Here is a 227,475-nt window from a genome sequence, read left to right as displayed (position 1 = left end):
CCGCCGGCGCTGGCCATGGTGCTGAACGCGCGCCCCTGTCCAGGGTCCTGGGCGCTGCCTTCCTCCTCCTGTCCTTCCTCCTCCTCTTGCCCATTCTCCTCCTCCTGCCCTTCTCCTCCTCCTGCCCCGCACACCCCACACCAAGGCTCCCCACAGCCGGGGGCTCCGCGTTGCCCCTTCCCCGCAGAGCCGAGCAGTCCCACAGACCCCACCCGCGGGCCTAGGGTGAGGGTGGAGGAGGAAGAGGAGGGTGGATTTTGCATGAATATCCCGAGGGCAGGGAGAGGGATGAGCCTTTGGGAAGAGGCGGCCGGGACTGGGGCAGAGATGTCCCCAAACCTGCCCCCACTGCCACCCCCCAGGGCTCTGCCACCCCCCAGGGCTCTGCCATCTCCCGGGGCAGAGGTGAACCAGCGTCCCAAGGGGCTCGGGTGGAGCAGAAGGTGCCTGCAGCAGCATTAATAATTCTGTGACATTCACAGGGTGTCACCTCATCTTTATGCTCGTTTTAACGGAGATAGATGGGGGCGCGGGGAAAAAAGTCCCCTGGTCTCTTGTTCACAACATCAGTCTTGAGTCAAGTCCCTAAAGCCGAGGAGCAGCCCCACGTCTGCACCAGAGGAGAGCAGGGTCTGGCCGGGGCTTCCAGGGATTCCACTCCTGCTCCAGCAGGAGCGGGAGGGGACGCCGGGCTGGGGACAGCCGTGGCAAGAGGGAAACCACGATGCGTGTTCAGCTTTGCTCACCCTCCTGCTCCCCCTCTCCCTGCCGGCACCCGCAGCCCTCCCGGGGAGGGGCTGCGCTGCGGGACCGTCCCGGGGCTGCGGGAGCCGGGGCGCATCTGGCCCCCTCTCCTGGCCAGCGAGGGCCAGGGCCGCGAGTCGCGTTTATTCTCCTTCTCTTGTTTGCGGGAGGAAAGAAGGGGGAAAAAACCCCAAGACTTGCAGGAGACGCCTCCAGGTCGCTCCTTTCCTCTCGGTTCATCCCTCCTTCCAGCCCATCTCCTTCTCTGTTTCCCTCCTTTCACCCGGGATTTGGGGAGGGTGCAGCTGGCTGCCTGTGCATTTCATTCCCATGCTTCTGCAAAAAACCCCACGAGCGACCCCAGCCCGCTCATGGGGGATAAGAGGCACCTGAACAAGTTCCTGGCGCTGAGGCCAAGGTTTGTAGAGTAGCCCTGAGAAATGGCTTTGTCCCTTCTGTCCCCAGAGGGGACACCTTGATGCCAGCACCCACACAGCCTGGGGACAGTGTCCCTGCACAGTCAGGACTCCCTGCAGTGGGGCGGGAGGTGGGCAGAGGCATGGGGGAAGGATGTGGTGAGGAATCAGTCCTTGCTTTCTCCAAAATGAATCCTTCCAGAATAATCTATCACTGTGCACCAGTTTCCTCCCGCCAGCCCCTTCCTGAGCAAGGAGGACCCAGCGACACTCTATTCTATTCAAATTTAGCAGCAAGTTTCTCAGCATCCCCCAATTTCTGCCTATCCTCAGTGACTTTCCGTCCAAGTGACACGGCCACATCCCTGAGCACGGCGCTTCCAGGCAGCTTCTCTTTACCTCTCAACCCCATCTCCCCTGGCCCCGGTGACACAGCCCTGCAGCGGTGACAGTCCCATGTCATATTTCTGTGTGTGGCATATTTGTTTTTTGGGGCCTGTTGAATGGCAAATGTGAAAGGGAAGGGGACTCCTTCCTGTTCTTTCAGAGCCGGTCGCTGTGCCCTGCTCGGCTTCAAGGGAATAGCCAGCAAAGCGGCCGCTTTCACAAATAATGGCTTCATTAGATTGAAAGAAGTGGACAGTGACCTCTCCGAAATGGACTTTCTGACCCCTGCTGACCTCTGGCCCTGGCTATGACAGCCTGTAAATCTTCCCTCTCCCGGCACAGCCATGGCGAGGGCAGGCAGAGCTCTGCCGGAGCCCCGTGCCGGCGGTGCTGCCCACAATTTGGCATCGCAGACCCTTGCGCAGGCAGCGCGGTGCTGCCTGGGGGTGGCCAGGTCCTGTCCCGGCAGGATGAGGCCCGGGGGATGCACAGATCCTGGGCACATGGGTCTTAGCTTTGGCAGAGATGGGGTCTGCTGCCCTCAGTGTCCTGCAAAGCCCATGACGGGCTGGTCCCGGGGAGCTGAAGGGCACTGGAAATGGTGTTATGGGGCTTGTGGCTCCAGCACCATCTCCCAGCACTGTCACCGTCACCACCTGGCCATCGGGAAGGTAGAGACCTGCTCAAAACCAGCCTCCGAGTCCCCACTGGGGAGAGCTGAGCCCACTCGCTGCCCATCCCACAGGCACACGCAAACCTCCTCCAGCCCCACATCACCCACCTCCCTCCCACCGACACTGGTCCCCCTGCAGCCCCCAGCACAGCCCAGGGCGCTACCGACACGGCACAGCCACAGCCTCACCTCCCGAGCTGCTGCTGGAGAAACTGAGGCACAATGGGGCTCTGTGGCCAGTGGGTGGCTGTGCAAGGGCAACCCACGCCAGGCTCCCCGTGCCAGCTTGGTGCCCTGTGCTCCCCGTGGCTGGCACTTGTCACCCAGCCCCTCGCGTCCCAGAGCCACCCGCCTCCCTCCTCCCCGTCCTTGCATGCTCGCCGCTGACCTTTGGCTATGAAGCAATCAATAATGGAGGCCACAGAGCCGCTCCTCCCCCTTGCCGGCCCCCCCGTGCCCCCCACTCACCCCTTGCCTCCAACAAGCCCGGCTGGGACCGAGGAACGCTCTGGTAACTCCCAGTGCTGGGGACACGGGGCTGGGGGTGCATCAACATACTGGAGACACAGGTGTGCTCCCAAGGAAGCCCTTGACCAGGCATCCCCATCCCAACACCCCCAAAAATGCCTCCCTGGGGCTGCTTTCCACCTCTGGGGTGTCAGTGGGTGCCGCACACCTCTGGGTTCAGGGTGCCCATGGTGGGGATGGAGCGTGGACCATCCTGCTGCTGTCAGAAATTGGGCTCCCTGGGGCATTGACACTGGAGGAGGGAGGGTGAGGAGCATTTCTGCAGGTGACCTGCCAGGGGGTGACCCACAGGGATGGTGCTGGGATGCTGCCCAGGCTTCCCTGCAGCTTCTCTGCCTTTTGGATAAGGCAGGAGGGGGTACAGGCAGGTAGAGTCAGTCCTGGCCTTTCCAAATTCAGCAGCTCCCCTTTGCACCCCCAGCTCCCCTTTGATAAAAGCCCTCAGGCAGCAGCTGACCGATGGGCTGCAGAGTGGGGATTGATCAGGATTTCAGCCCCATACATATTCCTGCTCGCTGATAAAGGGAAATCAATAACTGAACGGGATATTCCTCTGGGGCAGTGGCCTCCAGCAGACCAGAGCTCACCATCCTTCCCTTGCCCCTTCAATCCCCCACCCTGCCGCAAGCCTTGTTCCCCACAACAACAAAACCCAGGCAGGGGGAGAGAGAATTGCTCTGGGGAGCAGGGCTGGGGGCCATGGTGTGGAGGAGAGGGGCAGAGCTTCTCCTCCTGTGGCTGAATCTCACCTTCCAAAGCACCCGCCTGCCTGCATCATCCTCCTCTCACTGGTGGGATGGAAAACTCCTTCTCAGGGTGCTAGAGCCCCCCTGCCCCCAAAGTCACAGGCTGGGTGACGCTGGGGAAGCCAGGCTGGCTGGTCCATCCACAGCCCATCACCTTCAAACACCGGCAGCAGCACCTGACACTGCCCCTTCCCCAGTGCTGAGACCTGGAAACTCATTGCAGATGTGGCCAGAGCAGCACCCTCCAGGTGCCTGTTCCATAGGGACAGGGTGGGGGCACCCAGTCTTCACCCATTCATCTGTCTGCAGCCAATACACCCCTTCCCTTCCTTTCTCTTCCCCTTTTCCCATTCTCCCTGTCACCTTCCCATTTCCCCCTGCCTGGAGGGACAGTGACAGCAGGGACCCCCCTGTGGCACCCTCGGACACCCCCGGATGCCACAGGGGGCTCCGGCCAGTCTCATGTCCCATCCCAACCGCTGTGGCTGAGCCCGTCCCCACACTCTGCCCCACACCTCATCCCTCCCTTTGCACACAGTGACTCAAGGCCTGGGCTCGGCCCAGTGTCCCTCCAGTTCCCCCAGTGCCCGGGGAGCTGCTTTGCCCCAGGGAGGACCCTCCCCAGCGCTGACTAAACCCTCCCCGGCCGGCCCCGGCAGAGCCGCTTCCACAGAGCCACGGCCGCTGACTCGGCTGCTTGGGCACGTACACACACAGAATCATTTTGGTTGGAAAAGACCCTCAGGATCATCAAGTCCACCTGTTCCCCCAGCCCTGGCACTGCCCCATGTCCTGAGAACCTCATGTCCGTCTGTCCAGCCCTCCAGGGATGGTGACTCCAGCACTGCCCTGGGCAGCCTGTTCCAATGCCCCACAGCCCTTTGGGGAAGAAATTGTTCCCAGATCCAACCTCAACCTCCCCTGGTGCAACTTGAGGCCATTTCCTCTGCTCCTGGCGCTTGTTCCTGGGGAGCAGAGCCCGACCCCCCTGGCTCCAAGCTCCTTTCAGGCAGTTCAGAGATCAGAAGGTCTCCCCTCAGCTCCTGTTCTCCAGCTGAACCCCCCAGGTCCCTCAGCCGCTCCCATTACATTTGTGCTCCAGCCCCTTAATCAGCTTTGGACCCCGGTGCTGCTGGCAAAGGTGCAGAGGCAGCTTGGCTCTGCCTCAGTTTCCCTGGCAGCCCAACCAGAGCCCAACGGTGTCCACTTGTGCTGGGCAAGTGGTGGCCAAGGAGGCTCCTGGCAGCCAGGAGTGGTGGCCCCAGGGCGAGGCTGGCACCCCGCTGGGGCACCCATGGGTGATGGGGATGAGCAGAGGGCAGGGTGAGGGTACAGGGCTGGTGCTGGTCCTGCTGTCACCCCAAGCCCAGCTGGGTAAGGGCCCTGTGTCCCTGTGTCCCCAATCCCCTCGAGAGCCCCAGTTCTCCCAGACCTGGAGCCCCCCAGGAACGCGCTGCAGTGTGGGGGCTCCATGTGGGACCCCACATCAACTGATGAATCCAGGTGTGACCACATCCCTGGGGACTGCAATGTGTTGGGACCCCCCAGCCCTGCGGTTTGGCCAGTGTGGTGCCCCAGCTGGTGACAAAGCTGGTCAGTGCCGTCCCCTCCAAGGTCACCAACACCCTCAGCGAGATGGGTGGCGTGTTGGGGGTGTCCGGGCAGGGGTCTGGGGGAGGCTCAGAGCCACCCAGTCTGTCCAGGCTCCCTCCGGGCGCTGCTGAGTCGGAGCAAACGGCAGAGCTGGTGCTGGGGAACCAGCCTGACCGGCTCCCCGGCTGTCAGCACCTGAGGAATGCCAAACCTGCGCTGCGCCAGGGCTGGGTGCTCAGGGCTGGGTGCTCAGGGCTGGGTGCTCCCTGGGTGACTCTGCCGGTCCGCCCAGCCGCGGCGTGCAGGGAGCAGCACCCCGGTTCCCGCTCGGCACGGCACGGCGCCCCGCTCCCCGCTGGGACCCTCGGCTGGCAGGTACATGGGGGTGCAGGGTGGGGAACCCCGGACGCTGGGTGCTGCCCGGGCCAGCCCGGCTTGCAGGGGTGCTGGTGGGGAGGGCGGTTTCCAGCTGGAGAGCACCGGTGCACCGAACCGGCTGCCACCCGTGGGGGCTGCCCGGTGCTGGGACCCACGCCCCGGCTTGGCAGGGACTGGGATGGGTCCCTGCTCAGCTGGGATGGGGATCGGAACCAGCCAGGGAGGGGGCACCGGGAGGGGAGGTGGGGCTGAGCCCGGCTCTGCCCCTCTCACCTCCAGTCCCTGAATCTGGGGGGCTGCTGGGGTTGTAACCCCACTCCTGCCACCAAAGTGTGTCCCCAGGGCCACCAGTAACGCTGGGCTCCTCCAACTCCAGTGGTCTCGTGATGCAGGCTGGGGGGGACAGCGGGGGTCCCCCGTCACCCCTGTCACCCTGCTCCCTGCAGAGCATGTGGCTGCTGGTGACACAGCTCGGCGGGGGGGACAGGGGCAGCGGGGGGCGATGGCAGCTCCCCTGCCCTCCCTGTGACCCCCACCCGCGAGCAGCCGCCCAACCCAAATCCCTGATTTTCCTGGAGGCGGCAGGTCCGCTCGCACCCCGTGGCCACTGGGCTCAGCCTGGCGTGGCCCCAGGCTCGGCTTAACCCGTGGTCACTGGCTCAAAGGCAGCCGCAGCCAACGCCCTCGGTCCCCTTGTCCCTTCTGATTATTAAATGGCACGTTGTGCCTTTTACTTGGGTGCTGGGAGAGCGGGGTTGGGTGCTGGGTGACCCTTTGGGATGACGGGAGGCAGCAAAAGGGCTGAGCAGGTTGGCTTGGTTTGGCCAGGGGGGATTAATTAGCCGTGCCAGGTGCCCCGGTGTGGCAACACCAGTGGGAGACGTGTCCTGGCGGGCAGGGACGGCAGGAGCTGTGTCCTCATGTCCTTGTGAACTTGACCTACTGTTGTGGTAGGAAATAGTGTACTGAAATCAGGGTGCTGAGGCAGCACAGGGCCCCAGGGTGAACTCCTTCCCCAGGGCCACTGGGTCACTGGGTGGCCCAGGGTGGCACTGGGTGCCGGACCCAGCTGCAGGGCTGGGATGGGAATGACAGATGTGGAGATCTTTGGAAATCCAGCTGTGGGCGAGAGGCAGCTGTGATGCTGAGTCAGCAGCTCCCACCTCCCCCCAGAGCCCCGTGTGACACAGAACTGGTGTCGCCATCCCAGTGCCACCCCAGGGCCATGGGCACGGCGGGACTGGGCACCGCCAGCGAGTGCTTGAGAAACCAGCACTGGAGCAATCCTGGGGTGCAATTGGGTGCCAGGGATGGACACATCACAGGGCAGAGAGGAGACACATCCCTGTGCAAACCGTGCTGCCCTGGCAGGAGTGTCCCCAGCACGGGTGTCCCCACGTGCCACCGCAGAGTCCCCGGCTCAGGGCACTGGGGCTCCCTCCAGCCTGACCCGCTCTTGGCTATTTTCTCTGACACCCGGCTTGTCCCCAGTGCACTTAAGCAGCTTTTTCTCCACATCGTGGTGTGCACCCATCCTTCTTCCACTGGCGGGTGCTGTAACCCTGGGGATCCAGCTGGGACATGGGGATCCAGCTGTGGCTTTGCTGATCCAGCTGTGGCTTTCCCAATGCAGATGAGGCTTTCCCAATGCAGATATGTGGCCCCAGCCAGGCTGGTCCCAGCCTGGAGCCGCGCTGGCTGTCCCAGACAAGGTCTCATCGCCTCCTGGAAGATGACACCAACCCTTCCTATCTGTACTGGAAAGACCTGCCGGGCCGGGGAGAACCAGACACGGAGGGCGCGTGGCGGGCGGGCAGAAGGGGCAGGCAGCTGCCTGCACCCCGCGCTTTCCTGCCTGCCCCTGCACCCCCGAGTCCCCTTAGGGGTTGGAGCCATTGGGAGGTGACGGTGGGAGGGGACCCAGGTGGTGCAGGATGATGGTCTCTCCTGAGGTGTCCCTGGGGGAACCCAGCCCAGTGGGGTGTGCAGGGAAGTGTCCCCGTCCCCACCTGGGACACCTGAAAGTCAGCCTGTCTTTAGGCTGAGCCCAAAGCCCCGTCCCTGCCGCTGCCCAGGCTGGACGGGGCTCTGAGCAACCTGAGCTGGTGAAGATGTCCCTGCTCATGGCAGGGGTGGCACTGGGGGACACCAACCCAACACTGGGGGACACCAACTGGGTCCCTCCAGCCCAAACTAGTCTATGATTCTCTGACACTGCACAGCTCCTAATTGGGACCTGGGGATACGCTGCCCCACTCCCAGCTCCCTGCCCAGCACCTGCTGCGTCAGCAGCTTCCCCAGCCCCAACCCAGCAATAAAACCCTCCTGGGGCAGGGACTCGGCCACGGCACAGTGTCAGCATCCCCTCCAAAACTGGGGTGGTGCAGGTGGCCCTGTCCCCTGCCCTGAGCACCAGGGACCACAGCGATGCCCACCCTGCAGCAGCGGGCACAGGTGCTGAGCGCTGGGTACCAGCTTCATCACAGAATCGTTCAGTAGTTTGGGTTGCAGGACCTTCAAAGCTCATTCAGTTCCCCCCCTGCCATGACAGGGACATCTTCACCAGCTCAGGTTGCTCAGAGCCCCGTCCAGCCTGGCCTGGGATGTCTCCAGGGATGGGGCATCCAGGGATGGGAGCCTGGATCAGGGTGCAAGCGGCAGGTAATTAGTGCAGCTCATTATCTCCCGCCGATGGGGCTGCAGAGGTGGCTGGAGCCATCCCATGTTTCCCAGCAGCAACAGGGAAGGGACAAGGGCAGATGCTGCTCAGGTCCCCACCTCCTCCTGCGAGCCCCACGGCTGCCCCGGCCGGGCCCTTTTGCTGCCCTGTTGTTTTCTGGGCTTGTTTGTTTGCTACGTTTGCTGACTCGGCGCAGCCCGGCCACCCTCCTGACTCATCCCGCAGCTCGGGGCACAGCCCGGCCGCATCCTGCACGCTCAGCCGCGCTGCGCCGGGCTCTGCCGGAGCCACCACGGTGGCATCGCGGAGCTCCCCAGCATCTCTGTTGGATGCACAAGCGGAGGGGCCAGTGGTCCCCCCACACATCCTGTGTGTGCCAGGAGGGATGTCATGAGCACACCAAGAATTGCATAGAACCCCCAAAACCATCTCATGGGACACCCCAAAATGCCCTTCAGGACCACTGGCAGGTCTGGGGGGGTCTCAGGGACTGGTTTGGACTCCAGGGCTGGTTCCTGCAGGTGGTTTCTGCTCAGCCCTCCCAGCATCTCCTCCTCTCCCCGCAGCTCCTCAGCGTCCGTGGGGGCCGAGCGCGGTGGTGCGGGGCGTTACGGAGCAGCAGCCCCCGCTCCCCGGCCCCCCGGCATGGATTCACCGTTCCGGCACACCAAGTCCAGGGGCTTTGTCTCCAGCGCCGAGCTGAGCATGAAGCAAGCGGTGCCGAGCGCGCCGGGGACCGAAGGCAGGTCCCGCTTCCAGAAGGTCTCGCTGGTGTCACGGCGGCTGGAGAAGACGGGGAGCGTGCGGGGCCGGGACGGGAGTCCCTCCCGCGTCTCCCTCCTGCTGCAGGCCTGGGAGAGGGAGATCGTGGAGCAGACGGGGTCCGGCCCCACCACCCTGACCCACCGGGAACGCTCCTCGTCCTCCATCAGCCTCCTCAAGGACTTCACCGCGCACGGCCCCATCTTCTCGCAGGTGTATTCCCCGGCGCAGAAGCCCCGGCGGCAGGACGAGAGGGGGAAGGTGGGGACCGGTGCTGGCAGCGGTGGCATCTCCCCATCGGTGGGTGCGCCTGTGCACAGGGAGAGCTATGTGCACGGCACCCTGCTCCCCACCCGACCCCCCGAGTGTCCCGCGGGGGCTCCTGGTGACAGTCCCGGTGCCCCGTGCGCAGTTGAGCGCGGCTGCGTCCCTGCCGTGCCCAGGGCCAGGCACGTCACCGTGCTGCGGACGGGCAGGGACGCTGCCGGGACAGAGCCGGGGCTGGCGGAGGGAAGGGAAACCCAAAACGGGGCGCACGACGCTGCCGGTGTCACCACGGCCCCGCCACCGCGGGAGAGCTGCGGGCAGGAGGGTGGTGGCTTCACTAGGGACACAGCGGGCAGTGAGAGCTCACCGGGCACCGCCGAGGCTGCTGAGGGATCCCCTGGGGACAAACACTCGCTGCAAGCCGCAGCCACGCCGGTGAACGCAACCCTGGGAGATGGCAACAGGCTGGGGGACCCGCAAACCAGTACAACCAGCTCCGCGCAGTGTCCCTCGGAGGAGGCCGGCGGCCAGGCCGGTCCGGGTGACGCGGGAGAGGGAAGCACGGCAGACAGCGACAACAGCATTTCAGTGACACCAACAAGGACAGACAGCCCCTTAGGAGCCAGTGTCACTCCTGAAAACCCATCCTTGGAGGGGAATGATGATCCTCGTGCCACCCCCGAAAACCCGTCCGTGGAGGGGAGCAATGATCCTGGTACCACCCCTGAAAACCCATCCTTGGAGGGGAGTGATGGTCCTGGTGTCACCCCTGAAAACCCCTCAGAGGGGAGCGATGGTCCTGATGTCACCCCTGAAAACCCCTCAGAGGGGAGCGATGGTCCTGGTGTCACCCCTGAAAACCCTTCAGAGGGGAGCGATGGTCCTGGTGTCACCCCCAAAAACCCCTCAGAGGGGAGCGATGGTCCTGATGTCACCCCCAAAAACCCCTCCTCGGAGGGGAGTGGTGCCCTAGAGCCTTCACCTGAAGCACCAGCACCTGCAAAGGCTGAGGTTGACTTGGATGGGAGTGAAACAATGGGGAACCCCCAGGAAACAACCCAAGAGCCTGAGACCAGCCCAGACCCCCCTGCCAAGCCCCCAGTCCCTGACCCCCCAGTCGAGAGCCCCCCGGATGCCACTGAGGAGGACCCCGAGCTGCTGGTGGACATGGAGATCTTTGTGGACACGCTCCGCAACATGGAGCCCTCGGAGATGCGGAAGGCGCCCAAGACCCCGCGGCAGCCCCGGCCGTCGTCGCTGGGCCGCTGTGCCGCTCTGCCCCCCATCCACGAGGACCGGGTGGCCCCCCGGGCCCCCATCTCCCTGCCCGAGGCCCTGCGCGAGCTGCTGGCGCGGGGACCGGCGGGGCGGCGGGACGAGAACCCCGAGGAGGAGGAGATCGAGAACCCCTACCTGAGCTCCGAGGAGCGGGCGCTGGCGAGGACCCTCCGCAGGGCACCTGGGGACAGCGCGGCCGGTGACAGCCGGGCAGAGGGGAACTCGCTCCTGGGGAAACTGAGGCAGGCGGGAGCGGAGGAAAAGGCCAAAGCGGCAGCCGGGGGGTTGGCCGAGCGGAGCGTTCTCTTCCGAGGGAACGTCCTCAAGGGCATGGCGCTGCTCTCCCACTTTTCGGAGCACCGGGCGGCCGGGGCCGACGAGCTCAAGCCGTACTCCCGCCTGGATAACAGCGTGCTCTACAGCCGCTTCATGGCCCCCAGCGCCACCCCGCTCGAGCTGCCCGGCAGAGATGGGGGGGACACAGGATTGCCCACCCCCGGGGACCACAATGGGCTGGGACCTGGTGACCACCCTGTCCCCGAGATGGCTGTGCTGGAGGCTCCGAGTGCCGGCTACGTCCCTCTTGTCACTGAAGAGCCAGAGAGTGTCATGGCCCTGTGCCCCGCGGATGTCCTGGTGAGTGATGGGGGGCTGAACCCCAAGAGTGCTCCCCATCAGAGGGGACATGGGGTGACAACCCCCGGTGCAACAGGAGGGTGTGGGGATGGGTGGTGGGAGGTACCAGGATGGGTGACATGGGGTGCTGAGATGGGTGACCGAGCGTTTTGGCATTGGTGGTGGGAGGTTCCGGGATGGGTGACAGAGGGTGCCAGGGCAGGTGACAGAAGGGTACCGGCTCAAGTGATGTGTGGGTGGCACCACAGATGATGGGAGGGTCCCGGGGTGGTGACAGGAGGTCCCGGGCGGGTGACGGGAGGCAGGTCCCCGTGGTGCAGGAATGCTCAGGTGTGGCTGCTCGGGGCGGTGGGAGGGAGCAGCAAACACCAGACGCGAGGTTGCGGCTGCGGCTTCTTCGGGCTGCGGGGAGATGGCTGGTGCGGCCGATGTCCCTCCGCGCTCCTCACGTCCCCTCGGCTGTCCACAGCAGGAGGACAAGGACGGCTTCAAGATCAACACAAGACCTGGCAAGGTACAGGGAGCGTGGGGGCCGGGCTGGGCTGGCTGGGGGGGACTTGGCGCAGTGTGGCAGCACCTGTCCCCTGTCACCCCTCCCAGATCATCCTCTTCTCCGAGGCCGGATTCGCGGGCCAGAAACGGGAGATTTGGGGCGACGTCCCTGATGCCACGTCCTGGGAGCTCTCGCACACCATCTCCATCAGGGTCATCCGAGGCGGGTAGGGGCCGGTGACAGGGCGAGGGCACGGCGGGAGGGCTCAGTGGGGCTGCTCAGCGGGGCTGCCTGTGCCGGGGGTGGCGAGTGACCGTCCTGCCGGCGCTAATGACAGCGGCCGCGAGCCGGCAGTGACAGGGCTGACAGGACACCCCCACCCACACTCTGCCCCCAGGCTCCCGATGGCTGTGGGTAAGACCAAGCTGTTTTACCCTCGATAATTCACTCCCACCCCGCCCACAGGTGGGTGATGTACGAGAAGCCGCGGTTCCACGGGCGCAAGTGCGTTTTGGCCGAGGGGGACGTGGAGATCGACAACCCCTGGACGGCGTACGGGCAGAGCGGGGAGCCCCGCGGCAGCCGGCCCTTCCGCATCGGCTCCTTCAAGAGGGTCGTCCGGGTGAGCACAGGGACCCCCCGAGCATCCCGCACCCCCACGCAGGGGTACCAGCCCCCCCGTAACGCGGCTCTGCCCCGCGCCAGGATTACCGCACCCCCGAGATCAGCCTGTTCACCGAGGAGAACGGCGAGGGCACCCGGCTGCAGTTCAGCGACTCGGCCGAGGACACGCGGACGCGGGGCCAGGCGCTCACTGCCGCCTCCATCATCGTCCACTCGGGATTGTGAGTGTGTCCGTGGGGCTGGGGGGGCTCTGGCATGGGCTGGAGCAGGTGAGATGCTTTCCCTGTCTTCGCAGGTGGCTGGTTTACTCCAAGCCTTTCTTCGACGATGATCCCTACGTTCTGGAGCCAGGCGGGTACCCCAGTTTAAAGGCGTGGGGAGCAAAGGACCCATCCATCTGCTCCATGCACCCCATCAGGCTGGTAAGTGCTCATTACTGGGGTAACACCAAAGACAGCATTTCCCAGTGCCTCCCAATTCACACCAGTGAGAGCTTGGTGTGGAAATGTGCTGAGCGTGGCTCTGGGAAGTGCTCCTGTGGGTTGGTGGTGAACGAAAGCAATAAAACGGAGCAAGTGACAAGTGACAGGAGCAGAGGAAATGGCCTCAGGTTGTGCTAGGGGAGGTTGAGGTTGGATTTAGGAACAATTTCTTCCCCAAAGGGCTGTGGGGCATTGGAACAGGCTGCCCAGGGCAGTGCTGGAGTCACCATCCCTGGAGGGCTGGACAGACGGACACGAGGTTCTCAGGACACGGGGCAGGGACAGGGCTGGGGAACAGGTGCACTCAATAATCTTGAGGGGCTTTTCCAACCAAAATGGTTCTGTGATTATAAAATAAAGCCCAAAAGAGCTTGTTCTTGAATGAAAACAACCCCAAAACCAGCTCAGGCTTTAAAGGGGGTGATCGGATGCCCCCGCACCGTCCCCTCCTGCCACCACAGCCTCACCGGGTCTCCTTCTCCTTCCAGGGCTGTCCGGTTGTGGAGAGACCCGGGGAGCCGCAGGTGAGCACCGACCAGCCCCGGGGGTGCTGTGGGGCCGGGGCGGCCGTGGGACCTGCTGTGTCCCCACCTGCTCACCCGCCGTGTCCCCACAGGTGCTGATCTACGAGGCCGCGGGTTTCCATGGCCGCAGCTTCACCATCAGCCGAGACATCTACGACCTGAAGCGCCTGCCTGGGCCGGCACTGGTCACCGTGGGCTCCCTGCGCGTCCTGGGTGGCTGGTGAGTGGGCAAAACGACCGGGAAGGTGACTGTCACCCCTGGAAAAGGGCTGCCCGGAGCTGGGGGTGGCCACGGGCAGCTTGGAGGGTGGCGCTGGAGAGGTGTGATGTCCCTGTGTCCCCTGGCACACGGAAATCCCCTGGAGCCCTCACTGACACGTCTGCCTGTGCCACAGCTGGGTCGGCTACGAGAAGGAGGGTTTCCGTGGCCACCAGTACCTGCTGGAGGAAGGGGAGTACCCGGACTGGAGGCACTGGGGCGGCTACGGCAACGAGCTGGTGTCCTTACGGCTGATACGGACGGTGAGGGTGGTGGCATTGCTTGGGGACAGAGCCAGTGCGGGCAGGGACAGCCAACCCCCCCGGTCCCACCCCATCCTCATCCCCCAAAGGGAGCGGGACATGGCCTGAGACCCCCAAACTCATCACATCTGGGAACCCACAGCCGCTCCTGCCCTCCCTGGGGTCCCGGACCCAAGCTACGGGCACAGAGAGCGCCCGGCTCGTGGTCCCTTCCCCTGACAGACCGAGCGCCTCGGGGGGATTCCTTCTCCCCGCAGGATTTCTCCGACCCGGCGCTGGTCCTTTTTGAGGCCATGGACTTCGAGGAGGGTGCGAGCGTGGAGCTGAGCGAGGCGCTGCCCGACACGCAGCTGGCCGGCTACGGCACCGTCACCCAGTCCATCCACGTGCTGAGCGGCGTGTGAGCGCGGGGACGGGGGACAAGGGGACAAGGGGGATGGATGGGGGGGCGCTGAGCCAGCACCCACGTTTTCCTGGCAGGTGGGTGGCCTACGAGGGCACCAACTTCTCTGGCGAGCAGTACGTCCTGGAGAAGGGGGTGTACCGCAACTGTGAGGACTGGGGTGCTGGGGACTGCCGCATCGCCTCGGTGCAGCCCATCCTGCAGGTGAGAGCACCGGGGAACCCCTGCTTCACCCCGTGGGGCTGGGGGGGGCCAGGCTGCGATGAGACCCCAACCAGCCCCGCTCTGTCTGCTTGCAGGTCGGGGAACACAACCTCCACTTCGTCTCCAAGGTCAGGAGTGGTGGATGGGGACCGGGATGTGCCCCCCAGGGGACACAGCTCCTTGTGGGGCGGTGATGATGCTTTGTCCCACCTCACCGAGCCCCTCTGCTCCCCCTCCCCAGATCCTGCTCTTCTCAGAGCCCGACTTCTTGGGGGATCACATCTCGTTCGAGGAGGATCAGGACACCCTGCCCGCCGCCTTCGTCCCACGCTCCTGCAGAGTCCGCGGGGGCAGGTAGGGTGTCCTGGCTGGGTGCGGGGACATCACCCCGACCAGCAGCCCCACAGGGTGTCCCCAGGAGGGCGGGTGTGACGGGGTCCTGGGGGGCTGCAGGAGGGATGGACCCCCCACGACAGCCCCCCCACGCTCCTCCCGCCAGCTGGATCCTGTTCGACGCCCAGGCCTTCGCCGGGGAGCAGCACGTGCTGTCCGAGGGCGAGTACCCCACGCTCAGCGCCATGGGCTGCCTCTCCTCCACCGCCATCCGCTCTCTGAAGAAGGTCCCGGTGGTGGGTACCAGCCCTTCCCTTCCCTTCCCTTCCCTTCCCTTCCCTTCCCTTCCCTTCCCTTCCCTTCCCTTCCCTTCCCTTCCCTTCCCTTCCCTTCCCTTCCCTTCCCTTCCCTTCCCTTCCCTTCCCTTCCCTTCCCTTCCCTTCCCTTCCCTTCCCTTCCCTCCCCTTCCCTCCCCTTCCCTCCCCTTCCCTCCCCTCCCCTCCCCTCCCCTCCCCTCCCCTCCCCTCCCCTCCCCTCCCCTCCCCTCCCCTCCCCTCCCCTCCCCTCCCCTTTCCACCAGCTCCAGGGCAGAACCCCCCCGGAACCCCCCTTTTCCCCTCCCGCGGTGCTGCCTCTCCAGCCCTTCTGCACCCATGGGTGCTCGCTCCTCCCGCTCACCCCCCGGCGCCTCTCCCCCGTCCCACAGTTTTTCTCGGAACCCTCCATCTTCCTGCACGGGCTGGAGTGTTTCGAGGGGAAGGAGATCGAGCTGAACAGTGAAGTGCGGAGTCTCCAGGCCGAGGGGTTCAACAACCACGTGCTGTCCGTGCGCGTCAAAGGCGGGATGTAAGTGACCCCTGGTCCTGCCCCGGCTGCTGGGTGGTGTCTGCCTGCCTGGGGGGTGACTGTGGTCTGTCCATCCCATCCCACTCACCCCATCCCATCCATCCTACACATTCCATCCTATCCTATACTAACCCAACTCATCCTGTCTTATCCCATCCCCATCCCATCCTGTCCTCTCCTATTCCATCCCACCCATTCTATCCTATCCCACATTGTCCCATTCCATCCCATCTCACCCCATCTCATTCCATTCTCTACTCTGCCATTCCATCTTGTCCCATTCCACCTCCATCCCACCCCATCTTGTCCCATCCCATCCTCTCCCACCCCATCCCACCTTACCCATTCCATCCTATCCCATCTTGTCCCATTCCATTCCATTCCATCCCACCCCATCCCAACCCACTCATTCCATTCTATCCCATATTGTCCCATCCCATCCATCCCATCCCATCCATCCCATCCCACCCCATCCCCTCAGCTGGGTGCTGTGCGAACACGGTGACTTCCGCGGGCGCCAGTGGCTGCTGGACTGCACCGAAATCACCAACTGGCTGACGTACAGCGGGATCCAGCACGTGGGGTCCCTCTATCCCATCCGCCAGGTGAGCACTGGGACGGGGACGCTGGCACCTGGGGGGGTGAACCCCAAAACCACAGCACGCGGGGGTGGCGATGCAGGCAGCAGGACTTTTTTTGGTGCAAAAAAAAAAGGTTTCTCTCTTTCCAGAGACGGATTTACTTCCGCATCAGGAGCAGGGAGCTGGAGCTCTACCTCTCGGTCCCCGATGACGTGGAGGACATGAAAGCGGGACGCGTGGTGGTGTCCGGCCTCGGCGAGCAGAGCAGCTCCGTCTGGTATTACGAGGACGGGCTGATCAAAAACCAGGTCAGGGCTCGTGTGTGTGGCAGCCGGGGCTGCGCAGGGGCCGGGGGAGCCCTGGCGGGACTGCGGTTGGGTGCTCTCCACCCCACAGCCACCTCCGAGGGCTTCTAACAGGTTTTCCCAGCATCTGCCCTCAGCCTCGTCCCCAAAGACCAGTTGATTGTCTCCTCCCTGAGTCTCCTCTGGAGACCTGAAAGCATCTCTGCCTCCCCAGAGGGGGTTTCATCACCCTGATCATCCTCACCTCTCGCCAAGAGGTTTTTCTGTGTCTCACTCCAGGAGCAGCTGTGTTTACAGGGAAACCCCTGGAGCTCCCAGACTTTGCTCCGGGTGTTGCAGGGGACTGGGCTGACCTGGCCACCACCGCTCCTTGCAGGTGGCCCCCAACATGAGCCTGCAGGTCATTGGGCCGGCCGGGAAGGGCGCGAAGGCCGTGCTGTGGTCCGAGACCCGGATGCCACGTCAGACGTGGAGCATCGATTCTCAGGGACGGATCCACAGCCAGATGTTCGAGGACATGATCCTCGATGTAAAGGGTGAGGCCTCGGCACCCTTCCCAAGAAACCCCAAAATACGGTGTTTGGCCTTGAGATGGGGCACCCGCCCCCTCACTGCCATCGGGAGCGAGGTCTGTGCTCCTCAAACCCTCCCCTCGCTCCGCAGGCGGCCGATCCTATGACCGGGACCACGCCATTGTTTGGGACATGGCTGAGGAAAGGCCCACGCAGATCTGGGACATACAGGTGCTATGAGGCGGGGACATGCGGCCCTCACATCCAGAAGTGCCACAGGGCAGGATGGGGACACCTTGCTGTCTCCTACCCCATGCACGTCACACCCCAAACACCCCTCAGCCCTGGGTGCTGGGTGAAGGATGCCCACCATCACCGTCACCATCACCGTCACCATCACGATCCCCTGCACCACAAGGGGAATCCCCCATCTCTGCCCTGGGGGTCCCCATACGTGGTTCACAAAAGACCCCATGGACACAATCCTCCGGAAAGCAGCAGAGCCCCTTCCCCACCAGCGTCCCCCCCGAACTGTATTTATGTACGTGTGTAAGATACAGCCCTGCTTGCCCGGGCCAGCTCTGGGTGGTTGGTGTCCTTGTCCTTGCACCGGCCGCAGCCTGACAGCCCTTATTCCGGAGGGGTTCACATCTTCCACCCCCCAGCCCTGCATCGAGGGCCTGATCCTGCTCCCAGGATGGAATCCCAGTGCCCTCTGGTGCTCACAGCCCACGGGCAGCACCGGGGATGTGGGGTTTGAGGAGGGGGCACAGGCAAGGCTGTGACCCCCTGAAAACCAGTGGGAGCCCATCCTGCTCGGGTGTGCCAGCCATGTCACCCCGGGTGAGCCCTGCGTCAGCAGCGGTTGGTGACCGCGCTGCAGAGCTGCATCACAGCCCGGATCACTCATCGTCAATGTCCCCGGGACAGTCTCCTTCGCCTGGGTGAGGGCAGGAGCTCCCTGGGAACGTGACTCAGAGCCAGAGGGGACGTGGGGTGAGAAATCCCACACATGGAGACATCAAGAGCTTCTTGTCTGTCCTCACCGCTGGGGAGAGGAGAGGCTGCCGGCGCGGGCCCGGTTTGCTGAGCAGGTTGAGCCCAGTTTGGGCAGAGTCACCATGTTAGTGCAGCTACCGCTGATCAACCCCGTGGCAAAACGGGGCTGTTCGGGCAGCGCTGTCTCCCCAGGAGGTTTCCTCGGCAGATTTGGATGCACCAAGGTCCTTCAATCAGGTGTCTCCAGTGACTGCTCTGGCTTGTGGCAACAGCCATCACATTATCCCAGAACGTCAGGGGTTGAAGGGACCTGGAAAGCTCATCCAGTGCAATCCCCCCATGGAGCAGGAACACCCAGCTGAGGTTCCACAGGAAGGTGTCCAGGCGGGTTTGAATGTCTGCAGAGAAGGAGACTCCACAACCTCCCTGGGCAGCCTGGGCCAGGCTCTGACACCCTCACCCCAAACAAGTTTCTTCTCATCTTCCAGCAGAACCTCCTGTGTTCCAGTTTGCACCCATTGCCCCTTGTCCTGTCACTGGTTGTCACCCAGAAGAGCCTGGCTCCATCCTCCTGACACTGCCCCTTTCCATATTGATCCCCAGGAATGAGTCCCCCCTCAGTCTCCTCTTCTCCAGCTCCAGAGCCCCAGCTCCCTCAGCCTTTCCTCACACGGGAGATGCTCCACTCCCTTCAGCATCTTGGTGGCTGCGCTGGACTCTCTGCAGCAGTTCCCTGTCCTTCTGGAACTGAGGGGCCACAACTGGACACAACATTTTGGATGCATCATCAAATCATAGAGTAGTTTGGGTTGAAGGGACCTTCAGAGCTCACCCAGCCCAACCCCTGGGCTGTGGCACCGCTGAGGCACCTGAAAGCCAGGGAGGGATATCAAAACACACAATCTCGGCGCGATAGGGCAGGTAGGGTGGTTACAGAGTGTGAAAATCCCCTCAATACGGCACCACTTATGTAAACAAGCAACCACCCCGCCCATCCCACGGCCGCGCCTGACAGGAGGCTCGCACCCGCCTCACCAGCCCTTATATAGCCCCTACTAGGCTGTGATTGGCTAATAGAGGGGACTTTGGGAGCACCGGATTGGTCGAGAATCAGTAGGGGGGTCCGCCGGGCCTGTGGGTGGCGCTGGGCCCCGGTCCCGGGCCTCAGGGCCGGGTCGGGGCCTCCGGTAGATCGGGGGTGGGAAGAACCTCGGAAAAGCCCCGATCTCACCCGCAGGGCTCAGGTTTGGCGGTCCCGGCGTTCTGGGGTCCCCCCTCCCGTTAGCAAATCTGCAGCAGAGACGACCCAAAGGCCTCTACAGCGGCACTTTATTTCTCAGGGCCCCGCAGCAAACCGGGGGCGGCTCCGGGGTGTGATTTTGAGGCTGAAGAAGAACAGAACCGGGGCAGCGGGTGCCGTCCTGGGGGTGGCATCTCGGGGGTCAGCGGAGGCGCAGGGCGAAAGCTGCAACCAGCCCCATAGCGAGGGACAGGAGCGGGGCGCGGGCACAGGGCGGGCTCAGGTTGGCCTGGGCGGCGGCTGCGGTGGTGGAGGGGGGGGTGGGTGAGTTCACCTCCGCATGGCCGAAGGGCTGGAAAGGAAAAGGAGAGAGTCAGCGATAAAGCGGAGCAAGGGACAGGACGAGAGGAAACGGCCTCAAGTTGCGCCAGGGGAGGTTGAGGTTGGATTTAGGAACAATTTCTTCCCCAAAGGGCTGTGGGGCATTGGAACAGGCTGCCCAGGGCAGTGCTGGAGTCACCATCCCTGGGGGGCTGGACAGACGGACATGGGGTTCTCAGGACATGGGGCAGTGCCAGGGGTGGGTTATGGTTGGACTCAATCATCTTGAGGGGCTTTTCCAACCAAAATGGTTCTGTCATTATAAAATAAAGCCCAAAAGAGCTTGTTCTTGAATGAAAACAACTCCAAAACCAGCTCAGGGTTTAAAGGGCCCCCGCACCAGTTGGACTCCATGATCTCTTCCAACCAAAATGATTCCAAGATTTCAAGCCCAGCTCTGGCTGTGAAGCCAGATGAGTCCTGGGCACATCCACAGCAACATCCCACCTCATTTTATTTCTCCTCCTCAAATCTCTTTTCCTCCCCGCTCTGGCAGATGCTACAACTGTGGCGGGCTGGACCACCACGCCAAGGAGCGCAAGCTCCCGCCGCAGCCCAAGAAATGTCACTTCTGCCAGAGCATCAGCTCTGGGGGAACGGTTGGACTCAATGATCTTGAGAGCCAGCAGGCACTTCAAAGTAGAGCAGAGAGCAGCAGGGGGTGGAAACCCCCCCAGCACCCTGGCAGCCCTTTCTTGGGGGGGACACGCAGCCTCCTCTTCCCCCGGAAGCTCCTCCTTCCCCACACAGAGTCACCTTGGCTTTGGGGTTTTCCCAACGCAGAAAGCAAAGCGAGCTCTCCCTCGTGTCACTGCCCTGTTTCCAGCCTTGGGCTTTTAGAAAGGGGGGGACAGAAGGAGAAGCTGGGGGGTGGTCAGTGCCCCTCAGGTCACTGTGGGGAAGCAGGAGAGTTGGAAGTAAAGGGGAGAAGAGACCCCTGACCCCTCAGTCCCCCTCGGCTGTTGCAAGGCTGCAGTCGCTGTGTGAAATCCAACACAACCGGGATGGTGATTTCAAGGCGGTTTCCTTCCCTTTCTAAAGGTCGGTACCTTCCAAATTAAGGCGTCTGTGTGAATCCTCCTGCCCTGGCTGCGCAGGACCAGTGTCGCTGGGGTTCTGATCCTTCCCGACTGTGTGTATGCCTGCGATCGGGGACCACAGCGACAAGCGCTGCCCTGTCTGCGGGAAAACGGGCTCCACGTCCCCCTGTGAACCAGCCCCCATGCTGGTTCACGTTCCTCATGTCCCTCCAGAGCCAGGACAGGGCCAGGGATGGGACCCCAACACCTCGCTCTACCCCCTCACAAGCACTTTTGCATTATGAGGGGGTTTGCTTGGTTTCCCCAGCCACAGAGGGGGGTAAATACAGCCCATGGAGGTCACAGCTGTGTGGAGTTTGTGAGCAAAACGAGCACAAATGGGTAGGAAAAAAAAGATACTGAGATCTGCTCCAAATAGCGTCACCGTCCCCAAAAGCACTGGCACTTTCGTCCCTCCCATACACCCATCCCCACCCAGCGAGAGCCGACATCCACCCGCACGGCTCTTGCACTGAGCGCCCCAGCAAAGAGGAAAATAACACCCAGGGGGGAGAGGCGAGAGGAAAGCACACAGCTGTGTGCCCAGCCAGTGTCCCCATGGCTGTTCCCAGCATCCCCAGTGTCCCCACAGCCATCCCCAGTGTCCCCGCACCAGGCACGGGCTGGGGCTTGCACACAAAATAGAGGCTGCAAGATGGGGTGGAGAGCTAAGTGCGAAGGTTATGGGTGTGAGTGATGCTCGTAAGTAAAAAAACCCACAAAACTTTTAAAAAAGCAACTTATGGAAGCATTTAGACCTTACAGACCACAGCACAAAGCCCCTGCTAAGCCAGTGTTAAAGTCACATAGAAAGTCAAACACTCTGGTTTCCAGCTGAAAGCCAAAATTCTCCCACCGGTTGAACCCCGGAGCGCCCCAAGCTGCCATCACCCCCACGGGACGGAGCTGGCGGGTCCCCCGGCCTTCGCGGGGGTTTCTCTTACCAGGCAGAGGACGAGCAGGGCGAGCAGGAGGAGGTGGGCGCACCTGGGGGGCTGCATGCTCGGGGCTCTGCTTGTGCTGTGCTGTGACGCTTCCTCATCTGCTCGCAACGGTCGCAGCCGCAGGCTTTAAGCGCGGCGGCGGCCCCATCTCACCAATCACACTTGCCTTCCCTGCACCGGCCCCACCGCCCCAAAGGGCTGTTTGAACCCACGGCAATTTGGGGAAGTCACATTTGCTGCCAATGCTGTGAGGGAGAAGGTGAAAGACACAACATGGGGGACCTTGGGGTGAGTATGACACCGTATGGCCCTTTAAGCCTCGATTCTCCATCATCCAACACAAGAGCAGCCCTGCTCTCCTTTTCCCTCATCACAAAACACCACCTGCAGCATGACCCCCGGGATGAGCTCTGCTTCTCCCCTGCCCTCTGCCCCACACCATAAAGGACTAATCATGGTTATGGGTTAAACCTCGTCCAGTTCACTGGGAGGGTTTGCAAATCACAGGCAGTATTTAAGAGGGCTCCACATTGCACTGTGTAACAAACCTTCCCTGCGGCTCAGGACAGGCGCTGGGTCTGAGCTGCCCCTCTGAATTCTGGTTTCACACTTGGGGTATTCCGATCTGCATTACGTATCAGTGAAACGCTCCCTTCCAGACCCCAATATGTGTCACGGCAGGTCTCTGAGCTCCTCCACCCACTCAACTGCATGAGCAGGAAACAAGAGATATCTGGTTATTTTAAGACTGAATTAAGTGAAGCGACTGGGATGCACTGCGCACATGCACCTGTTGTCTGGTTTTGTGTTGGTGAAGCGCATCACGGCGTAGCGAGCCCATCGCCAGCTGGTGGCTGGAGCTGAGTCCTCTGCAGCAAAGCTTCACCAAATTTAGTTAATTTTTGCTCTTCATGCAAGAATCAAAATGAAAGTCTCTTGGGGACAGCCAACATCCTATAAAAGGTGCTAAAAACTGGCCTGTTCTGCTCCTCTCCAGCTGGCAAGGCCAAGCTCTGCAGAGAGCAGAGCGGGATGGGGATGTGCAGGGATGGTTCTCTGCATGGCGGCAAGCGCCGGGCGGAGTGCGGAGCATCAGCGAGGAAACGAGCACATGGGAGTTCCTGGGAGAGGGAAAGCATTGCTAGAACACAGAGACAACAGCAGCAGGTGAGACCAGGGCCAGCTGTACAGTGACACCTCAGGTCAGGCTGCGCCCCAGAGCTGAAGCTCAGGGCACACAAAGAGTGGTGGGGGAAAAGCAGCACGTGGTGCTCCCACCCCAGAAAAGGTGTGAAGTGCTCTAAGTGACCACAGCTCCAAAAAGCAGCGTTTTGTGGGGCAGGGAACAGGCAGAACCCTTCAGCCTGGCAGGCGGCTCACAGAACGGAGCCTGCAGTGAGCCTGGGCCTCCCTCCTAAGAAACAGAGCCATGAAGATGATGGAGTGCAGCATCTCCCGTGTGAGGAAAGGCTGAGGGAGCTGGGGCTCTGGAGCTGGACAAGAGGAGACTGAGGGGGGACTCATTCATGGGGATCAATATGGAAAGGGGCAGTGTCAGGAGGATGGAGCCAGGCTCTTCTGGGTGACAACCAGTGACAGGACAAGGGGCAATGGGTGCAAACTGGAACACAGGAGGTTCCACTTAAATTGGAGAAGAAACTTGTGTGGGGGACTATGGCGGGTCCGTGGATTCCCTGACGGAGGGCATGGGAACAGAAATTAGCCTTGAAGATATGAAGGCCTACCCATGAGAAAGATGGGAGTAAAGGAGTATCCAGAGATATTAAGGATGTACCCGTGAGAGAGAAGGGAGTAGAAGAGTAACACTGATGATAGCAAAATTGATGAGATGTTACTGCTGTAACTTGTAACCAATAGTGAAGAGACACATGAATTGGTAAAACTGTATAAAAATGCACTTGTGGCAATAAATGGCATCTACTGCTTTCATCCTGGAAGAACTTGGTCCATGTCGTTTGTCTGTCTCAACCACGACAAACTTGTTGTGGGTGAGGGTGGCAGAGCCTGGCCCAGGCTGCCCAAGGAGGTTGTGGAGTCTCCTTCTCTGCAGACATTCAAACCCGCCTGGACCCCTTCCTGTGGAACCTCAGCTGGGTGTTCCTGCTCCATGGGGGGATTGCACTGGATGAGCTTTCCAGGTCCCTTCAACCCCTCACATCCTGTGATTCTGTGAAGCGGTCCCGGCCCGAATCAGCCCCGATCACCGGGGTCCCCGCGGCCCCGGAGCGGTGCATGCCGGGACGTGTAGTCCTGGGCCTGCCTCGCCCTCCACGTGACCAGCGCTGAGCCAATGGTGGCGGCTCCGCGTCGCCGTGGCAACCGCCTGTAAACAAGATGGCGGCGGGGCGCTGAGCGCGGGGTGAGTGCGGCGCCAAGGCGGGAACCGGGGGGTCCGGTCCCCCTCGCGGTTTGGGAGCCCCCCACATTGTGAGGGACACCCTAACACACGGCGTGCCCCCCAGCGCACGCCGGGGCGTCCCCAGCGCTCCCACCCACATCGGTCCCCCCCAGGGCCCGCCCCACCAGGCGGTACCGCTTACCACTGTTATTTTAAGTCTGTTTTTTGCCAAAGATCCTTCAAAAAGCCGAACGCTACCGGCCTTCTGGGGACCCACAGGGCCGCGCATGACGGTAACAGGCTCAGAGACACCACCAGCTCAAGGATTTTAACTGTTAAAGGCAAGTGGTGGGTGCATGAACACCCGCTCTGCACAGAAAGCAAGGATGTAGGGCTGGTGAGAAAAATGCGCAGTTTAGGCTTTTTTGGACTGCACATTTGAAAATATTTGCAAATCTTTTCAAAGTTAATGAACCTATGCTTTATTTTTACATATTATCCCTTCTTCTTTGTACTAAAAGGGCAGAGCTGCCCAAGTTCATGGCCTTCACCGATAAGGCTTTTCTTACCCTTGTATGTTTTGCAATGTTTTAGCTTTTTCTTTCCAATCTGTCTCCGATCAGATAAGTAACAGACGGTTTCCACATCCCCAGAGCACACTGGAGCCTCATCTATTTTTACAGTTCAGTTTTAGGTCACATCCTTCCTTCTAGATCTCAGAGCAAAAACTCCCTTTCCCCTCCCAGTGAGTTTCGCCACTTCTGTTAATCCCAGAGTATTGTGCTTTTTGTTAAAATAGCTCAATATTGCCACTTTCTGCCTCACTGTGTGGTGCGGGATGCTCTGTACGAGTGTTACGGTGCTTTTCTGCCAGCCCCATTTTGTGTTTACTCCTCCCAGCTGCTGAGATTGCACCTTCCCTTGGGTCCCGGCTCATAACGAGCACCAACTAATTGGCATAAGAGTGTCTATGGGAGTGAATGGACTGGGCCATGCTGCTTCCTCCTGCCCTCTATTTCCCTCAGTATAGCCCCAGTATTTCTTTACCTGTTTTTGGAGAAGCCATATCCAAAATATTGACCTATTTTCTTTCTCTCATGCTCTTCATGCCTCTTCTCAAAGATGCCAGCCCGTCTCCTGGGACACGAGGGGGCCAACACTGAAAAAGAACATGCAGGGTAAAGACCCTCAGTTATTAGGGGATTAGCCTCTGTTACCAGGTGCTATTTTAGATAGGTAACACATATTTGTGCCTGCAGGTACAGCTCACACCGACATGGAGCTCGTGTCCTCCATGATGCAGAAAATCACTCTGTTGGAGGAAACAATAGAGAAACAAGCCCAAGAAATCCAACTGAAGGTGAAAATCCTGCCCTTTACTGAACCTCTTCTGTGCCCAGCTTTGGCAATTGAAGTCGCTCACATCTAGTTTGGGCTAAAACAAGTTAACCTGTAGCCGGCTAATTACACAAACAAGCCTTTGCAAAGCAAGAGAGCAATTGTATCAGTCCTGGGGGTGGGAGAGCGGACGGTCCCTGCTGTGGCTTCAAGACTCTCAGCACCTTTCACTGATACCATCAGCTGTTTGGCTTCAGACACTTTATTTCCCTCCTTTTACGTTCTGAAACAACAGCTGCTCACACCGCAGAGTCATCCTGGAGCAGACCTCTTTGCACTTCTTCAACTTAGAATACCCTATTTTTAATTTTATTTCTTTTTAAGAGGTGGCTGCAAAGACGTTGGTTTAGTTTTCACAGGTCAGAGCACGCGCAGGAAGCACAGGGGCAGGATTTTGTGTGGTTGCCCGCAGCTCTTTTGCAGATGGAGGAGGGGAGGATGTGGAGATGAAGTTCTTAGGGACATGGTTTAGTGACAGCGTTGGGTTAATGGTTGGACTCGATCTTAAGGGTCTTTTCCAACCAAAATGATTCTGTAAGACAGGTCAGTGTGTGCCTCACCTATTCCTGGAGCAGCAAGTTTATATCCTACCCCTCATTTGGGTCTAATTAAGGTTTTTGTGAGGTGGTACGCCCTTTCTGACCCTTATTTTGGCTGTCTCTGAGTGGGGCGAGAGTAGGTACACCCCTAACCCCCCAGCCAGGACTGAATTATACCTCAAGGTCCTGAAGGCCAAGGAACTGAACACGGTCATTATTTGTTCTGGTCCTGAAGGACAAGAGGATTGCTGAACTTGAAGAGGAGCTGAAGACTCTTCAGAAAGGAGAAGGTAAATATTGTTTTACCCTTGGGACCTTGTTCCTACCTGTGGGAGAGCTACAGAGCTCCCGGCACTGCAGAGCGGGCTCCGAGCCCTCCTTGCTGAGCCAGCTTTGCCTTAAAAGCCCGAGAGCCTCTCCTGCGAGTGGTATCAGTTACACGCACGTGGTACCGTTTGCCAAAGCAGATCTTGCCTTTATACTCGCATCCGTTACTCGTTTTTTTCTGGTACAGTGCAAAACATTATTTCCTGACCTATTTTCTCTGGGTGACGGAGTTTCCATGAGCACAGAGCAACCGCTCAGGATGGTCACAACAAAAAGAATGGTAAATACTGCAAACGGGCTGGAAAAACAGAGCTAAGGGAAACCAAAAATCTACATGGAGTCTCAAACTACAGGTCTAAACGCTCACTTGTCCCATGAGGCAGCCTAACTCTAAATTGAGCCCAGCTTTGAGTGAGTCACTGAAGGTTTTCCCCTCCATTCTGTTCCTTGGAATCCAGCAGCTCTCCAGCTGAGCCCAGACACATTTCCTGCATGGCCCAACTACCTTGTTAGCACAAAGCTGCGGTAAGTTCTCCATTTCCTGAGCAGAGAACACAAATATACCCGTGAAACCACAACCATGTGTTTGTACCTCATCACACATTGTTCCAGCCAGTCGGCCTGGGTTTCTGGATCCAGCTTTAGTGGACACCTGCTCATTTTTTTAATAGGTCCCTTAAGACTGAGTAAGGCAAGCAATTCTTATCGTGTAATTGCAAACAGCATCGCTCACATCGGCTTCCCAAAGCATAAAACCCCACCAGTGTTGTTCACAACTGTCTCTTAGTCTGTCAGCATCTTTCTCGAGGTGCTGCAGGTTGAATTGTCAGGGTCCAGCACACAGAGCTCATGTTCAGCTCCTGCATTGCGTTCACTCACAGCAAGAGCAGGTGCTGCGGTGCTGGGACATGGGTTATCTACAGCTTTTATTTGAGGCTGTACATGGAAAAACCAACTCTTGCCTTTTCAGATGCTCCTGGCTCATCCACAGCAGAAGAACTGGAAATGAGGTGCCTGCAGCTGCAGACCCAGGTCTGGGAGATGGAGGTGAGACATCTGCACCCTGGGTTTGAGGTCATTGCCATCTTGGGCTGCTTGGGCTTTTTCAGGATGCCACTTCGATCATCACAATTCTCCACCTCGCCCCTCTGAAAAGAAAGAACGGGTTGGATATGAGCTACAGGGCAGTAGGAGTTTGGGGTTTTTTTTTTAATACATAAACATTTGTGCGTCCTGCAAGCCTCTTCGTTTTGATTTCTGGGACTGTAGAAACATTCTTTGCGGCTGCTACAGTCTTGGGCAATTACTGCGTCACTACAGACACTCATTCTCCCTTTTACTACCAGCAGAGCTACTTCTACTCTGTCCACGAGCTTGTCTGCCAGAGCCAAAGAGCCCATGACAACCCTTTTTCATCTCCCCTTCTGCTTCTCATGATCACAGCTGAGCACTCTCAGGCTTCCATTTTAGTCCTCTGAAGCTCCGCTCTACAACGCTGACTTGTGTTTTCCTCTTACAGCGGTTTCTAAATGACTATGGTCTGATTTGGGTTGGAGAGAGACATGAGCAGCTGGAAGATTTAGAATTGCTCAAGGATGAAGAGGAGCTGCCGGCAAGGAGCGTCTGGAAGCCAGGTAAAGCACCAGCGCCCTTTGCTGAAGCAGCTATCGGAAAGCTGGTATTTTGTAAACCTGTTATATATTTTGTAAGCCACATCTACGGGGAGAGCAGAGAACCTGCTGGCTCAGCCGTTTGTAAGGAGACCCTGATTGCAGCTGCTTCCTGAAGAGCTCATGTACCCTCAACGTGTGAAGCTTGATCGCCCCAATGACACGGAAGTAAAAATGGGTGGAAAACAGAATCTGATGCTTTGTGTACATGGTAGCTGTAGTAACTTACCCACATTGTCTGGCTCCATCAGGGAGTATTGTTTGTCTTTCCTTTCAACCACCACGTGAGCGGTTTAATTGGAACCTGATTGTGCTGTATGAGGTCCAAGCGTATTTGGCAAAAACTTCTTAGGAAGTGGTAACGGAGAAAAAGAAAGAATAATACTTGGGCTGTACAGCCAATGCTGCTTCCTAACCGCTATGCAAATATTAGCTAACTAATCTTTCCCTCCCTTAGGTGCAGGAGGGGAGGAGATGAGAAAAGCAGTAGAAATAGTTTTAATTGTTTTCAGCTCAAGTACCTTTTTTTAAGGAAGATTTCCCCAACTCTGCTTTACCAAATCATAAAACAAGCAGAACAGAAAATACCAAAGGCTTTACACCTCTGCCTACACCTCTGCTTTCATTTCCTCTTCTGATTTCATTTTTCTGCCCCATCACAGCTCTGTTTTTACTGTTTCACCCACCACCCTGATAACCACTCTCGGCAGCATCCCAGCAAGAGCGAGCAATCTGTGGGTGGCAAGGAGTGTTTACACCGGCACCTCTTCCCCGATCCATTTACCCAATGTAGTTAATCCAACCAGTTAAATTTCTCACTCTGTGCATTTTACAGCACCTCGTTAAGGGATATCGCAACCTTCCTGAAATGACAAAGGAGCTGGGTGGTGTGTGTAAGGAGCCGGCTGCATCCGTCGCTGGCTGGGGAGCTCTATCAGCTCTCAGGCTGTTCCTGCTGCCCTGCCCTTGCGGTTTGCACACACCCATGTAAACCTGGCCGCGCTGCACCGCGGCAGCGACATCGCACCACGCTTCGCAAAAGTGCAAACGGCAAAGCGCGGAGAGGCAACACAACCAGCCCAAAAAATGTTAAACACAAACGCACCGCAAATTCACACAGGAGAGAAAGCTGCTCCGCTGGCATCCCCTTCCCCTCTCACTCCAATCCCTCTGCCGTAGGTGATGCAGTTGTTGCCAAACACCAGATTGATTTTGATTTAATCTTGGAGAACGTGAAGGATTTGAATGTGCTGGCTGGAGAAGGTATTTCTCAAATCGAGTACACGTCTGGGGGGGCTCGGCTGAGACAGCCAGACCCCCTCCCTCTCACGCTGTATCAGAACGGGATCGTCATGTTCAACGGACCCTTCCGGCCCTACGAGGACCCGTCCACGCAGGTAGGGGAAGGTCTGTAAAGGAGTTTAGACTTGGACCCATCCTGCTGTCTCTCACTAAGCCTCAGGAAAGGGCAATGTGTAGGAACAGGGGTTGGGAGCTCATCTCCGGCCTATAAAGGAGCTCCAGTTTCTTACCTGCGCTCCCATGGTGCCTATGAAGACTAAAAATCACTAAAAGATGTACTAAAGATGGAGATTCTGGGTCTTTGCAGACTTTTCAGCACAGCAGTCACCACACAAATAGGAGCAGCCCAGAAGGAATATCAGTCATGGGATAAATACAAAGTATGACCACTTTGTTTCAGCAATGCCTGCAGGATATCATGGACGGTTATTTCCCTTCGGAGCTGCAAAATCGCTACCCAGACGGCATCCCTCTGCAGGTAAGCGCTGCAAAAACCCTATTTGTCAGCTTTTTGGAAAAAATTGCTCTCTTGCTTCCCAAGAAAAATTGTTCAGGTTTCTTTCACCAATCTGCTGAATGCTCCCCACAGCAAATTAAGTTGGTGAACAAAGCGTATATGCAGCTTAATTCTGTGCATGTGTGTGCTGGGAGCACACCTGCTAGAGCCGTTACAGGAAACAAGTGAGCCTTTCGGCATTCGGACTGAACGGCTTCTCTGCCTCTCGGCTTGGAACAGGACTTCTGAGAGCACAGAAGGCTTTGTAGAAGAGCAGGAGTAGGTGCAGCCTTTGAAGAACTGTGTAACAAAAAGGAGAAGAAGAGTTCTCAAGTAGTTCCCCTGGAAAAGTTTTAAAAATAGTTCGAACAAGTGTATCTCAAGGAGGATGTCGGGAGAGTTTATTGAGCCACAATTTAAATGGATTTGGCCACCTGAGGCTCTTTTGGGCCCCACTTTTTGATTTCTCAAAAGTGGCAAAAAGCCAAGGCCACGTTTTCAGGCAGAAAACGGGCAGAGAGCCCTCGGAGGACTCTAATCTAGGTCTCTGAGTGCATCCAAAACGTAAGCAGGCATAACCAGAGGGGTGCACTTACCCACTCTGTGAATAAAACAGGGCACAGCTGCACGGGTGAGCGCGAGGTCAGGACAGGCAGAGCGAGCTGGGAGGTGTGGAGGTGCCCAAGTCGGATGGGAGGAGAATTGTGCAAGGCTCTGGGGGCTGTGGTTCCCTGTAATCTGCGCACAGCTGGCTGCGTCTGGAAGCCACAGTAATCTGGGGTAAATACAGACACAGAGCGCATCCACCCGAGATACAGACAGGCAGTGTAATAGGAACATAAGAGGAACACAGACAGAAAAACTGCCCCTATTTATACAGCCTTCCACAGGGTGGGGGGCCTTGGGGTAGCACTCTGCCTTCCAAATCATAGAATCCTGGAAATTTGAGGATTTGTTTTATTAGAGAGTCTGTAGGAGCTGAAAATGCATTTAATTGAGTTTGGACAGCTGGGGCAGTGCCCAAGGAAGCAGCTCGCTTGGTTTCATTTGGGGTTTACAACACTTGGTTATAGTTGCTGTTTATTGTGCTCTGATGCAGTGAGAAGCAGCTTGTGCAACACTCAGATTTGCTTATGGCTCTTGGCCTTAATTCAACAGGTCACTGACAGAAGGGACGAGGTATTTCGGGAGAGAGACCCTCCAGGGAGTTTTCCTGGCCACGGTCAAGTGGTTGGCCATTCAAAATCAAGTGAGGTGCAGGAAACCACTGAGATCCCAGGTAAATTCTTAAACCTGCCTTAAAAATGCAGCTACCTCCCAAATAGAGGCAAAACCTTACCGAGAACCCTGCAGATCTGGTGGCGGGGGCAGCTTGCACACAGTTTTTGGTTGTCATACAAGCTCGTTCCGTAGTGGCACACGTCTTCCAGCCAGACCGATCTTAATTGTGCAGAATATGGGACAATTCGTTTTCAGACTTTCATAGAATATGGGACATAAGGTCAGGCCACAGATTCCTCATTTTGCTTCTGGAGTTGAGCAGTCTGCTTAAGCAATTCCTGTCAGGGTTGGAAAATGAAACACAGTCAGTCATATAGACAGAAAATAGTGGGTTTGTGCACACATAACTAAATAACGTCAACACATGCATTGCAACATCTTCCTATTTATATAAAACTGTGCTACTTGCTCGTTCATCTCAAGGCCAATCACAAATAATCGTCCAGTGACACCACAGGAAAAGGAATGGACACCTGCAAATACACCCCACAAGATGAAAAATCCTCAAAGTCTGTAAAAATGATGATAGTTCATGCAGGGCTAACCAGGGCTCTGCCTGTTGTGCGTCCCAGCTGTGTGCTGGCCAAGCTGCACAGTTGCTCCTTGTTGATAATCAAATATTTAGTGGCCCAGAAAGTGGGACAAGCTTCAACGGGGAGACAGCCAGGCCCAGCCTAGCTGGGGAGGTTAGAGCTCTCCCTGTCGGCTGCTGCGCTCTCATGTTTCACCAAATCAGCCAATTCTGGGGGAAAATTGTTTGTCAGAAAGGCTACACATGGACACATCTCCCCTCTGCTCTGGCAGGTCCCAGAGTCTCCTTGGAGCAGTTTCTCAACAAGCTTTCCAAGCCCTCAAAACACAGAGGAGAAGCGATCGGTGTCCGAGGCTCAGCCCAAGCAGCAAAGCAGGTATAAGTGAACCCCAGACACCACCAGGATGAGGCCAGCAGCGATTCTCTGGGCTCAGCGCCCTGCACAGCACCAGCAACCACTTCCTTGGGCCTCTCTCAGCTCTGCAGAACGTCCTCTCCACCCAGAAGGGCTCCGCCAGAGCACACGTGGCACTTTGGCACCTGCTCCTGGGCTGCCTGGCCCCGGTTGTGGTGACACTCACCTGGTTTGGTTTCAGGGTGCTTGTGGGGTGCGGAGAAGCAAAGAGATCCTGGTGGAGACACCCAGGCTGGCTGCCCCGGAGAGGTACGGGCACGGCCCCTCCATCCCTGCCCTGTCAGGCTCCTCTTCCATCACTGAGGAGTTCTTAAAGGGGTTTCAGCTGAGGAAGTAAATAGACTTGCCCAGTTTATCTTAGAAATAATTAGAAAAAAAGTCCAAGTTTAGTCTTTTGGGAAGATAGTAGGTTTACCATGAATAATTCAATTATCTTTTACATCTCTAACAAAAGCTGCTGTTGTTCACAATGTTTCTTACTACTGTGAAATACTTCTACTGAGAGCAAGCCAAGGCCCAAGAGGTTGAAACCATCTAAGCAGCTGTTTACAGTTGTGTTAAATGGGAGAATCCCTCCAGGAAACCGATGCCCAAGTGGGAGGTCACACTAACAGCGCTTTTCCACTCAGTCTTCTGGCAAGACAAGACCCAAATAGCTAATGAGAAAAAAAGAAAAAGGCAGATTATTTTTAATCAAAAAAGTAGGGCAAAGTACTTACCAGACAGCCCTGATCTAAAATGAAAAAGCTAAAAAAGGTCAGCAGCCCTCTTTCCAAGGCACCTTTAAGCAGGGGAAGCAAAGCAGCAGGTTGGTCTGCTCGCCCATGGTCAGACAGAGCCCTTACTCCTCAGCAGACAGGGTTTTCTAATCTCCAGGGTGAAGACGGCTGAAGAGACCGAAGCTTCTACCCCTGATGTCTGCACCCTCCGCGTCAAATCTGAGAGCGGGGAGCAGACGTACATCGTGAAGATGCTGTTCACAGAGACCATAGGAGACCTGCGCCAACACCTTGACCGTGCCAGGTAGGCTCAGGGCCCCCTCCCTCCACAGAGCCCCAGGGCAGGTTTCTTGGGCCCTGGAGAACAGGAGCAGCCTGAACAGACCAGCCTGAGCTGAGCGGGGCCGAGGGTTCCAGCTCCGGGAGCTGCCGGCATGCCCTGCTGCTTTGGCTCCAGCACCAGAGATGCTCTCTGGGCAGCACTGCCAGGGTCATGCTTTGCTCAGCTCATTTAATACCCACCTTTGCCAAAAAGCTGACCAGCAGCAGAGATAAACCTCTTTTGTCCTCTCAGATTTGCCATCTGACCCAGGCCCACTGCTGCCTCTGTCTCCTTCCAGCTGCTCTGCAGCACTCACCTGTTGCCACCGTTCCCAAAATGGTGCAGCCTGGAAGCAGAGCTGCAGCCTTCGGCTCGGCTGATGGAACCGCTGCTGGATAAACACCATCCTTTGCTTATACAGCTTCATATCTGTATGCATTTAACACTGCCCAAGGGCTCACACATCCCTCTGGGGACAGTGAGAGACGGCTGAAGGGACCCCTTGGTCTCCCCTCTTCACTCTGGCCTCAGTCTGAGCCCACACTGAGCTCATGGCTGTTGGGATGCAGGAGCCTCCCTCTCCGCTGCAGCCTGGAACAGCCGCTCCGTGCCTGGCTGGTTGCAGTTTGGGCAGAAAGCCTTTTTTTCCTGCTGGGCCTGTGCTTGTGAAACCATCTCTCCCTCTGCTCTTACATAACCGCAGCTGGATCAGCCAGAGCATCTCAGCAAAACCTTGGGGGATCCCGTTGCGTAGGAAAGATTGTGCTGTTTTTTCCTAGGGGTGGAGACTCAGACTCATATGAGATCATCAGTACCTTTCCCCAGAGGGTGTACGCAGACAACTCCAGGAGCCTGCAGGAATGTGGCCTGATCCCCAGTGCCTCCTTGCTGCTGCAGAGAGGAGACCCCTCCCAAAAAGAGGGGACAGAGCTGCAACCAGCTTAACAGGTCCCAGCAAGAGCTGCTCCCCCAAACTCTGCAAGAGGAAGGAGCTGCCTCGCACCCGTAGCTGTGTTAAACCTCCCCCAGCCGGGAAGGGAGGAGAGGGTTGTCTTTCCAGATTTAGTTTCTTTGTGCTGTTACCTGGGATGCAGAGAAGAGCTCAGGGGCAGCTGTTTGGCCTTTGGCAGAGGGTGCCAGGCCCAGTCCTGCTGCCTCACACATGGACACTTTTCCCCAAAACAGGTGCGTTCCTAACACAGGGGCATTTCTGTCAGCTCAAAGCCAAGCTCATCTCTGCTGAAGGTTACACAGGCTGATCCCTACCCAGGGAAGCCACTGGTACCAGGCAGTTGCTTAGCTGGGCTCAGGGATTCTCTACAGCATCAGTCCTATCTGAGCAGGACAGACAGACAGCATCGGTTTGCTCTCCACACACAGCTGCTCCCTACAGACTTCAACTGCACTTACACCATAACAGAAAAAGGCTCAGATATATAGTCACCAGTGAAACTAAACCAAAAGGCCTTGAGCCATTGCAGTGCTGGGACTGAGCCAGCCCCATCTCAGCCAGATCCCGCTCCTGGGTTTCCTGTACGGGAACAACTCCTTCCCCTGCACAGCCCCGGCTCCAGCGGGCCCAGCCTCGCCGCCACCGCCTGAGCTGCCTCCCTCTACAGCTGGATGCTGCAACAGGACACCGTGTCATTGGAGAAGAGCATAATCCCTCCATTGCTTCTCTGCACAACCCCCCGTAAAGCATCTTCCACGCTCTCCCGCAGGCTGGGGCTGTGCAGGCCCCTTTCCCCAGCACATTCTTCCTGTTGCAGCTGCAACAAGCTCCCACTTGACTCGCAGCTGACAACACTCGCACTTGTGCAAGGCAGCACCATCTGGCAGGTTCCCTTTTAGCAGAGACCGAGCCCTCATCACAGGCTCCCAATAAAACCATTTACTTAAGTTGCAGTTTCCGCTTCCATTCGATCTGGAAGGCGCGGTTGCTGTGGAAAGGGGCAGGAGGCCCAGAGCACTGCCCAGATCCCACACCGGAGCTGGGCCCCACAAAACTCAAATAGAAGCAGCACCACTTGTGCAAACCAACCACTTCCCCATGACTAGTGACTCAACCCCCACAGCTCCACTTTAGTTTCCTCCTTTTTCCACCTATAGCAAATACAGGAGTGTACAGGGGACCCTCCTATGGGGCAGCCTTATCCGCTGCCCCCCTATATCCCGGTCTATAACTGATGGAGTAATTTTGGTGCTGGGGTTTTGCTTTTTGCTCACATGTCTGGCTGAAGCTGCCCTGTTCTTAACACGCAGAGGAGAAGAACGCTCAAGAGAGGTACCTGTCACTACTGTGCTGTAGGATATTCAGATTAGTCCTCTGAGCCTTTGATTAACGGTAGCAATCTAAGGTGTTAAGATCTGTCAGGCTGCAGCAGCAAGTACAACTGACTCAGCTTCTCTGAGCTGGAAATGACTCAATCATTATGCAGGGTGATGTTAAACCTGTAGTCAAAATAAAACGAAATTTAAAGGAAATCCACGAGTACCAACGTGAAAGGTACAGTAACATTTAATAGCATCTCGGAAGACAACACTGGTTATAAACTTGCTTTTTGGCAGGAAAACAAAATGCACTTGGTCCAGGTTGCAAAAAGCTCAACTCAAAGAGGAAAGGTAAGACAGCTGGAGCATCAGCTGTTCTGGAGCAGCCCTGAGCCATTAACGCTCCCGAGGGAGCCCTGGCACCGCATCGAGGGCAGGCGCAGCAGCGCTGGTCCCGCTTCTAGACCCATCCTTCCCGCCCAGGAGCCGGTCGAGTGACACCGGCCTTCCTCCCCAGCCCTGGCCTCCTCCGTGGTGGGTGGTCAGGCCCAAGCTTTGTGCAGTATTTTTGCATTAAATTAATACAAACAAAAAAAATAAAGAAAAAATCAACTTAGTTGCCGTAATCTCTGCAGTTGAGATGAAAGAAAAAAAGAGGCAGTGAGGCAGCAGGATGTACAATTTAACAGCAACTGGAAGAAGTGGGAAGTAACATGCAACCCTAAGCCCTTCCCTCCTGAAGCAGAAGCTCTCCCTGCAGGGGAGAGGGCTGACGGACGGCTGCACTTCGCACGGCCCCAGAGGCTTTGCTGTTTACAGAGGCACTGGAAGCTGCGGTGTGAGCCAGGCCCAGCTTTGTTCAAAGGCCATGTGCAGCGAGCGTCAGACTTTCTTTGGATCCCTCTGAGATGATTATCAGGGTTAGGCAGGATGGAATCGTAGGCAGCTGCAATGAGTAGTTTTGGTCATGGGTTTCCCTGTGATGGGATGACAAGTCGCGGTGCCAGGACAGCGCTGACAACCTGGGAGTGAAGGTGGTTGGAGATGAGGGTGCTCAGGAATGCAGGTAGAGTCCAGGATGGGAGAGGAGCCCAGGGATCAGGCCAGCTTCAGAAACTCCTGCAGGGTGTTTTGCTCCACCGCTTCCACAAAGAGCTCATAATCCTGCAAAGAAAAGCCATACAGTCACTCGCAAGGCAAAAGTGAGCTGTACGCTCCCACTGGTCCCCAAGCAGGCAGCACACGCTGGTTCACAGCACAGGTGACAGTCACTTGCATAGAGGATGACAGGGCAAAGCGTGGACAGCCCTATTACCCCCCTGCCTGGATCCCATTTCTCACAAGCCGCTGTTAACCCTGGCAGCGCCCTGTCTGTGCACCTCGTAAGAAATACCTTTTGAAAAGCATTTTGACATCATTTGTAGCAAAACCAAAGGGACAGGATTATTGCCCACCACTCAACCTCCGCTGTGCTCACCCCCAGCGCAGAGCACAAGCCTTACCCCGCAGTAGTGATCTCCGTTGACAATCTGGGGCGGGATGGCTTTGGGGTTGCCCGCCTTCGCCCTCATCTCCTCCCGGAGAGCGTTGTCCTGGGAGATATCCACCAGCTCATACTTGATGTTTTTCCCATCGAGGATTCTGGTTACTTCACTCTGTTGGGATTTGATCTGGAAGCCGGGTGGGAAAGGCTGGTTATGGGGAGCTGGACAGGACCCAAAGGGTAGACACACACCCTAGTGTGCCACACACAGCACAGCACCCATGGAGCAACCACTGCTTGTGGGCCACAGGCCAGACCCCACCCGGGCACCGGGCTCGGCCCTGCATGGGGGGGGGACACCCAGCACGGAGGAGATTCGGGGGAAGAAAGGGGTAGTGCAGCATGAGCAGGGGAAGGGACACTTGGGATGGGGATGGGGGGGGGCTTTGCAGCTCCAGGGGAAACAAGAGACGCCCACCCCAGGGAAGAGGGGCACCGGGACACCCCGCCCTGCCCCGCCGGGGCCCGGAGCGTCCCCCGCCGCCGCTCACCTCCCGGGATCCGGTCACCGAGGTGCTGTAGACCTTGAGGGTGCTCATGCTGCGATCGCGGCCGCTCCCTGCGCTCAGCCCGGCGGAGGGAGGTGCGGAGGGAGGAACCGGGCGGCCCCGCCACCGCCCGGCATGTGACCGCGGGGACCAATGGGACCGGCGGGCCCGGGCATGCGGGCTCGGCACCCCCGCCCCGGGAACCCCCACCGCACCGGGGAGCTGCGGACGATGGAGCAGAGCGGCTTTATTTGATACTCAAAACAGTCCGTACAAACAATGGGGGAGACAAAGGCTGGTAGGAACACACGGCGCCCAACGGCCGGAGGGAACCGGGAACCGCCCTGCACGGGGGGACGGGAACGGGGGAATCGTGGTCCTGCTGCCCCTGCCCGGGGTGCTCTGTAAATTAAGTCCCAAGACTTGCCCTGCATGGCGACCAGCAGTCATGTACAGCAGATGGGATCGCCACCTCGGCTGGTTTGGCAGGAGGAAGATGACAAGGTGACATTTCTGGGACACGGTCAGAGGGTAAATGTGTCCCCAACACATCACCGGGGAGCCATATCCTGCATCCCAGGAGGATGCAGGGAAAGGGGATGGTGCAAACCAGCACCCATGGGAGAGGGCAGCTGGCACAGCTCTGCACCCCAATGCCCAGAGCTCCCGGCTGCCAGGACAAAGGAATTCAAGAAACAGTCCTGGCCCACACTGAGCTCAGGACATGGCATCAGCAGCCTGGGAACACAAACAGCCAGAAATGTAACACACCCGATGGGAAAGAACAGGGCAGACGCTGCTGCACTCCCTCCCCCAATTCATTGCCACCATCACCCGTGGTGGCCAAACACTAACAGAACAGATTTGGTCTTAAAATTTAACACAAAGGAATACCAAAAGCATTTCTCTCAAACCCAGGGCTCGTGGCCCCAACGTGAACCAAGAACAACCAAACAGCAGAAGTTTCAGCAGTGCTTTCCCCCCATTATAACTGACTTAGCATCTTGCTCTTAAGCTGAAAACCAGAAGTTCCATCCTCAGCATCACGGTATTGTCACAAACCAGCCCTGTAAAGTTGCCACTAAGGTTTCGGAGGGTTGTGATCAAATGAACTGCATTTCCATGCTGATTTATTTAGAAATCCCATTAATTTTGCAGAGGAGCAAAGAGCTCCTAGAGAACAAAGTGCTGGGATAAAACAAAGCCCAGCATCAGGAGGAGCTCCCCGATCCTGCTGTGCCACGTCATGACCAGAATGGCTTTTTCCCTGTCATGCAGCAAGCAGAGTGCTGTTCAGGGGTGTCCCCCGGGGTGCAGGGGCTCCAGACACCCCCAACTCCCCAGGATTGTCTGCGATGGCTCTACAAGCTGCTGCAGGGAATAGCAGCCGGCAGATGCATTAGGCACAGAGCAGTGTGGGGACAGGAGGTTTGTCTAGCACATTAAGGCACTTCAGCATCAATCCACTTCCTCTGCAGTTCGAATCTTAAGCTCAGGTACTATTTTAGGGGGATAGAAAGCTTAAGGCTTCTGGGGCTAACAGTGCCCAGGGGGAGCATTTTCAGAGTCTATTTTGGTGATGCTTTATTGCCCAGCTCCTGTTGACTACCGAAAGACTTGGATTGCATTTACCTGAGCAAAGCAGGTGCTGCTCTGCAAATGGCTACATGAGAATCCAAGCCAGAGCTGTGCAGACAGCAACTGAGGAGCCTGTAGCACCTTGATGTAATTAGCAGCTGTATAAAACTGGCACACCTGCCTGCAAAGGCCACAAATGTCCCCTGAACACTCTGATAATCCTCTGGTCCTACTAGTCACACAGGATCTGCACAGAGAGTTTTATCAGAGAGGCCAGGGCATACATTTCCTTTTAGTGATGGTTTTAACTGTCACATTTGCATGTTCAGCATTTGACATGCCTAGAAGGCAATTCAGAATTCATCTCCCAGCGTCAGAGACCACACCAGCTCCCAGCAAACACAGCATAAACACATTCCACAGGATCAAAGCCCGACACCGAAGCCCAGAATGATTCCAGTCAGCAGCTGAACACTTCTGGCAACACCCCCCCCCAGTTTCTCAGAATGGCTAAGTCACAGATCTTGTACCCGAGCAAAGGGATGGTAAAGTGCTGAATAGGTTTTGGGTTGTAGGAGCTCAAGACTCCTGGGGATTTCAAGTCTTTGTTTCCCATCTTACTTTGGGGAGTGTTCTTTACTGGGTGATGCAGTTGTCTCCCATGTCCTGAGCGTATCTGTCAGATATTGCCGTCCTTAAGTCCTCCACCTCTTTGTGAAGCTGTTTTACCTCCACCAGTTTCTTTCCAAGTCCATCGGGGCTCAGCAAATCCTCCTCCTCCTTGGCAGAGTACTGCACAGCTGTGAAGTGAGAGAGGGGAGTTACCTCACACACAACTCTGACCAAGGAGCACACACACATTTGCAACTGAGCCAGAAAAAACAATGCACATTTGCAAAAGAGGTACTACTTAACATTTAGTGATGACAGCATGCACCTTTAGAGCTAGCAAACCACAGAAAGAAGGTTCACGATCCCAGAAAGATGAGAGCCTTCAATACTAGGTGAGTTATTCAGTTCCTGTGCTGTGACAGAATGAAAGGGTTTGCTCTGCCATAAGCCCATGTACTTACAGCGAATGCCCAGGAGCAGGGAGAGGTTGGGATCCTTGCCCTGAGCCCTCTGAGTGACGATGCTGTAGACAGACTGCAAATCCTGCAGACAACTGGCCAGCTCGCTGTGCAGCTCCTGGGCCAGGCGGGCTGTCTTGACAGGCAGCGGCTGGGTCGTGAGCTCTGCCTGCCGGAGCCGTTCCTGAAGGGTCAGGTTCTTCTCAATGAGGTCCTGGTTCTGCACGGAAAGCTGAGCAAACAGACGCAGCAAGTTAGCAGGCACTCAGGACAGAATTAGCACACTTAAAGCAACATAACACAACTGCTCTGTGATGATGGGAAGCACTGAGGGCAGAAGCAGCAGGTTTACATCAAGCCCTCCAGACTCTTGGCAGATGAGCCAGTGTCAGGCCTACACGGTGTGAGCATTCTGCTTTCCTGGCTCAGATGCAACAGGAATTAAAAAAGCATCCAGGAGGTTGTGCGCCAGCTGCTCACCCCATCACTGGCCATCCCTTCCCTCGAGGGCTGCCATTGTGCTTGGCTTCCTTTAGGCTTGAGAGTGGGGCTCAGCCCTGCCCTTCAGCCAGGGCTGGAGCAGAGTTTGGACTCCTGCTCACCACCTTGCTGCCCTCAGCCAGCACGCTCAGCATCCTCCACCACAACCCGCAGCCCCCGCTGAAGTTCCCAGGGCAGAAACTGCCTTTTTCCTCCTGCTTTTGAACAGAGAAGAACTCCTTTCAGAGCATGGAAGGCCAACTGACTCTAGCAGGAAGCAGGAGAGGTTGTGCTGTTGACTGCAAATTAAGGGTCTTGTTTAAAGACAATCCATTACTCATGCAGCCGCTACGCTTGGGCACTCTAAACGCCCCCGCTCTGACCTCTTTCACAGCAGTCCGGAGTTGCTGAAGTGCATTTTCTCTTCTCATGGCTTCCTCCTTCAGAGCTTGGCTTGTCCCCTCTTCCTGGGCCACCTGTTCTTCCAGGTTCTGGAACAGACCGTGGGGAAAACAGTAAGTCTAACTCATTTCACAGCAGACTCTCAATTTTAGGTCCCTCTTCAGTCACCTCTCACCTTTACTTGCAAGGACAACTGCTCCATCTTCTTCTGCTGTTTGTCCGCAATCTGCAATCAAAAGCAGGGACATCAGAACTGGTCACACAGACTCAGTAATACCAGCAGGATTTCTCCTTCGGTAGCACAGCATCCCCACTCCTTCCTGCCCGCTTACTGCTTTAATCACTGCCTCTGTTCATAATGGACAGATTCCCTGATGAAAGGCACCTGATAAAAGGCATCATTAGAAGTATCAGCTAAAAACAAACTGGAGAAGTTGCATTCTTGTGGTTTTCCTCTCCCCTATTCTGCATTGTGTAGCTTCTCTCCAGTGTTACTGTGGAACTGCAGGGTTATCACAGCAAGAACAGCTTTAAAAACCCCTCAGTTTGGAATCCCAGAACTGCTGCTTCAGTGCAATTGTGACAGCCTATGACAACAAAAGTACCCAATCTCATTTTAGCACCTGGTGTGACTCAGTGGAAAGAAAAATGCGTGATTCCCAGCTGGGACAGCCTGTTACCTTCCTGAGACAGTCACATTCCTTCTTCAGAGAGTCATTTTCTATTTTCTGTCTCTCCCCATCCTGCGCAGGGGGTCCTCTCTCTGCATTCTTTACACACTGCTGCATCTTGTCCTGCAAGCTGAAATCAGCACAACACCGTGGGAAAACGAGCTTTATATGGGGTGTTTCCCTCACTAAACAATATGAGGAGGCAAAATGATTTTCATATTTCACATGAGGTGTCAGTCTTGCCCTGTTTGCATCCCAGCTTGCAAGCTGCCAGGGCTGTGGAGGAGTGAGTTGCTCGCCCTGGACACAGCCCTACCCACAATATCGGCACATTTGCAGAGACACAATAACGACGGATTACATAGATCCATTTTGCAAGGAGTTACAGTTGAGAGCAATAACCAGAGGACACAGACAAACCAGGTGACAAAACAGGGGTCCTGTTTCAGCCATCTGGTTCTACTCTCGGCATGCAGAATCTGAACATGGTGTTTTGGTGAGTGCTCACATTATCACCACAAACCCACAGTAACCTGGTTCTGACAGGTGGTACCATAGCTGTGCTGAATCATCACCCTTCTTGCGCAGTGATTACTTCAGCGCTAAGATGAAGTTTCTTCTAATTTTTACCTGCGCACAGTGGAAAGAAGCTCCAGCTCCTTGTGTTTTTGGGTTTCCAGCTGCATCTCTTGCTCCCTGAAAGCAGCCCGGACATCCCCAAGCTCTGTTTCCAGCGCCAGCACTGTTTCCTGCATAGCAGCGCTCTTCAGTTCAGATTCCTTCAGCTGCAACAAAGACCATCACAAGACTCTAGAGACCCCCCAGGGCTTTCACCACACACACATTTCAACTACATTCACAATTCCAATTTTTACAACCTATGTGGCAATTCTCAGCTACAGCTCAGAACACCCCTCCTCCAAAAAGGCCAGGCCACAACTTCACTCAAGCAGCTGCACAGGGGATTATCTGCAGCTGTAGAAAAGCCACCTGAGCAAGTCTCTGAAGGGTTATCATCACAACTCTGAGGAAGTTTTACCTTCTGACTCTGTTTCTGATGGTCCTCAAGGGTTGGTAAGTCAGCCAAGTATCGTTCCAGGGTCTCAATTCTCTGTTGTCTCTCCCTGTTTTGTTCTGACTCCTTCTGGCATTTCTTTTTAAGATTATTAATGTGTTTGTCTCTTCCCTTTACCTGCAAGGACAGTTACACACAAGTTTAGTTTATATAATTTCTTGTCCATTCTTCAGTCCTCCATATGCTGTCTCATTTACCCTTTTGTAAAGCACTCAACACCAAAATGCAACATCACCTCAACTCTGCAGCACTTCTGCTTGCTTAACTAAAGAGAGGCTGCTGCTTCGGTTAAAAAAAGAGGTACTGAATTACTTCTAACTGCGGGAAGAAGGTTCTTTTGCTTATAAACCAAAGAATTCTCCAAGGAGATGAGAAAATATCGACAATCACACATTGCCACAGAGAACTTACACCTAGGCACTACATTGAGAAGCTAAAAGTCAAAGAGAAAACATCTTCCTGTATCTACAGGGATCGTACCCTTTCTTCCTGTTTCTTTAACTCCTCTGCATGTTTCTGCATAGTTTCCTTTAGCGACTCCCGGATCAGCTTTGCATCCACCTCTGCGGCAGCCAGCTTTCTCTCCAGTTCAATCTTTTCCTTACTGAGGGATTCAGTCTTCTCTGTGAACTGCGCTCGAAGAAACTTGTTCTCCCGCTGCAGCTCCTGCAAAACCAGACAGCAGTGAATTCTGCCTGTTGGAGCTAACAGGCAGTTACAAACAGGCACGAGGCAGCTGTGCTGTCTCAGAGCTGTGTTCTCAGCCCTAATTCCCAAACACCACTCACCCCATTTGATATAGTGCACTATCTGTCAGTGCTGTCAGGTGTTTGTATCACTAGCACAGCTCCTAAACAAACTGTACTAATTCAGGGCTTGAAATCTCAAGAGTCACAGAAGATCTCGGAAATGACAGGTAACTGGGACCTCACACAAGGGACAGTTTTACTCTGCATAGCCCTCCTCCTTTGGAAAGGCCTCATGACAAGTGGTAGGTCCATTGGATTCAATATATATTTCTTACTGACACCCCCTTGTACCTCATTACCTGCATTCTCAACATGTAGACATCTCCGTAGGATGCTGGACAGCCGAGCATGGCACTGTGAACTTGCAGTTCACTTTCCCGGACCTTCTGCTCCAACTGGGATATGTGTTGTCTTTGTCTGTAGAAAAAAACAAACAACCCCAAAAACCAACAGATAATACACTGTTCTCAAACACACACCCTGTTTTCAATGGTAGAAAGAAATGAAACAACCAAACACAGTGCCACCATGACTCTAATGCTCCATACAGTGAAAAACAGAAGAGAAAGACAACTCTGCAACTCAGAGCCAGCCTGCAGGGAAGCAATCTGAAAGATACCCATTTCAACTTCTTCTAGAATTGGTATTAACTCTTCTCCCTTCAAAGCCTCCCCCTCAGCAATGATTATACATAAAACAACAAGCCTTACATGCTTTGGAGAATCCAGCTTGGCTGTGGAGCTTATGAGTAAAGCAAACAGACAGAAAACTCAAAGCAAGCAGAAAAAGTATTTACACCCAAATGCTGAAGGCAGTTTTCATTAGGACTCTTTCTGAAAAGCTTATGGACCACTAGCATTAGGTATGAGAAGTCTTTTTGCCAGCCCAAACTCCCAAAGAACAAATTTAAAATACAGACCTCAAAAAGCTCCCAGAAAGTCCTCAAGCAAAAAGGCAGCAGTTCTGACATTCCAGATAATTGTGAGGTAAACATAAATCTTTATGCCTTATAGAACCCAGGAAAACATAACCAAAATTTATTTATTAGAACTCTTCAGTATGACCGTCCTACTTCCAAGAGGAAGGGTAGAACTCAAAAGACAGCTGTTCTCAAAGTGTTGTTCATTGCAACAAAAAAAGCTCAATCAGGTAAAAGGGGCTCTGAGATATCAGCTTTCCTCAGTATTTTCAAAACTCTTCCTTTCCGAAAGGAAACGTACTGGAGTCCTTAAACCACATGTTGGTATCAAACTCTCACCTGTCAATGAGAAGCTCTTTCTCCTTGAGCAGGTTTTCGTTGGAATTCAGGATATTGATCCACTGAGCTGGATCATGCGTAGGCAACGAAGGAGAATACATGGGGGGGTGGTGGCAGGCACCTCCATTTTGTAACTGAAATATAAAACAAAACGAGGAGGGAGAGGTTTGTGCTCCACAGAGGTAATTGCAACATTGCTAGAGCTATTTTGCACACTGTGTGCTCATCTGCATGCCAGGGCACAGCTATTTCAGTCTGTCCATGTCCAAGAACAAGTAACTTTGCCCAAGCAGAACTGGAGATTAACAAATAATTTTAGATCACTGTGCTAGCTCACTGGAAATATTTTGTCTCTGTTAGGGTACAGCTGGTGAGAGGTGATAAACTCTTTCCATCTAATAAACTTCAGTAAGTTTTAGGCACCTTGTAAAATATATATATATATATTTATATATATATCTATTTCCTAAGTCTAGATACAGAACATGATTATTCTAGAAACTGTTCAGAACTTCTTGGCATGCTTTTTCTTCCCAGTTTGTAGCAGATGGGATATTTCACCCCTTGATCTGAACCACCGTGCAGTGCAGTAACATAATACAGGGCTGCTCTATGTCAAATGATACCCCTGACACGACACGTTGTAAAAACAGATCATTAAGTGACTTTGGGTGTAAGACAGGGAGAAGAATGAGACATATTCCCTCTGGCTTCAAAAGTCTGGGACAATGATTCCTGACTAAAGAGACAGGAAGGGTTTCAAACTCGCACACTGCCACAAGCAGCTCCCTACCTGCATTTGCTCTACTTGCAATCGCACTTTCTCCAGCTGTTGTTTCCAAGCGCTGAGCTCACAGACCCTCTCGTGCGGATGTAGCGCGCACGCTTCTGGCATCCATGCTTGAGATGAAGGAGCTACAGGTTTTGAAAAGAAACTGTTGGCCTGGAGTCCCGTTGGCATCAGCCTGCTCCCGCTCGGCCACGTCGCGTCCCGGGGCTCGCAGGCTGCGTTCACCCCAGCTGTTTGCCGGCTCTCTGGTAGCACCTTATAATGGTCCTTTCCTGCATCAGCTGCCCCAGAACTTGGATTGAACTTCTGGAACCTATGGAGAGGGTCAGTGCATGAACTATCCAGAAAGAGCGACTGGTTCAGGGTACGCTCGATGGCAGGGGTGTCAAACTTCCAAGTGTCTTCGGCTCTCATGTGATCCGAAACAGGATGCCAGGATGGCTCAAAACCATTTCCCCCTGAAGTCCCGTAGGGATGCAAGAGATCCCTGGGTGGCACCTGAGATGACTTCCCAGTGTTAAAATCTCCGTTTCTCATGAGCCCTGGGTGTTCAGCAGCAGATCCCGGCACCGCAGTGTTTGAAGTACCCCGCGAACAGCTCTGGTCTCCCGCAGAGCACGGCTTGGAGGGTGAAGCACCCAACGTAGAAGGCATAACATGGGCTGTTGGGATGGTCACTTGGGTTTTGATGGGATGGAATGAGGAACTGTCACTGGAATTGCAAAAGTCTAGGGAAAAAAAAAGAGTGATGCTCTAATTATAATCCTGAAAATATTCTGACATGAACAGCCACTCCTTTGGTGAACTTTCCAAAATAATTTTAAAAACCAAAGCTTTTCCCCCTGAACATGTCCTCCTAAGCAGCAGCAAGACTAAGGCACACCTGTATTCCCCCTTACTACAAGTTTCAGGAACCTGCTGATATTTTCTTACCACCACAAACCACAGGAAGAATCCAAGTTTAGTTCAGTACACATTTTTAATCCCTTGCTTTTAAGCTACTCTAGTATAATCTTAAATCAATAAGGTTATCTTTCTATCATAGGTTTAGAAATCAAGTCCTTTAAATTGAATAAAAAGGCTGAAACTTACTCAGCTGAACACTGAGACCTTGATTCTGTTCTGCCCGTCCCACAGCTCAGCGACTCGGACCCGTAACCAAAGCTAACAGGAGCCTTTGCTGAGCCCATGATGAGCTTCAGACACAGCTGAGCACCAGATCACCGAGCAGTTGACCTTCCAACTCCTCCAGAACGTTGCAGTAAAAGAGCTTTTTCCAGAGGCTCGAGTAATGGCTCTCGCCTTATTGCCACAGGAAATGAATTCAGCGCACGCAGCCCAACGTGAGCCCGTCCTGTCAGACGGGCACCAAACCTGGCTACGTGGACATATGGGGTTATTCTTAGCAACTCTCAAATTTCAATACAGCAACAGCAAGAGCTGAGAAAGGCAAACAGAGAAGTGCTTGTTCCCACTCCTTGTCCTGATACATTGTGTATCGCAGTGATTCCAGGTTTTTCCCAGATACACAAACTTGTTTTGTTCATGGGTTTGGCTAAAGGCCCATCCCCACGTGATGCTTCATTAAACCAATATCGGGATTGCAAGGTCACCCACCTGCTTGTAACCTCAAAGCATTGCTACAAGAAGGAGGAAAAGGTTACAATTTGAATATGACCTAAAACAGATAATGGAAAAGGCATCAAACTGCAGGAAAACTATCACAACAAAGGCACAAGACCCTCTCCTCAAAAATGAGCAGGAGGGGGAGAAAAATCTCATGACATGACTTGGCTGTGCCTCAGAACTCCAGAGAACACCACGCTACCAAGCCGCTGCAAGTACATTCACCTTGGCAAAGGGAGAAGGGACAGTACGATTTCCTTTCACAGCCCCTAAATTTATACCCCAGCATCACTCTCAGGAACTCGAGTTCTCTGAGCAGCACGCCACATGCCGATGCTGCAATCGGTTCCTTGGGTGCACGCAGGGTTGTCACAACAACATTTCTGAGTAACGTACTGTCCTGAACATCAGCTCATTCTCAGCTCTTGCAAACAAGGCTACAACATGACAAACGCTCAGAATGGCAATTTCCAAAGAGCCATCGTTTTCTCCCCACCCTCAGCATGCAACTGGATGATTTATTATCCTGAGAGAGGCTAAATGGGACACTTAAACATGCTCTAGTAATATTTCTAGCGGTATTTCCACAAGCCAGACTTTCTCCAAAGCCTTCATTTCTACTCACACATTATTAAGATCTATAGCTCATTCAAAAGGCTCATGGCAGCGTGTGAAACACATAAATGCGTCAAGTGCATTGTTTTAAAGAACAACAAACTTCCTTGCTGCTGAAGGAAGAATCAGTGAATCAACAGTGGTTTATGCCACTTTCCCAGGTGAAGATGAAAATACGCGTGGAAAGGATTGTTGGGACAAGCAATTTCACAGACTGTGCCTCAGCTGAGGGCACGGCTGCTGCATTCTCCAGTGGGAAACGCACAGCTCTTCAACTGCGGAGGCTCACGCACAAAGGCGCACTGATCTAGAGTCATCTAGAAGTTATTTCTTAAAAATCACACAAAAGACTTGCTAATTAATCACTTGTTGGTTAATGTGAACCAGCAAATCACCAAGGTGGTTCTTTTAGTCAGTTAAAAATGCTCACTACAGTTAGAAGATAACCAAGCCAGCTTAGAGAGACAGCAAGTCCCTTAGTCAGGTGTTTATATTTCAGGGAGCATATCTGTGCACTGAGGCACTGGGTTTGAAATCATCTCCAAACATCATTACACATCCTGCTCTCCCCAAGTTTTACATTCTAGGGTTAAGTGATATTGGGCTATTTAATGCTTGTCGGTCTTCTAAGAAAACTTAAAATCTTTGGCTGTGCCTGGGGGGTCCCATTCTGCCCATCACCTTCCGTGCTGTCTGAGCAGGAGGTCCCGATGCCCCCGTCCCCGCTGTCAGCCACGCTCGGACAGCGGCTGACCCGGCTCTGGAACTTCACAGACAACATCGGTGTTTTCCAATCAGTCTCCGAGAAATTACTCTTCTGACTGGTGCTGGGATCTGGAGAGAAAAAACAGGGATATTTATGCTTTAGCCAACAGACTGAAAAGACTTTTAATTATATTAAACTATACCTGATCAGTCTAGCCATGCCTAATTCCACATGCTACCAAAACCCAAACTGACCTGTGCTTGACTCCCCGTATTGTTAAAGAAATCTCTTTTGCAAAAGGAAATGGCAGCAAGCACAGGCAAGCCAAATAATATCACCAGGAGACTGAAAATCTATCTTGCCATGGAAGTCAGAAGGCAAAAGCAGTAAATTATACTCCCATTGATACTTTTGGTGATATTACACCCAGCGGATGCTCTGGTACTCAGACTAAAAAGAGCAGCAGCACTGGCAAACAGCAAAACTGCTTAAAGATACATTTATTCATTAACCATTAAGAACTCTTCCAGGTTTATCAGTTATCACTTGAGAGAGGTTCATTATCAAATGATTCTCTACCTTTGCATACCCCTGCAATTATTTTATGTTGCAGGAATAAGACATTGTGGGGGCTTTTCTAATAAAAAGCTTTTGGTAAAGAACTCTTCTAAGGGCCACATGTCTCCTCAGAGAAACTGAAATGGGATCCACCAGCAGCGTGGCTGTAAAGAGAGGATTGTCCTTACCCGAGGGAGTGTTCTGCTGGAGCCTCAGGTCCAGATGCTTCTCAAGAGCAGCCATCTTATCCATCCACCAAACTACAAGGCAATAAATGAATAAAAATCCTGTTTTAAATCAGCATAAACCAAACTCTGTTCCCACTAACCAAGCAAAGGGTACACATGTCAGCTACTCTTCATTCAGGGTAACACAGTATTCCATATTTAATTAGCACCTCCTCCCAAGAGTGTCTCTGTTTCGGCCCCGCAGCGACAGAGACAATACTTAAAAACCCCTTGCAGTTATTGTAGATTTTCTTCATGCCTGAGAAATGAGAAGAGTTTCTGCTTGCAGCATTCTCCAGGTATGCAGCAGTTCAGCAGCGCCTTTCAACTGGGGCATGTGTTATCCCCATCGTAGTTATTTATAGAGCAGCCATCACCAGGCACCTACACACTGGTTTTATGTCTGCAGAGACTAAAAATTTCCCTTTAAAAGTCTTACCTCTAAACCAGTTTGTTTCTGCCATCTGTAGAGGTCACTGAGCAACTACATGCAGAAACGCAGGCACACAAAACTTAGCCTTGCTGTTCCATAAATGGCAATCATTATCTATCCAGAGCTTTGGTGTAATTTATCTGCTTCTTTGAGTGCTTCAGACAGTGAATTTCCTGCTTCAGATGATGTGAGAATAATTTACAGCTCTCAGGCTTCCCTGTGGAAATTTGAGGCCTCTCTCCACTCCACCAGTCAAATATTAAATCCTAAATTGCCAGTGCTTACAAATTTTTGCTTACTGATTCAAAGAGCTCACAGAAACCATTAATTCTTAAAAACACAGGATAAACATTTGGAATACAACAGAATAATGAACCAGATGCAGTGTTTCACTTAGTGAAGAAACAAAACTCTTACAGCTAAGCAAAGTGCTCATTATGTTTGATTCAGGGATGTTTCAGAAATTCCTGAATTTAAATCTCAGTCTCCAGCACCACAGTCAGGCCATTGTAACAGGGAAAATCAAATGCAGCCTCTTGAAATAAAGCAACCAAGCATCCCCACCTCAGTCAGCACCACCCTCCCACAAACACCCCCCTCCCCTCCCGGGGGGCACGCACACGATCCCCAAACCACCCCTCTCCGGGCACAGGGGTGGGAAGGGGCTGCTGGGTCACGGGGAAAGAGGGAGAGCAGCGTTTTACCCGAGGGACGGGGGAGCTTGGCCGGTGCACGGAGCGACGTGAAGCCAGAGGGTGGGGGGCGGCCCTTCGCCCCTACAAGGGGATGGAGAGTGATTTGGGTGGAAGGAGGAAAAAGAGGAAGAGTTGACCCCGGAGGAGAGAGCCCAACCGCCTGCAGGGTACAGCCTGACCCCGAGGGGCCGGTCCCTGAGAGAACAGGGGGAGCCGGATCCTAAGGGGAAGAGGCCCGGCCCTGAGGGGAAAAGTGGGGAGTCGGTCCCTGAGGGGAAGTGGGGGCCGGTGAGCAGCCCGCGCCGGAGAAGGACGGATGGCTCCACCGCGGGGGCAGCACAGACAACGGTGCTGGTGCTGCCCGAGGCCCCGGCGGCGGGAGCGGCTCCCGGGCGAGCCCGACCCCTCACCTGGCTCCGCCGCCCGCCCGCGCTGCCCCGCGCGCCGCGGCAGTTACAGCCGCGGAGGGGGCGTGGCAGAGGAAACCGACTCCTGCCCCGCAGCCATTCAAGCGCGCCGGCCACGCCCCTTTCCTTCTCTCATTGGCTCGCCCGAACGCTGTTTTGCGCCCCATTGCTTCGCGGAGGGAGCGACGGCTTTTGGTAGAGGAAAAGTGTCCGCGGCCGCCAACCGTAGGGCGGAGCGTGAAGGCGCGGCACCGGCCGCTTGCCTGCGCATGCGCAGTGTCCATGGCGGTGGGACCGGGCCAGGGGTTGTCATAGAATCCCAGAATCTCAGAATGTCAGGGGTTGAAGGGACCTGGAAAGCTCACCCAGTGCAATCCCCCATGGAGCAGGAACACCCAGCTGAGGTTCCACAGGAAGGTGTCCAGGCGGGTTTGAATGCAGAGAAGGAGACTCCACAACCTCCCTGGGCAGCCTGGGCCAGGCTCTACCACCCTCACCCCCAACAAGTTTCTTCTCCAATTTAAGTGGAACCTCCTGTGTTCCAGTTTGCACCCATTGCCCCTTGTCCTGTCACTGGTTGTCACCCAGAAGAGCCTGGCTCCATCCTCCTGACACTGCCCCTTTCCATATTGATCCCCAGGAATGAGTCCCCCCTCAGTCTCCTCTTGTCCAGCTCCAGAGCCCCAGCTCCCTCAGCCTTTCCTCACACGGGAGATGCTCCACTCCCTTCAGCATCTTTGTTGCTCTTTATTGTCGATGGCAGTGGGGCCTGACCTGTCCTTGCTTCCTCTGTCCTCCCCTCCCCTGCCTGCTGCCGGTCAGACTCAGGCAGACTCAGCCTCACTGTTGCCCCCATGTTCCCTCCCAGGCTCCGCCGCCCCCTCAAGCCCCCTGGAGTCCCCCAGACCCCCTGGCTGAGGGGCCAGCCTGGGCAGCCCCCTCAGCTCAGCCCCCTCAGCCCCTGCCCGCTCAGCTGGGAAGGTCAGCGCTGCCCTTGATGCCAGCACTGCTGAGCCCTTCATTATGCCTGGCCACGTTGTGGCCCCTCACGTGTGGCGGGGGGTCACCTTCCTTCACACACAGGCGTGGTCCCAGCGGGAGCAGCGGCACCATCAGCAGCGAGTCCTTGTGGGCAATGGGGACCCTGTCCCTGCTGTGGGGCCTGGCGCTGGCCCCCATGGGCTGGGTGCTGCTGCTGGCCGCCACGGCCGCCCCACGCTGGCGAGAGCTCCACGAGCGCCCTGGCTTCCCCCGCGACCTCTCCTTCAGCGACGGCCTCTGGGAGAGCTGTGTGGAAGCGCTGGTGCAGCCGGGCCAGGCCTGTCGCACCCTCCCGGAGGACACAGCCCGTTTCTGGCCCATGCAGGTGCTGAGAGCAGCCACCGTGGGCTCGCTGCTGCTGGGGGCCCTGGCGTACGGCCTGGCCGTGCTGGGGGCACGCTGGTGGGCCCCCCCACCACGGCACAACCTGGTGGCCACTGCCGGGCTCCTGCTGGCGCTGGCGGGTGCCCTGTACCTGGGTGCCGCTGCATACATGGCTCATCGGGTGCTGGAGGACCTGGCCGACCCGCAGACCCCCCCGGCAGATCGCTTCCACCTGGGGACGTGTCTCTACCTGGGCTGGAGTGGCGGAGGGACGGAGGTGCTGGCTGGCGTCTGCCTGGCCACCAGCTTCTGCAGGAACAGGGGGCTCGTTGGGGAGGCAGCTGCTGCCCCTTACGAGGTGGATTATTGAGGCGCTGGGACAGACGATGCCACTCACTGGGGAGCACCAGCAGCTCCTCAGGCTCCTGCTGTGGTCACCCTGCACCCCTGGACACCCCCCAGACCATCACCGTGTGGAAGAGGTGGGTCCATTCCAGATCTTACCTCCTCGTTGGTAATTTTTCACTTATTAATAAAAACAAGCTGGTGTTGATGCTTCCTTGCATGTTACTTGATTGTGCTTTAATCCTTAGCAGGGTTTAGTCACTGCAGCCAAATAGCGACCCATACCAGCTCTCTGTGAGGGGCTGGGGGACACAGTGAGGTGCAGGACCCCTCCTCCATTTCCAGGCTGACCACATCTCCCCCCTCACACGCAGCACAAAGCCCTCAGAGCACCCCAGCCCTCCCTGAGATGTTTTCCCATCTCCATCGCCCTCCCTGACCTCACAGCCCCACTGAAGACCGTCCCTGTCCCCCCACCCCATGGGTGGGTATCATCACCCCCAGCACTGGGCTGGCACAGCCTGTGAGGAGGGGACAGCAGGGCACAACGGGGTGCCACAACCCCTCCAGGACGGTGACACACGGGTAGGGACCGCTGTCACTGCAGGGACATTGCAACACCAAGAAAACCCACGATACAATCAGCCCTCATCGACATGGTTTTATTTACAGCAGAAGAGACCCTGGCAGCACCGCGCCGGGGACACGTTCCTCCAGGAAAAGGCCCTCGTTGGCAGCCGAGGCAAAATGTCCTCGAACAAAGCAAGACCATCACTGCAACATCCCACACCAGGGACAGGGGATGGAGCAGAAGCCAATTCTCCTGTGGCAAGTCCGCGCTGGGGGCTGAGTCCTCAAAAATATCATCACTCGCCCCGTGCACCCACCCCAGCATGAGCAGAGCACCTGCTTTGTTCCCGCTGCACTAGGATGGTTTTTGGCAATGATTTACGTCAGAGAGGTCCCAGCGGGGTGTCAGGGTTCGGCTGCCTCTTTTGGGAGGCCCTGCTCAGCCCCAAGCCCCCCATCGCTGTCCTGGCCCCCCTGCCCTGCCCAGCACTCCCGCAGCTCCTGGTACAGCTCCTGGTGCTCGTCCTTCCAGCGTGTGAACTTCTCCGAGGTGAGCGCGGCATCGCTCAGCAGCTGCTCCAGAGCATGCAGCTCCTCCAGCTTCGCCTGCCCAGAGCAACAGCGTGTTTTGGGGTGGCTGCCAATGAGCCATGAGGGTTTGGGGGCGGTCAGGAGGATTTGTGGGGCTGTCAGGGGCCTCCCACCTTGAGCGTGCTCTGCAGGGCCCGCACCGTGTGCACCTTCTCGTTGATGTGGGGGTTCTTGTTGCGGCGGATGAAGGACTTGCGGCACTGCTCCTGCGTCAGGAACCGCTGCCGTCCGATGAGGGACACCCCTCCCTGCTTCAGGCACTGCATCAGGCACTCGAGATCCTCCCCTGCGGAGTCTGGGGGAGGAGAGAAGGCACCGTAGCAGGGGGGCAGCCCCCAAAACCTCATGGGGCTGCCCACAGCCTGAGTGCATCCCGAGGTAATACACCATTCACACTTAAATACATCCCACATTACCCTTCCAGTGCACACACATACAAAAGGGTGTCCCTAGCTTTGATTAAAGGGTGCACACAGGGTGACAGATGCCACCCCCCGGTACCTACCCATGGGTGAGCCGGGCCGGGGGCTGCCCTGGGGGCTGCTGGCTGCACTGCTGGGCTCCCCAGCTGCGAACAGCTGGGCTTTCTCCGGGGCGTTTGGCGGCCTCTTCCTCGGCTGGGGGAGACAGGAGATGTGAGATGAGACAAGGATCCTCCATCCCCTCTCTACAATGTCCCCTAAGGCCACTCACCGAGTCGCATCCATGCCTGGGGGACTCGTCATCAGGGTCCTCAGCTTCTGTCTCGCTGTAGCAGTCTGGAGGTGTTTAAAAGACGTATAGATGAGGTTCTTAGGGATGTGGTTTAGTGCCAGAGTTAGGTTGGACTTGATGATCCTAAGGGTTTCTTCCAACCAAAATGATTCTATGATTCTATTCTGGAGGCCACGGTAAGAAGACAGTGGGAGCAGGAATCCCTGGGCTGCCCCTCAAATCCTCCCTAGGGCTGAGCATCACCCCAGCCCTCCTCTTCATCACCCCAGCCCTCCTCTTCATCACCCTGGCCCTCCTCCTCATCACCCCAGCCCCCTCTCAGGCAGCATTTCTCACATTTCCCCAAATTCATGAGCCAAGTTCCCTGTGGCTCCCCGCAGGGTGCCCATCTCTCGCAGGAGAACTGACCCCGTCTCCCACTCCTGGAAGGACCCATTACCTTCCTCCCTGTCTGGGACGGACTGATGGGCCAGCGTGTACTTCATTTTGGCTGTCACCAGGTGACTGACCCACCTGGGGAAAGAAAGGATGGACAGACAGACAGAGGGTCATGGCCGGCTCGGTGTGGTGGGACTGTCACCGGCTGGCGTGTCACTCACATGCTCAGATCCGCCAACGTCTCTGCGGCGAAGACAAAGGGCTTGTACCTCTGATGGGAGAGCTGGAACACGCTGCGGGAGGACAAGCGAGCGGCTGCCCTTGCTGCTGCGGTTACCCAGCCCTGAGCCCCCAGACAGCCCCCGGTGCACCACAGCCCCCCACCCCACCCAGCTTTTCCCTGCCCGTTGGAGACGCTCCCATCCTCAGCCTTGTCCCAGTAACACCAGTAGCGCAATGCACATCTTGCCCAGAGTGTGGGCTCCTGTATTGCAAGACTGTCAGTCCTGCCAGCCCCATGGAGTCCCCATCAGCCCCATGGGGACCCCATCAGCCCTGTGGGGATCCCGCCAGCGTGGGGACATGAAGGTGGCACCCAGCAGTGCCCATCAGCACGTCTGCCAGCCAGGAGGTCCATGGAGAGACAGACCCCACTCACTATTTCTTCTTCTGCTCCCTTGTGCTCTCCAGGTCGTAGGTGGCCACGTTGATGAGTCCCACAGCCTTCTCATCCTGCCAGGGAGACAGTCGTGTCCACCACCTGCCCCGGCAAAGCCTGCGGGTGAGGACACCCCGTGTCCCCACTCACGTTGGGGTGATGGTACCAGTAGAGCGTGTGGCCCTTCAGCACAAACCAGCAGCGCTTCCACTTCTGGGCCATGAAGCCCACGTGGTCCTTCTTCTTGAGGAGCCAGCCATCGCAGTCCACCCGGCCCAGGTCCCGGCACGAGACCCGCCGGCGGCTCAGCCGGGTCGCCACTCCTGCGCCATTTTGGGGGGGAATCATGAGCAGGGAAGGGGGAGCAGGAGGAGAGCCCATGGAGCCCCGTTCACCCTGGCGCGGTCCTGCTCACCTTTTGGTCTGCGTCCCCTCTGGGGGCTGCCCTGGATGGGGACACAGGGACAAGCAGTTAGGGACGATGTGGGCAGGCGAGGGTAAAATTAGCTGAGCCCCCCCAGAAGCACTCCCAGCCTCTTAGGGACCCCCAACTCACCCCATAGCAGTGAGCTTGGAGGGGAACCCACCCCATGGATGAGCATTTTACCTCCCAGCTCACACAGGACATGAAGTCCCACATGTCCCCGCTTGGTGTCCACCCAGGGACCCCCTGAGGCTCAGAGCTCCTCTGCCCCCAGCTCTCACCTCCCCAGTGAGCTCGCTGGGCTCTGCACCCCCAGCCCCCGCAGTGGGGGCTGACGTGGGGCTGAGCTCTGCGGTGCAGGGTCTGGCAGCAGCAAGGGTGCCCGGGGAGGATGGGGTGCCCAGGCGGGTGCTCGGGGCAGATGGGGTGTCCAGTGGGTTGCTCAGGGAGGTTGGGGTGTCTGGTGGGGTGTCTGGGGGGGTGCCCAGCGAGGTGCCACCCTCCCACGCTGCCCCCTCTTCCTCCGCACCTGCAAACAGGGAGCGGGGCTGCAGTCTCCCATTTTAGGGGGCAGAAACCGCTCCATCCCCGGACACCCCCTTGGATCCCCTCCTACCGCAGCCGGGCAGCCCCGGCAGCTGCCCCACGTCCGCCCCGCGCAGCCTCGGGTGCCGCTCGTCCTCTCCCTCCTCCTCCTCCGTTGCAGGGTCTGGCGCAGAGTCCGGCCCCGAGTCCAAGTCGGCAGCAGCACTGGAGGAAAAGGGATCGCTGAGCCGAAAATCCCCTCAACCGCTGTGGGGGTCTCGCTATCGGTCTCCAGCCGACCCTGCACTCGCTTGGGGCACCCGCGGTTCTCCCCGTCTGAGGCCCAGCAGGGCTGGAGGTGACAGCGGTGGCCCAGCACCGGCTCCACCGGCCGCCGTGCTCCCCGCCGCCGGCTCCAAACGCCTTTCCATTCCGGGAGAGGAGAAGGGTCATGTCTAAATATAGTTTCAACCCCATTAAAACGTTACCAAGTGAATGAATTACAAACACAACCACTTTTTTTTTGTTCCTTAACACCACTGGTGGTTTCCCAGACTGCTCGCAGGCAACAATCACACTGCCGGCACCTTCCCCCCCAAAATAGTGGGGAAGGGGCCTTGGGTGCACCCAAGACAGTCTTGTTGGGGTGTCAGGGTTTGGGGCTCACCTGGAGCTCAGGGACACGGGGCTGCCTGGGCACTCGCTGCTCCTGGCACCGGGGGAATCCGCAGCGTCTGAAAATGCTCGGGGGAGCTGTGGATGGAGCATCAGGAGCAGTCGCACCCCTCCAGGGTCCCCCAGAGCTTTGGGGACCGACACGCGGCTCTGAGCATCCCTGCCTGGCTCCCAGCACAGCGCAGCGCGGCACTGGGGCTGGACTGGGAGCACTGGGATCGCTCACCTGCTGCCTGGGCGAGGGGGGCGAGTCGGGCGGGTCGAGGGGGATCTTCTTCAGCACCAGCGTCACCTCACCCGCCTTCTCCAGCAGCTTCTTCTCCAGGTTGTCGCGTGTCCAGCCCACCTGCACACACACCCTGGTGACCCATGGGACACAGCCCCAGCCCCACGGCTGCCCCACAGCCACCCAGCCCCATGCACCCTCCCAGCTCCATGGCTCCCGTGTCCCCAAAACCCTCCCTGGCTGCAGCTCCGGTGTCCCAAACATCCTCCCTGGTCATAGACCCCACAAATGTCCCTGCCATGGTTCCTGTGTCCTGCACATGTCCCCAGCCGCAGCTCGCATGTCCCCCAAATCCTCCTCTGCAGCAGTTTCCCCATCTCCCCAAACCCCCAGCAATAGCTCCTGTGTCCCCCAAACTCCCAGCAACAGCTCCTGTGTCCCCCAAACCCCCAGCAATGGTTCCTGTGACTTACAAACCCCCAGCAATGGTTCCTGTGTCCCGCAAACCCCCAGCAATAGCTCCCGTGTCCCCCAGACCTGCAGGTCACAGTTTCCCCATCCCTTCAAATCCACCCAGCTGCAGGTCCTGTGCCCCAACAAATGCTCCCAGGTACAGGTCCTGTGTCCACCCAGATTATCCCCCCTACAGCCTCCATGTTTCCCCAAACCCCCCGGCCCTGCAGTTCCCCGTCCATGACTTCACTGCCAAAACCAGCACCCCTGTTGAGCCCCCGTCCTCCCCGACTCACCACAACCTGCTCGTTGACCTGCACGATCTCATCTCCGGGCAGGATGAGACCCCCGTGGGCAGCCAGACCCTGGGGCAGAGACAGGGGGAGCAGGGTGCCCAGGCGCTCACCCCCCCAACCAACCCGCACTCAGGAGCTCTCCCGCCTGGGGACAACTGGGGTTTAACCATTAACCAGAGCCTGACCTCGCACAGCACCGGCCGGAGCGGCTGGTGGATCGGGGTGCAGGGGGGGCTCCCACTGGGGCACGGGCTGTGCTCACTCATGAGATGAGTTGCACGGTCTCAGCTGCAGGCAGCCCCCCAAGCTCTGGGTCAAGGGGGACCCTAAGGGGCTCGCAGGGTCTGGCTGGGCTGCAGCCGGGATGTGGGGTGTTCCCCAGGGCAGGCGCTAAAAGGGGGTGACTGGGGACAGGGCAGCATAGGGGGTGTGACACACTGTCCCCCACTCACCTCCGAGGGGGTGGCAGACACGAAGTGCAGGCGGGAGCTGGTGGAGGTGATCTCGAGGCCCTGGGGGGACAGGGGGGAGGCGTGAGGGGGCACAGGGGGTGGCCAAGGGTCCCGGCGCAGTGTGGGGCACAGGGGACTCACCAGCAGGGCAGTGGGGAGCGGCGGGGGGCTCCCCAGGGGGTCAGCGGGCAGCGTTGGGGTGTCAGGGGATGTTGGGGGGCTCTCCCACAGGCTGGGGGGCAGTGTTGGGGTGTCAGGGGACACTGGGGGGCTGTTCTGGTGGGTGGGGGGCAGCAGCAGCCCCACGCGCTGCAGCACAGCCCTGCGGTCCAGCAGTGCGGGGGGGCTGCAGCCCACGATGTTCTCGCAGATGCCCACGATGTGCTGGCACTGTGGGTGACGGGGGGTTCAGGGGGGCCCTGGCAGCACCAGACCCCCCCCACACCTGCCACCCCCTCCTCACCCAGCACTTACAATCTGCAGGATCCGGCTGTCCCTCTCGGCCACGGGACAGTCCTGCAGGGACAAGACGGGGCGGTTAAGCGGGACAGGGCGGATTCAGCCCCTCTCCATCCCAACTGTGGGGGCCCATGGGGTACCCCGCTGTAACACATCCCCCCTCACCCCAGTTCTCCACCCCGCTCCATCAGGCAGAGTTCTGGGGGACAGGAGAGCGGCCGGCTGGCTCCCCCTGGCACCGTGCCCATCACCGCGGCCTCAGGGCAGCGTGCCCCCCCCGGGCACCCACCTCCTGCAGCGTCTCTACCAGCTGGGCACAGAGAACAACGATGTCCCTGCTGGCTGAAAAGTCATTCAGGGTGGAGAACAGGTACCTGGGGGGGCAGAGAGCTCAGCCCCAGGAGCGGGGGCACCTGGCACCCATGGGTGCTCTCACTTCCCCCCCAGACCTGTTGAGCCAGGAGAAGAGCCCCTTGGCAGCCCCCAGCAGCTCGACGACGTGGGCCAGGAGGGTGAGGGGGGGTGGCTGGGGGGCAGCCCCCCCCGGTGACCCCCGCAGCACCAGGCTCTGGGTGCCCTGCGCCAGCTCCCGCAGCTGCTCCGTCAGTGTCCGCAGGCTGGTGCTCGCCAGCCCTGTGTCCTGGGGGGACAGGGACGCTGGGGGACGGGAGGGCAGCGGGGGACTGTGGGGTGAGCCCTTGTCCCCACCTTCACCCAGCCCAGGAGTCCCCCAAATCTCACCTCTACCCAGCTCAGGGCATCCCCCTGTCCCCATCTTCACCCAGCCCAATGTGCCCCCACATGTCCCTGTCCATTCGAAGTGCCACCGTGTCCGCCATCTACACCCAGTGCAAGGTGTCCCCAAGTCCCCACTTCCACCCAGCCCAGGGTGCCCTCACATACCCCCCTCCAACCAAAGGTTCCCCCATGTCCTCCCCTTCTACCCAGTCCAGGGTTCCCCCAAATCCCGCTTCTACCCAGCTCCAGGTGCCCCCATGTCCCCCACTTCCACACAGCCCAGGGTGCCCCCACATCCTGCCCTCCAGCCAAAGGTTCCCCCATGTCCCCCTCTCCACCCAGCCCAGCGTGTCCCAATGTCCCCCTCTCCACCCAGCCCAGCATGTCCCCATGTCCCCCCTGTCCACCCACACCAGGGTGCCAATGTGTCCCCACCTTCACCCCGCCCAGGGTGCCCCCATATCCTCCTCCTCTAGCCCAAGGTGCCCCCATGTCCCCCCTACCCCAGGGTGCCCCCACACCCACCCCGCAGCACCCATGGGTGCCGTGTCTCACCAGGTCTCGCAGCAGCTCCACGGCCTCCAGCAGCAGCTCCTGGTGGCCCAGCTGCCGCATGCCCAGCGCCTCCAGCGCCCCCGCCGACAGCGCCAGCAGCTGGGGCCCCCCCAGCCCCCAGGCCTCGAAGGGGTACCCCTGCAGTGCCGCGTCCAGCCCTGCGCACAGCCCTGCCCTAGCGCCAGCACCCCCGCTGGTGTCCCCGCTGCCCCCCGGCCGGGTGACCCCAGTGCGGTGACACCCGCTGCCGTGAGTGCTCTCTCCGTGCAATGAGCTTGTCCAGTCTCAGTGCAGATGATGGGGCAGCCAGACGCCCTCCCCACCCCACAGATCCAGGAACCGAACCCACAGGGACAAGGGGTGAGGGACAGGAAAGCGCTGCCACCCCACAGCCACCCGTGTGTCCCCAAACCAGGGACAAGCCCCCCACCCGATGGCCACCAGTGGGGTGTCCCCGGGGGGGCAGCCAGGGGACGGGGGTCTCACCTCGGAGCCAGGCGGCCACCCGCGCAGGGCCCCAGGTGCCCACGGGCTCCATGGCGGCCGAGGCGGAACCGGCGGCGGGAGCGGCCGCTCACCTGCGCCAGGGCCGGGCCCATTGGCGCACCCGTGTGCCGCTCACCGCGGGCTCCCGGCGCCGTCCGCCCAGCACGGCCCGCGGGGCGAGGCCGCCCGGCGCACCCCGGTGAGTCACGGGCCGGACGGTGACACACGGCTGCTGCCGAAACCCCCCGGGGACACGACATGGGCCCCCCCGCCTCAGTTTCCCCTCAGCTGCGGGATGAGGTGTCCCCCAATGAGTGTGTGCAGGGAGGGCTGAGTCCCAACAGAACTCATGACACTGGTGGGTGTCCCCCCGGTGCGCTGTGAGCAACAGGTTTGTCCCCATAGACCCTGCGAGAGCCTCTGCTCAGACCCTTCCACACGGGGTGTCCCCAAGTCCCCCCTTCCACCCAGCCCAGGGTTCCCTCACATCCTCCCCTCCAGCCAAAGGTTCCCCCATGTCCTCCCCTTCCACCCAGTCCAGGGTGCCCCCAAATCCCACTTCTACCCAGCTCCAGGTGCCCCCATGTCCCCACTTCCACACAGCCCAGGGTGCCCCCACATCCTGCCCTCCAGTCAAAGGTTCCCCCATGTCCCCTGCTCCACCCAGCCCAGCGTGTCCCCATGTCCCCCCTGTCCACCCACACCAGGGTGCCAGTGTGTCCCCACCTTCACCCCGCCCAGGGTGCCCCCATATCCTCTTCCTCTAGCTCAAGGTGCCCCCATGCCTCCCCCACACTTCGGGGGGGTCGCACCCCCCCAGCACAATTCCCACCCCCTCCTTTGCAGTGGGGAAACTGAGGCAGGGGCAGCCCACATACAGGGGCTGCAGCAGGGCTGCCCCCGCCAAGCCCAGCTCTCCCGCTCCCCAAATGTGCCCTGGGCTGGCCGTGGCCCCCCCGCCAGCTCCTCACCACCCGTCCCCCCCCGCCCCGGCGTGTGCGCTCGGGGGAGCAGCGGGCGCTGATCGGGGCTGACAGCCGCTCGCCGGGTACGTGCCGCCCTCTGCGAGGGGCCCGCGGGGACGACGGGCGGGTGACGGGCACAGACACCCCTCGCGGTGACCAGGACCAGGGTCCCGGGGTTGGGGGGGGCTCAGCCCCGCTGCTGCAGCTGCCCCCCAGGGCCTGATCCTGCCACTCCCCGCCACGCCATGATCATCCGCCCCAAGCGCTTGACGCCGGGGTATTTCCGTCTGCTCCAGGTAAGGGGGGAACAGGGTCAGGGGCATTCCCTGGGGACCCCCAGGACCTGTCTGTGCTGCCCCCCAGCCCTGCTGGCTGTGGGGTTTGCACCCAGCTCTGAGCTGGCAGTGTGGGTGCTGCGGTGAAGCCCCAGAAGTGCTGCATGGGGAACCCCAAAAGCACCCTTGCACACCCTGGGGGGGTCACAAAGCTGGGGTCACAAAGTCCCAGCTCCCCGGTCCCTGTCCCAAGGGGTTTGGGGTCTCAGCGCTCCCCTCTCGTCTCTCCCCGCAGATGCAGCTGGCGGCGGGGCAGGGGGCCGAGCCGGGGGGGCGGCTGCTGACCCCCCTGGCGCTGCTGCTGGCGGCCGCCGGGCTCTGCCTCTCCATCTACAGCGCCCGCAGGATGGCCGGCCCCGCCAAGGCCCCGCCGCAGCCCTGAGGGGGCTGTGGGGACGGTCCCCAAGGGCTGCCGGGGTTCCCCCTCCACCCGCTGCCACCCGTGAGCGGAGCTGCCGGACGCGGATCCTTTCCAGCCCATCTGCGCCACATCCAGCCCTTCCCCTCCCTCCGTGGGGGGCAGCACGACGCCCCTGGGGCTGGGGGACACACACCCTGTCCCCCCCAAATTTTGGGAATCAGTTCAATGACTGGGAGCTGCCGGCTGAGCTCCTGACCCGGCTACTGCGAGACGCCAGGATCCAGCCACAGGACCGCAATGGACAGACAGACGGATGCTGGAGCCGGGTGCTGCTTCCATCTCTATCTCCCCAATAAGCAGAAGGGTCTGGGGGGCCCCTTGCACCCCACTGGCAGCCACGCATCCCCCATCCCTGCAGTGACCACAGCCAGCCCAGCCCCACGGAAAGGAGGTCAGCGCCAAGCGCCATTAGGTAACATGGGGTGGGGGGGGCGATGGGAACATGAGGCCGGTGACGTGTCCCCTGGGCACGCGCACCCCCCGGGATGGGGTCTGCGACCCTCCCGGCCCCCTCGCACCCACCCAACCTGACAGAGCTGCCTTTAGTGAGACACTAACAGATTTAGTCAGCTCCGTGTCCCCAGGCCGGGGGGATGGACACAAATCCGGGCAGGCTGTTCGGAAATAAACCCTTTCCTGCCAAGCACAGCTGTGTTGTCGTGCTGCCTTTCTGCTGCTCCAGCCCCGCGCCCTGTCCCTGGGGTTTTGCTGCCGTCACCGAGACCACTCTGCAGGAATTCACGGCAGAGGGTGGTGGCATCGTCACACAAAGTCCGGCAGGGTCACCGGTGGGACCACAGCAGCACTGAGCTGGTGGACCTGAGGGGAGGAGGCTGATCACACCACACGCAGCCCCAGCCCTCTACGAACATGAAATCACTCACCAGCATTGAGTTTTAGGGGACAGGAGCCTAAAAGTGTCCCTGCCCGGGGGGACACCAGCACTCCCTTCTCAAGGAGCAAAGGGGCAGAGTCCGCACCCCAATGAGCTGCTCGCTACAGACCCATGTGCTTGATGAAGTGTCCCTTCAAGCACATATTCCCCCACAAAAAGCAGCCCCGTATCTGCAACCAGTAGCCTGGGAATCCCCTGCCAGGAGGGGAAAGCAGAGCAAGCTTTATCCCCCTGTCTGGGCAGGGGCAGGGGGACACGGCTGCTCCTCTGGGCTGGTAATACTTCCCTTTGTGGGATCGGGATGGACACAACACCATGATCTCGCCCTCCAGCAGGGCCACACTCAGAGAGCTCCCAACACCGCCAGCCTGATGGTCGACATATTTTAATGGGTGACTCACCAGGGTCAACCCCTGGCCCACATAGAGAAGCCTAAACCGGCTCTAAAATCAGAGACGGGCGTACAGTCACGGCAGAGCTTGGGGAAGCAGTGGCGCGTCCCTTCCCCGAAAAGAAGGACACGTAGTGAGGGCACTTGGGGCCTCGCTGGCTCCTTCTCCTCGTTAGCGCTCCGGTGACGAGGGCTGCCAGGAGGAGCAGCGTGTTTGCTCGCTGGAGCATGTTCTTCTCACAAAGCTGAGGACAAAGATGCTTTCATGGAGCCACCCAGGCTCTCAGTCCACACTCAGCTGGAGGCCTCCATGGCCACGACTTCGTCAAACGGCTGCGTCTGCACCTCCACCTTCTTGGGGGGGATGTAGGAGCCCATCCCGGCGGCACGTTCTGCCTCCTCCTGCGTGTACGGGGCCTCCCGCAGCTGCTTCAGCCTGCGGGGAGGGCAGAGAGGAGGGATGAAACTCCCACCCCAGCTCCCCAGAACAACATCGGCCCATGACTGACACCACCACCTGCCTGCTGGGGGCCAGGGGCCGCAGCCTGCTCCAGGGACCCCCCCTCAGCCCCCCCCCTTACCTCTTCTTGTGCACCTTGGACCTGAAATGCTCCTTCATGCTCGTCAGGTCCACAAAGTAGCGCCTGGGTGGGAACAGAAGCTGGGGGTCAGGGGGTTCTGACACAGAAGCAGGGCTGGGGAGAGCTATATCAAGGGGCCAGGGGCCCCCAAGCCCCCCCTGAGACCAGAACAAGCTCCCCCAAGGGCCAGGGTCCCTCCCAGGCCCACGGTAAGATTGCCCGCAGGGGTCAGAGCCCCCTTGCCGGGACCACCCCCGCCACAGACCCCAGCGACCAGGACCCCTTCCAGGGCCAGGGACCCCCAACACCCGGGCACCCCCCCCCCCAGCGGCCAGGGACCCGCAGCAGCAAGGTAAGCCCCCCAAGGGTGACAGCCCTTTCTCCCCAGTCGCCCCGTGTCCAGGACCCCCCTGAGCCCCCCACCCCTGCTCTGGGGACCCCCCGGCCCACGCACGCGCAGTGCAGGCAGTAGAACTGGGCGCAGCCCGGCATGTCGGGGTCGGGCTCCTGCCGCAGCAGCCGGGCGGCGTTCTCGGGCTTCAGGTCCCCGTGGATCTCGTCCAAGTCGCGGCGGCGCCGCTTTGTTTTCAGCTGCCGGGCCAGCGAGTGCGCCCGGTGGGCGCCGGTGCGGCGGCCATTGCGCGGCGACATGGCAGGACCGCGCGGCGACCGGACTGCGCAGTGCGCAGGCGCGGGTGACTGCAGACCCCGCCCACGATGGGACTGACCCCGCCCACAAAGAGGGAGGCCGTATAACACGCTTTTGTCGGTCACGCCCACTAAGGGCAAAACCACGCCCATGTAAATGCAGGCCACGCCCCCGGAGCGGCAGGCCACGCCCCCGGAGCGGCAGGCCACGCCCCCGGAGCGGCAGGCCACGCCCCGGAGCGGCAGGCCACGCCCTGGAGCGGCAGGCCACGCCCCTAGGCTCAGCCGTCCGCAGCCCAGCGCCTGCTGGCTCAGCTCAACGGCTCCGGGGACAGCGACGTCCCCAAGGGACCCCAGCACCCGTCCCCAGGCTGTCCCCGTAGTTCGGGCCAGGGATGACCGGGACCCGTGTTGCCCCGGTCAGTGCTGTGATGGGCTGGGAAGGGCTCAGCGCACCGTGTCACAGCACTGATCGTGTTTCCTCTCCCCTGGATGATAAATTATAGATGGGGAGCCACGTCGTGGGGAGCGCTGACCCCCAGCACCTGCTCCCCCATGCAGGCCTGGGGTGGTCCCAGCGCCGGGTATCCCCTGTGGGTGAGGGGCTGCAGGGGGGCTGGGACAGACGGGCAGGGGGGAGGTTTGTGGGTGACCGGAGCAGCTGCCCTCACGCTGCCCCCAGCTCAGGCCAGGCTCAGGTTCCCCTTTGTGCATCAAAAGCGGCCCCTGAAACTTTAATGAAGCCACCGGATCGCCGGGGCGGCGCGGGGGGGCCCAGCCCCGCACCCCTCCCGCTGCCCGTGGTACCCGGCTCCTGGCCCCGCTGAGCCCCTCACCATGACCCAGGGCTTCTGGCGGCTCTACAAGGCCAAAGTGCTGCAGACCCTGGGGGGGGCACGGGCGGATGGGGCGCTGCAGGAGGAGGTAGGATGGGGGGGTCCCCACCAAGCTTTGGTCCCCTCAAAGCAGGGTGACCCACCTCCCTGCCCTCCCCCTGCCTGCACCCCTGCCCTCACAGGGTGCCTTCATTGCAGGGAGACCCCCCTGAGTTGATGGAGACGGATGAGACCCCCGTGTTGATGGAGGAGGGACCCAGCCCCGTGTCCCAGCTGGCGAGGAAGGTGAGGCAGAGCTGGGGGAGGTGGGGGCTGGGGGCACCTGCTGGGACCTGGGGGTCCCCGGTGAGCCCGGCGCTGCCTCCCCCGCAGGTGCAGGGGGCGGGTGCCCGGGGCTGGCGTACACTTTCGTCCCTCTTCACCCGTGAGGACGAGCACCAGCTGCTCAGCTCGGAGCCATGCGCAGACCAGTAAGTTCCAGCTTGGCAGGGGGAACCTCAGAGCCCAGATCCAGCCCTTTGCACCCCCCCATCCCATCACCTGCATCCCCTTCCTGTACCCATGGGGCTGGGCTGGGGGAGACCCAGCATGAAGGGGGGGATGTGGGGGAGCTTGGGGGTCCCAGTTCTGGCCACTGTGGGACCCAGTGAGAAGGGTCCCCACACCGATGTCCCCATCCCCGCTCTCTCCCAGCCCGCTGGCCGCCTCGCCGCCTGAGCTGTCCCCCTCTGAGAAGGCACCCGGATTTTGGGATCTCTTTGCTACCAAGTGGCAGCAGGCATCAGGGCCAGACAAGGAGATGTCCCCTCCAGAGCCGGGTGAGAACCCCGGGGAGCCACCGGGTGACGATGACAGCGACCTGCGGGAGCCAGAGGAAGGCGCCTTCCGCTGGGGCTTCCTGGCCGGCAAACTGGCTGAAATCCGCAATAAAAACGCCCCCAAGGGCAACTAGAAGAGGAGGCACCGGCCAGACTCTCCAGCAGCACTAGCGGCCCCCCACTGCTGGTGGGCACCCCCTGCTCGCACCCCAGGGCTCCGTGCTGGGTTTTGGTGACGTGTCTGCACTAAAGACCCCAAAGTGCCCCCTTTCCTGGAGCCCTGCCTGGTGCTTTCTTTGCCCTCGACCCCTCGCCCAGCAACCCCGTCACCCCTGGAGCAGCACGGCCCCCATGGTGGGGACAGGGAGCTGCCACCCTCAGCCCCCACCAAGCCCACACAAACCACACGCACCACCAGGCTAGAAAAAAGAAACCAGAACACACCGTGTTTATTGAGTGCTGCTCTGGCCCCAGCAGACCCTTTTCTGGGGAGGAGGGGGCTGTGGGATGGGTGCTGCCCAGGACAGGGGGCTCAGGCTCTGCCCATCCCCATTCTGCAGCTGGTGCAGGATGTGAGAGGCCGATGGGGGAGGATGGAGAAGATGGGTCACAGCACAGGGACACAGGAACCTGCCAGCCCTGGGGACACAGAGAGACACACCCAGGGGACCCCCTTTGCCCTCCTGCCCCCCAGGTGCCCCCATTGCTTAGCCCTGGATCTAGGGTAGACCTGGTGGCCTCCCAGGAGGTAGATCTGGTGTCCCTGCAGGGGGTAGACCTGGTGTCCCTCCCAGTCAGCAGCAGCCCCACGTTACCAAGACTGTGGATGGCACCAGCCCACCAGCCACCCCCAGCGAGGGTGAGGAGCCACATCCACCCAGCGGGAGCCACGCAGGCGTCCCCGTCCCCAGCCAGGCTGCCTGCGCTCAGACCGTGGACTCCTTGGCAGCCGCCCAGGCTCTTTGGCAGCCATAGAGCCACTTGATGACGCGGGCGTTGCGCTCCACCACCGAGACGGTGGAGCCCAGCCGGGCATCCGACTCCTCCTCACCTGGCCCCGCGTCCCCCTCGCTGCCCCCCGAGGCCTGCCCGGGCTCCGACTCGCAGGATCCGGGGGGCCGAGCCGAGGCACTGTCCCAGCCTGCCGGCCCGAACCGCTCCTGCCCCAGCAGCTCCACCAGCGCCCGGTCCAGCCCGCAGTAGTTGAAGAACCGTTCCTGCTCCGAGAGCGGCAGGGAGACGCGCAGAGCCAGCGCCTGCTTGCCGGGGGTCTGGGGGGTCTGTTCCATGGGGCTGCCAGGCAGTGGGAAGATTCCACCGCTGCCGCCACCACTGCTGGCACCCGGCGTCCTCGCCTCGTCCTTCTCCATTGGCACCCACAGCATGGGGGTCTCAGGGCTCTGGGGGGCTGCTGACCTCTCACCCAGCCCCCTGGCTGGGGGGGAGCTGGGGGGCTTCTCTCTGAGGGCTCCCTGGAAGAGGCGTCGCACCAGCCCGGAGTCCTTGGCGTTCTCCTTGTCCACCCCGGGGCAGTCCCGTTTCTGTCGGTAGATGATGAGGGAGTCGGGTCTCAGCAGGCGCCTGCCGCCGGTCCGGCGTGGCACGGGGGACTGGGGACACGGCAGCTTCCTGGGCCCCTCGCGGCCCAGCTCCGAGCCCTGACACACCTCGCCGCACTGCTGGCGGGTGAGGAGGCGCCGGCTGCGCGGGGAGAGCCGGGGCGAGCAGCCCCGCAGCGCCGGCTCCTGCCGGCTGTTGATGACCTGCTGGGATTTGACGTACTTGGCCTTGTCGGCCTCCAGCCGCTCGACCGCGCTGGGCGTGCGGCCCCCGCCGCCCCCCAGCTCCCGCGGGCACTTGGGGCCCCGGTTCAGCCACACCAGCGGGGACCCGCGGCCGGGGGCCATGATGTGCAGGTTGTTGGAGGTGCAGATGGCGAGAGGGGGGCTGCCAAGGGGCACCATCACCCCCAGTCCTGAAATAGCACCCCTGGTTGCTCTGGTCCTCCCTGGGTGGCTGCGGGGCACCCGGTGCTGTGGGTAAGGAGGGTCCTGAAGCTTTGCTGGTCTCCTGGATTCAGCCCTGGGAAGAAAGAGGAGAGCTGGGGTGAGCACCGAGGGTGCAACATCAGAAGGAAGAGGATGGGGCGCGAAGCAGAGCTGGGGTCCCCCTCAACCCCACGTGTATCAGGCAGCGAGCCCTGCCAGCCCAGGCTGGAACAACCCACAGGCAGGAAGAGAGAAGCGCCGAGCATCCGCCGGCTTCACCCGCATCCCAGGAGCGGCTTCCAACAGGAAAAAATACCGGAGCTGGTCGCCTTATCTTTCCGAGTGCAGGGACAGCAGAACAAAGCCAGCGCGGCCCCGTGCGCAGCAGAGCTGGCGAGCTGCCCCGGCCGGGCCTGTGCATGGGACAGCAGGGCTGGGGGATGATTTGGGGTCCCCGTGCTGTGCCCCCCACTGCCCGGCTGAGCTCAGCTCCTGGGAGGGAAGGTACCGCTCCTGCTCCATGCCTGGGTCATGGAGCAAAAGGGCTTTTGTTAACCCTGGGGTGCAATGGCTCTTGCTCCGCTGTACCCGAGCATCCACGCGGGATGAGGAATGTGAATCCAGCAGTGGAGGTGGGTGCCTGGGTGGGGGCTCTGGAGCCTGATCTGGGGGCTGTAAATGCCCAAAGCAGATGGTTTTGCTGTGCAGAAGAGGCCCAAATGGCCGTGAAGAGCCGCCCCATTGCCAGCAGCTGACCCAGCCCCACAGCTGGTCCTGTGCTCCCAAGGGATGAGCTCCCCAGCCTCCCCCGGTGCGGTGGCTCAAAGGATGGTGGCCCCAATACATGGTCCTGTCACCCACCAGCTTCACCCCGGCAGAGCCAGCGCGCCCAGGACGTGACTGCCCGTGCCAGCCCGTCCACACGCTCCTCAGCCCACCCCGCTGCCAGGATCCGTGCCCAGCTGCTGGGCTCGGTGGGTGGAGGATGCTCGTGCTCACCTGAGCCCACGCAGGGATGCAGGGATGCTCCGATCTCACTTGGCTCCTGCACCTCTGGCTGCCAGCAGCAAACGGAGCTCAGAGCCAGCAGGAGCCTCATATAGAGGGTGAGAAAGAGGAAGAGCCACCCTGTTAACCCCTGCCAGCCCAGCCCCGTCAGCAGGAGCCCCCCTGCCCCCGCAGCCTTCCCCGCCCAGAGCCCTGCCCAGCCAAAATTAACCTTCTGGCAGCTCCAGCTCACCTCCTCCTTCCTCCTCCTCACGGGAGCCTGGCTGCGATTTGGGGACCCGCAGTGGAGATCTCCGTCCCCTTCCAGGCAGGACTGAGTCCCTCTGTGCCCCCCAGCATCAGGAACAGGACAGGGAAACCACATCCACTCCAGCAGCTTCTCCTTCTACATCCACTTTGAGATACTGGGGCAGCTCAGGAGCCCCCTGTGATCCCCTTCCCCAGGATCCCCCCTAGTCCTGAGGCTGGCGAGGAAGGAGAAAGGGTCTTTCTGGCACCTTCTGTGCTGGTGGCAAAAGGGTCAAAGCCGGTTCCTGCCTCCTCTTCCTCCCCGGGAAGGGCTGTAAATCACAGGAAGCCACAATGGGCTGGAGCTGGCCCAGGGGTTATTTTTACCACTGCCCTCTCCCTTCCCAGCCCCCCCCAGCCCCCTCAAACCCCAGTGCCTGCTGGGGGGGCTGTGAAGGTGACACCACAGTGACGAGGTGGGGGGGGAGGACACGCTCCCAGCACCCCCAGTGCTCCCCAGGGACCTGTCCCTCCATCCCTCCCTCAGCTGGGGTGGGTGGACAATGGGCACAGCCCAGCCCAGGCTGCTGCAGGGACCCGGGGACCGGGAAGGTCCCGTGGGGACAAAGCCACAGCCCGGGACCCGCAGGACAGGGTGCTCTGAACCTGGATGAGTGCGGACCCAGCCCCGGTTCCTTCCTGCAGTGCTGCTGCTGCGGAACCTCTGCCAGAAACCGGCGTCCAGCACCTCCCTGCTTGGCCACACCGGTGCCAGGAATGGGCTGGAGCCGGTAACCTGGGCTGATGAGAACAGAGGCGAAAACAGAGGCTGAGCAGGATGAGAGCAGCCAGGGCTCATCTGAGCTCTGCCAGCACCGGAAAAAACCCCAGTGAAAGCAAGGAAGGGACAACCCACCTATTCTATTCTATTCTATTCTATTCTATTCTATTCTATTCTATTCTATTCTATTCTATTCTATTCTATTCTATTCTATTCTATTCTATTCTATTCTATTCTATTCTAATTCTATCCTATCCTATCCTATCCTATCTGCAGAGGAGCGATGCAGGCAGCTGTGCTCCAGCCGTGCTCAGGCTCCACGTGCAGGATGCAGCCACGCCGGAGCAAACCCAACCGCAACCCAAGGAAGACGGAGAAAAGGATGGGGAGAGACAGAGAAACCCCAGGACCTGCCCCTGGGAATAAAGCGTCCAGGTTCCCAGCCGACAGGGCTGTATTTTTAACTCCGGGAGATGTGAATCACTGTTTGTTAGGACAGGTTTTGTTTTCCGAGCTGGAATCACAACAGCCATTCTGGTAAAGCCACAAGTGAGTAAGAGCGGCCTTTGATTCACCTTTCCCTGGCCGATGCGGGTGTTCCTGGGGATGCTCCTGCCCTGAAGTGAGGCAGATGGGCACTTCTTGTTGCGCTGCTGAGTTTGGACAAGGCAGATTCCCTTTGGGATACAAAAAGGGACGGTTTGAGGAGCCCTTCCCGGCACCAGCATCCCAGGCAGCTCCCGCTTCCCCTGGGGAGGGAATGGGGGTTTTGTCACTTCACCTTCTAGGAAGGGATTTAAATGATTCATCAGCCTCTTGTGAATGCACCAGGTGTTTTTTCTTACTCACGTGGATGCCCAAAGTCCCTTGTTTTTATTTAAGGTTACTCGGAGTCCTCACAAGGTGCTCTCTGACCTTCCCTCTCCTCCCTTCCTCGTGTCCAGCCTGAATCTCCCCTTCAGTTTAAAACCATCACCCCTTGTCCTGTTGCAACAGGCCCTGCTCAAAAGTCTGTCCTCACCTTCCTTATTGTACTTAAAGTACTGAAAAATTGGGGCAAGCAGGTAGGGGACACCGAGTCCTTTCCAGATGCATCTCTGTTGGAAAGCAAAATGTGGGAAAGCAAGATGTGCGGTTCCAGCCACCTGGATGACAAAGGAAGATCAATACTAACATGACCATCTGGATGGTCAAAGACATAATACTAACATAATAATATATAAAGGGCCTTGGATAGATTATTTTGAAGTATGTTCTTCATAATTGTAAAGAGTTACAGCCCAGACTTGTGAGAATGGTGTCTCGGGCTGGATGATCGCCCCCAAGTGCATGGGATGTGTGAATGTGCTTGGGCCTGGGCTGTGAAGGAGTGGAACAGGGAGACAAACATCACGCGTTCAGTGTGGAAAAACACCTTTGGCAAACATTTTAGCCCAGGCTCGGACCTGTAAACCCTATAAATTGTCAATGGTGACTAAAGAAGGCAGCCTAGGCCTAGGTCAGCTCTCTGCTAGGCCAGGCTCTATGCCTTTTTTCCAGAGCAAGATCTCTGCCTCTGTGTGAATCCCTCTGTCTCCTGGTATGCGTCGTCCTAATCGCCGCACATTTCTCCTTTAAAAATAGTTTTAACCCCCCCCCCCCCAAACTTTAACCGCACCCTGCCCAGGTGCAGACAGCACTGCAGCCCCTGATAAGAGCTGTTTCTACTCGCCGCTTTGCTTTCAAAGCCCACAAAGGCTTTTCCCGGTCCGAAGTCCATGCAAACATCAGGGAGCAGGCGCAGCAGCGGGCTGGACGGGTTTAAAAATACCCGAGGCTCAAACGGGCATGAACAAATCTGAAACCGCCACCCAATCTGAGGCAGCCACCCGCAAGTCGGTGCAAGTAGCAACGAGCAGCTCAGGACGCCGTGGCATTTCGGATGCGTCCCCTCTTCGCTGCCCTTTTGAAACAGAAACTGCACTTTGCACCGGAAGGGAAGCGAAACAGCGATGAGCAGCGCCCATTAGAGTTTGTGCTAAATACTCCTCCTAGTTCTCTTATTGTTAATAAATTAGTTAGTAAAATTAAGGGGGAAAATCCTAAAGACCTTGGGCACAATATTGTTTTCTCCAACTATTTGGATTAATAAGACCAGATTATCACTAGTCACATCCATCCTAACATTCAAACATTCATCCTAATGTTCATGTATGGTTTGCTTTTCTTACTCCTTGTTCTTGCTCTGATAAAGTTCAATCTGTCAAACAGAAACCGTAAAATTTGACGTAGAATTGCTTACTATTTAGCTCTAATTTAATCTCTGCTATTCCATCCATGTTATGTTTAATCTCTTTAAAACTTATATATTGGATCTCAGTTATTAAAACACACTCCAGCCTGGAATTTGTATCCCTCCTCCCAAGTATCATCAAACTGGGTTCTTTAACAGGTAATGATTGATACACAATGGAAGGGTTTGCAGGACACCAGTGGAGCAAAGGGAAAAGCAACATAAAAAGTTGGCTGTTTGTGCTGCCCACGGTCCAAAGGCCGCTTGAGCACGTCTGCTCAGCCAGGGACAAACAACAACTTTACCTCCAGCACTCAGGGCCGTTCTGCCGCAGTTGGTGCAGGAAAACGCCGTTTAAACCACCGCGAAGTGAGGATATAACCACGGGGCGCTCCCGAGGAGCCCTGCGCGAGGAAACGGGGTGGGCAGGCTGGAGCGCGAGGCCTCGGCGTCCTGCAGAATGAGGGAAATAAAGCAGAAATTGGGTTATTTGAGGAAAGACACAACCTTAGTTACATCCAATTTCCTTGCAGATTGTGCCTCCACTCGCCCCACCAACTCAATATGTTTCAAGTATGTAGACTTAGCTTTGTGTGGGAACAACGTAGCTTGAGTTTATATTTAAAAAATCACCACTCTTGCAACTAATCAAAGAGCTGTGGCTTTCTCCTTTAATTGAGGTTCTTATCCTTTAATAAAAAATATAATCTAAACATCAATCCCTTTCTCTTTTGTAATGACTGCAGTGACTTGCAGGTTTAACCCCCCAGCTCCTGCCAGGTGGGGAATCACAGAATCCGCCCCTTTCTGGCTCTGGGATACACAGGAACCACGATGCCAGCGCACGGGGCACAGGAGATGACGGCGCTCGGGTTTTTTGCGGGGTAAGAAATGGTCAGAAAGGACAATTTCCAGCATTTCCAGTTCGCGCTATTCCCACCCCCAGTCTGCACAACCCTGTGTTAATTAAAAACATGCAAATGGCTACTGGGCGCTTGCATGAGCAATGGTGTCTGCTCACCTTTATTTCTAAGGTGTCTTGGGATGTGTGAGGCCAGGAGGTCGCTGTCCTCGCAAACCTGCAGCCCGTTTACACCCAGGTTTGTGGGTGAAATCCTGCTCCAGCGCACATAGGAACACGGGAGGAGTTTCCCTGCGCAGCATCTGTTTGCAACCTCGAATAAATCCAGTAGCACCAGTCCTGCTGGAAATCTCCTTACGTGACAGCGGGCGGAGGGAGAAGAAAGGATTTCTCCATAAAAAGTTCCAAAGCTTCATCAAAATTCAGCTTTTATTTAAAAACCAGTCATGAACGTAATAAATTACACAATAGTTTTCCTCATTATAAATTCTCCATAAAATATATTTTACAGTTTTTTAAAAGAAAGATTTGACGATTAAAAACAAACAAAAAAAATCTCTTCTGAGTGCTGAAAAGGATCTTGACTTCGTGTCATGCTGGTGAGTCTGGAGCTGCTACGACGATTTATCAAAGGTTTTAAAACAAACACCTTCAGACGACAAAAAAAGGCAAACAGAACACAGACCTTGAGGACTCAGAGTGAGGGAAACACTCAGTGTTGCCCAGCAGCGCGGCCAAGCACCATGAGAGGGATTTTGGGTACCCCCCAGTAGCAATCAGTGCAAAGAAACACTTTGGGAGTCAAAAGACCCACAGTTTTTCTGTGCCCCGCCACATTTCTGCCCCACAGGCAGCGTATTCAGTGTTCTTACTTGAAATATTTTGGGGAATCAGATGATTTGCAAAGCACCTGAAAGGTAAGCAGTATTATTCTGTAGTGAATTTGTACTTTAATGTGAGGTTTCTGACTTTTGGGTGGCGAGGAAAGGAGGAAGTTTGCAATAGATTTTTAAAAAGCTCTGAAGTTCACAGTGGAAAATGATACAACCTCCTAAAACTCAGCTTGTGAATGGCCATGCTGAAATGTAAGTACTGTGAAAGCGGTGGCGCAACCAGTGAGAAGTTTGTTTTCCTCCTTTCAGGAACAAGCTGAGGCTTCAATGACACCGAAGCCACTTAAAATATGAGAACAAACAGATTTCTGCTTCTATAATTTAAGAATGAATAGATCTCCCCTTATCGTTACTCACAGACAGGCTCTGAGTCTTCTCTTCTAGACTGAGCTCCCTGCAGGAAGGACATGGGCTGTATCCTCCATCACTGATCCCCCAATTCACACTCCTCTGTACTGGGGAACACTTTCTTCTGAAAGCTATTTCTATAGTGTCTTCCAAACAATAAACACTGTTTGAGACAAAAAAAGTGTATTTATCCCAGAATCACTGTTCAGACAACTTGTCTTAAATGATGAAGTGAAGGAAAATAACAAGAATTAAGGACTAAGGCCCCTGGGTAATGGTCGGCAGCTCTGTGCAGCACCAGGTAAGACCGGTTGTTGTCTATAAAGCTGCAGAAGTTCGGTAGAATCAGAATCTTTTGCTTTTGGAAGAACAAATTTTTATATCTATATATATATATATTTTGGGTTTGCTGCTTATTCACACTTGGGCAGAATAAACACTGCCTGATGAGAACTGCTCCTGCAGCACTAAGAGGCAATAGTATCTGCGGAGAAGTTACACACGAGAATACTCCCGGCACTTTCCAGGTGAGATTTGGGAAAAAAGTCACCCTGATTTTAATAAAACTGGTTTTCGTTGCAGCTTTAATATATCTGCCTTTAGAGGCAATTTTTTAAGACTATTTTTCTTCCAAAAGGTCAAATTGATGAGAAAGGTCACAGTCCTGCACCCAAAAGAACAAAGTGTTATAACATTCATTACAAAGCAGCTTCTGTCAGGTGCCTTCAGGGAAACCTCAGGCTGCTTCTGTGGCACGAGAGCCTTTCAATGGCTACAAAGCTTCCCATCCTTCCATCGTGCTTTTAAATAAATATTATTGCTTAAAAAGGAGGAAAGCAAATGTAAAAAAACCACCAAAAAACCCAGTGAAGGTCGCTGCATAAATTGGAGGTACCTTTCACATACCGGTGACCGAGTTTTCTCCCATACTTGAGGTGTGTTCTACAAGATGAAGTTGCCCCTTTACCTCCTCCTCATGACCAGGTTAGAGTCAGGGACAGAAAGGAAGAGACCGTGACCAGCAGAATTATACCAAGTTAACAGGAAAACTGTGCTGCAACCATATTTTGCAGTCTTGAAAACACCCTATGCCGCTGGATTCCCTCATCCACATCTCTATAAACTAGTACGTCACTATTATAAATCCTCAAGGTGCTACTGGATTATAGACACAAGGGTCGAGAGCACATTGTGAAACTGTAGATTAATGGATTAATGAAGTATTTAATTACTAGAAGAAAGCAAAATCCAATTATTAATGTACCAGCCAGCATGCCAGCACCTGATTGCACACATTGGTAATTTGACTCCCTCGGTGACAAGCTTGTTAAGCTGTAAGTGCTAAAATGGGCCATGTCAGTACTTTGCAAACTGCTGATCCCTCTGCATTGCTTTTGTTTTGTAGACAAAGTCAACTCTCAGATCCTATTTTTGACAATAGATAACAAAAATAAATAATAAAGTTATTCTGGCCTGGAGAAGAAGGAATGCTTCTCATCTATCTTCTTCACGCAGGTTTCTAGCAGACCCAAATCATTCAGACCCATAGGAAATAATTTAAGAAAATTGGCATACACTCCCAGTCACTCATATACATAAATATATACACAGAATTACTTTACAAAGCCTGAAGATTTGCACTACCAGCATGCAAATCTCTTTTTTCCATGAGAGTCCCTAATACTGACGTAGGAAACTGGAATGTACGAAATACTCCGTGACACAGCGCTGGAAATCAAGTCTCAGCTCTGGAGACATCGCAGCGCCAGCGCACACTAACGAACATCGTCACACCTGACACCCGCGTGGAACATCCCGGGATTATACACATCAACACATCGTTAACAACAACAGCCAACTCGCATTTCTACAACTGACGAAACTCAAAAACCGGGATTTGTTTGGTACAAACTACACCCCACAGGTTTGCGTTCAGGCTCGTTTCTTTTACTGCTGTTAAGTCGCACCATCGGTTGGGTGACGGGAGCTCTACCGAGACGCGCTCGGCGGGTCACGTCTCCCAGCTGCTGTCTTTAAAAGCTATATTGACTAATCGCAGCTCCAGCTCGAAGGCGTCGGGTCGGTCCTGCGGGTTGGCAGCCAGCATTTCCTTGAGCAGCTGTTTCATTCGGGCATTCATTGATTTCTTCTTGACGGGGATGAGCAGTTCCATTTTCGGGTTTTCTAGAAGCGCCTCTCCCACAGGCACGATCGCTGTCCCCTGCTTGACATAACTCCCCAGAAGTTCCTTCTTCGTTTCCGTATCTATGAATGTGATTCGTTCCAACATGGCCCAGATTATAATCCCTAAGGCAAAGATGTCAGCTTTGGCAGTGTAGTGTCCTTCCCAGACTTCAGGGGCCATATAGAAATCAGTCCCACATGCGGTGGATAGAAAACACTTATTTACGTTGACTGGCTCCTCAGGATTCTGTCCTGATGCCGAACATACTTTACTCAGGCCAAAATCTGCAACTTTCAGGGTGGGCTCCAAGTCACTGGCATCCATCCTGCTGTGCGATATCAGGATATTGTCAGGTTTGAGATCGCGGTGAATAATCTGATTTTTGTGCAGGAACGCCAGCGCGCTGCTGAGCTGAAGCATGAAGCTGGTGTTGGTCCTGCGGTTCGGCTTTCGGGACAACAGATACTCATTCATATCTCCTCCGTCACAGAAATCCATCACAAACCAGAGGTAATAAGCGCTTCTGGGGTCAAAGACTATTTCTCCTTTTAATGAGGTCTCGACAAGCTGCAACAAGGAAAAGACATGTCATAACTACCTGATGATCGCAAGAATATAAAGGTATCATGGAAAAATGCATGAAGTAGGGATCTTCCTCTCAACAATCCAGTGAGTAAGATAGCGTAACTGGTGAAAATAAAACTTTCTGATGTTAAAAACAAAACCAAACCACAATGTATTTGACAGCCTCCTTATTTTTGTGTGTGCAAAGCATTATCAGGCTCCCATTCCTGTCCAGAAGCTGGAGCTAGACCCAGATAACAATATTTTGAAAGATAGCGCGTGGCCACCGCGCTCCCATCTGTTTCAGCTGGACACTGTCCCACCCCAAGCCCGTCCCACCCCTTTCACTATCAGCTTTACTGCGCAAACAAAACCTCCGCAAGTAACTCTGGGCAGTGCCAGGGGGTTGTATTTGTCCTCTGCTGATGAAGCGGCACCACAATAGATATTTAAAGCCTATTCTCCATTCCTCAGGCAGGAATGTATTCTAGCAAGTGTTAACATGAGATCCCTTCACTCGGGAGAATAATAATCAACAGGCACAGCTGAACCTGCACGTAACACCTTTCCCACCGTCGTGATCCACAAGCTATTTTCTAGAATACAAGCAGTGAGTAACCTGAGCAACCAGTTCTAACAGCTGCTTCATACAAAAAGCAAAGTAAAACCAGCAATCAGTTCTACTAATCCTGTTTACACAACCACACATTGGCCTCCTCAGCTCCTCTTAGCATGCTCCAGAAGGTAAGTCTTGCAATGATTTCTGTTAGAAGTATACTCAATTACATGTAGCTCTACAGGCTTGCAAAAATTAAGGTAGCTATTAATATTTATAGAGGTGTTTTAAAGTGCTTTTAAAAAAAATGGCCTTTTCCATCCAAGAGCAAAATTACTAGCAATTTATAGCTATTTTTAATTGCAAGCACAACTACTACTCAAACCAGACCAACAGTAAATCCATTTTAGAAGTAGAAAACTACGTATTTAGGGTTTAGAGTCGCTATCAGAGAGATCAAAGTATCAGAGGACAGCAGAAGCCTCCTGTGCTGAGCAAGCACCAACACACAGCTCTGTCCCCCAGTTTTACAGAAGCCGCACTCGCCCCTCAGCGCAGAGGGTTAAAATAGCAAAATCCACCACCACCTGTGACAAGGCACCACAAGCACCAGCCAGTTTAGGACTCTCACTTGGCTTAGTTGAGCTGAGAGCAGTTAAGCATCTGCTCCAAAGCCCCTCGGGAGACACTAACACCCCCCTTCCTGGCCAGCCTGCACCAGCTCAGCTCTGTAATGTAATAACACCCGGTGTGGAGAGAGCAGAGGGCAAGCCAAGGGAGATCTGATTTTCTCTATTTTAGCAGTTGCTATTAGAAAGTGATCCCCGCCTCTCCAGAGTCAGCTCAGCTCTGCCCTTTGCTCTGCTCTCTGGAGCAGAAAAACAATTTGTAGTGCTTGTGCCTGACCTGGGTGAGCTGTACATGAGGCACAGGTAACAGGTGCTACCACCAAAAACCAACGCGCCAGTGATCTGGAAGCTCTCCCCCACCTCACAGTCCCACCACGGTCATTTCAAGCTCCTCCCTGTACAACTGTTAACAAGTTTGATGCAATATCTTATGGATCCGCTAACCAGTAGGAAGGCAAGGCACTCATTTCTCCCACACGAGCTGGGCAGTATTATTTTACCCTAATCCCTTCACGAAAGCAGGTCAGTAACAACTACCAAGCTGCAGTGAGTTCACAAAAGGCAAGAACTCTCCTCCTGATGGTCACACAGCACCGGGCACAACGGGATCTGGACAGGGAAGGGTTGTCAGACCAATGTTCAGTAACAAAAGGTCCTACACCAGACATGCAAGAGTGACAACAATAAAAACCAAAATGATAAAAGCTGACTAGGGGTGACACAATAAACACTGAGCAGCTTCCTGACTTTTTAAACCAGAGACACAAATTTCTGCCAGAGCAGCTTCTTGACGAGGGAATGAATCAGATTACCTTCCAAAGTCTTTGCAGAGCTACTTATTCTTCAAAAATATGCATCTTCAAACTTAAAGGCGGCTTAGAAGACACCTTCAGTAGTCACGTAGGGGAAGCTGTATTTATTCCCTTATTTATCATACCTTTACCTCTCTTTGAAGAGATTCACAGCTACTCATTCAAAAAAGAAAATGGCTCGCCACAGGCTAACAATTGCTTCTTATTTCTGAAAGAATTTTAAGTGTTGGCTTCCTAAATTAAGATGGTTACTTCCTCTTCCAAGGATATTTGAGAATAAGAAATGCTTCAGAGCTCTTTCCCAGGACATTAGCACATGTCTGTTAATTAACCCTGCAGCAGGGCTTCTACTAAAGAACACAACAGCCTGCGCCTCCCTTCTGCTCCACCTGTGGTGTTTCCTCAAGTTACCAAAGCAGATTTGCATTTCAAGAACCCTGCAGTATTTTAGAGTGGCACGGCTTCAAATTACAAGATACAGGTGATGGTTCAATATATGCTCTTTTAAATATATATCTAAATTTTTGGGTGTTGACAATGCAAACAACACCATAACTAAGAACACCTCAAAAATAAAAATGGTCTTAGCTACCCACCTCCTTCCCTCCCAGCTGCACATCCATATTAATTACTTCCACCCCGTTACCTCAGCTTCATGTACCTGTAAATAAAGGGAGGAACTGGAGCCATGGGACATCTTCTGCACCATACCATCTTTCTGCAAGAGGCACTCCTCCAGGTGAATGACGTTGGGATGCTGGCTCTTGATACTGCTAAGTGCCCAGAACTCACGCAGAGCAAGTTCCACGTCCTCTGGAGCATGGCACCGCATCCTTTTCACCGCGACCCGGGCAGAGGTCTTCCTGACGACTGCTTCGTACACCACACCATAACTGCCACGACCAACCTCTCGTATTAGATCGTACTTAGGCTGGCTACTCACCATCTTCAAGATCAAAGGTTCTGGGGAAGGGGGGAAAAACCCACAGAACTAAAACTCATGAACAAAAACTGGGCTGTATTTTCCCCCACATGGCTCAGTGCGGCGATATTACGCCTACCGACACCCTTCAATTAACAGCGAGCATTACACTGAACCCAACGCTGGAACATTCCAGAAGCTATTCTGTAAACCTGTTGCCACGGACTAGTTAAAAGTAAAATTACACCATTTTGGTGGGACTGTCAGGATTTTGAATACAGCCCAGTTTTCAAGGTGGCAACAATTCCAACCTAGACTTGCACTGTGCTGAGACAGGACTATCGCGGGGGCTCCTGCTCCTTTCTCTCAGCGTCTTCCGTGAACATCTGCGGGAATAATGGTGCAGTATCATGTATGGTATCATGTATGGTATCATGCCCTCCATCCAGCCTGGGACAGCGGAGGAGAGGTTCTAGCTGAAGCCTGTGGCTGGGCAGCAACAGATTTAATTAACACTGCCTTTTATGAGGGTGACTGCGTAGGTAAACGTTTCTGTTATAATTTAATCATTAAATATTTTTACAGCTACTAAGACAGGAGGATTCTTCACATCGCTTCTGATTTATGTATTAACGTTACTATGATTTTTCATTTAATATCCTTTGACTGGGGAGTCAAAAAAAAGGGCAACTGATTGCAGAAGCTCATACCCAGCATCTAACTTTCAGTTTTGCTCAACAGGGCAAGGGCTTCTACAAAAATTAAGATATTGCTCTATAAGTAAAACAAGAGACACACACACATTCACAAAAATAAAAAGCCACCAAACACTGCCACAGATTTATGGACCTTCCTGCACACTTCCCCGCAAGATTACAAACCAAAACACACCAGCACCACCTTCACACAAACAAACCAAAATGGGACACTGACTACAGACAGGAAAAAAATGAAAAGCTCAGCTAGCTAATTATCACTGGTCAAACAGAATGAAACGCAAAAATAATAATTAAAAAAAAAAAAAAAATCACAGCTAGTGTATCAAAACTAAAACAGCTTGTAAGACTGCCAGTGATAAATGTAACTCTTTGAGTCACTAAACCAGGCAATAAGGACCACATCAAACAGCCTGTTATTAGTAGGGAGCTTTCAATTATTTCCACTGCTTTAGGTATTTTTTTTTTTTTTTTAGGGAAATAAAAAGAAAAAAGAGAGAGAAAAAAGAGGTATCATCAGTGAGTGTCAGGGCAATACTACACAGACATTTTAACCTTTCAGCATAGTTCTGCGATGCAGATTTACATCAACATTTTGACCTGCAGTGTGATGTGCCCAAGAAACACTTTACCAGAAGATTCTGCTCACAAGATGCTCTGAACCTGCACCTGTAGCTGTGAGGAGGGGATGAAGGTGACAGCCCACACAAAAAGAGCTGACACTGTCAAACATTCCCTGAGGAAAAGATTGCGTTACTCAAACACCATCACACCAGGTTCAAAATGAGCAGAAAACATCCCTTCCACGTTGAGGGTCTGCTGGCTGTTCCCAGAGAGGCCCCGTTGCTCAGTCGAGTGTCGGGGTTGTTACCTGCCTCCCTTCCCCCCAGCCTGGAAACACCACCAAGGTTTATTGCCCAACCCGTTGAGGAGAAGAACAAGGCCCGTGCCGGGCTGCAGGGACACAGACAGGCCCAGCACTGCAAACCCAACAGGCCAGGGCTGTCCCTGCTCCCTCCTGCAGGCCCAGGAGCTCCAGCCCCCTCCTCAGCAGCGATAATTACGGGATAAAATAAATGACGCTCCTCTCCTCTTTACCCTGTGAGGCCTCGCAGGCGGCGGGCTCACCGGGACGTCCCCCGCACCAAGCGAGGCCTCGCCCCGGAGGGAAATCACCGAGACACCGCCTGCCTGCGGCGCGGGGGGAGCGGGGTCTGCTGAGGGGATCCGGCCCCGTTAGGCCCGACCCGCCTCGACAGGTACCCGGGGCTCCTCACACACCTGGACCGGAGGACCGGAGACGCCTGCATGTGTGGACCTAGCGCGCCCCCACTGTGACGCACCGGGGCAGCCCCCGGACCGAACCCGACCCGGCCCAGGCCGCGTTACCTCAGCGCCGCCCGCTTGCCGCCGCCGCCCGGCCGCCATTATCGAGCTGCGACCGGCCCGCCCTGCGCGGCCACGCCCCCGCGCAAGCCACGCCCCCCGCGCCGCCGCTGCGCGCTCTGATTGGTCGGCGGCGAAAGAGAGTGGGGTGCGCACGCGCCGTTCCCCCGGCGGCGCGCGGGGCCGGTGCAGCCGCTGGTGCAGGAGGAGCGGGGGGCGTCGTGCAGCCCTCGTCCGACCCCTTGTGCGTCCCCTTCCCCCCGCGCTGCTCTCTGTCCTCCCCCGTGCCTGCCTCCCCCAACGCTGTGCTCACCCCCCCTTTGCACTGACAGTCCTCTTCTTTTTTGGGAGGGAGGGTTCTTATTTTTATTCATGAATTTGTTGCTTGGCATTGGGAATAAAATCAATACAGTCTTTCGCACCTTTGGTTGCGCTCTGGCTTAGTGTGACGGTGACACAGCTCCTGGCAGAGAGCTGTTTCCCCTCTCTGTGGCTCTCTGCCATTGCCTCCTTTCCTCCTCAGGCTGCAGGTGCCCCTCATGCATAGGAGCTGGGGGTTTGTGGCTTCTGCCATGGTCCCCACTGTCCCTTTGGCCATCACAGTCACTCTGGGAGAAGCCAGGGCCAGCTGCTGCTCAGAGCCCTTCAGAAAGCAAGCAGAGGCCGTTCAGATGCGCTCCCACCAGAACAACATGCTCTTGCGCTGCTCTCTGGTTAATTGGGAAGGAGCCCAGTGGTGATTAGTGCCCGGGGGCCCTGCCTAAGCCACCCCAAGCCAATTAGGGGCCAACGAGCCCCTTGTGGGTTTTGAAAGCTGATTAGGGCATTATAACCCCTCCGTTCCCACAAATCCCCTTAATCAAGTCCAGAAGCAATTAGTTAATTAATGCTAACCCCCAGCAGGGCCAGCCCGTGGGGGTGGGGGTGGGTGTACATCTGGGTGCCCCACTCCTGGCTCCAATCGGTGGCCGACCCTTGCGCTGTCCCCCCAAGCGCCCAGCCAGCCCTCCTTCCATGCCAGCGCCTCCCTGGAAGAGCCCCAAGTGCCGAAACGGGGACGGTTTTGCAAGATGTGCTTGGCCAGGCCCAGCGCAGTCACTTGCTTGACATGTGAGTCTGCCCGGAAGGAGCACCCAAAACAGCTGCGGAGCTGCCCTGCCCTGGGGGGAGATGCCTGCAGCGAAAATGGGGCCTCTGAACTCACGTGCCCTTAGATCCATGTCCCCATGCACCCCTCCACCTCTACACCTGTGTGCCCGTGGACAGATGTACCCGTGTACCCATGCACCTGTGCACCAATGCACCTGTGCACTCACGCACCCTTGCACCCCTGTGCCCATGCACCTCTGCACTCTTGTATCTGCGCACCCTGTGTATGCATCTATTTGTGCCCCGTGTACCCCACCACCCATGTACCCCATATTTGTGCACTCATGCATCCTTGCACCCGTGTACCCCTGTATTTGTGCACTCATGCACCCCTGCACCCGTGTACCCTTGTATTTGTGCACTCATGCACCCTTGCACCCGTGTACCATTGTATTTGTGCACTCATGCAACCTTGCACCCATGTACCCCTCTATTTGTGCCCCGTGTACCCCTGCACCCATGTACCCCATATTTGTGCACTAATGCATCCTTGCAGCCGTGTACCCCTGTATTTGTGCACTCATGCACCCCTGCACCCTTGTACCCCTGTATTTGTGCACTCATGCACCCTTACACTCATGTACCCCCATATTTGTGCACTCATGCGTCCTTGCATCCATGTACCCTTGTATTTGTGCACTCATGCACCCTTGCACCCATGTCCCCTGTACCTGTGCACTCATGCACCCTTGCACCCACGTACCCTTGCACCCACGTACCCCTATATCTGTGCACTCATGCACCCCTGCACCCGTGTACCCCTGTATTTGTGCACTCATGCACCCCTGCACCCATATACCCCTGTATTTGGTCACCTCTGCACCCACCCCTCATCCCTCCCGCCCGCAGTCACTGTGGGTGCAGCAGCACCCACCATCCCAGCACGACCCATAGGCGAGGGCGCTATAATTACCACTCTCTCCCCGCACAGCTGCCAATATTTACAGGTCTCCGTGTGGACAGGCGCTGGCATTTGGCACAACACCCTGTTTATCCCCGCGCCAGCTGGGCACCGCGCACTGGGTCTGTTTTCCCTGGTGGGGGGGTCCCAAAGGGCCGTGCGTGGCTGTGTCCCCTCCCGAGGCCGTTTCTGGGTCAGGTTTTGCAACCAAGCGGAGCGGCCGGCTGTGCGCACCAGCATGGGGAGCAGCCCCCCTGCATCTGGAGGTGCAGAAGAGCCCCCCAACCCCTGCCTGGGGAGGGAAGGGGGGTCCCTGGTGCATGTTCCAGGCATAGGGGCTGCGTCTCCCCAGTGCTGCTGCTGAACCCACTGCCCAGGGTGTATTTGCACCCCAGCAGTGACCACATTTTGGGGTGCAAAGGGAGATGCTCCCTATAAGCCACTCTCCACTGCTGCTGGCTCAGCTCTAAAATGTGGGAATTGCTCTAGGCGCAGCATTCTAACCTGAAATAGTACAGGAGAGTACTTTGGTCACTACAGTAGTCCTGTATTATTTACTAGTTACCAAGTTATCTCTTTATATGTGTTGTATTTTCACTTGCCTGCTGTGCTGTGAGGAATATGGCCTTCAAACGTGGGATTAGGAGATTAAATATTTCACGTAGATGAGGCTCTTAGGGACACGGGTTAGTGCCAGTGTTGGGTTAACAGTTGGACTCAATGAGCTTAAAACTCTTTTCCAACCAAAATGATCCTGTGATTCCAGGATTGTGCCCCGTTCTGGCCCCATCACGATGTCTGCCTCACCACGGGGATGTTTTCTGTCACTCCTCGCCCTCACCCCAATGCCATTGTGGGGTCTGGGATCTGGCCACTCTCCCCAATGGGGTTTTGCAGCCGTTTGGCCGTGGGGTGCAGCCTGGCCCTGTGTGCCCCCCAGCTCCGGTTTCGGCGTGCCGGCAGCCGTGGCACGGGCGGGCAGGGCCTCCCGGACAGCCTGTCCCCGCTTGTTTACCGCTGCCCATGTCTCAGTCCCGTGTGACAGGTGCTCCTTCCCCGGACACCCGACCCTCCGCGTCAAAATTTGGCTCCTCGTGACCGGGGAGCGACTTATAAATAGCGGGACGAGGGGCGAGGACGGCAGTCGAGAGCGGGTGAGCGGAGCGCACCGTCGTGCCCATGGATTTCCAAGCCGGCATCCTGCGCGATGGCAGCCCCATGGAGAGCCTGGAGAAGCAGCTCATCTGCCCCATCTGCCTGGAGATGTTCAGCAAGCCGGTGGTGATCCTACCCTGCCAGCACAACCTCTGCCGCAAGTGTGCCAACGACGTCTTCCAGGTGAAAGGGGGGCCCTGTGCCCATTTTCCCCACTCAGCTCTGGCTGGATGTCACCAGGATGGTCGTAGTACTATGGGGATGCTCGTGGTGCTGTGGGGATGCTCATGGTGCCATGGGGATGCTCGTGGTGCTTTTGGGATGCTCATGGACCCCAGTAATCTGTATCTCCCCCACCTCCTAGGCTGCCAACCCGTACTGGCAAAGCCGGGGCAGTGTGATTTCGGGGGGCCGGTTCCGGTGCCCGTCGTGTCGTCACGAGGTGCTCCTGGACCGTCACGGGGTCTACGGGCTGCAGAGGAACCTGCTGGTGGAGAACATCATCGACATCTACAAGCAGGAGTGCTCCAGGTAGGCGTGGGCAGCCAGGGCTGATTGCTTGTGCCTTGACCCGGCGGGGACATGGGGACACAGGGATGCCCACCTCCCTTGTGCCAGCACCCTCACTGATGAGTTTGCAGCTGGGAGAGAAATTGGGGGGATTTTCTGCTGGCTCAGTGGTCCCTGATCCAAATCTTCCTCCTTTCTCCCCGATCCAGAGCAGTTTGTGTCTCTGGGTGGCTCGGGGGACAGCAGGTCCCCAGAGGGGTGGTGGCAGCAGGGCAGGTCTTGTTCCCCCCCGTGCTCTGCAGCTGGAGCGTTGGGTGGGAGATAAGGGGTGTGGAGGACAAATCCAGGCTGTGCTGGTGACAGCGGGACCTGCTGGCTGATAAGGGACAGAGGGACAGTTTGTGGGTGGGGGGCCCACTCGGGAAAAGTGTGCAGCTGTGGGGGGGTCACAGCTTCTCGAAACAGAGTGGTGGCCCCAGCCAAATTCCCCGAACTGCTGTAAATATTGTTTGAGAGCCATGGGGACAGGGACAATGACACGTGGCAGGTGTCCACAGCCCTGGGGGGGATGCGAGGGGCCAGCATCAGGTTTGCTTCAGTGGGTCAGCTTGTCCCCATGTCCCCCATGCCAGAGAGGGGATGATTCAGCTGGGACCCCTCCTGGGGGTTTCTGGGTGCCCTGGTGACACATTGGGTGACAATAAATCCCAGCAGTCCAAGGCTAAAATTAGGAGCTTGTGCAACATCCCTAGAGCGTGACCCTGGGCCCCCCCGACACCGGTGCCAACTTCTGCCATGCCTAGCACCACACTGGTTTAAACTGGGGCTTACTGGTCTCGGGGCTTATGGAGGAACAGAGGTTGGTGGCTCCCAAAGGAACAAACGTGGGGTTGTACCAGGATCTGGCCCCTTTCCTGGGGACACAATTTTGGGGTGGCCGTGCGGCATCAGTGGGGTTGTCACCACAGTGGGGATGACGCTGCAATGGGGACATTAGCACTGTGGGGATGATGCTTCAATGGGGATGCCATCACAGCAGGGATGTCACTGCAATGGGGATGTCACCCTGATGGGGATGTCACCTCAATGGGGACGTCACCATGACGGGGATGTCACCGTGGCCATGCCGCTCTCTCCAGCAGGCCACTGAAGAAGGGGGAGCACCCTATGTGCAAGGAGCACGAGGACGAGCGGATCAACATCTACTGCGTCACCTGCGAGGTCCCCACCTGCTCCATGTGCAAAGTCTTCGGTGCCCACAAGGACTGCGAGGTGGCCCCCCTGCAAACTGTCTTCCAGGGCCAGAAGGTGACGTGTGGGGGTACAGGGGGGCCATGGGGGGACACGGGCGGTCCCGGGGTGATGTGCTGAGCTGGGATGGCTACAAATAGCACTGGGATTTGCTCATGGGGTATTAATAGCCCCCGGGTGACTTCGCCCAGGAGACAGCCTATATTTAGAGTGGATGTGGCTCAGGAGGAGATGTGGGGGAGCAGATGGGAGATGTCCCTGTCCCCGTTCCCGCTGGGGTTCGAGCTGTTTCTGTCCATCCACCCCTGCCCAGACTGAGCTGAACAATTGCATCTCCATGCTGGTGGCGGGGAACGACCGCATCCAGACCATCATCTCCCAGCTGGAGGAGTCGTGCCGGAGAACCGAGGTGAGGAATGGGTGAAAAGGAGCCCCTCAAAACCCAGGGGTGAAACCTCAGTGTTTGGGATGGCCGGGAGGGAGGTGGGGAGCCCGAGGGACACCGCGGTGACATCCCTTGTCCCCGCAGGAGAACAGCGAGGCGGCCAAGCGGGAGCTGTGCGCTCGCTTCGACGCTTTGGCAGAGGTGCTGGAGGAGAAGAAGTCGGAGCTGCTGGAGCGCATCACCAGCGAGCAGGGCGACAAGACGGGCTTCATCCAGAGCCTCATCTGCCGCTACAAGGAGCAGCTGGAGAAGTCGAGTCGGCTGGTGGAGACGGCCATCCAGGCCATGGAGGAGACCGGGGGGGCTGCCTTCCTCATGGTGAGACCCCCAAACCTCCCTGTCTATGCCTGTATGGGGTGCCACCAACTTGGGGACATCCTGGCTGCCACACGGTTCCACTCACCTCTGCTCTTCCTCCCCACAGAACGCCAAGCAGCTCATTAACACGTAAGTGCCCAAATTGGGGAAAATTCAGCCATTCCCTGTTGCTGCCACAGAGCTGGGTGGGATTTGGCCATGGGGTGCCTGGGTGAGTGTGGGGCTGCCCCAACCCCCCGCCTGGGCTCCCTATGGTCCCCCAGCCCGCTGAGGGGACAGGGGGGACATGGCCGTGCTCTCCATGCCCAGGATCGTGGAGGCCTCCAAGGGCGGCCGGCTGGAGAAGATCGAGCAGGGCTACGAGAGCATGGACGCCTTCTCGGTCAGCCTGGACCACCTCACCGAGGCCGTCCACGCCGTGGACTTCACCCCCGGTAATTCAGCCCCTTCCCAACTCCCACGGACACGGTGCCACCCGCCGCATTTCCCGGTGGCCCCGTGGTGACGTTTGGCCGCCTGTTTGCAGCTGAGGAAGATGAGGAGTTCTTTGATGGGGAGGAAGAAGACGTGGAGGAGGATGCGGTGCCCGAGAGGACAGTGATGGGTAAGGGGTGGCACAGCTGATCACACCTCCCCAGGACACTCAAGCACCCATGGGGGAGCTTTGGGGACGTGGATCCCCCTAAGCCCCCCATCCTCTCCCCCCGGCAGGTCCCCAGTAGCCGCAGCCGTTGCCGGCGCAGGAGAATCGCCGCGGGCGCAGGATGTCCGGCGACGGGACTCGGGACGGGGGGGACACGCCATGGGGGCCGGTGGCCTCACGAGCCGGCCCCTGCTCCAGCACAGGACACTTTTCTATACGGGTGCAAACAGGACAATTCCGCACGTTTTGTATCTTCCTTCTTTTGTATATAATTCTCACGGGTTTGAATTTTGTGTATTTTGTAAAGAAAACTGGTGTTTCGGGTGTCTTTTGTTCCCTCGCCTCTCGTTTTCGGCTCTGGGATGCGGGTGGGTTTGCCAGGCTGGTGTTGTCCCCGGTGTCCCAGCTCAGGCTGGCAGAGGGACACCTCCTGCTCCAACACTTAATTATTGGTCTCATTAGCACCTTGGCAGTGCTGGCACCCCATGCCTGGCCGCTTGCCCACGGATGTGACGGGTCAGCACCCGGCAGGGTTTATCTCGTAGCAATGGGGCGCCTGGGGCTGGTGGTCACCCCAGCTTGGGGGTGCGATGTAGGGGGTGAGGATGCTGCAGGCTGTGCTAGTCCCCAAAATGGGGACAGGCTCAGCATTGAGCCACCGGTTTGCTGTTGGCTGAGCTCACGCGACTGCAAAAATATACCATGAATGCAAAATATACCGTGCATGCAAAAATATAGCACAAATGCTTTTCTCCTGCGAAAACACAAACCCGGTTCGGCGCCTGGCCAAGGGGAAACTGAGGCAGCGCCTGCAGCGGAGCGCGGGGCTGGACTGTGACTGCCATTAGCCCCTGGGTAATTAGTGCTGCTCCCCCAGGGCGATGAGCAGGAGTCACTGCGGGGAGGGGGGGTCTGGCCTCAGGCTGATCCATCACATGGCTGCTGGGCAGCTGGATCTAAACTGGGGGTGCTGAGGGAGTGGGGTCACAGGTGCTTTTAGGGGTGACTGGGGGTGCTCCATCCTCCCCCCAGCTCTGGGGTTGCATCCATGCCCCGCTGCACGGTTCCTGGGGGTGCTCATGGGGGGTCCCAAAGCAAACCCCCCCTCCGTCAGCACCCCCAGTGCCGGGTGAGCAGGGCAGCGGCCATGGGCGCTTTGCAGCCGGTCTGGCCCTCCCTCCCGGCCAGGCTTTGCACACGAGTCCCCAGCGTCACACAGACCGAGGCCACCGGCTGCCACCGCCACCGGCCACGCACCGGGTCACCTGCACCGGGTCACCGTCCCAGCCCCCGCCCCCGGGAGGACGATGGCAGCCGGCGAGGAGAAACAGCATCTGCTGAGCGAGGGCACAGGCGGGTAAGGGGGTGCCTGGGGGGGCTGGAGACCTGGTGTCCCCTCTTCCCCATGGGGCTCCCCGGTGGGGCCCCCTGGAGACATCTGTCTGGGGAAGGGGTTGGGGGGTGTGTTCAGGGTCCAACCTGCTCCCCAAAATCCTCCCCGCCCCACCGGCTCCAGCCCCCGACCACCCCTGTCCCCATCAGGTCGTACCTGGGGATTGCACAAAAGAACGGGCACAACTCGGTGCAGGGAGCGGCGCCCGCGCTGGAGCTGGGGACACGGCGCAGCCAGCACTGCCATGCGCGGGGGGCCACGGGCACCCCCGGCCGGCAGCGGCGGGCGCGCAGGAAGCTCTACCTGGCTGCCGGCATCTGCCTCGTCTTCATGGTGGGAGAAGCTGTGGGTGAGTGGGGGGTGTGGGGATGGTCCCCATCAGGGTAACCAAAGCGGTGGCCCCCGCGTGCGGGCCAGGCTCCCCTTTGCTTTCCAGTGGGGTCCCCACCAGGGTGACCTGGTCCGTGCCTGGGTTGGGCTGGGACCCCCCAATGCCACGCCGCTGTCCCCGCTGTCCCCTCCCGCAGGCGGGTACCTGGCGCACAGCCTGGCCATCCTGACGGACGCCGCGCACCTCCTGACCGACTTTGCCAGCATCATGATCAGCCTCTTTGCGCTCTGGGTGTCCTCGCGGCCCCCCACCAAAACCATGAACTTCGGCTGGCACCGGGCAGGTAATGGGGTGACACCACCCCCAGGGCTGCTCCCAGGGAGCACTCGGAGCACCCCAGGGTGCCCTCCCCATGGGGACCGGGTGCCTCCAGGAGACCCGGGTGACACGGAGAGCCCCGGCAAAGCCCCAGCACCACAGGCATGGGCAGGGGAGGGTGCAGGCACCACTGTCCCCACGCAGGGAACAACCCCAGGGATGGGTGCTGGGTGCCCACCTCAAGCACCGGTGCTGCCAGGGAGGCCAGGAGGGTGTAATGCAGAGGCGGGGGGGCTCTCCGCAGAGATCCTGGGGGCCCTGCTCTCCGTGTTCTCCATCTGGGTGGTCACGGGCATCCTGGTCTACTTGGCGGCCCAGCGCTTGCTCTCGGCCGACTACGACATCGAGGGGGGTGTCATGCTCATCACCTCCGCCTGCGCCGTGGCCGTCAACATCGTGTGCGTACGGCTGGTTCCCCCCCTTCCTGAGTGTCCCCCCACCTTGTGCGCGGTGGCCCTGGGGACATCAGCACTGTCCTGCCCGCAGGATGGGGCTGGCTCTGCACCAGACGGGGCACGGGCACAGCCATGGCGCGGCCGGAGAGGAACCCAACACCAGCGTCCGCGCCGCCTTCATCCATGTCGTGGGGGACCTGCTGCAGAGCATCGGTGTCCTCATCGCGTCCTACATCATCTTCTTTAAGGTCTGGGTGGTTACTGGGGGCAAGGGGGATACTGTGGACATGGGGACTGTGGCTTCAGCCACGGGCAAGATGGAGGGGACCGTGTCTCCTTGCTGGTGCCGATGGCGATTTGGGGTGGGGTGACAGCACCGGAGGGACCTCATGCCCTCCCACCCCCTCCAGCCCGAGTACAAGTTCATGGATCCCATCTGCACCTTCCTCTTCTCGGTGCTGGTGCTGTGGACAACACTGACCATCTTCCGCGATGTCCTCCTCGTCCTCATGGAGGGTAGGGACACACCGGGGGGGATGTCTGGGCCATGGGCCACCCATGGGTGCTGCCCCCGTCCCTCCAGCACCCCCAGCTCTCCCTCCCCAGGGACCCCCAAAGGGATGGACTTCAATGCCGTGCGGGAGACGCTGCTGGGGGTGCGGGGGGTCGAGGCCGTTCACAGCCTGCACATCTGGGCGCTGACGGCGGCACAGCCGCTGCTCTCGGTGCACATCGCCATCAGTGAGTATCGCTCCCTGGGGATGCAACTGGGGGGGGGATTTGGGGTTCACCTGCACCCCAACATCCCCCCATCCCGCTTCGTTCCCGGCAGACGCGGGTGCCAGCGCGCAGGAGGTGCTGGAGGAGGCCAGCGCCCGGCTGCAGGGCACGTTCAGCTTCCACAGCACCACCATCCAGGTGGAGAGCTACTCCGAGGAGATGCGGGACTGCCGGGAGTGCCAGCCCCCCCGCGACTGAGCCCCCTGGCACCCCTTCACACCCTGCCCTGGGAACCTTTTATACACGGAAAATAAAGAGGAGAAAAGGGCTGGCTGCATGCACGGGGGGTGTTGGGTCTGGCAGCGCCAGGGCGTTATCTTGGGCGTCTGCTGGGAGCGAAGGCATCAAGGACAGACCCACGGCCGCAGAGAGTGGCTGCTGGAGGCCAGCAGTCACCTGAATATTCCCTGTTTCTATTCAGCTGGGGACAAAACAGCTGAAATGACCCTTTTCCCCACTTTGGGGAGCGCTGGGAGGCAAGAGGCTGCGGGGGATCCGTCCCAGCCGGGGGGAGGGAGGACACGCTCGCTCAGCTCTCGCCTCTTATCAATTCCTCTGTTTGCCCTTGGGAAGCCAAAGGACTCACCCTCCCTGCCACACTGGGGCCGGGGGGGCTGTGTGCATGGCTGGGTGCTGCACAGGCTGTTCCCATGGTGCCCAATGACGGCAGAAGCACCGGTGCCCCAACCCACCGGTGCTCCCCACGTCCCACAGCCACCGGCCAGACTCTGCCTCTCCACCCACCTTTATTGCACCGGTAAAACCCAATAACGAGTAAAACCCCGTCAGCAGCGCCCGCCCACCCCGGGGGACTCCGTGCCCCAGGAACGGGGGGACCAGCCCCAAGCCCCTCCCCGCAGTCCTCAGGGTCTCTCCAAGCGCGGGTATTTCTTGCGCAGGACAGAGACCTGGTCCTTGTAGAGGACGGGGTCGAGGCGCAGCTGGGAGGACACGAGGGGCATGTAGCCGAACCAGTCCACCAACTGGTTGAGACAGTCCTGTCGCTGGGAGAAATGCCGGCCACCGGCCGTGCCCTTGACCTTGGCAGGAGGGGAGTGTTGGGGTGATGGGCTCTGCTCCCCGGCCGGGGGGGTCTCTGCACTCCCCTCCTTGCACCCTACCTGCTGGGGCACGTTCTCCTTGTGCTGCTTCCTCTGGGTGACCTTGATGGGTGGCAGCTTGGTGACAGCGGCCACCAGGACGTTCATCAGGATGTCCTCGCAGGCGGCCAGGCTGTCCACCAGCTCCCGCAGCCCCGCCGGCAGGTACCCGGTGAAGAGGCTGTGATAATACCTGGGGAGTGAGCGGATGGAGATGCAGGGTGCAGCTGAGACCCCCGCCCCGGTCGCCCCGGTTGCCCTGGTCGCCCCTCCCTGGGCAGTACCTGTGGTAGAAGGCGGCGGCGGTGAGGACGATGGAGAGCTCGTTGGTCCATTTGGATGTGTAGCCCCAGCGCCTCTGCTCGGGGTCCCAGAAGTGGCTCCGTGCGGGGAAGCCCACGATGCGCTCGGGGAAGCTGCGCCACACCACGAAGGCGAAGTCCACCTGGTACGGGGTGGGGACAGCGTCACCGGGCTGTGGGAACCTCTGCGAGGGGGGACACCATCGCCCCTGGGCACAGGGGACATGGAACCACAGAATCATAGAATCATGTTGGCTGGAAAAGCCCCTCAGGATCAAGTCCACCCGTTCCCCCACCCCTGGCACTGCCCCATGTCCTGAGAACCTCATGTCCGTCTGTCCAGCCCTCCAGGGATGGTGACTCCAGCACTGCCCTGGGCAGCCTGTTCCAATGCCCCACAGCCCTTTGGGGAAGAAATTGTTCCTAAATCCAACTTCAGCCTCCCCTTGCCCAGCTCCACGTGCTAGGGACTGCAGCGCCCACGGCCTCACCTCGCTGGTGGAGAGGCTGGTGTGCTCATCCAGGCTCAGCACAGCGTCTGTCCTGATGGCTGCGTAGGGGAAGAAGCGGTCGCTGAGCTACGGTGGGGAGAAAGACAGGTTGGGATGTGCTATGGGGTGGGTGTCCCGGCTCCCAGCCCATGTCCTGCATCCCAGCTCCCCTCACCTTCCCCCGGCCCTGGATGATGCTCAGAGGCACCGAGGTCTGGGGCCATTTCCCACTCGGTGGCGGCGGCTTCTGGCAGCTCCACAGCACCAGGATCTGCAGGGCAAGGACCAGCGTGTCCTGGGGTGTTTGGCTGGGCTGCTCAGGGTTCACAGGGTGGTCAGAGCTCAGCCCCCCCGGCACCACAGCAGGACCTGCTCCAGCCCAGCTCACCCCAAAACCATCTCACACCGGTCTGGACCATAATAAACACACAGGTGGTCCCCAGAGGGCTGGGGAGACAGCTCTGCCCACCCGAGGGTGACACCATCAGCCACTCCATCCCACCCTCACCCTTCCCAGCACCCAAGGTCCTGACCCATCCCTCCCGCTGCCTCCCGGGAGATGCACCGAGCAGCGCAGGGCTCAGCTCCCCCGACCTGGGCGCAGAACTGGGATCCCGAGACGGCCTGGATGAGCCTGAGGAGCGGCTGGGAGAGGGAACCGGACGGCGAGACGACCCGGATGAAAGCTGTGAACTTCTCGGAGGGGCTGGAGCCTGATGAGAAGCAGAGGAGAGTTGAGGTGTTGTGGTGCGCAGCGGGTTTGCCGTGCTCAGCTGGGCGGGCAGGGTCCTACCGCGCTGCAGGTAGTAGAAGGGAAAGTCCCCGGGGTGGGTGGAGAACTCGGGCAGCGCCAGGAGCCCCCCGGGCAGCACGTTCCAGAGGAACCGGGAGCGGGAGCGGTGTGGGAGCAGCCGGTCCTTGATGATCTGCCAGAGAGATGCTCTCAGTACCCTGGTTGTGCCCCTGGGAGCCGGGGAGAGGGCTCAGGGGGGCTCACCTCCAGCGTGGTGTGCACGATCTTGTCGACGGAGGAGAAATAGGCGTCCCACAGGAGCTGGGTTTGCTGCTGGAAAGCCAGCACCCGCTCCGGGTGGATGCAGCGGACGACGGAGGGGATCTGCAGTGGCAGGGAGCAAGCAGGTTTCTCACCTTGTCACCTTGTCCCGACGCCCCAGCAAGGGTGCTGTGGCACCTCTGTGCCATCCTGAGGGACACCCCATGGCCAAGGGTGCTGTGTCACCACCCGCTGTGGCTCTGCCTCCTGTCCCTGGAGCAGGATCTGGCCCAGGAACCCTGAGGGCTTTGGGTTTGAGAGGTGTTCAACACCCCCTGAGCTGAATGATCATAGAACCATTGTGGTTGGAAAGCCCCTCAAAATCATCGAGTCCAACCATAACCCACCCCCGGCACTGCCCCATGTCCTGAGAACCTCATGTCCGTCTGTCCAGCCCTCCAGGGATGGTGACTCCAGCACTGCCCTGGGCAGCCTGTTCCAATGCCCCACAGCCCTTTGGGGAAGAAATTGTTCCTAAATCCAACCTCACCCTCCCCTGGCGGAACTTTGGCTGTTTCCTCTGGTCCTATCACTTGCTGTGATGCTCCAGAGCTGCAGCTGGGATGGGACCCTCACTCCCCTGTATCGCCCCACGGGAGGGCTGCTGCTGTGGGGCAGGATTTGGCCGTGGTACCTGCAGCAGCAGCTTCTCATTGCCCACGACGACGGCTTTGCCCCAGTCGATGGCCTCGGCGAATGGCAGCTCCCAGCCGTCGCTCAGCAGCACCGGGATGCAGGCAGCCTGCACGGGACACACACAGGCTGGGACAGAGCCCCCAGACCCCGGGATGGGGGTGTCCCCCGTGCCCCACACCTGCCCCATACCTGCAGAGCCTCCAGGAATCGGAAGGAGCCCAAGCGCCGGCCCCGGGGCACGATGCAGAAGGTGGAATTGTGCAGCAGCTCCTGGTAGTCAAACCTGTGATAGGAGAGGGGGTAGGGGGTCAGGTACAGCCCCCACCAAGCTGTGAGCACCCCAGAACCCAGCAAGGCTGAGCATCCCTCCTGGGGGGTACAGGACCAGCCCGGGGCACCATTAGGAGCTGATTTTGGCCCTGAATAGCCCTGTCTCTGTGGAGCAGCGATGCCCTGGCTGGCAGAGGGACGTGCTCAAGCATTGCTTAAAGAGGGGGGGTCAGGATAGGACCCCAGTGCCCTTTGAACGCATCACCCATCTCCCTCCACCCCCATGCCATGAAACCCACGCAAACCCTGTGCCCGAAACTGCGGTGACTCCTCTGCCGTGCCCAGACTTGCCGGGCAGGACCAGCCCTGCCTGTCCTGGCAGCGTTTCGGGGGGGGCAGAGGGCTGGTTGCCCGCAGGGGTGCAGGCAGCGTGCCCCCCACAAGCCGGGCTCACACCGTGGGGCTGTGAAAGCCCCTTCTGTGCGGGTGGTGTGGAGCGGCGCGTCCGCTGCCGGGGCCCTGCGACCGCGCTGGAATATCCAATATTGACATTAGGTCAGGACAGACCCCGACTGTTCCTGCCGGGGGCGGGGGGACGGGGCAGCGGGTCCTGGATGGGATGGGGGGATGCGCATGGTCTGATCAGCTTGGCCATGAGACCAAAGAGCTGCTTGCAATGGTCCCCAGGGGGAAGGGTGCCCCACAGCGGGGACGTGGGGCTGGTGCCACCCTGGGGGTTGAGGATTTGTCCCCTCCACGGGTGTCAGAGCATCCTGGCGCCCTGGAATGTAGGAAGTTGGCCCCAGTGCTGAGGCATGAATTTTTACCATCAAACCCAGCCCAGGGTCTCTGATGGATGCCAAAAATATCATCAGTGGCCCCAGCCTCATTAACACCCCAAGCAACCTGCTGGAGGGGCAAGGGCGGCTCGGACAGACCCCCCCATGAAACTGCAGCAGCAACAGCCACATTCCCAGGGCAAGACATTGTCCTCAGGGCAGCCCCGCTGCCACCCACTCCTTGGGGACCCCCAAACGCAGCCGTGACCCCCAGCAGCTCCACGGGGCCGTTCCCAGTGCTGGGGCTGGGCGGGCAGCGGGACGCGTCCCGGGGGGCACTGCTGCGGTGGGCACCGTCCCACGACGGGGAGCCTGGCGCCGGCCGGGCTGCGGGGCCAAAACCTCTCGATGGAAATATTTGGCTCCTGACGCGTTGCGGTTTCCGGGTAATCACGCCGTCAGGGCTTCCTTGTTTTGTGAGGAGCCGGGACGGGCGCCCGCCGCGCTCCCCGCGCCCGGCCCCTCCGCGGCTCCACCGGGCACGGTGCCACCGGGGACCCGGCGGCTCCAGAGAGCCCTTCCCAACCCGCATGGGCCGCTTTGAACCCAGGGCCGGCAGCCCAGCAGCGCTGGGACAATCCGCCCTTTATCCCGGCACAGAACCGGTTTGTTCTCCGCAGCCCTCCCCAGGTGCGAGGAAGGTGACGGAGCCCCCGTGGTCGCTCTGGGCCGTCCCAGCTGCGGGTTTGGGGACATCTCCCAGGGCAGGTCAGGCGCGGTGGAGACACCGGTGGCTTTTTGCCCAAGTGTCTCATGGGGACAAGCAGGACGGCAGAGGCTTGGGGTCACGCGCGAGCTGTCCTGTGCCACTTGTCCCCTGTCGATCTGCTGCCTAAAGCCATCCCAGGCGAGGTGTAAATCCCCCTGTACTTGCAAACAGCATTACGGGATTACCTGGGCTGTGCGGGGGGGAAATTTCCCGTCCCGCCGCCCCCCAGCACAGCAGGGCTGACCTTGGGCCCCCCATCCTGCCAGCCTGCAGCGTCTCGCACCATCCAGCGATTCTCTGTCCCCAAAAAGGGTGACACTGATCCTGCTGGGCTGGTGGAGCCCACCACATGGGGTCACACGGTGCCTTAGCTGCCCCAAAACCCTGGTTAACCCCAGTGCCTGCAGCACCCGGCTCCGCTTTTACCTCCCAGCACCTCCTAAGATGCTTTGAGGATGATGCGAATGCGGCCTCTCCCCATCTGCTCTCCGGGTGGCTGCGGGATGTCCCCAGGACAGGGACCTGCCTGTCACCAGCAGGATGGGGACATGAGGAGCTGTTGTGGGTCCCCGCAGCACAGAGCCTCCAGACCCACAGAACTTTGTCCCCATAATTTTTCCACCAAGGTCCATCACATCCCATTTGTGATGGGGGACTCAGAGGAACCCACCACCCCAGCAATGTGGGTGAGCTCAGAGCCGCCCACGCTGAGATGCCCAAGAACCCGCCAATTTTGTGGGATTTTTAGCGGATCCAGTGAGGGGGGAACGTTTTGGGCTCATCTCCAAGATCAACGTTAATGTTAGGGGAGGGCAGGAGGGGGAGAAGAAAAGCATCATTCACCAGCGTTAGGAAAAAGGGAAATCGCATTAGAGGCGGCCGCGGTGATTGCAGATAAGAGCCGATCTCGCCAGATTATTCCAACTTTAATACAGAAGACGAAAGCCCTGAGCAACCAGCGCCTCGCTCCCCACTATGGAAATGAAACCCTCATCTATTTCAAGAGAGCCCAAAACTTTCCTCTCCCCACATCTGGAGGTTCAGCCACCACAGACAGGCACAGCTGCACCCACAGAGGGACAGGAACGTTTGTGGGGTGTCCCCCGCCACCAGATCTGCTTTGTCAACTCATCTCCTACTCACTTTTCGTAGTTGACGTTGTCCTTGTCGCAGCGCGTGTCCTTGTGCTTCTCCCAGTCCTTGCCGTGCTTGCAGGTGGTGAGCGAGACGATGTCCTTCCCGTTGTGGATGTGGTGCAGCGCGTTCCTGGTGCCGGAGCCGATGCCGGTCAGGTATCGCTTCCCTTTGAATACCAATAAATACTTCTTTTTCGGGGGGACTGAGTCCTGATACAACCAGCCCCTCTCCCCGCCGCGCTGCGGGTGGTCCTTGGAGAAGAGAGGGATGGAGACGTCAAAGCCCGGCCTGAAGTTCTGCGTGTAGAAGCTGGCTTTGGCCAGGATGGCTTGGCCGATGTCAAAACCCAGGTCCTCAGTGTAATTGGGCCAAGTGCCCGAGTACAGGTTGAAGATGAGATGGTTACGGCCACCGTTCCAGAGCGGGAAGGCGCGGATTTTCTCGTCAACGTTCCGGACATATTGACTGGAGAGATGGTCGCGGTCCAGCGTGTCGATGCTGAGGATGAAGAGGCAGGCTTCCTCGGGGTTCGCCGTGTAGTAGCGCGAGCGCTCGATGGACGTGAGGATTTTGCTGTAACTCTCCGAGAGGGGCTGGTCCCTCTCCCGGGGGTAGGTGAAGACTTTGAAGCCGTGCTTCTCGCACCTGGAGAAGTCGAAGCAAGTTTCCATCCGGCAGCTGCTGTCCTTGTAGACGTTCAGCCGTGCCACCCGCCGCTCCCGGGGGGACGGCAGCGAGGGGTCCCCATCACTCTGGAGCTCCTTGGGGTTTGCAAAGCTTTTGAGGAGGGATTGATCTGTCCAGCGGGGCCAGTTCCTCCGGGCTTCAGCTTTCCTCCCGGAAAAGAAAGCAAAACGGCGCAGTTGGTCTCCTCCGAAGAAGAAAAGCAGGAGCCAAGAGGCAAGGAAAGTCAGGAAAATGTATTTCTTCCTGGTCTGCATAGGTTCACGTGCAGCCCTGGCTCCTCATCGGGTTTGGATGGGTGCTGGACTCAGTCAAAAAGCCAATGTCCCAAACCCCACGGGTGTCTCCTGGTTCCCAGGTATTGTCCCGTGGTCCTCGCAGCCCGTGGGAGCGCGGATGAACCCCACGGTCCCCCTGCCGCCCCTTCCAACCAGGGCTGCGCTGGCTTTTCAGGGCCGTCTCTCTCCGCAGAGTTTGGTGCGGCACCGTCCCGCTCCCTTCCCTCGGCTCGGCCTTCACTCCGCTGGGCCCCCGTGCCGTGACAATGACATTTCCATCGCCGCTTGGCCCAGTTTCAAATCCCTGGAGAAGGGGAGAGGTCGCGCCGTCGCCGTCCTGCCGCCGCCAACCGTGTCACCGCAAGCGGCTCCCGTGTCCCTGAGGTGGGACCCTCCTTCCCAGACCCCTCCTGGGAATTAAACCTCCCTCCCCGCCCCCCCGCCCGCTCCCCCCGTTACCTCTGGGGACACTTAGCCCCGGGTGGGTCTCGGGTCGCTGTGCCCCGAAGTCTCGATCCGCGGGTCCCCGCGGCTCCGGGCTGCATCCCCTGCGGGGAAGGCGGCGGAGCAGCCGCCCCGCCGAGCAGCGCCGGTCCCGGGGGTGCCCCCGACGGGGGGCGCTTGGCTGGGGGGGGCTGGAGGTGTGTCCTCCCTTGTCACCTTGTCCGTCTGTCCCAGCGTTGGGCTGTCCCCGTGTCCCCCCCGGCTGCCTGCGCCCCTCGTGGCTGTCCGTCCTGCTTCCCCCGTGTCAGGCTGGCTGTCCCTCCCGAGGCTGTATGTCTGTCTGTCCCCACTTGGGCTGTCCCCCTGCGTCTGTCCCCGGGCTGGCTGTCCCCCTGTCCTCTTGCCTGCGCGTCTCTTCCCCGGTCAGTGCGCGGCCCCGCTGCCCGGCGGGTCCCCGTGGTCCATCACCCGCCGTGGTCCATCACCCCCCGTGGTCCATCACTCCCGCTCCGTGTCCCGTGTCCCCCCGCTCCGTGTCCCCCCCTCTCCGTGTCCCCCCGTCCGCATCTGTCACACCGCGTCCTGTTCCCACCGTCACAACATTCGCCCTTGGCCCCGCCCGCCCGCATCCGATTGGCCATCGCACCTTCGTGGGCGTAGCCAGAGGCCGCGCCCCTCGGAGCCCCACCCTGCGGCGCCTTCCCATTGGCGGAGCGCCGCCACCCGGAGCGCGCCCACGTGGGACAGGGGTTCCCCGCGCGCCCGCAGGGTCCCTGCGTCGCCCGCCCTCTGCGGGACCCCACGCGTGGAATGTCCCACGTCCCGTGTACCACCCACTAACCCAGGACCTCAGGGGTTCACCTGCAGGATACCCCCACACCATTTCCAGGCAGGAGCCTCTCCTGGGGCGATGTGGGGTGCTGGGTGACTGAGCCCCACGGCAGGGAGCCAGGCGTGGGCTGGAGCGGGCAGCAGGGACAGGCTGGGACTCGCCTCTCCCACCCTGCCCCGGCATCCCCGGCTGTGCCAGCCGCCCTCCGCCCTCCCCTGCCGGCTGGGCGAGCCGGGACGTGCCGGGGTGCCGGATCCCACCCACGGGTGTAACAACCTAGCCGGGCTCAGCCTGCAGCTGGACCGGCCGCTGGGTGCCTGGCACAGGTCAGGGTGTCACCAGCCCCGGGGGAGAAGGTGCAGGGCACCCCAGGGTTTGGTCTTGGGTCCCCTCTTTGTGCCCCAGCAGCCACATGGGACCCAGGGGGCACACACAGAGTGACAGCCCCAGAGTCCCACTCGGTGCCATCCCATGCCCCAGTTTCCTGACTCAGGGGACCGTGCTGGGGTGCCCGGCGTGCGGCTGTGTGTGCAGAAAACTGGTGGGGATGGTTTTCACCAGATCTTTAGGTATTTATTTGCCAGGCCCAGCCGAGGGGACAGCTCAGGCCCACGGGGAGTTAATCCCTGGCCACGCAGGGGATTACCACGGAACCCGGGGCCGCTGGAGCTGCAGAAAGCGGATTAACCGAAGGACAGGGAACGTGGGGACGGGCAGCTGGAGCCCCGGGCACCGCTGGGCTCTGGGGTGGGGGGGACATGGGGACAGTCCCCAGTCCCAGGGGGCAGGAACCTGGCTGGGGTGCAGACAGGGCCAGGGCAGCCCCAGGGTCAGGGTGCTGCCTATGGGCTGCAATGGGGGGACTGGGATTGTGTCCTGCACTGGGGACACTGGGAGCTGTGGTTTTGCACTGGTGGGACTGGGAGCTGCATGTGGCACTGGGAACACTGGGAGCTGTGGTTTTGCACTGGTGGGACTGGGAACTGCATGTGGCACTGGTGGGACTGGGAGCTGCATGTGGCATTGGGGACACTGGAAGCTGCGTGTGGTACTGGGGACACTGGGAGCTGCACGTGGCATTAGGGACACTGGGAGCCGCGTGTGGCACTGGGGACACTGGGAGCTGTGGTTTTGCACTGGTGGCACTGGGTACCGCAGCTCTGCTGAAGACACCAGGAGCTGTGATTGTGCACTGGAGCTTGGGAGGGGCACTGGGAGACACAGGAGGAACTGGGGGGCGGCACTGGGAGCTCTTGGGGAGCACTGAGAGCTGCGGGCAGCACTGGGAGCTGGGGGGTACTGGGAGCTCACGGGTACTGGAAGCTGCGATGGTAACTGGGAGCACTGGAGGGAGCTCTGTGGGCACTGGGAAGCACTGGGAAGCACTGGGATCTGTAGTTCAGCTGGGGATACTGGGAGGTGTAGTCCAGACACCCAGCGCATACTGGGAGGTGTAGTCCCGGGCTCGGGGTGTACTGGGAGTTGTGGTTCCCCAGTCTCGGGGCTGCTGGGAGCTGTAGTTCTGCACCGGGGGCTGCGGGGCTCTGCCTGGTTTGAAATGGGGGTCTGGCTGGAAGCACCACTGAGCACCCCGGCGGCGCAGGGATGTGAACGGGGACTGGGACCAGCCCAGGGACGGGGGGGAGACGGCCCAGCCTGGTTCTGCAGCATGAAGGACAATGCATGAAGGACAGGCACACGTGGGCACTGGGAACCAGAGACTTTGGAAGAACCTCCAGCACCTTCCTGGGGAACACCAGGGACCGCAGAGTAAGGGAAGCTCCTTACGGGGGGTCCAATCCTCAGCCATCCCGAAGAAGGGCTGAAGCCGGCGGAGCTGCACGGATTTACCGCACCAGAGACCCTCCCCAGGCAACCCTGGACACGCTGCCTCAGCAGCTGCTGTGACATCCGTGCTCTGGGCAAACCATCTGCTTTCGCATTGTCCCCGGTGCCACCGGGATGCATTCCTGCTGGGGACACCCGGGGGACGGCAGCAGCAGCCCTGGCCGTGCTCCCCCTCCTGCCATCGCGCGGAGAAGCTGCTGCAGGGTTTCCCGGGTACCGAGCCTGAAGGGAGCGGGGTTTGGGTGGTGACAGCGGGTGACAGGAGCACCAGCAAAGCCCTTTCCCCAGGGGATGAAAGAGGAATGGAAAAGCCGCATCATCTCACTCCGCTGGAGTTGTTTGTCACTGTGACAGCCACGTCCTCGCATCACGGGTGGCCCCTGGACCCTTTGAGCCCAGGGCGAGTCCTGGGGATGCTCCAGGGCTGGGCAGCAGCAGAGGGGACATCTGCCCACATCAACGCCTCCCCCCGGTGACACAAAGGACTGATGCGAACAGAACCACAAGACCTCGGTGCTTTTGAGGCTTCCAGCTATTTTTTTTTGGTAATGACTTTACACCTAAACCGCCACCTCTGGCCCTGGGAGCAGGCTGGGCTGTGACAGCCTCAGGCCCACCCTGCGCCGACGCTGAGCGCGGGTGGGGGACGTTCAAGGTCGACGAATCGTGTGGGGGGGCCGTGGGGAGCAGAGCCCGTCAGGTCCTGTTGTAACAGTGAGAGACAGTGACGGGTGCAGAAATCAAATCCCATTTTCCTCCCCGAATTAGCTCAGCCGGGATCCGCGCTGGCAGCTCGAGGGAAGCAGCAGCCTGGTGGCGGCTCCGGCGCCGCACAGCTGAGCCAGGCTATAAATTCTGCAAGACTCTTATGTAAAGGCTTTCAGGAAGGGGGTGGCAGGAATCAACTGTGCTTCTGACATTCGTTAACCCTTCGGTTCACAGAGAAACGCTTATTACCGTCCGCAGTGACGGCCGGCCTGGGGGATAGGGTGAGTGGACAGATGTCCTTTGTCCCTTTGCTCCCCTCTCGAGCCAGCATCTGTGCCCAGGACCACGTTCCAAATTCGCATCTCTGGAGGAGAATCCTGCTGGAGGAAAGAAGAGAGTTCAGAAAAGCCCTGGGGTCACTCAAGCAGGACAGACGCCCCTTTCCGCGGCTCCATCAGCCCCTCTCTGCTCCTCTGTGTGATCTGGTGGTGCAGGACCCCTCACCAAACACTTTCCTACTTCACTGGCTCACTTCATCTGCTTTAAAAACCCAGCGCGGAGCCACCTCTGCAGCCAGGCTTCCCTTGCAAGCGCTTTCCTCCCGATCCCCATCGCATAGAACCATGTTGGTTGGAAAAGCCCCTCAAGATCATCGAGTCCACCCGTTCCCCCACCCCAGCACTGCCCCATGTCCTGAGAACCTCATGTCCGTCTGTCCAGCCCTCCAGGGATGGTGACTCCAGCACTGCCCTGGGCAGCCTGTTCCAATGCCCCACAGCCCTCTGGGGAAGAAATTGTTCCTAAATCCAACCTCAACCTCCCCTGGCGCAACTTGAGGCCGTTTCCTCTGCTCCTGGCGCTTGTTCCTGGGGAGCAGAGCCCGACCCCCCTGGCTCCAAGCTCCTTTCAGGCAGTTCAGAGATCAGAAGGTCTCCCCTCAGCTCCTGTTCTCCAGCTGAACCCCCCAGGTCCCTGGCTGTGTCAGGCTGGAAGGTTTTCTGACATAAAGCAGGAGATCAGGGTTACCCCGTGTGCCATCTGCAACAACCCAGCGCTTGACCACCATGTCCTCACAGGTTTGGGTTTGCGCATGAACCAGCCGGGTTTGTATCTGTAACCCCCCCGTGTTTTATCCACGGAGGGATTTTGCTTCTCAGGGACGTGGGGAGGAAACCCAGGGTGTTACCTGGGGGGGTCGGCACCCGGGGCACCCACCCGCAGGTCCCCTGCCTGGGAATGTTCTGCCTTGGAAATTCACTTCCAGCCATAGATCCAAGGCGGTAGCTTTAAAAATAAAACAAAAAATACAAAAGCTGCCCATTGATATTCCCCTCACAGCTGTGCTGGCAGCACGGCCGGGGTGAGGACACACGCATTCCTCTTACCCACGGCTTTATCTCCGCTCCCCGACCGCTTCGGCTTCAAAGCTTTTCCCCTCTCGGGACCAAAATCTGACAGTGTCAGCACAGACCCCGCTTGGAGATCTCAATATCTCGGAGCTGAGAGTCTCCTTCTCATCATCCCCCTCCCAGCCCATCCCTCCCCATCCCAGCACACAAACCAGCACCAAACTGGAGTTCCCGGTGCCAGCGCTTAGAGGAAAAACCCCACTCATTTCCTCAATTGTAGCTTCCCCGTTGATTTAATTAATGCAAATTGAGACGTGTTAAAACCTCCGTGTAATTACCATAAGACTGTTGTGGTGGTTTTTTCTCCTTTTTTCTTGTATTTTTAAGGAAAATAGTAAGGGCTGTGTTCACAACAGCTCGTGGAGGTTTGCGGCCCTGCAAGCTGAGCCCGGTGAGAAGGGCAGGAGCTCTGGCAGAGGAGCCGGTACCGACCCCAAAACCAGCCTGAGCAGAGCTCCTCACATCCCTCTGCTTGGTGAGTATGTGCTTGATTTTACGTTGATTTTCCTATGGGCGAATCAAAGCTTCGCTCTGCATGAAATTCCGAATTAAAATCGAGTTCCTTAATCTCCGAAGCGAATCGTTATCACCAGATGCGTTGGCTCCCAGGCTGCCTCGAGCTGCAAACCCCGGATGCTCGTGGTCACGAGGGATTCAGCTTAACTTTGTTGTTTAGGTTTGGGTTGGATCTTGGGGACAATTCCTTCCCCAAAGGGCTGTGGGGCATTGGAACAGGGCAGTGCTGGAGTCACCATCCCTGGAGGGTTGGACAGACGGACGTGAGGTTCTCAGGGCATGGGGCGGTGCTGGGGTGGGGGAATGGGTGGACTCGATATTGAGTCTTTTCCAACCAAAATGATTCTGTGATTCTCCCATGACCTCCCCCAGCCCCAGTTCCTCCCGTGCTGGGTTTGGGGCAGGATGGGGGCTCTGCTGGGTGTCGAACCCTCGGGATCCGGCTCAGGACACGTTTGCCGTTGTCGCGGTGCGATGCTGCGGGGCTGGGATGCTCCTGGAGCTCCCCCACCTCCAAAATGCCCAGAGAGCTCCTGTTCCCTCAGATGGCACCGTCCAGGGTGTTTTGAGAGCACATCTGGGTTTTTATGGCGGTTTCCACTCCGCAGCACCAGCCCCATTTCAGGCTGGAGCTCTTGCTGACCCTGGAGAAGATTCTTGGGTAAAAATGGGAGAAAAAGGACCGAGAAGTGAAACTGAGGCGCTGGCAGACACAAGAAACTGCGTGAGCCTCTCTAGTTCCAGGCTCACCCTTGAAAGCCCTTGACACAGATTTGAAGGATGTTATTTTGTGAACATCAGGATTTCCCCCAATTTAGGAAGGCCAGGCTGAGCTCGGCTCGTGGGGGAGAGCGGGGGACCCCAAATCCTCTGTTTTAAAACCCTTTGGTTTGCGGCTTCACCCCAGATTGGGCCGTGGGGATGTGCTGAGACTGTCACCCCTCCCCGGGTGACACGGTGACACCGGACACCCCAACCCACCAGCTTCAGGATTCCTTCATCTCCTCACATTGGTAGCGCCTATCTAACGACGTTTATCACGCAGGGCCTGGGTTGGGGGTTTTCTGTAGGTGTGTGGGGTTTGTTTTTTGATTTTTAAATTGTTTTTAATTAAAACAAAGCACTTAGTTGGCAATGGAAACATAAGCGTGTGTCTCCGGGTATTGATTTTAGCGGTTTGCTGGTTTATTGCATGAAAGAGAGCCGTGTTTTTCCTCCAGAAAGGCTGGCTTTGTCTGCCTGTTCTCACAGCTGCAGTGGATGTGTCTGATCCTTTCTTTAAATATATATATATAGATCTATGATGAACTCAAATTAGTGGGGAAAAAGGGATCAAACAGCACCGAGCAAACGTTTGGTGCAGGTTTTGTCTCTGTGCTGGTGCTGCCGAGCGATTGCAGGGGTGAGGATGGGCAGGAATTAACCCGTTTTGATGCAGAATTTGCGGTGGAGATGGGAGGGAAAACGCTTCTCGTCTAAAGTGTGAAAGGATAGGTCTGGATCTCCTTGTCCAGCAGTTGAAAGGAGCCGTAAAAACCAACACCACAAACCAGGCTTGTTGCCTCGGCTTTATTCTGACAGATCGATATCTATATGCAGCACCTATAGATATGGCCGCGGGATAAGGAGCTGCGGCTGTTGCATGGGGCAGGTCGGGCTCCCCGTACCTGAGGGTGGATGCAAGGAGGCGGGGGATGCTTCAAAATCCTGCTTTTTAGGCCAAATTCCCCCTCACGGCTTTGGCAGCAAACGGCCCCAGTTTGAGCGTTATATTCTATCAGATTTTAGTGGGAACAGGCTCATTCCGGGCTCTGTCACAAGCACATTCATATGGTTTATTTGAAGGGGGGAAGGCTTTTCCTTTAAGAGGATTTCCAGCCCCGAACTCCTCCCATCCTGACACTTCCAACCTACATTTTGTCTTGAAAGGGTGGGAGTATTTTTAACCATATCACGCCAGGGAAGTATTAATAGCACAATAGGCTTGTGGAGATGCTGGTAGCCCTGAATCCATATTTTAAATTCAAGAAACTAATTAAGAACTGGGGGATAATTAGCGCTATACCCAGCTTTCCTCCCCTCACCCCGCTTCATTTGCAAAGAGCCAAAGCGAATGTCTTTGCTGGAATCTTCCACGGCTGTTGAATATTTTATGGCTTCCCTATGCGTTGCTATTCCATGCCAAAATCCCACCGTCCCCTTCACTCCGTCCCAGCTGGAATGGCCGACTGTGACGCTTTCGAAATATAATTAGTGCATCCCCACCGAACCAAACAAACAGCCACGCGCCCCCTTTTCGTGCTCCTCTCGCAGCCCTCGCTGTCGCCGGGCGGTGCAGCCCTGAGTTGTTTAGAGCCTCCCTTGGACAGCAAAGCTCTCAGTGCTCCATATGGGAAATGCAAATTTGCAGATTCCTTTTGGGAGCAGGAAAGGAAAGAAGCAGCGAGAATGAAGAGAAATGGGTTTGAGGGTTCCCAGCTAAGTGGGGGGAAAGCAAAGCGAGGAGACCCCCGGACCTGCTTTCATTGTGCATTTCTGGACGCAGGGGAAGTGGCAACCGGCATCCACGTAAATGTGACCTTACATTGGGCTCCCAGGAGGGCGCAACATCACTGTCCCCTGTGCTGGGCACTGGGGAGGCCAAACCTCAAATCTGGAGTCAATTTTGGGCCACTCAGGACAAGAAAGAGCTTGAGGTGCTGGAGCGAGTTGAGAGGAGGGAACGGAGCTGGTGAGGGGCTGGAGCACAAGTGTGATGGAGCAGCTGAGGGAGCTGGGGGGTTCAGCTGGAGAACAGGAGCTGAGGGGAGACCTTCTGATCTCTGAACTGCCTGAAAGGAGCTTGGAGCCAGGGGGGTCGGGCTCTGCTCCCAGGAACAAGCGCCAGGAGCAGAGGAAACGGCCTCAAGTTGCACCAGGGGAGGTTGAGGTTGGATCTGGGAACAATTTCTTCCCCAAAGGGCTGTGGGGCATTGGAACAGGCTGCCCAGGGCAGTGCTGGAGTCACCATCCCTGGAGGGCTGGACAGACGGACATGAGGTTCTCAGGACATGGGGCAGTGCCGGGTTATGGTTGGACTCGATCTTGAGGCTCTTTCCCAACCAAAATGATTCTGTGATTCTATGATTCCCACCACTCTTCAGCATCTCGGGGGCTCTGCTGGTGCCATGGAGAGGGCGCCCAGCTCTGGAACAGTGTGGGCACGGCAGGACGTGCGGCTCCAGCTGAATGGCCTTGGGCAGGGTGTACAGAAATATGTTTTAATGAGTGTAAGGAGTGATGGTGAGGCCAGCGAGAATGAATCTCGGGTCAGAAATCCACCTCCGTATGCACGATGTGTGAATGTTGGGGCTGTGAATGAATGGGTCAGAACAGCTCCCACAAGATATACACGGGAAACAGTCACAACACAAGTGTGGTGTGTTTGGAACAACATCTTTTATTGAAAAAACCCATCCTGCCTAACCTCTTGGTCCAGACCTTTATCTGTAAACCTATACATTGAGAACTGCTTAATCAAAGAGGCCTTGGCTCATCTCTCGCTGCTAACAAAGACTTGGTGTCTGTGCGTCTGTCTGTCTGTGTCCGTCGCTCCCCATCGCTGCAGAGGTGTTTGTGGTTGCTCCCTCGGTTGAAGGCTCTAATAATAGTCGGGCTTGTGTTGAAGCCCCATTCCTGCCTCTCCCCAGCCACCTGTTCTCCAGAAACTCATGGAATTCGTGTCGCTGAGCTCTTCTCCATGTTTGCCAGAGGGTAAAGCTGGGAGAGACAGGGCACAGAAGCAGCTGGATCGTGTAAAACCTCATTTTCTCAGGGAAAAAACAATTAAAACCAGATCAGTAGATCGACCAGCCGGCTGCGGAGGGATCCTGCGGTTCCTCCCTCAGGGTGAAGCGAAGCAGAGCCCAGGATTTAGGAGCCAGACCAGATCTCGCTCAGCATCCCGGCTGCAGCCACTGATGTTATTTTAGGGTCTGTCGCCATTTCAGTGCCTTGGAGGATTTTTTGTGGGGCTTTTGTGTGTAGTTCATGAGAAGCTTATATTATTTTTCTACTCTAAAGCCTCGTCAGCCCGTATCTCCGTAGTATTTCGATACCATGCAGTGCAGCGCTATGGCTGCATTTGAAGAGGCAAGTGTGGCATTTCAGGGTTTCACCATCCGCGGTGAGTGCTTTTACTTGGGTCATTTTATGGAGGAATTAGGTGAGTTTGAGCGAATTTCTCAGAAACTGAATGAGCAGAAGAAGCCCAACACTGATTTTAAAACAATTAAATAGTTTCCAATAGCACATTAGCAAGTGCAAATTTGTTCCGAGGGGAACATTTTCTTAATGGTGTTTTTCAGCGTAAACAGAGTGCCAGCTAAACACCCCCATAAATAAATATCTATTACCTTAAACATTTCTTGCCTGTGGAAGAGATTTCACTGTGAGGGAGACACTCCCCGCAAGTCATTTTGTTCTGGATTTCCATGGGCTCCTCGGCTGTGTGTCAATTCAAATGTGTTTTTACCTGAAGATCAGCGAGGCCTTTGCAGCCGCTCATTTTTCTGGCGAGACCTTTGTCAGGAGCAGCAAATCACACCTGAGTATTGTGTTCAGTTCTGGGCCCCTCAGCTCAGGAAAGAGATTGAAGTGCTGGAGCGGGTCCAGAGAAGAGCAACAAGACTGGGGAAGGGACTTGAGCACAAGCCCTATGGGGAGAGGCTGAGGGAGCTGGGCTTGTTCAGTCTGGAGCAGAGGAGGCTCAGAGGTGAGCTCAGCACTCTCTAGAACGACCTGAAGGGCAGTTCTAGCCAGGGGGGATTGGGCTCTTCTCCCAGGCACTCAGCAATAGGACAAGGGGGCAGGGGCTTCGACTCTGCCAGGGGAAATTGAGGCTGGAGATGAGAAAGCAATTCTGTGCAGAGAGAGTGGTCAGCATTGGAATGGCTGCCCAGGGAGGTGCTGGACTCACCGGCCCTGGAGGTTTGTAAACTGAGATTGGCCATGGCACTGAGTGCCATGATCTGGTGAACGGACTGGAGTTGGACCAAGGGTTGGACTGGATGAGCTCTGAGGGCTTTTCCAACCCAGTCCATTCTGCGATTCTGAGTGATCAGGACAAGCAGCGTGGAGGTGGGGAAGCTGCAGGGTAGAGAAAAATCCCATGGAGGTCAATACAAGGACTGCGAAACACGGATAAAAAGGAATATTGTAGCCGTTCTACTTCTGAGTGCAAGTTTCTTTCAAAATACCATCTCCTCTAGCAGGTTATTTATTAAATCTGTTAAACTGGTTGACTCAGGTCAAATACTATATGGGATTTCTAGTTTTAAAATGAACTTTGCTAGCATGGTGGCTGTAACCAGTCTCAGCAAATACTTGCTAATGTTCCTTTAAAAAGGTGCTTTAAACCACTCTCTGCTTAACAAATGTCAGACCATCCACCATGAGCGCTTAAGGGTGGCAATTTTATACTCAGAAAGCACATTTCCTTATTGGAGATTAAATATTTTTGCAAGTTAAAAGAGCCGCCGTGGGCTGAGTTGTCACCTAATTGTGTCAGTCTCGTCGTGGGATGTTTTGATAGGCGCGTCGGAGGCGACGCTTTCATCTTCCCACTAAAGCCGATCACGTCGCGTCCTAAATTCACACACACCGGGGGCCCTCCTGATGAGACCCCGACCCGAGGGGCTTCGTGGTTTGAGCCCCCGAGTGTAAATCCCATGAGGGCGACGGCTTTAAGTGGGTGCATTTATCACCAGATCGGAGGCACCATAAGCCACCAACCCCTAGAACAAGTCATATTCCTAATTTATAGCAATTGTTTTCTCCTTTCTCTTTCCGCTGTGATCCTTTATTGTCCTCAAGATGCACAAATTCATCGGGCTGATGTGGTTCGATTTGGGCTTGAAATGGTATTTTCCATCTCAAATGCTGTTTTGGGGCTAAATAGTTGGAGTGGGAAAAGGCTTTTGTTGGTGATGAGGAATCCAGAAGACAAAGCCACGCACTGCCCGTCTGCTTAGAATCGCAGTCAATGTGTTGATAAACACGAATCAAATGCAAATCAAATCAAAGCTTTTCATAGACTCCTTGAGATCCGGCAAAAATAAACGCCACATAAATACAGGAATTTTATAAAACATCCCAAAAATAAACCCGCTTGTGCAACGGAGCCAAAAATGAGATGGTCTGCGTTGCGCTTCCAGCTGTTGTTTGTCTTTGTATCACAATAATACTCAGAGATTTTGGTTTAGATGGGAACCAGTTGTTGCAGGTGCTGGGAAGCCCAGGGAACACGATGGGAAGCGCTGACAACAGCCCCTCAATGTCTCGTAGTTTTATCTCAGCCCACGCCCCCTCTTCAAAAGCGATAAAGGATATTTCACCACCATCGTCTCTCCGGGGGTGAGGACTGATACTGGTGCCAAACACAAAGCCCCAAGCCCAGGAAGCCTCATTTCCTCTGGGAAACCCCAAGATCATCCCAGGATAAGCCCATTGATTTTACTAAGAAACATTAATATTAAAGCATCCAACACACTGTTGTTCGACACGGGTGCTAATTAATAAATGATCATGTAAAACACAGGCTGGTGGCATGGTGTCTTGGCTGCTTTGTCTTCTAGCGACATTTAATGGCATTTCATCCAAGCGCTCAAGATGTTTTATTTAAAAATGTGTGTTGTATGTGATATCTGTGCATATCCCGCTGTTATTGAGCCAGAAACCACCCGGACGCCCCAGTCCTGACCCCGAGGGACCAAGCAAACAAACTATTTTGAACCTGAAACCCCTTCAAATCCACAACAAGGTTCTGCTGGAAAATGGCTCTTCCAACGCCCAGAGAAACCTCTCCCAGTTCCAGCGGCTCGGTGGCTGGATGTGGTTTCCATGGAAATAGACGTCAGATCAGCAAAAAACAGGGCAAGTGTTTAAAATAATCTCTGTTTTGAAAGCTTTATGCGTTTCTGTCACAATATTAACCTTCCTCAAGGTAGGGTGGTTTTTTTGGGGGGGGTTTAAATCCTTGTTTTTAAGAGCGTGGGTCCTTTTTTTTGGTATTTAGGATGCTGAGGCTGCTGTGCGGATCTTCATCATCATCTTCATTCGTGCTGTTCTCCGGCCACCTGCCTTTTGTGTGTGTTGGTTCCTGGTGTCACCCGAGTGACTGCAGCACAGAAACTGCCCCTGGAATCGCACAGGAGTCGTTTGCACGGAACACGTGGAAATGCAGCCGGTTCGTTTAAAGCACATTTGTGGGCTAATCACTTATCTACACTTGGGAAGAGACGCGCTCACAGTGCAGCCCGCAGGACAAGGACAAGTTGTTTGCATGGCCATTATATATGTATGGAATCTGTATGAACAATGGCTTTTCTGGACCCGCTTTGGCTGGCAGGTGTCACCCCAAAGGACAGGGTGGCTGTCCCCCAAAACGCGCTGCCAGGGGCTGTGGGGCCATGTGTCAGACCCACAGATCCGCTGCGGGGTTGGCCTGTGACGCTGAGGTGACCAAAGGAACGTGGTGGGCGTCTTGATGGTGACCACAAGCCTTGATGTTATTGTGGCTCTGAGACGGCCAGCCTGGAGGTGACTGTGTCCTCAGGGAGGTGACTGTGGCCCCGAGGTGACCGTGGCCCCAAGGTAAGTGGTGATGACCATGGCCCTGAGGTGACCAAGGGCTCTGAGGTAGGTGACTGTGGTGGCCCCAAGGCAGGTGCCCATGGCCTTGAGGTGACCATGGCCCCAGGGTGACCAGGGACTCTGAGGTAGGTGACTGAGCTGGCCCTAAGGTAGGTGGCCGTGGCCTTGAGGTGACCATGGTCCTGAGGTGACCTGAGGCCCTGAGGAAGGTGACAACGGCTCTGAGGTGACCAGGGGCTGTGAGGAAGGTGACAATGGTCCTCAGGTGACCAAGGGCTCTGAAGTAGGTGACTGTGCTGGCCCTAAGGCAGGTGCCTTGAGGTGACCATGACTCTGAGGTGACCAGGGGCCCTGAGGAAGGTGACAATGGCTCTGAGGTGACCAAGGGCCGTGAGAGTGGTGACCGAGGGGGCCCTAAGGCAGGTGCCTTGAGGTGACCACGACTCTGAGGTGACCAGGGCTGTGAGGAAGGTGACAATGGCTCTGAGGTGACCAAGGTCTTGAGGAAAGTGACCACGGCCCCCAGGTGACTCTGCCCTTGAGCAACCACGCCAACCACGCCTCGGCTCCTGCCAAACACCCCTGAGGGAACCGGTGACCAACCGAGGCCGCCCGGGGCCCCGCTCCTCCCCACCACCGGGGCGGCAGACAAAGGGAGTCCCGCCGTCCTCCGGGAGCGGGCCGAGAGCCCAGCGGGAGGTCGCACGACCCCGGGGCGGCCCGCGGAGGCGAGGGGCGTCGCGGCAAAGCGCCGCAGCCTGCACCGCAGCCCCGGCGGGCCCCGGGGGTCGCCGCCTCCCGCCGCCCCCGCCCGCCCGTGGGGAACTACAGCTCCCGGCATGCAGCGGGGGAAGGGGAGGGGGCGCCCGCGCCCCCCGCCTCGCGCTCCCCGCGGGCTCCGCCCTCCCCCCCCGTGGCGGGCGGCACGTGCCGACGCGCTCGGCCAATGGGGGCGGGGCGGGGCGGGTCACGTGCCATTGTTTGGCGCTTTTGTGCGCGGCGGGGCGGGCGGGAGCGGAGTGTGACCGGAGCGGCGGAGCGGGCAGGTGTGTGCGCGGCGGTGCCGGGGCTGCGGGCCTTCCCGGGGCGGGGGTGGTTGAGCGTCCGCGGCCCTTCCGATGTAGATAAGGAGGACGGTGGTCCACGGAGGGTCCGGCGCTCCGTGAGGTGGGCGGTTGTGCCGCAACGGACGCGGTTTGAGGGCGGGTGTCAAGGCGAAAGAGGCCGTTGAGGGGTCTGCAGCCATTTGGCGGGGGTTGGGGAGGGGGCCCTGCGCTTGTCCTTTTTGTCCCTACTCGCGGGGGTCGCGTCCCCGCCCGCTTTTCAGGCGTCGCGGTGACAAAGGGAAGGGGCTGCGGGAGACAATGGGAGGGGGGACGTCCCCAGACCCCGCAGTCGTGATGGAGAACGGGGTGTCCATTGTCCTGGGAGCCGCTCTGTGAGGGGCGACGCTCTGTGAGGGGCGACGCCTTGCTGGCGGCAGCGGCGCCCCCTCCCCTCCCTGACAGGACCCCGCCATTGTTAGTGGCGAAGGGGCGGCGCCCGGGCGGCCGCGCCCCGACGCCATCGAGCTCGGGGACCCGCGGTTGAGCCCCGCTCGGTGGCAGTGGGATGCGGGGGTCCCCCCGTGTCCCTCCCGTCACCCCGAGGGAGCGGCGGGGGCCCGCACCTGCGGCGGGGGGCGGCAGGTGCCCGGATGTTACCGTTGGCCCCGCCCTCCCTCGAGCCCCCCGCGCGCGGGCTGGCGCGCGCGCTCTCGCTCCCTCCCCGGCGGTTTGAATTCGGTGCGGTCAGGAAGGCGCGTGCGGGGCGGGGGCGGGGCCTGTGGTCGGCCGGGCGGCAGCCTCGGCGCCGATTGGCTGGCGGCGGGGAGGGGCGGTACCGCTGGGGGTCGGGTGGGTGCGCGGTCTTAGCGCCGTCCGCTGCGTCGTCGGCTTAAAACCGGGAGGAAAAAACCGCTCCTTTTGGGATCCTTTAGAGCCTTTTGTGGCTCTTTTTATTACCTGCCTTTATAACAACGGGCGCTGGGCGCTGTGCGTGCTCCCTGTCTGTCGTGATGTGCGGCATCTGTCTTCAGCTGCGCAGATAAAACGGAATTTTAAATGAGCTCGATGCGCACATTTGAGATCCTTTGGTAGCAGCAGGAGCCCTGGCTGTGCTGCCCTGTTATGCGTTGTATTTTAATTCACAGAGCATCTGCTCTGTGCGATGTTAGTGAAATATCCATAGCGCTGTATGCTGCTGAGATAACGGTAAAATAGGAGTCTTTGTTTGCCTGCCTTAATTACCGTGGAGTAAAACAGACTGAAAATGCCTGGCTGTGCAGTTGTACATACAGATTCTGCAATGCCAATAGTTGAAATATCTCAGCTGTTCACAGCAATGTAGATCAGCCTCAGCCCCACAGACTGGCTGGAATTACTGACTGCCATGATCTGCCTGACTGTCCTTTGTTCAGCAGCTCTAGTTATGCTGAGCCATTTTTTATTAGGAGCTAGAAGAAATGAAATCGATGTACTTACTGTTCAGAGTCATGTCTCTTTGTTATCTAGGAATCCATCTGATTGAAGTTATCACAGACTTGGCTTCTGGAGTAATTTTGTCTTGGTCATGGCTACTTCTGGTATGTAGTATTATGTTGTAAGTGATCTTGTGTGTGTGTTTTTTCTTTTAATTTCCTCAGAAATAATTTAAAATATAATATAGTAAAATAAAATGTCGTCGCCGTGCTTTCCTGCCATCTCTAGGCTGCTTTGGAGAAGCTGCTAAAACCAAGTGCTTGTGCAAAGGCAGCAGAAGCCTCTCGAGGAGGCTGCGAGCAGATGGGCTGCAGCTCGTCTGCACGCCATCTGCTCCGTTAGCGGAGCTGTCATCCAGACAGCTCGGCGATCAAAACTGGTGCCGTTGACACCACGCGGGGCTGAGGTGTTGGAAACGAGAACGCTGCCTTACAGATTGCTTTGAAAAACTGGCTTCAGCTCTCGGCTCTGTCAGGTTTTAGGCAAATGCCTTGAGTTCCTCCTCTGGCTTGTTATTGGAGAAAGAAATTATTTAAATTTTTATTTGAAGTACAGATAAACGTGCTTCGTGACCTTGGGTATTAAAGACTAAAATAAAATGTGCCATCAAGGAGGAGTTTCAAACAAAATTGCCAATTGCGTAGTTTGAATGGGGCTGCTTCTGCTTGAAACAAAACCATCAGCTCAGCTGCTGTGTCCTAAAGTGAGCTCAGTGGCACTGAATTTTTGAATGTTCAACTTACCTAGGCCAGTTTCTGGCTTAAAATACAGTTTGTTTGGGTTGTTTTCCTGTGTTCCTAGACATTCAAGTGAAGGAACTGGAGAAGCGTGCCTCCGGGCAGGCCTTTGAGCTGATACTCGGTCCCCGCTCGAAAGAAGCAACCCCGGAATTCCCTCTTTCTCCCCCAAAGAAGAGAGATGTGTCATTGGAAGAGATCCAGAAGAAGCTGGAAGCAGCAGAGGAGAGACGCAAGGTAAAATTGAAACAGCAGGTGAAGTGAGCTCTGCTCAGCTAGTCCGTGCAAGTCGTGTGTGTTTTTTAATTGTGACAAGCAGTTTGCATTGTGGTAAATGGAATATTAATTGAATTTTGGGATCTCTGGGGTCTTACAAACCTTTGTTCCGGTCTACAAGGCCATACCTTTGTTCCCAAAGTGACCTTGAATGGTCACTTGAAAAACATTTGGTGCATTCTGAGAAGCAAGGATCTTCTAGGAAAGATCTGTTGCTGTTCACATAAAGGTCCATGTTCTTTTTTTCCAGAAGAACCCTGTTTAAGACTTGCAAGTATTGATGGAAACTTAACATTCCTGGTAGTTTTTAATGGTGAAATCTGGGTTATGTGGGTGGAGGAGGCACCAGGGAGCTTTGCCCTGTATCGTGAATTTGTGCTGTTCTCCAGTGAAACAGCAGCAAATCTCTTCTCTCTGGAGTTATGAGCGACTCAACTGTCTCTGTAGTTCGTCTGTTTTATGATCAAAGCGTTTTCTGTGTTCTCAGTCTCACGAAGCAGAAGTCTTGAAGCAGCTCGCTGAGAAGCGGGAGCACGAAAAGGAGGTGCTGCAGAAAGCCATTGAGGAGAACAACAACTTCAGCAAAATGGCAGAGGAGAAGCTGACCCACAAAATGGAAGCGAACAAAGAAAACCGTGAGGCACAAATGGCCGCTAAACTGGAGCGCTTGAGGGAGAAGGTGGGTGTAGAAACCCAGTTCCCCTTTTGGGGAGAGATTATCCATGTGAAAACAGGCTGAATAAATCTGAATGAGGGGGGGGCTGTGAATTGATGGACATCCTGGGAGTTCTGTGGTGCTGTGAGCTTGGGGGATTATTACATCTCCAAAAGACTTTGCCAAAATCTTCCTCTCAGGGCAGAGGATGGAGGTGGAGCAGCATCTTGGTTTTACAAAGCTCCATCCTCCAGTTTGGCAGGTTCCGGTGTGAGTGGGGTGGGAGGGGAGCCGGGGCGCTCACGTTGTCCCCGCTCGTGTCTTACAGGACAAGCATATTGAAGAGGTTCGAAAGAACAAAGAAGGCAAAGACCCCGGTGAGGCCGAAACCGACTGATTTCATTCTGGCAACTCTCTCCCCCACCTCTAAATATCCAAAGACTGTACTGGCCAGTGGTTTTGGTTTTTGTTATTTTTTTTTTTTTTAAGTTTCTAGAAACTGATGTAGAACTGTAAAATTAGATCCAAACTGTACACTTTCTTTGGGGGCTAGAGGGGAGACCTGACATGTTTCACTTTTTCTAAAGTGTTGTGCTATCTTCTTGTTGCATCCTTTTCTACTCCAGCGCGCTTGCTGCTGGGTTTGGTGGCTAGTACTGTATCAGCTCTGTTTGTGAAAGGAATATGTGGTACGCTGTTCCATGCTGAATATCTGTGACACGTCAAAAATCCCAGTCTGCTAAAATACTGCTGTAACCGAGTGACTAAATAAAGCTGCACAGTGCTGTTATGAGACTTACGTCTGAAGAAATGACACGCGGAACAAAATGGGTTAGCCGAGGTTTGCTGGGCGGAAGGGGCCGCAGCAGCCTGGCCGCTTTTTCCCCCAGAGTGTGCTCATTGTCTTAATTTTACAATCGGAGCTTTGTTTTGACACCTCAGCAGTTGTCAGCTGGTGTGTTTTTGTCTGAAAGCGTTCAGAACCACCTCCCTTTGGATGCTGACACTTCAATAAACGAGTCCTTGTTACCACATGACTGATGTGAGGGGGTTTTTTTCCTTTTGTTTTTTCGGTAAGGGTTTCTAGAAGATGCCTCGTGCTATTGAATGGGGACTTGTGTGTTGGTCCCAAGGCAGGAACCTGGGACTGGAGATGCTGTTGGGGTTGAGAATTGGTTTTGATTTGGTTCTGTGCAGGTGTGTTGGGGCACTGGGGTTAAACTGAAGATTAACCCCTGCCTACAATGAGATGTATTTAGTGTCTTTGTGGGGTTTTGGGTGTTTTCTTTTGGTGGTGGGTTTCTTTTTTTGGGGGGGTGGGTGGGATAGCTACAACTGTACTTGTGTTGTGAGGAAAGATGCTTTTTAGATAGATGGGGCTCAGAGTTGCTGTACTGCATTGGGTACCTTAAAAACCAACCAAACCAAAACCCCTTCCTCTAAGGACACCCATAGGCATTCATCTTGTTTTTAATTACTTAAAGCCTCAGGTTTTGTGTTTATCACACACACTGATGGGCACAATGGGGCACAGTCAGTCCTGTCTCTTCCCCCTTTTGCCTCTGGTTTTGCTGCTGGGGTTGATTTCAGATTAACTCCACATCTGGTGCTGACCAGGTGACAGATTTGCATATCCCAAGGGTGGAGAAGCTGCTAAGGCTTTTTTTAAGGGGCTAATTGAGTCCTGGACTACTTGACTCTTCTTCTGGGCTGGCTGAAGAAGGAACCTTAGCTTACAGAACTTTCATGTGTCACGCTTTGTTTGTGATTGCATCAGTTGTACTTAACCAAAATCTGATATTGCACTGTTTGAACAAAAGAACAGTGAGATAAGCCAGGCTTGATGCTGGAGGGCTAGGACTGGATCTGCTGCCCGAAGGGTTTTCAGAAGCCTTAGGATACTTAGTCATTTAAGGTAAGAGAGGTTGCACCTGTGCCTGTTGGGGTTTTTAGTGGCAAATATCAGTGTTGTGTAAGCTGAGAGCACAGGGCTGCGGGTCAGGATCCGCCTGGGGAGGGAATACAGAGCTGGACTGGGAGCCCAAGGCTGCCACCCTGCATAATGTGCTTGCGTGGGACCATATAATGGAGGTTGAATTGCTGGAGCAGGTTCTACACACAAATTGGGCACAATTAGCAATCAAAAAAAAATCAGCTCTTCATTTTAATGCATTTTTTCACCTGCTGAGAAAAAACCAAGCATCCCAAATACTACCTGTGGGTTTTCCTCTCCTCTTCTTGAGGGGATGACAGGGCTGCCAAACCCTGAATGGTGTTAAGAGCACAGAGAGATGTTAAATGTGCGGTTTTGCCTTGTCAGCGCTGTCACAGCTCTGGGCTTTATTGTGCCTTAGTTCTGTTCCTTGTGCCGGCCTGTGAAGCTGAGCTCAGTGCCCAGGGGCTGAGCTTAATCCAGTTCCACTGAGAGCTGCTGGGGGGGAATGGGAGTGAGATGGGGGATGCAAATAGTGAGAGAGTGGCAGTGGTTGGGGGAAAAAACAACAACATGGAGATGGTGTGGAGGCAGGAAAATGGAAATAATAAAGAGTCTCTGGTGGGGAAAGCTGGGGTGGAAATGAAAAAGTACAATTCATTAAAAGACAAAAGCTCCCCGATGCGGGGGTACAGCCGCCGGCTCGGGGGCGTGGCCGGCGGCGGCGGGGGGCGTGGTTTGGGGCGGGGGCAGCGACAGGGCGTGGCTTAATTGGGCGGGGGTCGGTGGAGGGGGTGGGGACAGCGAAGCGGGGCGTGGTTTGGTTGGGCGGGGGCAGCGGAGGGGGCGTGGTTTTGCGGGGCGGGGCCACGGAGGCGGAGTGCGGGCCAGAGGGCCTCGGTGTCCGGCGGGAGCTGCGGCCGGTCCAGCAGGTGCTTCGGCGGGGTTGGGAGTCGCCGTGGGGCGGCAGGAGCTGCCGGTGGGTCCTGGGAGGGGAGTGGAGGGTAGCGTCCGGGGCCCCGCCGACCCCGGCACCCAGCTGCCTGAAACCGTCTCCTGGGGAGCGAATTCCCAGGTGGGGGGGAAACGGGCCCTGGCTACCCTGAAACGGGTTTGGGGAGGGTTGGGGCCGCTGCGCTGCTGGGAGGAGGGAGAAGCTGCTCGGGTGCGGGGTCTGGAGCCCAGCACCGAAAATGCTCAGTTCACATGTACTGGGAGCTCGGAGAAGAAAATGATCACGTTAAAAGAAATGTTTTTGTGCTTTAGAAGATGAAATGTGATGTGTGCGTGGGAGCAAACGGGAATGTAAACAGCTGGGGGCTGAGTGTGTCATTAAAAAATTCAGCAGGATGGATGGATGCTGCTTGAGAAATGTGTGCTCCCCAGGACATCGATAACAGGCCCTTGAGGCAGCGCTATTGACATCTTGTGTGTACATGGAGGGTGTTACTCAGAGCAGCAGCCAGATTAATGATTTCCAGCACCGCACAGGATGTGCTCTGTTCGTTACCGAGCCTTGCTTCATTGCTACGAGAGCTTTGCAAGTTAAGTCCTGCTCCAACAAGCTTTGGAGGAGCTGCAGCAAACACTCATCCCCTTCCTGCCCAGTTCCTGCTGCTCTGAATGCTGCTCTGCCCACAGCGTCTCCCTGCGCACAACCAGGGGTGCTGTTCCTGTAGGAGTTTGTTTTCTGGCACCTGTGATGGGGCCACACACACTCTGGAGTCCTTTGGGATCAAAAGGGTGGCGTTTTCTTCCAAACTGCAGCTTGAATTTTGCTCACAATTGCTTAATCTGTGAAGTTGTGCCTTTTCCCACTTCTCCCCAGCCATTCTTGAGGCTGTTTCAGTTCAGCTTGGCAGCTGCGGGTCCGGAAGAGGTTTATGAAGTCGATTGTTTTCACGTTGCGGTGTTACAGGAGGGTTTAGGAGGCCGAGCCAGGGTCAGGGTTTCCCTGTGCAAGGTGCTGCCCCCAGCCAGACTGTTTTCATTTGATATGGGGCCCCTTTTAACCAGGCGAGGTGGGAAAAGGGTGTTCTAGAGGGAAACTGAGCGGCAAACAGCCTGTTTTCACCTGCATCTCTGCTCCTCAGCTTCGGGCACGCACCAGTTACAGACCTACCTGCTCCTGTGCCCAAACCTTCCAAGAGCTGTCCCTGCGATGACAGCACTTGCCAGGAGTTGAGGAGCAAATTGGCGCTGGAGTTGGACCAAGTTGGGCTGTTTCCTTCAGAACTTGTCTGAGCAAAAGCAGGTAAAACGGGGGGAAATCTCATTTTGAGCACGTTCTGTTCAATGTGTATTTAAGGCTGTTGTGAAGAGGCAGAACAAGCCCGCAAGGCTCCCGTTATCTTGGTAAGGACAGCAGCTTCAAAAATGTAAATATGGAAATGCTTGCTCACAGAGATTACGCTGCTGGGCCTCAGTGATGCAACAGGATGAACCCGCTTGAGCTGTGTCAGTTTTGTGCAAAGCCACACGGAAAATGAGCTGAAAAAAGCTGGTAAAGACTCTAAACACAGAGGTTGTGTCTGTTAGTGGCGTCACAGTTATTTACGTTCGTGTCACTGCGTGGGGAACGCGGCTCATTTTGATGTGTATGGACAGATACTGCAAACAGTTTACAAGGGGAAAATCTGCGCTGCCCCTGGAGCACAAAGTTTATTTAGGATGTTTAGTTTGTTTAGCAGTTCCCAAACTGCTGGGAAGGGTTGAGCTCAGAACTGATACACCCTGGTATGTTAATTATTGTGTCAATTAACCCCATACTCGTGTCCTCTGTGCTCCTCCGGTCTGGTGCCTGTGCAGCACGGGGTGCACTGGCACGGGTTCTGAAATCTCCCTTCAACCTGCTTCATATTACTATTTCTGGTGATTCTTTTATTTCAGCCGTAGTGAGGCCACTTTCCCATCATGCATGATTGTCCAAAGATATGTAAAATTAAATAAAAAGGGAAAAATCCTCAACAGACAAAGCATTCAAGCAACCCCTGCTTGTTGATTTCCTCCTTTGCCCCCCTTTTTGTCCCCTCCTTTCCTTTTGGTCAAATCACTATTAAACCCTGCAGCAAAACTTCCTTTCTGTCTCAAAGGCTGTTTTGTGCAGCGGGGACCCCGAGTTCATCCGCATCATGGCAACGGTTGTCACGGAGAAGCTCAGCCGCCTGGTCTTCAACGTGCGGCAGCTCCCTCAGCTGCTGGGCCCCCTCTCTCCCTCCACCGTCAGCAGTTCTGAGGTGCCCAAGGTCTTCTGGAAGCCCTACATCCACACCGGCTACCGGCCCGTGCGGCAGACCTGGCGCTATTACTTCTCCACGCTTTTCCAGCAGCACAACGAGGCCATCAACGTCTGGACCCACCTGGTGGCCGCGCTGGTCCTGCTGCTGCGCTTCCAGCAGCTCTCGCACCGCGTGGATTTCGGGCAGGACCTGCACGCCCGGCCCCTCCTCATCATCATCGTGGCGTCCATCACCTACCTGACATTCAGCACCCTCGCTCACCTTCTGCAGGCCAAATCCGAGTTCTGGCACTACAGCTTCTTCTTCATGGACTACGTTGGGGTGGCCGTTTACCAGTACGGCAGCGCCTTGAGCCACTATTACTACGCCATCGAGCCAAGCTGGCACGAGACGGTGAAGGGGTTCTACATGCCGCTGGCCGTGCTGCTGGCCTGGCTGTCCTGCGCCGGCTCCTGCTACGCCAAGTACCGTTCCCACCAGTCCCCGCGCCTGCTGAGCCTGCTGTGCCAGGAGCTGCCGTCCGGGCTGGCGTACGCGCTGGACATCAGCCCTGTCCTCCACCGCATCTTCACCGCGCCGCCCGCCCACCGCGCCGACCCGGCCCTGCTCTACCACAAGTGCCAGGTGCTCTTTTTCCTCATCGGTGCCTTCTTCTTCTCGCACCCTTACCCCGAGAAGTGGCTCCCCGGGAAGTGTCACTTCTTTGGGCAGAGCCACCAGATTTTCCACGTGTGCCTCGTGCTGTGCACGCTGGCGCAGATTGAGGCGGTGTTGTTGGACTACGAGTCCAGGCGCCACATCTATTCCGCTCTTCAGGGTGATTTGGCTCACAATTTCTCTGTCCTTTGCCTCTTCACTGTCACCTGCTCTGTGCTCACAGCCGCTTACATGGCCCGCAGGGTGAAGAACAAGCTGAGCATCAAAGAGGAGTAGAAGCCCTGAAGGAGAAGCAGGTGAGCTCACCCCAACGGTTGATCTGCAGCCACACGCTGGTGTGAACCCGGCCGCTAATTTGGAGGAGAAGAGGAACAAAATGCTTTGTGAACTGTGACTCGGTAGCGTTCTCTGTAGGGATGGAAAGTGAGAGCTGCTCTTTATGCTTCTTTTTTAAGCAAGCTGCAACTAATGCTGAAATTTATGACATGGTACACTGGTTTAATTCACGTGTCTGAATAAACAATGTTAGCACTGCAGCCCTGGAAGGTTTTGTGGAAGCTACTGGGTCTCACAGCTAAAGGTGAGGAGATGCCACCTGGTCCTGTTAGTGGTGGCAGAACGTAACCCACAGACAGACCAAGGTGAGCTTGTATAAAACACAAACAAGGGTATTTATTTAATATCGGTTCAGGCCCCTTTTTATGTGACTTGGAGTTGTGGAGTTATCCATGTAGGGGCAATAACTGGTACCTTTGTACCTCGGGACAGCTGGGGCTGTTTCCCAGGCCCTGCTGTGTTGACTGCCACGGGTTAAAGGGCACAACCTTCACCTGAAAACACAGAGCAGGAACCTGCTGGGCTTGCAGCTTGAAAAGAGAAGGCTGAGGGCATTGGGTTGTGTTTGGTGAACAGAGAACACCTGTGAGGGGGGAAAACCAGGTGTGTGGTGCTGCTCTCCCTATAACCCCCACAGCAGGTGCTGTTCCTCGGCCCTTGTTGGCATTTCTGCCGCAGCTCGGGAGCTTCTGGCACCGGCCACCCCTCTCCTGCGCTGGGGTTCGGCGCCCCCGGCTCTTGTGCCCGCCCGTCGCCATCCGTCTCCTCAGGAGCCGCCATGCCGGCGCCTTTTATAGGGCGCGGCCCACGGTGGGCGGGGTTCGCCTGTCGCTCATCCCGCCCCGCCGCTCGGATTGGTCCCGCTCCACCGCGGGCGCGCGCGGTGGCCGTTGGCGGCCGCTCGGCGGGGGCGGCGCGAGCGTGGGTTGTGTGGGAGCGCGAGGCGCGGCGGGAACCGGCGGCTGAGGGAGCGACCGGCCCCGGCTGCTCCGGCCCCGGCCCCGGCCCCGGCCCTGGCCCTGGCCCTGGCCCTGGCCCTGGCCCTGGCCCTGGCCCTGGCCCTGCCCCGGCGCCCGCCCGGTGCCGGGGATGAAGCGCAGGCGTAGGAGCGGCGCTGCCCCGCCGGCCGGAGCGTGCGGTGTGTGGCTGGACACGGCTGAGCTGAAGCAGAGCGCGGCACAGGTGCGGCCCGGATTCCCGTCCCGGGGGTGGAGATGGGCTGGTTGTGAGGGAACAGGCTGTGGTAGGAGGCGGGAGAGGCCGGCGGTGTCACCGCTGAAGCATTTCAGCAGGGCCTGTTACGATAGGACAAGGGGTGATGGTTTTAAACTAAAGAAGGGAGATTCAGGCTGGACATGAGGAAGAAATTGTTGTCCCTGAGGGTGGTGAGAGCCTGGCCCAGGTTGGCCAGAGAGGTGGTGGATGAACCATCCCTGGAGACATCCCAGGCCAGGCTGGACGGGGCTCTGAGCAACCTGAGCTGGTGAAGATGTCCCTGTCATGGCAGGGGGGGCACTGGGGGAGCTTTAAATGTCCCAACCCAACCTATTCTATGATTTAACAAATGTGGGAATTACGCTGTAGCACTGGAAGAAGGGTAGAATTGTTTCTAATGGCATGTATTCACTTTCCACGTGTTTGTTTCCCTACCCAGTCTCTCATAGCCAAGACAAAAGCACCGTGTCGAATTCTGGAAAGCAAGCGCGCCTGGGACGCGTTCACGCAGCCGAGAGCCGCTCAGCCGCGCACCAGGCAAACCAGCATCTCCGCCTTCTTCAGCGCTCACACAGGTAACCAGCGTGTGCCCCGCTGGAAGGAGCCTCAGCCTGTAATAGGAAACCCAGCTCGCTTTATTTCTTGGCAGCTTTACTAGGCAGAAAAATACATTTTCTAGTGAAGAGTGTAGAAGTTTGAATTCCCAGAAATAACGTTACTGTGATGGTTAATCTAAATGCAAGCACCTTTTATAGTGCTAGGCTAAAGAGTAATAGCGGTCACAGCCAGTCTTAACTGGAGAAACTAAGTCACACACTGGGCTTTATTTCCTACAAAACTGGAGTTTTCAGTGGAACGCTGGGAAGACTGGTCCAGCCTAAGTGATGATACAAACTATCCAGGTGGCAAAATGTCCCGTTTAGAGTTTGTTGTAAATTATACCAGCTCTAAATGGTCAGTTAAATACCCTTGGAGTAACATCATAGCTGGAAGTGAAAATTAACATTACTTTGATCAAACAACTTCTCTGTAAGGGGAATCAGCAGGAGGTGAGAGAGGAAAGGTGGTGATGAAGGGCTGCACAAAGCCTTTTCTAAAGAATGCAGGTTAATCCAAACCGAACCAACGAAGGAATCGCCAGGGAGCTGGAATATTTAAGGTAATTTAGCCAGCTCACACCGCTGTGCTTTTGAGGCTGCTTTTGTGCTCCGAAATACAAGAGGCTGGGATTTGTCTGTGGGTCTTAAATTAACAGATATGGAGAGAAATGAAATGGGTGCAGAAACCAGCAGCGTAGGATTGTGTAGTTGTTTGTGTATTTTGAGTGCTGAGTAGTTCATCAGCATTAAACGAGTTTGGCAAGAAGCAGATTAGAGGAAGCATTACCTAAATGGTACGATTTCATTATTTGACAGAATTTTTGTGTTGTGACAGGGCCACTGATGGTTTTTGCTTTGGCTTTGTTATTCTTACTCCTTTTTGAATTAATTATTCCTACTCCTTTTGAATGTCTTGAGTGCTTTCTCCTGTTTTTGTTCGATTCCCTGAACTGATTGCGTTTACCTACTGTGTGTTTGGATTTATTGAATGCTGCTGCTGTCCATGCAGAGGTCAGTAGGACTGAAGATGTTGGAGTGTTTATTTGTATTTTTTTTCCTTTTAACTTATCCTGAATTGAGGGTGAACTTTCTTCTATTGAGAAGATATATCAGATTTCATTTTAAATGGTTTCAGCAGCAAATGTGGGACTTGATGCCTTCAGCAGGTGATGAATTCAAGCTGTAGAAGTTTCACTGTGGGGTTTTGTGGTTAATTTTTCTCACTCTTGGGCTGCTGCTTTTAGAGGGAGTGTTGGAGGTGAATGGCCTGGAAGGCAGAGAAGGGGGAAGGTGGAAAAGCCAAAGCCAGGAGGTGCAGCTGTCACACCCCACTCGAGGGAAGCACCAAGGAATGGTGACTAACCCTGAGCACTGTGTGCCAGCTCTGGCTTCAGCCAATTCCGTACTGTTTTCAGGTGAAAAAGACAAAGAAAACTCCAGCCCACCTCCTTTCAACCCACATGAAGACTGTAAGGAAAAGGGTATTTCTTCGGCTGCCTCCCCTGTGAAGATCTGGGCTTTGCTGCAGATGGAGGAACACCAGAAACGATCCGGCAGAGCTGAGGAGGAGCAGGTGCTGGTTCCACCCCAGCGCCGCGCACAGAAAGCGCTGGCCTTGCCAAATCCTTCGCCGGACTCTTGCTTGTCACAAGCAGAGTCCCACAGCGAGAGCGAAGCGGGTGAGGATTCCTGCTGCTTCAGCTTCAGCCAGGATTCAGAGGGAAACCGCGTCATCGCTCACAGAGACGCCTCTGACTTACTGGCTGGAGAAACGGTGTCAGCGAGTGGCAGCGGAATTTCAGCCTGCGGGACAAAGAAACACGCGGGCGATCCGCACCCGGAGAACACCGGACTGGATCTCCAACCGAGACTTGGTGCAGACCACAGTAAGAAACCACGACAATCGTGTGGTGTTAATTCTTTAATTGATTTCGCTGAGAATATAAATCCTGCTGTAAGGAGAGATGGTCCTTGTGCCACTGCCTTTGGTTCATCTCCAAGAAGCGCAGCGGGAACGTGGCCTCTGCGTGAGCACAGCCACAACACCAGCGCAGGCCCAGCTGAGGGCCGGGGCAGGACGGGGGCACTGAGCGGTCCCTGTGTACAGCTCTTCACCCAGGATTCCCAGGGGAACAGAGTCATCGCTCACCGCAATGTCCCCTCTCCTCGCAAAGACAGGGACAGTGACGGCTCTGGCAGGCGACTGGGGGAGCGGCAGTTAGACGAGTGCTATGATTTACTGTTCACGCAGGATTCACAAGGCAACAGAGTGATCAAACACTGGTAAGTGACCCCAAAAGGGTCACCTAAAGACCTTGGTGAAGCCTCAGGAAAGCTGTTTCTTTTTTTGTAAGAACACAGAATTAGGTAAGTGTCCACTTTATTTCTGTATGTGTGGTCTCGCCAGCACATGCAGTAAACCAGTGCAACAGGCAGGACCTCTTTGTTCTCTGAAATTTTGCTTTAATAAAGATCAAATTTTGAAGGTGTATGTTTCTAAAGGTTTGACTGTCTCAGCCACGATTGTGGCCCGGCTTTAGTACTGCCTGCTACGGATGAGTGCTGCTCTTCACCTCTCTTTACTTTCAGCACAGATCCAGCTGGAGTTTTGTCACAGCCCTGAAGTTAATTGCTCAGAGAGGCTCTTTTACCTCCAGCCAGAGCAGAGACACGGTGACAGCTCCATCCTCTCTGCAGGTGCTTGTATTATTGGGATGGGGAGAACGACAGCATCAACCTGTGGCTCTGAACAACTGGTTAAGTCATAAATACTGTTTCTGCTCTTGCTCACTGGGTGGCCAAAGGCAACAAAAGCCTCTTCTCTCCCTTTTGAAGGTGGGGGTGATGATGGTTTAATTTTTCAAGGGCTGGTGGATTAGGAATATCCTTGACATCTGAGTATGTCCATCTGCAGCAGCTGCAATTCCACACCCACCCCAAGCTCCCCAAAATGCTGCTGCCATGTTTGGCCATCTGTACATGAGTAATACCAAGAACAACAATTGTCTTATTAAGGCTCCATTTTATATAAAGGAAAAAAAACATACATTAAACAGGCATGAGTAACATTGCAGAGAATGTGCAGCTGGAGGAAACCCCCAGTGAGTGAGAACTGCAGCCACAGCCAGCGCCGAGTTCCTGATGAGTGGTGGGTGCTCGGTTCTTAGCATCGGTGCTTTGATAAATAGACCTTTTGAATGCTAAATAAAATACATTATCTGAATACAAGGACTATTAATGAGACATTAAATTACTGGCAAGAAATTAAGGCCATTCTGTCATGCAACTGTGGGAATAATTTGTGAGTGAAGAAATAGCTTGGGCCTTCTCCAACATCTGTAACCATGACTGAGGGGTCTGATCGCTGGTTCATCCTGCAGAGGTACCGGGACAACACCTTTTACTGCGGTGATTAAACCACCTCCTAAACGCTGACAACCTGGAAACGTTAATCAGCTGATGCTCAGTAGCTCCGTACCGTACTCAGAACAGGGAAAGAACTGGGCGTTTGACATTATTTATACTGGAAATGGTAACTAGTTCTAGTGTAACAAGACCATTATAAGTTAATGCTTCATTTGAACCTAAGGAAAACTGAAGGTAGAAAGAACGTCACCCAGCAGCACTCGTTGCGCTCTTCAGAAGATCCTTATCAACAATCAACATCAAAATACAGGTGGAAAATAACTCCCACCTTCTTAAAAAGTTTTTTCTTAAATATAACAATACATGGAAAACACATCAAATCCGTCAGGTCTTTCCTAAGTAAGTGTCCGGTGCAGAAACACTTTCTAATTAATAAAAGAGGCAAAAGGCTCAATCCTTAGGAAGGCAGCTACTGTGGAGAAAATTCTGGACGCGTAACACTTTTGCTTACGGAGGTTAATGACAGTGCCATCATTTCTCCTTCAGGGCCAGATCTTCATCCTTTAGGGCAAACTTTCTTCTCAGAACTTCGGCTATAAGAACGGCTGGGTCTTCCTCCTTCATTGAAGTCCGGTTTCTACAAAAAAGAGAAAAGCACAGTGCGTTAGTAAAGCCATGTGCCAAAACTGACGGTTTACAGCTCTGGTTAGAGTGTTTTTTCAGCTCTTATCATCTTTTCTCACAAGTGGAGGAAGGTGCAAGAAAAACACAAAAACAACAAAAAGCAGCTAAAAATTCAGACCTTGCATGTTGGCTTAGAAACCCTGGAGCTCATTTGGTGGATCAAGGGGTATCCTGAAAATCTCACCATCAAAGCTCTTCATCATTTTTATTCAACTGTGTTAATAACAAGTTATTAACAAGTTATAACAAGTTAATAACAAATAAAACTTTGTTCATTATTTACAGCCTACATCCCCTCACTATAAATGTATAAGTGATGTGCTGGTTTTCAGTGCTGACAATTTAACTTCTCTTAAACTGAATTAGGCATAGAAATTGTCGACAGCCATCATACAACATGTTGTTCTTTGGCCAGGAATCTTATAACAGCTACATAGATCTTCAGGCTGGAAAATGTGGCAACTGAACTTTATAATTGTGATTACACATGAAGGCAGCACAGCGAACATTTGTAATGTTAATGTGGCTTTATCCACTGGGCAGAATCCTGTCTCAGCCGTGCAGCAGTTTGATGTGTTCTCATGATCCAGGTGTAATGCATCATGAGGCAAGTGAAAATCACTCTGCCCATGCTCAGAGCTGAAAAGCTCCGGGGGTTAAATCCTGAACGTGCCATCGCTGCTGAGCTGCGGCACAACAGTGGAAGCGGCAGCGCGTGCAGCCACTGCGGGCACAGGGCGGCGTGACGCCCGTTCTGAGCGCTGCCAAGACACACGGTTCTGCTTTTCATCAGGGCAAACACAAGGGTTTTTTCAGGTGAATAATCTGAAACAGCCAAATATGGCGCTAATCGGTTTAAGTTCCCCTCCAGTGGTTTCTATCCAGGCAGGTAAGCCACCAATTAAAAAAGAAAACCCTCAGAAACATGAAGCGTTAGCAAATTCTGCTCTAAACAGATATTTCTGCCCCTGTGAATCGTGGCTATAGAGCAACACCAGCAATGTCCCATGTCTACAATGATTACACAATAAATAAAGATAAGAGAATTCAGGAAGCACTCACAAGTCCTTGCTCTGCTTCATCCTGTGAATGTCTTTCAGAATGCCCATCATGTCCGCAAAGCTGCTGGCCTTGGAGAGAGACACGGAATCCTCCTCGTCGGGATCCTTTGGGTCGGGTTTGAAACACTCGGAGGTTGCAGAACAGAGCAGGGAGACCGACGGGAGCTCGGGGCTTTCCAGTTCTGCCTCCTCCTCCGTGATATCGCTAATGACAAAGGAAGTTGTGGATTGGAAAGAGGGTCCAAAACAGGGTAAAGGAGACGATGCGTTTGAACTCCCCGGAGACAGTAAATCTGGTGTTAATGAAGGAGCAGCTGGAAAAGAAAATAGAACAAAAAATACAGGTGGAACCACTTGCCTTTCTGTTCCTTTCAGGCTCCTTCCCCACAACCCTTACACCTGGTGAAAACGGGATTGATTTGCTCACGCTTTGAATTGCAGGGAGGATAAGAACAACTACAGAAGTTCCAAGTGTTGCTAAGTGAAAATGAGTTGGATATTTCCAGTGTAAAATACTAAGGGAAAACAACCAAAACCCCAGAAAAAATGCCTAGTGCACATTTTGCAAGAACCTTCCCACACTGACAACAAACTGTACCTTAAAGCACTAATGCCCTTGGCCTCAAGAATAAACTTGTAGATCGTTATCAATTTCCAATTAAGGGATTTCTCCAACAGTATATAATAATGCAGATTGCACAATATTTCTTTTTTGACACCAATCTTTCCACAATAAGCCGGCTAAATAGTTATCATCTCCTCCATCGGCACACTGAGCCGCAGCCAAGCCCTAAATCACAGCTCCCGGTATTGACTTGGAGGACGCACAGTCAATACGAACCATCCTCAAACGGCAGCTGATAACAACCAGGCCCTGCTGAGCAGAGGGGGAGAGAAAAAGGTATTAAATGATTAAATCATTTCTCTCCCATCTGGATCTCTAATTTTCCTCGTTATTACTCTCCTTGAATTAAAATGGACTTTTCCAGCACACAGCTTGAGCAACGGGAGAGCTGAGACGTGGCTTTTAGTTGTGTATAAATTTACTGAAAGAAATGAACTGGGGTTCAGCCAGGCTCTGCCCCAAATATCTTATTTGCTACAGAAATGGTACCATCATGGACACAAACATTTCATTCCTCCCCAAATCGAGATGTAACCCGCTCACTCATGGCTGCCTTGGGGCAGGAATGGTAAGAATACACCAAATATTTTAATGAAATCAGTTGGTTGAGATGAGAACCGGCCTCCAGATCAAACACAGTCACAAAGCAGCACTTGGCATGTCTTAAAAACAAGCCGGAATCCTCCAAGGAAACAGATGCAAGCACAGAACCAGCACGGAGCTGACACCAACGGTGACGTCTCACCAACGGGAGCCGCAGTGCTGCTGGCGAAACACCGTGAGGAAACGACGCGGTTCACTGACTCAGCCCTTCTCCTTCAAAACCACCGAAACTCCTTGCGTTCCTACCTGACTCCGCAGCCACTATTTTCGCTATCTGGCTCCGGAGGTGACTCAGTTCGTCCTGGAGCTCTGTCGTTCGGCTCAGTGCCGGTAAACCAGGTTTCTTGAGGGCGAGCAACTTCTCCTCCTGCTTCCTCAGGTTGGGGACCGAAGCGTTTCGCTGTATAACAGTGAAGGGACTTGGCTTCCACTTGTGCTTCAGCGGGCGAGTGTCGCTTCTGCGGGACAAAAACCTGTTGTCATTTACAAGGTCCAGACCCTTCCGTGACAACAACCGCTCTGCTTCCACCCCAGCACAGCAGAAAACCGCAACACAACAAACAGAGCCTCTGTGCACTGTGTTTGGCTGTAGGTGCCACCGTACAGACGTGCCGCTGTAGGTGCCCTCTGCGTGATGAGGAACAGAAAGCCTGTCACCAAAACCATGACCCAACAGCACGAGGTGGCGTGGGAGGACACAGGGACCGGAGTCTGGGTGCGCGCACACAGTTTCAGGTCATTTTCCTCCTGGTGACGGTGTCTCCAGGTGTGCACAGGAAATGTCACCTACCCCTTAACTTCTGCCCTGGATTTCAAAGCCCGTTTGATCTTTCACAAGATCCCAACTGCTGTCACCCCGCTGTACGGACACAAGTTCAACCGACCAGAACCAAACTCCCACTTATGGACCAGCCACACAAACAGGAAACCAACCTGACCCTGGCGTACGTTTCCTCCTCATCTGCTGCGATCCACACAATGTCTGCCAAGGTGGGGACCGGAGGGACGTCATTTAAATAGAGCTCTGAAACATTTGGTAGAACCTAAAAACGAGAAAGCAACGGTAAGGAGAGCGCGGTCCTGTCTCCTGGGGCCGCCTCAGATGTGCTGAACCGGCTGTCAGGGCCTTTCCAATCGGCAGCTGCGGCTGTCAGGGAACAGATTGCCCGAGCTTATCGAATTACTGGGTATTCTGCTGCTTACAGGATGTTGGAAACTGCTTATTTGGCACTCGGTGGCACAAGTGGGTTTGCTTGGCGTAACTTCTGCAAGCTCTGAACCTTTGAACTTTCTGCTTAGTGAAGTAAAAAGGCCACGGAGCTGGAAGACAAAGGAAGCTGCGCCCCTGGAGAAAAGTGAAGGAGCTGAACAACGTCTAACAAAAGAATGTTTTGGCTGTTACCAAAGAACTTTGCAAAACAGCAGCCGCAGGAACTCCTCTAACACCGCCACGTGACAGCAGCGCCACTCGGCTCACGGTCGGCTTCCGCGCGCCCTGGGTGTCGCTGTGCTGAGCGGGACAGCGACGGGACACCCGACACCTGCAGCACTTTGTCACCGCGTGTCCCAGCGCTGCCCTTGAGCTTAAACAGCGACGAGCGTCCACAAACCCTGTTCTGCTGTTTAGGAAACGGGCCCAGAGGGCAGGTGGCTGCTGGAGGTCGCACAACAAACGGGTTCAGCAGCTGCAACATTTGGTCTCCTCTCGCTTGCTGATCCAGCCCGCGGACACTTTTAGGGGGTATTTTACCCAAGCTGCCAATGATCACTTACAAGAACAGAATTTAAAAAAAATCTTAAAATTAATCCTACTGCTACACGAGTTTTGTGAACACAACTCTGCGGGCAGGTTCAGTTGACAGAACAGCCGTTTGTGAGGTGCCTTGTTTGCTCGGGAACAGCCGCGTCCCCGTGCGATCGCCAGAGCGCTCACCTCGAAGGTCGCTCGGGGACAGGGCTTCAACGGGAGGTTTGAGCCGATCCTCCTGACAACGCTGCGCGCGGAGCCGTGGGGCTTGTTCTGCCAGATGGGGATCGTCTACGAGAAGCCACGTCATATAATTAATATTTCAAGTCAGTTGCCCTTCTTAAAATGTATTAAACTGGAAATCGTCCTATAGAATCCACTCAAGAGCTCTGCTCTGAGTTTTTATTTGTTGAGTGATACTTTTAATCAGCAACCTGCTAATAAGGTCCCGATTCCCCGGAGTGTTTCAGCTGAACACACGTGACAGCCGCGCAGTGACTACGGGGCATTCCAAACACGGGTTTGGCGTTTTCAGGATGAAAACGTCGATCACATGAGGGGCCCAGGAGAAAAACGCCATCAGCAGAAAGGCTCATTTAAAGGGACGCTCTGGCTTCCATGTGATGTTAAACACAACCGGCCTGGTCGGGTGTAATGGGGAAGCACCGGGTCCCCCCAGGAACAGCCCAGTCGGGTGTGACGTGTGGGGTGACCGGGAAGCGCTGGGTCCCCCTGGGTCCCCCCAGGAACAGCCCGATCGGGGTCTCAGAAACACCAAACATTCTGGTGATCTCTGGATCCTTCCGAAGTGGATCCCGAGCTGAATCGCTCTCTGTTCACCACCGTCCCTCTGCACGTTTTACGGCTCTGTGACAGGAGACAACACGGTGACAAACGGGGCCCGAGTGGCTCCTATTGCCCAGTCCCCAAAAACCCATTAATTTAAGTATCGCCAGAGCCCGTTACACACAGCGCTCGACCTCTGGTTTTACGCAGTGAGGTTTAAAATCCCTGGTGTGTGTTTTCAATGGGATGCGTGAGCTGGGGCTGCTGTGGGGTCCCGGGGGTGAGGGGTCCGGGTCTCACTCACCGACTCCGCTGCCATGTCCGGCTCGGGGCTCAGCGCTGCCGGCGGCTGCGGCTCATCCCCCCGCGCTCCGTCCTCACTGCGGGACACACGGACTCGCTGCGGGCCCCGCCGGCACCGCGCACCCCGAGCCCCGCCCGCGGTCACCCCCATCCCCACCCCCATCCCCGCCCCGGCCGCTTCGGTCCCAGACCCGCCGGACCCCCCGGTACCTGAGCGGCCGCAGCTCCCGGCCGCTCCGCCGCCATCCCCCGGAAGCAGAACCCGCCCCCTGCGCTTCCGGTTCCGCAGGCGCCGGGAGGGTGGCATGGGGGTGACAGCGCCAGAACCCGTGCAGGGAACCCCATGGAGCAGGAACACCCAGCTGAGGTTCCACAGGAAGGGGTCCAGGCGGGTTTGAATGTCTGCAGAGAAGGAGACTCCACAACCTCCCTGGGCAGCCTGGGCCAGGCTCTGACACCCTCACCCCCAACAAGTTTCTTCTCATCTTCCAGCAGAACCTCCTGTGTTCCAGTTTGCACCCATTACCCCTTGTCCTGTCACTGGTTGTCACCCAGAAGAGCCTGGCTCCATCCTCCTGACACTGCCCCTTTCCATATTGATCCCCATGAAGGAGTCCCCCCTCAGTCTCCTCTTGTCCAGCTCCAGAGCCCCAGCTCCCTCAGCCTTTCCTCACACGGGAGATGCTCCACTCCCTTCAGCATCTTGGTGGCTGCGCTGGACTCTCTCCAGCAGTTCCCTGTCCTTCTGGAACTGAGGGGCCACAACTGGACACAATCCCACACCGAGCGCTCCCCACCCCTCCCCAAACCGCCACGTCCCCCCCTCGGCGCTGAAGACTGAGGAGGCCGAGCTGGTTCCAGGGACGGGTTTTACCGATGCAGCTACAGCACCGACCCGCGCGGGGCTGATCGACCCGCTCCCCCCGCCCCTCGGTGACGAACATCAGCCCTGGCCCGATGGGTTTGGGACCAGAGCGTCACACAGCACCGGGGGTGGGGGGGAGCAGCACCTGTCCCGCCCCGGCACCGCAAACCTGGTGGAAAATCTGAGTAAAGTTACAAAGAGGAGACAAAGAGCTTGGCACCCATGAGTAAACCAACAGGCTCTGCCCGGAGCCTGCGCTGGGTCACTTAGCTTTGCCCTTAATGGGGTAACAGGGAGACACAGCTGGGTCCTCCTGGACCCCCCAGAGCCAGGGGGCTGTTGTGATTCTGCTCAAACCCCCTGCCCCTGAGCTCACGGGAGGCGCCTCCACACAGGGGCTGAGAGCCCGAAAAACAAAAGACGGGATTTTCAGGGACCCCCGAGGTTTTGTGGGGGAACCCCCGAGGTTTTGTGGGAGCCCCCCCTCGGCGCGGGGACGGGCCCTGCCGGGGAGCTCCGACCTGCAGGATCACACAGCACAACCTGCTGCCTTCCCAAAGCCTGAAAGACAAAAAGCAACAAACCCCACAGAGCTGCTGCGAACCCAGGGGAGGAAAACAAAGGGAACAACAAGGGGAAGGAACTTTGCATCCCGGCACGACTGACGGACGGCGCTTGGACATCCAAAGCCCCCCAGCGGGGGGCTGCAGCAAAAATAACTCGAGTGAAGCTTTAAAAAGGCAGAAGGGCAGAGGGACGCTGGAGCTGAGCTGCCCGAGGAGCCTGGAAGGCGATGCTCGTTCTCTGCCGCCCTCCGCGCGGGACAAACCCCAAGAGGGACCAGAACAAAGTCCCTGAAGGGACGAGGCCACCGGTGTGACAGGAGCTCGGTCTCAAACGCTGCCCGCAGGTTTTGGCAGCTGCCAGACCCGAGCCCGTCGCTGCCGCGGGGCCCTCAGAGCGCGGGAAAAGTGCAGAGCTAATGCATAGTTATAAAGCCGATACTGAGAAACATCCCAGGGGTAATTAATCTCCTGAGAGCAATTAGTGAAGCGGTGCTGGTCCAGGTAAGCTCAGGCTCCAGCCACGGGGCCAGGCTGGGGTGGGGACAGGGGCATCGCCACCCCCGGGTTCCTCCCAGGAGCCCAGGAATGAAAATATCCCTTCCAAATAAAAGGCTTTTCCCCACCATCTGATTTTGGTCCAACAAAATTGTGCTTCAGGGAGCAGAAAAAGCACCACCAGCCACAGCTGTCTGCAGCCGTCTAGTGAAGATGCTTTGTCTCCTCGCTATCTACAGGAATATGCTTTAAAACCCGTTTCGTTTAGCCTTTCCCTCTCCAAATCACGCTCGCCCTGTAGCCGGCGTTGGCACAGGGCAGGAGCTGCTGCTCAGGGCGGCTGCAGAAGGGCCGATGGCTTCTGCCTGAACGATTTCTTTGGAAAAATCTCATGAAAACATCTTCCTTCCTGCTGCCCTTCCGATCTGCTCCGTTCTCAGGCAGTTCACACTGAACCTCCCGTTCCCAAAGGGAACTCCGTCGTGGTTCATCGTTCTGTGTGACCGGGAAGCTCGAAGCCAACAGGGACGGAGCTTTTCAGCAGCTCTGAGGAGGTGCTGGGAGACCAAAGGCCTGGAGCACCCTGGTTCTGCACTGGTGGGGCTGACGGGGGCTCTGGTCCCTCGTCCCCCGAGTTAACCCAGGTCTGAGCTCTCTGAGCGGCACCAAACCCCTCCCGCCCTCGTCCCCATTCCTAATTCCACTGTGCCAACCTCAGCACCTCCCTCAGACATCAAGAACCTGAATGACCATGAACCGCTCGCCCAGCGCAGCACCCGGGGTGCTGTGAGGGCTCCGGAGCTCAGGCCGCCGGTTTGAACCTCCTATTGTCACACTGTCAACAAAGGCCACCGTGAGGAGGTGGCACCCGAGCCCTGGGCAGCTCAGAGCTTCCCCCGCGCTGGATCCTGCGCCTTCGCCCGTGGGCACAGGCGCTCACCGCGATCGTTCGGTCCTAAGGGCGACACCGCTCCCCGCGATTCCACACAGGCCAGTCCTTCAGATCCGGGGTGTCCGGTGGCACTCGGTGCAGCTGTGACAAGAGTTTCAGCACAGAGTCTGAGCAGGAGGAGCTGGAAAACGACGAGGGCGAGCGGTGAACCGAGGCGTGTGCACTGAGAGCGTTTATAGATTCAAGTATTGTCGTGCCTGCAAGAATCTGCCTGAACTCAAACGGGCGGGTTACATAAACTGGTATCGCTTGAAACTTGGATTAAAGCACATCCTGAGCAAAGCCCCAGCTCTGGGACTGTCTGCGTCTCGACATCAGCGTCTGCCGTGAAGATGAGGAAGGGTTTCTGTAATCAAAATAGATCTCTGAAGTCTTTGGCCATCTCCGTGGGGCATTTGGGTGCCTCTGGTTTTAGGTCTGCAGGTACGGTTTTGCCCTTTGCAGTCCTTCCTTCAGGAACTGGAGGTAAGTTGCAGTGGAAGGGTCTTCAAAATTGCTTGAAAAACTAAAGATGCTGCTTTCAACATCTTCAGGCTTCATAGAAGTGATGTCCAGGAAGTAGTTGGCGTTGATATGGTGAACCTGGGGAAGAAAACAGATGAAGAGACCGTAAGGGCCAGAACAATTCCCCATCCGCTGCCTCGGCCTCTATTCGGGACACAGGTGACAAGATTCTAACAACTTTTAACGAATCTCTAAATTCAGCATCCGGGATTTAGGTTTGTGTTTTACACCCAGAGAAATGTGTGAAAACAAGGGGCTGTTTCATCCCCCACGCCCTCTGACCCTTCGCTGCTGTTGTTTTGTCTCTGAATTAAAACACATTTATTTCACATTTCTTGGTAGAGCTGCCGCAGCACCCTGGGAGCAGAGCACCCTGAGGGACCGCGGCCCCAAAATGGCTCTGGGAGCCGGGGGCGTGCGGGGGAGCGGCCACGCGTGTCACTATCTGCAGGGACACATTCTGCTGGGCGCCCAGCCCCCCGGGGTGAGGACGTACCACCGTGCCGTTGGGGAGGCAGATGATCATCTCCACGGGGAAGGTGTATTTCTCCAGGTGCAGGGCAGCCAGCTTGCTGTAGAACTCGTTCTCGTTGTTGCTCTGTAAGGAGACCCCAAAGAAACGCGTGTGAACACCCCAAAACCAGCAGAACGGCGCAGGAGCACATGAACACGGCAAGGAGCAAACAGCAGCTTTGCAGCGCGGTGGTTACTGGTTCCATTCTCACCATCTGCTTTACTGTTCCCCTTCAGTCTCCCCCTCACTTTTCAGCTGTAATTTCTCCCCAAACAATAAAATCCCCCCATCTCTGGCAGTTCCCAGCACACCCATCCCAGCTCTGCCAGAGCCTCCAGCTGACACTGCAGGACCAGACACGGGCTCCTAAGTGGGGAAAAGTGCAACCGGACGCTCAGGGTTCAGACGGCACTTGGCTGCTCCCTGGGTTATGGAGAAGTCAGTTTGCTGACGGCTCAAACGGCCTTGGGCAGAGCGACCTCACGGTGAAGCGCCTGGTTTAGCTGTTAGCGTTGGCACTACGACAGAGCGAAGGGGTCACGGTGCTGTTTTCTCAGCTGGTGTTCACTTGGCCCCTGCGACTGCCAGGACACAGAGGGATTTCGGTTCCACGAAATCCCCCTCTGGCACAGGTGTGAGCCCCCGCTCTCCGGCTGGAACCCCGTTCCAAGCACCTGTGACACTCACCTGCAGCTCCTCCAGCTCCTTCACCAGCGACCAGCTGCTCACAAAGCTCTCGTTCAGCAGGGCGAGGATGGGCGAACTTTCCAGGACGGTCTCCCGGAGAGTTCGCCCCGAACCTGGTGCAGGAGAGAGAAAGACAGACAGTGGTTTGCCCTGCTTCCTGAACTGACTGTTGTCACGTTTGATGCCACCAGCTCACAGGATCCCAGGATGTCAGGGGTTGAAGGGCCCTGGAAGGCTCACCCAGTGCAATCCCCCCATGGAGCAGGAACACCCAGCTGAGGTTCCACAGGAAGGTGTCCAGGCGGGTTTGAATGTCTGCAGAGAAGGAGACTCCACAACCTCCCTGGGCAGCCTGGGCCAGGCTCTGACACCCTCACCCCAAACAAGTTTCTTCTCATCTTTCAGTGGAACCTCCTGTGTTCCAGTTTGCACCCATTGCCCCTTGTCCTGTCACTGGTTGTCACCCAGAAGAGCCTGGCTCCATCCTCCTGACACTGCCCCTTTCCATATTGATCCCCATGAATGAGTCCCCCCTCAGTCTCCTCTTCTCCAGCTCCAGAGCCCCAGCTCCCTCAGCCTTTCCTCACACGGGAGATGCTCCACTCCCTTCAGCATCCTGGTGGCTGCGCTGGACTCTCTCCAGCAGTTCCCTGTCCTTCTGGAGCTGAGGGGCCACAACTGGACACAATATTCCAGGTGTAGCCACACCGGCCACATCGGTCCTCACCTCAGCAGGACTGGTCGTCCAGGGCGCCCCACAACAGGATGGAGTGCACCAGCTTCTTCTCCGCTTTCGCTCTCTCGAAAGCTTTTGTGAAGGGAAGATAGGAGACCTGGAGGGAGAGAGAAGGCGTGAGAAACAGGCATAACAGCGCGTCTCAAGCACGAGCAGGGCCTGAAGGAGCCAGACCCGCCACATCACACTGGTGACGCACAGAGCTGATTCTGCAGTAGCTCCTGCAGATTAAAGCTTGTGACAACCGTGGTGCAACCCCCGGGGACGTCTTCATCCCCTGGTGAGATTGTTGTGAGCTCCTCGCAGCACACGGGCTGTTAGAGGCACCTGCAGAGCCCCATCTTCACTCACTGCGGAGAGCATCTGCACAAGTGCGGGCAGGCTGCCTGCAAACGCACCGCGGCAGCCACGGAAATCTGGCCTGGAGATATTTACTACAAACCCTCACTGCAACAGCCTAAGAACTGGCTGTGAGGGACCCTGCACAGAGACTGATCCAACCGCTCAAAGGAAGGGAACTTTATTAACATCTTGGCAGCTCAAAGGGACATTTGTAAGCTCAGGCACAATGAGGCTGCATTGAAACGTGTCCCTTCGGCCAAGGAAGCAGTGACAGGCAGTGGCCATCTGCTCCACAGGCTACCGGCATGTTAAACAGTTTGGGTGACCCGATGCTATAAATCTGTGTCTCGCCGCGGGATGCAGAGGCACAGGCGGATTGTGTGTTTCCTGCTGATAAGGAAAGCTCGGTCCAAAGGTAGCTGAACGCTGCAAAAGTAACGCCAGAGGAAAAGCATTTGTGAGCAGCGCGATTACCCGCTTCGCTCAGAAATCGCGTCGGCAGCTGCTGATAAAGGAGGGAAAGATGAGCTGACATTTACAATGCAAGCCCGGGACACATGACATCCAGGCTTCGCTGCTGCCTGAGCTGTTGCGTGACCCCAAACGCTCTTTCGGTGACGCTGTACAGCTCATCTGGGAACGGGAATCCCATCAAACCACACACGCGGGGCTGGGAGACTCTCACACTGCTCTGGTCAGGTTGTGGCCTTTGGTTTCTGCTGGATGTCTTGGCTGGAGATGACCTGCCCTAAACAACGCGCCGTTCCTCACCTTCTTGAATGGATACATGGCCACCTCCAGCTTCCGCGCGGCCTCTTCCCAGGGGATTTCCTGCTGCCAGGTTATCTCTTCAAACACGAACTGAATGGGCTCCCCCGAGGGATCCCGGCTGTCGATCACATTCCCGTTCTCATCGTGGATCACAGAGGGGACTGAAGGCCCCGTCGACTCCAGCTCCATCTGCAGGAGAACAGGCTGAGAGTTGGACACTGCAGACATCCCGCTCCTGGTTCTTCTGTGCTCCAAAATAAGACTGTGCAGCTTCTAACAATGATACAGCTTGATCTACTGTCTCCTGGAGCTGCACGTTACCAGTTGCAGGTGTGTTTTATTGGGGAACACCAACTTCATTTCCTTCAGTTCTGGTCTGACTGTGCTCACTACATGGCAAATGCATGAGACCTGTTCCCACCACCCCAGCAGAGATTTCTGACATCAAATCCTCAACATGTTTTGGACCCGCAGGGCGCGTTAGGAGCTCTTGCTCAAACCACCAGCACAGCCCTTTCACAGCCCCTGGCTCCCACAAGAGGGTGCAAGAGGGAAAGCTGTTCAGGACCTTCCCTGTCCGTCCGCGTTCCGCTGCATCTGACATTATTTTCTAAGTCTCTTTTCCTGACTTTCGGCAATTAAAAAGAAACGCGGGTCTAGCTGAGGAGAGAATTGGACTGTTAAATTCAGGCATTCAAAATCCTGACTTATGTTTCCTGTCCTGAGAGCTGCGATTACCACAAAATAAAAATACAACCTCACGCAGCTTCTAAATGCAGCTGCGCTGTTGTTCACACAGCCCTGTGGGCTCAGGGCCTGCGTTCGGCCCCGAATCTTCCCCCACCGCCAACTTTTTAAAAATGGAAAAAGTCCCGGGACTCCAGGAACTTGTGATTCAACCCACACAGAGGGAGAAACAAATATATCCCAAGAAGTGGCAGTAGGGAGGCACGCTGCTGCAGGGGATGTGCATGGACAATATGCAGCCAGAGATTATCTTGTTATATCAAAGCGTTCGAGAGAAAGCTCTAACGGATGGGGATTACTGAGGTTACACAGCGTAAATCCCTGTGAGATGCTGCTGAGAGCGACTAGAGACCTGGGGCAGGTATCCGATGTCCACTTCCATGTTGCTGCTCTCGCTCGCCCCGTACAGCCACTCCATGTCCACGTTCAGAGACCTGCAAGGTGAACCCGCTATGGTCAGAAACCCCAAGGCTAAAGCTGTGCATGGAAACCCCGAACAAACGAGAACATCCAGCATTCCCTCACAGGGGCAGCACTGAAGCCTCTGGATCCTTGGAGACCAACCAGAAACACCGGATTCTTGCTGGATCGTGGCCCGGGCACCCACCCACCACTCTGGGCAAACACACTGACACCTCTGAGCTCTGTAAAACTAAGGGGGAAGTCTCTTTGCTCCCCTTCCCTTCCCTTCCCTTCCCTTCCCTTCCCTTCCCTTCCCTTCCCTTCCCTTCCCTTCCCTTCCCTTCCCTTCCCTTCCCTTCCCTTCCCTTCCACGTTCTGATCCTGCTTAACTTTTAAAAGTGGTTTTTTGGAAGCCAAAGGCTTTTATAAGGAGTTGCTGGCAGGGCCATAAGTGTCTGCTTGCTGTAACAAATGTGCTGACAGAGCTGTAGGGGCTGAGTCGCCAGGGTAATGTTAGAATAGCATTTTCACTCCAGCCGTCATGGGCAAAGAGATTTGAAGCTTCTCTCCCCTGAAACGCTTCCAGCGGTTTGCTGGAGAGCAGCAATGAGCCAGGGCAACGCTGCACACACAAAACCTTAACTGGTGAGACACAGAGCAAAACGTATGTTGAAGCAGGAGCATCGGGCTTTGCTGAACTGGCACTGGGGTTCCAGATGCCCCAAACCTGTTGATAAACAGCTATTCCTGAAAAATTGCATCAGAACCAGTTCAGGGAGCAAGTGTAGCTAGGGAATTGAGGACACGGTGACTGTGATGACCGCTGGCAGGGAAGGATGTGTGGGGGAAAGAGATAAGCGAACAGAACTGGCCTGCCCAAAGCTGAGGCTGCAGATCTGCCTTCCCTGCATGGGCCAGGATGCCCAGACACCGCAAGGGACAGGGCTGTCACCGCACCCGCATCCTCACATAAAAAAAGCCACCAGCGCAGCCCCACTCTTGCAAAGATCAGGATCGCAGAGCCCCTGCATTCCCTGGGCTTCATTTACAACAGCCCTCAGGTCTGTTCAGCACCAGGAAGGGAGAGAAGTGGCCGTACCTGTTGTTAGGGACGAAGAGCTTAAACTCTCGGACGTGGGAGGAATCCTTGGAGAGGATGATGTGACCTGTGAACTGGCCTGGGGAAAACCAGAACGGGAAGCGCGGCGGTTCGTTCAGCTGGAACTCAGCGTGGATTCTGCGATGAGAAAGGAGCCGTCAGCTGCAGTGCCGGGAGGAGAGAACGAATCCCGCATTGCAGATGACAGCAGGGAGAAGTCATCTCCAGGCACCACAAATTATGAAGCTAAATTGGGCCAGAGGTTCAGTTCAAAAAGCTTTTTGGGTCACACAATGAAAAGGGTAAAGGACTGGAGCAGATCCCCTGGGTCAGGATCATCTCCAACGTTGATGCCTTTTAGAACTGGGCGGTAAGTGTTCACCCAGGAAGGATGAATTAAATTATCACTCCTTGAAACATGGAAACAGACCAAGACCCCTTCAACCTCCTTTCCACTTGATCAGGCAAATGCAAACTGCGTAACACTCCCAAAAAAGAAGAGAACAATTCCCCAGACTCTCCCCGTTGGAAAAGCACTTCATCCCCTAATTAAACAAAAGCTAACCAATTTCTCGCTAATCAGACTGTCCTCTTTCAGCCAGGGATAGCGACGGAGAACGGCTGCTGCACTGTGCCTGGGCAACAGCCCCTGCCCCACCAGGGTCTTGGTGGCACTGGTGGCCTCTCAGTGTCACCAAAGTGTCACACACAGGCAAGAGCTGGCTGTGAACCACCCTCTCCCTTCAACGGCTTCGCCTCCCTCCCAGCCGGGACACATCTCACCCTGCTTGAGCACACAACTGGACGTGCAACGACACCCACACCCTCTGCCACAGGCTCACAGCAGCTTCTCTGCCCCCCGGGGACATGGAACAAAGTCACAAGTGTCCCCACGTCCCGATCCCGAACATCCCAAACCCGTGGCATTACCTGAAGGCGATGGTGTAGTAGAAGGTGCTGATGGCCTGGATACAGGCCACCGCGCCCTGCGGAGCAAAGCGCGTTTTGACGAAGGGGCGCGGGTGGAACATGCTCAAAAGCTTGTGGATTATGATCTAGGGAAAGGATTGGTAAGAGAGCAAAAATGAGAACGGTTCCTCCACTGCAGGTCAGCTGCAGCTCCAAAGTTCACCCTCCGCCGAGTCGGGAGGGAAGAGAACTGCTGTGACTTCCAAATCAGCTCAGAGACCTCCCTAGCCACAAAACAGGGAGATAAAGCAAGAGACTGCTTTTAAAAATAAATCCATCTTCCACACTTTTTATGCTATTCCCACTGCTTGCAAGTTTCCATCATCCCCGTCAGGTGAACGTGTCTGAGTATGGCAAACTGATCTACGCGGCTGCCTCCATCAATACTGCTTAAGACTGTGAAAGAGTGGATTTGGGATCAATAAACGCGCCAGGCTGGAAGGTGCATCAACTGTGCCATCACTAACGCCCACCCGGCACCCCGGGGAGGGCCACGGACACGCCGGCCTTCACAAACCACGGAGACGCAGCGTTTCGCTTGCCAATGAAACACTCACCTCTGGGCAGGACTTGGTAAAGACCAGCCTAAAAACCCAAATGCTTAACTGAAGCAAGATGAGGTTACTCAAATCAGATTCATCTGGCCATGACAGACACCCAGAGCTTTCACCTGCTCTTGCTTTTATCTCCAGCCTAGGAGTTGGTGCGCCTGGCTGTATGATACAGCCTTTTATCTCCAGTTTAGGAGACAATGCACCTGGTTGTATGATACAGCCTTTTATATCCAGTTTAGGAGACAATGCACCTGGTTGTATGATACAGCCTTTTTGCTCCCTTAGAAAGACCAGGGAGACAAAACGCAACAGCTTGTCTGCTCTAGGGACGTCTCTGACTCACCTGGGCTCCAGGGCAGAATGATTACACAAACTACCTCTCACATATATAGAAATTAAGATTCATATCTCACCTCTTTACCCTTGGGAGGCGGAGGGTAAAATCTGTTGTTGGAAAGATACCCAGTGAAGATGTTGAGTTCACTGGGAATTATCCACCAGGGATCCCCGAGCTCCAGTTTATTCTTTGGAGGGAGAAAGGCTTTGAACTGCGTGGCCAGCATGGCGCTCATCGGGGCTGCCGGGGCCGTCCAGTTCCGCAGCCCAGACAGAGCGACATGAGAAATCTGGAAGGAAAAGACAACATCAGAGCCTAGACCGGACTTTCAAACACACGGTAGCACTGATGGATGTCAGCATTCCCACCACCACCAAATAGCTCTGCAGCTTTTGATTATGTGAGTAATAGGAAAAGGGAGAGGGGGGAACAGACCACATAGCAGCACTGCTGGACGTGGCTGCAGCTGAGCCACCTCTAACGTTTGCTGCAGGTTTCACAGAAGTGTGTTAATGGGGGCACAGCGCTGCTGCGTGCGCTGGAAACAACGGGACGCTGCAGCAAGCGGCGAGTTTCCCCGTCCAAGCAAATCCCAGGGGGGTCCGGTGAGACCATCTCCCCCTCCTGACACGCCAGCGCTTATTCCAGCTGATGTTACCAACCGGTACGACGTGTTTATACCAGAATTTCTGGCCATACGCATCCTGCGTGATACCTACTCCCAAGAAACCATCCTTGCTCTTGGTCATTGTTTCCATGACCAACGGCTGGAATTTAGCCACAACGGACAACGTCTCCCCGCCTGGATCGGGCGTCTCCTCCTCTTCGAACTCTGAGACGGGAGCAACCCCTAGACAAAGGGAGAGGAATCTGAGCAGCTGTTTCTCCTCCCTCCCCTTTTAAGCAATTATGAAGTGATTACACATTTCTCCTGGCAAATCCAGGAGCAGCGGGAGTTTCCCAGCTGTCCCTCCATTGTGTGCAGAACTCGGGCCGGCCCCAGAGAGCGGCTTGGGCCGCACGAATTAAAGGGGAGCCCTTTTGTAGCGGCTGAGGGATCAGAACACGCTTCAGCCAACTCATTCCAGCACAAGCAAACAACTGTCTGTGTTCAACCCATACCATAAGCTGTCCTGTATATTATCATTACCACGCTTCTTCCTGCTTGGCACCAAGAGGCATTTGCTACGCGCTGATACGTCTCCAAACACGATGTCTTGCACTTGGTATCTGAGAGTGGTGGCTGCAGCCGCAGGATTGTGTGAATGAAGCGCTGAGCTCGCTAATAGTTTTGGCGTAGCCTGGGCTGAGCGGCGTTTGTTGCATTCGCCCGTCCCAAATCCCCTTTAAGCTCCACACAAAGTAACTGATGTGCTTTGCTAGTCCAGCAATGGGATCTTTCCTCGTGTGAAAACTCTCCTTTGTGAAAGGGATGTCTAGTGCTTAAGCTTTTTCAGAAACATGTGGAGCTTATCAGCCTCTTTGCATGTAAATAAGACGCAAAACAGCACCCACAAAATATAAAGACACGAATAAAAACTTTTGTGTGGCTTTTGCTCCATCTGCGCAGAGAGAGCTGTGCGAGGTGGATACCCACCCGTCAGCTTCTCAGCGATCGGCTTGAACTCTTCTGGACTGAGGTACAGATCGTTGTTGGTGTCCAGAGACGAGAAGAGAAACAGCCCCTCGCTTCCCAAGGACTTCAGGGCCAGCTCCTGGTTTGGGGAGAGGAAACAAGTGAGATTTCAACCCAACCTCTTGTAGAGATTCGCTCCGGCCCCTCTGGGCTTCGGAGTTAATTTGCATTCTTCCCAGCACACAAACACAGCCATCAAACGGAAAGATTAACGCCCCTTGGCAGGATTTTGTGCTATTTACAACATGGATCGGTGTCCAGGAACTGTTGGCATGAGCATATTAAAACCGCATCTGGTTGAGTGATTCAAACTGAATCATTTGCTCAGAGTCGGTCTCAAAGTCTTTTGTCAGAAAAAAATCCCAATGTTTTCCAGATAGTTGGTCCTAAACCTGCGGATATCACAGCACTGGAGATGGTGGGTTCTGTAATCAAGTGACAGCGAAACAAAGGCGGTCAAATATGTGATTATGCACGTTACAGAAACACAAAGGAAATGAGCTGAGCCCTTGTAACTGCAGAAAACAACTGAGCCACAAACCCCACGGTGTTCTCCAGAAACCTCTGCAAGATCCCGGCCGCCCTGTGCCTCAGTTTCTCCCTCTGCAAAGCCCACGGGGAGATCACGCAGTGGAAAACACACCCAAACGCAACCCCAGAAAGGCTCTGGATGCTTCCAGTAGTTTCCACTCGGCGCTGAAGGGAAAGGGAACAACTTGGAGGCAGAAGGAGAAGAGCTCCAAGAAGAAGAGAGACACAGAGCAAATCAGACAAGCCAGGTCCCCCGTGCCCCATCACCCGGGGCAGCTCCCTCTGCTGCTCCCGCAGAAGCCTAAAGCTGCGAGGATAAATACTCTGTGTTCTGCTGTTTAATCGTGTTTATTCTCCATTGCCTGCAGCACCGTTACCATCCCCAGAGCTCCTGAACTAGTTTATTTTCCATCTGTTGCCTGCCAGCCTGAAGCAGCACTAATGCCGCCTGGAAGGCTTCACTCCCATCAACTGCAGCAGCAAAAGCACTTCAGAGCCTTCCAGGGCGGCTTCAGGACGGAGAGAGACAGGAATAAAGATACTGGAGTGAAACCCGGAGATCTGGACGCAGATACGGCTGAGGAAAGGCCAAGAGGGGAGCGCGGAGGAACTACACAGCTAAAAAAAGGAACGGGCGAGATGGTTATTGACCTGCGCACAGGACAATCTGCTCCAGGCTGGCCGTGTTCCCGGGCCTAAAACTGCATTTATGGCTGAAAGGGAACTGGTTACACCCCACATGTGAAGAACGACTGTGGCTGTGCCTAAAGAGAGAACGCAAATGGGAACGCGAGTGCCTGGTGTTGGACGTTAGTCCTGGTGCGCTCAGTCAAAAGGGCCGATGAAAATGATGTTTAAAAGGCAAGAGAGATGTCAGGGCTTGGCCTTTTGCTTTCTGATAACATCCATGTGAAAGCAAGCTCCCCAGAGCTTGTGGGTTTTTTCCTTTCCAATCTGGGCTTATAAGAAATACAAAGTTCCCGTTTGTGGCAGAGGAGCAAGACTGAGCTTATTTTGGTCTCGTTTTGTAGGGGAGGAGAGTTGTGGTTTTCACAAAGAGTTTTCTTCTCCCACCTGCTTGTGGGTTGTTCAGCTAAATGAACATTCCCACGGAGAGAGGCAAGACATACGTTTTAAGCAAGACGAAGGCAAAATAAAGCCCTTGGGCCGCTGCCGGTTTGCCGTCCTCTCCCGCAAAGCCCAGCGAAGACAAACCCTCCAGCTTGGGGCAGGTCCCGAACCTTCTGCCCCCGCCAGAATTCTTTAATTCACTGCTTTGAGCCATTTTTTCCCTTTCTGCAACGCAAAAAGAGACAAAGAGAAGAGGCATCCTTGAAAAACACTCCTGTTTTTGCTATAGAAATATTGAGAAGCCTTTTCCGCAAACCTTTGGAGGTGTTCAGGGATGCCCGTGAAGTGAAGGGCCAGGAGAGAACAAGGTTTAACAGACCCGTTCTGAGCAGGCATTGATTACACAGGCACAGGTTACAACCAAAACCAACGTAAATCAGCCCAATTTAAAACAACAAAACACAACAAAAGCCCTGAGAAAAAACCCTTTCCCGCTTTCCAGCTCACATTCTCCACTCTTCGGTCAAGGCACACCAGACTTTAATTTCTACTCTGAAAATGCAACAAACCTGAAAATAAAGCCTCAGCCCCATGGCCACCTCAACTCCAGTGGCCACCAATGCCTGGCGGTCACCTCAGTCTGGCCACAGCCACCTCAGCTCCACTGGCCACCTGTGTGTGTCTCCTCAGCCCAACAGCGGCCACCTCAAAGCCAGTGGCCACCTCAACCACCAGTGGCCACCAAAAGCAGGGAGTCACCTCAACCCTGGTGGCCACTGCTGCCTGGCGGTCACCTCAGTCTGGCCACAGTCACCTCAGGCCCAGTAGCCATCAATACCTGGTGCTGCCCTTAGGCCGGCAGAGGCCACCTCAAAGGCTGTGGCCACCTACGTGTGGTGGTCTCCTGAGCCCTGCAGTAGCCACCTCAGCCACCCTTTTGAGGTCCCTTCCAATCCCAAACATACTGTGTGATACTGTGTGATACTGTGATACTGAAACCCAGTGGTGAACTCAAAGCCTGTGGCCACCACTGTGTGATGGTCCCCTCAGCCCAGCAGCAGCCACCTCAAACCCAATGGCCACCAACAGCTGGCAGTCCCCTCAGCCCACCAACAGCCCCCTCAACCCCAGTAGCCACCAACACCTGGTGCTCCCCTTAGCCTGGCGGTGGCCACCTCAAAGCTTGTGGCCACCAATGTGCAATGGTCCCCTCAGCCCAGCAGCAGCCGCCTCAACCCACGGCCACCTCAGCCACAATGGCCACCAACACCTGGTGGTCACAGAATCCCAGAGTGTCAGGTTGAAGGGCCCTGGAAAGCTCATCCAGTGCAATCCCCCCATGGAGCAGGAACACCCAGCTGAGGTTCCACAGGAAGGGGTCCAGGCGGGTTTGAATGTCTGCAGAGAAGGAGACTCCACAACCTCCCTGGGCAGCCTGGGCCAGGCTCTGACACCCTCACCCCCAACAAGTTGCTTCTCATATTTAAGTGGAACCTCCTGTGTTCCAGTTTGCACCCATTGCCCCTTGTCCTGTCACTGGGTGTCACCCAGAAGAGCCTGGCTCCATCCTCCTGACACTGCCCCTTTCCATATTGGTCCCCATGAATGAGTCGCCCCTCAGTCTCCTCTTCTCCAGCTCCAGAGCCCCAGCTCCCTCAGCCTTTCCTCACACGGGAGATGCTCCACTCCCTTCAGCATGTTTGTTGCCCTGCGCTGGACTCCCTCCAGCAGTCCCCTGATCCATGGCGGTCCCCTTTGGCGGTCCCCACCCCTCCCCGGTGATCACCTCAGCTCCCTCAGCCGGCCACCGCCCCGACCCCCGAGCGGCGCGAACCCGCCATTTCCTCCCTCCCTCCCTCCCTCCGAGCGGGGCAGCGCGGCCTCAGAACCTCCCCCCCGCTCCTCCTCCTCTCCCCGCGGCCCTTCCCCGTTACCTGCTGCCGGGCCGCCTCGCCATCCCGGTAATACTTGACGGCGACCAGCGCTGCCAGCGCGGCCACGGCCAGAGCCAAGCGCGGAGGGGCCGCGCCGGGCCCCGCCATGAGCCGCCGGGTTCCGCGCCGCCGGTTCAGCGCCGCCGCTCCGCCATGGCCGCGCCGGCCGGGGGAGGCGTCAGGCGGGCAGCGCCGGCGAGGAGGGGCCGGGGCCGGGGCCGGGGCCGGGGCTGGGGCCGGGGCGAGGCCTCCCCGGGGGCCCGGAGCGGGGAGAGGGGTCGGTCGGGGCGCCTCCCCTCGTACGGCCACTCTCCCCCTCCCGGCCCCGCAGGAACCTCCATGCGAGGAAGGAAAGCCTTTTTGCCCTTAAATTTGTAGGAAACAGTTATTTTGCAAATAGGCCCAGGCGAGATCTCTCAGCAAAGCGTATTTTAATAACAGCACACACAACAGGGCAAAAAGCCCCTGATTATATCCCCCAAACCCCGGCCGTGATTTCCCTCCCGTTCCCTGTTGGTTGGTCCTGCAGGGTTTACAGACCCCGACCTGCCCCAGTTTACATTCAACACCCTGTCAATGTGGATTCCTGGTACTTTGGCTACATTTCCCCCTAAATTAACATGTATATCAGTCTATATACAGATATCTGTATATATTCCGGGAAGAGAGTGCGTTTTACATTAAGGATTCATAGTCCGGTGTCTCCTGGTCCTTCCCTCTGCTGGGCTCAGGCTCAGGTCCTCAGTCATATAAAACCAACAGTTCTTCGTTAAACGTTCCTTACACATTTATCCGCTGCAGGGACTCTTAGAGGGGATTAATCACCCGCCTCTTCAGCAATCTCATCGCTGTGATTGTTTTAATTATCGATGGGAGAGCGGCGTGTCCCCCTCCATTAGTTCCCAAAGTGGCCTTTGGTCCTCAATCCAGGCAGAAAGAGCCGCGTCCTGCTCCTCCATTTGGTTTCAACTCCCCAAAATGGCTATTTTTTAAAAACCCCAGATACGAGCAGTCTCGCTAGCAGTGATTTCAGCAGGTTTAAGCAACAGGATCGCAGGGGTGGGAATGATGACCTCCTACCACCACATCACGATGCCCGAATTTCAATTCACGGCTGCCGTCACCCCGGTTTTGAGCGTTTTATTTTAAATATTCCACAATCCTTTACCACACCCCGAACTTCACGCTCCCCGGGTTCTCATGCCCTTCGGATTTTCTATGTGGTTGTCACATCGCTCCTCGGCAGTGGCTCAGCCAAGAGATGTATCTATTTATTCATTTTAATCTTTCCTCGTAAACCAGCGTCCCGCGCCCCTCAGTCCCGCGCGCCCGCTGAGCCCCGGCCGCTGGGGAAGGTTTGGTGCCATTTGCTGCTGCAGGGCGCGCAGCGCAGGGTTCGATCTCCGGGAGGGCAGCAGGAAGCGTTCGCGTTTAATCCTTTGAAGCTTTTGCCGTTTCCTAAGCCTGCCTGATCATTTTTGTTTTAGGTTTAAAGAGCGTTTTGGTTGCCCAGCCATTAAGAGAGCAGTAGCAGCTGCGTGGAGGAAGGAGGAAGAGTGATCCTGGGCTTTGAGCAATTCCCAGGACAAGATAGAAAAATCACACCATGCATTTTCTTGCAGTTACAGCAAGGAAGGACTCAGGCGTGAAGGGAGGTACAGACTTCTCCCAGGGGCTTGGGCACTGTTCCTCTCGCTGCCATCGATCCCCATGTAGCCCTTGGTGTTCGTCTTGCAGTGATGGTGGTGACAAGCCGGAGAACACAGCAACGGAATAAATACCGGCGTATTTGTAACCAGTTACACCTGCACGGCCAAGGGAGGGAGGAGAAGGTTCCTTCTGCCTGCTCCGCCATAAAAGAACGTTCACGAAACTCGCCGCGCTCCACCTCCCCATCCGTCAAAGAACCGGAGCGTGGGCCGTGGGGAGGAGATGGAAGGAACTGAATTAACAGAGCGTTGAAACCACGTCTGGGAGCAGAGACAAGTGTGAAGGAGTTAAGCGCTCGAGCACTTGAAGCAGATGTGCTTTAAAACTTCCCAGACTCATTAGGTTGGGCAGCGAGGTGTGGAGAGCTTTTGCTCACCTCAAATAACCCAGCAAGCGCGGTTAGAGCGCCAAATGTAACAGGGTGAGATAGCTTTGAAACAGGATTAATGTACACGGGTGTCTGACAAGCGAGCGAGAGCAAGAGGTGATATGAGATGACAAAGCCTGCAGACACCAAGATGGAGAGGGAGACCTGACAGGGTGGCTTACGGAGCCAAAAGAAACCGTTTAGAGAGAAGCAGAGCGGCTCATTTTACAGCTGAACCATTTCCAGCATCATCAGCGGCCACATAAAGATGACAAACGGATTAATTATTTGATAGGAAAAAGAAATGAAAGACAAAAGGTGAAATAATTCAAGGTATCTGCTGGGAACTAAACCTCCCCAAAGGAGGGGAAAACCAACAACTCCTGGCTCTGCGCTGCCGGTTCTCGAGGTTACGGATTACAGCGCTCGGGACGAACGTTAAATATCCAGACAGATGCTGTGCGGCTCACCCGGGCGCACGTGTATCAAAGGAAACCCTCGTGATAACAACAAGGAAAATTTACACCAAAAAATCTCACCTAGCAGGAAAAACTATCCCAGATTTCCCCTTTGCCACCAGGGAGGCTGAAAATAAGAAAAATAGGGAGAAATTGGTAGCAGGGACGAAAAGCTCGGAGCGGTGCTTTCTGCAGCAGAGGATGGGTTTTCCGTATGTTGAGTACACGCAGTAACTCCATGTTCCAGGGCAGGAGGTTGTAAGAGACCCTGTCCTTGTTTAAATTGATGGCCCCGTTTCCACAGCCTGAAATCTTGGTCTGTTTCAAAGCCGGAGTGATCGCGGCGTAATGGAAGGTGGTGTTAAAATCTGAGCTCTGTGCACAAATGGAGAAAGCACCTGGAGACAGGAACCCCTGAGGAAGCAAGTCCTGTCCAGACTGAGGCCCAAACCCATTAATCCTCAGGAAAACAGCCAGGAACACGGCGTGTCCGCGTCTGGTTTCACGTGGGGCTTTGCAAAGGGGGCAAGAAACCCAGCGGTGTGCTCACTGCACAGGAGGGACGTGCATCCTGCGCCGTCACCAAGCGTCACAGCCACGGACAACACACAGTTCACCTGCAAAAAGAATGGCCAGCAAAGGCTGAGCAGCAAATGCCATTTGATGGAGACATTTCGAAGCAGAACAGCAGCAAGAGACAACGGCCACCGAATTCGCCTGGGTTTGCGTTCCTAACTCAACAACAGCCTTTCTTATTCTGTAGGAAACAGTTGAACCCGGTGGGTCGTGCAGTTCTGACCCTCGCTAAACAAAACCATTTACAGCGCAGGGGTTTTATTGGGAGAATTCCTGAGCGCGCACGGTACCTGTTTGAGGCTCCACGGGGAACGAAGCCAAAGACCCGAACGTGACGAGCAGTAAGTGCTGGAACTCTGGAAGTGCGAGCGCTGGGAGCCAGCACGCGATGCACCACATCTGAAACCATCGGATAAATGGATCAGATCAAAACGTATGTGGAAAAACACTACGACTGCCAGGCTTTTAGATTCAATAACCAATTCCGCTGAAAGCCTTCCAAGGGAATTTAATATCGCCGTAAAAAATGAAGTGTGGGTTACGAAAAGATGCATTTGTTTTCTGGATAGTTTTGTCTTATCTCCTTGTCTGGTCAGGTGGCAACAGTCGCACGTTCTACAAGTGATGGTTATTGGTCTTCATCTCTACCACTAACACAACTTTCTTCTATCAGAACTTAATTCACAGGAAATTCCTTCCAATATATAATAGGGCCACATGTTCTGATGGTGTAAGTTAACACAGACACGTTCTGATAGTGCAAATTAACACAGTAATCACAGCCTCTGGATTTGAATGTAACAGGGGAAATGGGAAATAACCGAGGCTGGTCACATTTCCTGGTGAGGTGACTCAAAGAGAAGTCCCACATGCCTGAGACTGGAAGGCAGGAAAGCAGCTCGGACACACACCTTCCATTAGGCATTTAAACCCAAACCTCTGGTGCAAACATAGCACCCCATCTATTTATGTACTCAAGAGTATGAAAACAAAGGGGTTCCCGTCTGGACAAGTGGAAGAAATCTCACTGAGCAGGGACTACAGGGGTGGGAGAAGAGGAAAGATGGAATCCCAGAGCTCCCTGAGCGAGGGCTCCGCTTGAGCAGCAGCCACAGCTCCGGGTGTGCAGAGGAGCGAGGAGAGAGCAGAACATTTCGAGACGCCAACAGGACAAACGTTTGTTACCTGCATTGCCGCAGGACACAGAAATCCCAGCGGTGGATCAGGGCCAGGCCTTGGAACAGAGCTGGGCCTTGGAACAAAGCTGCGCTCCTGCTAAAGACACGCACGCTTAACGAGTGATTAATGCCATGGCCTCGGGGACTGGCTCGTGGGTATCCGAGCGCAGCTGGAGTTGCAGTATTTGCAGAGCTGCGGTCTGCAGGAATGGAGATTTTCAAGCACAGCTGTTTGCAAGAAGAAGCTTTCATCCAGAGCGGTGCTGAGCTCCACAAGACCAACTTATAATGAGCTTTACATTGTACATTACAGTGTCATTTACATTACACCGGGCAACTAAACTCCTCCCAGTTTGTGGTGCAGCCACTGACCTGCAGGAAGGCGGCAGCTCCCTCTAGAAGTGTATGTGACTTTACTAATAACCCTTCTTGCCCACTTGTCTGGAAGAGAAAACAAGAGCAGAGCTTTAATGTAACACCAAGGATCTATTTCTAAAGAAACTAGAACCATGCTATTTATTTGGGGGGTTTACATTTTGCCAGGCAAAGTGTTTTGAGTTCCTGGAAGAGCAGAACATTGTTATTTATGGAACTCCCTTAATCCGTTATAAAAATCTTCCGAGCTAAACCAGCTTCCCGGTACCCAAATCTCTGGGATAACACAGCTCACTCCCGAGGTGTTTATTTCCCAATAACCGTTCCTCCAGGCCAAGCTTACCAGCCAGTATCTTTATCCCCAGGATAACACTAAGTCCCCAGCTGGCAACCTTATTTCTCTTGGGGAATTACAAAGGCATGAATTCAGAAATACATGTATTTTTTTTTGTTTTCACAACTTGCTCAAAGCAGCTTTATCTGCCCAAGTTGCTGAATGAATGCCACGGAGGCACCCCGAGGTTCGTTTAAGAGGCAACAGGGCCCAAACCAACCTTTGTTAAACCGGTGAGAAACAGGGTTTAGCACTCCAAAAGTGACTTGAATACAGGTTTGGATATCAGTTGAGGAAAATTATTAAGGGGCAGCAACTGATACAACAGGAGGTCCACAGAGTGCATGCACCTGGCTTCACCAAAACGATGCCGGAGCCGTCCCTGAGTCCGGGAAGAGTCCACGCTTGCCTGAACATGGTGTGGGGTTATTGTAAAGGGATACACGTGCTCATATTGAGTACAGAAAGTGTACACTTGCAATCCTGCAAGGGTACATTTATAATACACTCGCAATCCTGCGAGGAGAGATACACGTGCAAACGTGCACAGAATATTACACGTGCTTATGTGGAAGCACGGGAGGAAAATACACCCACGATTATGCGAGGATTAATTTATACACGTGCTTGTATTGATCATGGAAAGTATGTGTGCAAATGTGCACAGAAAGTAGATACACTCACAGTCCTGCGAGGGTAAATTTCACTCCCACCCGTGGCGGCAAGGCAAGCGGAGTCTCCATCCCGGGGGGGCAGTGGCTCCTGGCGGCAGCGGCTCAGCTTGTAACTCCAAGAGATCCGCACAAGAGGCGGCGTCTCAAGGAGAATCCCGTTTTTATAGGCTGATCAGATCTGACTGTGGGCATTCCAGAAGCTTCTCTGCACCCCCACCCTGGCTGTGGGTGCCCCTGAAGCTTCCAAAATCCCCCATGCTGACCGCGGGTGCCCAGCGGCTCCCTGGCACCTCTGCGCTCCCTTCTCTCTGTTAACAGCCCTGGCCAGGGGCTCTAGGGCCAAACAAAAGAAGCTGTCAGCCTCAAGCAGCAGAGAGAGAGGGAGATGTGTCTACTCCTTCCATACCGAAGGAGAGAATGAACCAATTATCAAGAGGATGTCACAAGAACGAACACAAAGTTCCATCACAAAGAGGAAAAGGGAGAAAGGATCCTGATCCCAGATCCAGCCCAGCAAAATCCATGGAGTGGGTACTCACGACTGCCAGGCCTTCGGTGTTTTATTTTTCTTCTGTTATTTCCTTCCAGAAACAATGTATACTGAAGAGCAAACTTGGCTGCAGATTATTTATCTTTTTGCTAGAAAAATAAGACGTTTAGTAGAATTCCTGCTAACCCGTATCAGATGGTGAACATACAATTGAAGGGAGCTGGCGCAGATGGGAATTGCTGTCCATACACTGGCTAGATTACGCTGGAAATCAAGATCTATTGTGAAATAGTCTCGAAATCAACCAGTATTGTCACCTACTTATTCCAAGCGTGATGTAACAGGTCTGTGACAGATGGCTTTAAAGAGGATCAACCCAAACATGCTTTTTATTTTACAAGACTTTTATTCTGTTTCACAGATTTGACTATTACAGCAGTGAAATTATTACAAGTGACTCATAACATTTAGTTCCAAATCAAAGTAGAAAAACACAAAAGCCGTAAAGGAAAGTTAAATGGGATGTGACGCGTGTTTTAAGAGCACAGAAAAAGTATATAAAAATACATCAGGATCCAGAATTCGTTGCAGACGGGTTGGATTTAGTTACAATTTTGACCCCGCAGAGTGGTTGAGGGTGGCGGGAACCTCTGGAGATCATCTGGTCCAACCCCACAGCTCAAGCGGAGCCAGTGGCCCAGGACTGGGCCTGGGTGGCTTTTGAATCTGTATCTCCAAGGATGGAGACTCCACAGCCTCCCTGGGCAGCCCGTGCCAGTGCAGCTCACCCTCACCCTGTTCATTAGAAAGGTGATAAATCCAAGAGTATAAAAAAGGCAAAAATGAAACAGAAAAACAAAAGGAGGATGTGTGTGTGTGTGTGTGTGTAAAGTCTATTTTATGGCAAACTTCCAGTCCTTTGGCCACTATAAAGCAAAGTCAGTGGATTTCATATAAATTCTCTGTATAAAGGAATGTCTATGAACTGTGTACAATATGGCCCAGAATAATCATCTCATTATCAGGCTAATAAAGCTCCTCACAGAGGAAAAGAAGGTGCTTATGTCACGGTTTCATCTCCTCAATATAATACTGTCCGGAATTGGACTAGTGCCCCAAAAATAGCATTTTAGGAACAATGTGAATTCCTTTAATGGAAAGGAAATGCAGGAAAGCCGCCGATGCTGCAGCAGCAGGCGCTGGGCAGCGGCCTCACTGCTGCACACTTGCTTTAAAGTTCGTGTGGTTGATTGGCAGGGGATGAGCCTCTGTGTTGAACACCCAGTCGTCCAGGGACAGCACGTCATCTTCACAGAACAGAAGATAGAGGTACCTGGAGCGTGGGCGAGAGGGTGGACACAAAGGGAGATTAAAGACACTCAAGTGGGGCTCCAAGCATGCACAAGCAAGCGTGGGATGGGGATGTGGCTCAGCCACCTCACAAATATCAGATTGTGCTGCTAACGAAGGGAGATCTGCGAATTCAGGCCATAGTCAATGTGTCCTGTGTGCGCAGGGCATGAACCTGGCAGAGGAGAGAGCTGTCTCTGAAACCATGGGAGCTAAATCCAGCAGAGCTCAGCAGTTGGAGCCTCCCACTTAGAGCAGCTCTAGATCACAGAATCCCAGAATGTCAGGGATTGAAGGGCCCTGGAAAGCTCATCCAGTGCAATCCCCCCATGGAGCAGGAACACCCAGCTGAGGTTCCACAGGAAGGGGTCCAGGCGGGTTTGAATGTCTGCAGAGAAGGAGACTCCACACCTCCCTGGGCAGCCTGGGCCAGGCTCTGACACCCTCACCCCCAACAAGTTTCTTCTCAAATTTAAGAGGAACCTCCTGTGTTCCAGTTTGCACCCATTGCCCCTTGTCCTGTCACTGGTTGTCACCCAGAAGAGCCTGGCTCCATCCTCCTGACACTGCCCCTTTCCATATTGATCCCCAGGAATGAGTCCCCCCTCAGTCTCCTCTTGTCCAGCTCCAGAGCCCCAGCTCCCTCAGCCTTTCCTCACACGGGAGATGCTCCACTCCCTTCAGCATCTTGGTGGCTGCGCTGGACTCTCTCCAGCAGTTCCCTGTCCTTCTGGAGCTGAGGGGCCACAACTGGACACAATATTCCAGGTGTGGTCTCCCCAGGGCAGAGCAGAGGGGCAGGAGAACCTCTCTCAACCCAGATTGCAGAAAAGAGTCTTAAAAGACTTTAAAAATCCAGCACATGAGCAGAAACCTCAAGAATGCCAAAGACAGCAGTGGTTCCACAGCAGACCACCAAAGCTTTGCATCACTCGTAGCCTTGTCCAGTTTCCCCCCCACAGGATAAGAATCCCCGTTATTATTAGAGACTTATTAAGCAGACAGGAGTGTTGGTGCTGTGGGAATTACGCTGCTCTGAAAGGCCCCTGTGATACCAGACTTACTTCAGAGTCTCTGCGAGGAAAAAACTCTGTTGCATGTTGTCATGGGTTGGGGTTGTGGTGTAAACATCTCGGATGCCAGAAAAACCAGCTTCTACTCTACAGTGTTTTTCCAGGGCCTGAGAAAAGAGAAGAAATCTCAGTAACACGGAAATAACTCATTAATCATCATCAATTGCATTACAAGTCAGGTTTACAAATCAAATTCCAGGTTTATAGCAGCCTCTGTCTCTCACTGAAGAGCGTGGTGATTACTCCAGAAATAAAGCTAGTTCTAATGAAATAGCAAGAGAAGCACAAACCGCCTAAGTTAGTTGATTAATTGACCTTGACGTTGCACACACAGCAAAACCAGATCTCAAGCGGCACCTCTAGCTGCTTGCAGAGCCTCTTTTCCCGGGCAGGAGACAAATGACGGGTTTGATACTGGGAGGGCAGCAGCCAACGGGCGACTGCATGAGCTGAGAAGAGCTGAGGGTTTGTGGCTGGGAGGTGTTTGTGGCAAGAAGACAAAGGGCAAAGGCAGGTTGGCTGATTTACCCTGGCCAACTACAAACTGGTGGTTCTGGGCTGTCTAGATGTTTCAAATAAAGGCTGCCTCCTTTTTGCAGAGGGCTGTTTGTGAGCAGCAGTTTCAGTGTCTGCAACACTCACCTCCGCAAGCCTCCCCTCTTTTGATTGACCGATTGATTTTAGTGTAGCCCAAAAGGGACAAGAAAACATCCACAACGATCAACACAGACACCACACTGAATTGAGCTATTTTGTGTATTCCTGCCTCCTTGCTCACGTGTCTTAGCGTCTAGCACAATTTAAATAATTTCTGCCTTTTTTATTGACTGAAGGAAAGATTTTTCTAAGAATCCGATAGCCTGTGAGAGTTGTAACTGGGAGTGTTCCAGCCATACCTTCACAACCTCCCAGCCCCACTGCCTGTACTTGGGATCGTGTGTCAGCCGCCACATGTACATGTAGCTTTCTACCACTTCTGGGCGTAGGATGTAGTAGCGCTCGCTGAGTCTGGTTGCCATGGCTTCAGTTCCAGCATCAAACCGAAAGGCTTCGGGGCCAAGTTTGGTATCTAGACAAAATCAGGTGGAGAAGAAAGTAAGTTAAGAGACGACCCATGTATTTTTCTGCTGCTCAGGCTGCTGATATTTAACTAAGGATTGCATGAGGTCAGATGAGCAGATCGGGATCAGATCAACCTCGCAGCTGGTGTCACGATCAGGGCAGCTCCACGGAGCTGTGCCCACGGTGTGGTACCTCTGGGTACTATCTAGGTGGGGATAAAGCGTTTCTGAGGGTGGATACAACTGATAAAACACAGACTTGGAGCAGATTTGAGTGCGGAGAGGGCAGGTTACAAATCTCCCTCACGTCCTGGCACTTGTGCTGGTATTTGCTCCTAGGAATTGCGCTGCGAGCAGTTTGTCACTGAAGACAAACTCAGAACCCAGCTGAGAAAGAACAGAGAGGCAGATCCTGTCCTAAAGCCTCAAAGGGAAATTCAAAGGACAATCCAGCCAACTGTGCCATTGCAGAGATCCCGATACATGGCTCCCAGGCAGGGGGCTTGTTCCACAATTATCAGTCCACCCGACTGAGCCATTTTGCCAACACTGCAGCAGGGAGGCTGCAAGAAGCGGTACCTGGGACCTGCAATTGTGTCTCCTGCCTTTCCTTCTGCTCCACCAGCAGCCTCTTTGGAAAGGAGACCTCAGGATGATGGGGAAGGGTTCTCATGCACAGGGATGCAGATGCTGCTGAAGCACAAAATACCCGCCACAAACCTCTGCCATGCAAAAGCTGACTCTCTCGAGGCTGTGGGCTACCCCGTACTAACATGTTCTAGGCAGCCCACAGGTTTCACAGAATGTCAGGGGTTGAAGGGCCCTGGAAAGCTCATCCAGTGCAATCCCCCCATGGAGCAGGAACACCCAGCTGAGGTTCCACAGGAAGGTGTCCAGGCGGGTTTGAATGTCTGCAGAGAAGGAGACTCCACAACCTCCCTGGGCCAGGCTCTGACACCCTCACCCCAAACAAGTTTCTTCTCATATTCAAGTGGAACCTCCTGTGTTCCAATTTGCACCCATTGCCCCTTGTCCTGTCACTGGTTGCCACCGAGAAGAGCCTGGCTCCATCCTCCTGACACTCACCCTTTAGATATCTGTAAACATTAATGAGTCCCCCCTCAGTCTCCTCTTCTCCAGCTCCAGAGCCCCAGCTCCCTCAGCCTTTCCTCACATGGGAGATGCTCCACTCTCTTCAGCATCTTGGTGGCTGTGCTGGACTCTCTCCAGCAGTTCCCTGTCCTTCTGGAACTGAGGGGCCACAACTGGACACAAGATTCCAGGTGTGGTCTCCCCAGGGCAGAGCAGAGGGGCAGGAGAACCTCTCTGACCTACTGACCACCCCCTTCTAGCCCACCCCAGGTCTACCTGAGCGTTCGTAAGACTCGTGACAAGTGTTCGTTATTTCTGCAGCCAGATCCACGTAATGTTGCTTCCTCTCTTCCCTGGCGTGCTCAGCTCCCAGTGCGATCATGCCCCCGGAGAAACAAGCCAAGTGGCCCATTTTGTGGTCCAAGATGCCGCCCCTCCATTCGGCAATGTAGGTCAATCCTCCAGCTGACTTTTTGACCAAATGCTTTTCTATCGCCTAAAGGGACGAAAATCAGCGTTTTGAGACACTTAGTGGGCAGTAAGTACAACTCACTTGCTAAGTATTTCAGTGCACAGGAGCGAATGCCAAGGAATCCCAAAGATCTAAGACATTTTTGCCTGGAACATTCTGATGAACATGTTCCCCATAAAAAATACAGAGCAGCAGCCTGCTCCTTACCTCCAGTGCATCGTCGTACATCTTTTTAGCTTCAGAGTCTTTCTTGTCTGACATCAGCCAGGATTTGATGAGATATTCATAAAAGCTGTCCCCAAGGCCCCCAATGGAGACATGGTCTGTGGTGGGAAAGCCAGAAAAGAACTCCAGGTTCATGACATAGTTGCTTTACAAAGAGCAAACAACAATGTCCTATTTAATGCCCTTGTTCTCTCTCCTCCCTCTGCAGTTTCCCGGGGAGAGCTTGCAGCATTTCTTTTTCAAAAAGGAAGAAGGCGGAAAGTGCAATCAGAAGCAAAACGTTCTGTCATTTTCCAAAGCATTAGTATCCCTTACCAAAACCATTCCGAGCTCTTATTTTGCAAGAGTTATTTACCCTGCAACTTGAAGATGCTTCCTGTTTATGAAGCAATCATCACAAATCCCGGCCTCACAAATCAAAAGCGGGTATCGACAGATCTTTACCTACACGAGGCCTGTGGGTGCTGCCTCCCTGTCTCGGGAAGGGAGAACACGGTGGATCGCACAGAACCGCCAGCAAGGGGCTGCTGGAGCGACCCTGGTCCTGCCATTTGTATTCCTGGCTCATGGTGGGACTCTGCGCCCTGGGGAGCGCTGGGGTTGTCGGCGTCTTCAAATGATAAAGTCAGCTACAAGGATGTGCGCTGAATATTTTCCTCTGCAGAAATGGGCTTTTCAAGGCTATCTGTTCGGAGTACACAACGCTCTGACCTTACCGGAGAGGAGGATGCTGAAGAATTGCACTGTGAAATGGGCATGACAGCTGCAGGTTTCTGCCTGGAGGGAACTGCGGGATGGATTTATAGCTTTTAACTCTACCACGGGGGGAAAAGCAGCATTAAAGAAACCAAGTACTCCCTGTTTTAAAAGAGCAAGACAAATTACCTACCACGGACTGAACCATCCCTGTTAATTAAGTGTCCACCTCGGTGTCTGCACGCGTCCTCATTTTCAATGTAAGCAGATATATCGGGGGTTTGGAGTGAGCTGTTCGGATTGTTGTTTTCCCTTTCACTGTACATACATAAAATCCTGAGGCTTATTCTAAATGCTAAATCCTACCAACAGAAGAGATCAACGGCCACGCATTTTCCTGACCCAGAGAGTAAATATCCGTGCTACAGCGTGTCCGATGATCCATGGAATAATCCATAGCAAAACAATGAGATTAGACGCATGAATTCAGAAAAATGAACATAAAGAAGAGGACAGACTATTTGCAAACAGCGTCTGCACAGCCTGTCTTTAAAGAGAAGCTCTGTGATCCTAAGTGTGTCATTCATAAAATCACCAAAGCAGGAGCTCTGGTACATAATTGCTTTCCATATGGCATCAGCTTTGCCAGCACTTGCCTCCTAGGCACTCTGCATAAACAAATCTCTCGTTTCAGCGGGGGACCGCGCTTTAATTTTCTAAAGGTAAAAAACCGCCCTCGGAGGTGCAGCACTGCCTCTCCCTTCAGATCTGCTCACTCAGCCGGGTCAAAGATGCACCTTTCAAGAAAATCACAGCAATTCCAAGAAAAACAGCTTCCCGCAAAGAGCTTTAATGACAAGAGAAAATGAGAGCCTGGCAAGCAGAGGGAACATCTCCTGCCTTCGGTCCTCGGCTCCTCACCAGAAGAGGCTGAGCAGCTGTTTCCTGCACTGGAATATGGATTTAAACCACAATTATGGCATGAAAGTCGAGGAGAGAGGTGATCTCTAGTCCTTCTGCACAAATCAGCCTATCCCAGAGTAATCAGAGGCTGCTTTAATAAGCTCCAAGAACCAGCAATGGGCCCCTCCATATGTCCACGAGGGGCGGGAGCAGGTCAGTACAACAAAGTAAAATTTGCAGACATAAATAGAATTAAATTAGTGGCAGAAGAGATGAATACTGAGTATCCAGCTGAGTATTTTAACCATCCGAATTAAGAGCACAGCTCTTCAGTTTGCTAAAGATCAGTTATGGCAACAGACAGTCACTTCTTCTCCTCTCAGCACCAATGAAGAGGCAGAATTACTGCTTGTGTCTGGTAAAATGTGCAGCGTGGCCGCCAGCTGGGAATAATGTAAAGAAAATGGCATCTCAGGGGTGCGGTTGGGGATGGGAGATTAATTTTTCAAGTGGAACATATTGCAACAGCTCTGCAGAGACAAATGTGGAGGGGAAGCTGAACCGCTTACAAAGAGATTGGATAACTTTGAAGATCAATTAATGGGACAAACACAGAAGGCTGTTTTCTTTTCTCGTGGCACCAAAGGACAGGTCTGGTTTAACAGGACAACTGTGACCATCCAGGACACCTTTCAAGCCAAGTTACTTACCGTGGGAGGTGCTGATGTAGCAGTTAAAGGCTGGAGATCGCTCCCAGCTAGAGCTGTGTCACAGATAAGGGCAGCCATGCACCTGCCTGTCAGTTACAATCAGAGCTATTAACACGGTAATTAGAAAGGTCTGGAGTGATCTAACTGAGCAAACAGTGCAACGAGACCTGGGGACACCAGGTAATGCAATGACTCAAAAGAAAACTGCTTGAATAAGATAAGTGCAATCCACTGACAGGTTTAAAACAGCTTCTGCAAGATGAGACTTTTCTGTCATTTGTCAGAGAAACACGAGATGCAGGAGCCCTCCCTGGCCATAACAAGCAAATCCTTAACAGAGCGGAAAGTTGAGGGCAGAGATCTGGGGCACAGCTGCAGAAGGAGCCTCTCATGTCCCTACCAAGGGCCCTTTGGGGGCACAAAACCAGGGGTACGGTCTCTCCTCTAAGTAAGGAAGGGGCTGTGTGTGTAAAGTAGGAAAGTAAATAATCTGTCTCTGGGTGCACTGCTTCCAATATCGCTCTTTTTAAGCCCCTTCCTGGTTATTGCTCCTCTTTCATGGCAGAGCAGTCACAGAATCCCAGAACGTCAGGGGTTGAAGGGACCTGGGAAGCTCATCCAGTGCAATCCCCCCATGGAGCAGGAACACCCAGCTGAGGTTCCACAGGAAGGGGTCCAGGCGGGTTTGAATGTCTGCAGAGAAGGAGACTCCACAACCTCCCTGGGCAGCCTGGGCCAGGCTCTGCCACCCTCACCCCCAACAAGTTTCTTCTCATCTTTAAGTGGAACCTCCTGTGTTCCAGTTTGCACCCATTGCCCCTTGTCCTGTCACTGGTTGTCACCCAGAAGAGCCTGGCTCCATCCTCCTGACACTGCCCCTTTCCATATTGATCCCCAGGAATGAGTCCCCCCTCAGTCTCCTCTTCTCCAGCTCCAGAGCCCCAGCTCCCTCAGCCTTTCCTCACACGGGAGATGCTCCACTCCCTTCAGCATCTTGGTGGCTGCGCTGGACTCTCTCCAGCAGTTCCCTGTCCTTCTGGAGCTGAGGGGCCACAACTGGACACAATATTCCAGATGAGGTCTCATCAGGGCAGAGTAGAGGGGGCAGCAGAACCTCTCACGACCCATCTATTTAGTGCCCATGTTATCAGTGCTGGGTTCCCAACAAGAGAAAAGAACTTGTAATTGTCTCACCCTTCCTGCACAAAACTTCAATACACATGGTGATGGGTACACAAAGACACACAAGAGAAGGGAACCCTGGATCCTTGGGAGATCTGAGGCTGCTCCAGGCGGTTCCCTACTTGCTGCAGCACACTCAGCAGTGAATCTCACCGTGCTCCTGCTCGCAGCCTTTATGTGTAATTCCCGAGCAGGTCTGCGGGCTATGTGGTGACTGCAGGATGAGGTCTCAAAGATATGTGCTGATTTCTAATACCTGTGTGATGAACCATGTACCATCATCCTCCCCTGTGCAAGAGAGGCCCTAATTCTCTTCGAAGGTGAAACACTCAGCTGGAAACAAGGCTGATGGAATAAGTGTACAATTACTATATTGCATCTTACAAATGGGGTTGCATTATCTAATCACATGTATAACAGGCTGCTTGACAAGACATTTCCTTGGCTTGCTGCTCTGACAGTTGCTATTGTTTCCTAAAGAATAATGGAAAGGCCGAAAGGCTCCAGGCAGGAATGTGAACAGAGAGCGATACCTACGCTGCACCCAGTTCCCTGTCACCGGGCTCAGAAAGTTGGGATAAAGGCCCTGCGGCTTCTCCACTCTGTTCAGGACTTTGCGGATGTTCATCACCTAGGAGAGATGAGACAAGAATGATGTTACTTTGCTGCTGTTGCGCTGTTGCTGAGAATGTGTAACAGGTCAGTGCTGATCCCTGGCTGAATGAGCACGGCAGCCTGGAATGCTGAGAATCAACTGGACTCCTCAGCACAATCTCTCCCCAGCTCTGTGAGGTGTTAGAAATGACTCTGAAACCCCGCAAGGCCCCGGCTCAGCAGTGGCAGCCGCTCATTGACAGCGGCCCAGGAGCAATCCCGAGGATTTGGGATCTGGGTGGGAACGTATGAGAAGCAGAGGGTGGTTTTTTCCATGATCCAAAGGGAAAGGAGTGGCAGGGATGAGTGACTCACACAGCACTTAAATTCACCACTTAGCATGATGAATTGGGGCCCTTAATTTCAACAACATGCAGCTCCTTTAATAAGCCACAACAGCCATTCCTATTCTCCAAAACCTCCCTTGGTTTCACCCCCATTAAGTCCATAGGCCTTTCCCATAGGGACAAAGTTAAATGCTATGCAGAATAAATATTCTATTATAAACTACAGAGCAGCTAATACACTCTAAAGCTTTTATAAAATTAGACAATTTGTACGCCAAAAGCTGGCTACGGACTTAACTCGGCGCTTCCAAGTAAGTCGTCAGGCTGCATAATATTTACTGAAGTTTAGTAGCGTGGCATATTAATGACATGTTTGAATAAAAGACACAGATGGACTTTATTCCTGCTAAAATCACACAAGTCCCAAGCTGCAAGTTAATGAGTTGATCTGTTCCTCTGAAGTCATTTCCCACAGGATGGGCTGTTTGAGCCCACATCATCCTACATTTTCTCTCTCAGAGGGCGCTGGGATGAACGTGATACACGTTCTGTGCACGCACCAGCAGGGGAAGGTTCTGCCCTTAGCCCTCTGCGATCTTAGGAGGTAAAAACATCTTAGGCTGGGGACAGAGACTTGACCCTGGCTCAAAATGCCACGGTTTGAACCCAGAATATTGATGCATGTGTAGTTTTTAATGCTGTGTCTTCTTGCCCTGGTGTTTTCAGCGCTTGCCTCTCCCCCCACCTCCTCTATTTCATTCCCAGGCATTTTCTTTCCATACCTGTTGCCTTTATTGGTCTTTTCTCAGCTCCCACCTTCCTCTGAGCAATTATCACTGTCCTCAGGAATCTTCAGCTTGTCTCCTTTATTTCAAACCATCAGGATCTTCCCTATAGTTTCCTGGGTTTCTCTTCTCTCCTGCTCACCCCACCTTATCGCTTCCCAAACGCCCCCTCCCAGTCTCCATTTTGCTCTCCCAGCTCCTTCCTTCCCGTCTCCTCTACAAATTCTCTTCTTGTTTCACAACTGACAGATCTGCACTGGAAATATCCTGGAAAAGTCCCATTTTGAGCTGTTTATCGGCAATCCCAGAACCTCTGTCTGTTTTCACCCCACTGGACAAGCCCCATTTCCTCTGGGCTCTTGGGGCAGTTTGGATTCTAACTGGAACTATTTGTCTCCCTCAAAGCTGGTTCCTCAGGGCCGTGCAGCGAAAGCCAATGACTTCGCTGGTATCCAACAGCGTATTTATTAAGTCGCTCTCACATGCACTACAAGATCACTTGTGGAAAAAAAAAAGCTCAAGGTAATGTATAATATTAATAGATTTTCAGTTACAAGTTACACAAAAGGAATCCAATATGTCAACTGTCAGGCCTTTCCTACACGAGAAACCTCAGCAGAAATGTTGCTGGCTGGAGTGTAACATTGAATGCCTGTTTAGAGTAAAAAGGTCTGCAAGTACAAGGCACTGCTATTAGGATATCAGAATTAACAATTATCTTTGCAGTCTGCAGCCAACAGATGGTTTCGTTTTGGCCGTGTCCTTGTCTGAGGAGGTTTTTGCTACAGTTTCACAGGCACTGGGAAGCACTTGGTACTTGCCTTTTCTGCAAACACCGGGTTGCCAGAGAGCTCCGAGAGGTGCAGGAATTCCAAGTGCAAGGTACCAAACTCCGCTAAGATGCTGCTGCCGGCCGATGCCCAACCCCAACTCCAGCTCATGCCGCTGCAAGGAGAGAAAAGGGAACTTTCATTGCCAGGAAAATGCAGCCAAAGCGCCAGGTCACCCCAGCACGGTGCAGATCCTGTGCTATGTGCATGTGGCGCACACCTTCTCCCAGCACCGACCATGTAAAGCTCATTATATAGAGATTTTTGGCACTCTCACATGGAGTTCCAGTGGGATGAGCAACAGTTTTATGCAGGACAGGGCAAACACACATAACGGGAAACTGCAGCTTTTATTGGGAGAGTAATCCCTCCCAAACAGATCAGCTTAAAGCAACTTGGCAAGAACACTGACAACCTGCCCCACACAAGATATTTTGGGATAAAAATGTGTCTCTAGGTAGCCTGGACTGAACTCTTGCATCTCAAATGTTCCACAAGTTCAACAAGGCTGCTGTTTTACGGAGAATCCAGACAGCCCACAAGCACCCTGTTTCAACACAATCCCACACTCGAATTGGACTGAAAACACCGCGCTGGTGCTAAACTCGTGTTCTGTGTCAGAACCGCAGAGGTGGCAAACAGCGTGGGAAGAAGTCAGTGGTACCAGGTGCCTCTGCCTCTGCTTTTGATGGACTGGGATCCTTTCTCAGGTTCTGTTTGTCTCCTCTCACCCTGTGAAATCCACACCAAGAGAGAAATCAGCACTGGAGCAAAGCGAGGAGTTCATTCTGGGGATGAGGAGGGCATCGCTTCTCCCTTAAACCTCAAACGCAAGGACACGGGAGGGCAACAATCACTGACAGCCTCACCCTTGGATTTGCTTTTACATTCGACCCATTCCTTCTATCCCACTGCCAGATTACAGCCCCGTGCCCTCCAAAATCAGGCGTGACAATCTCCTGTACCCTTAGGCCTTGGTCCCAAAACAGCCTCTGCAGGCGCTGGCCCGGGGGAACTTGGCTGAACCATCTCAGAAGTGACGTGGCTTTGATTTTACGCCTCTTCGCAAGTGTTTTGGGGTTGATACAGATGAGGTAACAGGTTTCCAGTGATGGGGGTGGCACTAGATGGCGCCTGCAAGCTTGGCTGGTACAAGAAAATGGGTTTTGTTGTTTACAGGAGGCTAAAAACTAATGATCTTTCTGAGGGGGTTGAAGTTTCCCCTCCATGTGATATACTGAAAACCATTTCAGGTCCAGAGCTGTTTGCTTCGCCTCCTGACAAAATAAAAACGCCATTAGATAAGCAAAACGTTGGTGCTGTTTCAAATTGCTCAGTCACTGCCAAACGTCGGCCTTCCCTGCGAACTGTCAGGAGGCTGCAGCACCGGCTGCTCATTTGAAAACAGTTTGCAGCTGAAACAGGTACCCCAGTAACATGGAGGGTGTGTGGCTGCAATCCCCGGTGCAGGCAGGCGGGTTGATGTTGGTGTTAATATCGCATCAGATGTATCTGCAGAACCCGGCAGCAGCCGGCCAGTGCTCTCACAGCGTTAAACAATCCCACGGTGTTCTCATACCTATAAAGAGTCAATTACTTTTTCTTTACTTACTGCACTGAAGGGACCTTGTAACAAATATGATCTCACAAACACGAACAGCCTCCTGAGCTCGTTCAAATGAGGAGCGCTTGGGAGCGACCAAACGGGGCCGTGTTTGTTGTGACAGGGGCTTTGTGGGGTCACAGTGGCCAACACGACCCTTCCTGGGAATATCCACCCCAAATATGTAGCTCGGCACAGCCTGCGGGGGAACCCTGGTCACAAACCACAGGAACACTCCAAGAGAGGTGGTGTGGAGGAAACGAGTGCATCTGCAATGCGTCCCCGGGTTAAAGAGCAGCCTGAAATGACCCCCTGCAGGAAAACACTTTCTCAGCATTCTGGACTGGGGAAACGGGGTCTCCACAGCTTCCCTGATTTATAACATCTCAGAGGAAACTACTGTTTAAAAAACCTTGGTCTTCAAGACAAAAGAAAATGCCCTCAGCTCTCTTTATGCCCCCAGATAAAGTGTGACTTCTATTAAACATCGTTGAGGGCTGAAAATGGCTTTATCCTCTCCTTCCCTCACACAGATCCAAAGCAGCAAAACAACATGAAGTCAAGAGACCAGGCGGGGATGATGAGGATGATCATGGAGATGCAGAGGGTTTAGGGGAGATGTGAAGGAGGGCAGGGGGCAGGGACCTGGAACAGGAGGTGTTGGGAGAGAAATCACAACGCAACACGCAGGCAGAGGGCAGAGAGCAGAAGCCCAAGAAGACCATGCACTCCAGGAGCTGGCAGACATGGCAGCTGGAGCAGCAGGATGGAAAACAAGCCTGGGCGAGATGTGATACGGTGCCTGTGTGGAAACAGAAGGGGACAGGGACACACAGCAGCGGAAAGGGACACAGGAAAAGGTGGTGTGAGGCGACAGGAAGAGATAAAGCGTTGGCTGTGGGAAGAGCTGGGGGGTGGGTGCGTTTGTATCGGTGGCCTCAAAAATGGATATAGAGAACTGACTCAAAGCCAGCGTTTGTTTCAAATATCTGAATGGCATTCTTAACCCACTCTCCCAAGCTTCCACCAGCAAAAGCCTACACACGCTGCAAGACTCTCCTTTCAAGAGATGAGGCCCCTCTGGAATTAGCACACCCTTGCAAAAGTAGAATTGGAGAGAGAATTCCTTCTTGCAAAACTTTGCTTTGCTTTGGCCCCGACATTTGGGTCAGCGTGCTCTCACAGCATTGCCTCACTCTGCCTCCACTTCCACACTCAATAACTCCCTTCCCCTTTGGGTTCACAGCCTTCAGCCGTTCATCATGTTCCTGCGGTAGTCAGACTTCAGGTTCAGCTCACTTCATCCTTGCTCCTAAATCAATTGATATTCTGAGCCCTCACAGCAGCTTCACGGCCCTGAAGTCAGAGCCGGAGCCAGTAATACAGGTTCTGAATTGTGGGCTTGGTGTTATTTTGGTTTTCTTTGCTCTTAGTCAAGGTCATCGGCAAAACATTTTGGGAACGTCTGGGCAGACACAGTCTGTTTCAATTGTCTCACAAAGGGCAGGGGAGGGGTTGGCATTTCTGTGAAAGGTTAGGCTGTGCCGAGCCTTCCTCAGCCACAAAGGAAACGGAGCATCTCTTCTGCAAAAAGAGACAATTAAAGTCGTGGTGGTGGCTCAAATCGTCACCGGGATCACGCGCAGGTGAGACAACTGAAGGGTGACAGTGATATTTGAGCAACGGACCCGCGTGAGCCAAACATTCGCAAGCCCCGCACTTGGCAGAGCCGCGAGCCAAACGGGAGACTGGGGCTGAGAGATGAATAATGATTTTCACGGCTGCTGCTCTGAGTTTTGCAAGAGGTGAGGATGAAAGGCTTTTGTTAACCCACATTTCCTGCTATCTCTGTTTCAGCCGCCACGCAGCTTTCACCCTGGGGGATTTGTTTGTAGGCATTAAAATGAGCCAAGGAGCCATTATTGGCAGGGAACACGGTGTAGTAGCGAGAATCAGAGACTGGGAGCCTCCAGCTCTGTTTGCTCAGAGATCTGCAACCAGTTACTTAACCCGGCTCCAACCTGAGAACAGCACCTACCTGACCCGAAATGTCACGGCTCTATCTGAAGGATACACCCGTGCCTGAGCGCTGCCTGCAGCGAGAAAACTAGAGGATCTGTATATTCCCTTCTAGCAGCAAAACCATCAGCCAGTCCCATCCGGTTCCATTTCTCACTTTTTCCAAACGTGGAACCTGGATAAATTCACATACATCTAGTTGGGCGCGCTGCAAAAATACAGAGAGCGCCGCACGCTACGTGCAGACTACAAATAACCTTTCAAAGAAAATGAGAGGATTGCAGCAGGGAGCCCTGCCAAAAGGTAGAGGAAGAAACTGCGGCTAGGCCAGAAATTAATAAAACACAGCTGGGTTTAACTTGAGTCACCTGCGATCTCTGCCAAGGCACCTCTTGGGTTTTGAGCTGGCAAAATAAATGACCTCGAAGAATCTGCACTAGAGGGGGCACCTCTGAGGAACTGCTGCTGTTCCTGCTCGAGTGCTGGTCTTTTACAAACAGTAATAAAATGACATGCTTGTAAGGACGGGTGTCTTGCCTGCCCAGATTTATGACGCCACGTGGGATGCCGGTGGGGGTGTTGAAAGCTGGCAAAAGTTTCTCTCCAAGTTCCAGAGCTTTACTCTTGAACACCTGTTAAAAGAAGAAGAGAGGATAAATACTTAATGGGCTGCCTGTGAATACTAGTCACAGTGGATTCTTTCAGATCCGCTTCTCGAATCCAACACACCGTTATAGAAAACGAAAAGCGCTGCGCTGTAAGAATCTGCCATTTCGGGTGAGCTGCGGCCCCCGTTCCACTGCACGGCAGATCTGGACCAAAAGTCACGCTGAGCTTTGGGATCTATCTGAATGTATCAAACCAGCCCCGGTCCCCTGCAAATCCCTCTGCCTGGGGGAGAGCAGCCAGAGCTGAGCACACCCCATTTCTGCCATCTGAACTCATCCACAGGTCACTCTTTGGGGACAAACCCTTTTCCCAGGGTGGAAGAGGATGTAGGGAGGTGAAACGACTGAATTAAAACCAAAAGGAATCTTTCTAGGATGAAGCACTGCTGGATATACAACATGGGTCTGCCTAGTTTGTGTCATCTGTTGCAAAAAACCCATGATTTCCAACAATCTTTGACTTGCAGCTCTTTTCTAGGAAGGGTTCGTGGTTTCATGGCTGAGCTGCTCCTCTTCCCTCTGTAAAGCCTCAGTTTTGGGCTTTCAAATCAAACGATAGCTTGCGGTGGCTCGCAGCACAAAGCCACCATACACAATTATTTTGGGACAAACTGATACAAACACTAATCTTTGCTCCAGAGATTAGTCCTGATCAAGGGAAGCTTGTAAGTGACTTAGGAGATAAAGCGCAAGCCTTTTACCTCTAGCCTCTCTATACCAGCCCAAGTGCTCACAGTAGTTCTCAGAAAGCAGGAATTTATTGCTCTAAAAATACAGCACGGAGGAAATCTGAGCTCTCCTGTGGGCTTTGCAGACCTTTGATCCACTCACAAGGAGCCAGGGGTTTGGTTCAGAAAGGAAAGCAAGAGACAGGGACTTGATTTTTGCCTTTCAGGCTGGTGACACTGACTGGGTATGTGACAGGCACTGCCCTGGCTGCTGAGCATCGCTGCTGACTGCACTTCAAGAGGTCACTGCTGGAGGTTTATGGTTTAACGTGGCTTCTTTTTGCTCTGTCGATCTGAAGCGCGTTGAAGTTGTGACAGAGCCAGGCCCTGAGTCGGGGTATTGAGTCTTTGAGAGTTTTCCCTGAAGGGAAATCACAGAGAGAAGTCATTCCTGGAACTCATTTAAAATGCAACTGAAGTGACAGAGCTGCTCCTGTGACTCCACGATTAACGGTGCCGCTATGCTGAGCCTTCCCGTCCCATTGCGGCGCACAGCACCCAGCCACGGGCTGAGCTTCCACTCCAGAGCCGGGCTGCCAGGTCCTCCGCTCACAAAACTCCCCCTTAAATCAGATTTTCCGCTCGCCTAAGACTCCTAGGGCAGGGGAATAATCTCTTCATCTCTACAGCCAGCTGTAAAATTCCAGTCCAGTCACATTATCAAACAGATTATGGCATTAAGGCCTGGGCTGTGCTGGGCTGGAGAGAAAGAAGAGAAGCGGAAGCAAGAGCCTCCTGCTTCAACCAGGACCAAACTACCGCTCCAGGCACCGGCCAGGTCGAGTTTTAAGCACTTTCCACTAACCAGGTGCCCTACTTAGTCCGAGACAGGGTCTGGAATGATGTTGGATGAATACTGCTCATGTTTAGAATACACAGGAACGAGTACAAAGACAAAGATCACTGCAAATGGCATTTCACCGGGGAGCAATGTGTCCGACCGAAAACACGTCTTGCTAGAATTGCCCACAGGAGAAAAGATCTTTGCAAATGAGCTGTGCTCGGTATGTGCAAGGTAATTATGCGCGACTTAATTAAAAGAACATTAGTGGCATTTCGATATTCATAAAAACGATAGGCTTAGCCTGTTGTTATGGAGGGATTATCTGATGCTCAGAGAAAAGCTGCTGGAGAACCCTTTCAGTTCATTATCGGTGACTGTGAGACACGCGGAGCTGCCGAAACAAACCTCTTCTCCGGTTAAGTAGTAGGCGGCCAACAGTCCTCCAATATAGCGGATGTTCACCTCAAACAAGGATGCTTCTCCGTTCTGAAAATACATAAGGATACACTTGATTGCAAAGTCTGTCCGCACAAACGGCAGCTACGGGGAACAGATTGCAGGCAGATCCTTGAGCCTCCCCGTCCTCACCCACAGCGCAACGCGGCTTTTCGGCAAAGATCTCATAGCACTTTGTTTGCTCTACAGTGACAGGTGGAGCCTGAAGGGAAGAAAAACACCAAACTGCCCATTTATCACCAGCTGACAATATGGAAATCAGTCAGGGCAGATGTATTGTCCATCCATCCAACCCTGCCTTGAGTTATGCCTTGCAAAAGCTCTGCGTTAGTTTAGGGGAAAATTTGCCCCTTGAAATGTTTTATTTAAAGAGACAACTGTACAACCACATGGAAAATGACTTTCTCCATTTTCTTCTGTGAAGAGGGCGCTGCGTTAGACAGATGTAACACACTTATTGCATTCAGTAGGTATTTTCTGTCATTGGAGGACTCACCCTGGTCTGCAGGCTCAGGGGGGACCTGTCTGTGGGGTGATGTCAAGGGTAGGTTTATGGAAAGACAAACAGCGCGATGGCACAGACGGACACGGGTCACCGAACCGCTCCACAACCCGCTCGCCTGGAACGAGTTTGGCTCTACCTGCTCAGCTGACCATCAGCAAATGTCAGAACGACTGCGTTCAAAACGCGCCTTTAAAAATACACGCTGCTTGGCCGTTGAATCTGCGTGGTAAATGGTTCACGCAAACGCATGAGGCCAAAAACCAGCAAGATCGTCCTCCAAGGCAGCGTTCGCAGTGAGGAGGGCAAAGCAAAGGGGCACCTGACCCTCTGCACCTTTCCAAATACCTGTGGGTTACAAAGCGGAGCGACGAGGACTGAAATTGTGTGACACCCGCTCCAAACAGAGCTGGTGGGCCCTGGAGTCGCCGCCTCGCTTCTCTGGGCTATCAGAGTTCCTTGTACATAGCCAATTTCTAATTAATTTCCCTCCTCCTTGTCCTCTGCTGTGCTTTCTGACTCCACCGATCAATCCATACCATTCATTCTTGTCTTTGCAGATCAATCTATTCTGCAGGCCAAGATTAAAAGCTTTTATGAAATCCAGATAAATTATCTCCCAGTTGATTTTGTCCCTTGTTTATCGATTCAGTAACGTACTGAGAGCACTCACCAAATTTATCAGATGTGGACTTCCTTTCATGAATATATGAATGCCAGTCGTGCCCTCCCAAATGATGCTTTCCTATAAAGGCAGCTGCACGCATTGTTCCCCCGGGGAGAACCATTTCTCACAACAGACAACTAGGCTGGCATTAAAAACATAGAAAAGTTTGCCCTGCACTGTGGGTTTGACATTCTCTGTGTGTCACTGGTGTGATCCCATCAGCTCTCCGACGAGAAACACAAGAGCTGGCTTGGAGATCGACAGTCAGAGCTGTGGCAAGAGGCCCCGGCCACAAAGTGAGATAAGGGACTGCATCCTTCATCTGCCAGCACCACGGGGCGCGTGGGACCAGAGCCCCCGCAAGGCTGACAGCAGCACTAAAAGGTGGCCAGGAAAGCTCCGAGGGCCGCGGAGAGCGAGTGTCTCTGGCCATTTTTAGATGTAAGGCCCGTCCTTCCAAAGCCAGGCTCAATGTGCTGCCGCTGCCCAAGTCCCAGCAGCGACAAACCAACAAAAAGATCAGTGTTTTCAATCTGAACCTACAGCATGGAGAAAGAAAAGTTGTCTCATTGCACGCAGACATTTAACTGGTGAAACAGAACTTGGTCTTTGATGAACAGAACTTCCTTGGACTATCTAATAATTATAGATGTTTTCATAACCCAGACCAAAACACAACAAGCATTAAGCACTGAATCTCATTTTCAGCCCGGCTGGAACGCTGGGCCGCGCACAGACTGAATTCGGGGTAAATCAGCACAGTAGTTTGGCCTTAAAAAAGAAAACCACTGAGCTGAGTGGTTTCTTCCCCCGCAAACTTCATAGTTCCCCTCCCCAAACGATTCTTAGAGAGGACTGTGATGAGAACTGGCCAAACACGCAGCGTTTCTGTGACACAGACAGACATTCCCAGTAACTGACTCACCACATTCAAGTCAAAGCTCTTCTCCACCCACTTCTTTGCTTCTTGGAATTCCTCCTCGAGTTCCATGATGTACAGAGTATCTAGGGCGTCCACCACCGTAGCTCCTCGAAGGCCTCCTGCATTGCAAACAAACAGCGCCATGAGAACACGCAGAATTTAGCTCTAAATGGATCTGCAGGAGCTGGGGTTGGAAACGGCTTCCAGTGCCACCACTGGGGATGTGTGGACGGGATCCAGCGGAGCTCTAACAGGAGCGGTGAGCTGTGCTACCCAGGGTGATTGCTTTGGAGAGGCCCATTTTTCAAACACCTGACACTTCTGAAAAGCCACCCCCAAGGAGCAGCTCAGGGTCCGCACTTTAAGCCATCAGCCGTGACTACAAGTCCTGGCCTTGTGTTCCAGTTCTTGTCTGGGCCAAAGCGGTTAGGCAACTCCATCCCCAACCTTTGTTCACCTGTAAACCCAAATTCAGCCTCTTTCTAACTCAGTTACAAGCATAACCCTCTTCTCAATGAGGGAAGAGAATTGTAGTTTTGTTGTGCAAGAGCATCCAAGGCAGGACTTTGACCGTTCTGTCCTGGTTTTGTGTTTGCTGTCTGGGGCACTAAGCACTTTTGCACCACGCCATGACCCAGAGTTTCCCACCACCAACACGTACACAAAACACAATTTCACCTGACAGCAGAGAGAGCAGAAACTCATCTCGATGAGCCCTGAACAGAGCGGGTGGCTCGGGGACACCTCCCTTCCTTTGGCTGGCAGAGCCGTCCCCATGAGCGCGATCACCGTTCTCCAGCTGAGGAAGCAAATGCTGACCAAGTACTTGGACCAACCGTGTCATCCACGTCAAAAAATGGCATCCCAAGCGCTGTCTTACACAAATGGGCTATAGGAGAACTTCCAATGAGAGAAATGACACGGCCAAGAAAACTATGGAAGGTGTATAGACAGACGATCTTGTAGCAGTTGAGATTAAATGAAGCTAGAGATGTTAACAACCCTGGGTTTGGAACACCTCAGTGCTGGAGTTTTCTTTCTCTCGGGGTCCCTAAGAACGTTCCTAACACGGGAAAGCAAAGGGTTAGAATCACATTGTGTCTCAAAGCTTGAATTCCAAGGCCATCACTTTCCTGGGTAACTCGCAAACACAAATCCCCACGAGGAGGGTTCCAGGCTGGAGTCCCCACCAGTCACAACCAGATGCACCATGAAGCCGCCTCCGCATCCCCGAACTCCACCGTCCCACCCGGCAGTCAAACCTCTCGCAGACTCTGGCAGCAAAGACGCTTGGATGAGGTTCAGGTTTTGTTTCTGCAGGAGAAACTGCTGGTAATGCCTCTGTCCCGATTATCTCCCTTTCCAGTGTAACCACAAAGACTCACACACGCTGCTCATGCCCAGGGGTTTTCCCCAGACGTTGCTATTTGGCTCAGGTCAGTTCCTTTTGTTCGCTAACAGACTTTAAACACTGCCCCCAATTCCCCCGGCTCTTTCATTGCAGGCTCAGATCCGTTTGGACTTCTGCAACACCCCCAGTGCTACTTCAACTCCAGTTCTGCTTAAGACAGGAAAACCCAGCTGGATGGACCATTGAGGAGCTGCTGCAGAGAGGGGGGAGGCAAAGGTGAGACACATGTCGTGAACCTTAAGACTTCGGTCTTTTCTTATTAAGGAAAAAAAAGCACGACTGTGTCTGATGTACACGGTACCTTTTCCTCACAGAAGTGCTCGGATCCAGCGATTTCCCGCAGGGCTCATTGATGCTTTCAGCATTCCTCTCCCGTAAGAAAGGCATCCTGCCTTATTTTGTTGATGTTACAAGATTGCAGTTTTGACACTTTGCAGCCAGTCAGCACATCATTGCTTTAATAAAAACCCAACCAAGACTTTAGCGCTCAGCCACAGCTTGCTGGCTCTCGGATGCTGTCTGCATCAGAAACAGGGGCTGTGGAAAAAGGATGAAGGCAGCAGAGACAACCTCTAGAAATCCATTTATTCCTGCAGGCTTGTGAGATGCTCATCTAACTGGAGCTATCTCCGAGAGTGCAATAGATGGAGTCAAACAGCCACTAGATCAACTGGTGGCTTCTAAATAACAACCGAGCTGATGTTTGGACGGCACGTTTTCCAAAAGCGGTGACCATGGAAAACAACATCATCGCAGTCAGAGCTGCTTTTATCAGCCTTAATGATTCTTCAGTATTAATGATTATGTGATTTTTATACACTTTCCTATTAGCAAGGGGAGCCACACCAGCTCGGCACAAGGCGGACGCAGGCAAAATGTTTTATAAAGCGAAGGAAGGGCAAGGCTGCCTGAGGCACAGCCCGTTACTGTGATATTCTGAGAGCAACACTAACAGGCTCCATTTAATTTGATGATATATTCCACAAAGCCTTTCATAATCTGCAGAGAGACAATGAGAGAAGTTGGATTCGCTCATACTAAACAGAGACAATAAAGTTACGATTTTCTGGGATGATTAATTGAAGTGAAAAATACTGCTTGAATTTATAGAGGCTTTGATGTTTTTAGCAAGTCAGGCCTTTAAATACATGAGTTGCATCGGGGATTAGGAACACGCTCGGATCCTCACTGAAGCACAGCTCGGAGCCGCTTCGCTTCCCTCCCCGTGTTTGCCGAAGCGGAGGGCAAACTCGCTTCCCCGCTGCTTTTTCTTTGTGTCATTTTAAACATTTGTTTTAAATATCCCCCTAAACACTGTGTATGTGACGAACCGCAGGCTGTGTGTTTTGTACAAGGGTCTCGCCGATGTTGCCTTTCTTCTGCACCAGCTTTGAAGCGACTGCAAACCGCGCGGCTGACACTTTTCCGGCAGCAAACAAAGCCATCGCGACACCAGGAGCCACCGTGTCAGCTCCAGCCGTCCCATGGGAACGACAGAAAAAGAACCTCCTTCCCCTGCACAGGCCTGCAGAGCAAACCAGGCGTCAGGACGTCACTGCTGTGCTTCTGTCACTTGGCAGGACAGAGGGGACGTGTCGGAAGGGCCCTCACCTCGCTGTGCATGCTGCTGCGTTACCTCTGTGCTCCAGGAGCATCTTCTGCTTCATCAGCCCACGACACAGCTCCTGACACAACCTCCAATGGCTCTGATTGTGCTCGGCTGTCAAAAGATGGAGCTATACATAGCCTAGAATGTTTGTTGCAATGTATATGCACCCATTTAGAAAGGTGGTGGTATCTGCTTGACATGCTGCTTATTTTGAGACATGTGGAAAAATAATCACCTTTCCAGATCTACACATTCTAATGTGAGGGATTTAATCAAAGGGGAAGCGGCTTCAAAAGGAAAGGGAATCAAAACCTACTCTGTCACTTGTGACTCTTGCTGACACTCCCCTCTCTTAATTACGGGTTTCAGCCTCATTGTACTCTCGCTGAGGGAGGTTTAAAGTAGAAACCAAGAAACCCTCAAAAGAAACTCGCACCCAAAAATGGAAACAATGGCTTTTAAGCAACACTCGGTGTCTAAGTTTCCACCTGTCTCCACAAGTCTAAGGGCCTGTCTGCTGTGAAAAGCCGCCCTGGATCCTGCTGCAATCACTTTGCGATGGGGAGAGGGACGGTCACTTTGTGATGGGGAGAGGGACGGTCACTTTGTGATGGGGAGAGGGACGGTCACTTTGTGATGGGGAGAGGGATGGTCACTTTGTGATGGGGAGAGGGATGGTCACTTTGTGATGGGGAGAGGGACGGTCACTTTGCTGAAGGCCAAAAGGGAAAGTGTGCCTGTTGGCCACAGCCCTGGGCTCCACATCAGCTCCTGCGCTGCCCAGTGAGCGCCCACGGCCATTCCGAATGGGAAAGAGGAACCCTCCAACTGGGAGCAGTGGGAAGAACCGAGACCTCAGGCAGAACACAGGGACACTTGGCCAGGGGTGTTTCTAACTGAAGGACTTCACACAGCTCTTGTGACAGCAAGTGACAGGGTCTCTGCCTGGAGCTTCATCTGCAGAGAGTTCAGCTCATGGTAGCGGCACAAAGGTTCGTCTCTTCCTGAGCTGAAGGAGGGTCTGTGCCACCCCGTCCCAGTGGATTTGCTCTTTTGTGCATGAGAAGAATGGAGACATCCATGTAGGCAACAAGGCTGCTCTGTTCCTGCTGCCACCCACCCACCCTTGTGAGCACTGTCACAGAAATCACTGACAAACGTTACGTTAATTAACATAATGCTTGTGAAAGGTGCTGAATGGAGCACTCGGTGGAGAGGAGATGGCATTGTACGCACACCATGCCCCACGGCCGCAGCGGAACGTGCTGGAACGCCGGCTTGGAGGAACAAGAGGATTCAAGTGATACAGAAAGGCCTTCATGGGTATTAATGGCAGTGCCATCTCTAAAAACCACTGATGAGCCCACAGCAGCTTGTTCTGTGCTGGGGTAGGTGATCTGAATAGAAGGGCTCATCCGCTTCTCCCATCCCTGACCGTCCCCGCTGTCGCTAGCTGAGGTGTTCCATAAAGCCACGTGCACAGAACCACAGAATGTCAGGGGTTGAAGGGCCCTGGAAAGCTCATCCAGTGCAATCCCCCCATGGAGCAGGAACACCCAGCTGAGGTTCCACAGGAAGGGGTCCAGGCGGGTTTGAATGTCTGCAGAGAAGGAGACTCCACAACCTCCCTGGGCAGCCTGGGCCAGGCTCTGACACCCTCACCCCCAACAAGTTTCTTCCCATCTTTAAGTGGAACCTCCTGTGTTCCAGTTTGCACCCATTGCCCCTTGTCCTGTCACTGGTTGTCACCCAGAAGAGCCTGGCTCCATCGTCCTGACGCTCCCCCTTTCCATATTGATAACTCATGTTTACAACCCAGGTTTGCTGGGGAACAACAAGGGATGGTCACAGGTTAGCACAATGATCCAGGCATCGCTCACATACAAAGGGCCCAGAGGACATGCTTACATTTTTTTTAGGAAGTTAAGATGATCTACTGAGCAAAAACCACACTCTTCAAACCACAGAACTGCCTTTTATCAGGAGTCTGTGACATTATCCTGGGTTCAGCTCTTCCTCAATCTCTGTGGGAGCTACACAGAACAGACGACGGTCACAGCGGAGAAAGCCACAAGTTTCCACACGGCTTCTTGCAGCCAAGGTCAAAACCTTCGACTTGAAAGCCCCTCTGCCCCCCGCGGGCAGACAACAGCGAGCCGAAAGGCACCGTCCTGGGGAGATCTAACAGCAGCTACACGGCTGAGAAGTGAGCAGGGACTAGAGGACAAAAATCAGGAAAAGAAAGGGAACAGAACCAGACCATGCAGAAAAATGAAAACCAAAGAGACTGCAGAGCACTTGCAAGAGCATCCAGGGTATTTTCAACGCGTTTCCTTGGCATCGGAAAATAGATTGTGTATTTTGCTGCGCTCAGAAAATGCTTTATCTTTCCCTGCTCTGTTCCTGCTCTATCAGTTCAAACCGCTCAAGTGTTGCCTGGAACAGAGGAAATCCGTCAGCCCTCTGGGCCGCGGAGCCTCATGTCACCTTATCCACCTTCGAGACGAAGCCCTGTCACCCGTCCAGCAGGAGCGGGCCCGGGGTCTGTCAGCGGCTGCAGTAAGGTGTCAGTGACTCACCGAGGAGCGAGCAGACAATAGTCAGGGAGCAGAGTGACTCACTGGGAACAAAGCACGTACCTCAGCGGGTTTCTATACCTCAGCGGGTTTCTATTCAGCAGGATGCAGAATAACAGGCCCAAAGAGAAGGGACAGCTGGGACAGCCGGGACAGCCACTCACATTTCAGCTCCAGAATCTCGTTACATCTCTTGCACGTTTGCGCAGGTGACCCAAGTCCTCGCTCTCCCTTCCGGCTTTGCCAGCTCCGTCCTTATGAAGTCCAACCAGCTCTCCTACCTGACGGACATCAATTTCCACTTATGCTTTTGGGGATTAAAAAGAGCCTCTTTGTCAAAATCAAAATCAGTTATCACCTCCTCAGGGTAAGGTATTTACAGGCTGGGGATCTACCTGTTGGAGTCCTTTTGCTACCAGCCGTAGCACGCAGACCCGCACGTGCTGCTCCCAAAGGCCACACAAGTGGCCAAATCCCAGGACGTGTTCAGCTCCCACAGCTCACAAATATTTGATTTTTCGAGACAAAGTGGAGCAGCTGTGATGGGAGGGACAGAGTCGCCTTCCCTCACTCCCCTCTTCCCAAAATAGCCAACGTGGAGTATCACAGGCCAGATAGGAGGCGTGAAGGGCTCCCAGCTGCAAGGCTGTCCCTTAAGAGTCTTTAGAAAAGCTGGAAAAGTGATGCTTCAGCACATGAGTAGCTAAGAGTGGGGTCTTCAATAGCCCTCTTCCTCAGGAAGGAGAAAAGCCTTTTACCAGCGGTTCTGCCCCGCTCCCACAGCCGCGCCGAGCTCGATGGCTCGCAGGTGTGCGATCCAAAGGGCGGCCGGCCCGCTGCAAAGCCAAAATAGCACTTAAATCACATACAACGAGGCATCGTCGTCTCAGCTATCACCAGTTCGCTGTCTAGGTGTGAGGAATAACGATGGTTTCAGTGTGTGCCGAGCTGCGCTGCTTTGTGAGGCTGGAACCGGTGCACGGGTTCCCATGTGGCGGCAGAAGTATCTTCACCAGTTTTCAATGCCATCTCCCTGATGTCAGGGTTTAACTCCAATGAAATTCTTCTCTGTGCCGTCTCACCTGTGTTTGGAGAGCCACGTAGCCCCGCTGTCGCTGTTATGAATTGGCTGTCACGCAGATGGATGGAAGCCCAAACTCCCGTCACCAATGCAGCAGGCAGCGCCAAAGCACTCGAGCAAGCAAAGAGGTTAAGGAATATTATCTCTAATGTCACGGAGGCAAGACCCAGGGGGGCTGGCCCTGCCCCTTGGCAAACATCCCTGTATGAAGTTTCTCAGTGAACAGAAACGGAATCCTTCATTATCAACAAAGCCATTTAAAAACTCCGCACAGTAATGCATCGTGCCAACGCTTCAAATGAACAGCACAAGTCATTAGGAAGCTATCATACTTAATCTTGCATAGAGCAGGACTGTTTAAATGCTACAGAACAAAGAGTTTCAAATCGCTTTTTGCTAACTTTAATAACCAAGTTTACAACTGCAAGGCGAGAGCGAAAGGGGGAGGAATTTAGATCAGCGCAATGTAAACCTAGATCAAAAATGAAAGGGCTTGACTCCCACTGTTCTTGTGTCAAATCATATCTGTCAAAACAAAAATTAGTGCTGAAATCTTGTTTGGAATAAAAATTAGGATGCGGTTTCTGTGAAACATGATGAACTTGTTAACTGTTGAGGCACAGAAGACTCGGGTTGTTACTGGTTATTTACCTTCACATCCTGGGGTGCAGGTGGCACAGGCAAAAACAAAGGACGAAAAGCACTGAGATCCCTTCTCGTGGTTATGCTGGGACTGGAGGCTTCAAAAGATTGAACCGGCTTGGATTAAAATGGGTGGCTTGTTAGAACAGCCCTTTGAAAAGCAACCATCTCCCAGCACCACTTTTCTCGTTCCTTTTGGTTCTTTTTCTCTACCGCTAGTGCTTGGAGACCAGCATGAACTGTGACATTGATCCAGAGATCTGTGTGAGCAGCCTGGGAGCTGCTGAGCCCACGGCAGTGTTCAGTGCTGGGTGCTGGGGAAAATCCACACTTTTACACAGCTCAGGATTATCCTGGCAAAGCAAACTGTGAAAAATCACTGCACAGTTTCAGGAAAAATCACAGAATGGACTGGGTTGGAAAAGCCCTCAGAGCTCATCCAGTCCAACCCTTGGTCCAACTCCAGTCCGTTCACCAGATCATGGCACTAAGTGCCATGGCCAATCTCAGTTTACAAACCTCCAGGGCCGGTGAGTCCAGCACCTCCCTGGGCAGCCATTCCAATGCTGACCACTCTCTCTGCACAGAATTGCTTTCTCATCTCCAGCCTCAATTTCCCCTGGCAGAGCTGAAGCCCCTGCCCCCTTGTCCTATTGCTGACTGCCTGGGAGAAGAGCCCAATCCCCCCTGGCTAGAACTGCCCTTCAGGTCGTTCTAGAGAGTGCTGAGCTCACCTCTAAGCCTCCTCTGCTCCAGACTGAACAAGCCCAGCTCCCTCAGCCTCTCCCCATAGGGCTTGTGCTCAAGTCCCTTCCCCAGTCTTGTTGCTCTTCTCTGGACCCGCTCCAGCACTTCAATCTCTTTCCTGAGCTGAGGGGCCCAGAACTGAACACAACACTCCAGGTGTGGCCTCCCCAGTGCAGAGCACAGGGGAAGGATCACTGCCCTTGTCCTGCTGACCACGCTGGGTTGGATACAGGACAGGACACCATTGGCCTTTTTGGCCACCTGGGCACACTGCTTTGCAGTGAAGATTCGCCAGTGCCCTCTGCAGAGTGACCAAGCGCTTGGAGCCTGAACTCCTGAGATGGGATCTGGGTTTAGACCAGAGCTCCTGCTCGCCCTGGGCCCTGGTTTGTTCTGCCAGCAAAAAAGCAGGAGGCATTTTCCCATCTTCATGGAGCACATGAGTTTATCCACCATCCTCTGACCTGGTGTTTCTGTCTCTGTTCCTCCTGAGCACCTCACACCGTCATTCATCTTCCCTTTGGAACGGCATCGCCAGCCATGCAAAAACACCCCCACCACTTCATTTTTTAACTTGTCCTTTCCTAGTTGTCCTCCTGCATGGAAACCTTGCACTAGAAATCACTGCTGGGAGGTACAACCCAGTTCCAGAAGATCTTCTCAAGACAATCTGCTCCCATTACGAGTTGGATCAAATGAGTTGTCAGCGATCTCTAGGACAGGGCTGGTACGATTTGTTAATTAAACAGAAAATCCAAATGAAACGAGTAGAGAGGTTACAGCCTAATTGTCTCATTACAACCCGATCCCTCAGGTGCCTCCTGCAGGTGGAACCAGCAAAGCCAACACCACCAGCACTGAGTTACAGCCTTGCACTGGGTCTTATTTATTGAGGCTTTTGTCCGGGAACCTGAGAGCTGCAACACGGTAACTTTATTCCTTTTATTTAAGGTAAACTAAACAAATTACATGTGAGCAACAAGGCAGCAGCAGAGAGAGATAAAGGGGACAAAAAAAGTAGTGCAAGAATTAGAAAAGATCTATTTCTTTTCTTATCAGCACATTCTCCTGCAGACTAGGAAAAAAAAAAGTCCATTAGCTTTGGAGCAACCTCATTTTTCTTTGCTTTCCAAATAAACCACTGCACCTACACTTCAGGGACTTCATCAGAAAACACTTCATATCCAAGGTTATTTTCCCATTTTCTTTCTATTAATCTTCCTCACTCCCCTCTGCAGATATTGGTGCAAAGGTCACACCCCAAATACGTCCCAAGAGGTACAGAGAAGGGCTGAGTGTCTGGAGGAACTGGACCCACCTTAGAGCCCTCGATGTCCAGCAGCAGGTGTAGAGTCTTAGATCCGGGCAGGAACAACCCCAGGCTCCAGTCTAAGTTGGGGAATGAGCTATTAGAGAGCAGTGCAGGGGAAAGGGACCTGGGGGTCCTGGGGACAGCAGGGTGACCATGAGCCAGCACTGGGCCCTTGTGGCCAGGAAGCCAATGGTACCTGGGGTGGGTTAGAAGGGGGTGGTCAGTAGGTCAGAGAGGTTCTCCTGCCCCTCTGCTCTGCCCTGGGGAGACCACACCTGGAATATTGTGTCCAGTTGTGGCCCCTCAGCTCCAGAAGGACAGGGAACTGCTGGAGAGAGTCCAGCGCAGCCACCAAGATGCTGAAGGGAGTGGAGCATCTCCCGTGTGAGGAAAGGCTGAGGGAGCTGGGGCTCTGGAGCTGGAGAAGAGGAGACTGAGGGGGGACTCATTCATGGGGATCAATATGGAAAGGGGCAGTGTCAGGAGGATGGAGCCAGGCTCTTCTGGGTGACAACCAGTGGTAGGACAAGGGGCAATGGGTGCAAACTGGAACTGGAACTGGAACACAAAAGGTTCCACTTAAATTTGAGAAGAAACTTGTTGGGGGTGAGGGTGTCAGAGCCTGGCCCAGGCTGCCCAGGGAGGCTGTGGAGTCTCCTTCTCTGCAGACATTCAAACCCGCCTGGACCCCTTCCTGTGGAACCTCAGCTGGGTGTTCCTGCTCCATGGGGGGATTGCACTGGATGAGCTTTCCAGGTCCCCTCAACCCCTGACATTCTGGGATTCTGTGGTTCTGTGAGCTCTGCTGAGCCCCAGGCCATGGGCAGCTCGGCCATGGATGGAGGGGCCTGGGCCAACACGCTATCGATCACCCAACCCCGGACATGCTCATTTTTTTGCAGTTCTGGAAGAAATACTTAGTGGATCCACCAGAAACGCATGTATTTTACTAAACGCAGGGCATCACTCAAGACTACGCAGAGGTTACTGCCACTCTCTAAGCTTCTATAATCAACTCAAAACTTAGCCCTAGACACTGTAGGGTGGATAATGTCACACTCACCCAATTAAGGAAAGGTCAAAGTGCTGCTTGTTCCCTGAAAAGATGCTTAAAAAAAGGAGGGCAACTAATCCTGGAGCACGTGGCTTGGAGCCTGTGGGCATCAGATCGTGCAAAGAGACTCAAAGGTGACACCACTCTCAAAGAGCCACCTGCCAAACAAGCCGACCCACCTGAAAACAAGGAATTTTGAGCACTAGCGTTAAGGAGATGGTCTGAACACCTGGCTCACCAGAGAGCTGGGTCTGGCTGTCGCCGTCGACAGGAGCGATGTTCCGAGGTCACGGGGAGCTGGTGAATCACAGCTCACCTGCACCACGCCGGGGGTGGCAGCGTATGCACCGCGCAGCTTTTCTCGGTAAATCTGGCAGCACAGAGAGGCGGCGTGAAGTGTCGGCTTTTAGGTTGCTATGATCAAATTTAATACAGAGTGCGTTCCAGCTGGGGGAGAAATAGCTTTCTTGGATTACAAACCACTCATGTTTTTCAAATATCAATTTCCCCTGAAGAATTAAGTCTATCATTCAAACTGAACTAGCAGCGGCAGCTCTTTCCTGAACAAGTGATGGGGGAGAGAGAGGAAAAAAGAGAGCTCGTGCTCATTGAGGAAGGTGGCAAAGCAGACTCTGTCTGGAGGAGATCAGCCGGGTGGGAACAGGTTAGAAATATCCCTAGTATGAACTGGGAAAAAATAAATAAATTAAAAAGGTGTTCAGCATTACAATGAATTGCTTGTCACAGTAATAGCCCTTCAGATAGTTACTCCCTTCAGCGGAAGGGATGAGAAGACGTGTGATGAGCACCTATTGCCAACGGATTCTTAAAGTATTTAAGGCTTGGCAGCAGCAGCTCCCTCATTTAATCCTCTTTTCCCCAGTTTCTCCAACCATCTTTCATCATTAGCAATCCTCCAACAACAGGCGCTGTCCCGATACCACCGAACCCCAAACCACCCGCAGCTCCTATCAAACTGGTGTGTCTGACAGTGTCACGGGGGGGAAGCGGTTTGGCTGAGCCTCGAAAGCACCGTCCTTAATACGGGAGAGATGCAGCAAATCCACCCTCCACGTGTGCCCGGCCCATCTCCCACCGCACACAGATCCTACGGCAGGCAGGCTACGGAGAGCTCAGCAGCAAGCTGAAAGCAATAACCATTCAAATGCTCCTTTGGGAAACAGGATTTCTCATTTCTTTGGGCAACTGGGCTCAGATGTGGTGAAGCAGAGGTGATTTCTCAGTAATTTCACAAGAGAGGAGACATTCTGGACAAACAGTTCAAGGAGGTTAAGCAGAAGACAACGGCAATACTGGTGGGGCAAAATACTGGTCTCTCCTCCTCTGGATGTTTGAAATGAGGTTTGGACTGGTTAAAGGTAATCTGATTATACACTATTTATTGCCCCTTCACATACCTCCTTGAGGACTCGCATCATTTAATAGGAGGGGTCCCAACAGGCCTATTTAAACAAACACACACGTCCTACCTGCAACTATTATCCATGAACTTCGAGAGGTATAGGTAGCAGTTAATGAGCAGAGACCGCTAATTCATCTTTGAATTCAAAGGAGCAGCGCTTCGTTACGATAAGTGGGAAGAAGGTGCCTTTCTGTATTCTAAACACCCTTCCCAAAAGTGGCTGTGGAAGATGCTCAGGAGGGGTTTTGCAGAACAGACACTGTGTTCTAGTTTGGGTCAGAAAACTGTGCATCCCTGGTGTGGTTTTATCTTCAGACAAGCAAACATCACCTCCCACTGAGTGGGAAATGATCTGGTCCTCAGCACCAGCCCAGGGGTGAGAGCAGAATTCACAGATGGAGGAATGAAACTGCCCTTTGCCTCAAAATGAAGTTAATAGGATTAATTATGCTGTTCTGTATGCAACGGAATGGGAGGTGCTGGGCCTGGACACCTGCTGTCAATCCAAATGCTCAAGTGACTGCTCACGAACTGAGGTAAAATCCCTAATAATCAACAACAAAATAATCTAAATACTTATTTGCGAATGCGATGGGTCAGGAGAATGCAAATGGTCCATTACTGTATCTCAGCTGATGAACAGGAACACATTGAGCCGTGGTAACTCCGTCACTCGGAACCATCTGCCCGTATTCCTCCTTTTCTCTCCTATATTGTTAAAATCACACCAACAAGACCCCGGCTGAAAGACTCCAAATGCTCTCCAGTATGTTGCTTGACAGGATTAGATATCAAAATAATCTTAGCAAATTGGGAAAATAGTCTAAAATAACCAGGATGCAATTCAATAAGGACACACAACGTATTTCACCCTGAGGGAAGAACAACAAACCGTGAAGCATAAGGAGCGAAGGGTTCGACAGCACTGCAGAAAATGACACCGAGGCTACAGCCCATCACAAATCCAGCTCAAATCAACGTGGTAACGCTGCGAAAAGGAGCAGAGCCCAGCCCAGGACAGGTGAACCGTGTCTGTCACATGCAAGACATGAAAGGGCTCTTGTGCTCTGCTCTGCTCCGGCAGAGTCAGGAACATCTGGCTCATCTGGAGACTTCAGACGGAGCGACAGCACCGAGGGAAAGGCCACAGAATGTGACCTTCAGTTAAATCTGGAAACATCTGGAGTTGCTCAGGCTTGGGGGGGAAGACCAAAGCGAACTTGGCAACATTTTGCAGAGAGATGCTGCAAAGAATAAATGGCCAACTGTTCTCCACATCCATAGGGAGAGGCAAAGAAGTCACAGCTTCACTTTCCGCAGGAGAGCGGGGTCAGATGCTTTAAAACTGGAAAGGACTGAAGCAGAATGCCTGCGGTCACTTGCCAACATGGGGCAGCTTAGGCAAGGCTTAAGAATGGAAGGACTACACGACCTCTCACTGCTCCTTTTCTGTTCGGTGATAGCTCACCAAGACGAATGAGAATTGCAGGTGCCCAGAAAGTCTCGAGATGCCCCTCGGAGCCGTGGGAGAGCGATGCTGAGGGAAGGCAGCGCTGCACAAAACGCTTTTTGATGGCTCGATTCCCCGCAAAGCCCCAAAGCTACCTTAGTGACAGAACACATCACAGTTACCATTTTGGATGTACACACAAGTCAGGAAATTAAAAATGCTGGTTCCCACAGCAACCAGGATGCAGCCTGCCAAGAGAGAAGGAACGTTCCAGCCTCGTCAAAAGGTGTTAATTTTAGTGCCTGGAGGCGACTTCCACTTCCAGCTGCCTGCAGAAGCCAATGAAAGCTCCCCGCTCTCATCTATGGGAAAAACCTGACCCTCGGTTTCTTCATCCCTGAATTACCTGGAATAACACGGCACAGATTGGAGCCTGGAAATTAAGACGTGAGACAGACAAATCAGGGCTGGTGCAAGGCGGTCACTGGGAACGCTGGGATCCTGGACCACACTTCAGTATTCACATCATTTGTGCTTCCCATCCTCCGGCTGTGTGCAGAAATGGTATCTCCATGTAATCATGTATGCAGATAAAAGCACTGTGGTGAGAAATAGGCGTAACTTGGGTGTTCTTAATTGCATGTTTGTATCAGAGCAAGAATATTATGGGTATATTGAAACTGGTATGGAAACAACCTCTGCCTTTAGACCTTCTCTTGAAACACCTTCATTTTCCTGCTTTTTTCCTCCTTTATGCTTTTGGGAGCTGCATATAAAGTGTGTTAGGGTGCAGGAGATTTTTTTGAGAATAAAACATCAGAAGAAGGATGAACAATTTAATAAGTCCAAAAAAACCCTCCCTGCCTCTCACACTGATGCCTCAAGCAAAGGCTACGGGATTTTCTTGAACTTCCAAATATTCTCTCTAGAGACAAGAACAATCCTGAGAGGCTAAAAGAGAGTGGTTTTTAAAGGTATAAAGGGCTTCAAATGACAAATGCCTACCACAGTATTCTGAACACATAGATCCAACCTTGAAACCAGTGACAAACCTGGAAGTTGATGTCCTATGGGATGACGTTAAACCTACTGATTAAGTGAGATAAGAGACTCCTCTCGTCCCAAAAGGCGGCGGGATGGAAAAGAATATGGGGAACAAGTACCTGGAGAAATTACAGCAAAGGAGCCTTTTGAAATGTGATCTCCTGGAGGTGAACAGAAAAATGTCAAAATGTAACACTGATCTAGATGAATATCCAATGAGATACATAATGAAGGTGGCGAGAAACTTGAGCAGTAGCACAAATAGAAAAGATATCACAAAGCGGTTAAGTTCTAAACGTGAAATCTAACACAGCAAAGCCAGTTCTGAACCTGCCGAATCCCTTCATGAGTTTCAAGAGCGGAAAAGGAGTGAATTTGAAGAGAAGAAGATAAGCGGGGTTTTTGCTAGGCGGTTTACAGCTAACCATCCCTCTGAATAAACAAGGCAGAGCTAAATACAGAGGGACACAGACAAGAAAAACAGCTGTCTCAAGGTATTTCCACCATAAAAAGGCATGGCTGAAAGGATATCTTTTAAATATTCTTAACCTGCTCTGTGTTTCTGGTAGCGAGTATCAGCAGGTGGGTTTGTAGCTGCAGCAGCAGTTCCGTAGAGCACCTGATTTTGAATACGAAGCCTAGAGAACAAACGGCCCCCAGCATTTCGGAACGAGATATTCTGAGCAAAGCGGAGGGATCTGTGCACTCAGGAGCTTCAATGATCCCATTCTGTGTTACGACACTGAGCTCCTCGGAGTGGATGCTGGAAGCGCCCAAGCTCCAAGGCGGTTTTTGCCACCAACGCCTCCAGAATCCAGAGGAGAATCGCTGAGCAGTCCAACTACACCCACTCTCAGTTGGCTGCCTTTAAATCACACGCTCGATATCTCTGAAGATTAGACAATTATTTCCGCATAATTAGTGGTCAGAATGAGGTACAAACAACATTCATAACGGGGTGATTAAAAAAAAAAACATAAAGAAGAAATAAAGCTTAAAGACAAGCTCGGTGTATTTTGAAGTACAGCCCCCAGAGTGTGGAAAAGAAAAAGGAATAAACTAGTTAGAGCTTGGCTTGTTCTCCTGTCTGCATGGTAACGGCGCTGCTCATGCGTGGCTTGTTTCCTCCATACCCGCCGATGTTCAGCATCTTGAAAAGAAGCCCCAAAGAACACTCTCCAGTCACAACATCTCAACGCGATCTTCCTTCTTTTCCCGCTTTAAAGGCTGTTTATCTGTCGGGTTTTGTTTGTTCCCTGCTCCTCCATTTCGCTGTGCAAAGCAGTTCTGACGAATCCCAGGCCGCTCTCCTACTTTTCGGCCTCATTAAACTCCAAACTCCCTTCAGGGTCAGTGGAAAGTTCATGAAACTCGTGAGGAAGCCCGCGATGATTAATGGGTTTTACACTGAGCTAATGTGAAGTTTGCCCGGTTTCCTGCTAAAGACAAACCCGGATCAACCCCTCGCTGTCCAACCCTCGCAGATGTCCTCGAATCCAAAGGGCTCAACGCACACAGACCCTGGAACATCTGCGCTTTTGCATCTCAGGCCAAGGCTGCTCCCCACTGTGCTTTCCAATTTGTTGTTGGTTTTTGTTTTCTAAGGGATAAATCTCAGCTGGGGGAGATTCATCTATTCCTTCAAATCAATTTTTTCTCCAAAAATTGCTGCCACAATGGAGCTGATCAGGTCGAGCTCAGCCCCAGAAAAGAGGCTTTGATAGCCTGAAGAAAGCTCTAGGCCAGGAGATGATACATTAACAGCTTTTTTTTCCTGTTTAAACTTTCTAAATGAGTATTTCAAGCTGACAAGTTACTACCTGTCAGCTGAGCCACTGTAATAAGCTTAAATCTCTGTGTGTGCGGTTTCAGGTTCAGCGGAGCCCTGATGTTCAAACTAATGCTTGAGGCAGCACATTCGACGGGAGCCGCTGTTCCCAGCGCGACCCAAGGGGAGAGCAGAACGGGGATGGATCTCCTGCACTGTTCATGACAAGGGGGGTGTCTGCAAAGAGCAATGGGAAAAAATAGAATAATAAGGAAAAAAAATCCCCCAAACCAAAGAAAGAAACCAAAAATTTAACGAAATATAGCAAGGGCAAGTATAGAGTCTTAGATCTGGGTAGGAACAACCCCAGGTTCCAGTGTAAGTTGGGGAATGATCCATTAGAGAGCAGCATAGGGGAAAGGGACCTGGGGGTCCTGGGGACAGCAGGGTGACCATGAGCCAGCACTGGGCCCTTGTGGCCAGGAAGCCAATGGTACCTGGGGTGGGTTAGAAGGGGGTGGTCAGTAGGTCAGAGAGGTTCTCCTGCCCCTCTGCTCTGCCCTGGGGAGACCACACCTGGAATATTGTGTCCAGTTGTGGCCCCTCAGCTCCAGAAGGACAGGGAACTGCTGGAGAGAGTCCAGCGCAGCCACCAAGATGCTGAAGGGAGTGGAGCATCTCCTGTGTGAGGAAAGGCTGAGGGAGCTGGGGCTCTGGAGCTGGAGAAGAGGAGACTGAGGGGGGACTCATTCCTGGGGATCAATATGGAAAGGGGCAGTGTCAGGAGGATGGAGCCAGGCTCTTCTGGGTGACAACCAGTGACAGGACAAGGGGCAATGGGTGCAAACTGGAACACAGGAGGTTCCACTGAAAGAGGAGAAGAAACTTGTTCCTCGTGAGGGTGTCAGAGCCTGGCCCAGGCTGCCCAGGGAGGTTGTGGAGTCTCCTTCTCTGCAGACATTCAAACCCGCCTGGACCCCTTCCTGTGGAACCTCAGCTGGGTGTTCCTGCTCCATGGGGGGATTGCACTGGATGAGCTTTCCAGGTCCCTTCAACCCCTGACATTCTGGGATTCCATGAAATCCGAAAAACCAAACACAAAGCCCTCAACATCCCAGGATAAATGTCAGCTCTACCATGAATCACACAACCCCTCTCTGATATCTGGAGGACATCCTGATTCACTGCTTCCCGCCGACAGGAAATCAGTTTGTTGCTCCAGATTTCAGTGACAGCAAAAGCCAACGTCAACTCAAAATGCCCTTCCTGAAAATAACATTCAACTGGGTAACATCATTCATTAAAAAAAAGAAGAGGTGATGCCAGGGAGCAACAGTTTTCCAGCAACATCTTCACCACAATATACTTTTCTCTTCAAGGAGCCCACGGAGCTGTGTAACATCACGTGCAACAGGCAGCACGAATAATTCAGCGTATAAATTCAGAGAGCTATCATTATTATTATTTTAATCACATAAAAGGACACTCCAGGGTTTTGTAATTTTGTGATCACGGGGAAAGAGAATCACAGGCCGAACAGAAAAGCTGCAGCGAGTGATTGCACAATTGGAGGTTACCATTTCTCTTCTGGTAGTTTAGAATGTTGCTAAATTAGTATTTTCATCCAATTACTTTTCCCACGTTAAATATTCATACATCAACTCCTGGTGTTTCTAATTGAGGTGGGCACGTTTCTTCCTGCTCCACGGCTTCCCAGCGAAATCACCACCGAGGGGAAGCAGCTATTTGGAAAATGTTGGTTCAACGGGCAAAATTGAAGGGACAAACTCTGGGATGTGGAGCCTTTTGTGTCCAATTCAGTCCAGCACCTGAGGCGGTGGCCAAAGAGAACTCCAGTTATTAATAAAAGCTCCTGTGAAAGGAGCTTGGTGGTTTAAGTTAAGTGGAAACAAGTTACTTGAATTTCCATCCCGTGGGAGACCAGGTCACAGCGTCACTGTGTGGTGACAAAGGACTGAAGGCCAATGGTACCTGGGGTGGGTTAGAAGGGGGTGGTCAGTAGGTCAGAGAGGTTCTCCTGCCCCTCTGCTCTGCCCTGGGGAGACCACACCTGGAATATTGTGTCCAGTTGTGGCCCCTCAGTTCCAGAAGGACAGGGAACTGCTGGAGAGTCCAGCGCAGCCACCAAGATGCTGAAGGGAGTGGAGCATCTCCCGTGTGAGGAAAGGCTGAGGGAGCTGGGGCTCTGGAGCTGGAGAAGAGGAGACTGAGGGGGGACTCATTCATGGGGATCAATATGGAAAGGGGCAGTGTCAGGAGGATGGAGCCAGGCTCTTCTGGGTGACAACCAGTGACAGGACAAGGGGCAATGGGTACAAACTGGAACACAGGAGGTTCCACTTAAAGATGAGAAGAAACTTGTTGGGGGTGAGGGTGGCAGAGCCTGGCCCAGGCTGCCCAGGGAGGTTGTGGAGTCTCCTTCTCTGCAGACATTCAAACCCGCCTGGACCCCTTCCTGTGGAACCTCAGCTGGGTGTTCCTGCTCCATGGGGGGATTGCACTGGATGAGCTTTCCAGGTCCCTTCCAACCCCTGACATTCTGCGGTTCTGTGATTCTGTGCGTTATCAGGGAGAAAAACCCTGAAGGTTCCTGACTCTCAGCACAATCAACTTGGTATTTTCTCTGTATATATTCACGAGGTCACCACTTTTCTCTCCCAGCCACTTCAATCCCTTTTGATCCCAGAGAGCCAAACCAGCATTATTTCCATGCAACCGAGGCCGATGACCTCCTGTCTTCAAAACAAACTGTCGGGACAGTTCAGGCCAAAGTCTGAGCCCAGGACACAAACACAGGACCAATTTTCCAGGAACCATCACTCTGCGTACTCTGCCCCCAAACAATCCACCGTGGAACAACACCAAGGGTCCCGCATAACGACAAACTCTAAACGCTTCGCATCTTTAAATTCAGCTCCTGTCACATCTTCACCACCCAGCTCTGGTGACCCAGCTGTGTCCAAATGTGACACTTGTCACATGGACTCGCATCAGATAAAGCTGCAGAGACTCACAACGATGCACAAATCCAGCATACGCTGGGAGCAGCAATGGCTGTGACAAGGGAATTCATAATATTAGGCGTGATTTTCAAGTGGGGAGAGAGGTAAAAAGGGGGGGAACTAGTTAAGGATTGCTATTTTTATACTAAAATTAATACACTAATGTGCAGTTAGGTGGTGAAAAATGACTGTCTACCAGCACAGCAAGGTTTCATATTTACTTGCTGTCACTGATTTCAGAGCAAATTGGCTCAGGTTATAAGTCAAAGAAGGATTCTTCTGCTGCCAGCACCACGCACTTCAAGAGATATCTCAAAATCAGGCTTCTTACCTTATCATTGTTAAAAGACTGTGCAATCAAAATGTAAGTGACAATTCAGCTGATGCATGAGCAGAAATAGATGCCAGCTCATTCTCCCCTAGCTGGAGAAATTCTGTAAAGCTAACAGGATTTAAAAAACATTTTGTCAGAAAAATAAGTGGCTATGACAGAGCCGGGGAGCGGGCAGAATAGTAATTCAGCCATCTAACGCTGGCTATCGCAGTGACAGGTACGTTTCAAGTGCTGCGCGACAGAATACGGCTGCCCTCTCCAGCAGCCCCGCTCCGAGGATTCAACAGGCTTTGCAAACATCAATTAATTTAATGCTCGCAACACCAAAGACTGAAATGCTGAGAGGCTGGGGTGAGAAGGGTTAAAACAACAAGATCAGCACTGCGAATGGAATAAATTCCTGCGGATCTCCAGCTTCCACAGGCACGGTTGTGCCATTTTTTCCCAATAGTTCTCCTAAATAAGCATGTTTCGCGCCTGATTCTAACAGGTCTTCCTTAAGCGCGGAGAGAAATCTTGCAGATAAATCTAAACCCCCTGCAGCTGTGCAGAAATCCACGGGGGAACCTTGTGGTGCAGGTTTTATTCCAACAGAGCCCGTCGTTCTGCCCCCGTGGTGTGCGATGCCCATCGCCATGGTGCAATTCCTAGGGAAATCATCACGCATCTGAAATGGCTGTGAGTCTAAACCATGCTCAGCCCGCTGGAAGGCGCGGGATGGGATGTTTAGCATGAACATCCTGTCACAAGCATCACAGATGAATAAATAACACTTAGGAAAGAAGCGTGGCTAGTGGGTTTAAGGAAAGGGCCTTCAAGTTGCAATGATTATAAATGACAGCAATTAGATGACTTCTGTACAAATAAGTTATGGCCGGATTAACTAGCGTGGAGATAGAAGAGTTTTTCCACCTGTAATTTACTGCCATGGGGCAGATGCTGGGGAGGGACGTCAGCTCGTGGCCGTTAGAAGCAGCAGGATGTCATTTAGGAGCAGAAGGTGACTGTTTATTTTGTATTTCTGCCTTGATTAGAGAGAATATTTGATAAGAAGCAGCTTCTCCCGGGGTGAGGTTCATAAACTGAAGGTGAGGCTGCAAGTGAGCATCACATCCACAACAGGGAAATGGATCACCCTCCAAGAACTCGATTGCTTCTCATGCGCGCAAACATCCTTGAAAATAGCCCCAAAGAGGCTCCTTCTCTCCCGCATGGAAGCGGCTGCAGAGGAATCTCAGCTTAACATTGACTCCTCCAGCCCGCAGAGTACCCGATTTGCCTCCACTACGTCTAGTTTGGAATAAAAAGGTGCAGGATGTGACAGGAAGGTGAATGGGCAACAATGAAGAAGACAAACGGTGCCCTGTCCTGATTTCTAAAAGCCTCTGAAGACAAGAGAGACCGAAGGCGGCAGGAACCGATATCCTAATGCTTCTGTTCCATCCCAGCCACAGCTAAAAGGAGGAAGAGCCTATTAAGAGGTGGAAATGGACCATGTAGCTCCTTTTCTGCTATTGTCTGCAAATCCTTGTGCTCCAAAGCGTTTTCCCTAAGAGTCCTCACAGCCACGTTGTAAACAAACACAGGCATTGCCAATTGTTTTAGCATGATAAATGCATTTAAAAGCTTTCAATATTTTTGCCTGTTTACAGGCGCGCTCCTCGAGGAATTCTGACAACCTCGCCAGAATGGACAAGTTGCAAAATGCTTCACTTAGCGCTCAAGTTAAATTTTCAAGCAAGAAACCTGAGTGCTAAAGCAGATTTTGTTGGGCTTCCTCTGCCTTCTGCACCTTCTCCCCACGGCACAAGCTGCGCAGGCACGGCCAGGCTAGAGCAGAGTAGGGAGATATTTGCAGTGTGAACGAGTTAAAATGACAATTTATATCCCACAGAGTCACTGAGTATCCCACCGGAACGAGCAATGAAATTATCTAAGAGGCTCACATAAAAAAAAGGTAATCTGCTAAAGAGTAAAATTATACAAGCCAGTAAGCACATAGTATAAAGAGCCTTTAATATTGATTCACTCACTCAATATTTCATGGAATTCACATCTTGTTCAACAGTGGAGAAACAAGCGAGAATATGCTCAGTTTGGCCAGCTCCTGACGTCTACGAGCTTAGACAAATAGCAGCCTTGTCAGGTTTGGCCTGACTTCATGTTTTAATAAAGACACTGGTTGGTTTTAGCACAGTTCTCAGCCATATTTGGTGCCAGATCTGTAGCCAGAGGTGATACAGGATGGACACTGATTCCTGCGGGAATGAGATTCCCAGCAATGGGATATGGGCAGGGAGCTGGGAGCTGTGCTGAAAGTCTCTCTTCATAAAAATGGCAAGAGTACAGAGATTAAAGCTGGGAGAGACACCTCACTGCATTGCAGAGGGAGCAACTGTCACAGACATGTGACCTTTAAAAGCGGCAATGAAACTGCACTAAAATTGATTGAGAACTCACCAAACATGTTACCGATGTGGCCGTTCTTAGTCAGCGGTCGCAGTTCGTTCTTCCCAAGTGCGTATTGCTTGTAGTTGTCCCAAGCGAATTTCATCATCTGTAAAAAGAAGAATTGAATGAAAGCGCTTAAAAGAACTGAAAGTTTTTGGAAGTTCAGCTCTGGAAAGGAATGGGAGTTCCCCATCCACTGCTAAACCCAGTAACCAATGGCTCGTTAATTACAAAATCTGATGAATGGGGCTGCATTCAGCACTTTGCTGAAATCACAAACCCATCAATCCTGGTGCAGAAGTGGGGACTGGGACATTTCAGAAGTGCCACAATATCCACCACACAGACTCCACGTTTCCCCTGGGCTGTGCGAGCCAAGTGAGAACTTCAGAAAGATGCCTCAACCTCTGAATCCTTCACCTTCTCTTTGAGGGATATTGGTTAATTCAGAATGGTAATTCAAACGGGATAAAACCCCACAGCCGAAACTGATACATCCCTAAGTATAGGAGTGCTACCTTCTGAGTGTTCACATTTCTCTACAATAGCAACAAGGAAACTTGATTACACTGCAAACCCACCCACCATCTGCCCACCTTGCAGCAGTTCCATACATAACGCTGGCAAAGCAGCACCACCGAGGAGCACGATGCACTTGGAAGGAAGAAGCTGGTGGTCGTTTGAGGACTGCGCAGAAACTGTCTCTCTATTTACCAACAGAATGCCTTCAGAAAGGGGAGATCCGTGACATTTTGCTATCCTCCTATCAAAACTCCCACATGCTTTCTTAAGAGAGTCCTGCAGATGGGCTGGGTGATTTCTAAGCCCTTCCAACTCAAACAATGCCTTTGGGGACATGTGAACCGTCCTGCCCGGGCTCAGCACACCCTGAGGACCGCGAGGCAGCGGGTTTGTGTTTCCAACACACACACCCCAGCACAGCTTCTTCTGTCCTTTGGCTCCCGCTTTTAGGAAAAATTAAGCCTACAAGTCTCTCTGAAGGCAGGAGACGCTGGGACTTGTCAGCTGCTAAGGAAAGCCTTAAATAAAGCTCCTTTTATAATCCGCACAGCCTGGCTCTGAGCAGCTTCGGCGTCGCACTGACCTGGACGCTCTTTGATTCAATCCCTGGAAAAGAGTCGGATAACAAAGGGGAAGAAGGTGGCTTCAGAGAGCCGACAATATTCTCCATCGCCGCTCAACAAAGAGAGGAGTCTGCTAAAACGCTTGACTCAAACGAGGCATTTGAGAGAAAACGACAGTTTAAAACAAATCATTCCTTCACAGAGTGCCCTGCCTATTGTCCGCGGCAGCGTTTACTGCTCTATTTCGGGACCGGAATATACAGGTCACTTTGGTCTGAAATTCCCACTGTCATTTCAGCTCTTCTGTCCTTCCCTCCAGCTGCGTTTCACAAACCCACCATCACAAACCTCCCTAATTAGCGCACATACACAAAAAGCCACATCACCGCATTCCCCCTCCATCCCCTTTTTAAACACTGAGCTTCCAAAGTAAAGTTTCACCGAGCTGCTCATACGGCCAAGGATAAACATTTGCTGAGCTGATTGATAACACTCGGACCGCGACACCACCAGAAGGAGGAATGTTGGACAAGCAAATAAAGTCAACTTGGTTTTCAAAGCTCGGTGTGGGATGAATTAGTCACCGGAGCACATTGCTCTGAGGACACGGAATAACAACCGGGCAGGGGGAAAGAGACCGTGCCTCAACTTTATCACTCAGGGTGTTCCCTTTAGTTTTGCTAGATTTATTTTTCAGTGGATGCGTTATTCTAAGTGAGAATTTCTCACTCTTCAGTAGCGTAATGGCAAATTTTTGAGGAACTCTGGTCTTTCTCTGATGGTACTGAGCAAATGCTTTTGTGTCTCAGAGCTCATCCCAAAGTTCATTGCAGAACAGTGTTCCCACCACGAGCCATGGAAGGAAACAGCCAGAAAATGTCTTTATTTCTCCTGTAAAGCAGAGCCCAGGGTGGTGAACCCACCCTCTGACACCAAGAGGATGTGGAAACAACTGTTTTGTTGCATAAAACCCCTAACGCTGTAATCCTGAATCAGCCTAATTTTAAGCTGAGTACGGCATTTCAAGTCGTCTCCTTGCCTCAACTTTTTAACCCCTCCATTCCAAGAAGGTTCCAAGATTCTTCTTCAAAGCGAAACAGAGATGCAGAGGTTGCTGCCACCTCCATCATGGGCAAGAAAACCACCCCAGGTTTCCCTTTAACAGCTTTTTCTATTTTACAAGAGCAATTTCTCCCTCTCCTCCTGTGTTCTGACAGACACACCAGAGCCACCCGCTTCACACAGGACTCCCGAGCGCTATTGGAATAAATACAGTTATTCTTCATTTGCCTATTTAAGCTGCATTTGTCACGGTGGTGTGAAAAGTTCCACTACAAAGTGATTTATCGGGCTGTGCCGGCCGCAGTGTCTTAAATTCTCCTTCTGTGTTCTGTGCTGAGCTGATAATCAGGCAGACGGAGGGTGGATGAGATTGGATGTGCCTTCTCATCAGACCGAAGGGTTGTCAGCTTTCCTTTACGGGAACACCATTTTGCTCACTGCTTTTAAACCCTTTCTATTTGGGAGGCAAGATCACAGAATCCCAGAATGGACTGGGTTGGAAAAGATCTCAGAGATCATCCAGTCCAACCCTTGGTCCAACTCCAGTCCGTTCACCAGATCATGGCACTAAGTGCCATGGCCAATCTCAGCTTAAAAACCTCCAGGGCCGGTGAGTCCAGCACCTCCCTGGGCAGCCATTCCAATGCTGACCACTCTCTCTGCACAGAATTGCTTTCTCATCTCCAGCCTCAATTTCCCCTGGCAGAGTCAAAGCCCCTGCCCCCTTGTCCTATTGCTGACTGCCTGGGAGAAGAGCCCAATCCCCCCTGGCTAGAACTGCCCTTCAGGTCGTTCTAGAGAGTGCTGAGCTCACCTCTAAGCCTCCTCTGCTCCAGACTGAACAAGCCCAGCTCCCTCAGCCTCTCCCCATAGGGCTTGTGTTCAAGTCCCTTCCCCAGTCTTGTTGCTCTTCTCTGGACCCGCTCCAGCACTTCAATCTCTTTCCTGAGCTGAGGGGCCCAGAACTGAACACAACACTCCAGGTGTGGCCTCCCCAGTGCTGAGCACAGGGGAAGGATCACTGCCCTTGTCCTGCTGACCACGCTGGTTTGGATACAGGACAGGACACCATTGGCCTTCTTGGCCACCTGGGCACACTGTTGGCTCATGCATCACACGGTACCTTTTCCTTTCCCAAGATGAATCTTTCCTTCCTCTAACACTGGGGCCAAAAGCAGTGACTGGAAAAGTTTAAAAGCCAAAAGCATCTGCACCAATTCTGGCTTTGTGCAGCTGCCTCTCCAATCCAAATTTAGCCGTCCAGCTTCCAAACCACTAAAGAGATTCATCAAGTTTCTAAAAGCGGGGACTCCACATTTATACACGGTACGGAGGACTAAGATGGAGCTTTCAGAAGGTTCCAAACGCCCGGTTGAAACAAAGAGGATGGAGCTGAGAGCTGCAAAATGGAAATCTGCATAGCGAGGTGCTTAAGTTCCATTTCTGACGAGACGCCAAGGTTAGAAGTGAATATTTTATGCCATTCTAGTCATGACAGATCGCAATACGTCAGTATTAATTTGATGCCATTTTAGATTTGAAAAATGGCACCAGAACCACAAAAATTATGGAAATAGATCCATAATTTTAGATTTTGTTCCTACCAGTGTGCCATCTGCCATCTAATAGACAATTATCTATTTGGCCCTGAAGTTCTAATCACCCCGGCTTCCCGCTGATTTATGGCAGAGACTTCCAAATTTATACCGGAGTTCGTCGCTCTGTCTTTTCTATAGTCTGCAAGTCACTTTTACTTGGAGAGCTTTGGCGACCCAGCCAGATGATGATCAATCCAAATCAACTCGGGATTCTGAAAGCCACGGCCTGCAGGGTCACAACACCGATGTAGAACAAGGCTGGCTTAAAACCGCTCTCAGCGCATCGCTTTACTTAATGCCTGGAAATATTTTCATTTGTGTCCTGGTTTTGTTAATAACAAGTTTCTCTTGTAGTGAATTTGCCTGTCCGCTAAAGCTTCATATCAGCTGCATTTTCCTGGAGAACCAGATCCATGTTTTGGCGAACACAGCAATGGGATGTGAGGTTATTGATAAGCATGGATGGACATCTCGCCAGAGGGACAATGAGAAACAGGGGACCAAAAACTGACCAACGGAGTATAACATCCCATTCACGTGAATACTTCATAGAAAAGTGGGAGATCACGAGGATCTCGTCCCTTTTCCCTATGGTGACATTAGGAGAGGACCTTGCGAGTCGTCCCTGCAAACTGAGGCCAGTGACAGACTGAATCCAGCTCCGGTTGCTGCAGAGTCCAGTCCAGGACTTCGGGTGCCTGCTCTGCAGCTGCGAGGACTTTCAAGATTGGTTTTGTATATTTTGTATTATTTTCTCTATTTTAGCATTTTTAATTTTCCCACTCTCTTCTCTCTGTCCTTCTTTCCCTCCCAATCGCCTGTGCTGAGTGGGAAGGGGGGAGAGGAAGGGGCAAAAGGGGGAATGGGGGGAGAGAAGGTTAACAATACATCTGCCAGGGTTTATTGTCACCCCGCAATCTAAACCCTCGACAATTTGGAAGTCAGCTTTCTAAATACCCTCCGATAAAATACTGGGCCAAACACTGTGTCACATCGAATACGGTGGCAGGAAATCATACAAATATTGAATGTTTTCACTGATAATTCTCTCACTTCTGTTGGTTCTTGACTTGTCTTAAACCAACACGAATTGGTCCATTTTCCGAGATCAAACACGCCACGTAACGCAATAAAAATCACCGCTCCAGACTGAAAAATCCCCCGCGCTATCACTTCCCCTCCTTCCGTTACCAGGAGAAGATTTCCAAAGGCAGAGTGTTCCCAAACAGCTATTTGATTAGTTCTATCCATCTAGGCTGGGATAATTAGTAAATGCTTAAAAGATGAAATCTAAATATATCAACCAACCAGGCCTTTTCAAGAACTTCCAAGGAACATTACCCAAAGCCATTATCTTTACAAGAGAACCATTTTGTGGCTCTTTGGCCTTCCTTCTTCAACTCCCCTTCAAACATTTAAACTGAGAGTTTCTTCCATAGCTTAATAGTTGAGTTTTCAAATACAATTCCAAACAAAAAGACACAAAAAAGGGGGGGTGTAATTGTAAATATTTATTTCCCTATTGTATTTCTGACTTGGTTTTTCCCACCTCAGACCACCAGACAGGTTTCTCTTCCTCTCTCTGCAGTTGGAAGATCGGTTGTCACCTCCGTTTCACAACAGGACCCACTCTCTCCCATCTCTGACCTTCCCGCTCCCCCAAAATCGCCCTGTTCTAGTTTGGATTTCTAACCTGCAATATAATGTCATCCATTTTCAGCCAGCTGTGTATAAAAAGTATCATTTGCCAGATGACAAGGTGCAGAAAGGACTTGACTGTCCTGCAGACAGAACAAAGTCTGCCCAAACACATCCGGATAAGCCGTTTCTATTTGGAATAACGGACGGTATTTCTTTTCTAATCAGACTTGCAAACACTGGATTGACTGCGGGAAAGGTAAAGAAACAGTACTATGTTTATTATCTTTTTATCATTATCGCACGCAGCTATAAATATCCATACAAACACCATGCTATAGAAAAACTAGAACACGTGAAAAATCTTTCATATGAAGCTGAGCAACTTCTCAGGCTACTTCTTTGGGACTTTGTCCTTCGAAATGTTTTTACATCCTAGCAAAATCATAACCAACGAGCTGTGTGTTAACTCCGGTCGACTGGAAGGTTCCATTTAGGCAGACACTCCCATCCACAGGCTGGTACTTGGGTTTAGAAGCTGGAACTCGCAGAGCAGCCAGCGCTTGAGCACGCGAAGACGTTACCAAGCAACCCACCGCAACGGACACCACCATTGATAATCCATTCATTTGATAAGTAAAGATTACAGTAAATCCAATAGATCCCAACAGGAACTTTGGTAATTTAGAGCCATGCCAGCTAACCTGCCTGTTTTACAGCATCCACGGTGGCTTCTGTCTCTGAATAAAACATCAAGCGAATCACAGAGATTTTCATTTAATGGCCCTTCAAAGCAACCGATAACCATTACAGAGCCTCACCTCGGTGAGTGTGAATCTAATGGCACTTGATTTTTCTAACTTTAATTTAAACATTCTTCTGTTTACCGATAGCGAAGGAATGGCTGCACATAAAACCCAAGTCTTAGTACAAAATCAAAGCCCTGCAAGAAGCAAGCGAACGCAATCGTGGCAGCTCCAAACGTGACAGGTATTTCCTCTCGGCTTTCCCTTCCTGACCCTCCTCATACACCCGCTGGGCAACTTCCACAGTATCCACCTGCAACACCAAGCTCAGCCTCCTCTTGTAAGAGCACCAGGCATCATAACGAGAAATAATCAAACAGCGTGGGACTGAGCTCTCCCAGTGAATTGGTGCTCGATATTCTTTCGCCCAACACTCTGGCAGACCCAGAGTCATTCTGCAGGAGATGACGGTGGCAGAATCGGGGTCAAAACTCAATGCCTGTCTACACACCCATCAGGTCACCAAGAGCCACCAAGATGCTGGAGGGAGTGGAGCATCTCCCGTGTGAGGAAAGGCTGAGGGAGCTGGGGCTCTGGAGCTGGAGAAGAGGAGACTGAGGGGGGACTCATTCATGGGGATCAATATGGAAAGGGGGAGCGTCAGGAAGATGGAGCCAGGCTCTTTTGGGTGACAACCAGTGACAGGACAAGGGGCAATGGGTGCAAACCGGAACACAGGAGGTTCCACTTAAAGATGAGAAGAAACTTGTTGGGGGTGAGGGTGGCAGAGCCTGGCCCAGGCTGCCCAGGGAGGTTGTGGAGTCTCCTTCTCTGCAGACATTCAAACCCGCCTGGACCCCTTCCTGTGGAACCTCAGCTGGGTGTTCCTGCTCCATGGGGGGATTGCACTGGGTGAGCTTTCCAGGGCCCTTACAACCCCTGACATTCTGGGATTCTGTGACTTCACGTGGCAGCAGGAATCATGTGTAACCAGCAAGGCCCTGGGCTCAGGAGAGCATCAATTACCCCGCGGCAGCTGCACCAACGCAGCCCTGCACCTCTCAGCCAAAGATGATCCATGCAAGCGAACACAGGGATTATACACACAGCCACGACCGGGCAGGAGGTTGATTAACACCCCAGACAACACCGAACTAATTCCTGTTGCAAATCCACTTCCTCAAGAGCAATTTTCTGCAAATACACCCTCTGGAACGGCACCCAAAGTTCAGCAAAGTCTCAGCTCTTTGACAGCTGCTTTTGCCACTGGTCGATTCAATTTTTCCTTAAACACGAGATAAAGGCTCCTGTTTCCACACCCAAAGCACCAGCCTGGGCACACGACTCTTCCCATGTGCTCCAGCTCTATATAACAGACTCTAAACCAAAATTTCAAACCCTGTCAGCCTCCTGACTGTAAATATATCAGCTGGTTGTTCAGTGTTAGATGGCAGATAGATACTGTGAATTACTTGCTATGTGTCGCTTTATCTAGAAGTAAATAGACCAGTAATTCAAGCAACAGGTGAGTGGGGTTTTGCTTCAGATTCTTCTGCCAGTCTTGGCAGCTTGTTCTCAAAGTTGTGAGCAGGAAGAAAGCAGGACCAGGAGCCTGATTTGCACTGAGGGAACAGCAAAAAAACCCAGCACAGGGAGTCCAAGGTCATCAGTGTTAGTGACAAGGACAGAAATAGAACTCAAGAGTCTTCCTGACTCACAGCTCCTGCTAAGAAAGCTGAATGGGAGAAAGACCAGCTCAAAACACAATTAAACTAACTCCTAATTAAATTCCTAATGTGACTAGATTTAACTGTGTCAAGAGGGGAAAAAAAACCCTTCGATAGGACTATCTCAGGCATTAAGACCCAGCTGGATCCAGCTGCATCTAAATCAGGAAATGTCAGCAAGAGCAGCTGATTTCACAGTGAGTTTCCTAATGAGACGCTGGACTGTAAGAGGATGACAGTGGTTTTGAGAACGAATTTGCAAGTCTAGACTAAAGCACAGGGTGATTTAGTAGAGAGACGAGAAAAGCTGTAGTCTTATCTCCCTCACTTCCCAGAATCAAAGCTTGTGGAAAATTCTAATAGAAATAAAGGGTATTTGTGTTCTTGGCCACCCTAACGCTGTCAGCTTCATGTTTCCTTCGAGCCTCTAGAACTGATCAAACATACGATGTTCCAGAGCACGACCAAAGCTGACGCTGTACAAGGGTCCTAAGCTTGTTACCTCTAAGTTGAAGCACTCGCTGCCATCAGGGTTAGAGAACCTGCACAAAAAGGCAATTCCCCATGTCCAGTTTGCACCAGTTGGCCAGAGGAGCTGACCCTGTTCGACTGATGGGTGCTCAAAAGGTAGTTTGGCGTGCTGCAAAACACGGGGATCAGCGTCAAAGAGCAAACCTGATTATAGCTTGTGCGATGCAGATGTGAGCAAAGGTGGTGTGCCAGCAGACACACAGAAAGCCAAGAGTGAGAGAAAGACTAAAACACCTCAACAAAGATGAGTTTAAAGCATAAGAATAATTATGGTTTCCCTTGTTATCGCACAGAATGAAGGCAGAATTGCTCTTTGAGCAATACCTGTAAGTATGAGGAGATCGGAAAAGAAATTTAAGGTCCTTCCTTATAAAGCATTGGGGTTATTCAGATATTTTGCAGAATCTCAGCTTAGCTCTGGTTTGCTGTTTCCATGTATTCCCGTTTCTTAAATGGAAATTTAAGCTGTGAGTACAGATCTGTAGCACTTAAAAGTGTTTTCAAAGTAGAAGATACCAGAACATGGTCAAGTAACAACAGCAGATAGGAAATCAATCTCTATTTGTAAAATACGGGAATACCAAATAATAACATTCTAATATTACAATATTTGATACTTACAACTATTAAAATATACCTATGAGGTGCATCTCACTTTATCATGGCCATCTCACTTTACCATGGTAAAGATGTGCCATACATCCAAATACATACACACAGGCTTTCGCACACAAAGAGGCACGTCAAGCAAATATTTTCCCCGATCCACTGCCACGTCACCAATCATTACCTTTACATTCTCATGGAACGGTTCACTTCACAAGATTACTTTTGCTAACAAAGCTGTGCATTAGGAGACGTCTGTCAACCACGCAACTACGGGGCTGCACCACCGAGGGCGGCAGGCGGGCCCAGAACGCAAGAAACGCGCTTTGCGTGACACCGTTATTTGGATTTTTCAAGTGCTTTTAATTCTAGGTTGGCCAATCTGGTAATGGCTTTTCTTGGTGAGTACTACTACTTTATTCCAGCATGATTTGAGAGAAGAAAGTGGGAAAAAATGACTTACCTTCTAATTGTGCTTCTTCTAATATCAGCTCAGAGTCCCCCTCCTGAGTTTTGTGCCTGCAGTGTAAATCACGCAGGAAACTCCCACAGCTCTTTAAGATTTTGGGCACTGTGATGTATCTATGGGCTGCCTCGAGGGTTCTTACATTTCAACTACGTCCCTTCAAGCGTGTGCAGCACACGGTCTTCATAAATCCCTAATTATTAATACACACAGACTACAAATTCTCCTTAGAAGTGACCAACATTCCAGGTGAACGATGCACAACCATCAGTTAAACACCCAGGCCAAAATCCACCAGCTCCTCACTGAAATGCCAACACATTAAAAGGGAAGGTGGATGGAAACACAAACACGGAGCAAGATTGTTTTTCCAGACCTGCATTATGACAAGGTAAGTTATTTTCTCTTTGCCTAAAGATACCATCTGCACAGGATTCTCATTTCTGGAGAGCCAGAGCCCAAGGGGACGCTCTAAAAGAAGCTGCAGTGATAACTAACCGAAAACGGGCAGACTGCAAAGAAACAGAGAGTGTGGGGTGATTAAAGGAAAATAATAATTTAAAAAATATGTTTTCAGAACCTGTTAGGCCTACCTGTGCAATAGCCTGTGGGATAAACATCAAACAGATCAATTATGGAAAGAAACAAAGCAGAGAAGATAGGAGGCTTTGTACTCCTGAGCCTTGGATGATGGACCACGGCAGGAATGATCTGTGGGTGTGGAAGGGAAAGACCAAACCAGGGCCACAGTCTCTGCACATAAATCCGTCCTTTGAATAGGACCCGCACTGTAAGATACTAAATGAGTCTTTTCACATTGGAAGGAAAATTTAGCACGGTCACAGGTTCACTCAGCAGCTCGATATACGTGTCTCACTCTTTCCATTTCAGGACAACGCATCTGATCTGGCTCTTCCTCCCAGCACTGGCAAAGCATGAATTGCTTTTGACACTCGGATGGCTCAGGGGCCCAAAGAGCAGTCATAAGCAGATGGGATAACGGAAGGAAGGAAAGAAAGAAAGAAAAAAATGTAAAACCAGGCCAAGAGTTACCCTGCATCGCTCCTGTTTTGCACAGTGAGAACAGACTTGGGGAGCAGAGAAACATCTGTCTGGAAACTGGTTTTGTCTCAGTCCAAATGCTGGAACGGGAAGGAAGATGGAAGCCGAGAACTGCCAGCACACCTCCTGCTTCATCTCACACTTGGATGGCTTAACAGGAGAGATCTGGGAGGATGAGTTTAGTTTAATGATTTCTTGCTGGTTCACCTGCTGCCCATCTGTCTTTGTAATCCTTGCTCGGAGGGACAGACTGGAACGGTGCCGTTCTCTCCCCTTCCAGAGTTCCCTGTGATTTGAACTTCCGAAGAGAGGAACAGAGCAATTCTGGAGCATTAAGCAGTCAGCAGAGATTAGCCCAATAATTTATCCAAAGTAATAGCTAATAACAGACACAAGAAACTTGCTCACAGCCTTCCTAGAGCCTCATGTCTGAGCTGTCACCTTACAAAAGCATTTTAAGAAATTCTTGGACCACACTAGCAAATTTATTAGCCGGGAGCTGATAAACTCTTCCAAGAGTCCCTCAGTTAACTATAAATCATACAAACCAGGTTGCAAATACTGGATCTTTAATAAAAATGAAGTTGGTGGAGTGATGTTAGAACAATGTCAGCTTTCAGCCCGAGCTCCCGTCACGGGAGGGACCAGGACCTGGCATCATCCCAGGGCTGGATACTCATCCTACCGCAACGATTAATGATCTGCTGAGAGAATAAAGCAAGAAATGGAAAGTTGGGAGATCTGGGTAATAAACTAAAGAAAAAACAAACAAATGAACAAAAAAACCCCAAACACAAAACGTAAAGATTCATCAAAATTAGAGACAGGAGGCACCTCCGAGGTCAGACTCCACGTCCCTGTGGGTGTAGAAGTGAATCCCATAGCGCTCCTCTGGCCATGTTTCTTTTCAAGACCTGAGGAACCAGCTTCCACTCTGTTCCATGTAACAAATTTCACCCTAATATTCAACATAAAATTGTATTTCTGTAGGCCTTTGAAACCCCGAAATGAAAGAAGCAGAAGACAGCTGTCTGCTGTTTTATCCGAGAGCAGCCAAGGAGCTGCCTTTCAAAAATGAATCTTTTGAACTGTGTTACTGATGAGAGGGGGCAGATCCACAGCCAGCAGTGACAGTGTTCTGGTCGCTGACATGCGGAACTAAGGTCTGATGGATAAGATAATCAAACACAAGCAATGCTTCAGGACTGAGGAATCCTAACGTGGTCTGAGTGTTGGAAGAAGGCCTTCTAGAAAGCCCAAACCGCACCAGAAATCAGCTTGGGCAGCACAATGCTGAACTACCAACACAAAATGCAGCCTTCCTAGGCAACTCCAGAGGAAAACCGAGGCTCAGATGGAGGAAGAACCAGAAACAACCACTTTCCCACTGGAAGCATTTCATTTGTGAGCTGGGCTGGCTAACCCAGACAGCAGGAAGGTTTCAGGATGGATGAAATGTGATTACATTATAATTAACTTTTGTTACTTCGCAAAGTACATGGTTCTGCACTTTCTTTACTGCCCAGGGAAATCATGTTAACACAATTAGAGCAAGAACCCTGTTTCAAACATGGTTTGCTGGGCTGTTACTAACATGGCTCCAATTCTCAGCACAGTCTGCAGAGCCATTTACTCCATAAGTCAGTGGGAATTCTGACACCGACTTCCTCGGAAGCAAAAACCGGCTCTTAGAGCAGAGACATTCGCCAGGACGTGCTGAACATATAGCTCCGTCGTATATCATCACCCTGCGCAAGTGCTGCTGGCACGATGAGATGCTGTAGAATTTCTAAATCTCTTGCATTTATTATTCCTTGCAGCCTTACTCTTAGGATATCATTCTACCCATAATAAACTAAGAGAGAGAAATATAACAGTAGCTCTGTGGCCATGCAATGGAAGTGTTGGAGGCCAGATTAGAACTAATGAGTTCCTGGCTCCTGCTCAATCACAGTCATCAGAACAATTAGCTCAAATAAGCCCGAGAACTGTTTTCTGCTCAGCTGTCGCACGCCCATCCTTCCCAGTAACTTGTGAGCTGGAAAACTTCAATTGGGTTTGACAGAGGCTAAAGGGCACAGAGAAACTGAAGCTCGGTGCAAACTGGAGCAGAGACCCCCAGAGAGGGCAGCGATGAGTCCCCAGCACCCAAGGGGGGACACTGAGAGGAGCGACTGGCCCCGCTGGGCAGGGCTGGGGACACGGGAGGAACTGGGGGTTCAGCCCACAGGACTCAATCCTGAAAAAGCCCCATCATCACCTGTGTGCTGGGAAGAGGCGAGCATCAGGAGCACGCTGTTCCATTTAAACACGGCCGAGGCCGCTCCTTTGCTTCCTGTGGATACACACACGGGACTCTGCACCGCCGCTCTCAAGTAGATACAAAAGGGAAGCACTGAAGTCACTTCAGTTTAGTGCAAACTCAAGCCATTACTCACACTCCAGTGTCTGCCCAGGGAATGCTGAAGTGCCCAAGAGGCAACAGTTTTTCCTCATACTGCTCTGCTGGAGTAGAGATTTTTAAAAAGTCCATTTTACAGAGATGCAAACGGTGTCCATCCAGTGACAGGATGAATCTGCATCAGGAACAGACTCCAGGACCAAGCGTCCTGTTCTAATTAACAGTAGATGCTCTGCCCCCTTTAATAATAGAACAAATGAGTAACATCCCTGTGCTATAAACAGAGGATGTTTATTATCCAGCCCCGCAGTGTTCCCGCTGTGCTCTTTCCTACAACCTTTGGGTCCGTGGTGCACAAAACGCCCGCGTTATGCACGGATGGCTGACGGCACTGCCCGTGACGGCGTCTCTGGAGCCCTTCCAAAATATTGTGTCAGATGATGAGCTGAAGAGACACAGCGCAGACAGCAACCATGGGAGCGTTTGCTCCTCATGCCATACCCATTCAGTGAAAAGTACTTTTTGGGGGGGATTGTAAATTTAGTCTCTTTCCCAAGTATAAAAATTAAAATGCTCCAAGCACAAGGTTTCCTCTTTCTACCAACGAAGGGAACACTCTCTCCTGCTTTCTCCTTTCGACAGCTTCACATCACTCCTATATTCAGAGTTAAATGACAGAGCTGTTTAAGATACATTTTCCTTTCCCAGTCTCCCATCTAAAACCTGAATTGTTTTAAATATTGAAAAACACATTCCAAAGCATCAAAATTATAAACAATCTAAACAATAATAGACTGATAGAGCAAACCGAACATGATTGATTAACATCATCTGGTAAAGCCTTGCATACAGATCCAAAGGAAAGAACACTACACACAAACATCTTTCTCCCATTAAGGGGCAGATTTAACCATTGATTGAAAAAGTTAATCTAGAGTCTATATTTGGGCTGGAAAGGCAGTTGCTGAGACCATGGTTCTGCTCCCCAAGGGGACACGGAGGTGGCTCCAGGGGATGTCACCAAGGGGCCACAGGGTGGTTCCAGCCCTGCTCCCCCTTCTCTTTCTATTGGAGAACTTTCAAAGCACTTTTGTGTATTTACCGAGTTAATTCTGCAAGGCGTAGGTCCTTCCGCACAACGTCTGTGTGTCCTGGAAACCCATTTCCCCACGTCCCCCACTGGCATTTGGTCATTATCTGTCATCAGCCTGGAGAGGTCCAGACTCCAACAATTTTGCTGTTGTGCGAACAGCACATCGGATTTAAGTGGCAGTTTATAAACCAGTCTCGCATCAAATTTAGTTGTTGTGGAACAAGTGCTTTCAAGGCCAGATTTTGTAGACAAGAACAAATGCCCTCAAATTGCACAGCACTCCCAAACTCCAAAACGCCCTCAGCTCCAGCAATATCAGTAATAGCGCGCACTGAGGTATCATCGGCATCTCCAAGGCGAGCAGCACTGTAGCACGGATCACACCATGAAGTATTTTCTATACTCATGCATTATGCCAACAGACCAATTATATTTTTAGTCAATTAACCGCATACCCTAGAGCTGAAAGAGGCTGAGACAGGTTAGGTCTAAATTTTGTCTGCATGAATCCACCCGAGGCTAGTGAAGTAAAAACTAAGCACTGTTTGTGGGATTTCCAGTATAGTTCCCTTTTCCACAGGTTCAGTAAATAAATGCATGAGGAGGAGCACGGGGTATAGGAAAATTCCAGCAAGGCTGGAGCCAGCCGGTGCTTCACACTGCAGGGGAATTCTCTCATTGCAAAGGTATTTCTACCCCAGAGAAAGAATTATGATCTGATCACAGTACACCTGACTGATTTGCAATCATCATTCTACTCCTTTATAATAATGATGTTCTAGAAGTCTATTTCCTAACAAGTATTTTACTGAGAACAGCGTTTTTTACCCCAAGAGCCTGAAGTAAGTCTGCTGGAAGTCGCTGGATTTACTGGGTAAGACGTTTTCCGTGGGTCTCAGGGAGAAAGATGTGCATGGGGAGGTGCTTTTCCATCTAGAACTGCACGTGGTACAACTCGCTGCACTCACTGACAGATCACATTATTTGCTCCTAGCACTGTTCATCCCCAGATTACAGAAAGAAGAGGCATTTTCTCCAAATGGAAGAACAGGAGTTGCACACTGCAGAGAAAAGGAGACGTCTGAAACCTTTTTACTGCTGGCCTCGGAAATGAGACGGCTCAGGGACAACCGATAATGTGATTCACAGCGTTGTACCAACAGGCCAACTGTAACTCAAGCCCAGAGCTGGTTTTGAGCTCTGCTGGCAGTAAATCAGTGATCAGGACCTCGTACACCTGGGTAAAATCCCCTGGGAACACCCACGGCCGCCTCCGCCAAGGTGTGCGACTCGGAATGAGCGCCTAAGCAGACGCTTCTCCCACCAGGGGTCAGGGCTGCGGCACAAATTCAGGAGAACAAGCCGCACTGCCCCCAAACCAGCTCCTTTCCATTGCAGAGGGGATCCCTGGTCAGGACTGTCAAAACCACACAAAGGCAAATCAGCAACCAACAGCGAGTAACTTTCCGCCCAAGCTGAGCTCCTGATAACATCCCTGTTTCTTACCAATTATCTTTTAGTGACAAACTGTCAAGATACTTGTGTTTAAAAGACTGATCTACCTGCAGAGGTTCTTGCTAATCTGCAGTGACTGCGTGCACAGGCTCTGATGGCCTTTTTCCCCCTGGGTCTGATTGTCAAAAGCAAATATGTCTTTAGAGCGGTGCTAAGGAGGGCAGCAGACAGCAAGGGGAGGCAAAGGAAGGTGGAGACAGGACGAAGAGAACTGCACTGTAAACCAAACAGGCTTCAGCATTACTAATCCAGAGGAAATGAATGCATGTGTCAAACCCAAGGGTACATCCCAGCCTGCCTGAATGTGACATAGTCCCATTTTTGGGAGGGACAAAGGACACCACCAAGTTAAGGCACTAGGTATTCAGACACCAGGTAAAGAAACTTGCCTTTTTGTACCCAAAGAGGAAAAGAAAACCAGTAAATCTCTTCCACTGTCCACATTTTTCTTGCATTTCATGACTGGAAGTAAGCAGCCACTCTAATTTCACTGACGGACTCTTTCTGGTCTAGCTGGTTAGAGTGGTTGCCCTTCGGCACTGGATGGCATTAGTGGGGCTGCTATAAAATACTTCAGAGAAATGCTGTTTTCTCTCCCCACCACTTCCCTGCCTGTGAGACCCAAGCAGCTCACACAGCAGCGCTACAGCGAGAAACAGTCTGTTGGCTTCTTCCACCATCAGCAAAACTGTCAGCTCAGCTCCAACAGCAAAATCTTTATTACCGGTTATGAAGCAAAAGGCAGCAACCACACGGTCTGATCTGCCCCAGTCTGAGGCTGAGTTTGCAGAACCAGCAGTTGGAGGGGAAATAATTTTGACTTTTCACTGAGCCAATTTGATCTGGAAATCGTTGAGGGCAAATAAATATGGAATCCCACTGTGTCATTCCCGCAGTCACTTTCTGACTACAGCCACTTTTCTCCCCAACCTTTTTTTTTGAACATCAGTGATTAGTATTTGGCACATGTAAAAAAATGTAGCTATTCCCTGAAGCCATGCAAGATTGATCAATTACAGAACCACCACGTTTTGCAGACATAAAGTTTAAGAGATAAATAAACCCAGGCCCTTTTAAAATTTCCCAACCTGTAGCATGGGGAGGCTGCTCTTTGGTCTTATTGCAGTTTTCTTCAAAAGGTCAGAGTGCCCACAGTGCTCGGCTGCCCACAGCAGATCCCAGGCAATTCTCCAGGTGACCAACGACCTTTTGCAGCAAGCAGCCTTGTGCAATACAGGTGCTCCCTCTTTTTTTTCCTCGGAAAAACAACTGCTTATTGACTCTGACCTTGTTTTTAAAAGGTAAGCCGAACCTTAGAGGTCTGCCGCTCTTAAGTTACCCACCAGTGCAAAGCAGAATACCTGCGTGCACACATCAGCTCAGCTCACTGCAGCACTTACTTCTTTTAACGTGCCGTTTCAACTCATTAATCCACCTCTTCTTCCTTTCTGCACTATTTGGAAACACAGTGAGTGATGCAGATACACCCCCAGCCTGACCCCTTAATCACAAACAGCACCCATGCCCCTGGCACTGCTCAGAGCTTTCCCAAACAAAGTGGAAGACACAACAGCGGTGGGGTTTGCACTCCGGACAACGCTATCTTTTCAGCAGAAGAAGTCTAGCGAGACCACATTAGTCGACACTTTCCATGCATAACAGCCAAGAAACCCATGAGACGCCCTTTTCTTTGGCTGAAGCATCAAGACGCTTCAGAGGTTGGGTGGGAAGGAGCAGACGCCTGCTCGGGCTGGAGGGTCCTGTGAGACAATGGAAAGTTCCAGGCGTCCAGGTTGGGCAGCAGCCCTGGTCTTTGATCACGCACCGGTTCTTGCTCCTGGATTCTATCCAGGCTCGGGCAGACAGATGGGGGAAAAAACACCACCAAATCCCATCCATATCCATCCTCTCTGTTATAGAGATGCTGACCTGTAAGAACTGCCTGGGGGAGGATGGAAAGACCTTAAGTACCAGGACAGTTTGGAACACATTTTAGCAAATTACAGGGCTTAAAGACCTGAAAGGAGAGAAAAGCGACCTGCTGCTACTGCACACATCACCTTCAACAGCCAACCCGCTACCTGCCCCTGCTTGCAGCTCTCTCATCACATGAAGAGTATTTGCTGACCCAAGTGCTCTATTGTGACTTATTTCTTACTTGCATTTCTTATTTAGCCATTTGGTTTTTTTATATAGCATTTGTCTTCTAACCTCTCTTGATTTGTTTTCTCCATCTCTTTCTGATTCTCTCTTCCACAAGCTGCACCACCATCCCTTGTTTTGCACAGTCTCATATCTCAGCACCGTGTTTGTTCCACTCTCTCATTCTGAATAAATAGAAGTGCAGCCACTTTTAAGGAATAAGGGCTCTGTTTGAAGAGTAATTAGCTGTCAGCATAAAACTAGTATTTATGGATTCTCATCCTTGAAGAAAATCTAACTCTGCTACCCGGCACTGATTATAGCTGTTATAAACAGATGGGGCTGAATCCATACAACTCACAATAATCCTATATTTTAAAAATAATTAACTACAAATAAAGGACTGAATTCCACCAGCTTTCATAAATTCGGTTTCCAATTTGATTCGTTTGTAGGGCGTGGAAGCTGGTTTGTTCATGGGTATGTTGTGCTACCCTCGCGTACCTTGAGAAGAGGAGCCGGTTCCAGCACAGCCTCCACCACTCCAAGCACACGGGAGGGCCGGGGACTGGAATATTCTGAATATCCTGCAGCCGAGATGCAGAACAGAAGGATGGCTCAGCCATGCCTGGGATGATAAAGAAACCCAGCACCCCTGGGTGCATTGTGTCTGGTTTTCTGGCACAGAAGTGCGAATTTTACCCGTGGTGCAGGCTTTGTTTTAAAGACTGACAGAGATATCAGGAGGGAGCTTTAAAAAAGTGGTTTTAAAATGCAGGTTTATAGCAGTTGGAAGCCCTTCGTGTGTTATTCTTTGACTTCCTCCTCTGTTCAACCTGGGGCAGCGTTTTTGCTGAATGCCTGCACCTCTGTGAGAGGAAAACCCAAGAAATTTATACTCTGCTTAATTAAATCTGCGCTTTTTACTTATTGGCACCTCTTCCTAGACCAAAATCCACTCCAAGTTGGTTATCCATCATCGCAAAAGATATGACAAACACAATCAAATACTACACAGAATCCATAGCTCCTGGTTAACTAGGTCACAGATCGCTCCGCAATGTTTGCCAGCCTGCCAGGCTTTTACGCACAAACTGGAGGCACCAGCCGAATTCTGCCCTCCCTTACAGCCCAGCTCTGAGCCAGGACAGGCTTCAGGTTGCTGTTAGCGAGTAACAAGTCCCGAGCCAATTCCATCCGGAGTGACAAAACAATTTACAACCTTGTCCCCAACTTCTGTGAGGCCACAACCCATCCATCCGCCTGTCCACGCGTCCCCACGGACCAGCACAAGTTTCATCATCCACCGGCTTTTGTGTAAAGCAGCCAGGTTTGGAGCAATACCCCAGGGAGGGAGCCACTTGCACAACCACAGACACCTCCTGCCAAGCAAGTTTTTTTTCCTTAATAACCAATCTGAAATTTCCCTTTGCTTAATTTCAGCTTTTTAATTTCCAGTCACGCCCTATCAACGTTTGCTCTCCCGTGACAGGAGGTGTGTGCAGATGGTGACCGCCACGTGCGCGGGGCCACGCTGCACGACACCTCCATGGAGAAACACCCCCAATTCCTGCCACCGTCCTCGGGAAATGGAGGGAGAAAGGGGCACCAGGGGCCTGCGTGGGAAACGGGAGCAAGGCTGGGGAAGTGAGGGGTGTGTGAGGAACATGGGGGAATGAGGAGAGGGCAAGGGGAACATGGCTGTGAGGGGAGGATGAGACCATGAGGGGAGAGTAAAGGTGGACTGAGGGGGGACATGGCTGTGAGGGGAGGGCAATGGCTGACTGAGGGGGGACATGGGCATGAGGGAGGACATGGCCGTGACAGAAGGGTGAGATGGCTATGAGGGGAGGTGAGTGCTGAGGTGGGACATGGCTGTGAGGGCTGACTAGAGGGGACATGACTGTGAGGGACGACGAGGGCTGACATGGCTGTGAGGGGAGGTGAGGGCTGACCAAGGGGCCATGGTGATGAGGGGAAGGCGAGGGCTGACTGAGAGGAGGACAAGGGCTGACTGAGGGGGGACATGGCCGTGAGGGGAGCTTAGGGCTGACTGAGGAGGGAAAAGGCTGTGAGGGAGGACACGGCTGCGATGGCTGTGAGGGGAGGTGAGCGCTGAGGCGGGACATGGCTGTGAGGGGAGGTTAGAGCTGACTGAGGGGACATGGCTGTGAGGGGAGGTTAGAACTGACTGAGGGGACATGGCTGCGAGGGGAGAACGAGGGTTAACTGAGGGGAGGGCGATGGCTGACATGACCATGAGGGGAGGTGAGGGCTGAGAGAAGTAAAATGCCTGTGAGGGGAAGTGAAGACGGTGTGTGGGCTCCTCACCTCTTTAATCTTCATCCTGCGGCTGCGGGTCTCGGGGTCCTCGCCGGCCCGCCTGCCCCGCACCGGGTGCCGGAGGCTTCGGCGGAACCGCTCGTAGTCGAAGCGGAACGGAGCTCGCGTCTCCCGGGCGGGGGGCTCCCCGGTGGCGGGCTCGGCTCGGCGCTCGCCGCCCTGCACCTGCTGCCGGGAGCCCGGCGCGGTGTGGGCCGGCGGGCCGGCCATGCGGGCGGCGGTGCGGAGCTTCTCCCGGAGGCGGCGGGGGGCGGCGGGGCTGGCGTGGCGGGGCTCGGCGGCGGCGGGGGGGCTGCGGGGCAGGTCGGTGTCGCGGGTGGAAGAGGAGGAGGCGGAGGAGGCGGAGGAAGAAGAGGAGGAGGAGGTGGAGGCGGTGGCCCGGCGGGGCAGGAAGAGGCGCTTGAAGCGGGAGGAATCGGGCAGGAGGAACAGGGCCCCGAAGCACAGCGTGAGCAGGCCCGAGAGGAAGAGCAGGAATAGGAACTTCTGCGGCAGCCGCAGCCCCAGCGCCGCCGGCCAGCCCGGCATGCCCGGCAGCTTCCGCAGCAGCACCATGGGGCACCGGATCGCGGCCGCCGGGCGGGCTGCGCAGCCAGCCCGGGCAGCACCGCTGGCTTCTGCGGCCGAAGGCTCAGGGATGTGCCCCCCGCACCACCGGCTGGAGCGGCCGCCTTCAGCGGGGACGGCCGGCGGGCGACACGTGGGTGGCTCCGGAGCGGGCTGAGCCGCGGGGCCCCGCCGCTGCCCGCGCTCCTTGCCCGAGAGACTCGCAGGGCGCGGAGCGGCGATTCACAGTCCCCCCTTGCGGCATGAAGGCGGCGGCGAGCGCATCCCGCCGGGGCCGGGCGGCGGGCAGGGCAGGCTGGGCTGTGCCGGTGTCGGGCTCCGCCGGACGGCTGTGCCGGGCTGGCTCAGGGAGCGGCGCCGGGGAGGTGCGATCGCTTCTCTCTAGGCGGTAGGTTCATGCTGCAGCATTTCTGCGAGGGGGAGGGAGATAAAAGCGCGTTCATTCAACGCCAAGAAGGGTGCAGCCGGCGTTAGAGCCTTTGTCCCGGAGGGTCAGCCGCCTCCCCAGCCGTCCCACCCTCCTTCAGCCACAATAGTTCCTTTTTCCTCTCTCCGGACTTGCCATCAACTCTCTATACCCTACGAGCAGCTCCCAGCTCTGCACCATCCCCTACAGCTCCGGGCACTGCTGGCCGGGCAGCCCCGGGGCCAAGAGGAGCCCGAGAGGGGCAGGGTGCCCGAGGACGGAGAGCAGACAGACAGACAGACACACAGACAGACAGGGGTCAGGCTGCTCCTCACCAGCCTGCCAGGAGCTGCCTCCGCCCGCAGAGGGCTGGAGACTGATGGGGCTGCGAACGAGCCATGCGGAGAGCTCGGCTCGGGCTAAGTTTCTTGAGGAAAAAAAGAGAAAATCTACGGATTTTGCTTTTGCTAAACGGATCCCGGCGAATTCCCCCTTTCTCCCAAACCTCTGCCTCGCTGTTAAGACTTATTCATTCCACCCCACAATCCGCACCTTATGTGCGCTCATAGAGCTCAACTGTCAGACCACGGCAGCAGGCAGGACCACTTTCCAAAAGCAGGACACGTTTTACAGAGCTACCTAGGAGCCCCAGATCACCCCTATTCCTACGGGCAGGACCAGCGCTGGCCCCGAACACGCCGCCAAACCCGCCTGGCAGATGCATTCCTGTCCCCAGCCCTGTTTACTCACCCCTCTGACAAATCCAAGCCTCTCTGGGTCCTACAGTGAGCAAAATCTTCTCAGTCCTGCCCGCGCATCTCAAAAGCGCGATCCCCTCGCTGCTGTCAGCGCTTGCGAGTGCGCGCTAAATCAAAAGAAGGGAGATGCTGGCAGCCCGCCGGGCTCTCCGGGGAGCGGCTCCTCTCTCCAAGCACCCGGGAGGGAAGTGCCTAACTACATCAAGCTACTTAGAGGCCTCTGTTTTTCACCTCCTCCCCGCCCCGCCTTCCCCCCGCCGAAGGGACCGACCGTGCCGCTGTGCTCCCGGTGCCCGCACACGCACCCGCCCGCCCCCAGCGCCGCTCACTGCGACAGTGCCGCACGCCCCGCCCCTCGCCCCGCCCCTCCGCCTGCCAGCGGTCACTCGAGGGGGAGGCGGGGCCATCGCGAGCCAATCAGCAGCCTAGGTTCTGCCCGCTGTGACGTTCTCCCCAGGCCCGCGCTCCGCCCTCTCTTTCTATTGGCTAACTAGTGGAGCCTGGCCTCGTCCATTAGCTCTTCCAAACGCCAGGAAAGCCGGGAGACCCGCCCTCTTGTTTACCACAGATGCTCGGCTCGGGCTGGCGGAGCGTCTCGCCCCGCCCCTTTCCTCCAGCCGGCCTCCCATTGGCTGCGAGGAGCGCCCCATCCCCACTGCGATTGGCGGAGGCCGGAGGGCACGAGGTGCGCCCGGCGAGCTGTGAGGGCTCGGGCGGGACAGGGGCGGTGGCGCGTTTGTCACGTTTGTCACCTCTGTCACCTCTCCCTTTCTGAGGGCTTTTTTGGGGTGGATTTACCCACACAGCCCCGGTAGCCATCCACCCGAGGTCTGGTGTGTGCTTGGGGATCAAAGCCCCTAGGAAAGGCCTTGTCCTCAGGGCCTGTTGTGGCAGAAGGGACCAGAGATGGCTTGGGAACCACCTTGCTGTACACAAACCTGCCCTTTCTGGATTTTATGAGCCCAAAGTCAACTGCTGTGAAGCACATCTGAGTCCCATATGCTTAAATCTTCATGATATGCTTTACTTCAATGTACTGTACAAGAATTAACCAAACCACAGACACCCTGGGAGGTGAGCCTACACCAGAGTGAACTAAAGTGTTTCTGCTCATAAATGTTAAACAAAAATTGGTAAAAACACCCCCAAAAGTCTTACACAGAATTAGCATAGAAAGAAAGAAAAGGCCAACACCTAAAACTAGAGGAAACTGCTCAGAAACAGAGCTGGATGGGTGAGGGGTCACCAGGATTTGGGGTGCGACACAGGAGTTGCAGCAAGGGGAGGTCACGGAGAAGGGTGAACGGCGATGGGACTGAGCTTGGAAGAGCTAAAAGAAAACGTTTTGTAGGCTGGAAAGGAGCTGGATTTGTGAGGAAAGAAATCAGCTGCCGTTTGCATCTTCTCAGTGTGCTCCTTCATAAATAACTAACACAGCGGGGAAGACCCCCCGATGTGACTGCTGGGTCTGCGGGAGCTTGGTGCAGGGCCCCACATTCTGAACTGCTCAGCTCACAAGCAGTTAACATTGTCATTTTCCTCTGAAAAGCGCTGTACGTGACACAGAGCAGGCGGCAGAGCCGTTCTACCCTGTTTCCCCCCAAATCAGACAGGGTCCTGTACTAATTTTTGCTCCAAAAGATGCTTACTTTTTAAAAAGTATAGCTGCCTGGACACTATGTAAATTGATTTTCTTATGAACTGCAACTAGGGCTTATTTTTGGAGTGGGGCTTGTATTTCGAGCACCCTAAAACATCCTGAAAAATCACGCTAGGGCCTATTTTTGGGGTAGGTCTTATTTTTGGGGAAACAGGGTAGGAGCAGGAATCAGGGGCCGCTATCAACTCAGTTGGTTTCATCCCGCCTTACCCTTCCTTACACGTCCACCACTGCTGCAGGTGTTCATCCAGCCAAAAATACCACTAAAAAGTAAAGCTTTATGCTTTTTAGTTGCCCAGTGGACCTTGACCGCAGCCGCCTTCAGACACGCATTTGCATCTTGGTTATTCGGGTTTGAAACACGCCCTTTGAACCATTGCCTGTGGTTTGCAGGCAGGACCAGCTCAACCTGAGCAAGATGGAGATGCGGCCACCAGCTCTTGGCCACCATCCCTTGGTCACCATCTCTTGGTCACCATCCCTTGGCCACCATTTCTCTGCCACCATCCCTTGGCCACCATCTCTTGGTCACCATTTCTCTGCCACCATCCCTTGGCCACCATCCCTCGGCCACCATCCCTTGGTCATCATTCCTTGGCCACCATCCCTTGTTCACCATCCCTTGGTCCATTTCTTGGTCACCATTTCTTTGCCACCATCCCTTGGCCACCATCCCTTGTTCACCATCCCTTGGTCACCATTTCTCTGCCACCATCCCTTGGCCACCATCCTTTGGTCACCATCCCTTGGCCACCATTTCTTGCTACCTTCTCTTGGCCACCATCCCTTGGCCACCATTTCTCTGCCACCATCCTTTGTCCACCATTTCTCTGCTACCATCCCTTGGTCACCATTTCTCTGCCACCATCCCTTGGCCACCATCCCTTGGTCAACATCCCTTGGCCACCATTTCTCTGCCACCATCCTTTGTCCACCATCCCTTGGTCACCATCTCTTGCTCACCATTTCTCTGCCACCATCTCTTGGTCACCATCTCTTGGCCACCATCCCTCAGCCACCATGGACGGTTTTCTCCAGAGCAGGTGCCTGCGAAGGATTTGGTTTTGCAGGGCGTCTCAGGAGAAGGGGAAGAAACCTAAAAGCCTTATAAAGAATACATTTCAAAAAACAAACCCACCCAAACCAAACAAAGAATCCCCGCCGAAACAAACCACCCTCTGCTGTCGCGGTGGTCCCTTGATCTCCTTACAGATGGCTCCAGGACCAGAAAGGTTAGAGAGCTCTTGCTTGCTAAGAGGATTTGGGGGCATCAAGTAGGATAATAAAATCGACAGCTGAGAATAAACCAAAGGGATAATAAAAGAGAGAGTTCTGAGCAAACCGAAAGTGCCTCACTCCTCATTTTACACAGTGGTGAGGGAGAAGTTGAGGGCTTATCTTTTAATTAGGTTCAATTAAGAAATCTTTTTGTTTTGCTTTGTGTTTAGTGTAACATTTTCTTGAAGGCAACTGCTTCGAAATGAAAGGGTTTTTTTAAAAAATTAGGTTAAATTAAGATATCATTCTTCTTAAAGACAAAGCATTGTCTTCGAGGTGAATGTTTAATTACATTTTAAAAATCGTTTAGTTTGTGTAATAATAAGACAGAGGGCCCAGGCTCTGCGTGTGATCGCAGCTCCAGACGGAACCCAATACACGGAGTTGAAGGAGTTGGGGGGCAGAGTGTAATTACTGGGGAGATGGGGGTCCTGCTGCATTGTGATCGTTGTTTTTAGCAGCCCTGGGAGAAAGAATTTCAAGAAAATTACCTTTTTTTTAATGGCCATAAGAAAACCAGAATCTAATAGCTACCTTTCTGTGAGCAAGAAAACTACGGAGCGATAGATAATATTCGAAGCAAAAGAGTTTGGCAAAATAATTACGCTCAAGCCTCCAGCCGATCGTTTAAAGTAGGCTGGATGTATTTGGTGTCTCTCCCTGTACGAAACGCTGCGTGTGGCCGCGGAGTGGCCGGGATGGCTCTTGTGCTGGAATAACTCTCCGGTTCGCAGCCAGGAAGCCCTTTCCAGCTCTCAGAACCACTCCAAGCCCTGATTTTGAGGCATCGCAGCAACGAAAGGACGGAGCGGGCGGGTGGAAGAAGAGCTCTGTGTTACTGCCAGGCGCTGTCTTAACATCGTTTTTAAAGAAAATAAAAAGAAACCCAACGCAGCAACCCAGCCTTGTTTCATTGAAGTGGTGAGGACTGCTACATTTAAATGCATCCTTAAAGCAGAGCAGCCGCAGCATGTAAACCAGACACCTAAACTTTGGTGATAGCTACAACAAAGCATAGATAGTGACAACAAAACGGGCAGGAATTGGCGGTTTTGAAAAGGAAGGAGCCCTTTAGCTGGGAGAGAACAAGCGCGGCTGACAGAACGAGGTGCCGTCGGTCGGTGCGTTCTGAAACGATTCCTGTTGCCTTCTGAAGCGATTCCTGTTGCCTTCTGAAACGATTCCTGTTGCCTTCTGAAGCGATTCCTGTTGCCTTCTGAAGCGATTCCTGTTGCCTTCTGAAACCATTCCTATTGCCTTCTGAAACCATTCCTGTCGCCATCTCGCCGTGCGGAGCCGCGTTTGCTGCTCGGCCGGGATGGATCCAGCGCTTCCCACCCCAGGAACATCATGGGGAGGCCAAATCTGAGCATCTTCCTCCTCCCCGCAGCCCCCAAGTTGCTTTTCCTTACAAGCAGCGAGGTTTAACGTCTATTTAAAGGCTTGGGTGTGTATAGGCTGTCAGGCTCACTGTCATTTTATCTGGTTGTGATCAGATAAGGGGAAATCCATACATTAAACTGCCTGATACATTATGCAAACAACAGCCCTAAACTTTCCCCAAGCCGGGCTCATCTGCACACAGCGAGGATGAGCCAAACAATCCCCTAATGACTCAGGACAGGAGAAACCTGCCTGATATTGATTATTGTAAGGTTGTAGAAATACAAGCAGAGGACGCGAGGCTCCTGAGGAGCCTGGGTAATTAGGAGCTTCGTTATCTGCTATATGACCGCGGTTTGCGGTTTTGCAGCGTAACTTGTTTTTACCCTGGAAGATTGTGCTGTTGCCTTGTGTTACTTAAGGAGCAAAGAGCGAAACGCGTGATTGCTTATTAGATTAGACCACGTGCTGATGGGTTACGGGGATTGTTTTGGTAGGAGGGATTCTAATAAGACACTTGAAAGGCTAAATTGTAATAATAAGGTAACCATGGCAATGTCACCAGAGCGGGGTGGTTATATAGCCCGGATGCCTTCAGCCACAGCCTGGAGTACCAACCTACACACCATGCAAGAAAACTAATATATAAACTAAGTGATATAGGTAGAAATACCTGTTGAAGGCCTCTTTGGAGCCGCCTTCCTCCTCCAAACGATCCCATCAGCATCTCTGGACAATCCTGTGCCGCCCAGGAGGAGTTTTCCAGGCTCTAAAGTGACAAATAGTGTGTATCCAAACCAGCGTGGTCAGCAGGACAAGGGCAGTGATCCTTCCCCTGTGCTCTGCATTGGGGAGGCCACACCTGGAGTGTTGTGTTCAGTTCTGGGCCCCTCAGCTCAGGAAAGAGATTGAAGTGCTGGAGCGGGTCCAGAGAAGAGCAGCAAGACTGGGGAAGGGACTTGAATACAAGCCCTATGGGGAGAGGCTGAGGGAGCTGGGCTTGTTCAGTCTGGAGAAGAGGAGGCTTAGAGGTGAGCTCAGCACCCTCTAGAACGACCTGAAGGGCAGTTCTAGCCAGGGGGGATTGGGCTCTTCTCCCAGGCACTCAGCAATAGGACAAGGGGGCAGGGGCTTTGACTCTGCCAGGGGAAATTGAGGCTGGAGATGAGAAAGCAATTCTGTGCAGAGAGAGTGGTCAGCATTGGAATGGCTGCCCAGGGAGGTGCTGGACTCACCGGCCCTGGAGGTTTGTAAACTGAGATTGGCCATGGCACTGAGTGCCATGATCTGGTGAACGGACTGGAGTTGGACCAAGGGTTGGACTGGATGATCTCTGAGGGCTTTTCCAACCCAGTCCCTTCTGGGATTCTGTGAAGAGCAGATAAACTCATAGTGGATCTTACCCTGATTTCTTTTAGTTGGTGCTGGGCAGGCGCACAGTTTTCATGTGATATTTTTCACGTGTTAAACCCGTAAAGCAAGAGGCTCCTAAACCCCCTCAAACCTTCACCAGCCAAGAGTGAGCGACCCCCTGCCCGGGAAGCTGTTGAGATGCTGGTAGCGGCTACACCCGAACCCAAGAGACAGAAAACAGCACATTTTGCCCCAAAACCTCCACATTGAGATGCACCATCATGCACTGAACTGCAGGTTTGACTCCTTTTCTTTTAACTCCACATTCATACATACCAGATATTAATTATCTGAATGAAGACTGACATCCCGAGATGTTCACAAGCCTTGCTGAGCATTCAAATTCTCTGCTGGCAGGAGCCACGTTTGCACAATGTAAAACCCACCCGCACCTCAGCCGGGCTTATTGCTAAGAAAAGGGGGAAAAGCTGTTCGTATCCAAGATCATAATCCGTTCTGCGTCTCTTAAACCAGAACTGGGTAGGAATGAGCTTTCACAAGGAGGAATCTTGTGTAATTATGGTCAAGGTCTATGGCTCAACAATCTTAACTCTTCTGTGCCAGGGAAAATATAAAACAAGATGAAAAACAGCACAACAGCATGAAGTGTAGGGAGGAAAGAGCAGACACAGCTCTAGTTTATTACTTTCTTGTAACACCAGGTGACTAATACAGGCGGCACGAGCTTTTTGTCATTAAAACTGGCATCATCGCAATGACTGTATTCCATTTTCCCCTCTTTAAATGAGATAAAGGCCACAGGAATGCGATGAATTTGCTGATGCGAATGTGGAGCAACATCCTATTTTAGACGGCTTCGGAAATAAGATCCCGAGTGGAAAACGTCTAAGAATAATATTAGAAAAAGAGTTGACTTGTCAGAAAATGCAGTTCAGGGCGATCAGAACTGGAGATGAACTTGGTGAGTAGTTTTGTCTAAGAGGAGTGAACCAAAAACCATTTTGCAACAAACAGAAGCGTTAAGAAAAGCCCAACAGTTTTAAACCACACTTAAATATTGGTTTGGGTCAAAAAAGCACCTGGAGTCAACCCAAAAAGTAGTTTGGTTAAGATGTGCTGGTCCCGGCAGCATCTTGGGGGGTGAATTCATCACCCTCTGCCTACAACTAAGCCAGGGTTTATCTCGAGTTGTTTGGAGCAGGAAGATCTGCTCCTGTTTTCAGGTAAAACGTGGCTATTCAAGGTTTCCTAATGAGTCTGTAGTGACAGTCTCATCTCACAGAATCCCAGAATCCCAGGACGTTAGGGATTGGAAGGACCTGGAAAGATCACGTTGATGGGGACCAGCCCAGGTATTGGAAGGGACCTGGAAAGATCACGTTGATGGGGACCAGCCCAGCTCAAAAACGTGTCAAGGGACCCTGTTTGACAAAATCCAGGGATTTTCCAGCCACAATGATGCCCTTGGAAACCGTCAGGATTCTGATTTAGCTGTTAAAGGAAAATCATCTCCCCAAAGGTGAATTTCCATTGATGTGACAACCATCTGTGCGGTCCATCGTCAGGCCCGAATCCAGAGACATCCTCATATCTCTTCCCCCAGACGGGATGATCTCTGCTGTTCTCCAAGGGCTGCGCTGATTTTGCTCTGAGAACGCTGAAACAAGTGCACATTTCACCAAAAAATATCTTCTTTCATCATATAAATATACCCCTTTGTCAGAGTGGGTTTTAAGGCAAGCCAGGAAATAATGACCAACATCTTCAAATGCTGGGAAGATTCATCACCATGCATGGGAGGAAAAGCTTTTCTGTTTGTCCTATTCATTGTCCAAAGAGAAAAAGAAGATTATATATATACATATACATATATATATATATATATATATATATATATGGGGGATAGTTTTAGATGAGGATTAGCATGTGAACTCTTCTGGGCTAACAGTTAAGAGAAATGCACCAATAATTTTGGGCAGCGATCTCCAACCGGTGGTTTGCCGACCCACGGGGTTAATACGCTGCTCTCTAGCAATATATTACAAATAATGGTTAAAAAGCCACAAAACAACAGACAACAAGTTCATATAAACCATATGGAAACACACACAGCGGACATTTGTTTTTAGGAGACCACAAGTGAAAAGACAAACTCACCCGTTTATGGAGGTTGCA

General features: G+C 53.9%; 18 protein-coding genes and 2 long non-coding RNA genes across 37 annotated transcripts; 8 read left to right on the top strand and 12 right to left on the bottom strand.

Annotated features, from left to right (window-relative positions):
• Positions 1 to 8,764: 8,764 nt before the first annotated feature.
• Positions 8,765 to 17,453, top strand: CRYBG2 (crystallin beta-gamma domain containing 2). The gene is made up of 19 exons (XM_065857275.2): positions 8,765 to 11,088; positions 11,558 to 11,602; positions 11,689 to 11,807; positions 12,047 to 12,203; positions 12,287 to 12,426; positions 12,501 to 12,627; positions 13,176 to 13,211; positions 13,304 to 13,431; positions 13,607 to 13,733; positions 13,991 to 14,133; positions 14,214 to 14,340; positions 14,436 to 14,468; positions 14,582 to 14,694; positions 14,840 to 14,969; positions 15,380 to 15,519; positions 16,001 to 16,124; positions 16,250 to 16,408; positions 16,782 to 16,941; positions 17,069 to 17,453. The coding sequence occupies exons 1-19, from the start codon at positions 8,791 to 8,793 to the stop codon at positions 17,155 to 17,157; spliced, it is 4,395 nt and encodes a 1,464-aa protein (XP_065713347.1). The 5' UTR covers positions 8,765 to 8,790; the 3' UTR covers positions 17,158 to 17,453.
• Positions 17,454 to 19,227: 1,774 nt separating this feature from the next.
• LOC139825598 (uncharacterized) lies at positions 19,228 to 21,762 on the bottom strand. The gene is made up of 2 exons (XR_011735753.1): positions 21,561 to 21,762; positions 19,228 to 19,508 (listed from the first exon to the last, which is right to left on the bottom strand). It is a non-coding gene; the product is annotated as an uncharacterized lncRNA (long non-coding RNA).
• Positions 21,763 to 24,775: 3,013 nt separating this feature from the next.
• Positions 24,776 to 35,429, top strand: UBXN11 (UBX domain protein 11). Its single transcript, XM_065857318.2, is given in 13 exon segments — positions 24,776 to 25,038; positions 25,041 to 25,097; positions 25,179 to 25,279; positions 26,092 to 26,146; positions 27,154 to 27,230; positions 27,703 to 27,817; positions 29,033 to 29,250; positions 29,556 to 29,633; positions 30,810 to 30,930; positions 31,737 to 31,840; positions 32,061 to 32,128; positions 32,756 to 32,902; positions 33,700 to 35,429. Coding segments are annotated over 13 exon segments (1,446 nt in total). The 5' UTR covers positions 24,776 to 24,899; the 3' UTR covers positions 33,866 to 35,429.
• Positions 27,075 to 32,509, bottom strand: LOC139825583 (uncharacterized). The gene is made up of 3 exons (XR_011735714.1): positions 32,046 to 32,509; positions 30,991 to 31,210; positions 27,075 to 27,331 (listed from the first exon to the last, which is right to left on the bottom strand). It is a non-coding gene; the product is annotated as an uncharacterized lncRNA (long non-coding RNA).
• On the bottom strand, positions 35,423 to 37,383 carry SH3BGRL3 (SH3 domain binding glutamate rich protein like 3). The gene is made up of 3 exons (XM_065857154.2): positions 37,226 to 37,383; positions 36,694 to 36,861; positions 35,423 to 36,355 (listed from the first exon to the last, which is right to left on the bottom strand). Exons 1-3 carry the CDS (start codon positions 37,271 to 37,273, stop codon positions 36,290 to 36,292), a joined length of 282 nt encoding a protein of 93 aa, XP_065713226.1. The 5' UTR covers positions 37,274 to 37,383; the 3' UTR covers positions 35,423 to 36,289.
• Positions 37,384 to 38,335: 952 nt separating this feature from the next.
• CEP85 (centrosomal protein 85) lies at positions 38,336 to 50,650 on the bottom strand. 4 transcript variants are annotated; one of them, XM_065857152.2, is made up of 14 exons: positions 50,566 to 50,650; positions 48,989 to 49,060; positions 48,218 to 48,370; positions 45,299 to 46,023; positions 44,506 to 44,639; positions 43,547 to 43,664; positions 42,979 to 43,164; positions 42,463 to 42,615; positions 42,054 to 42,208; positions 41,433 to 41,553; positions 40,928 to 40,978; positions 40,734 to 40,841; positions 39,874 to 40,102; positions 38,336 to 39,600 (listed from the first exon to the last, which is right to left on the bottom strand). In XM_065857152.2, exons 2-14 carry the CDS (start codon positions 49,050 to 49,052, stop codon positions 39,437 to 39,439), a joined length of 2,361 nt encoding a protein of 786 aa, XP_065713224.1. In that variant the 5' UTR covers positions 49,053 to 49,060; positions 50,566 to 50,650; the 3' UTR covers positions 38,336 to 39,436. The 4 variants fall into 4 exon arrangements, with proteins under 4 accessions (XP_065713224.1, XP_065713225.1, XP_071655058.1 ...); XM_065857153.2 differs by lacking the exon at positions 50,566 to 50,650 and adding an exon at positions 50,165 to 50,537; XM_071798957.1 differs by lacking the exon at positions 50,566 to 50,650 and adding an exon at positions 49,467 to 50,026.
• Positions 50,651 to 52,918: 2,268 nt separating this feature from the next.
• On the bottom strand, positions 52,919 to 60,533 carry CNKSR1 (connector enhancer of kinase suppressor of Ras 1). 4 transcript variants are annotated; one of them, XM_065857183.2, is made up of 21 exons: positions 60,473 to 60,533; positions 59,987 to 60,144; positions 59,143 to 59,333; positions 58,983 to 59,067; positions 58,709 to 58,750; positions 58,376 to 58,624; positions 58,235 to 58,294; positions 57,783 to 57,851; positions 57,034 to 57,153; positions 56,800 to 56,885; positions 56,224 to 56,357; positions 55,889 to 56,136; positions 55,599 to 55,629; positions 55,334 to 55,506; positions 55,184 to 55,257; positions 54,747 to 54,818; positions 54,587 to 54,660; positions 54,127 to 54,191; positions 53,939 to 54,050; positions 53,547 to 53,728; positions 52,919 to 53,448 (listed from the first exon to the last, which is right to left on the bottom strand). In XM_065857183.2, exons 1-21 carry the CDS (start codon positions 60,522 to 60,524, stop codon positions 53,248 to 53,250), a joined length of 2,478 nt encoding a protein of 825 aa, XP_065713255.1. In that variant the 5' UTR covers positions 60,525 to 60,533; the 3' UTR covers positions 52,919 to 53,247. The 4 variants fall into 4 exon arrangements, with proteins under 4 accessions (XP_065713255.1, XP_065713254.1, XP_071655235.1 ...); XM_065857182.2 differs by having other exon boundaries at positions 58,235 to 58,624; XM_071799134.1 differs by having other exon boundaries at positions 55,184 to 55,285; positions 55,380 to 55,506; positions 58,235 to 58,624.
• Positions 60,534 to 63,457: 2,924 nt separating this feature from the next.
• Positions 63,458 to 64,765, bottom strand: ZNF593 (zinc finger protein 593). The gene is made up of 3 exons (XM_065857259.2): positions 64,515 to 64,765; positions 64,061 to 64,123; positions 63,458 to 63,915 (listed from the first exon to the last, which is right to left on the bottom strand). Exons 1-3 carry the CDS (start codon positions 64,709 to 64,711, stop codon positions 63,774 to 63,776), a joined length of 402 nt encoding a protein of 133 aa, XP_065713331.1. The 5' UTR covers positions 64,712 to 64,765; the 3' UTR covers positions 63,458 to 63,773.
• Positions 64,766 to 65,009: 244 nt separating this feature from the next.
• Positions 65,010 to 66,612, top strand: C25H1orf232 (chromosome 25 C1orf232 homolog). The gene is made up of 4 exons (XM_071799184.1): positions 65,010 to 65,127; positions 65,743 to 65,829; positions 65,917 to 66,014; positions 66,238 to 66,612. The coding sequence occupies exons 1-4, from the start codon at positions 65,104 to 65,106 to the stop codon at positions 66,494 to 66,496; spliced, it is 468 nt and encodes a 155-aa protein (XP_071655285.1). The 5' UTR covers positions 65,010 to 65,103; the 3' UTR covers positions 66,497 to 66,612.
• A 170-nt stretch (positions 66,613 to 66,782) lies between these two features.
• Positions 66,783 to 69,836, bottom strand: FAM110D (family with sequence similarity 110 member D). Of its 3 annotated transcripts, XM_071799132.1 has the most exons (4): positions 69,591 to 69,836; positions 69,350 to 69,444; positions 68,030 to 68,444; positions 66,783 to 67,903 (listed from the first exon to the last, which is right to left on the bottom strand). In XM_071799132.1, the coding sequence occupies exons 3-4, from the start codon at positions 68,324 to 68,326 to the stop codon at positions 67,289 to 67,291; spliced, it is 912 nt and encodes a 303-aa protein (XP_071655233.1). In that variant the 5' UTR covers positions 68,327 to 68,444; positions 69,350 to 69,444; positions 69,591 to 69,836; the 3' UTR covers positions 66,783 to 67,288. The 3 variants fall into 3 exon arrangements, with proteins under 3 accessions (XP_071655233.1, XP_065713284.1, XP_065713285.1); XM_065857212.2 differs by having other exon boundaries at positions 66,783 to 68,444; XM_065857213.2 differs by lacking the exon at positions 69,350 to 69,444 and having other exon boundaries at positions 66,783 to 68,444.
• A 4,076-nt stretch (positions 69,837 to 73,912) lies between these two features.
• PDIK1L (PDLIM1 interacting kinase 1 like) lies at positions 73,913 to 82,595 on the bottom strand. Of its 3 annotated transcripts, none has more exons than XM_065857116.2 (3): positions 82,516 to 82,595; positions 80,150 to 81,572; positions 73,913 to 77,494 (listed from the first exon to the last, which is right to left on the bottom strand). In XM_065857116.2, exons 2-3 carry the CDS (start codon positions 80,432 to 80,434, stop codon positions 76,754 to 76,756), a joined length of 1,026 nt encoding a protein of 341 aa, XP_065713188.1. In that variant the 5' UTR covers positions 80,435 to 81,572; positions 82,516 to 82,595; the 3' UTR covers positions 73,913 to 76,753. The 3 variants fall into 3 exon arrangements, with proteins under 3 accessions (XP_065713188.1, XP_065713186.1, XP_065713189.1); XM_065857114.2 differs by having other exon boundaries at positions 80,150 to 81,575; positions 82,516 to 82,589; XM_065857117.2 differs by having other exon boundaries at positions 80,150 to 80,451; positions 82,516 to 82,589.
• Positions 82,596 to 85,707: 3,112 nt separating this feature from the next.
• TRIM63 (tripartite motif containing 63) lies at positions 85,708 to 89,195 on the top strand. Of its 2 annotated transcripts, none has more exons than XM_071798983.1 (9): positions 85,708 to 85,900; positions 86,082 to 86,248; positions 87,370 to 87,535; positions 87,792 to 87,887; positions 88,008 to 88,241; positions 88,348 to 88,370; positions 88,551 to 88,675; positions 88,768 to 88,845; positions 88,953 to 89,195. In XM_071798983.1, exons 1-9 carry the CDS (start codon positions 85,742 to 85,744, stop codon positions 88,961 to 88,963), a joined length of 1,059 nt encoding a protein of 352 aa, XP_071655084.1. In that variant the 5' UTR covers positions 85,708 to 85,741; the 3' UTR covers positions 88,964 to 89,195. The 2 variants fall into 2 exon arrangements, with proteins under 2 accessions (XP_071655084.1, XP_065713444.1); XM_065857372.2 differs by having other exon boundaries at positions 87,367 to 87,535.
• A 735-nt stretch (positions 89,196 to 89,930) lies between these two features.
• Positions 89,931 to 92,429, top strand: SLC30A2 (solute carrier family 30 member 2). The gene is made up of 8 exons (XM_065857371.2): positions 89,931 to 90,241; positions 90,427 to 90,626; positions 90,805 to 90,951; positions 91,231 to 91,384; positions 91,473 to 91,629; positions 91,792 to 91,897; positions 91,988 to 92,122; positions 92,214 to 92,429. The coding sequence occupies exons 1-8, from the start codon at positions 90,192 to 90,194 to the stop codon at positions 92,357 to 92,359; spliced, it is 1,095 nt and encodes a 364-aa protein (XP_065713443.1). The 5' UTR covers positions 89,931 to 90,191; the 3' UTR covers positions 92,360 to 92,429.
• Positions 92,430 to 92,890: 461 nt separating this feature from the next.
• Positions 92,891 to 100,641, bottom strand: EXTL1 (exostosin like glycosyltransferase 1). Of its 3 annotated transcripts, XM_065857414.2 has the most exons (12): positions 100,121 to 100,641; positions 98,706 to 99,965; positions 95,934 to 96,027; positions 95,743 to 95,850; positions 95,052 to 95,171; positions 94,848 to 94,980; positions 94,649 to 94,767; positions 94,230 to 94,325; positions 94,055 to 94,141; positions 93,546 to 93,706; positions 93,283 to 93,454; positions 92,891 to 93,201 (listed from the first exon to the last, which is right to left on the bottom strand). In XM_065857414.2, the coding sequence occupies exons 2-12, from the start codon at positions 99,638 to 99,640 to the stop codon at positions 93,025 to 93,027; spliced, it is 2,202 nt and encodes a 733-aa protein (XP_065713486.1). In that variant the 5' UTR covers positions 99,641 to 99,965; positions 100,121 to 100,641; the 3' UTR covers positions 92,891 to 93,024. The 3 variants fall into 3 exon arrangements, with proteins under 3 accessions (XP_065713486.1, XP_065713485.1, XP_065713487.1); XM_065857413.2 differs by having other exon boundaries at positions 92,891 to 93,454; XM_065857415.2 differs by lacking the exon at positions 94,230 to 94,325 and having other exon boundaries at positions 92,891 to 93,454.
• A 13,368-nt stretch (positions 100,642 to 114,009) lies between these two features.
• STMN1 (stathmin 1) lies at positions 114,010 to 118,271 on the top strand. Its single transcript, XM_065857106.2, has 5 exons — positions 114,010 to 114,096; positions 115,603 to 115,673; positions 116,371 to 116,543; positions 117,070 to 117,261; positions 117,566 to 118,271. Exons 2-5 carry the CDS (start codon positions 115,661 to 115,663, stop codon positions 117,632 to 117,634), a joined length of 447 nt encoding a protein of 148 aa, XP_065713178.1. The 5' UTR covers positions 114,010 to 114,096; positions 115,603 to 115,660; the 3' UTR covers positions 117,635 to 118,271.
• A 1,750-nt stretch (positions 118,272 to 120,021) lies between these two features.
• Positions 120,022 to 123,602, top strand: PAQR7 (progestin and adipoQ receptor family member 7). Of its 3 annotated transcripts, none has more exons than XM_065857103.2 (3): positions 120,022 to 120,102; positions 121,264 to 121,424; positions 122,263 to 123,602. In XM_065857103.2, exon 3 carries the CDS (start codon positions 122,302 to 122,304, stop codon positions 123,340 to 123,342), a length of 1,041 nt encoding a protein of 346 aa, XP_065713175.1. In that variant the 5' UTR covers positions 120,022 to 120,102; positions 121,264 to 121,424; positions 122,263 to 122,301; the 3' UTR covers positions 123,343 to 123,602. The 3 variants fall into 3 exon arrangements, with proteins under 3 accessions (XP_065713175.1, XP_065713176.1, XP_065713177.1); XM_065857104.2 differs by having other exon boundaries at positions 120,036 to 120,149; XM_065857105.2 differs by having other exon boundaries at positions 120,045 to 120,245.
• Positions 123,603 to 124,417: 815 nt separating this feature from the next.
• AUNIP (aurora kinase A and ninein interacting protein) lies at positions 124,418 to 127,705 on the top strand. The gene is made up of 3 exons (XM_065857346.2): positions 124,418 to 124,584; positions 125,057 to 125,192; positions 126,632 to 127,705. Exons 1-3 carry the CDS (start codon positions 124,492 to 124,494, stop codon positions 127,501 to 127,503), a joined length of 1,101 nt encoding a protein of 366 aa, XP_065713418.1. The 5' UTR covers positions 124,418 to 124,491; the 3' UTR covers positions 127,504 to 127,705.
• A 513-nt stretch (positions 127,706 to 128,218) lies between these two features.
• MTFR1L (mitochondrial fission regulator 1 like) lies at positions 128,219 to 134,891 on the bottom strand. Of its 2 annotated transcripts, XM_065857347.2 has the most exons (7): positions 134,602 to 134,891; positions 134,393 to 134,468; positions 133,489 to 133,593; positions 132,489 to 132,598; positions 131,802 to 132,013; positions 130,329 to 130,641; positions 128,219 to 129,219 (listed from the first exon to the last, which is right to left on the bottom strand). In XM_065857347.2, the coding sequence occupies exons 1-7, from the start codon at positions 134,874 to 134,876 to the stop codon at positions 129,114 to 129,116; spliced, it is 1,197 nt and encodes a 398-aa protein (XP_065713419.2). In that variant the 5' UTR covers positions 134,877 to 134,891; the 3' UTR covers positions 128,219 to 129,113. The 2 variants fall into 2 exon arrangements, with proteins under 2 accessions (XP_065713419.2, XP_071655181.1); XM_071799080.1 differs by lacking the exon at positions 134,393 to 134,468 and having other exon boundaries at positions 134,602 to 134,649.
• A 352-nt stretch (positions 134,892 to 135,243) lies between these two features.
• Positions 135,244 to 150,261, bottom strand: SELENON (selenoprotein N). Its single transcript, XM_065857168.2, has 12 exons — positions 150,104 to 150,261; positions 146,529 to 146,646; positions 145,651 to 145,781; positions 145,008 to 145,220; positions 144,002 to 144,126; positions 143,072 to 143,209; positions 141,923 to 142,004; positions 140,824 to 141,012; positions 139,702 to 139,807; positions 138,975 to 139,087; positions 138,270 to 138,371; positions 135,244 to 137,851 (listed from the first exon to the last, which is right to left on the bottom strand). The coding sequence occupies exons 1-12, from the start codon at positions 150,209 to 150,211 to the stop codon at positions 137,681 to 137,683; spliced, it is 1,596 nt and encodes a 531-aa protein (XP_065713240.1). The 5' UTR covers positions 150,212 to 150,261; the 3' UTR covers positions 135,244 to 137,680.
• A 6,390-nt stretch (positions 150,262 to 156,651) lies between these two features.
• MAN1C1 (mannosidase alpha class 1C member 1) lies at positions 156,652 to 219,939 on the bottom strand. 2 transcript variants are annotated; one of them, XM_065857184.2, is made up of 13 exons: positions 219,598 to 219,939; positions 217,863 to 218,851; positions 197,869 to 197,965; positions 175,938 to 176,053; positions 173,793 to 173,873; positions 171,745 to 171,839; positions 167,577 to 167,700; positions 165,567 to 165,660; positions 161,521 to 161,636; positions 161,118 to 161,337; positions 159,585 to 159,757; positions 158,680 to 158,795; positions 156,652 to 157,598 (listed from the first exon to the last, which is right to left on the bottom strand). In XM_065857184.2, the coding sequence occupies exons 2-13, from the start codon at positions 218,427 to 218,429 to the stop codon at positions 157,478 to 157,480; spliced, it is 1,920 nt and encodes a 639-aa protein (XP_065713256.1). In that variant the 5' UTR covers positions 218,430 to 218,851; positions 219,598 to 219,939; the 3' UTR covers positions 156,652 to 157,477. The 2 variants fall into 2 exon arrangements, with proteins under 2 accessions (XP_065713256.1, XP_071655301.1); XM_071799200.1 differs by lacking the exons at positions 197,869 to 197,965; positions 217,863 to 218,851; positions 219,598 to 219,939 and adding an exon at positions 176,613 to 178,772.
• Positions 219,940 to 227,475: the final 7,536 nt, after the last annotated feature.

Source organism: Patagioenas fasciata, chromosome 25 (assembly GCF_037038585.1).
Source record: "Patagioenas fasciata isolate bPatFas1 chromosome 25, bPatFas1.hap1, whole genome shotgun sequence".
Taxonomy (NCBI): domain Eukaryota; kingdom Metazoa; phylum Chordata; class Aves; order Columbiformes; family Columbidae; genus Patagioenas; species Patagioenas fasciata.
This window is presented reverse-complemented; position numbering and strand designations above follow the sequence as displayed.

Bases quoted from the DNA above. Each gene is read 5' to 3' on its own strand.
- CRYBG2 (XM_065857275.2), top strand. From the start codon at position 8,791: ATGGATTCACCGTTCCGGCACACCAAGTCCAGGGGCTTTGTCTCCAGC. The intron at 15,520-16,000 runs GTAAGTGACCCC...CCATCCCCTCAG, and splicing joins GTGCGCGTCAAAGGCGGGAT to CTGGGTGCTGTGCGAACACG. The intron at 16,125-16,249 runs GTGAGCACTGGG...CTCTCTTTCCAG, and splicing joins CCCTCTATCCCATCCGCCAG to AGACGGATTTACTTCCGCAT.
- SH3BGRL3 (XM_065857154.2), bottom strand. From the start codon at position 37,273: ATGAGCACCCTCAAGGTCTACAGCACCTCGGTGACCGGATCCCGGGAG. The intron at 36,862-37,225 runs GTGAGCGGCGGC...CCCGGCTTCCAG, and splicing joins CGGTGACCGGATCCCGGGAG to ATCAAATCCCAACAGAGTGA. The intron at 36,356-36,693 runs GTAAGGCTTGTG...TTTTCTTTGCAG, and splicing joins ACGGAGATCACTACTGCGGG to GATTATGAGCTCTTTGTGGA.
- CEP85 (XM_071798957.1), bottom strand. From the start codon at position 49,491: ATGGCAGAAACAAACTGGTTTAGAG. The intron at 46,024-48,217 runs GTGATGGGCAGA...TTTTTTCCCTAG, and splicing joins CTGCTCAGACAGCACGGAAG to ACTTTTGCAATTCCAGTGAC. The intron at 40,979-41,432 runs GTAACAGGCTGT...TTTTGATTGCAG, and splicing joins AATGTGACTGTCTCAGGAAG to ATTGCGGACAAACAGCAGAA.
- CNKSR1 (XM_065857182.2), bottom strand. From the start codon at position 60,524: ATGGAGCCCGTGGGCACCTGGGGCCCTGCGCGGGTGGCCGCCTGGCTC. The intron at 54,661-54,746 runs GTGAGTGACACG...TTCTTTCCCCAG, and splicing joins ACGTTGGCGGATCTGAGCAT to GTGGGTCAGTCACCTGGTGA. The intron at 54,192-54,586 runs GTAATGGGTCCT...AAACACCTCCAG, and splicing joins CGTCCCAGACAGGGAGGAAG to ACTGCTACAGCGAGACAGAA.
- ZNF593 (XM_065857259.2), bottom strand. From the start codon at position 64,711: ATGTCGCCGCGCAATGGCCGCCGCACCGGCGCCCACCGGGCGCACTCG. The intron at 64,124-64,514 runs GTGCGTGGGCCG...GTTCCCACCCAG, and splicing joins TTCTACTGCCTGCACTGCGC to GCGCTACTTTGTGGACCTGA. The intron at 63,916-64,060 runs GTAAGGGGGGGG...CCCTCCCCGCAG, and splicing joins TCCAAGGTGCACAAGAAGAG to GCTGAAGCAGCTGCGGGAGG.
- C25H1orf232 (XM_071799184.1), top strand. From the start codon at position 65,104: ATGACCGGGACCCGTGTTGCCCCG. The intron at 65,128-65,742 runs GTCAGTGCTGTG...CCTTCATTGCAG, and splicing joins CCGGGACCCGTGTTGCCCCG to GGAGACCCCCCTGAGTTGAT. The intron at 66,015-66,237 runs GTAAGTTCCAGC...GCTCTCTCCCAG, and splicing joins TCGGAGCCATGCGCAGACCA to CCCGCTGGCCGCCTCGCCGC.
- FAM110D (XM_065857212.2), bottom strand. From the start codon at position 68,326: ATGGTGCCCCTTGGCAGCCCCCCTCTCGCCATCTGCACCTCCAACAAC.
- PDIK1L (XM_065857116.2), bottom strand. From the start codon at position 80,434: ATGGTGAGTAGCCAGCCTAAGTACGATCTAATACGAGAGGTTGGTCGT. The intron at 77,495-80,149 runs GTACATGAAGCT...TCCTTGTTGCAG, and splicing joins GTTCCTCCCTTTATTTACAG to CTTGTCGAGACCTCATTAAA.
- TRIM63 (XM_065857372.2), top strand. From the start codon at position 85,742: ATGGATTTCCAAGCCGGCATCCTGCGCGATGGCAGCCCCATGGAGAGC. The intron at 85,901-86,081 runs GTGAAAGGGGGG...CCCACCTCCTAG, and splicing joins GTGCCAACGACGTCTTCCAG to GCTGCCAACCCGTACTGGCA. The intron at 88,371-88,550 runs GTAAGTGCCCAA...CTCCATGCCCAG, and splicing joins GCCAAGCAGCTCATTAACAC to GATCGTGGAGGCCTCCAAGG.
- SLC30A2 (XM_065857371.2), top strand. From the start codon at position 90,192: ATGGCAGCCGGCGAGGAGAAACAGCATCTGCTGAGCGAGGGCACAGGC. The intron at 91,385-91,472 runs GTGCGTACGGCT...TCCTGCCCGCAG, and splicing joins GCCGTGGCCGTCAACATCGT to GATGGGGCTGGCTCTGCACC. The intron at 91,630-91,791 runs GTCTGGGTGGTT...CACCCCCTCCAG, and splicing joins CCTACATCATCTTCTTTAAG to CCCGAGTACAAGTTCATGGA.
- EXTL1 (XM_065857413.2), bottom strand. From the start codon at position 99,640: ATGCAGACCAGGAAGAAATACATTTTCCTGACTTTCCTTGCCTCTTGG. The intron at 95,851-95,933 runs GTATGGGGCAGG...TGTCCCGTGCAG, and splicing joins GATTCCTGGAGGCTCTGCAG to GCTGCCTGCATCCCGGTGCT. The intron at 94,142-94,229 runs GTGAGGGGAGCT...TCCCCACCGTAG, and splicing joins TCATCCAGGGCCGGGGGAAG to CTCAGCGACCGCTTCTTCCC.
- STMN1 (XM_065857106.2), top strand. The intron at 116,544-117,069 runs GTAAAATTGAAA...CTGTGTTCTCAG, and splicing joins CAGCAGAGGAGAGACGCAAG to TCTCACGAAGCAGAAGTCTT. The intron at 117,262-117,565 runs GTGGGTGTAGAA...CGTGTCTTACAG, and splicing joins TGGAGCGCTTGAGGGAGAAG to GACAAGCATATTGAAGAGGT.
- PAQR7 (XM_065857103.2), top strand. From the start codon at position 122,302: ATGGCAACGGTTGTCACGGAGAAGCTCAGCCGCCTGGTCTTCAACGTG.
- AUNIP (XM_065857346.2), top strand. From the start codon at position 124,492: ATGAAGCGCAGGCGTAGGAGCGGCGCTGCCCCGCCGGCCGGAGCGTGC. The intron at 124,585-125,056 runs GTGCGGCCCGGA...TTCCCTACCCAG, and splicing joins TGAAGCAGAGCGCGGCACAG to TCTCTCATAGCCAAGACAAA. The intron at 125,193-126,631 runs GTAACCAGCGTG...TACTGTTTTCAG, and splicing joins CTTCTTCAGCGCTCACACAG to GTGAAAAAGACAAAGAAAAC.
- MTFR1L (XM_065857347.2), bottom strand. From the start codon at position 134,876: ATGAGAAGAAACTTGTTGGGGGTGAGGGTGTCAGAGCCTGGCCCAGGC. The intron at 132,599-133,488 runs GTGAGCGCTCTG...TCTCGTTTTTAG, and splicing joins GTCCCCGAGCGACCTTCGAG to GTTCTACCAAATGTTTCAGA. The intron at 132,014-132,488 runs GTTGGTTTCCTG...TTTGTCCCGCAG, and splicing joins GAAACGTACGCCAGGGTCAG to AAGCGACACTCGCCCGCTGA.
- MAN1C1 (XM_065857184.2), bottom strand. From the start codon at position 218,429: ATGGTGCTGCTGCGGAAGCTGCCGGGCATGCCGGGCTGGCCGGCGGCG. The intron at 171,840-173,792 runs GTTTGTTTCGGC...TTCTTTTAACAG, and splicing joins ACTACTTAACCGGAGAAGAG to GTGTTCAAGAGTAAAGCTCT. The intron at 165,661-167,576 runs GCAAGTACCAAG...CATCTCTCCTAG, and splicing joins ACCCGGTGTTTGCAGAAAAG to GTGATGAACATCCGCAAAGT.